The 288,358-nt window shown below is 39.0% G+C and overlaps 6 protein-coding genes across 11 annotated transcripts; 1 reads left to right on the top strand and 5 right to left on the bottom strand.

The window, feature by feature from the left end:
• Positions 1-37,418: 37,418 nt before the first annotated feature.
• tmx3b (thioredoxin related transmembrane protein 3b) lies at positions 37,419-84,410 on the bottom strand. The gene is made up of 16 exons (XM_032552155.1): positions 84,215-84,410; positions 83,917-83,974; positions 82,832-82,871; positions 81,477-81,600; positions 81,279-81,324; positions 76,028-76,108; positions 75,495-75,594; positions 75,256-75,333; positions 73,514-73,580; positions 63,983-64,081; positions 57,105-57,162; positions 56,818-56,871; positions 53,134-53,190; positions 47,923-48,052; positions 46,125-46,193; positions 37,419-40,178 (listed from the first exon to the last, which is right to left on the bottom strand). The coding sequence occupies exons 1-16, from the start codon at positions 84,408-84,410 to the stop codon at positions 39,921-39,923; spliced, it is 1,515 nt and encodes a 504-aa protein (XP_032408046.1). The 3' UTR covers positions 37,419-39,920.
• Positions 84,411-85,447: 1,037 nt separating this feature from the next.
• pxdc1b (PX domain containing 1b) lies at positions 85,448-97,991 on the bottom strand. The gene is made up of 5 exons (XM_032551064.1): positions 97,532-97,991; positions 89,329-89,420; positions 88,599-88,716; positions 88,387-88,498; positions 85,448-87,796 (listed from the first exon to the last, which is right to left on the bottom strand). The coding sequence occupies exons 1-5, from the start codon at positions 97,785-97,787 to the stop codon at positions 87,673-87,675; spliced, it is 702 nt and encodes a 233-aa protein (XP_032406955.1). The 5' UTR covers positions 97,788-97,991; the 3' UTR covers positions 85,448-87,672.
• Positions 97,992-107,466: 9,475 nt separating this feature from the next.
• prpf4bb (pre-mRNA processing factor 4Bb) lies at positions 107,467-118,406 on the top strand. Of its 2 annotated transcripts, none has more exons than XM_032550734.1 (16): positions 107,467-107,589; positions 109,129-109,204; positions 109,552-110,681; positions 111,750-111,923; positions 112,057-112,215; positions 112,393-112,474; positions 112,577-112,778; positions 114,176-114,246; positions 114,359-114,449; positions 114,608-114,755; positions 115,244-115,381; positions 115,467-115,620; positions 115,706-115,820; positions 116,008-116,159; positions 116,240-116,326; positions 117,243-118,406. In XM_032550734.1, exons 1-16 carry the CDS (start codon positions 107,531-107,533, stop codon positions 117,444-117,446), a joined length of 3,042 nt encoding a protein of 1,013 aa, XP_032406625.1. In that variant the 5' UTR covers positions 107,467-107,530; the 3' UTR covers positions 117,447-118,406. The 2 variants fall into 2 exon arrangements, with proteins under 2 accessions (XP_032406625.1, XP_032406624.1); XM_032550733.1 differs by having other exon boundaries at positions 114,173-114,246.
• A 2,685-nt stretch (positions 118,407-121,091) lies between these two features.
• gli3 (GLI family zinc finger 3) lies at positions 121,092-244,141 on the bottom strand. Of its 4 annotated transcripts, none has more exons than XM_032550729.1 (15): positions 243,736-244,141; positions 218,924-219,097; positions 195,714-195,959; positions 174,380-174,485; positions 153,928-154,136; positions 148,457-148,618; positions 143,263-143,467; positions 140,073-140,292; positions 138,275-138,388; positions 136,541-136,681; positions 129,739-129,888; positions 129,460-129,624; positions 128,932-129,222; positions 127,375-127,768; positions 121,092-126,965 (listed from the first exon to the last, which is right to left on the bottom strand). In XM_032550729.1, exons 2-15 carry the CDS (start codon positions 219,054-219,056, stop codon positions 124,648-124,650), a joined length of 4,854 nt encoding a protein of 1,617 aa, XP_032406620.1. In that variant the 5' UTR covers positions 219,057-219,097; positions 243,736-244,141; the 3' UTR covers positions 121,092-124,647. The 4 variants fall into 4 exon arrangements, with proteins under 4 accessions (XP_032406620.1, XP_032406623.1, XP_032406621.1 ...); XM_032550732.1 differs by having other exon boundaries at positions 138,287-138,388; XM_032550730.1 differs by having other exon boundaries at positions 124,648-126,965; positions 153,928-154,133.
• Positions 244,142-262,943: 18,802 nt separating this feature from the next.
• On the bottom strand, positions 262,944-265,308 carry ccr9b (chemokine (C-C motif) receptor 9b). The gene is made up of 3 exons (XM_032551456.1): positions 265,182-265,308; positions 265,011-265,066; positions 262,944-264,263 (listed from the first exon to the last, which is right to left on the bottom strand). Exons 2-3 carry the CDS (start codon positions 265,059-265,061, stop codon positions 263,226-263,228), a joined length of 1,089 nt encoding a protein of 362 aa, XP_032407347.1. The 5' UTR covers positions 265,062-265,066; positions 265,182-265,308; the 3' UTR covers positions 262,944-263,225.
• A 10,262-nt stretch (positions 265,309-275,570) lies between these two features.
• On the bottom strand, positions 275,571-285,458 carry lztfl1 (leucine zipper transcription factor-like 1). Of its 2 annotated transcripts, none has more exons than XM_032551457.1 (10): positions 285,204-285,458; positions 284,780-284,904; positions 283,232-283,426; positions 281,371-281,428; positions 281,050-281,121; positions 279,268-279,333; positions 279,103-279,180; positions 278,714-278,890; positions 277,055-277,158; positions 275,571-276,935 (listed from the first exon to the last, which is right to left on the bottom strand). In XM_032551457.1, exons 1-10 carry the CDS (start codon positions 285,204-285,206, stop codon positions 276,917-276,919), a joined length of 897 nt encoding a protein of 298 aa, XP_032407348.1. In that variant the 5' UTR covers positions 285,207-285,458; the 3' UTR covers positions 275,571-276,916. The 2 variants fall into 2 exon arrangements, with proteins under 2 accessions (XP_032407348.1, XP_032407349.1); XM_032551458.1 differs by having other exon boundaries at positions 278,714-278,872.
• Positions 285,459-288,358: the final 2,900 nt, after the last annotated feature.

Below are 288,358 nucleotides of genomic sequence, written 5' to 3'. Positions count from 1 at the left end.
TTAGACAAGATTAGGAGTGACAGAAACACACGACACCCTCATGTAAAAACAGTCCTATTGGACCAGAGCTCGATTTCAGAGTGGATTTCAGGTCTTTAAGTGCCTCTCATAGGGAGGTTGTGATTTCACTGTGAAACACTGCTGAGTCATGAAGCATATCAGCAGAGTAGGTGGATATGAGCTTCATGAGTGGACTCTGGCATGGAAATGACGAACGCGAGTGAAAGAGGCGTGAAACCTTTTGAGGGAGATAATGATGCCGTCGGGTCACCTTCCTTCAGAACATCTGTTTAAGTGTGTAATTGTTCTTAAATGTTTTGTGACGTCTGCATTGACAGATTCATAACTCCTCACTGAGCAGAAAGCATTATGACAGTTACTGGTGTGCAGCAGATGGAGGGTTACAGAGTCTTTTCAGGCTGGCTATAACAGATATTAATGAGAGTTTAGCAAAAAGCATAAAAGTCTTTTAATATCAGGCATTATAGCTTACAGCTAAATAGCCAAACAGACTTTTGGAGCTTGGCAGAAAGTAGTTTGGTTTAATCTCACTTAAGTTGCATGCCTAGGGTCAAAGATTTTGAGTTTCCTTCCTCAAGCTTCTCACAGTGGTTTGCTGGAGTTCAGACTCATCCTCCTGGCTGAACTGGTGTTACTGAGTCGGGTTTGTAGGACACCTAATTCCTTTTCAGGAATTTTCAGCTCTGCTCCGGTAATTTTCTATGGGACTGAGTTCAGGGTTTTGTTGTGGCCACATCCAGGACCTTGCCTTGTTGTCTTTAAACCACTGTGTTACGAATTTGGCTATATGATTAGAGTCACTGTCTCCTGATGACTGGACATGCAGTTGAAGTATTTTGACATAATGTTTTTCCACATGATACCACTACTGTGAAGTGCATCAGTCTCTTGTACAGCTAAACACTCACAACATATTCCTGCTGCCCCCGTACTCCACAGTTTGGATTATGTTTTCAGGCTTAGTTCGCCATTACTGACACAGCGTCTTTGCTTTTGTTCTCTGGTTGAAACACACATTTCACATCAAAACTTGTTTAACTCTGGGGCACAGAACTCCCTCTTGGTTTTGCTTAGTGAGTTTTATTTTGATGGACAAAACTCATATCTTGCATTGACCTCAGGCTCCCTTCTCACTTGCATTTGGGTCCAACAGTCACCACTTTTTTTTTTTTTTTCCGAAGAGTTTTTGCGGCGCTAGTGGCTCGTATTTTTTCTACAGTAGGCAGACAGGAAGGAGGGTGAGGAGAGGGGGGAAGACATGCGACAAAGGTCGTCAGGACCGGGAGTCGAACCCGCGACGTCCGCGTCGAGGACTAAGGCCTCCAAACGTGGGGCGTGCTAACCCCCTGCGCCACCACAGCACGCCCCAACAGTCACCACTCTTAACAAAAGGAAAATTATAAACCATGGTGATATTAAGCAGAAGGTCGACTGGAAGGTTTGCACTTCAATTCCAGCTTTCCAACATTTCCTGTTATTGTTGTTCAAAACACTGGACCTTATGCTGACTCCACTCACTCCAATGTTTTCCAAGAGTAATGCCCCCCAAAAAAAGGTTCCCATTTCACATTCATACTGTGTATAACCCAAATCTCTGTTCACAAAGCAACAAAGAGATAATCATTGCCCTTATTATCTGCCTCAAAATTATAAAATTGCTTAATTATGGATAATGATATAAAATGATGCCATTACCTTACATTCATTATTTGTCCAGAAGAAAATTTGCAAATCACTGATAAGGTCGGAGCAACAGAAAATTTAACAAGCTGGCAACATACCATAAAGTACGCTGCAGAAACAGCCCTATCAGCTGAACCCTTTTACATTTTGTCATCCTACAAACACAAATGTCAATATCTTTTATGATGATTTATTGTCATGATTCCCTGGACTTCCTGAATATTTGTGCTGTATTTTAAGTTATTTCTGTATTTTCTATATTTAGTTCTATTTACATTGTGTTGATTGATCTCCTTTTATTCCATGCTTCTGTGCTCTCATTAGACTCCACAGGTTCTTAGCCTTGCTCCCAACTCACAAAACATTTATTCTGTTGACTCTGCTCAACTGGTTTCTATGGCACAATTACATCTCCACTGTACTTAAAGTCCTTGGTTTCTTGCTTTCACTACTGGATTTTACTGTTACAACCGCCATGGTTCTTATGGGTTTTCCACGTGTTCATGTCCTTCAATTTCATCATTAAAAAATGTCCTGCTGCTATTTGGGTCCTCAACAAACTCCAAACAATACATTTATTGCAAAACACATATAGTGTATAGTAGAAAGTAAAAGGAAAACACCTGCCTTCTCATTTTTACAAATAAAAGTCTGAAAATGTGTTGCAACAAATTACCTTCAGAAATCACCTACGTTGTAGAATAGAGTCCACCCATGTGTAATTCATCTGTTTATATCCAACTGCTCTGTGAATGTCTCAGGGTTTGTTTATTAAAATAAAAAATAAAAACATAAAAATGACCAGGCATCATGAAGACTAGGGAGCACAGCAAACAGGTCATGGGTAAAGTTCTGAAGAAATTTAAAAGAAAATAAGCTTATAAATCAATAAATACCCCAAGGTTTAAAGATGTCGAGGGGCATCTTTCAATCCACCATCCAAAAATCCACAATAATCCATCAGGAACAGGGACATTTTTCAGAGATGATGGAAAGATAAATGGAGCTAAATGCAGAATAATAAAGAAGAAGACGTGTTAAAGGCTGCAAAAGCTTGAGCAGAGGTTAATCTCTAACAGAGAGCCTGAGCTACAGTGGAATGGTTTAGATCAGGGATGTCAAACTCATTCTCATTTTGGGCCATTTCAGGATTACAAATATCCTTATAGAAAAAATGTCTTTGGACATGTACTTTTTAAAATAAAAAAAACAATACTGAACATTTACATCACTCTAATTTGGTAGTATACAGATGAAACTGCTTTGACTGAATTAATATATTACTTAAGGAACAACAGTTATCTTGTAATATTTATGTGGACCACATAAAAACTCATGACAGGCCGGATTTGGATCCCAGGCCTTGAGTTTGATATATGTGGTTCAGATCAAAGCATATTATTTATAAAACTGTCATATTCAAACTCCAGAAAGCTATATTTACATCTGCTAAAATGTCCCACTCTATAATTTCATAACATCAGTACAATCTCAAACTTATGTCTTTCGGCGTCTTCTCAGTTGTTTTAGATTTTTTTCAAAACTGAAACTCGTGAAAGTGATCTAAACATCCATTCATGTGACACAGCATATAAAAAGTGCTCTCTTGTATTGTAAGCAGCCATGTTATCTGACATTTCCCATCCATTGATTCCCATCATCGGTTCAACCTTTTGGAGGGCTTCACTCTGACCTACTCGGCTCCGTGGGGAGCTCCTGGGCCACTGAGACTCGTGCAAAGCGGCCCTGCTATCGATCGGCCCCTGTGCCTAAAAATAAAAGCCGGGGCCGGCCAACGACAGAAACAAAAGCAAAAAGCCTATGTCTGCTAATCAATGGTGACCCAGAATCTTAAGTCCTGAATCGATACATCTTGCTTTTCTCGCATGATCTAATGATCTTCTGAGTGCTTCTGACACTCCTGAGGAGAGCAGAGACAAAATGTCAGCTGGGAAATTAGTTTCATTTCTTGTTTTGACTTCATCTTTGAATGGAGGGGATTGTTTTCCTTTTTTCTTTATATTGAATCTAAAATCGTTACGAGTCATTCGAGTCTTAAGAAATGTGTTCACTATATTTTAGGAACTTCAGCACACGTTTGCAAAAATGATTGGACCTTTCTAAGCGAAGTTACATTTGACAGAGTAACTTTTATAAATTGGAGGTGTTGATAGCCTGCTGGTCATTCTCTGAGCCATTTTGTCTTCAGTGAAATCTCTTTATATCCGCTTTCACACATTTCCCTGCAGTCACTTTTCCCTCTCCTGCTCCCCCCCTATCTTACAGAAGGAGCAATTCTTGCTTAAGGCTATGAGCTATCTTCCTATATTTCTCTCTGGGGAATATTTTATCTCGGCTTTCAAGTATCATTTTCATACAGAAATGGTGCGTTTGTCCCATGGTGGATTAGCCAGCTTTCTTCCTTTTCAAATGAGTTAGCTGTTCAGGCAGGTTTTTAGATTGGGGATTGACAATCAGAGATCTTCATTTCCAGGCAGAGAAAAGTCTAAACTAGAAATCTGGTTACTTAAGGTCCATCTATTCACAAATAAATTTTTATTTAAAAATACAAACAAAATCATTCATTTAACAACTACACATGTTTGCTTAGTGGGAGCCACATAATAATGTAATACAGTTTTAGACTGATGGCAAAATTGTGGCAAACTTGTTTACAGAACTACCAAAGATTTAATCACTTAAGAATTTATCCAGAAAATTGTATTTAAGGTTTCCAAAGTTAGCAAAAAGTGCTAAACAAAAATCTTGCGCTGCTATCAGTGCAGAAGTGGAAAAGTGAGAGTGTGCCCACCACTGGTGAGGAGTTTACTTTGAAGAACACAGGACCAAATGTATAGTGGTGGCCACATCATACTGAGGGATTCTTGCTTCCAGTGGTATTGATTCATAGAACAAAGTAGTTGCTTAAATAACCAGAAGAAGTTTGTCCTAGGTTAAAAAAAAAAATAAAAAAAAAAGATTACGGCCAAGGTTTAGTTTTGTAACTAATTATTTAAAATCTTTTTTAGGAATCTGTGGCTGTATTTGAGAATGTATGCATAATTTTGACTTCAAGAAAAAATATGTTTGAACACAATACTTGTCTTTGTTTAACCAATGCAGTTGAAGCATCTGGAAAACCGTTTGGGTACTTAAACTTCTCAAAAGTACTGAAACACTTTCTTTTTCAGAGAAATACATATTAGAGCAGAATTGTACATTTCAGCTCATCATATCCTATTTTTTTTATCTTTCAGCTTCCGAATTTCTTCATTTTAGTGACTCACATTTAGTATTAGCGAATCTAAGTTGTTTGCCTAGCTATATCCTCTGGCACAGTTTCCTGAACGCGAGATGACAGTAGACCAGTTCTCATATGTGCTGAAATGAAAAAAAAAGGAAAAAGAAGCTTACAGCACTAAATATTGGAGGAAAGACGGGAAGGCAAATCTGAAGAGCATTTGTAAAATATTCATAGTTATATTTAAATCAAAGTGTACGTGTTTATTTTTAAATGTTTTATTCATTGACTGAAGTTTGTACGGCAGACGGAATAAGCAAGGGTTTGCATTTGACAGTTCTTCAGCCCTTGCATTAATTCCCTCTGACACTCTGCTTCATATATGTGTGTCTTTTTGCACTTCATCACATACATTTATCATGGACTCATGCTGAGGCTAACGTATGTCGGTGTTGTGAGAGAGTAAATGTCAAATAATTCCTGCCTCTGATCCGTCAGGACTGCTCACTGTGATCAAACAGGGCTTTTACGACTTATAGCATGTTATACATCTCAATTATCTATCCGGGTTTTCAGTGGCATGACCTATAAAAATACAAGAAGAGGAATCCAGAGGCAGGCTTCTACTCTGGCATTCTGCAGAACAACCAGCTGATATGGTTCAGTACTCAGCTGAGACCAAATCTGGGTTAAAAATGTTGAAGCAACTAGATACAGTATATTCGGCTTTAATTCCCATGTTCAGCACTTGCAGGTGACAACTGACAGAAAGTGTGATTTGTTTTCCTTCTCTTGCTGCCGTAGGACACTTTTGTCTGCTCTTTTTATTCTCTCTTAGTTAATGCTGACTTCTCTATCATTTGGAGTCCCACTCAAGAGCACAGCGCCAACTGAAGCTGCTTATAAAACATTTACAAAATGCACAAAATAATTTGGATTTAGCCAAATGATTCATGCAGAGGTAAAGAATGTTTGTCATACATTTTTGAGGTGCTTTTCTCAAAGGTATGTGTTGATAATTATAATGGTTTTGTGCTTACGGCATCAGATCAATAAAAAATATTTTTTTTAATACAGAAAGATGGACTTAATGAAAAGCACATTTAGTTCCTGCTTAAAAGTTACTTTTAAAATGTACTATGAATTTGACAAACAAGTTTCATTGCAACACATATTCTAATTTATTGTGTATGGTTGTAAATACATTCATATTGAAGCTTGCCACAACTCCAACAAGTGCATTCTTTCTGTTGTACCAGAAGGCAATGCAGCTTTCACAGGTTTAGAGGGATGATGGTGGATTAAGACAACGAGATCCAAGTTCATCTCCAGTGTCAAGCATGTTTTTTTTTCACTTGGATTTGCCTGAAACACAAGGGACATCACAGGACTTTGTTGGATGAAAAATGTTGGAGTATTTGTAATCTAATAGACTACTTTTGCTTCTAATTATTTGTTACACTTAAATGTTTAAGATCATCAAACCAAGTTGATTGCCAGAGGAAATACAAAATGTAGTTTTGAAATTCCAATTTTGTTTCTTAAAAAGAAAAAAAGATACTCAAACCAATGTTACTCGCAGTACAATTGTTCCCCTTTTCAAATTATGACTTGGCTGTTAACTTTCTAAAAACATTTGATTATTAAGTTCAATTTCATTAGCTTCATAGAGGTCTGAAAATTTCAAGACCTTGAAATGAAGACGAGTCATTGACAATGTAGAAAAGGGTCAAAAGGACATTTCAAAGACTCCGGACAAACATCCAAAATGTTATACATAGCCGATCCAGGAGGTCACACAAAAATCCAGAACCACATCCAAACCACTGCCTGCCTTTATTGTGTCAGTTAAGGTTGGTATTCTTGATTCAACAATAAAAGTGGGTAAAAATGACACATTGGAGAGTTTTAAAGGCACAACAACTGCTGAAAGAAAACACCAAGGCCCATCCCACATCTGGAAAAAACATCTTGATTATCACCACGACTTTGGGTAAATATTTTCAGGAGAAACTAGACTATCGTAAACTGGAACCTTCTGGGAAGTTTGCATCCCATATGATCTAATTAAGGATTTCAAAAAAGCAAAAACATCTTACCAACACACCAGATGTAGTGGTGGTAGTGCCATAGTCTGGCTTCAATAGCTGTACAGCTCTCCACAACCATGGTGAACCATAAATTTTGCTCTCTGCTATGCAGTCCTGAAGAAAAATATCCTGCCATTAGACCATGGGTTATGCAGCAGGGTAAAAAACCAAAACACAAAAGTACACCCACCAATAAGTAGCTCAAAACAAAATGGTTATAGATTTATCATCAAAGTCTAAGCTTTATCCCATATAGATTATATATTATATATATTGACTGCAAGATCCTTAATGTGATTTAAATAAAATAATTTAATTAAAAGAGTCGGGCAAAACTCCTCCACAGTAACATGAAAACCATGAGGATAGGGATTGGGTGGGTGGGAAACTCTTTTCCCCTTAATAAATTAAACAGTGTTTTTTTAATGTACTCAACTTGTATTTGTCTATTTAAAAAATTGACATTTACTGTAAGAGTTTCTATTGCAATCTGTCTTAACCCTTTAACAACCACACCAAGAAAAAAACCTGTGAAAATTTTTTTCTTTGCATTTCTTTTACCCTAGGGTGACTCATATACACAATCAAAATTTTTTTTTCCAACAGACCCTGTGGTTTTTAAAATATTGATCTCTACCAAACAGTTGAGATGTCACTTGATGGTTTAAGTATATGACGTAATAAAAATACCAATTACAGTAGATAAATTAAAATAAAATGCTAATTTATAAAGAAATAACCAACAAAAAATGTCTGGGGCATTGGATACAGTTTATTTCTGTCAAAATGCCACAAAACACTGGTTTTAATTTCAACCAAGGAAAATATTGCGTCGAACAAGGGAATATTGCATTTTTAATCTTCCCATCTTGACTGTATCTGTATTAAAGTGCAACAGCACAAAATTCTCACATTCAATCCACTTCTGATTATAGGTAACAGTGCAAAACATTCATTTTTACATTCAAAAAGGAAAAGAAAATACTGCAGAACAATAGAAACATTTGTTGCTTTTATATCTCAGCACACCTTTTCTGTTTTGGTGCAACAGCATGTATTTTGGGACACAAGTGTCACGTATCTGGAGGATTCACTGAACTAGTGTTACTTGTTTTCATTTAAACTTTGAAAAAACATGGCAAACACAGAAAAAACATTACCAAACATATTAAAACATCACATTTCCAACCTTATCTATGTGTTTGCAAAACAGCATTCTTTTTGCGCATTAGATGCACTTTACCTCTGGTGATATAACTTAAAGCATTCCTGGTTTGCATTCAAACACAGGAAGACATTACATTTCTCACATTTCCACCTGGACACTCCTTTTGAACACAGACTACATCTCCCTCATAAATGAATGTATCGCCGTAACAGCTGGAATCTCCTCCTTGGCATGATGTCAGTGATCAGGTCGAAGCGTGATTCACGGTGCCAGTAGTCCTCCAGTGATGGGAAATTGAAAACACCCATAAAAAGAAGGATCACTAGGAAATGCTCTATCTTTTCAGGACTAGTCTTGATTGGATCCCCCAACTCTTGAGCAGAGTACAAATTGGTGTGATGTGCGATATATTCAATCATCTCATCAGTGAAGAGCATTTTGAAATACTGGAAGGGTGAGGGCACAGCTTCAAGGGGTTCAAATCTTGAATTAAGAACCTGGAACTCATCAATGTCTTCCTGCTTCCAGATTCTTCTTGTGCTTTTGTTGGGGCCTGGGGTGTAACTTGGGTCGGCGTTGTCATTTGGCTGCTCCAAGGGAACAGTTTTTAGTGTGTGTTTCCCTTTCCTGCTCCTTTTACGAGGTGGCTGTGTAGAAGATCTGCTTTTTCAGGGAGCCTCCTCTTCATCCAGGGATTCAGAAGAGCTGTCTCCAGTATCATCTGCTTGTGTGGGCTGATAATCAGGATCGTCTACTTGGTCATCATCACTTAGATCACAATCAGATTCTTAAGGATTTTCTGGTACAAGGGCGAGAAGAGTGCGTGGCTTTGCACCATAGAAGGATTTAGTGTCCCTCTAGTGGTGGTTGAAAAGTTAAAATTAGTTAGTAGTTGTGAAAATTATGATTTCCCCACATTTATTCTAAAATTTTACCATATTTGCTAATATCAACTCAGAAAGTCACAAAAATTATTTTGTAAGATAATGATGTTATAATTATTCTTAGTGTATAACACTGTAATAACACATTGTTTCATATTTACACCAATAGATGAAAATTACTTTTGATTTTATAGCAAAAAAATTAAATGTTAACTACATTAGCTTAATTTGCAACATTTACCATAAAGTGACAAATCAACCGTTTGGTCAAGCATATTTAAAAAAAATTATTAGACCTTTAATTTAGCTTTTTAGGTGGTATCAAGTAACATAATTCTGTTTAGTAAGGTCTATAACACTATTATATGCCAGAAACCTATTTCTACCTTTCAAAGTTTTACCACAACCAGTCGATATTTGTGACAGATTTTTGTGTTTCTGACTTCCTGGTTGGAGAGGGGAAGAAGAAGAATACTATTTAAAGAAACAGTGCCCTCCAGTGGATTTCTTTAGCATATCGTACCTCAACCAAGCGGCAGAGATGGCTCAATCAGGTTAAGCTAAGTTAGGCACTCCTCATATTGAGATATAGAGACTCAAAATGTGCTAAATCATATGGTCGAGTGGGCAGTTGTGCAGTTATGGAGGTGGTGAGGTGGAAGCGGTGGATCCAGATAGCTGAATAATGATGATGGTTTAATGAAGAAGTAACGCATTAATTCACAAACCAAACGGCACAGGTAAGCAGAATCAAGAACAATCACAATGGTAGCACTGGCGTCAGGGAAGACAATTCACAAAAGACACACTAGGGACAGGATAGACAAAGACCCAACAAGGAACAAGGGACAGAGGTGGATTTAAATATACAGAGGGTAATCAGGGGAACGAGACACAGCTGGGACAAATCAAGGAGTAGACGGGACAACACAGAGACTCAACTGGCACAGAAACCAAAATAAACATTTTGGTTTCACAGAATGTTACACAGAAAACTCAAATCCTCACACAACCTTTATCATTTATTGTGAAAAATTCTTATTATGACAACAACTTTGATTTATCGTTGTCATGATCAATTCCAGTTAATGATGTTTAAAAACCCCAAAACTGTCCATATTGTTGGGATTGTTGGTCTTAACATTTTCTCCTCTGTTGGTTCAATGAAAGCATCAATAAAGTTGAATATCTGATTAAATGCAGATATGATTTGCAGTTTAATGATACGAATTACACTACTTTATGTGAAAGGTGACCTAAAGAGTAGAATGTTTTTGGAGAATAATATTTGTATTTATGAGGCTACAGTGTTATGCAGTCATAGTCAGACAGTAAAAAAAGTAATGTATTTCTTTTTTACTGTACAAAGTAATACATTGTTCTTATGGTCACTTATTGTTATCACAAAGTACCATGAACAAACTTTAAGTCCACATCGCCCACCCCTACGTGTGACCAAAGCAAAAATCAGCGTTTTCACAGTATTGTGTCTAACCATATAGTTTTATTTGTTTTTCTGAAATGACTGTTATTTGGACCAATAAAATAAAAATTTGAAAGCAGTGGTTTAAGATATAAAAAATTTACTCCAAGAAAATGTTTGAGTGATTTAAGCATTTTTACATTGGTAAATACCCTTACAGTGGTTATGCTGTCAGCCATTTCATTTAGTTACCTTATGTGAATGGATGTCTTTGGACATATTCAGTCATGCACAACATGATAACTGCTGACGCTGCAAAAACCTTCAGCAGAGGGTCACACAAAGATTACAGCTGATATCTGCTGAAACCTGCTGTTTGGCCTGACACAAATCCAATCTCTGGGCCATTCTGTAACTATGAGAACACACTGAAATCATGAAGCCCAAGCAGCAGGGTGGGCTGCCCACGCCTGATGTTCCCTCAGCACAGCACGGAGCCAGGCTGACCGGCGTTGACAGATGGGGTGCTGAGATACCGCAGACCTGTGAGGCATTCACTATCCCCACACAGACAGTGTGTGGTGACAGCAACGAGCCACCTACAAAGGACGAAAAGAAGGCGAGGGAGGCATATGTGAAAGAATGATGGGTAGGAGATACAGTGCTAGGCAACAGGCTTGCAATTCATACAAGGCGGGATCATGCGTGAGTCTGTTGGTGAGAGACCCTGGCAACAGCAGAGACGTGTCTCGACATGAGATTTTCAGTTTTGACCTCAATTACGTTCATCAGCTCTGATCGGATTCTGCCTATTGTTTCACTGAAGAGCCTCTCAGAAATCAGAAAGAAACTGTTCAAATGTCAAAACCACGTGAAGTGTTCAATCCAATTTCAGCATGAAATTGCTTAGATTTGAAGTCTCACCCTGTGTAATCAATTCTTTGACCTTCTCAACAGATTTAATATTGTCAACATGGAAAACACACCTAAACTGTTGATGAATATGAATAATGATAAGAATTTTTAAAATAATTGGTATTTTTTCTGTTATTCATACAATTGAGAAGAAATAAACCTCATTTAAAATGATCCATCTGTTTATTTCTTTCTTCTGAGTCCAGGGTTGGTTTGTCACCCATGGAGACACAAGCTGTAACCCCTGCAACTATTGTCCCGCGTCGTCTGTGTTTGGTAACCTTCACATCTGTTTGGCTGTCAGTTGTATTTGTGTTTGAGACTCATGTAGAAGTAAGATATGAAGTGGCCCCAGAGTTTCTATGTTGACGATGTCAATGAATGAATTAGTTCCACAAGCAAGTTTTCATCCTTTTGACAACAGTGAACTTGGACCTCAGTCTAACAAACTCGATCTAAGTGTCTTTGGTCCTTCTTGATCAATGATGAAATTCTACAGCAGCTATTCACAAAATTTCCTAAGACTGAACATCAACAATGTTTGTGAAATTTGCACAGAGACAAAAACTTCAGCCAGTAAACTTAACAATATTATTAAATTATTTTCAGTTTTGTATATGTACTATGATAAAGCGATAAATGTTACCTTCTCTTGTAGTGCTAAGACAGCTTCCACTGCATACATTAATGCATATTAAGGTATATTTTGTGTTTGAACCATTAATTGTACTCGTGGTTACTCAAATATTCATAGATCTCAGCTGTTCCCAGGTGCTTGTGAACCCTAACCCTCACAAATGCTGGGTGTCCACTGTGCTATATTTTCTTTCCAACTAAGGTAGATTGTCAGTGGAGGTCAGTGTCAGAGCCTTGTGGCCACACAGATTAGGTGAAGGTGAAGATTGTGTGATACTGTTCCCACCAGTTTATTGTGGTTTGGTTCAGTTGTGCATCATGTAATCAAATTTCTAAGAACTACCAGCTTGATTTTCCACATCTCCCAGCTTTATAAGACCTAACTTGCCTAATTAGATCATAAGATGACTGTTAGCTATAGTGCTTCATGCTGGATAGATATGAAAACAATTTACAGCTTTAGAATGGACAGATATGCTATCTTATGTGACACTGTTAGCAAGGTTCTTCTATCAGAACTCTTGGAGAGAAAGAAAAGACTCCTTCAACCTCTTTCTGGTTCTGGTTCAACCTCTTTCTCTTTCTGGCCTTGTAACCAAAGTAGTGAACCATGCTCCTACTGGTTCTTTTCCTAACAATGTTGCATTGCTAATCTTCTCCCTGTTTTACTGAAAATAAGCTTCTTAAATCTTCACCTGTGGCTCTGATCCACAGCAAGGACACCTAGTAGCAGGCAATGGATCAGAGCTTACTATTAGGGCTAAAATAAAGGGTACTTCTGCTGTTCTTTTAGTGAGATTGGACTACATTTGATCATCTTGTTCAAAATCTATTTATTGCAATTGGAAAAGAAAGCATCTAACTTGATGCTTTTTGACACTAGCACTACTTTAGTATTATAGAAGAGTGAACCTGCAAAATGTTGTAAACAAACCTGAACTACAATATTCCACGTAGACTGTGATTTATAAGATCTTTACTCTATTAGTGAAAAGTTAGCTTTTCCAAGAATGTCAACTTATCACATTCTCATAAACCAAATATCAGGATTCAGCTGGTATGTTTTACTACTGATAATTAGACAAGGAATCCATATTCATAGTTAAACACCTAAAAACCTTTGCTAATTTAGACTCAGGGTGAATTACTTTACCTTCATTATTCAGTTTTTTCAAAGATAATACAGCAATTAGCATTCTAATTATGGTAATGTGCCAAACAGCACTGCGATTATGTCAAACCAAAGAATTTGCAATCTGGTCACAGCAAACATTTTTGTACCTCTGTGCTTCTCCATATTATGCTAAAATAAACATGTCCACATTCTGATTGAACATGCTTTCATTCACATTTGTTTTCTTTCTAACTAAAATATCAAATCAAATAAAAAAATGATCACTAAAATGTGGCCAATTAAGACTACATATTTGATCAAAGTTATTTTTAAAGCACTGCAAGGTTAATTCTGTACCTTAATAAAATTCCCTTTATTCTTTCCGTTTTTACATGTACCACATTTATTTATTTACATAAGGAGTTGAAAAGTGCTGCTAGGGAGAGTGATGTCTGGGTTTCCCTCCTGGATGGGTTACCTCCCTGACCTGATCACAGTTGGCAGGAGATAATGGACACATGGATTTTAATCTCTATAATCTGGTCCAAGACTGCCAAGTCATTTCTGTTTACTTGTCTTTTTGATATGCTTAGCATTACGGCACCATTGCACTGGTGGTAGTGTTTTTGCCTCAAAGCAAGAAGGTCGCGGTTCCAATCATGTCTTGGAGCTATGCATGTGTGGATTGTCTCAAGGTACTCTGGTTTCTTCTTACAGTTCAAAAAATATTGTTACGTTAATTGGTTTCTCTACATTGCCCTTAGGCACCAGCTTCCTGTGACTCTGCATGGATGGACGGACAGACAGATAGATTTGCATCCAAGCTACTTACTTGAATCCATTGTCACCTGCTTTCTGTGTATACAATTAACAAGTGTATGAAGACTGAAGGCTGTGGAAGTTATTTTAATGTATCACTGTCTTTTCAGCAGCTAGCTGCTTTCCCCATTGGCTGCACTACGGACACATTGATCAAACTGAAATCTGCATAACCTTGAAGGACGTCAACATTAATTACACTGAACACTGCGCTAAAATCACTCTTTTAAACAGTTTCAGCACATGGCAACAAGGTTAAACAGCCTTATTTATGTGGATAAAGGTCAAGGAATGATCATAATTTAAAATGGTAACATTAACGAGCTCTTTTAGCATCTTAGACTGAAATGTGTAATAGCAGCTTTATGTGAAGCTTCACTGCTTCACATAAAGCAGTGAAGGGTTTGACAATACCTTCTCATAATTCTCAGACCTTATTCCCTTACACAAGTCTTGCAGGCTGTTTCAAGGTTAGTCAGACTATATTTAAAGCATCAGTGAAACATGCTCCAATCTAAAGCTTTGTAGCTCTGACTGTTTGTTCATTCCAGCAGGTTTTCTTCCTGGTTTTTTAAGGGTGAAGTGTAGAAGGTGTTGCACCATTCATGGAGTTTTGCATGTAACCCAAAAACTTCTGTTTGTTCAATGTATTTGCTGTATTGTGTAAGTCACAGGTGTTACATTTTTAATAGCCCTCCTCAGTTTTTTTTCATCAGTAGTGTTCTTTTTGCCTGTCTTGCAAAAAGGGCCGATGTATGGAGTGCTCCCATCTAAACTTGTGAATCTTTGCAGCTTCTCAAGGCTTAACATTATTCCTTAGCTGCTTCTTTGATTAATGATCTCCTGTCCTGTCAGTTTAGCTGGATGACCATATCTTAGTAGGTTTGCAGTTGTGCTCTTATATACATTATTCAGATAATCCTTGAAAAAGTGCTCAGTTTGATGTCTTAAGCTTGGGATATTGTTTTATATCTTAACTCTACTTCCTTCCTGACCTTGGTTCCTTGGTCTTCCTGATTCTGTTTATTGACTAATGTTCTTTAAAAAGCCTCTGAGGTCTTCACAGAACAGTTGGATTTAAAGCTGGGACTAAATTGTAACCTTTTTTTTTTCTTCTTTGAGTTAGGCGAGTTCTTCGTCAAGTATTTGCATTTGATTATGTTTAGAGGTAGAAAAATGAAGAGGCTGAATAGAAAATGCATGCAACACTTTTGTTTAGATTTTAAATGTGAGCAAAAATTTTGAAGACTATCTGTTATTTACCATCCACTTCACAGTTTTGCGCTATAGTCGACCTGCGGTATTCATTGCAGTCATGAACCCCAGTCGGGCATGAGTACCTAAAAGCCGTCAATACTTGTGACCCCGTCTAAAAATGTTTACAACTCTCTATGTTAATCATTCAAACATCAAACATACATTTACATGATTTGATACTTCACTCTTGGGGTTGCAGTCAATTAGCACCAAGGAAAAATGGCACTGACTGTCTGACTTGCAAATGCCAGCCTTAAGTAGCACTTTGCTGAGGCATTTCAGCTTCCCAAGTTTTTGGGTGTAATGTAAAAAAAAAAGAAAAGCTCAAACCTTGTGAATAGTCTTACAAGATGTTGTATCTTAATTCAAAAAAAATGTAGGATTATTTTACTTCTACTTGATGAACCATCAACATCCTTTTCCAATCAGTTGTCCATCCCATGCATGTATAATGAGTTGGATATAAAGCACATTAATGAAAATTTGTAAAATACACAATTAGCTCATTTCTGTAATATAGATTTGGCTCTTTTATGTACAGCAAGGTGCAGATCAAAACTAAAACTTAAGATTTATCAGGAAGTATAATTAAACATAAGCTGTTCGTTGCATGCACTATGGTGCCTTTGAGATTTTATGACCTTTATGTCCTCAAAAGAAAAATATACTTTCAGAAAAATGAGTGCAGTGTATCCTAACTGTGCAATGGCAGCTTTTCATATTCCATCGTGTCAGCAAATTTGATACCCTTACTCTATCAGTGTGTTTTATTGCTATTAAAGCCAGAGCAGATCTTTGATGGCTCATCATTACACCCCTTGAATGATTTCACAGACCATAGATTCATTTGGACCACTGAATAATGCGACGGTATTTGCCGAGTAGTGCCAATAAAATTCCTGCTGAGGCGCACGGTGTGGCATTAGTGTGGCAGATAAAGTAGATACAGAAGTCACACCAAAGTAATGCACCATCTGAGACTGTGCACATTTTTTTTAAGTGTGTGTGTATGTGAGACCAAAAAACAGAGAAGGGAGGGAGGGTGTCACATCCTGTTATGATTACAGAGGTGTCATGGAGCAATGAGCCATTATTCACATAACAGGCTGACATGGGGAGTCTCATGATTGCATGCTGTTAAAGATTTCACTGTGAGACACAAGGGCAGATGACAATGGCAGTGCTTAAAGAGTGCTTGTTATCCAAGACAGAAACACTTCGTTATCTCCGGTTGAGATCGCAGCCCACACACTCCAGTGTTCGACATCGGAGGGGCGCCGTGATCACCATGTTTGCTACTCACAAGCATACTGATGTATAAATTTGTGTATTCAGGCCAGCAGCCATCTTTGGTAGGAAGATCAGTTTTGTGTTTGACAGGATGTAGTGTTGGATAGTTGACCAGATTTCCTGCTTGGAGCATGTCCTTCAACATGTTCTCTTTTTTTGAGTTTTGGGAAGAGTTTTGGACAGCCAGTTTGAGCCGCACAAAAGTCTGAAACTACTAACCAAGAGGATTTTTCTTGATGTACAGATCGTAAAACATCATTCCCTGACAATATCATTTTGCTGTGTAAGTTGTATAGTGGGGAAAATAAATATTTTAGACAAAACCGATTTTTCATGTTTCCCTACTTAGAAAGACTGGTGAGGTCTGTAATCATAGGTACATAGGTACACCTTAACTGTGGGAGACAGAATCTTAAAAAAATCACATTGTGTGATTTATAAACAGTTCATATGCATTTTATTGTTTGAAATATGTATTTGATGCAATATTTAAAATTGAAATGTACCATGGAGCGCAAAGGAGATTGACAGTGATCTTAAGTTTCTCTCATTTTCTAACAATTGCTTCAAGAGACGTTGCTTTCTCACCAGCAGTTCGCTTGTCCTGCAGTCCGTCCCAGCCTCATGCAGGGCTGCAGTCTGTCCATGGTGTCCTTAGACAGCACTCTAGACTTGCTCATGATGGAGAGGTTGGAGACTGATTAACTGCAGTCTGTCCATGGTGTCCTTAGACAGCACTCTAGACTTGCTCATGATGGAGAGGTTGGAGACTGATTAACTGAGTGTCTTTTATACAGGTAATGAGTGAAGAATTGGAGCCGGTCTTCGAGATGCATTAACACGTCTGTGAGAGCCTGAGTTCCTTCTGGTTGGTTGGTGATTTAATACTTCATTACATGCAAATTCACTACTTAAAAACAATTCAGTGTGATTTCGTAGATTATTTTTAGATTATGTTTCAATTACAGTTAAGGTGTACCTACGATTAAAGTTACAGAGCTCAATTTAGTTAGTGGGAAAATTTTAAATTATTTTGCCAGGATTCACTCCTGCACTTTGAGACTCGGGTGTGCTAAATGGAAGAGTCATGCTTTTGCTGCTTAATTGGATGAACAAAAACTCTGTCTCACTTCCCCCCCCCAACAGTAAAATCTGATTACCTAGTAAGTTGTTTGACACTTGCACCAAATTCTGAGCTCTGTATCCAGTTACTAAACATAATATTTTTGATATATTTCACCTGAATTAACATCACCGTTGCAGCTCCTTCAGCTTCAGTTGTTCTTTTGTTTGCAGCTTTTCAAGCAGGAACAACAGGTTCCACTGAGAGCTCGTCAAAACAAAACACTGTCTTTTGTTTCAATGTCTTTATTAATGTGTCATCATGTATATAGATCCTTTAGTAAATGTGTTCAGAAAATATGCATGACCAGGTAAAGCATCTATAACTTGCACTCACAACTGAAAATATGGAAATCCAGCTGGAGTTTTGATTATTTTTCTCTTATTTTAAATACAGCCAGTAGAGCTTCAATTGGAAGGCTGAAGTTAACAGCAGATTTATTCAAATATGTGTTGGTGTATTTTAAAATACAATCAGAAGCTGTCAGTCTACAAGGTTGTTTAATTTTTGATCCTCTCGGATTCTTTTATTCACATGCAAAATGATGGTGTCTCCACTGCATGCTAATTGGAAACGAAGGCAGCTTTTCAGATTCGTTTTGATAACAGACACTGTTGACAGAAGCAAAAGAGACAAAGAACGAATAAATTATAAGGACAAAGAGCAGGTTGTGTGCGTGTGTGGGGGTGCGCCTGTCAATGTGCAGCCTTCCTGACAAGCATTTATAAGTTACAGTTGACAAAGCTGCCATTCACAAGGGACAAGGCCAGTCCTTGGCTGCTTGGGCCCCCAGAGAGAGAATTTGATTTGTAGTCCTTTCGACTACCACCAGTCATCACAGCTCAGTTCATATTTTCTATATGTCATAAATGTTCAAATGTTTATACATTGTTCAGGTAGCATAACCATAACTTTGCAATGTCAGATGCAGAAGTATTCATATCTGTTGGCCTTTTGCCAGATTTTGCCCCTTATTTTTACAGATTAAGATCTTAAAAGTGTGGCATGCATATGTATTTACTTATATATTGACTCTGTCTAGGTCGTTCTAACACAAATATAATTTGATCTAAACAATGTTGCTTTTACTGAAATGGTTAGGGTTGTTGTCATAAAGCTAATCTGGGCTTTCGAAGGCTTTCTTTGAGAAATGCATTGTGTTTAGCATCCATCTTTGTTTTTATTCTGACCAGCTTTCCTGTTGCTGTTGATTTAAAAAACCCAGGAAGCTAAAAAAAAAAAAACAAACATACTACTTAATTGCAGTTCTTAAAAAGAAGGTCGGAGTTTTCATGTAAAAGAAATCGCTAGTCTCAGTTGCTGTGACTCGTACAGAACAGCTTTCAGGTAAAGAATAAGGTAATTTCAAAGATGTTGACTACAGAGATCTAATAAAAACATTTGCCTAGAAGACAGATGAATGTAATTTGGGGGCAAGAGATCATCTACTATCTCAAATATTATGTCAAATAACCATCCTCCTACAACACTCCATTTTAATTTCAAAACATATATAAAATGTTTGATTTTTCTACAATTTTGGAGGCAGCAATGAAATAATATATTTGAAGGCTTCTACACATTTTACCATGAGGGCCACTAAACAGGAAGGGTGGAATAAGTACGACTTTCACTGAAAGTACACATTTATAAATTATAAGTCCCATTCAGTAATTCATATAAATAATTCTAAATTTTAAACTCAACTCCTTTCATGTGGTGCTCTATCCTTATACTCACACGCCCAATGTAGTATCCTTGGTGGACAGTGCTGAAATACAGATGCACAGACCTATAACCTATAGCCTCAAAGTAGGGTAACAAGGTCTTGTGAATATAAAAATAACAATAACACTAATTTTCCCTCTACCACCATGCTTCAACAGGTAGTATAAAGTGTTTGTGATGATGTGTTGTCGTTGGTAACTATGAAACAAGTACACCAACTAAAATGGCCAAACATCTCTACTTTTGTTTGATTTGCACCAGTGAGATTGTCCCAGTGGTCTTGTGGTTTATTTACATGTACATTTTCTAAATATTTCCCAAGGCATGCTGCATAATTCTTTTCCGAAAGAACAGGCCGTCTTTTGGCAGCTTTTCAAAACTATCCACACTTGTTTAGTCTGTTTTAAACTGATCTCCCATTATCTTTGACTTATAACATTCTAACTGAGGACTGTAGACTCCAGGGTATGGCTGCCTGGTTATTTGCAGCTTACACAGCCTGACAAACTTGTTAGGAAGTCAGTTCCTGGGAAGACTGGCAGCTGTTTTGTTTTTCACTTGAGAGAAATCTTTTTAACTACAAAATTGTGAACTTCAGATAATCGTTTCCAGATTGCCTGGCAGCAACAACTGGTTCCCTGAGTTCATTCCCGAGACACTTTGGCAGCATTTAGATACCACTAACCAGTAAGACTATACAGTTTGTGCAATTCTGTCAGTATTAAAAAAATTATAAATATACTGACATGGTATGATACTGTATGTTATATATGGTTCATCTTAACATCTTTATGCAATTTATGACCTACTAGGAAAAAATACAGTAGTTTGAAAAAAATATTTTGTTTTGTCTTTACTGTCACCATTAAATGTATTACACCTCATCAAAACATACTGATATAACCAGAGTAAAAAATATACAGTGATCAAATTATGATTTTATTTGCCAAGAAACAAAAGCTATCCCAATCAACTTGGCGGTCCCCTGATGAATCACGTTAAACTCTCTCTGTACCCAGCGGTCATTAAGGAAAAGGGTGGTGCAACCAGTTAATGTGTTTGGGGGAAACCATATTTTGACATAGGGCCAGGGTAGTTTAGATGAGTTTTTCTCCATATGCTACTTGGGTTATATTTTCCTTATGTTAAAATCTGTTTAAACATTTCAGTGTCAAAAACTAAAGGAATTTGCAAAAGGGGCCAAACCTTTTTGTTCTATGATTTCAATGAACAAAACATGTTTTTTTTTATCATATAAATCAAACTCTAAAATGTAGCTAACATTTTGGTATTCACTTTGTTCAAACTTCTATTTTTTTCAATACTAAAATAGAGTAAAAACTGAAGAATAAACTTTCTTTCCAATTAAACAGCAGAACCATGTTTTTTGTTTGTTTGTTTTTACCATTTTCTGAAAGGGTTCAGTTTAAAATATTTAACCTTGTCCCTCACTCTAGATACTTCATCACTTATTCAGCTCTTCCTCTTGATTCTTCACACTCCCACTTACTTCTGCCAAATTGTGAACTCTGCAACAAACAAAGATTGGCTTTTAGTCTTAAACAAAAAGGGAATTGTGTCCTCTATGAACGGACTCATATACAAAACCTACTTCCTACAATCCATCAGTACAGCAAAGGAACACAAACCAAACTCAAACACTAAAACAGCTTCTGTTTAAGCAGTCAGTTTTTTCCTTTCCTTTTGATTTTAAATCCTCAGTTGCTTCTGCATTTTCAGCTTCTTCAGAATAAATATGTCAATGTTTCATCTGGTATGTCAAAGAAACATTCATAAGCCCTGTCACTATCTCTATTTGCATTTGATTTAGCTTCACCACCCTACTTGGCTTTTATATGCTCTGGACCATTTCTTCACCGTAGAAGAAGCTACTGCTATCGAAGATTTTGTTTTGGAATAGATGTCTCAAGTAGTGTTAAAATATCAGGTACAATATAGCCACTAGAGTATGATGTCTATTTTATTGAGCTGATTTATTGCAATTTCTTCCCAGCAAAAGTTTAATCAAGTTGATCCCATTATTTGAGGGACAACCACAAATAACTAATTTCAGTGAATACTTGAGACCCCCTCTAAAATGGATAATTGCCTATTTTAATAGTTCAAACACCAAACATGCCTTAAACCCAGAGTTGCCAAGTCCAGTCATCAACAACTGCCATCTAGCAACTTATGCTGGATCCTTGCTCCAACACACCTAAATCAGATAGCTGAACTCCCACAATTACCAAAGATACACAAATATTAAGAACAAGGTACAAAAATACAGACAGTACACTGCTTAACCAGCAGACAAGTCTTAGGGGTACAGGCAGTCAAACTGAAAAGCATTCCTGGCATGGTGCTTTTCAAACACTAACCAATAGTGTGTCGAGTAGCATTGCGCCTCAGTTTTTCAGCTTTCCAAGTTACATTTTCATTCCTGAGAGCAGAAGAAATACACAAATAAGTGAATTTTTCTTGAATAATCCAGAATTGCTTATTACAGATAAATCCACGAATGTGGGAGTGGGCAAATATTCAAACTGAAATAGGAATGGGTCAACTCTAGTACAAAAGTTGTACAAATACTGTACATCAGTCCTTTGTTGTCAATTGATATTACATAAAAGTGTTAGCTGCAAAGTAAAGAAGATGTCATGATTTGCTGGTTGAAGAATGGTGAAATAGATGCAGTGGACCCAGGTTTGCAGAATGAAATGATGATTTAATGGTGATAAAGCACTAAATCCAGGCAGCACAGGTGTGCAGAAGGCTAAGAGCTCAGAACTGGTAGCAATTGGACATCATAATAACATACGGCAGAATAGACAAGACAAGACGAGGACCCGACAAGAAAACAAGAGACACGGGTGGATTTAAATACACAGAGGGTAATCAGGGGAACGAGACACAGCTGGGATCAACACGGAAACTCAACAGAAGACAGAAACCTAAATTAACAAACAGGAAAAAAACAAATCCTCATCACAGAAGGATTAGTAAAATATTCTAGAAGAGTCTAGAACTTCTGTTCGACTTCCACTCTAATTCAAATTTATTTGTGATTTATGTTAATTGGTCACTAGATGGCTTTGTATGTGGCAACACACTGGAGTCTAATGAAATGGCATAAAGGAGTGGTATTATGTATTTTCACAATCAAAGAACTACGTTACCTTCAGTTGTTACAAAAATGCTGTGTACATCAAACATAACTTTGCAATTTGATGCCTTGAAATCGAGCCATAGCATGTCATCCCAACAAGGTTAATTGATTGTGACGTTAACAACCGTTTTTAAGGACTGAATAGTTTGTATGAAGCATAAGCTTAGCAAATGCTTATGCACCCCACACCTTCCCCACCTGAATGGGGAAGGTGTGGGGTGGGTTCCTTTGTGACACAGAAGCACAGAAGCTCAGATGGACTACTCCTCCAAGGAGGAGTTAAGAAAAAAAAGTGGTGCTTTATGAGAGCAAGCGTTTAGGCACCCCCAAATGGCTGCCTCTGGAGTTTCATGGATTCCTCATACATGCATAAAAGAATTAAAGCAACACTCAAGGTATGTTTTTGATGAGGGAATAACATTCTAACTTTATATAAAGCCCCTAAAAAGCAAGACAACCATCAACTAACACACATGTAAGGCAGCAGCCTTTGAATATGTAAACTGAAGAGACAAAGAAGCATAAAAGAGTTAATTAGCATGTTGGTTATTACCCCTTATGGGGTCATTTAACATCCTAACACATTTGTCCCTGAGGACAAAAAATTGGCAGTAAAAGGGAATATTCGTTCAACACACATAAAATGGCTTGGAACTAAAAAAAAAATGATGAATACCACAAAATGTCTCAATCTCTTAGGGGTTAGCTTTTGATTTATAAAAGTTAAATATAATACTAATAATAATGATAATTATAATCTTTATTGTCACAAAATACATAAAAAAATACATGGACTATAACAAATTTGGTTGCTTTCCCTTACAGTAACTTTCATTTTTACAACACACCATCACACATAACCATGACATTAATATCAATAGTGAACAGGGTGAAGCACAGCTTATACACAGAAATAGAGCTGGGCAAGAAAAGCCCTGTGTAGGCTGGATTCTCTTGAATAAGCTGTATAGAGGTGTTTACAAAGAAAGATAAATGGATACAGCAAAAGAGCAACAGCATTTATCATTCTGGAGGACTGTCCACCACTTTGTGTTCTGCTTTATTCCAAAGCAGCATAGAGACGTGCACAACTGTGGATACCTTTAGTTATTTTTCTGAGAAAATCATGTACTGTCAGAACAGAGTGGAGATTCACAGAACATTTAAGTCATTACTGATGTAAAATTGGTGCTTCATCGCACTATTAAAATTCTAACACTGCTTTTCACAGTGAGCCATGGTATTTAGCTACCATTTGGAAGAGCTGTTACAACATAATTAGCAGATTTTAGTTTCTTAAAGCATTTTTATGAAGCTCTGATGTGTTTTTCAACAACATCAGTACAGGAAATGATTGCCTACAGACATATTTTAAAATATTTAGATGCAGTTAGAGCTCTGAGTCTGATAGAAAGATCTCTGCAAAGCTATCCAAGAAATGACAGATGGTTACAAACTGCCCTTCTTCCCTATATCTGCTGATGTCACATTTTCATTTTCTGCCACCGAGGACAGTTGGCATCTGTTTCTGTTTCATGTTGCTGTCAGGAAAAGTTGATTGATAGCAAAAATATTCTGTTGCAGCTCAGGAATTTCTAACAGGTACTGGCGGCTCCCTGCTTCTTGTTCAGCGAACTCGATGAATGTGGCACCTGATAGGCAGCGACAAGCTGCAGGATCCCTGATGTTGCATGTTAAAGTTTCCCTTTTTTTTATTTAATTTATCGCCACCCACTGTGTCATCTTTGGCCTTAGCAGAGCTGGGTGGCACACACTGAAGGCTGCTTCGCTCCGTTTAATTTAACTCCACAAAAGCAGAAGTGGTGACAGACAATCTCTATCCTAATTGCAGCTCCACTATGTCCAACATGGAGAGGGAGAGAGATGCGGGTAGCTAAAATTGCAGATGAAAACGACTTTAGCAGGGGGGGAAAAAAACGGCTGAGGGCCAGTTCTGGATCTGCCTCTGGCTGTCCTTGATGGACCTCCTCTGGGCTCCATCCTCCTGGGTGGGCTGGGCAGCGCGGAGCACTGAGACGATTTGTCTGGATGGTTGACAACCTCTGCACCACTTACCCCGGCTACTCAGGTCCCCAAAGAGAACCACTGCCAAAGCTTTAAAGGGGAAGCTATTGACTCTGACATGGCGAGGTTGTTAAATCTGGTTAACATTTTATTTTGGAACAATGTAATAAAAACATAGTTTGAACTCTGCCAAGTTGTGACTTTTCCGGTAGAAATGATTAATTGTGATCAAGGACACTTTTCTTTTCAAGTTGTAGATTAATGCATACAGTGAATTGTGAGTTTATTGATGTAATTGTAAGCAACACAGTAATAACATTTAAATCCATATAGTAACTGAAATGAAACCTGAAACATATCTGTATGATAGCAACTCTATATAAAAGGCAGCACCTGTCATCCCTGTACTGTCATGTGAAGCAGAACAGCTACTCCTAACATTTGGGAAAGAGTTTCGTTAACCATTCTGGTTCCTGAACATATTTTAGAAATAATGTTGAATGTTCCCATAGAAAAATGGGAAAATTTTTCCCATAGATAGCCACACGTCTAGGGCTCCACAGCTAGACGTTTGGTCATAAGGCCTTTGAGGATAGCTGGGTTTTTTTGTTGATCTTTGTTTTGGCTGGAACTGTGACGTCACCCATAGGCAAATCAACAACAACTTTTGCTCAGTCAGCACTCCATATTACAAAGTTATGAACTTCTCTGATGTTTAATGACATTAGTCTCTCTGACATGCAGTAACAGATATCACTGTATTTCTGATCAGACGAAAGGTCTAGAGCGTCAAAATAAAGGAAGATACGTAAACAAAGAAGTAACATGCACAACTCACATACTGTAGCTCCACCATCTTGATATACTGTATAACATCCACTGTTGACAACAAAAGTTGGAAGGAACCCCAGCTGAACAAGTTCAAGAACAAGAGACCTTTCGCTGAAAAAGGCCTAACTAACATTGGACTCATTGCGTGGTAGGGCCCCAACAGCGCCTTGATTTCAACATCATGTTTTCGTCAATCTGGCCAAACTTCCTGAGGAATCTCAAATCCACTGAACGTTTCACTCGTCTTGGTGAGTTGACCAAGATGAGTGAAGTGCGCTTGTATCAAATAAAGATTGTAATTTAAGCTACAAGCAGCACTGAAGAGCATCGCCTCCACCATACATTTGTATCCAAGTTCTTCAGAGGTGTGTATAGCCAGTAGATAATGCTGTAAAAAACTTTAACATCTTGGATGAGTTATTGCATCACTGAGACGTGGCATAAAGGTGATCACTGTGTTACTGCCGACCATCCACAGAAAATATTACGGTGTTTGGATCAAGCCAATTTTATTGGGCAATCAAACACAATGATACTTCGCTCATTGCACCAGGTAATGGTACTTTTGCAGTGTGGGAAAGTGTCACGTCCTGCTAGAAAATAAAATCAGCATCTCCACAAAGCTTATCAACAGAGAGAAGCAAGAAGACCTCTAACGTAATCTGGTACATCATTGTTCTGACTTTGGGTTCAAGCAGATTGAATTTGTGCCTCTCCGGTCTCAATTACTAAATAAAAGGCCAGATTTATTTTAATCTAAGCAAAATCCCAGTCTTTTCTGCTTAACTCAGGAAATCACAATTTCCTACACAATTTTCACTCTTTATGAAACACTTGGTGTTCACACAAGCAGATTTTTGTGTGGTAGACTGGTAGAGTGAGAACCACACATTTAACAACTGCGAATGCTGAGGGATTTACAGACTACATCATTTGTCAGACCAGCTAAAGCCAACTGAACACATCAATTTCTCACACAAAATGTGACGAGGGCGACAGTTTAACACTAGAACTACAAAGAGTCGATTACCTCCTAGATTCACCATAAGGAGACATTTTTACTCATTGTTAGAGGAGAAATAATAATGACAGTCAAGGGTTAAGACCACAGCCTTTTTAACTGTTTTATGAATTATCCCTTAAGTAGGAGCATAAAAATTACAAAAAAATGTTTGGAAAATGTATTTTGCTGCATTTTAATGCTTGAATTAATGCTAAATTTAAGTGATTTACACAGGAATGAAAACCAAGATCTATTGGCAGCTCTAGTGTAATAAAAAGAAAAAACTGGTCAGCTCAAGCCACGCAAACTGCATCAAGATTATTCTCCAAAAACATCAAGAATTTTGATTCACTGAGCTCAGGTCCAGGTCTGCTCTCCTAACCCAATCGGGAATAAAGTGGAAAATTAAAAAAATTTGCAGCGTATCCCCACCTAAAAATGCTTCTTTCTTTGTTTCTGATTTAGGAGTGGCTAAGCACAAGAAGTCTAACAGTTGTAGCCCATGTCCTAGACAAGTTAGTTTCATCACACATTTTCCTTCCACTCAACTTTCATTTGTAGAACACTGCAATGAGAATATTAGTCATATCCTTTTTGTGGACTTTCAGGAAAGTGGCTTGTATGACAAAAAACATCCAATATCTGAATCTAAGAGCTGTAAGTATCACTCTGCATAAAAAGCATATCTTTTGGGGAATTCTTTATTTAATATTTGAAGAATTTCTGGAGCTTTTTACATTCCATTTGTTGCCTTGTGAACTGCCTTTTACATGAAAAGGACCAGCTTAGAATGAACAACCAGATGACTCCAGCAAATGAAGCTGCACCGGCTGGTGTATTCACCTTTAATAAACCTAAAAACAAAAATGTGACTCATGTATTTAAGCTCTTGACCTTTTTCCGTAATTAGCAAATAATAAAGACAGCTAATAGCTTCATGTTGTGATGATAATTCAGGGCAACAAGCAGAAAAGCCTTGGTGTTATTACCGCCTGGAGGTGTCTCTTAACTGTTGTTCTGCTGTGGCTCTTACAATAATCCCCGACTCTCATTATGCTTGTTTTTAAATGTGTTCCTCAGCCATCTACTGTCAACAAGGATGTATTTTAAGATATTACTTTGCGCCCCTGGGTCATTTTAAACCAAATAACAGCTCACAATTATGTTTTCCTAATTGTGATGATTTCATGATTACATTACCCAGCTCTCTCGCCATGCCTAACACAACACGGCCCCCAGGCAATTGAGAGAAAGGGGTGACAGTGTCACTGGAAGCAATTAAAAAGCTATCAGGGGGAGCTGAAAAGGAAACATTTCCTATTAGATTGTAAAGTTAACCACTGGCCTGAGCCGAACGTGGCCACAGGGGTACTAAGACGTTATAGCTCTCTCCAGGCGTTGTGTTGTTATTCCTTCCATGGTGCTGGATGCTGAAGTGGGCTCACTGATGACCAATGACTGCACTTTATGCAGCTGCTCCACAGAATACCACATCAGGAGTGGTTGATCTACTTGACTTGTCATTGTGCACATGAACCCTAAAAGCCGTCTAATAAATTTTAAATAACCTTACTTTTCTTTGAGTGTCTGTGTGAGACAGGGTGTGGTGGTTTAACCTTTATCATATAAAGCGTAATTTTTTCACTCTCCAAATTTGTTTGGACTTGAGCTGTAAAAATGTAATGTAATAAAAAAAATAAAGAAAAGTCCCATTTGAGAGACACGTAATGGATTTCTTTATAGACTTTTAAACAGGGACATGCCTTGTCAAAAGAACATTGATTTAAAATCAAGTAATTTTTTTTAACTTTATATTAGTTTTATGACATAAAACTTTTAAGTTTCTTAACATACAGTATGAGTAGATGTTCAGTCACTCAGTACTTGCATAGACTTTCTAAAAGTTGTTTTTCTTTTCCCCCCTTGAGTAAGTTCTTGGACAATTACTCAGAGCTTTAACTTAAGTAAAGCTATATTGAAGTTTTCTTACTTGAGTACAATTTTTGGGTACTGTCTCTGTCCATGTTTGCACATGCAAGACAATATGCAAAGATTTTCTGGCTGATAAAAATCTAACAATTTGTTTACTATAATGTGATACAACAAGGCAAAATCCATCTAAAATCAACGGAAGACAACAGAGCTTTTAGAGTTGTGCAACAATAGCACTTGATAAAATGTGATGCTTCAATTGTTGACTGTGTGTTGTATGACTGTAATGTTGTGTTTTTATGAAGTAAAGCACTTTCAAATGCCTTGTTGCAGAAATGTGCTATTTATTAAAATTTGATTTGATTTAAAAGTTTTGTACTAAAAAAACCCTGAAAAGCATCAATTTGTTTTCTATCCCCTTTGTGGTAACTACCTAAATGTCAAAAGAAATAAATAAATTGGGCCATTTAAAACAAAATAAAGCCAATAATGTGATAACTTTTTGAAGCCAATAGCATAAAAACATTCTACCAATGACTATATAAAACATGTAGACCACATTACAGCTTTCCTGCAAACTGAGCAGTCAAACGTTCTACACAGTGGCTATATTTATAAAGATTTGGTGAATTGAATAATTCTCAAACCAAATCAACTATATTTACATAGTGCTCCATAAGTTTTTACCCCGGATGACTGTGCCATTCTCTATATGTTTATGATAAGCAAATTGTTCTGAAACTTATTTATGAATTACCACCATAAGGTCTACTTTTCTTGAATTGCAAAAACATTTGTAATGCTACATAATAATGTAGAAAAAAAAACACATCAGCAGATTACTGGCAAGTCATTTTGTCATTGTCATCTAAAATTATAACTGTATTAGCAGCTATTTGTATGTTTTAGACATGTATGTTACAAGATTAAGCAGCTAACTCGAATAAATCCCCTTTCCATCCTGAAATACAGAGCTCAGCTCCTAGTGTCTCAGCAGTATTTCCTGAGATATCTGGAAATTTGTAGCAGACACGGCTTCAACCAGGCCTGATGTTTTTACAGTTTGTTGCCTAAGCAGCAAAAGGAGCTTGCATCAAGCATGTGTGTGCAAATTGGTGAGTTCTCTGGGAGCGTACATATGTGGTGTCGGTTGTGTCATTACTGACACTGGAACCAGCAGGCAACTCACGTCCCCAAGGTTGAGATTATAGACAAAACACAGCAGATTTAACATGGCAAACACGTGGCTAACAGTCAGCCGTGTGTTGATGAACCTGTTTCATTCCATGACCCCGAAAGCTGATTTCAGAGCTTTAGGATAATCTTCTGGAATGAAATAATACAAACTCAAAGGTATCATCGCAAAAACTGCATCAGCATTATAGGTGAGAGAACATGCCGCCTCCTCCTGAGACAGTTGTAGCTCAGATAATCCAAGCAGCTCATGCTGCCCTGAAGGGACAGATCCCTTCAGTAAATGATCACGACCTAGGTAACATCATTAGGCCACTGCTGTGTGGCAACGGCTCCATGGCAGCGTGATAAGCACAATCACATTGCCGGGACGTGCTTACTGTGCACTTCCAGATGATACGGATAATGCTGGCACTTGTTATCCTCGGCAGACCTGTGCATCATTTGTCCATTTCAGCTATAAATAAAAATTTGTCACATGTCAGTGCATGAAATGGGAATAAGAGTGTGCTTAGCTCCTATACGCTGATTCTAAAAAAACAGTTCCTTCAGACTTTTATTGTTCACCTATAACTAACCCTCACTAGGGTAAAATGAGCTCCACCAAGTTAAAGGAGTACAACTCTTGCAAAGGAATACATTGAAATTAACTGGATACAATCTTGTGAACTACATACATGTATTACAAACTGTCAAGAGAGAGAGATGGGGCCATCTTTGTGTTTCTTTCCCATAGAACGAACTTCCGTGTTTCCTTCCTCTCAATCTCAGCTAGTTGTAGTCGTAAATAGTTTCTTCGGCTATGAACAGTAAGTAGCTCTCAGACACTTGTCAGTTATTGTTTTCTGAATACCTGCCTGGTGAGGTGTGGTATTATAGAACACTAGAAGAATGATGAATTGTTAGTTGGAGAGCTAGAAATATATATTTTTTGGATAAGTCATTCTTTTTTCTTACACAAAAAAAGAATTGATTCCGAATTGATTCTTAATGAGGTATTAACTAGCCAGTGACTGATTGAATTGAATGTTGGAAAACAAAGATGGCGGCTTAAAATGTATACAAACAGACAGATGGCAGGAGGGATGGTGTCAAATCCAGTAGTCAAATAACAACTGTGGTACTATTTGGAAATCCTCCTGAGTCCCATATGAACTTTTTAATACAAACACTAATAAAAGTATTAGTATTTGTATTAATACTGACAGCATGCTAAGGCATGAAGAGAATAAGGTGTGCTGTAAACAAAGCAGAACTAATACCGTCCTCGCATCAACAGAGCTTTTATTTTACTTCTATCATAAGCATGCTAACACAATTTAGCATCACTTTAAGGAATATGTGGACATATTTTATGCAAGTTAGTGAGTTGAGATGAAAGGAAAACATTATTAAAATGGAATAACTTTACATTACAGGAGTAAAGTGACTCCTCACTTTACTCACTAACTTTACAAAAAAAATCTTGGTGCCAAGTTTTCTTCAAAAATTCTGTTTTTTATTCGGCCAGTGAAATTAGTACATTCAGGAATGTGTCCTCACCTCTGCTACTGCACTTCGAGTTTTATAACGCTATGATGCCACATGGATTCCAGATGTGAAACTCCTTCTTCCTGGGAGTTGTGCATGAGAATGAGTTAATGCTCATTCTGAGATTTTGAATTTTTGCCATTGTCTTTGATTCCCTAAGCATAGCTAAGTCCTTTCTGTCCTTTGCATTGCTGGGTCCAAAATTACCCTGAATCTGAATTTACATGGCCAAAGATTTATGAGCTAACAGTTTCAGACAGACTAGCTACACCAAAAGTCTGCTGTTGAAAACCTTGACCCATAAAAGTCTTTAATGAGTCTGCCAGGAATAGTGTCTGGAGACAGGTTCGTGTTGATCCAAAGCAGCAAAGAAGGTGATTTAAAGGGATCACAATTACCTGATGCAACATGGTATTAAAGTTGAGGAATACCATCCTAAATACATCTCATAAAAGTTGTTCAGGAAATGTGTAGAATGTGAATGCTGATATAGGAGCACAAGTTTGAAGAACTGTGTACACCAAGGACACTAACTTCAAAGCTGACAAGCAAGTAGCCAGAAGGAGTTGCGCTGCATATATTTCAGTAATGTGACTCAAAGGACATAACAGCATCTTGGGTGTGATTCAGCCCGTGAGAAGGACCTTTAGCAAGCTGTTAAAGATTAAAAGAGTCAGTGAGGATGAAGGAAAAACATTTCGAAGCACGTTGATCAAAGGAATGGTAGTAATATTTGAGCATATTTTTATCGTGACATTTTAAAAACTCATCAGTAGATGAGCGCATAATAACAGTCAGCATTCTGTTTGATCTTTCAGGTTAAACCGGATGCAGTTAGAAGTTTGAGAAAGTTGCTTCACATCTCTTTAGTTCATGTCATACAAGAGTCTTTGTTGATGACGATGCTGTGGGCAGGAAAGATCTCCAGTAGTCTTTCAATGAATCTGTCTCAACTCTCATAACATTGCTTAAAAGAGACGAAAGTCCACAGTATCATGTCCTGAATAATACCATCAGTTTGTACCTGGTTAGAAAGCCGGATAAGAGAAATGTTGGAGTTGGGGATATGACCAGTGCCCATTATGATTGAAGAAAGAGCTGGTTTGAACTCCTCTCTCTGCACTTTGGTCATGCTCCATATTCACGAAGCCTCTGTTTTAACTCCTCTGTGATTCAGAGTTGTAGTTCAGGTATCATCAGAGTTTTTGAGAGGCTAATGAGATTCTCAAAGTTGTGGTTGGTTGGTTACTGATCATACCAACTGTCCAAAAGCAAAAAAAGTAAGAGCAAACATCCTTCCAACTGAATAGCATCCAAAACCAGAGGGATTATTGTTCAAACATGCAATGCCTCAATCAACTTTTCTAAGTCTTTGCAATGTGAAAGATGCTGTTGACTTTGCTTCTAAACTGTTCCTGAGATTCTTCAGATCGGGGAACAACATGTAGTTTTTTAAGATATTTTAGCCCTTTCTTATGGTTGTCAGACAGGTTTGAGTTCTACCAGGTATCAGACCTGCGTACTGCAGGAGCAAGAAATAATGTCAATCACAGTTATTTCATGATTTAACAAGGGGAGAAGGTATTTAATCATAATATCTGTCTGGTTTTGAAACATTTCAGCTTCTCTTAATAAATAAATTCATCAACGGAAACATTGCATTTTTTACTCATTTTGTTTGTTTTATCTGATATTAAAATTAGTCTGATGACATAAACATGTAAGTGTAGCAAATCAAACAAACAAAATAAGAAGTAACGGAAATCTGTAAGGAGGCAAATGCTTTTTTACAACTCTGCAAAAATCCTCTGTATGTTCATGCATTAATAGATTTTTACTCCTTTATAAAATAGTAGAAAAAAACAGAAAAATGGAACATTTTTCCACTTGCAGTCCAATTTTTTAAACCCTGTAACACTTTCTGAGCATTTGCTAAGATCTGGGTTTTTTTTTTATCTATTTCCTATTACTGACTTCTCGAGTGTGATTGATCATTTCTGATGCAGAAAGTGATACGTCAGGGCTGATAGATAGAAATCGTGTTTGCAGTTTTGTCATTTTCACACTGCCTAGATGAAAAGTTTGCCAAAATGCCAGGCTGCTCGGAGGAAATGTATAACATCACGCACAGCTGACATCCTGACAGGCAGCTATTACACCAAGTCAAAAGCTTTTTTCAGCTGAATTAACTTCAGCAAAACCAGTCAGACAGAGCTACAAGGAATCATTTTGATTGCCTTTTAAAGTTTTGAAAATACTAATACACCTCATTAAATTTTTTTTTTAATGAAGTGTTTATATTTCTATTTTAAAAAAGCTGCCTAATTATATGTAACAGCTACCATGTTTTATTCATTAAACTATAGATTTCAACAAAAATGTTCTACAGGTGTCAAACTTTAGTCCTCAAGGCAAATTTTAGACGTTTCTCTGCTTCAACACTAAATCTCTGAATTATGTCATTAACAGGAATCTGCAGAATTTGACTGGATGGCGAGGAGGTAAATCAGCCATTTGATTACACCCGGGACACATGAACAGTTGTAGCACACTAGTTTTGACACCCCTGGTGTATGGTATATTTTCCACGCTTCACAGTGAGTGTGAAGGTCTTTTCCTGGAATGCTGAATTTGGTTTATGCCAAACATGTCCTATGTTCTAATGTTAAATAAACTAATCTGCCCAAAGTTTGTTATTCCAGAAAACCCGGCTTATTTTTTGTCCATGTTCTCTATCAGAAATCTTATTCTGGCCTTTTTAGGGGGTTTTTTTTTTGTTTTGTTTTGTTTGTTTGTTTTATTTTGTTCTGATTTTAAAGATATGCACTTTCATGTGAACAGTTGTAAGATCTCCAAAACCCAGTTTTGTGTTTTGGAGATCTCTTTCAGCTTCTTGCGGTATGCATTCTTTGGATAGACGTCAAAAGTCTATTAGCAGTTTCTTATTTTAACCATTTTAAGTTAGAATGTGGGGAAGTACTAATTCATTCTAAATATATATATTTTTTAGTTTAACTACATTAATAGAATTTTTAATCATTGCTAAATTGATATAGGCAACATAGTAGTCCGTATGTGTTAGAAAAACTCAACCTGTCCTGATTCTTTTCACATATGATTGGATATAAAATATTGCTTACTAGGTTGGGAGTGGTGGGGGAGTGGGGTATCTCAAAGAGCAGATTTACCAACATCGTCTGTGCAATTAGGCACTTAGGTATTCTTCTTAAAGTGCCACTAAACAGATGGACCTCAGCACCTGCAGCCATCTATCACCCCTAATGCAAAATGTGTTGGCTTTACCGACAGGATCTGCAAAGACTTGCAGGGAACGACTGTGTGGGCTGGTTTCCATGGTGAGCCAAGTTAATCAGCCATTTCTCATCTGGTTGAGTGACATGAACATAGCTCAGAAGCCCCCTCGAAATGCAGCGTTGAAGCGCTAACTGAAATAACAGCCTCTCTCTTTACCTTGAACTCCAGCGTGCCAACCCCAAGAATTAAACTCCTCCCATGCCGTCCAGAAATGAGATGATTACCACCTTGCCTTAATTTGCCATTTCAACATGAGGCAGACGTCAGAGAGAGCTGCTCGGAGCGGCATAATTGTCCTTGTCTGGTGCGGGAGATTGTTAGCATTCTGACAAGAAAAGAGACAGCAGGCCACCTTCATTTGCCTCTCGATGAAACTCTTTCTCAGAATATATGGCCAGGTAATTGAGCGATGAATTACTTTTTGCACCAGCACCACTCAGTGACTATGATTCTGAGGTAGTAATATATTATCTCCCCTTTTTTGTTGCAATTTATCCTGAAAATGGCATGCAGTCGAAAAATGAACACCTCTTCTTTTACACTCGACTTGAAAACATACAAACTTTCAAGCAGCAGTTTTTTTTGTTTTTTTTTGTTGCATTTTTCTGTTTCTCTGCCTGTGCATGTAATAGACTTCAGAAGGTGTTCATTTAGATTTTTTCATTATGCGAAGTCACGTCTCTCAGTTTGACTTGTGATTGCTGTGATTCCCCAAAGAGTGAGAAATAAATGAGTTCCCCATCAAGCAATCGCCTGTGGCTAAACCTTTTCCCCCCAAAATATGATTCTATCTGCAATAATTGAGAAAAGGGATCTACGTTGGATTACACTGCTTGAGAAAAAAATACATTTATTGGCTGGTAATTAAAGTTTGTACGAGAAATAGCTATCTGGATGGGAAAGGGAACAGGCAAGATGGGAGCAAAAAGAGTAAAAGGATTTAGAGGCTTGTAAGTTTACAGAGACTTATCCTGGACGTGAATGTCACAGCAATGCTGGGCTTTAAGTGCTCTTCCTTAAACTCAACTTTTTTTTTTTCTTTTTAACGTATTTGAGTTTCAAGTTGGGTTAATTCCATAGTATGTTCAGTAGAAACATGGAATCCCTTTTGTCAAAGGAGGTTCAGGCTGTTGCTTTGCCATCACAAAACTCATTAATAGCTAAATATCCAACTTTTGTTAACCACACAAAACCAAAATGGGGATTTTGGAGCTGCTAGTCAAAGCATGGGCTTAAATTTAATTGAGATGCTATGCTGTAACCTTAAACAGAAAGTTCATGTTGAAAATCCCCCCAGTGAGGCTAAAATAAAAACTGTTTTGCTAGAAGAGGGGGGGCCAAATGACCCTGCAGTGATAAGAGTCTTGTTATCACAAACACTTTGTGGCGGTCTTCAACACCAATAGTGGCACAGTTATTAGACTTAGAGAGTGATTACTTTTCCATATAGAGCCAGGTTGGTTCGAACAGCTTTGTGTGTTATTTGAAAATTGCGTGGATCTTTTTTTTTTTTGTAACCTCCTAACTGGTGGTAAGGAGTGGAAAAGACAGAATTTTACAATGACGTTATTTAGAGGTCCACTATTATGCATCCTTGAACAATCTAAATGATAGGTCTATGGGCTATACAAAACATGTTCATCAAAAAAAAACAACTTAATTCTCACAATCAGAAAATTCCTATTGACACAGAGCTTAGATATTTTTTAATGTAAGAATGTCACTTTTCTTAAATTTTCCAGTGTTTGCATTTGACATATCAGATATTAAATTAACTTTTCAAGCTACAGCAATAAAAGAAGAATTTGGAAAGGACAAATGACACCAGGAATGAAATGCACAATGAAGGAAAAGGAGAGGAAAGGCAGGGACTATTCTGCACAAACAAGAAGGGATGGAATGAAAGACACATGGGAGCAAAGAGGGAAGAACGGGAAGGAAAGAAGGAATGATACAAGGTAGAAAACCAGGAAGGACTGAAGTAATGAAAGTAAAAAAGGACAAAACTAAGCAAAGGAGAAAGAATAGTGGGCACTGAAAAGAGGGAGGTATTTTACAAAGAAAGAATTTTTCCATACTTTGATAGTGTTTTTCAGACTGTGTACCAACTCAATTTTTATCTTTATTGCAACGGGCTTTAAGCAGCCAGGTTTGTCCAGCTGTCCAAGCAAAGCAGCCAAAACATTAATGCTACAATCAGTTATAAACCAACATTCACAACTGCAGTTTTAGGCGTTGGCTCAATGGTTCCCATTGGTTCGAAATGTGTCCTTGACAGCAAAATCAGAGTATATTTTACCTACCTGTGAGTCAATTTTTGTTAGATAATTTCCAAGCAGTTTCTGTGAATAAATTAAGATATTTTGTCTTTTTTTAAAATATCTATTCTAATGCCAGACAAAATGTGTTTTTTTTAGCTAAAATATGTGAAGATCTGAGTTTAAAAAAGGTCTTTTCTTCTTAGGAGGAGGGGAAACATCTGGTTTAACACAAGCATGAGTTAGAAATCATAAATTTAATCTTCCTTTAGCTAATATCCAACTTTAGTTTCAGAGGACAAAGAAGTGACTGAAAGGACAGCTAACTAATGACTATCTGCATATAGATATACTCTGGCATAACTTTGTCACAGATAGAAAATACATAAATAGGGACCTAAAATAGATCCTTGGGGAACACCTTTAAAAATTGTAAAGCAGCGCTGACAGAACAAAAGCTCCTTCTCCACAGGAGTGGCCATCTCAATTTCCAAATCTTGCATGATTCCTCCCCTCTATACTATACTTTTTTCAGAATTCCTTCCCTGTCCCAAATCCTTTCTAAAAATAAAGAATTAAATGGGACCCGACATAGATCTGTGGGGTACACCTTTGAGACAACATGAATGGTCCTGACGTTTCACTGGAACATACCAGGTTCTGTGAATTTCTAAACCAACTCTGGGCCCCACAGAGTGGATTGCCTGATAAAGTAGTTTATGTAGGCTTTGAAAAATATTTTATAAATAGACACCAACAAGACAACAAGAAAAAGGGGAAAATCTTTATTTAAATCTTTAATAAAGTTACACAATCTCAGTTCACACTCAAAGAGGAAAATTTGCTGAAGAACAGTAGGCAACTACAAAGACCAAAGGCAAGGCAAGGGAAGCTCAGTTTCACAGTAGAGATTACAGATGACCTCCATCTGTTAAAAAATAAAATAAAATAAAAAATCAGGCCTGCTTTTCCTGATAAGTCTAGATTTGTGTTTTAACAAGTTTAAACAGCACTTTAAATTCTGGTTTATTTGACTTTATTTGCTGCTGGTGAGCAGATTTTATCTATTAGCAGGGTCAGCTGTTTCCAGTACACTAATAAAGATGTTCATACTGTAACTGTCCTTGGTTTCCACAGAGATAATTTTAAGTTTTATTCTCCCCATTTCTAAACAAAAATTAGGTAGCTTTTCCAAAAAGTTCAAAACAGGACAGGCTGGAAAATGTTCCGCTCTGGTATTTCTAGGAAACAATAACGTTATTTTATGGGCTCCAGCATGTTTTCAAAGCAATAAAGTTTATCTCAAGGTCCAAACACGACATTTGTGCATTTTCCCTAAAAAACAAAAACATAAAATAAGTAAAAAAACAAAACAAAAATGAAGCCATAACCTGCAAAGAGTTTCATCTAATTCACAATTTTTAGTCAAAGAAACAAAAGCAAGATAAAGATAACCTTGAGACCAGTTTAAAACGGGATGTAACAAAAAAAGGGTCCTCATATTTCTTATGCTCAGTGTGCATGTCACAGCACTGAATGTAAACTTTCACCTGCCAGGCAAATTGTATAAAGAAACCAGTGATGGAGGACAGAATGAAACATGCCAACAGACAGCTCCTGTCTGTTTGAGGAATAAGAGTTGTTAGGAGAGCCACAGGAGCCATTGATGCATGTTATGGCTTTTGCTTGACAGGTAGAACCCATCTATACAAGATGTTTTCAGTAGGTTGGTCATTTTTGGGAGGAAATGGATTTTTAAAAAGGGGGAGAGAAAAAAGAAAAGAAACAAATCGCACCTATTTTTGGCATCACGAAGAGTGATACAAATTACCATTCAAGCGCTTCTCGTCATTTTGCAACCCAAATGGACAGGTGGCTGACAGAAAAATAGGCTAAATGCAAGACTGTCTCTGCACTTTGCACCCGTTCAAGAATAGCGAGAAGAAATGTTTTCAGGCAATGTCATACAGTACAAAAAAAGCACATTTCACTTATGGCAGGTCCTCTTTCCTGGGCACTTCTTTTTCTCTCTAAACATATTAACAACATCACCTTCAGTTTACAGTGCCTTCCAAAAGTTTTAATACACCTTGACCTTTTCTCCCCATTTTGACACCTGCCAACAAAATTCAGAGCATTTTTGAGGATTTTTTGTGAAAGAAAATTGTTTACATAATATTGACACTTTCCTAATTTAAAAAATGAAATAGACTGCATAAGTAAAAAATATAGTATAGTAAAAAATAACGCAAGCCCAAATGCCTTCAGAAGTCACTGTTAAGTGAAAAGAGTTGAACTGCAACAAACACATGGATAGCTGCCTAATCTGACAGCCTAGGTACAGGAAAGCCTATTAGAAAGACCAACAATAAGTCTGTGGTTACCTCTGGGAGAGCTGCAGAGTTCCACAGCTCAGGTGGGAGAATCTGTTATTAGACCTTTGTGGAATTGTGGCAAGATTGTTCATAGCAGCCCAAAACAATCCCTACAACAGCTACAACAGAACGATTCAGATCAAATCCATGTCTCAGAACAGACCAACATCTAATGGATGTTCACAGACACTCCCATCCAGTCTGAGCCTGAGCTGTTTTGCAAAGAAAAGCAAAAATGTCCTCTTCACATGTACAAAGCTGGAATAATTATTAATAATAGTAATTGTGCTCACCTACCACAAAAATCCTCATATAACACAATGACGTTTGTGGAGTTATTTGAAAAATGTGAAAAAAATTCAAGAGGTGTTAATACTTTTCGCAAAGACCTGCAGGAGGATGGACAGAAAAACAACTACCTCATCGTTTCCTAGTAGATTTCGAAGGCAAGATGTATCAGTTTCAAATGTCATAACGTTATTACTTTAAAACAGGAAAAAAATAAAACGCTTTGGGACATGACAAAAAAAAAAGATGTGTTTTTTTTTAGTGGTTTTTGAATGATATAACTATATCTGGCCAAGTGAAACCTATCACATGATTGGATATCAATAAATAAGGTGATGTGTTCACAGCCATCCCTTCTTGTAAATTTTGTTGACGCTCTGTAACCAAATAGGCTGTTTTTTTGGGGGTTTTTTTCTCAGAGGCTCCGCCAGGCAGCCAGTCCAGCAAACGACACACAGAACTCAAAGGTAGAGGACGAGTCGGTGCTGGAGGGGCTTTGAGTGGTAGTGAGATGAAACATAAAACAGCAAAGTAGCATCACACACACGTCTTTGAGTTTCATGTCACTGACTGAGCCAATCATCCTCCGTCTGCCGTGTGCTCCTGCATTAATCTGTTTTCTTCTCTTCGGGATCCTTTTCTCCTACATCCTCCTCCTCTCCAGGGCCTTCCAGCTCAGCGGCTTGTCGCTGTTGCTCCTCTTCCTCATCGTCCTCTTCTTCCTCCTCGTCGGTGAGCCCCTCCCTTTTTTCGTCCAAGCCATCGTCTGATTCGGCCGTGCAGATGCCGTAGCACATCAGGCTGATTACGCCGAGCGGGAGGCCAAACAGGAAGCAGCCCAGCAGAGGAGAGCTGCGAAACACGGACTGGTGTCGGAGAAAGGGAGGCAACGGAGAACAAAAAAGGGAAAAGAGGGAGGAAAAGACACGGTAAAGGACAGGAGAAAAAAGTTAGATTAATAACTTCACACTCCGGCATCCTATTTAAATGAGCACACACTTACCAGCGGTAAAAGCCATTAATCATCTGCATAAATTAACATTCGCGAAGATTCCTTTTGTTAAACCCTTCCTTCTTGTCTTAATTAAGTCTGGATTACCCAGGCAAGGCAAAAGGCTCTCCTGTGGGGTCCAAGATCTCAGAGTGGATTCACTTTACAGCGAATATGCTTTTTAATGGTCCCTTTGATGGTAATTTACACTCAGACCACCTTAACAAGCAGCTCAAGTGTGTTAGCTGTACACAGTGGTTGCATAAAAGGTGCTTCCCTTTTCCTCGTTAAATTCAACATATGATGATAATAAATACAAGCTCTGTCAAATAGAAAATAGGACTGTCTGGAATCAGCAAACTTTGTAAAAAAAAAATTAAAAAAAACCAAGCTCAACACTGTTTTGTGGCCGATATGCAATATATCTTCCTGTTAACTTTCTAAACTAAAAAATTATAATTTAATCCATTCCTGCTGCAAGTCTCAAATTTACTTTCAAACCAAGTGAGACATCAAAATTTCTTGCTTTTCTAATTATCCTCTACGTAGTTTCTTAATTAGAAAAGACCAGATCTTGCTTTTGCAGTAGTTAACTTTGTGTTTGTAAAATTTACAACTGCATGGCTAAAACTCCTTTCACATTAGGAAAAGCAACTTGGCGACCCTTAAACCTAGATAAAAATGCGAAAATTTTTAGAATCAAAATTGAATAACTTGAATTGAAAAAATGTTTCAAATGAATGATCTGGTAAGTCTGAAGACAAAACCTATGCAAAAATAAATACCCCGTGATGATATGCTCAATATAACTTAAACCACTACTGAGTTTAAAGAAAGTTATTTCATTCTATTTTCTTTTAAATAGTTGATTAAATTGTAGTAAAGAACAAAAACAACTTTGATGTCTTATTTAGGTCCCGTTGGTAATCTATCATTCAATTAACAGTGTATATAGGTAACCGTTGTACTTATAGCTAACAATATATATTTACATTATAAGAAGATACACAACCATTTTTTTCACCACCTTCTCAACATGTATAACTCTGCACAAACCAATTTTGCTGGTAAAAGTGGTCAATTACCCAATCAGAAATATACCAGAAGCTTGTTTATGGCTATCAAACCTACATGATTTAGGTTAAACTAGCAGATAACCTGAACCAAATACAACTGGTATTATGTACAGTACAGACCAAAAGTTTGGACACACCTTCTAATTCAATGAGTTTCCTTTATTTTCATGACTATTGACATTGTAGATTCACACTGAAGGCATCAAAACTATGAATAACACATGTGGAAATATGCACTAAACAAAAAAGTGTAAAACAACTGAAAATACCCCTTATATTCTAGTTTCTTCAAAGTAGCAACCTTTTGCTGTGATTACTGCTTTGCACACACTCTGCATTTTCTTGATGAGCTTCAAGAGGTAGTCACCTGAAATGGTTTTCACTTCATAGGTGTGCCCTGTCAGGTTAATAAGTGGGATTTCTTGCCTTATAAATAGTTTGAGCTTCCAAGTACAATTTCAATTGTGTACAAAGCAGCAAAAATCCACACTGAAGTGAACTCGTGTAGGAATAGTTTGATTATTTATGGTATCCGCTACATCCCACTGGTAACAAGAATACTGATTGCTCTCTTGGTTTTTGGGTGAAATATAATGAGGCTGCCAACCACAGTTACGCATGTGAATTGTCCATGATCGCTTTTTAAGAGGAGGCCGGATGCAAACACACATCAGAGGAAATAGGGGTCAAGGGTCCCTCATCTTAGTTTCAACTTCTTATCAAGTTCTGCCGTTATTTCTCGACTCCCTCTCGCACAAAAAAAGCACATACTAATAATATATCAGTGTGGTGTATTTGAGTGGTGGTATGTTTGAACTGTTGTGTGATGAGTCACTGTTTATCAAACATCAAACCTCTCAATAGATGCCATTCACAGATCAAAGTATATCAGCTTAAAATGCTTTTAAGCTTTAGATGAAAACACATCTATCTAGTTATTCATTTGAACTGCATCACAAGGTTTTTAATTAGCAGATCAGAAATCATTTGCAGGAACAAAAAGAGACTTCATATGTTTAAGATTAATTTGTGTTTGTTTTTCCTTTGTATATTTTTATTATTCACTTGGATGCTCTTTCCTGGAATGGTCAGAGCATCACTAACCCAAACATGAAGCTAATGCAGAACTGCAGAGGTCCTACAATGATGCTCCTTTGCGCCAAAGGAGCACCAAATGATGCTCCTTTGCACCAAAGGAGCATCATTGTAGATCCTTCCTCCCGGCAGCTGTTTATCAAACGCTGCTTCCAAAATCAGTGTTCACATCGCTGCTTTTTGGGTTTCTTATAAAGAGTCTGTGGTTTTATACACAGATAAACATTATATAACTTTTTTTAATTACCCCACTTTGCTGTTCATTTATCTTAAACAAAGTGGTATGAATAATTTTGGGCATAGCTGTATGTGTTCCGGTATTTATGTCCAATGAGAGAGAGTACCAGCATTCTTCCCTAAATAAGTAAAACTGTACTCTAATTTTCTCCTTATTAGACCACTCTGCATATTATAATTTACAACACTAAATTGGTTCATACAAAACTCATACAGAATTCTACCAAAGTAGATATCTTCTCCTTGCCCCTAATTGAAGCGTTTTTTATTATTGCAAGTTCACTTTCTTCCTTCTGCTACTTTTTTTTCCCAATTTCCATACCACTGCAGTAAAATGTACAATCCATCATCTTCACTTTAAACCTCAATGCAGAGGTCAGCTGAGAAGAGTTTTAGTTCTTTGTGAAAAATGTTTCATTTGACAACAATATCACATATAGATTTTTAAAAAATACCCAGGAGGGAGCATTTGGTCGTAGATTGTGACTGCTACAGAGAATTGGAGAGGAAAATGATTGAGATTACCTCCGGTTATTGCCGATGGAAAAGTGATGGTAATCGGCAGAGCAATGAGACAGTAGATGAGGTAAGGATTGGTTGCACTATGCTAACCCGTCCGGATATGACTCACTGGGCCTAATGTTGCTTCCTCATGATCCTGTCAGAGATTCATTTAGATAAGCTCCTTGGCGTCAGTGTGATATCTATTAACCGTTTCTGTTCTATTCTGGTCATTCTGATGCTCACAGCTCATTTATTTAGGGAAACAATAGTAGTTTGAGTTTCATTTCTTTCTGTTTTTTTTTACTCAAGCCTTTTAAACGTATAACCTCGTATAACCTCTGTTCCATCTAAGAGATGAAGTAAATAAAAACCTCTTGCTTAGATGAAGCAAGCATCTAAGCAAGAGTCTTGCTTATTATTGTTGTGCAATATAAATTAATCAAACTTGATCTATCAACGAACATATTTCCACAAATCCTACTTTGCATTTTGGCATCAACATGAACTCCAGATAACTTACACTATCATTCATTGCAATTAAATATACTTTAATTACACATTGGCTTGATCCTTTGAGCTCCCAATGTCTAGCATGCTTTAATTAAAAATACAGATGGATTATAGCGGCACATCCTTACAATGTCCTTGAAAATAATTTCTAAACAAGGATAAATAAATACACTTCAACCCATCACTTCAACTTCTATAAGGAGTGGTTACATTAAAAAATTACTTAAAACTGTCATTTTGAACTTTCTTTCTCTACCATTTTGTCCCAGTTTGCTAATATTTTTTAGGCACAACCGTATGAGTCATTTATGTATGTATTAGTAGAGGGACTTACTAAAAAAAATTTATTGAGTTAATTGCAGGATCTATAAATAATGAATTGAAATTAATAAAATTTTAGTCAAAAGCTATACATTGACAAAATAAGTAACATTTTCAGTTGAAAAAAAAACTTTTTGCTAATAAATTATTGAGCTCAACAACAAATTAATATATTGACTGTTTTTAATCTGTTGTTTAAGTTTTTCAACCATCAGATTGGTTAAAAAACCAATCTGAGTATAACAGATTGATTATATAGCAGTATAATAGCACAAAGTGCTATTATACCTATTCAGCTTTGAAGTTTCATTCATGTCAGTTCTTGGACTGTGGACAATGACATCAGTGTTGAGGACATCTGTGCTGCTGTATTGTGTTTGGCATTGAGATGATATTTTAGGCTTGAATAGATGTGGTTATCGGCCAACTCCTTTTAGCAGACAATAGCCTTTTCCAGCACTCTATCCGATCGCTTTTTGAAGCAAAAATTAACTCCGAGCTGGCTAAGAGAAGCAGCTTTGTCATCCATCGCTGTTTTCATATATTGCTTGTGCGTCACTTTAAAGGGCGTACCAGAAACGCACAAATACAAAGATTCAGGTAAGAACCTTTGAATGTAAAAACAAAATTACTTGATTACATTGAAATTAATGAGTTTAAGTCCGAGCCTTAAAATATTGGTATTTTTTGAGGGTAGACATCCTGCTGGAAAATGAAATCTCCAAAAGGCTTGTCAAAAGAGGGAAGCATGACATGCTCTGACATGTCCTGGTGGACAGCAGTGCAGACTTTTGACAGGGCTTCCTAAATCATCACTGACTGTGAAAACAGAATAACATCTTAACTTGTATGCCTGTAAACTCCATCTTCAAAATATGAGACTTGTATTTCCAAATTAGGATAAAGTTTACTTGAGAATCAGTCCAGTCCGTTTTACTTCTAAATCCATGTAAGACACTTTAAATATTGTGTCAGGTTTAGGAGTGGATCACCACAAGGAATGAGGCCATAGAATTATGTTATCGTCAAAACTGCCCAAAGCCCAATGAGAAAGTCCTCCCACACACTCACGCAAATATTTTCAATTCCTGAGGGTTATGGGTTCTAAATATAAATATACGAATGCTAATCTATTAACTGAGAAAAAATAAGAATTATTCAAATTTTTATGACCTAGAGGAACTAAAGTAAATATTTCCTTCACTGAATTAGACTAAAACAAATGTTCTTTAAGTTACTGGCTGCTTTTATGCATCCCTCCGTAAAGGACATGTTAGAGAGCAGTAATTAGTTTAACCCAAATGCAAGTACTGGTGTGTGGACTGTAATGCATTACAACACAGCTGTGTATACATTCCTCTCACACCCATGGTAGTATAAACACTTGCTCTCCCAAAAAAGCTACTTAGGGCAAATGTGGGAGGAGAAGCAAGTCCAACCTCCTGTCCCTCTTCTCCTCCCAGTCTCACTGCTCTGCTGCTTGCTTCCTTGCATCCATGCAATGTTTTCAGTACCTGCTCTCTGCATAGCATTTACACTGCTTACATAAATACAGACAAGGGCAAGTATAGAAGGTAGCAAAAGTTTTTCTTTAGGTGGAAACCTGCTTTGCCTTAAGGTCTCTGCACTAAATGAGAGACCTCTTAAAACAGATTAAAATACAGAGAATGTTAGATAGTTGGTTTATCTCAATACATGTGAGCTGCAGCTCAAAATATTGCTGTGAAGGGTGATTGTCACTCTAATATCTTAAACCAATAAAGAAAGAGTCTGAAATGGCTGAAAAACATTTCATAGATATAAACATCTAAATTCTGTGATTGCTTAGTTCCAAGCGATGGTTTGGAAAAGCCATGGCTCACAGACACACAAAACTGAAGTAATGGAGGGAAGAAATAATAACTGGAAATAACTTTTTTTTTGTCTTTTACCCAAAGGGTTTCACATCAAAACCACAACTTCTGAAATTATTATTTTTTTCTCATAAAAGCAAATGAAATCACAACTGCTCTGTGCTTGGGAAAGTAATCTCTGACTGCCATCTTGCAGCAGCCTGAACAAAAATCTCAACATCTTACCATGATGGTGGACCTGGCATCATAGGCCACACGTTTGAACCGCTGGATGAAGCCATCACCGCCGTATGCCTGCAGAAAAACAATTTAATGAAGACAGAAGAGCTACTACAGTCTTAAAGGAAAATAACAACAATCCAGTTCTTATTAGGAGTTATGTAGAGGACTTTACATATTGCTTTATTTACTTGCAATTTTAAAAAATTGATTAAATGCATGTGTCTCCTTCAACGGATTAGTACCTTCTTGAAACACTCAACACTTCAAATGCAAAAAATCTGTTTCCTTCAGATTCTTTCATGTTGCCTAAGCTTCGTCTGCCCTACTGATGACCTCTTGTTTACTTTACTGTGCTAAACAGCCGGTTTGGAGTGTAAGTATTTAGTCAATAGATAGAAGGGTATCTGCAGGTTACAGCAAGAAGTCAAATGTAAGACCTTTCTAAATGCCACCTTGAATTAAATTTAAGAGCGAAAAAACTATAAATATAGGGGATGGTTAGGGAAACGTGTTGCAAAACAGTCAAGGATAGAAAAAACTGGAGTCTGTTTGTGATTCTTGACAACATCTTTGTGCTTTACACACTGCAAAAACATAAGTCATGTGATTAACACGTTTTCAATAGAAATTTGTATTTCAGGAAAAAATTATTAAAAGTCCTCAGCTTTAGTTCGTGTCCCATGTTTCAGCTATGACCTCATTTGCCTATAAAAGCATCTGGGCTTAGAAATGAATGATGTGTGCTGATGCTAATTCATCAGGATGTCCAGTTAATTAGCTCTGCCCCAAACAGGACCTCAGTAAATTAGCTGGAAGAGGGCAAGAGGCTAATTTTTAGGTAGCAGCTGTTGCACACTGAGCTTCTGTTGCAGGAAGATGGATGCAAAAGTTTTCACAATGCTTTTTATAGAGCCCCGTTTGAGCATTTCTTTCCCTTACTGAAGCGTAAGAGAAAGCAATGCTTTTCAAGTATAGAAGACTTGAATGCTAAAACGGGTAATGTACCACAATAAAAGGGAGTTCAAAATCTTCTAAAAAAAAGCAGTAGTGGAAAGTTGGAACAGACCACCATCCTTATCTTTTCATGTCTGAAGCAAAACTTACCATCTGTAATCCCTGTGTTCAAAGATTTTATTCATTAATAGAGGAGGGGGGATCTCCCCTTCTTTAAGAATTCCCTGGAAACCCACAGCAGAATACTTTCAAACCACTATTTTTCTGCATGCATACACATGAAGTCCACACCAGCTGTGAGAGAGGCTGAAGGAAAACATTATGGTCATGATGTGAAAAGCTTAAAGCTGCCCAGGCTTTGCCTGGAACAGGACGACACAAAACTGCAGGTTTCTGCTGCTCCCCTTTTTTGTGGGAGGTGGTTTGTTTTAAGAAGCCAAAAATAGCCCAGGAAAAAAAAAGACAGAACCTCTGGATGTTTGGCTTATGGTTTGATACATCTGGTGCCTTCACTGTAGAGCAGGAAGGAACCATGAAATCTCTTCTCAAGGTTGTCATTACAGAGCAATGCAGGAATCTGGCTGTTTGATTTCAAAGACTTGTTGATAATCTGTCCAAGCAGGACAGAGCCTAAACAGAATCTAAACATGCAAAAGGAGATTGCAATTTCTTTTACTGTGCAAATTGTCTTAGGACTTACAATGCAAGACAACATGCGTGATTAATGAGGAGCACTGAGGTGATTACAATGGTACAACACAAGGAGAAGGGGGTGAATGGGCTATTCTGAGCTGAAAGCTTAAACAGAAAGCAGCGGAGGGAGACGAGAGGAGTGGAGGGTGTTAACCTGTGCAGAACCGTTCAGAACGCTGCTGATGAATTGGACCAGCTGGTCCGTGCTCTCAATCAGCTCGCTGGGCATGAAGTACTGCTCGTTGGATGTGTTGAGGATGATAACGGAAGGCACTGTCACCTCCCTGAGAAAAAGAAGAAAAAACAGAACAAGACATTTGCTCTTCTTAACCTCTTCACCACAAGTTGCCATTATCAAAGTGGGAACAAAATGCAGTTATCTTACAGAACAAATTGGGACACAGATAATACAGTAGTGTGGTAAACAAAGCGTTTTATACTGAGAGGAACCTAACTTTTCCCATGGGGTTTTTTTCAAAGAGAAGACTTCTAATAAGATGAGGAATCCTGTTGTTTCTTCTGTTTTTCCAGCAAAATGTGGGAAACTCAGGGGCTTTGCTTGTGTTTGTTACAGCAAAAGACATAAAAACAATCAATTATTTTAAAATTTCAAACCTGGTTTTATAAACTCAATGCTACAAATGTTCCTTCAAGAGCAGTGCAACAAAGCTTTTTTAATGTTAAACTTTAAACAAAGGTTTTACTTACCAAACATGTTTTATGTTAAAATCCCAATATTTATTTAATAAAAGTTCTCGGCTCATTATTTGGTGATTTTTTAAGTGAAAACACCATCACTATAGATTTACTGCAGATTTGTCAGTTTAAATAAAGAACTTAGTTTTTTATTAATCTGCATAGTTTAGAATATAAAGACAAGAATTACTAATGTTTAACATTAAACACAAGTCAAATTAACAAGAATATTTTACTGACATAATTGGTGTTCGCTATATAGCTGTAGAAACATTTACGGTTTCTTTTTTCTTTTTTTTTAATAGATTCTAGCTTCATCTCCAGCCCTGGTCAAGCACTGGAACCCAATTGGTGAAAAACTCCTTTTAGTAAATCACAGGCCGTCTTAGGGGAAGCCCCTCTGCCTCTATGCTGTGGCCCAGAGGTCCACTCATCTTTAGTTTAGCAGAGGACTCAAACAGTAACCTTCACTTTACACTCCTGAGCTGCTTAATCTCCACAAATCGGCAGAGGAATTATAAATCCTTGTGAGATAAGGAATAAGGTCATAAAACAACTAATCCTTTTTCCACACATCTTGTGCAGCACCAAAGCCTGGCTTAGATAAGGTATGCTGTTGCTTAGATGCACGCACACACACAGTCACCCAAACAGTCCATCACTGTGCCGCTACCTCACATCCCTGCGGTGATACTCAACCCAGCAACAAATTGCACACATGCGCACACATATCCATCAATGTCCCAATCCACCACCCAGCTGAGATCCAGAGTGCAAACACACACAACCGTGTGGTGGAGTCATCAACACTTCACTACTCTGTCCAGCTGAGAGCTGCAAACACTTACACACACACACACACACAGACATAATGAATGCATATTTTCACCACCGTACTCCAACAGATGGCCCTCATTTAAACTAAATATGGATTAGCCTTTATGCCTCTAAGTGGGACTACAGGGGGTTCACTGCGATGATGAAGGAACATGCCTTGCACCAGCAGAGTCACTTCTTTTCCAATGCAAACAAAAATGGCTGCTTCATACTATGGTGACCCTTAAGAAATGAAACAATTACAAATAATTTCAAAGCAAACTACACAAATTCAATAACCTTGGTGCAAAAGTGAACACACCCTTGAATTAATCCTTTTTGTTTTTGTTTTTTTTAAATGCCGTACAGTTTTAATATGAAGTCGTCTTTTTTTGAAGTCAGCAGGACTCGTGTTGATATTGGAGGAAAAGGTTTTTGTTTTGCAACCTCTTGTGCCAAGCTTAGATGGTTGGAGAAAACATGAGCATGTTCTCAATTGGAACACAAAAAGTTAGAAATTTCTGCATCTCTTCAGTCTTCATCTTAGCAGCCTCATCAACCAGTTTCTATTTCGTATCTTTTTAATTTGGTAGATAAATTCAGTTTTTTTTGCATTTCATAGATGTCCTGTATTTTCTCCCGTTATTGTTGTCTATCCTCCTTGTGTCATGGTATATAATATTATCCTGTAGCTTGTTGTACCTCCCACAGATGTAACATAAGCTAATGGCAGGCATGAGATCAAGAAGACTGAATTCTGAAGCTGAATAAAAGCTGCTTCAACAAACTGTTAGTGTAAAGATGTGCACAATTCTGCAACCAAGTTTTTAGCATGTTTTTAATAGTATATATTCCTTATACAGTGGATGCCGCCTACTATTCACAGAAAGTTAACTAATTAACAGATTTTTCATAGAGCATATCTAAAATAGCTTATTTGAAAGAAGCCAGAATACCTACTTGTCACGCTACTTGCTGCTATAAGAAACCTATAGATATTAGCCTATGTGATAATGCTAAGGCTTGATCCACTGTTTGCATTGATGTATGTTAAGGTATATTTGGTGTTTGAGGTATTAAAATTGTTAATTGTAAGGATTGTTAGAGGGGTTCTCAAGTATCTTGTAATTTTAGCGATTATTCACAGGCAGCTGTGGACCTTCACCTCCACTAATACCAGGTGTCCATTGTATATATTTCATAAATTCAACTGTGAATATGCTTGTGAAAACACACGTTTTGAGAGTCAACCCTGCTACTCTTCCTGTTTGATGACCACTGCTACCACTTTTCAGGATAGCTTTAAAAATAACAAGATTGTTAGTGAAACCACCCCAACCCTAACACCAGCAATCAACACTCACATTCAAGTGGAACTACAGATTTTTAACAGGCTGATTTAAAGTTACTCTCTAATGATTCACATCCTCTGATAAAAGTTTTCCTCCCACACAGGGAGACCTCACATCTTTAGTATTTCACTGCCTGGTAAAGATGTTAGCAATAATCCTATATTAAAACAAACCCAAGGATACCCTTGAGACTCATAGTGGTTATCTTAGATATGTGTGTGTTTATGGGTGTGTTTATGTGCCCCTGATGAAAGCTGGGGTCGCCTTTAGTGAGAGACAGACCGCTGCCAGACAGTCATCATGTCGATGACAGAAAGGCAGATAAAAAGCCATCAGATTTATTTCCATGAGCCTCCAAAGGGGAAAGGATTGGTGGACAACGCTGGATTTTATTCCTCAAAAGAGGGCAATTAATCTTGCACTGCCGCAGCCACATTCAGAGCCAATGAAATCCTGCATTCTGCATGTTCTCATGCAGAACTAGAAACACTAAAAAACACCTTTTAATCCTAGATATATTCACTTCCTGTTTAAATTTAGAACTCTGTCAGCTGTATTTGGTCACATTTAGAATCTGCAGCCTACTGCTGAATCGCTGACTTAATTAGACAGGACTTAGAAGAGTATGGCTGCTATAATCTCTCTCCGACAAACAATAACATGCTCAAATTAAAATAACATCCTGCAGCAGACCCATTACGCATGCAGGCTCTCACACTAAATTAACCAGACACACATAACGAGGCACTAGAAGTTACTTGACACAAACAGACAAGCGGCCGCTGCAGCCCTGCTGGTCTGCAACACTTGTGGTATTGAGTCTAATTAAAAAGTGTGGCATGTCAGATGGAGGGTCTCTCAGAGCATGACACCCTAACAGTCGGCCCCAGAATGGGAACAAAGCTGCTCCAGCCGGATCGTCCTTCATCATTACTGCTGCACTATGAGGCAAAAACATTAAATATAAGACCTCTATAGATTCAATCCATTAATACGGAGCCCGACAAAACCCACCTTCAACATTTTCTAATTTTGTCACATTACAACAACACAATCAATGTAGTTAATTTGGATTTAGCAGGGAAATTATTATTATTTTTTTTTTATCTTGTTGTCCATTTCGATTCAGATCCCTTTACTGTGACACCTCTGAAAAAATTGACCAGCCCTGTGAAGAGCACTGCAATTATATCTGCATGTGTTTGGGAACCAAACCATCCTAACCAAATGGCACATCTACAGATAAATATTTTCATCCACTTTTGATTGTGAAAAGGCTTTGAAACTGGTTTCTGACATCACTTTTTATATGGTTTCAACTCTACTGGTGTGTATTGGAAGGTTTTGACCAATGGCATTACTACCCTTAATTTACATAGGAATGTCTGGCATTGTTTATAGTGAATGTGTATTGGAATTTCGCAGAAATAATTTGGGACCTCTTGGATATCAACATCTGCTCTGTTGCAGACGTGCCAAATAACAATTAATTAATAACAATTAAATTAAGGGTTGTTGTTCTTATCTGTCCAAACGGCATTCTTTCCAAGTCATGGCTAAGGGAAAGGAAGGGACCAGGTCACCCTGACCTGAAAGTGAAGCCAAAAGCTCCTTTGCAAAAAAAACAACTCCATAAAAAATATTTCCTGTCTAGTAAGGCCAACAAAAAGTTTCATCTTAATCTCATCTGACAAAAACTCCTTCCACACGTTTGTAGTGTTCTCTATATGGCCTGTTACAATATGGAAACAGGACTACTTCCCATAAGGGACAGATTGGTGAAACAAACAACTAATACTTGTCCCCTCGACAGATTCTTTAACCAGAGCGGTGGGTCTCTGCGCCACCTAAAGGGTTACCGTAAACTACTTGGCTGCTTTTCTCACCAATCCTCTCCTTATCTGACCCGTCAGTTTAGCTGGACGTCTTTGCTGTTGTTCCACACTTTCACTTTTCATGATGGACTGAACAAAGCTCTGAGAGGTGTTCAAAGCTTTTATATTTGTCTGCTTTAATCTTTTTCACAACTTTTCACTGACCCGCCTGCAATATCTTTATGCATTCATGCACTTGCTGACCTGCTGATATTCTCTAACACGCATCTTAGGCCTTCACAGAACAACCAAATTTGTACACAGAAAAACTACTATAAGGCCGTTGAGGACATTTATTGCACTGAATTTTATTTAGGGATACCTTAGTGAAGATGGTAAAATGATCGCCATTTGTAAAAATTGCTCAAGTAGGTCTACGCGGCCTTCTCACATGCAAATCTGCAGCAGCTTGTGAATGTTTTGTGTTTTTTGGGCCATGGTGACTGAAGGTCCGAGAAGCAGCACAAGTAAAAATGACAGCATTTCGGTGTAATTGACTTCTCCTGAAGACAGAATCCTTAATGGCAAAGGCCGGCATTACAAGCCACTGCAGACCTAGATAAGTGGCTGACAGAAGGTAAGGTGAGGCTGAAAGAGAAGAAGTGACACGAGGAGAGAGACACTCACCCCATAATGAGGCCATTAATGTAGTCGTTCCCATCCATGTGGCCAAACTGGAAGTCTCTGGAGATGCAAGAAAAATAAGAGAGAGTAAAATGAACTCTATCTCCCGTCTCTGTGGGCTGTATATTGTTAGCACAAACTGGGACAGTATCTTCAATGCACAATATCACACAAATAGAAAACTTGGTTAAAAGTAATATGATGTCCCCGCTGCTGAAAACATAAGAACGCTTTTGTCACTGTGGGAGGCGATGAAAAAAAAATATCCCCAAAGCTCCATCCTGCGCCATCCCTATGCTTCTCCTCATCTCCTTCGCCACAGAAAAGTCTTGGGTTATTTATCTAAATGATAAGGAAGGAGGAGGAATTCAATTTGTACCTCATTGTACTGCACTATGTCTGAGAAGAACACATTGCAAGCAGATGAGGGAAGGGATGGGGAGGGCCATAGAAACCAGCGACTTTCGCCGAATGACTGATTGCGACGGCCCGCACATATACATTATATTCATTTTGAATCATTGCTACATATAGGAGGATTGTCCCCAGGGTGCTAAGCAGTACCGCATGTGCTTATGTGAATGGCATGATTATTAAGACTGAACAATATAATAAATTTTGTGGAGGCAACGAAAGAAAGAAAAAAAAAAAGAAAACCTTCAGTCAATGTTTGAGGTAATCGTACTGACAATAGCAAACCGGACTGGGAATAAAACTCATCATAAAGTAAAAGCCCGCGCTGGAAACAGCAGCAGAGTGAGATACGGATCTGAATTAGGTAGAAAATGATTTACACCTCTAAGAGCGACAAGAGAAGTGAGGAAATGCAGCACTGAAAATGTGACTTGCAAAAGCTATAATCTTTTTTTTTATTATTATTATTATTCAAATTTTGCCTCTTAATTTATTTTTTAGATTTGGTCCCTATGCCTTCTAATCTTCCCACAGACATGCCTTGAGCCATTAAGCAGGCTGCTAAGAATACAATATAAGTTTAATTAAACACTCCCACACTTGTAGTTTTACAAGGGCAGGTTTACCAAGTATATTTCTAATTAAGCGAACACCAGTCAAGCAGATTTAAATAAAAGAATATTGACTTTAAATAAATGACAATATACACATTACAGCATCTCAAAAATAGAAAGAAATGTTTGATGTTCTCTGCTCCATTTTCATCCAAATTCCTGTGTCAAATATATAAACTTAAGTTGATTTCAAACTTGAAAATTCAAAGGTCTACCAACAAAACCTGCTTGGAAATCTTATATGGCTGTCAAATACATAAACAAAACACAAAATGAAGCAGGTTTTTAATAATACTTGAGGGGAAAATAAGACTATTTACTGCTTTTGCAAATAGCTGAACTTTTTAATGCATTCAAAGCTACATCCTAAAGTCTTCCTAATCAGTATAGAATAATTCAGTCCAGGTTGGAATTGTCTGTAATTTGAGGTTTTACTTTCAATTTTTTATCAAAATCCAATTGGTCTTTTTGTATTTTTAACACTAAACTCAAGCTCTATAAGGAAAAAGACAGTTTGGACTTCATCTCTATAATTCAAATTGAATTTGAACCAAATCAAACTGAATGTGTTGAAGACACACTTTATCTCACAACCACACTGTAGCTCCTATTAGATGTTTGGTGGAGGTTATATTGTCATGCCTTTGTTCTTGAACTAAATCAACCAATGTGCAGAGAAGCGTCATGGTGGAATCAGCCATGTTGGAAAACAGAGGCCGTCGTGTTACACGTCATTTCTCCGACTGGAGAACCATTTGAAAGGACACGGTCGCTTCACTGCGCCGCTATTGCACAGTGTGGATGAAACAAAGGCGAACAGAAGGAGAACAGCATTGGATTGAGGGGGCTTATAAATTCAAGGAAATATATTTGTTTTGGTGTTATTTATCAATCCCTCCATTCATTTATTAACTCATTTATTTCTCTATCCATCCATCCAAATCATGCATTATTGTTGCAACCATCCATCCAATAAACAATAATTAATCCATCCATGCAGCTATCCATCCCCTTGCAGGTGTAGCAATTTTAATTTTCAAGTTCCTGCAAAAATATCTGCACTGACTTCATAATGAACTTTGGTATTATTAGATTAAAATTGGCAAAAGAATTTATTTTAAAAGAAAAAAATATCAAGCTGCACCACTGAAGTTTCTTTTAAATCCCTTCAAGCCCAATACTCCTTCTATTTTCTGGTACTGTGGAAAACCTCATTCCTGGTATGCTAAAAGCACACTTCTTTCTGCTCCTTTACTTTGATGTTTTGGGCTGGATTTGAAAAGTTTTTTTTTCTTTTTTTACCACTAAAAACTGCTAAATGAGCAGAGTAGAGTGAACTGAAAAACCAGCGTTGCATACTTATGGGATCTAAAACCAAAACAATGCCATAGAACTCCTAAAAAAAAATCCATTCTTGGATAATGTGAACATTATAAAGTATAAAACTAAACATTGGGTCTAGAAGTATGCTTACCCGGACTCTCGTGGGCTTTAAATGAGGAATTATGAGATTCCAAAATCCTTTATGGATAGAAATTAAAGCTCAGAGGTCTCAGTTTGTGAGACTTTGTGATAAAGCTTATTTTATTTTCAGCTCCAACTGGCAGATCAAAACCAAGACAAAGCAACATGTGCTCAATTCCAGCACATTCATGCCCACCGACTGACGAGAATCCTGTTTGCCCACGCACACGAACGCCACAAATGGTGGGTGAGCTGAATACCACAGCGCTGCATCAAACGGCATCAGCTCATTCAAATGTCAGCACTCTCCTGTGATCTCTTCTCTCCGTGTGCTACCTCCACCTACCACCGGGGGCGACACTGCAGCTATCGACTAGTAATTACAAGCTCCGTTTAGGTGTGTCAAAACCCTGCAGGCGGGTCTGATCTCAGTGGGGGGGAACTCAAATTCAGACATCTTTGGGGAAAGGAAAAAAACGAAGAAACAGCGGAAGGTAGTGTGGCAGATAGTGGTATAATTGATGATAGGGATCTGAGTAATTCAATCAGCCCTAATGGGAATGCCTGGAGAGGGAGAAGCGCTTTGATCACAGCGGTTTGAGGAGGACATCTTTATTCAAATGCAGCAGCCACTTCAGCACAGTACATTCCTGCTTTAACCAGAATCCTTCAGCTGGAGGATGACCCACCAGCTGTGCTTTAAGTTAACCCACTGCGCACAATCAACACGCTTTCATTTGACAGCCCTTTGTTAAAATCTGCTTCCTTTTTTTCCCATCCTCTTGGAGCAAAAATAGCTTCTCCTGAAATTATACACTGCTTTGTTTTTATTTGCCTTGTTACAGAGCAGCGTTCCAGCATGAGAACAGGTCGAGCAGCGCAGCACGCAACATAAACACCCCGGTACAGAGTTGTTATTGCGCAGGAAAACAGAAAATTATGCATTAATAAAGGCTGAGCGGTGGTTGTGATTGACAGCTGAAAAGAACACCTATATTTGGAAGCTGACATTTCACATAATTACCTTTCTACTGAACCGCTACAAAAAAAAGAAAAGGAAAATAGACGTGCCCTGACAACGGCATAAACTTGCTGCTGAATAGACTGGCAGCATTTCCCCAGCGAGTACGCCATCCTGAAATAAATGTATAAATTGGATTTTCATCTCTGACCTCATCGTGTCTCCGTGCCTCACCTGTTAAACTGTTCTCTGTATTCCTTCGCCACCCGCTGCATCAAGGTCTTTAATCTAAAAGCAAATGAGAAGAGAGTGAAAAGCCACATAAGTCAGAGCCCATCCCTTTTTTTCTTATTTTTTATTTATTTATAGCCGCTGGCTGCAATTTGTGGGCAGCTCCAAACAATAACAGTCAGTCTTATCTCTATTCGAAAGCCACACAACAAAATGCCGCTATGGTGGAGGGTGTGGAGAGCCATTTGTTTATTACGGGCACAACTTTTTAATTTCTGTCTTCTCTTTACCTGCCGCTCTGCTCTGTGGGGTCTTTCTCGTCGATGATCGCAACTGCCACCAATTTACCTGTGGCAGGAAGACATTGATTACTTTTTTTTTTTAAGTCACAGAATAAAGAAAAGAAGGAGACAATTTGAGACCAGTTAGACACTGGCAGGAGGCTTCTTATACAACTTTTGTATCAAAATTACTTCTTTATCCTAAAGGAAATCTCTGAAGTCCTTTGATATTTAGAGACAATATTCAATAAGTACAACTGAAATAATAATGCATAGGAACTTTACAACAGATATTACAGACTTTATGGGTGGAAGTGTGAATGAATGTACAGATGCACGGGTGTATGAATAGTCAGATCTGTGGACGCATATTAAATATTTGTACACTGGAATCATGTGAAACCAAAGCACATGAACCTGGTCATTAATGGATGGATGAACAGAAAAACGAACAAACGAATGAAAGGAGGGACAAACAGATGGACGGAGGGAAAGTTAGATATATAAATGGACGGACGGACAAATTTTTTAGCTTCCATATTAATTCAGATCTGAGAAAATATTTAAATTCCAGACTTTTCCAAACTGTAGGAGCTGCATGAGAGATGCTTCAGCAGCGCTCAATAGGGAAAAGAAAAGAAGAGGCATGGAGGGTGATTTACCCATTAATCACTCAAACATTAAACTAACTTCAGCTTTCTGCTTCGTTGTGCAGGAAACAAGTGCTCAGTTGGTAGCAGAGCTATTTAGGTGCCATTCAAAACCAAAACCCATGAAATGACAAATAGGTCTACTTAAAAAAACAAAAAAACAAACTCTTACACAACTTAAAAAGGTCTCCTATTTAAGCTGCTACGGTTTGAGGCTGGAAGCCCCTTGAAATGTAGATGAGAGAGGCAGCCTGCCCCCTGCTGGTCACTGATGCAGAAAGGTTATGTAGAGAAAGTGGACAGCCTGGAGTTAGGAGAAGAGATAAATACTTGCATTGCAGAGAGGAAATCTTAATATATGGCTTAGTTTGTGTGCATTTCTTCCAACTGCAGAGCGCCTGTCTTCATGGGAGTTTCTCAAGCGGGAATGTGCATAATTAATGCCAGCAAGGATTTGAGAACTTAAGAAGGTACACTGAGCTAATATGCATAGAAAAGTAATTCATCAGCGGTTTGTCTAATAGAGTACTGGGATTTTGAAACATCAGTGCAGTTTTTTTGTTTTTTTTAAATTTGGGATACACTTCCTGTTAGGCCAAACAGGAACAATGTATTCTCGTCTATGTTAATATTAACCAGCGATCTGAATATGATTATTTTATCATGCTTCATAAAGGAAACCCAAACACCCCAATATTTATCTTCTAAACTTCTCATATGTTCACGTACCTTCTTCTGGCTTATATTGTTCTGTGTGGTAACAACGTCGTTAGACAAGCTTGCAGCTCATTAAGCAGGTTTTCACTGCAAATTACAGGTCCAAATGTTGCAAAAATTGTAAAATGTCTCTCTTTCTTCTGCAGGGATAACAATTATAGTTACGGCGCAATAATACGACCAGCTAAGGAGCATGATTACTACGGTCATCACTGCAGGATTATGTAGCTGTAATGGAAAATTACTCACATGGAAACATTAATTTCACCAAAGAACTTTGTGCTTGGAGTTGTTCACTTCATTTCAGTTGACATTACTGTTACTATTAGTAATTTACCATTTGTTTTCGAGTAAGCCAGCAAAAATCTAACACTTCTTATGCGTCATTGTTTTTGTTTTTCTTATGTAAGTAAATATAACTGAGGATTTTTTAAAGGGGGCTTATTATGCTTTTACACATACTGTATTAAGATAGGTTTATGCAAAACAAGTTCATTACATTTTTCAGATTCTCAGATAAAATCACCAGCTCAGCTCTGTATATTCTAAGCTCAACTAGGATCAATTGGCATGTATGCATGATTGGACTGAACTGAATTTCTTTTGTGTAAAGTGCCTTGAGATGATGTGTTGTAAATCAGCACCATATAAATAAAATAATTTAATTCTTGGTTGAATAATTAAAACTTTAAACCAAAGTATGTGAGGGGTACGAATATAAGCATAAATATGGGGTAGAAAAAGATCAATTACAGCCAAAACCTTTGTATATGAAACCCAACTATTTAGCCTTCATCATACTCTAAACTGACCAAAGCTTTATTCATGTTTTCATCTTCATCTCCAATTGACTCAGATTTCATCAAATGCTGCATTAATTGGACATCAGGAGAGACAAGCCAAAATGTTTTTTGTTGCTTTTTCACTTTATCAACAGTTCGCATGAGCTTAGGACCTGCTTCAGAAGTTTGGTGTTTAATGCGAAACATGCCTCTACAAAAATCAGATTCAGAGATTTATTATTACTCACCAGTTTTTCAGCTTGCTACTCCCTGCTATCAAGTCTCTCTGCATGTTTGGTGTTATTTGTGACCCAGAGATGGAGAGCAAACACAGTGAAATATAAAACTCAAGGTTGTTTTCTACAGGCCCATATCTAAAAACGAGAATCAATTCGAGCTCTTCCATTATTAAGGCTTGATTACCATGTCACGTGGGTCAAGATGTTTTGGATTCTTAATGCCAAAGCTCTGATCATCGCTCACATCAAAAGGTTCAGGATGAGAATGAAATCATGCTTCATCAGAGAGAATTTCTGAATAACTTATAAATGTTCAAGTCCATCAAGTTAAAAGATCGTCTGCTACAAGCTTAAAGACCCGCTTGGCGACAGAATCTAATTTAATGCATCCAACTGAGACCTCGCATCGTTTTCTGTAAATTTGCCAGAGCATTTTCAGAAACTATAGCCAGCTCAGTTTTATAATCCACTGGTTTAGTGACTGTATTGTTTACCCAGCTGAAGACTAACAGTTTGCGCCTTAAATCCAGTATAAATATGTAGCAAGCGTGATATTCATGTGATAAATGTAGAAAAACGAGAGGACACAAAAATTGGTATGTGCAAGATGACAAATGTTTTCTGGTTCTCCTGTGTTGTTATTGCGGTTGTCTCCGCTTCTGAAGAATAACCTTCCAATATTCCCGTGCACGACAATATAAAAGGAGAAGTGCTTTTTAATATCGCCAAACATATTCTGCTTTCAATATGCACCCAATTCATCTCCCTGTCTGCCTCTCTGTCCTTTAAATCCTCGCAGTTAAATAAACCTAAATTACAGTTTCAGGCTCTTCATTGATTTTTTTTGGGTCACACCAGTATTTAGATGTGGGTACAGAGTTCTGTGTCAGTATGACTTATGATGTGTGGGATGGAGGGGGGGATTTTTTAAGCATAAAATGTCATCCCAGCAGCTCCACTGAGCTGCAGTGCATGAAATGTGATATTTGGTTGAAAAGACTCCAGCAACAGGGCTTCTGCCAACTTTCTTCTTTTTTATAAACTTCCTTCAAGCATTTACATGAATTAAAACTGCAAATTCTTGAACAGTCACACATTGTTTATCCAATTAAGGCATTATTGCTAAGGTTTAAAAAGCAGGAAGTCTGGCTAAAAGGAGAAAGAAAGCAACATGAAGTAGCCTAAATAGAATCAAACAGTATTCACTTACACAGAGAGGAGTAAAGTAGTAAGGTTTGTGTTTGGTTGATTTTGTTGTTGTTACAATGCTTACAGTGCTTCTACATAATTAACCTTTTACCAGTGGAAAGCCTGTTTATTCTCTCTTCAAAATGGCGCCACATATGCAGGTTGAATAGAGTTGTGTACAGGGGTTACACCCATAAATAACTTGCCAAATCTTCTTTAAAAATGCAAAACTGCTTATGATGGAGGAAGTGGGACGGTGTTTTCTCCATGATGGAAAAACAAGAATTTTCAACACTGGAGGAGATCCCAATGCAGAGAGAAATGGAGATGAGATCCCGCAACCAGTGGCAATCCCATGTCTCCGGACTTAAACCACTTCTCCATCATCATGTCTCCTTCTAACTGGTTATTGTCTGGTTTGGTTCTACCACAGTTGATTAATTACAGCCAAAACAGTACAGTTTGTTCCTCTGCATTGTGGGCGTGAATTTAGGCAGGAATTTGGGCGGCTGTCAGCGTGCAGCAGCCTTGGTCAACATTCTAATGAGGTTTGCAGCAACACTCAGCAATGGAGAACCTCAAGGTTTTAGATTTAGGTAATGAGGTCAACAGATGTAAACCAAAATCCACACATGAACTTTATTTAAAAAGAAAAATTCAAAACAAAGAAATAACTGCACAACACAACTAATTAATATTATGTAGTTCTGACTGCTCCGTCCAACAGATCGCTGACTAGAAATGCAGTTCTCGCTTTTTCATTTCTGCCCATTCTCTTTTCAGAGTCATGTTGCTTGCAGGGTAGCGAAACACGGTCATTCCATTCCAAAAGTTGACACGTGTGCTCATGGCGGTGCTCAAGATTAAATTCGTAATTACACTTCTCCATGCTGTGCAGCTTTATGATAGTAGACAACGTGTCCGCCAGCCCACTTTGGTGGTTGAGATGTTGTTGTATAGAGTTTGCAGTGACATAAATAAGACAATCATTGAATTCAGTCTGCTGGCTGGCACGGCTTGTACTACTCCTGAAAAAAGTACGAAAACGGGGAAGAACCGCATACAGCAACTAAATGGAGATTAATTTGGACTGGGGCAGAACCAGTGAAAGCCGCTCTAGTGGAGACGCCCCTTTAGAGACTGAACTGTATGCTACATACAGAATCCAATCATGCTATATATGATTGGATTCTACAACCTGCTGCATTTGGACATAAGCTGATTTTTCTTCCATATCTGAGATGCTTACATTTAGTTTGAAGTTGTTTTAGGTGAGAAATTTAGCTAAGTGCAGAGCAAGCTGTGTGCCTTACTGCTGTTGAAAAATGCACACCCTGACATGGTTCGGTCAACCTTTCTTTCTGCAGCTGCGTGAGAAACCTTAATCTCTCCAAATATCAGAGCATAAAGACAGCTGGGAGTTTACTCTGTTTTGTTTGGGTGTCACTTAAAAGTTACCCAACAAAACAATGCATTGCACTACTAGTTCCACTTAAACATTCTGCGTGTGAAGTTGACAATGCTGTACTGGATATTTTTAGTTTGAATTTGTGTGCCGTTAAAATAAAGAAAAGAGCTCACAAAGTCTGAGAAATTTCAGTTTAATGGAAGTAAAATGTAAAGGAGTGAAAGCCGACTGGAGAAGTGTACAGATTATTCTAACATTTTTGCACCAGTAAGTATTTTAGGGAAAACATCAGGGTTAACTCTCTTGCCTTAGGAAACATGAACATATAGAAAATCCGTGCATTAAACTGCACACCTTGTTGGAATCCAGCCCCTTATCCAGCAAACCACAGCTGCTCTAATGCTGTAAGTATAAAGCCTATAAAGGAAGAAAATACTGTGTCTAATATTAGAGAGGCACTGCACAGAGTATCAGTGTACCGCTGTTTAAGAGGCAGTTTGCATTTCACATTTGAGCTTAAATTACCTTTACAAGGAAAGGAGTTTTTGAACAAGAATAACAAATCTGGCTGTTTCTGGAGGGCATAAAGACTGAGCAAAAAATAGATCCACGAGTACAATTGAAGCAGAACAAGCTTCTGATGGAAGATGTTTGACTTTTAATTTTAAAGTTGCCCTATGGCAAGCGACACGTTTGAAGGCGAGGCTGTCAAACATTAGGGCGTTCTTTATATAACAACATTTTGCTGACATGCTTGATTTATGCTTGTGTTTTAATATGCAGTTTAGAAATGTTTAAAAGCATCTTTGGTCGTAAAGATTAAAGAAGAGCTATATGCATGAAAGAACAAAATAAAAAAAACCACAGCTACAGCGCAAAATATAAAGCAGAAAAGCATTAAAATGAGTCTGTAAAACATTTGAGCTCTGCTTCATCTGGTAAAGAAATATTATCAAAATATAACTAAAGCACATTTCCAGGAAGAAGTTCTCATATGCTCCTTGGCTGTGTGTAACCAAGAAAGGAGACAAGGATGACTGCTGATGCTGGCTTCTACCATAGTGCTAAAATGATTTCCAGTCTGTGTATTAATGCATATTGAAGAATATTTGGTGTTTTAACTTTTAAAATTGATAGTTATTTTAGTTTTCTTGAATTGTAGTTACTTTCAGCATACAAAGTGGCTCGGGATCCACACCATATATTTGAGCTAAGGCTGTGCGATTGTTTAAGATTCATTTTTGGAAAATCTGGATTTCTTTTCACCCATGCACTCCTTGGATTTCCATTGTTCAAAGTATTGTCAAACAAGATGCTAGGCCTTGGGTAGGGTGATAAGTGTTACATTTACTTGGACTTCAAATTCAAATCAATTCACCGAAGGGATGATTGTAGTAAGATGCAGTTTTGGAAAATATTTTCTATCTTATGTCATGTCTTTTCAGAAAAGGAAGCGAGAATTTTTTTTAATTAAAATCGGAAATCAGATTTGGTATGATAAAATTTTAATTTTAATCCTCTATGGATTACAGAAAACTATCTATAAATTCAAACATGTATGCAGAATTATTGTTAAAAAAATAAAAATCACTAAAATTTCCTGACAAATACTGAACCAAATTTTAAAAATTGCAAATCAAATATATCCTTAAAAGTCACAAATGTATGTGATAAACCAGAAATGGATGGCCACTATACATCTCAAATTTAACTCTGTAAATGTTAGAATTTGCATTTATTTGTATAACAGTGACATATTTCTTTAAAAAATTGGGGGTTATGCTGGAAAATTTCTTGGAAGGTTACATGTGTATGTTGGAGAACAATATGCTTTGCTGCAAAATAACATTCTTTAGATCAAAAAAGATGAAAATGAAATAAGGCTGCAAGTGGAATGCACTACCTGTTTCTCCAAGCTCATACAAGGTAAAGCCATCAATATGAAGGTATCCCTGGAAGCGCTCCTTGTTCACCCACGACGACAGGCTGCCGTCCTCATACTCTGCAAACATACAGGGGGGAATCTTTCAGAAACAAGGGGACAGAGCAGCTTATTGAGATTCACCACACAACCTGTCGATATCAAAAGCAAAACATAGAAAACTATTGATGGCTGGACTGTCAGAAGATCACAGTGTTTACAACATGTAACCTCTTCGGGGGGTAAAGAGCGAGACACTGTCTGAGCATTCACAGACACAGGGCACGTAAACAAAGATCAGAGGCGTCTGAAGTGGTCTGGGTCATAAACGGCACTATAGACGGATATATAAGTGAACAGATAAAATAACAAGGTTGAGAATATTTTATTCAGGGTGGATTGTCAACAGTTATACTGGATGAACAAAACATGTTTTATTTATCAAATAAATGGTTGTCAAAAATACTAAATTATCCATTTGACATTAATAATTTCTATTCTGTCCCGATTCTCTCATCAGTTTTGCTTGTCAATCACAACAAGCAAGAAAGAAAAAACAATTTCATACTATTTTTAATGCATACACTACTATGGACAAGTATACAAACCACTTTGACAGCCAACAAACTGGAAATATTATTTATATATGGAAGACCAACATAAAGCAATTCATAATTGTGAAGAGTGAAGAAAATGACATAGTTTCCAACTGTTTTTAAAAAGGCAAAAACTGGTGTGCTGTGTCTTTAGCTCTTTTTACACTCTGATGCCCCTAAATAAAATCTAGTTCAACTATGGTTATACATTTTTTTTAGCTGTGGAGGTACTACAGAGATCCACAGCTCATGTGAATTATGAGTATTAAAGGGACAAATATTAGTTGTTTACATTGCACATCTGATCTTGAAGAAAAAGTGGGAAGAAGAAAGCTATCGTTTAGGGGTGTGCAATATGAGTAAGACATGTGACTGCTATATAACAGCTGAATCTTGTTAAGGCAATATTGATTACAATAAATCCATGTTGTCGTAAATCTCGTTTTTTCTCTCCAGGTAAATTTCACACCAGTCTTCATGAACTTTAGCATCTTTCATACTAAAAATCTACAGCTATCTACAGCTCAGTTTTTGCAGATGCATCTAGTCCCTGATTTTTCTGTGGAATATAATTCCAAAATACAGGGCACTCCTGGAAGAAAATCTGATTCTGCAAAGACTTGAGTGGTGGAGGTTCATAACCCTAAACATACAGTTCTATATACACACAATAGAATAGTTTAGATGAAATCGGATTTATGTGTTAAAATGATCCAATCAGGGTCCAGACCTAAATCCAATGCGGAATATGTGGTACAACCTGAACAGTCTCAATGAGCTTGAACCATTCCTGAAAGAAGAAAGCCTTTGTTGCTAGATGTGAAAAGATGATAGTGGCAATTTCTAAGACTTGAAGCAGTAATCGCAACAGAAGATGGCTCTGAAAAATTCTGAGTCAGGGGTGCTGAATACAAATGGATGCCACACTTATCTTATTTCTACTTGTAAAACTCTAAAAAACCTGATGTCATTTTTTTCTTTTATGTGCCACTTTGTAATAGTCCGTCGTGTAAAATCTCAATAAAATATAGCAAGATTTGCAGTCATGACCTGACAAAATGTCACCAAGTGTGAAAATAATTCAAAGGATATAAGGTCAAAGACAATAATATTTTTTGCAAGGCATTGCATCTTATGCATGTCATGCACAAAAAGAAAAAAAAAAATCATTTCTAGACAAACATCTGGAGGCAGGATGAGGGTTATAGAACAAGATCAGTGAGGCATTTTAGAAACTAAAAAAGCTGAGAAAAGCAAAAGGATGCACATAATTACTGTCAAATGTAGCCGGAACCTTAATATGACATGTTAATAAGTTATTCTGACCTTTACACTGCCACTTAAGTAATTACAGGAACACTGATAATTTTTAACATGATTCTCATGCTGCAGGGCCTCAAAGGAGCCGGGGGCACAATACCAAACATGACAACTTAAAACCCTCGAACACGCTTTTAAATGTGCAAGGCTGTTCCTTACAGTTGCATTAGAATGCATTTCTCCCAGAGCCTTACTGCTATGCGAAGGCAATGGAGTGTTGCTGTAAAAGCCTGCTGAGTCAGTCGATCTGGTAGACATTCCAAAGACTTCTTCCCACAGATGTTTTGGCTTTATAGACAGCATGCAGCTGCCCAACTTTTCCCCAGAAGCAACAGAGCGAGAGTGAATCGAGAAAAGAAGGTGGGGGTCGCGTTCTTTTTAAGGTTGTACCATCTGATGAAGCTCTTGTACACGACTCAACTTGCTTCACCTTGAATCAAATTAGAGTCGCTCTCTTCTCGGGGCATGAGGCTCAGAAATTTCATGCTGCCCTACAGGAGCCCGTCAGCCAAGAGTTCGCACAGTGGGGAGACAACATGGAGAAATGAGGGGAAGGAAGGGGAATAAAAACAGACAGTGGATGGAGAGGGGATGATCTGGTGTCAGAGTTTGGAGCTGAGGTAGGAGGGAGCGCTGACACATTTCAAGGATGAAGGTTAATGGCAGAAAAGACCTGGGAGTCTATGCAAATAGAAAGAAACAGAATGACAGTGGAGAAAAGCAGAGGAGGGAAAGTAGCTTCATCAAAGAGAACTTAAACAGAGACAGAAGGTTGATGAGGATGAAAAGACAGACGGTTGAACATAAAGTGTAAGAAGGGTGTAAAAAATGAAAAGATTTCTTCCGTTACAGAGAATAAGATAATGTGACAAGCATCCATAAAGCACTAAGACACATTACAATGAGAGCAGGAAATGAGATCTGACGCTCAAGACCTGATGGATAAGAAGAATAAAAAATGACACCAACTATTAGAGGGATTACCATGAGATTTCAAGGTAATGCTATAGATGAACTTAACAGTTATAGCTTCTAATGAAAGGCTCTTTTAATCCTACAACCTTTGTTAATTATAGCATGTAATGAATAAACAATCTGGTCTTTACCAAGTTCTAAAATTTAGATCAAACATCAAGAGTAGAAACCCCCATCCCACCGAATACCCTGTGAATCTGTTTCAGGGTTTCCCCCCGTGTATTATAAGCCTGGCGGGCCACCAGGGTTTCCTTGCGTCCCCACCAGGCTAAGCATTGCTTATTTATGCAAGTCTTTTTAAAATGTTTGCATTTATGTGTCAAATGACTTGGTCTACGGAAAATGGGTTCTTCGAAGGCCACTCGGATATGGACGACCAGAAGAGAGAAACTGTTTCATAAAATGCCAAGTATGCTTGAATTGAAAGTTATTTTTTGAAACAGCAACTATTGTTTCATCTTAGAGAATGTGTGTTGCTTTTTCCATGTTGCTCCTGTTATTAATAGTGATTGTATAATGGGATCAATGGTGTGAAATTCACGGGGTTATGCTGTGTCAAAACCTGGAGAGTTACTTTTGTGCTACACCACCTTAATGAATTTTCCTTTTTTTCCCTCATAATAAAAAAAGTTGACCTGTGTTTGTTTTGTAATACTTCATACACAATCCACAATCCAGCATCATCTCTTATAACTTAATGGTTATTGATTTAATACTTAGTCTCAGGCTGGAAAGGCTTGCAATCAATTCAAATCTCTGTTCTACATTGTGCCATCTTTCAGTTCACTATGAGGTCAAGTAATAGCAATGCAATAATGCAACATTTCAGGATGAGGATAATTAACTTTATAATTGGACCATTACAGTAACAATTCACGCAATTCCACAAACTGTGTTGAAATGGTGAACATATGCGTAAACACAGCATAAGAGAACACCGGCTCTCATGCTATGGAGATTTGATATACAAAGAATCTGTCACAGTCTGGTTGGTTGTTCAACTGTAAATGGAGCACTGTCAATGCCTGATGGAAAAACAATATGCTAAGTTACTGTCCTCCACACAGCCGTGAACTATTAAATACTACAGAACTGCCATTCAAATCAGGCAGAAAATTAATTTATGTGACATCATGTCTTTTACCAGAGATGCAAATAAATGTGGAGGATGCTATGTAAGCTAGGACCAGTCAGTTGCATAAAAAGGCTGAGCTCTCATCCAGTTGTCATCTATAGCATTAAGTGAAGGAAAGCAAGGATTTTTAAAAGCTTTTTCCATTTTTACTGTAAACGTAGAGTACTGTAGCATTTTAACATTGTTGTTTACAAGGACTGACTCATTCACATTAAACCTAAATTAAACTAAAGAAACGGAAGCAAAGGTAAAAGTGTTATCTGTTAGCTTTTACTTCAGCATGTTCGCCCTATTCAAATAATCAGAGGTAAACACTGCCTGTTTCCAGCTTATCTAAACAGTGTCATTTTTATGACTTGTTATTCAGTCTCTACTTTAAATGAACCCAATCAGCAGATGTGAAACAAGTTCTACTTCACGGCAGCCACATTTATGAACATTTCCTTAAAAGGTGCAACACCATCAAACCATTAACCACTGATGCAAATTAGAAGAAAGCATTGATGCAACTGAGAGTAGTAAAAAGGGCAAATTAGGATTGTAAAACACATTTTCCACGTAAAAAAAATTCCAGACTGGAACTTCCAGGGTTTTCAGTCCTGCATATGAACAGTTGGCAGATTTCACATGTGGAGCAAAGAAATAACAATAGAACATAAGGAAGAATGAAGGGAAGGATGAAATGTAGAACAAAAGGACAAAAGCAAGAAAGAGTGAAAAATAATAGGACACAAGAAAGTGGAAAAAAACACTTAAGGAAAGACACATGCAATGAAACAAAAAATGGCAAAAAGGAAGAGAGCGATTAAAGAAAGAAAAAAGGTAGAAGAAATAGCACAACATTCACACAAAGAAAACATAAAATCTGGAAGAACAAGTTTTTCAATGCTCATTTTTTTTGTACTAATTCAAACCTGAAAAGTACTGAAATAAGATTCCAAAACTTTCCAAACTGAGTTGGAACCCCTGGAATATGCCAATCTTGTGAAAGAAGCAATGACAAAAACAACTTTTATCCTAAAGATAATGTAATAAAACAGACCATGTCGGTCAGTGTCTTCATCCACACGCACATAATGATCAACACTACTGAGAGCCTGCAGCACAGTAACAGCTTACACCAGCACAGCAATACGGCACTGAGGATTTTAGTTGTTAAATATGCATGAGGCTCTGTGCCGGACTATATTTTAATGGCGTTCTTCAAAAGCGGGATGCTGCTGTTTTGGGAAGTGCGCAGCAACGGCAATCAAAGCTAAAACAACACTGTGTCAAATATCACGTTACACAAAGTGAGGGCTGGCTTTTGGACAGCGTGTCTCTGCTCAGTGGGAACTCTTCTTTAAAACAACACAGACCTGCACAGTCAGAGCACCGAGGTGCAGCAGTGAATTCCTAATAAGCGTTTTTGAATCTGAACTAACTCAAAATCTAAAAAAAAAGAAAAAAAAATAGAACTGCCAGGGGAAGATATTGTTTGCATATCCTAGGAAGAGCCAGCCTCTAAAGCCAGGAGATAAAAAAACAACAACACTGCAGCTTATGAAAAGATGAACATGAAAGCCACGCAGTGCTGTGCCAAACGGGTCATATCCCTTGAACTGTTCTGCATTTTAAACACAAACTTCTTTGTCTTTTATTTTGGTCCAACTCATGTCTGTGGCAGACCAACAACTTTTGTCCTTTTGATTTTTTAATAGTTCAAGTCCAGTCAACCTGGACAGAGCAAAGAGTTATTTGTCAAGGAAGATGGTTCAAGAAAGCATCCCCACAGCTTGATGCTGCTCCTGCCATGTTTCGCTGTGTTTCCAGTGTTGTTTTACAGTCACAGTTCAGATATTTGACCTTTTAAGATTTGTTCTACGGCTGTCCAGTATTTAACTTTATGTATATTCCAATCAACCTGGACCAGCTTCCCTGTCCTTGCTGAAGACAAGCATCCCCACAAGCAAACACTGTGTATCAAAGTGAGTGATAGCTAGGTGACCTCAAAACATAGAAGTTTGGAAAAACTTCTGATTTTAATTAGGTCGTCTTATGACTTTAAACAGGAGTTCCCTTCTTTCAAGTCTTGCATAAAGGTCAGATTACTATAGTACTATAGTATATAATTGGCAGCTTTTCTAATCAATACTCTCCTTGCTCAGCCTCTCAGTTTTAGCAGGTTTATCACACTAAATTTTTGGATAATGGATGAATCAGTGCTGTGATGTTTCTTACTTCTGAAGGGAACTGGTGGCACTGCATTTAATTTAGGGCTAACAAAGTAAGAGGGAATCAGGATGCAGACTACAACCTTCAGATTTTAACTTATTTTTATAGATTTTAATTTTTAAAAACCCTATATCACATATTTCCACCCAGTTCACAGTTTTGTGGCTGGAACATGAAAGAAATGCGCAAGTCTCAAAGGTGGGAAAACTTCAATGCAACATCCACACTGCCTGAAATAAAACTGGACAGCTATGCAAACGCGTCATGGAAGTTCAGCCAAATTACATTTGATAAAACACTTTCTGACAGAGCGTCATGCAAAGTGAGGGATGCAGAAAACCACATCAGATGATTTAGGATCAGTTCTTCTCTTATGAAGGATCAAGTCAGAGCAATTTAAGCGAGACAAGTCTGAGAAATAAAGCAAAGCAGACAGAAACAGATGCTGTGGAGCTACAGAAGAAGAAACAAAAACAAGGACTTGGAAGTGGACGAGAGGAGTGGAAGGATTTCTTTCTGCTGTCATTGACTGCTTGACGAGCTGCAGTCGGTGATGTTCGATAATAAACGTGTTTTTACTTTTAGAGATTAGAACAGGGGAGAAAAGAAGCACGCAGCGGGTCGTTTTATCATCCAGTTTAGCTGCTCCATCTTTGACAGGTTTAATCCGCCGCATCCATGGCAATGCCAGACAGGCGCATCCTCTGCATCAGGGTCCTGGAGGACTCTGCTGAGTGTGGCGTTTTTGTGGTCAACGTTTGCTGCAGCGAGCCTCTGCTCCTGCGGTTCTGGAGCACCAAGCCCATGTTCTGCAGTGCTCAGGTGGAGCAGTTGGGTGTGGGCTACAAGACCCCAACACAGATGGATTTTTTACTGCGGGCCGTGCGGCGTGTACCCAACCTTCCCAACAGCCACTACTGGGGGCCGTTTGTATTGGCACTGTGCCTCGACGCTCTTCACTTCCGCTTCAGGCTGCCTGTTGAGGTAGAATCCGGCGTTGATGTTCAACGCATAATGAAGCAACATGGTAGACTCACACTGCTGCGATGAAAAGCGTAAATGGGTTTCTAAATACATTTTGTAATATTTGTTTCTTTATTTTCAAGCTAGTTTGGCTTTGTTGGAGAGATACAGCTTGAATTTCTCAAATTGCAATCAATCAAACCTTAAATGGTTAACCTACACAATAGCAGACATTTCTGTGTTGAAAGAAATGTCCCATTAAGCAGCACTGAAAATGACATTTTTGATACTACATTCCTCTTAACAAGAGCTAGTGTGTGTGTCTTCTGGTGTGTCACACATAATGTTAGATTATTGTATGAATGTGTGTGTAATATATTTGAGGGCAAACATTTTTCATCTTCTGGTTGTTTCTTTTTGCAAGTACATTTATCTTTAAAAGACTGACCAGTATATCAATGAATGTCACAAAGGAAATATACATGTTTAAAGGGTTAAGAATAAAAAAATATGTATATCAATAGGTTTTAACTTAATATTTTTTCAGAAACTAATATCTCCTTAGGAATCAGTGAATCCCTTAAGCATTAGAATAATTCCAGCTCCTCTTAACATCTTTGAATGGTTCTTACACATTTTGCCATACTTAAGATTTAAATCTGAAGTTTTCCATTCCTTTAAGCTAACTTGTGAATATTAAAACTAAGTAAGCAATGATTTTTAGAAGATATTTGTACAGAATCCAGATTTTAAGAAAAAAACCAACAAAGAGTAAGGAAGAAAGGTCACACGAAATTATAATCTGTAGCAACCAAGTCCACCTCAGATTTGACCTTTCAAACACATTGAGCTGTCCTCTACAAATACTTTTTTTCATTACTCTTGCAGTTAGTGATGACAATCTTTTACGTCTTGCCGATGGCATCTTCAATTCATATTTTCATGACCTTGCTTAGTTAATAATCTCCCAAACTGGACTGGGAAAAAGCAGCTAATTGTTACTTACATGTTTCCTATTTTCTAAGGTTGTGAAAAAATATATACAGTAGGTTTCTAATTTCCATCCCTGGTTGTCTGACCCCAAGAGCAGATTGAAAGATGACTCAGAAAAATAAATAGTAAAACAGAGAAAAACACAGAAACCAGAGGGAAGACCAGACAAATCCTGATTAACTTGTGAGAACTCAGTTGTGAGGAGAGTTTTATGTATCTTCTTCTTTTTGTTCACGTAGAATGATTTTTGTAACAACACGTTTTCTCTCACTTTCCCTCAAAATGATCGACATTACTCAGCAACTTCTTGAATAGTTTGTTTTTTCATCTCTTACTTGGCTCTGCCGTTATCCAAAGCGGGAAACCATCCAATGATCTGGGCCAGAAGAGCGAGCGGCTATATCTTGCAAACAGAACGGCCTTTGGGTCGAACAGCAGCTGTGTGCTGAGATTCCCTGTGGGCTGAGCTGAGACCCAATCCAGTTTGCTGTTAGGTGACCCAAGAGCTGGACCACAGTACAGTGTTCTAACTCTGAAAAACTGATGGGTACCCATGTCTCATAAACTATTTTTCTTTTTCCTATTTCCACGAGAGAGATCTCTCAGTTTAATGTTGTTTTAGGTCATTTTTTAATTTGCTAATAAACATTAAGAACAGGAATAAATGTTAAAGTGTCACTGTTCACTATAAGTCATTATTACATGTAATCAATTTGACTGACTAATAGAAGTAAATCTTATTTTTGATAAGCATTGAATATACTTATCAACACTAAGCATTTTTATCCTAAACTACTTCTCCAAAGCTTAGAATGGATGGAATATAAGGTCTATAAATGCACATATTTTCCACTCTCTACTGTATTTTTCCACTCATGTCCACACCTGAGATCAAAATCCACAGTTTTCCAGAAAATTTCTGACTACCTAGGAAGCCTGTCTGTGAGAAATCTAACCGTTTCACTCAGATTTTGTCGTTGCTTCAGTGTCAGTTCAGTTCTCAGCTTTGTTTAACTGTGTAGACAGCGAACGAGCACGGTGCTTGTTTCTTTTTCTGAAACCGCGGTCTCCAACGCCCACTCAGAACAGGCCCCAACAGCAAGGCCCGCTATGCACGTCCGCCCAGAGACAAACTACCACGACATCCCTGGACTAACCACATGGCTATAATAGAGGGCAGAGCCCTGGCCGGTTTATGATGAGCCGGGCACACCATAAGCTTGTGCGGTGAGGGAAATGATAGAACAACAGCGGGAAGAAAAAGCACAAGACAAGGGAGAATGTGTTAGACAAAGACCAGAGTAACAAGATACCTACCATCATAAGTAAAGTGGGATCCATCCTTGAAGACGACGACTGCGGGCAGCTCTGGCAAAGACACGGACTGTTGGAAAAAAACAAAACCCTGTGTTACTTCATTGTCATTAAAAGATCACTTGAAGCTGATTTAACTACAACTTTATAAATCATAACAACTGTAACATAAACACTACAGGAAACTATAAAAGTCAAAGAATATGATTTAAAACAAAGCATGGAACAATTTATGAGGTTTACATCATCTTGTTTTGTTACATTTAGCAAAAGACCTGCCTTTTTACAGCAGTTTTAAAGGGATAGTTCAGAATTTTTGTGAGACTTTCTGTGCATATGTGCAGTGGATACAGTTTTAGACATTTATACATTGAACTTTTTCACATTTTGTGATGTTACAGCTACAAACTTCAGGGCATTTATTTGGAATTTCATGTTTTACACCAACAGAAAGTAGAGCAATATGATAAACTGTAAAGTTTGAAAAGTGTGGCTTACATTTGCTTTATGTCCCCCAAAGAGAAAACTTTGTAAATACTGGGCAATTCTGAAACATAAATAAGCTTTGAATTGGACTATTCTATTTTAGTTCTGTCTTAATATTTAGTGTTGTTACCATGGCAAACCTTCACCCCAGTACAAAGTCTTTTGTAACATCGAACAGGGTTTCTGTCAGAATCAACTTCCCCACTGCTGATGAAGAAAAGCATTCCCACAGCATGATGCTGCTACCACCACATTTCACAGTCGTAGTAATGTGTTCAGGGTGATGAGCATGGTAGTTTTCCTCTTCATATAGTAGGATGCACTGAATGCAGTTTTATGGCCAATCACAATCTTTAAAAAGTCCATTCCGATTTTGGCAGATACCAGTTTTTATATCTTTTTTTTTTTTGACATACCGAGGCCAAAATCTCATAACACTGAAAGAAGCTGCAGCATTTGTAGCTAGTTGGGGGTTTTTTGTCTTTTTTTTCCAGTCACTAGAGAAGTCTGAAAAGTAACTATATATGGTGACAAGGTCACTAAGTTGGCAACAGTGGGGGTGACTATTATTAACCAAACATGCGCAGATGTGACCTGGTGGGCGGATCTGTCAGTCATCCTTCTCTTACTACAGGGAAAATGGCAACAGTTTCTGATTTTCAGACCTTTGCAGAGATAAATAAGATAGATGGATGCGATAAGTTTCACACATAAATATTGGTCGATCACCCAAAATTATCGAAATTGGGACAGATTTTCTTCATTTTGGATCTAGGCATAAAAGTTGAATTTCTGTCACATCTGATCTACCAAAGTGAACTGAATATAAATGTTTCCACATTTTCAGAGTTTTATTTGTAAAAAAATAAATAAATAGGGGTGTACCAGATAAATTATACAATAACCACTTGAAACAGTTAATGTCAATGTTTAAAAACTTCAGAATAAGACCACACCTAGATTTGAGAATAAAATATGTTCCAATCACTTTGGAGCTGTTTTGATATACGGACAACCGAGTGTACCAGCTGCTCCTGAATGCAGCATGTGCACCTTCATCAACAGGGAAAGGTTTAAGAGATATGAATACATCTGGAAGAAACTAATCTGTAAGTGTGTTCTAATGGGTACAAATCCACTAAGAATACAAAAACATAAATTACTTTAGAGTAATAAAAAGACATAATAGAAAAAGCACTAACAAAATTGTATCAAAAGTCCTTTCACTGAACTGAAAAATACACAAACAAATGATTTACCTCAGGCACAGCTTCCTCTGAAGCTGAGAAGAAGTAAGTATAAACAATAAGTTCAGACGCTGCATCGTTGTACTTCTCCTGCAAACAGAAAAAAAAAATCAGCTTTTAATTGTTTTCAACAGTAATAAAAGGGCAAGATACACGTGATTTTTATTTATTTAGTCTACATTTTCAGCACTGTGTCTGTTCTGAAAAGGCTTAGAACAAAAACAACGTCTCATTTCATGGGTGGTGCTTACTTTAAGAGGAGACTCTGCACCGATGTACACAAAAAGAACATCGTGTCTCTTCAACATGTGTTCGAACATCTGCTTGCTGGGAAGAGCCCGGACGGCTGGTCTGGAGGAAGAAAACCCACAAAATATAACTTATTTCGATGGGTCGTTATCTCAAATGGAGACAGAGAAAACATGCACTTTCAGGGAAGTCAAGCTGTTGATTTATATACTGATGGCTCCACCTAGTGGAGGTTTGCTAAGAGAAAAAATGTTTCCCCCTCTCAAGTTGGGGCCAAGCTTTTGATCATCCCCTCTGTCATGGATGGAGTTTGATTTCCCCCTGAAGGAGAAGAAAATCTGTCAGGCTCGCTTTATGCAATGGCTTAAAGTGGAGCATCAGAGGCATCCGCTGAGCTATGAAACAACTGTGTTCTGTGTTGATAAGCAGGCTTGGATGAGCTTTCATTGGCTCAGCATGTGGCACTTGGAAAATAAAGGGGGAAGTTCTGCTGAGTTCTTAGCTGCATGTCATATTGTTTCGGTCTGAGACTCACCCTGCCACCCTGTTGGCAAACTCCACAATATCGTCTTTTGTTCTGGGTCCCTTGTAGCTGTAGGCAAGGTCGCCCTTTAACCTGCACAACAAAGACAGAGACAAAGCAGGGGTGAAAAGCTATTTATGGTTTTCACATGATTGGAAGCAAGTTTTAGGAGGTAAATACTGATGTAATGTAGACAAAGTCATATTGTCACACATGAATCCTTATAAAGCTCTTTTAGCTGTTATCTAAACCCTAAGTAAACACATTTCAAAGCCAAGACTTTTAAATAATTTATGATCATGCAAAAAAAAAAAAGATCTATTATTAATTTAATTAATTTAATTAATAAATTAATGATAGATCTGCAGGAAAGCTTCACTTTTGGTTCAAGCAACTGCAGCTGTTAAGGAAAGAAAGATAGAACACAAAGAGGAACCAAAAAAGGACAACAAGAAAGGAGTAACTGTGGGACACAGGTAAGGAAGGACAGATTAAAAGACAAGGAAAGAAGGAAAAACTAGAAATTATTAAGGAAATAACAAATGGAGACAATACAAAAGGAATAAAGCAAGAACAGAAGAACAGCAGACAAAAATAAGGAATGAAGGAAAGAGAGATGGACAGAAAGAAGCAAGGATGGAGACACAGAAGCAGAGGCACAATGAAGCAAGAAGGACGTTAAGGACATGAGGAAAGGAGAAGAGAAAAGAGCCAGGAAGATGGAAAGGAAGGACAGAGAGAGGGAGAGAGGAAAGAACATTTAGACAATACTCTAGAAAGACAGATATGTTCAATTCTCCAACTTTCTTTGTCTATACTTATCAGTGTCTGAAAAATCCTGAAATCACTCCTGCTTCTAGTAGGAAATCCTAACAAATCCATCAGACAGTCAAAATTCAATAGCTTAAGTTGAGCTATTTCATATTCCAAATTTAGGAGGTATTTAGAATAAAGGCTGCCATGATATTAGAGAGTTGGGCCTAAAACTTAAAACAAACCCATCAAAGAGATGGCGAGCCCATCTCTTTGATGGCCAAATTAACTAGCTGTTACATTGATGAGTTCAGCAACATTAAAGAAAACCACAGTAGATAATGAAAGCATCGTCTCCATAAAAATAAAAAAAACACCTCACAACATCCAGCTAAGTGATGAAAACTCACTAAGGGGTCTCCGGGTAATTATTCCAGAGAAAAAAAATGTACAACATTTAAGAGAAAGTGAAAAATAGTTATTAATATCAAATTAAAAACCCACAATAACATTCAAACTCAATCTAAAACAACATTTTTCAGACAAATGTGATAAATGTCAACATATTCTTCAGTTAAAATTACAACAAAGGTTTCAGACAACTCATTTAATCCACTTTCAGCATGAGACATCGTAGAGACAGTCACGGCTTCCTGTTACAACGGGTCACAAGACACTTTCTTTAAAAAGACAGAAGACGACAGATGAATTCTTGGCTGTTCAGGGATGAACCATCTGCTCCAACAACGGAAAATGCTCCAAAACTGTTTGGATGACACTTCACAGCCAGAGCACAGACGGACAGTGACCCAGAACATAATGCAAGAGGAACCCAAGACTTTCTGAAGGAAAGGGAAATGGACGTATTATGCAATGGCTGAGTCGACAAGACAACCACGCAAGAAAGATATCCGTATTAAAAGCCAGCTTTGAATTTTCATATGAGAACCTTCTGGAAAAATCCTCAAGTTTTGTAGTAACAAGAGCGTCAAACTAAACTGACACAAATTTATTAATCAATTTATCAATTTATGAGTTGGCATCACCTATTAGAGATTACTAAAGTAAACATTGTTAAAACTCTGTTATGTGCGTGTATTCCTCAAACAATAAGAGTTTTACCTTAACTCTACAATTTTCAATAATCATTCCAGTTTCTGCATTTTTCATATTATGCATAGGTTGAAAGCTCATAAAAATACAACTTTACAATACTTTTTCAGCCTTCCTGTTCTCGCCTTGTTCTCACACAGAGCCTGAATGAACAGCAGATATGTCTCAGCATGTTTTAGAAAATTATCTAAAAAGCTTTAAAACTGTTTTTCCATCGCTCGCCAACATTATTTTTAACATCAATAAATTATAATATGCATTCCATTGATGCTCACTTGTCAGATTACAAATATCTTTTCAAAATATCAACCTTTAAGACAGGTAATAAACAAACTTTTCATTAATCCTACATTACTGTATTTAATGTTTTCACTGATTTGATGTAATGGTCAGATCTTAAAAGTTGCAGAAATTTCCCTCCTCTTGTGGTTAGATACCATCAAGTGGAAAAATTGTCCAATTCTGGTCAGTAATATATTCCTCTGTGAAACTATAATTTTACATGTCATCTATTTTGTGGTTTCATCCATTTGTGGGAGGTTTCAACACTAATTTGTTCTACATCCCAGAGAAATGTTCTTATTCTGTAATATGGTGTTATGTATACAACAAAAAGACAGTAACCTGATGTGATTTGGTCATAAACTGATAAGTAATTTGCAAATAACATCTTGGCTGCACATTAATAGAGATTTATTCTAGGCCACCCTTTACATTAAGGCTTAAAATGATGCATTTAGACAGCATTTCAGATTCTTGGTGGCTTAACAGAATAAATGTCCTAATATAACTTAGGCTTTAAAGTAACACATACAGACTTACAAAGTAGGGCTAATACTTTATGCATGAGATTCAATAAAGAATAAAAAACCCTGACACATTCCTCCCACATTAATATCAACTTCATAAAACTGTTCCTGCAGATTCGTCAGCTGCCTGTTAATGCTATGGCTCTCACTTTCAGACAGATATCAAAGGTGCAGCGTGGCACTGAGAGACTCCGGAGGCCATTGAAACCCAATGATCTCATTAACATGTTGGTGTGATAATGCCAACCGCTCACGCTGGTAGAGGCCATTAGGGCCTGCACAGAGTCAGCATCAGTACTCTGACGTACCGCAGAATTTCAGTAAGGCTCAGCTGGTATTCGGGGCTTAAATGTGCGCCAGAAAAGACCACCCCACCTCTTCACACCCTGTTAACATCAACGCCATGACTCATGCACAGAGAGAAATGTAGTTCCATGGAGTCCTGGTATTTGACCAGATGTTTTACCTAAACTTTAGAGCAAAAAAAAAAAAAACTACACCAGATGTAACGTTAAATATTCAACAAACTAATTCTACAAGCCAATTGGGATTTTACTGCCTGATCAGCTTTACAATGCTGTCCATTTAAAGCCACAGTCATCAAAAATGAATACGATAGTGTATATTATATTTGAACATTTTATAAGCCACAGGCCATGCCCCTTACATCTCCTCAACTGGGTCACATAAAAAAATTTTAATTAAGCATGAACGAGTCTGTAAATTCACACACAAATCCAGTTGTGCTGCTTTCATTTTGAAAGCAACTTTAATTTTCTACTTAAGGAGAATCTTAATGTGAGCAGGCTCTTCTACAGCAATGTGAATAACAAAAAATTATAGTTCGTGCTAAATAGAAAGAAAGAAAGCAAAATATTGATACAAAATGTAGATTTCTTTTAACATGTCATAGCCCTGGGGATTTATTTGCAAATGTTAAAGTGATATGTACAGTTTACTAGACACAAAGTCACTAGTTGTCTTGAATTATAACTTGAACTTAAATGATCAACATAAAACCTGATGAATATTCCTGTTAAGTAAATCCAGCTTCAGTTGTCAGTATTGTCCCAATTAGAACATCTTCAGGTGGGCTTACTACCAAAAAAAAAACACATTAAAAAGTCAGGTTAGTCTAAAATATAGCACCAAGAAAGAAAATAAAAACAAAATAACCTTTTTCCTAATTATCTCCCATTCCTCCAACAAGCAGAACGCATTAAGGATCACCAAGGTTTCATCAGCTCACAGGGCCTAATGAGCTCAGGGGCAAACAGCCTCTAAATCAAGTCTCCTTCTCTCATCAAGGGAGGCATCTCGTGCTATTCGATGCCTGTTTCATCACTTGCTAGGTTTAATGTCATGAGCCCCGCCGTGATCCTGTGGCACTTTCCCAAATGAACCTGAAGAAACCAAATGGGAAGCCCATTATGGCAGCGTTGCTGATAAATGGCCCAGCTTCAAACACATGGAGGAGACCCTGATCATTTATTCTCATGTCAACATGCGCTCTGCCGTTACGCAGCTGGCGTCTACATAGAGCCAGAGATTTAATGGGGAAGATGTCACTTGTCATTCAAGAAGAAATCATTTCTTACAACAGACGGGATCAGTGAAAATGGCACCAACAGGACGAAAGGGATTATGGAGCATATCTGTAAATAATGCTGGAAAACAAAACTGAGCATTAAATATTCTAACATATAACCGACAGCATCTGAGAAAGCCAAATGTAATCACATTCAAGTACAAAACGTGTGAACAGAGCCTGTCATTTAGTTATGCCTCAAGGAAAACACAACAACACATTTTTCCCTCCTGAATACAGTTAGTTATCTTAGGGCATCTCCACTGGTTGGCCCTCAGGGGATGAGACACAAACAGAGGCAACACACGATTCTAATAATGACACAAATTAGAAAAAGGCAAAGGAACAAAAAAGGATGAGAATAGCATTATAGCTACATGTTCAGCATATAAAGGTTTTAAATTGACAGAATGAAAAGAGTATTTTGATACTTGTCCTGCCAATCAACAGTTGATCAAAGTAACATCAGTTAGTTACAACAACTTAAGTATGAGTAATTTTGGTATAAAGACATAACAAGGTTTCAAAAAGTCCATTTAAAAAGCATAAAAGTAGTCGCATCATACTCTTTCTATGAGTTAAAGTCATTTTAATGAGATGCCAGAATGACTTGAGTTTGCTTTACTTGTTTGAAGCATAAATTTAAGACTTTTTAAGGATGCACAGGCATCCTGGCAATTAAGAAACAACTCAAGAACCTGAACACTACTAAATTTAGATTGTGTTTAACATTAATGCGTAAGTCTATTTATTACAATCTTAATAAATACATGCTACACATAAAATTATTACAATTGTAATAGTCCATATGTTATACTATTTTAGAAGTTGATCCTACATTATGTTTGGCCACAATTGGTGAATCTCTTTTAACTAGTAATGCACAACTGATGTGTGCAAAGTTTTTCAAAAACAGATGAATTATGGCAATTTTTAAATTGTGTTTTTGCATTTAATGCTTATTGCTAGTAGCCATGTGAAATAAAAAGTAAACACTTACAGCTTTATTGTTGGATAGCCTCGAACACCAAACTCTGAAGCCATTCCTGCAATTCATAAAAATAGTACTCACATTACACCAGAAACAATAGTTACACCATTGTCTTCTTAAATCTTGAGGTAGACATCTAATTTAGTCTTACTGTTAAAACAAGGATATTTATCTACATAAATTTAATTTATAAAATGATTTACTCACCTGAGTAAGCAGTGGCATCCATCTTCCCAACACGCACCGGTGACCCCGAGCTTTTCAGCTCTGCTCCCACGTCGTACCATACCGGCTCGAGTTTTTTACAGTAACCGCACCATGGAGCGTAGAACTGGAAGATATCACAAGAGGAAAGTTATCTCTCTGAAAACAAAAGCCTTCACGCTGCAACTCTTCGATACAAATGAAAATTCTAAAGCACCACCGTTCACACCTCATTGTCCTGATTCATTCATTTCTAATGACTAAAAAACGCCCAGTGCAAGTACAGGTTTTGTGTGGTGTTATTGTGCAATCTATTAAGACATATATTATTAAAGTCAGAGGGGCATAATTGATGTTAAGATATAGGATAATGTATTTGCAAGTGAATTCTTTGGTAAGATTCCAAAAACTTTTGTTTCATAAGCCCACAGAAGATTTTCCAAAAATACAAGATGCTTTTAGGAAAAGTGGGGCAGGCGTTTCTGTTTTCACCCTGAAACTCTCTTATGGAGTTTCGGTCCAATCTTTGTCTTGTTGTAGAATTACGAGCAGTGACCTCAGTGGAGGCAAGTAAGGCCTGCTGTGCTTTAGATTTTGCTTTTGGGTTTTTGTAATGTCCTGATAGTCGTGGATGTGCTCTAGGAGTCATTTTGGTAGGCCACACCCCCTCCTAGGAAGGCTCAACATCGTTCGGTGTTTTATCCAATTGTGGATATCTCTGTAATTGTGTTTTGCTCAAGTATAAAAGCCATAATAATGGTTTTGCAAGATTAAACAGAAATTTTAAGCCACTTAAGAATAGTTAATACTGTATTAATTGGTCAGATAGGTTATGTTTAAAGGATTTCTTGATTCTATAGGACTTGCAGCAATCAGGCCTGGGTGTGCTCAGTGAAACTGAACTCAGTCTGCCAACTAAACATAGTTAATTCATGGTTTAGTAATGTTTGTCAACATTACATCAGTATTTACCTCCTAAAACTTGCTTCCAGTCATGTGAAAACCATAAACGGCTTTATATTTCCCATGTTGCAACTGCTTATGCAAACACTAATGTTCCAATAACAGTACTAACAGAAGTGATTCCTGGAGACCAAACTAGCTGGTAAGGCACGTTTGCCACTGATTTGACCCAGACCCAAACACCACAGCGCTCCAATCCCCGGGGCTTTTCTCCGCATGCTTGACTTATTAACTAATCACCAACACAGAGGACGGTGCACACACACCCTCCCCAGCAGCTACCACATCCGCAAGCGATGATCCGGGCAGCGGCGTGCTCAACCCAACGTTAACCACACTTCAATGGATTCAATGAATCACTTTGTGTTTGTATGTGTATTAAATGTCACACTCACATCAACCAGCCAGATGTCATTTTCCCTGGTGTCTTTAAACCTGTCGCAGAAAAAAAACAGAAAGTTGTACTTATTCAACAGATATTTAAAGACACCAAAAAACTCTCTTTGAGTGATGTACTGTATGTGGTGTTAAGACAAGTATTTAAAAGAAATATTAATAGATTTATAACATAATCTAATTGTCTTCATTTAAAAACTTGGAAGCTACCATTTTTCCTACTGTTCATTAAGCAACTTTATATGGATTATTAGTTTTATTTGTTTTTAGTAACATTTCTTTTTGTTACTTTTATCTGATAGTATAGACAAGCATTAATATGTAATTAATAACATGCATCTTTCGAATAAAATAGGTTTGCAATGCGGCATATTTTGCTTTCTTGCTGTTCTGCTTTGTTTTGCTACCTTAATAAATGAGGGAAAAGGTGATTGTTTTAGTTTTCACATACAAGTATGTTGTGTAAGCTGAGGTATTCCCAAACAGTCAAATTTCTCTTTCATAACCAACAGAAATGTGTAGCGGGTGTCTTTGAACTGGCAGCAACAGATGGGGCAGAGGGGACTGTTACATTACTCTAAACTCCACACAGCTGCAGAAATCTGTGGCTTTGCTGGTTGGCTACTTTCTCTTACTTCTCATTTAAAGGACTTTAAACTGTGGGAACGGTATGAAGGAAAATCTTTGCAAAATTGTACTGTTTTTCAAACTATGGTGCATCTTGATACCGGTAACTGGCTCATGCAAACACCGGATCAAGAATATAGAAGGTTTTATTTAATAAGCTTAATAAGAATACAAACAATAATTGTTTTTGTATACTTGATTGAAATGAAAAATATGTAGAGAAACATCATTTTGAAATGTTGTATTCCAATTTCCAAAATGCCAATATAAGTCATGCATCACATTAACAAGTATCACGTTTTCAGATGTAAACACCTTAAACAATCACTGTACAACCATGCATACAAAACATGGTTTTACAAAGCATGTTTGTAAACTCAGGAAGTTGCATTATTACATGGTCAAGTTTCAATCAGGCATTGTAGCTGGAAATTGAATTTAGAAAAGCATCACTTACGTTTCATCGAGATCTTCAACAAAACCAAACACCGATGAGCTCAAGAAAGCTGCTAGAACTGCAACAGTAAAAGACAGAAAAAATAGGCATGTTTAAATTAGAGACAACCTGCAACTATGAGCTCCTAATGAGTGAAGCATCACCAGCTAAAGCTACTGTCGCCCTCCCAGGCTAACTGTGGCTCAGTCTGGGCCAAAGTTAATATAGCAGCCGCTGCAGACGTCGTTCTAAACCCCGGGCATGAAAGTGTATGTGTTAAACTGTTGGGGGTGCATAATACAGGTAAACGTAAACGTACCTCCACAAATCACGGAAGCCCTGACTTCTGCCATTGCTTCAAGTGGAAAGAGCAAGCAGGAAATGCTGCTGCTAACGTTGGGTCGGTACGCATGCGCAGATTTACGCAGCAGTCCGAAAAGCTTTACGTCAGGATTTTTTATTTTTATTTTTTGAAAAATATCCTTGTAGATTATAATGAATAAAACATTAGACATTGTGTAAAATTTATTACATCTTCAGGTCCCAGGAAAAAGAATCTCACACATTAGAACAAACAGCAATAAACTATAATATAATATATATTTTAATAGTCTATTTTTCTACTTCGCTTTGTTTCGCTTTTCATTGTACAACAGTAACTGATTTTTATTGCGTTGCAAATTAAAAACTAGAATATTGGTAACATGAATACAATACCATTGTTTATAACTTTTTACAGCCTCTGTTCATATGTTTACTTTTCATGTTAGTTGTCTTGATTGTCTTGATGAAGACATTTCATAAATCATTAATAAAAATAGAATACCCATTATGAATACTGTAAGATGTCTTTATTTTATATATATATATATATATATATATATATATATATATATATATATATATATATATATATATATATATATATATATATATATTGCCATAGAGCATCTGATGTCAATTTTTTATTTATTTATAACTTTCGATGTTATCCTGATCTGATCTGTTTCTAGTTTTGTGGTTCCAGACACTTAATTTTTGTACTGAATTTTTCTAACTTAAGAAAAAAAAACGTTGGACTAGTGATAATATAATTTGGAAAGTCCATTGGTTAGTTTTTTCATTAGTTTGTTACATAGCTAGTTAAACTGTATTTAATTGACCTTTTAGTATTTGTTGTTGTTGTTGTTGTTGTTGTTAATTGTGGGTCTATTTGTACCTTCTGTATTCTGAGTTATTTCACCACACATGCTCTTCTTAGATATTTTTTAAAAAGGAATGAGTGACGATCACTACTGATATCGGCCACAAGGTGTCCCTCTAAACTAGCTGACTAAAGTGTCAGCCTACTAAGTATTTGGAACATAAAATAAAATTCTGCATCCATGAGATTTCAGTAGGTCCTTTATGATTTAAAACAACCAACAAGCTATAGTAAACTGATAGCTAAATAATATTACAAATGTGGTTCATTGCAGAAATTATTTGAATGAGCTTTCCTCATCAGTACAAATTGACCCTATATTCTTTATTATTGTGTATTACTCATAAATAACAAAAACAAGTAACATGATTTATTGAAAACATATTTATTTGTCAGATAAAATCTCTGAGTGATAATCTGAATCTAACACTGAATTGTTTCAAGGTTATTAAACAACTTAATAATTAGTTAACTTCATTATAATATATTTACACTGCAAACGATCTCCTCAAATGAGACACAATGAAAGCAAACAATAACATGATAGAGAATTGTTTGATTCACAGAAAGTGGCTGAACATTACATATGTATTCTTGTTATATTATATTCCATCTTGCTTTAATTACTCTTAAACACACAGCTGGCACGTTAGACATTGATATGTGTCAAAATACCACAAAAATTGAAGTACCAGCAAATTGTTCCTCATTTCCTTTGTTACATTGCACTTCTTCAGTACAACTGCAGTCACAACTTCATGCACTGAGGAAGCAAAAGCATCTGAAATTAACTTTCTAACTGACTTACAAGTTTTAAAAATGAAACTTTTTGGTCCTGAAATGGTTTCTAACAGACCTTTGCAAAACAAAAATGTAGGTAATGTGCTGCTTCAGAAGATAATCTGACTAAAAAATAAGGGATGTTGTTGTGTCTCAACCTTAAAAGAGCTTCACTTTCTCACGGGGGTGAATAGAGATCAAGACTGAGCAGCTACATGGACTGATGCGGAGGACATGCTCCCGGCTCATGTGCCAAGTATGTGAATGCTTTTGTAATTGCTGTGGCAGAAACCTGGGCACAAGCTGTTAGCTTACATAGAAACGAAAACATCTAAAACAACCCAAATACAATGCTCCTTTGAGCTTTCAGAACTGTAAGGGTCTTCTTTATAGTGACAGGAGGACCAATAAAGATCTTTTTTCCATACCTTCAAACAAGCAAAGTGATTTGTCTTTTTCATATAAAGAAAAGTCTTGTTTAGCCGTCCCAGGCCAAGCTGCAGACTCCCACGCTCAAATGAAGCTGACTGAGCAAACTCATGTCAAGTCACAGGGCGGGACAGAAATGACTTCAGCAGGGCTGGAAAACAAAGCTTCCTTTTCCTCGCTTCAACCGCAACAACAGCACTGAAGTGGTTTAGCTTTCAGGATTAGGGCTCACATTCATTGCATTATTCGTTACATCCAATAAACACAACAACACATGTACATTTTATCACTAAGACAAAAGGAAAAATTCAAGTCAGAAACACCTTCTGACTTTGGAAAGAAAATGATTATTTTCAGCAATATTATGAAGTGAGTATGTATTTCGGGTGACTGTGCTAAGGGCTTAGGCTGAGCTGAAGAAACTCCAACAGGGGAAAATTATTTGTTGGATTTATTGTAAAAGGAAGCTGCTGTATCCTGAAGATCATGGGTGTATGAGAGTTAAGTGGGGGTAAATCACAATACTATGTAGAACATTTAATACTGATCTCAATGATTTCAATGTAATGTACTTTTGTACTTGAAATTGGTACCATAACATGCCTAATTTTAAATGATTAGTGTCAATATCAGGACCAAAAATTAGATTGTTGCATCCCTAACTTTCCCGCAAAGGTTTGTCCCAGAAAAGGATTCCATTTTCTTCCATAAGGTTTAGTGGCATCCAAACAAATTCAGTTTGGGTTAACTAGGATCTTGGAGTGCTTGACATGTTAGAAAAACATTTGTGCAATCACATCTATCACAGTGAAAACAGGTGAAAATACAACTTTTTTTCTAAGACGATGTTTTGAGAGAAGTCATGTAGGTGGAGAGCAAACAATGAATTCCATCACGAATGTCTTAGCAAAGCAGGTTAGTGGTTTAAAAGTGCAATCCAGAAAGGATAAAACAGCCCAGTCAATAAAATGGATTGCTGGTCAATTACATTAACACTGAATGGTCCAATAAATTACAGCTGTACTGAAACTTCAACTGATGTGTGGTTCCCCCAACCTGATGTTTACTACAAATGCTGATCGGTTTTAGTCCTGTTAAAGTGGATGATAGCATCTTAAGGAAATGTCTTAGTCTAGCTGAAACCATCAGATCTGTAACACTTATGATAAAGAGTTAGGAATCCAAATGAGGCACACTGGTGATGTCCCATAAAGGGAATGAAGTGGTGATGTTGCGGCATTCTTCCAAAGTTCACCAACTCAGGAAACTGTTGCATTCAGGAGCAGCAGCATTGAACTGGAGCAGCTATGTGCAGAGTTGCATAGTTCAGTTCAGCTGAAGGAGAAATATCCATCCACAAGTGTTCATTCCAGGATGTCTGTTTCAAATGGGACCAGATGGTAGTAGGAGAGGTTGGTGACATACGCTTCTGTTTCCTCCTCGCACACGTCTGCTTCCATTGGCAAAAATTCTGTTCCGTCTTCGTACCTGTGGGAAAAACCCAAAACAAGTCTGGTCAAAAGTTTACACTCATCATTAGAAGAAAATGTCATATTTATTGTGGGCTTTTAATAAGTTATTTAAACAGTTCTTCTTGTAGAGTTCATTGACAGTATGAAAAATTATTTTTGATGAACTTCTTAAATATTAAAACATGTATATGGATATATATTTGAAAATATAGGTATAATTTTAACTGTAAGAAGTAAATTGTGACATTTTGACCCCATTCTTATTTTTCAAAAGCTGCTTTGTGGCAAGTACCAATTGGAATGTGTTCTGCTTTTGCTTCCTACACAAAGAAGGAAGGAAGAGGTGTAGAGACAGACTTCCTGTAATGCACGAAAGCAGTGGATAGTCGCATTAAAAGACTTCATCACTCAACAACTCAGAAGCAAATATGGAAATAGTAGGATTTGTGGAAAAGTACCAAATTTAGTAGTAAAAAAAAACTTGATGCAAAATTGACACAATCTTACTTAAAAGTTAGCTCAACAATGATATGATAAATGTGTTTTTTCATGCACAGAGTATTTCTAAGCTTATTTTACAAAGTAACCTGAAAGCTTAATACTCACGTGTGCTCTCCAGAGTCTGTGGACGACGGTCTTTCTTTTTCCTCTGGTATACTATCATCAAATACAATAGTTTCTGTGTTGGCCAGACAAAATCCGTTCGATCGCATGATTTCTGAAAGGTACAGAGTGCAGCATTGCATCATATGTGAACTTATCAAAGGCTGGGGGATGAAATCAGTTCATTGATCGATATGTTCCACATGGACATGTACCTGATATGTTGATTGGACTCTGAAAGCACGGCTGGATTCTGTGAACTTTGTCATTCCTTAGCACCTGGTCCAGCGGCGAGCGTTCAAAGAAAGTCAACATCACCTCCGACCTGGAAAACTGGAGGAGGAATGTTTTTAGACTCTGGAACATCAATTGTACTGACATGAAATGAAAGATCACAAAAACACATTGAGAATGTCTTTAACATTGCATGCTAAATAAATACAAGCATCATCAACTAAAACAAAAAGTTTATGTCAACATTTGTCTTGTCATAATTCTCTACCTTTTTTTATTTGTGTTGTTCATTATTCTGTTTTACTAATATTTTATGTAACCCAGAGTTTTAAACCCTGTCAAAAAGACGAAGCAAGACCTTTTAAATAATAATGAATATTACTGTTGCATCTTCTTAAGGTTTTACTGTTGTTTTCATTTTAAATTTTTTGATTTTATCTGTCGAAATATCATCTTTAAAAGATAAAGTGATAAAGTGATAACTCTAGGTACCCTGGTGGTGGTTATGTGATGCAGTTTTAATGATTTAATCCTCTAATTATACACCAGTATGTTATTTATTTAGTCAAAGGAATTTGGGCAAGAGGGTTTGTTGTAGCTATTTGACTGTGGTATCTCTCTGACCCTGCTCCCTCCATTTTATGGCATAATTATGAATAGTGTTTCTTGTCACACTACAAATATACTGACAGTTTTAATTAAATTACTAACCTTGCATGGCATGTTGATGGCATTCTTTAGAAGTCTTTCCACCTCATTCAACTTCTCCTCAATGTCATGTGCATCTTTGATTTTTACCAGACCTGCAAAACAGAAAAAATGAATATATATCCGAAAAATCAGTCTCTCCCTGTCTGCCAATTAATGCTTTGTAGAAGTGAAACCAAGGATATAAAGATGGAGGTGCTAATGACAAAAATATTTAGCAATTTGGATATCTGGACATTTTTCTTATCTTGGGAAAATTATGTGAAAAATATTTAGAATATGGACTTTCATTCTTAGCTTCTGTATACAAATATGAAGGCCAGCAATAATGTTTATTTGGTAGCTTAATGCATGTAAGTGGTATGATCATGATTAAGGTAGTCACATTATATTGCTAAGATTAGTACAGCATATTTTTCTTTAAATGTGTATACTAGTATATTATAAATTGTCAGAATCCAAATGTTTTTGCAAAGTCAGTTGCTGAGGGATTTGCTCCCTGTATGGATTTATCCATCTACCTCTCAGTAATGCAATGTACAGAAACCTTTAATCTACAAAGAAACTGCTAAAATTGAAATGTCAAGCACAACTATTTTTGTACTTTGACAATTAATCATGGCTGTTGCTGTGACCTTTTTACTGAAACGGAGCGTTAGCTATCTGCAAAGTCAGGACATAGCACTCGGAAAAGTTCGATTTTTTTAAAAAGGTCAATCTAGATGCATAAAAGAAGTGGCCAAGCTTTTATTAAAGTAACCTTTTCCTTAACAATGCTGCGTGGTACCTGCTCTTGCAACAGGAGCACAAGAAACTCCATAAGGTGTTGCTATAAAATTACTGTGTAACCACTGGCATTTGTTTAACAGCACATAATAACACAGAACGGTAATAACAGATGCTGCATACCAAAGACTGTGATAATTTAAGTCTTGAACAAAAGAGGGAATGCATATTTGGAAGGCAGTGGGTGGATAAATATCATCCTGTTTGGTGATATGAGGCTGCCACCCCTCAGACTGGGAGATCAGGGAGACGTCATTTACTGCCATGTCGACAGAAAGGGATGTGGTGAGAAGTATGAAGAACAAATACTGAGGTCAAACTGATGAGGCTCTGTCTCATCTAAACAACATAAACAAAACAGGCACTGTTGCATAGAAGAACTGGTGCTATGTGCACCCACAGCTTCAACCATTTAAAGTGATTGCATCATTCTCAGGGGGTTGAAGAATCACTGGATGGTTAAATCCTCAAACATTTAGAGAATCGTAATGCCCAGAAGTTTTTCTTAACAAGGAGTCTTAAAAATGTGTTTGCCTGGATTGGACCGGTTGACAATATCAATGTACAAGCTTTATAAAGTTAAAAAGATTATCATTAACAATTCCAAATATTTATAGCTCATTAATAAGATACAGATAATGCTGGAAAGTTTCTGTTGTTCTGTGGACACATTTAGAACAACAGCTGATGAACTGGCTGAAAGAAAACGCCACCACGTTTTATTGTAGCTATGGTTACGAAAAACATGGACAGTCACTGAGAGGAAACTGAAGGACAGCCATTGCTCTTATTAAGATATATGCTTCATTATTTAGTCAGTGTGTGATTCACATCAGCTGATTACTGTAAAATGTGTGTCCCAGGTTTGTACAGTGGTAGAGGACAGAGAGAAGTTTTAAACCACATAAGAAGAAGAAAATTCCCACTGAAGATGGTATGTTCAGTGTTCCTGGAAACACCATCTGCACCACTTCTTTTGCTACGCTTGCAATTAGCACAATACAAGACGGAAGTCAATTATGTTTTCCAAACAAGCTTAGATTTTCTAGTCATCCAGTTATCCTTCAAAAATTGTCTTCAGAAAAAATGCCATAGCAAATCTGTCTTGTTTTTCCAACTAAAATGCTTGAGACCATTTCCTTCAATTTCCCATTTAAGTGTCTATTTCCTGCGTGGACTTCCTGTCTTCCTGATGTTATGTTGTAACTCATTATGAAACGCTCTCCAAGACTGTTCACTTAGATTTGCTGGCCTTGAAGATGACAAGAGCTTAAAGACGTTTCCTTTTAGCTGCTAGTAAGTTTTGGGTAGAATCAAGAGACTGCCTTGTTTGAAGATAAAAAAGAAATTATTATTATTATTAGGATTATAATACATAATCAAACACACTGTAACAAATGGCTGTAAAAACTACAGCAAGAAAATACAATAAGGTGGCTGGGTTTTGAAAATACAGCTCTTTACTGTGATCTGAAATGCGTATGGAAAGTATATGGACGTGATTGGACCGCTGGATCACGTACGGAAATTTACAGCTGTACTGTAAATTTTTAATGTACAGTTGCATTGTGGGATACTTAACGGCTGGAGGCGAACTTTCACGGGTTAGAGGGCAGCACATTTAAACTTTTAAAAGCTAGCAAAGTATGCAGTTTCATGAACTACTGTAAAATGACAACTTTTTTGCAATTATGTTACAGGACTTCTGTAATTTTATTATGATAAAAATGTGATGAAATCACAGTAACCATGTTATATAATTACTGTGTTATTTAAAAGAAATTACAGTAAGATAGTAATTAAAAAAATACAGTAAACCTGCAATAAAATTACAGTAAAACTGTAACAAAATTACAGAAAAACTCTAATAGAATTATAGTAAGGCTACTGTAAAAAGAATTACAGTAAGGTTACTGTAAAGTTACTGTAATTTCTTTATTGTAAAAATTACAGTAACTGGCTGGCAACCCTGCTGCCAGTTAGTTACTGTAAATTCAACAGTGACTTTTTTACAGTGCATTTGAGCTCAGAAATGTCAAATTCATCTTTAAACAGAGAGCTTAAAAGAAGATGTTGTAAGAGCCACAATCACCATCTGTGAGGATCTGATAAGCATATGTCAGCAGTTTAGCACATAATCACTCAACCACCAACACGTAGCAGTTTGTTCAGCATGTTATTTCTTAATATCGCCGTCAACAAGCTGACAACACTATTCTGTAAACATCTTCATCCAGGGCAGCTATTAAACCTGCTGCTGCGTACTCTCATTTATTAGATACACTTGCATTCTTTAAGTGAAACTCTAAAATGTTTTCATTATATGCAATGAATTGTTTGTACATAAAATGTATTTTAAACACATGTAATCATTTCACAGGATGAAATTGTTTTTTAAATTCAGAATTTAATCTTATTATGAATATTTTTAGATCATTCTAATAGAAAGAAAGTGGTTAACCTTCATAAAAAATAAAACAACATAAGAGCAGCCTGGAATCTCACAAAAACATCATTATTTATTTTTAAAGGCTATTTGTAGAGGGCAGTACCACAGAATCTTCTTTAAGAACAGTTTGTTAATACCAGAATAACCTAATAGTTTGCTAAAATGCTCAAAAACAGCAAGTAAATTACTGTTCATCAAACCTAAACCATTTTAATTGTTTAGGACTGATGAACCTAACAATTCATCAGTTTTTGATTTGTGGGAAGCAGTGACCGAGTTGGATTTTTAATTATACCTATTTCACATGAACTATGAGCAATCGAGTCCAATTAATGTTTACACTGAGGTCACATGTACACACCAGGCTAAAAATGGCCAGTGCCCCTCCTCTCTCAGCCACTCTCTAAATCTCTTTCTCATCATGACATCAGTCTGAAAAGCTCTACACGCCTTCTTTGTTGCCCGGGTGCTTCACAGTTACAGGAAAACATGACTGCAGCTTGAAAGTCGACTGGGAAAGGACCGTCAATCTAAACAACGCTCGAGGCACGCACATGAAATACTGAATGTGAAAGAATGTAATTAAACCCGTCTTGTTTGGAATACTGGTGACTTGTTGAAGCGACCCTGAATTACTGAAGTAGCTAAACATCTGCCTCAACTATCAACAGTATCCATTGACAGAGTTCCTACACCCTTCATGAAAAAATTCCAAACTTTTCAATACTCTACATTTAATTCAGAATACTAAAGATGGTCACAATATTTCTACAGTGAAAAGCTGCTGTTTTAAATATGGAGCATTTTATGTTCTGCTGCCAGTCTTGGCCAGGATTCTCTGGCAAAAGAGATTTTTATTCTCAGTGGGGATTTTCTTGGTGAAAAAGAAGTTAATAACAAAAATGGAAAAGCAAGAAACTCCAAAGAAAGGAAAGACACAAGAATAAAGAAGGAAAATACAAGGAAATAAGAGAGTTTGGAGACATTAAAAGGACAAAGGAAGAAATGACACAAGAAAAGAAAGAACAACGAGAGGCAGAAGATGGGGAAAAAAGAAAGACAAGAAAGAAACACATAGGAAATAGAAAGGAAGGACATAAAAAGTAATTAAGGGAAGAAAAAACTACTTTCTTCTAGGGAGGATAAATGGAAAGAAAGATGGAAGGTTATAACAAAAGGAAGAAGGAAGGATATTAGAAAGGACAAGAGGTAGGAGACAGGGAAAGGAGAATGAAGAACACAGGGAATGATAGGAAGGCAGAAGAATAGAAAGGAGGAACGCAGAAAAGGGAGCAAGGAAGAATAGGAAAGGAGGTAGGAAGCAGGACAAAAGAAGATGGGCTGAGAGAAAGCCTTTCTCTTCTTATGTTGGAAAGACAGAAGGAAGAAAAGGAAAAAGAAAGGAGGAAAAGAGTTGAGGGCACAAGAAAGAAAAGAAGGACATGAGGGAGGGAGAAAGATCAGACCTTTAGACGTTTATATTAATATATAAATAAGGCCTTTAATTATTCTAATTCTAATTAAAAAATGCTTTATTTATTCAAAAGGAAAATTAAATCAATAACACTCTTGTTTTCTTAATCCAAATTTATTCAAACCTGGAAAAACTTCAATCAAATCTTATATAAACTCTTCCAGACTTTCCTAGACTACATGAACCTGGCATTTACTGTTCAGCTGTGATCTGGATAAGAGGTGTGACGGACAAAATAAAGAAGCAAAGTTAGTCATGTGACCCAGAACGCCTCTTCCCAAAATACACCAAACACTACAGGGGAAGAGGGAAGCCAGTGAGCTGTCAACAACTCTGTCAGCTCTTTCAGGCAGGAAGCAGAGCTTTTTCAGCCTCCACTGAAGGGATGTTTCCGAAACACTTGCATCGGCGGGGTACAGAGACAAAAGGGAAGTGCAGAGGAAACTCAAACACTGAATAAATAGGAAACTCTGCCAAATCTGAGGCAACTCTAGCATAGAACCACCCAAGGCTGAAAATACTGAGGGCTAAGGGTCCAACACAGAGATGTCACAAACTGGTCTATAGAAAACAATACTTTAAACCAGGGGTCTCAAAGTTTTTAGATGTGCCACAGGTACAAAACACTGGAATGAAATGACTTAATGACCTCCTCCTTGTGTAGATCAGTTTTCCAGAGCCTTAATGACCTAATTATTCTGTTCAGGTGTGGTGCAGCAGAGGCACATCTAAAAGTTGCAGGACTGCGGCCCTCCAGGACTGGAGTTTGAGACCCCTGCTTTAAACTCTGTTATTCAAGCTGAAGTAGCAGAACAGAAAAGTTTGGTTTACCATACAGAATTTTTTCTCATGCAAAGTTATTTTTTCTGTATGAACAGCAATATATCACATGTCTTTCAGGTTTGATGACATTTATTTAAGTGGTACAACAACTTCTGTTTCATTTTCTTCCAAAAGCAAATTATTCCTAAGTTCCCTTTGAACTGATCCTTGGTGGCATTTTAGCACAAAATAGTAATTTACTTGATAGGCTTTTAGGGGATATGATGGTTTTACTTGAATTCTGAGAACAAAATGCTTCTCTGAACTTCTGTACTTAGAGCAAATCAGAGCTTTCAGGTAAAAACCCAGATTAATGCATCAAAACTAAGAAATCCCACAATTTCCTTTCAATGAACACATCACCCAACAGCCTGTGCAAAGGCTATGGACATTTATTATGACGCATAAAGATGGAGGGATTTATAATTGCATTCAGAACGACTATCTCTAACAATGACCTAGAAGCACATTTTTCTTTCTCTTCCGTGTTACCTAGATAATGCTTTTATCTATTTTTGACTTATATGAGTATCTAACAACTTCAAAGTAAAAGATGAACAAGATCGAAATATAAAAATACAGTTTGATAAGGTGCCCTGATATGACTTTAATGTGCTTTAATAAGCACAACCTAGAAACACATCCCGTACAGCCACAAAAGCCGCAGAACATATTTTGCTTTAAATATGTTGCAATATAACAGAAACATGCTGTCTGACCTGCAACAGGGCTGCTGCAAACACATCCTGAAGAAGAACTTGTTGATCATTAACTTGTTCAAACAGACTGATGTAAATGCTATCTATAAGCAGCTCAGAGTAACCTCAAAGCCTCAAGAAATATATCCACTATTGAACATATAATCATCCTTTTGAATTTATATAATAACCCCTAGGAGTCTATATGTGGTGCATAGAAAAAGTATTCACAGCCGGGGTTTTTTTTTTTTACCAGTGTGATTAATCCACACAAAGTAGTGCATAATTGTGAAGCGAAAGGAAAATTATTCCTGTGCATTTGCCTTCAGGCTCCCTGAGTTAATAGAAGCACTTTTTGCTACAGTAGCAGCAGCAACACTTGACTCTACAGAAATTTCCTACCCATTCTTTAGAAAGCTGCTAAAACTCACTCAGGTTGGATGGAGAGCATCTCTGAGCATATTTTCAAATCCAACTGGAGATTCAAGATTGCATAATCAGTTTGGACACTTATTAGCCCATCAAAACATATGAATTTGTTTTGATCTATTCTGTTAAGCGAAAAGTTTCATTCTTGTCTCACCTAACAAGAACATCTACTTCCACATGTTTGCTATGTTCCCTGTATGGCTTGTAGCAAACTTTAAAAGGGACCTCTTGTGGCGTGTATCTCTAGAAAATTCAAATAGAGTAAATGACTAATTGTTGCCGTCAAATTCTGCCACAAACACGGCAGATCACCACAAGTCCTCCAGAGTTCCCAGTGGTATTTTTCTTCCACTTCCTTCCGGTGGCCTACCACATTAAAATCCTATTAAATGCATTGAAGTTTGACCCTACAACATGGTAACAAGTTTGAGACTTTGCAAGTCTGTGCAGAAGGTGTTGAAGCTGAAAAAAACCCATACATTTTGAAATGATTTCCACAGCTGTTCTTCAGTCAAACAAAAGAAAAAAAGGTGAAATCCAAAACAACAGCTGTTGCACTGTCTGAGGCAGAATCATGAATATCCAAAGAATTGTACTGTTCAATTAAATGCCGATTTCTGGAAAAGAGACTTGAACGTTGCAGATAGCTCAAAAAGGGAAAAGTCCTGCATGTAAGATTTCTACAATGCAGGAGAGATGCTAGAAAGTTTTCTAAGGGTTGCAGGGTGGGGTCCCACTGAAAACTTTGGGGAGATTAACCAAAAATAGAAGCTAAAACAGAATGAGTGTGATATGACTTATCATCTTTCTCCAAGATGGGAAAGATGTCACATCCTATTCGTGGATGCTCTCTTTGCAACTCAGAAAATAGAAGGATTTCATCTGCCATCTTATGGATAACTATTACTAGTAACACAAACCAAATTATGCATTGATTTTAAAAGCAGTAAGGCAGTGGGCTGCTTAATTTTCACCACTATGTGTGCTAATACCCCACCACTGTCCTGAGATCTCATATGCTTGGCAGCCATATTGGATGCAAAACTCAGGGTTGTTTTGTGGGCTTTGACTTTCCCAGTCAGACTTCCGACTCTTGTACTTCTGTCAGAATTTCGAAAATCCAGCTTAAAAATACAAAGAGAACCCACTCTTATCATCCTGTAGGCTATTTAATAAACACTGAAACATTGGACTTAGGGAATCAGCTCCTGATGCAGGCATGTGGTGGATTTTTTTCTTTCCATTAAAAAGCCATCAAACTCAGTCAATCTATATTGACTATATATATAAGAAATTGGCTATACATACTTACAATTTTAATCATAATACAATTATAATGTTTTGATACTTCTTTCATTATGTCTGATTATCTTTTGAGAGATACCTTGGTTGGATGAACATGCATAATATCATTCAAAAGGTAACATTTGTAAAAGTTCGCATTCATTTAGCGCATTTTTCTCTATCAGTCTAACATCCAGCTTTAATAAAAAAAGTGTCTGTCATCATTTCCTGTCTGTCTCAATCTGTTTCTCCCATCTTACCGACCTTCTATCAGCGGAGATTTAGATAAGTCCTTTCTGTCCTCCGGAAAGGACTTCAGCAGTCTCTTAAAGAGCCGCCCCAGGTCGGAATAACTCCGATGCAAGTATAAAATGTTCCTGTCGGACCACTCGGTTCGGATCTCGAAGAACTCCTCTTCCTCTCCGCGCTGGCTGATGATGAGCCTCCGGATCCCGTTAACCCAGCAGTCCCGGACAAACATGTTGACCAGAGACGTGCCTTCAAACACGGCCGATGCCATCCCGCCCTTCAGGCGTTTAAGTCCGGCATGCCGGGGCTGCTGCCGCAGGGGGCTGTGGTGGAGGTGACCAGCTCCGAAACCGAAACGCTGCGCCGGAGGAGGAAAAGACAACTTGGGGAAGTTTTCCGTCTGCCCTCTGAGAGCGTCGGACAGCTGCAGCAGAGAGAGAGAGAGAGGAGCGGCAGCAGGAGGAGCAGAAAGAGGAGGGTTTGCTCAGCCCATCAGTACTGTCAAACGTGGCATGACTTAGGGGAAAACACTCAACTGACTTCAGAGACTAATTTAGCGCCTCTGCGAAGCTGATTTAAATAGCCAATTTTAGTCACTTGAAAAAAAAAGCCGAAGATGTGAGTCATTTGATTTTTTGTGAATTTAAAATTATGATGTTAATTTTATAAGTGTAGTTATTCATTAAAATCGTAGTTTTGAGAAGGCAAAATTATGAGTCTTAAAATAATTCAGAAGAGAATCAGCCACAATTATGTATTTTAGTCATATTTAGTCATTTTATTCAGCTTCCTCCAGCCACTTGTTGATGTGCCCCTGAGCAAGGCGCTTATGTTGCCAACCGATCTGCGTGTTGGTATATTATGAATGTGTGTGCATTGTTGTGAGTGCGAGTGGCTGACTAGTGAAAGGTGCTTTAAACAATGGGGATGCCTATAGAATCACTTTAGAAATTATAGCATTGACTTTTAAAGAAGTCAATGAGTTTTACATTTTGACTTTCATTGTTAAAATATTTCAATTTTAAATCTCAATTTTATATGTGATATTCAGAACTATGAGATACAAAATTACTCTTTGACTCCTAGGAGTCACTATTGTGAGATAGAAAATTGTTTTTAATTAAAAAGCAAAAAGTATGCTTACATGTGTTTCATAATTAGAGCTTAAAAGAATAGAAATTCTGGCCTACTAAGGTAAATAGAAGTATAGAAGTATGCCTGCTAATAAATAAATGAATAAATAAAATAAAATTTTAAAAAATCTGAACAGAAAAAGAATATGACAAGTAACTATGGATTTAAAGACAAGATTAGGAGGTAAAAAGTCCAAATTTGATATTTAAAGTCATGATCATGAGGTACAAACTAGGAACCATGGGTTCCAAGTCAGCTTTTTACAGCCATAGTTTTAAGATAAAAAGTCATAATTTTTACTTCAGAAGACATAATTACTAAATTTAAAGCCAAAACAATGTGTTCTGTAGTCATGATTTTGATAATTAAAGTCATAATTATGAAATCTAAAAAACAAAATCATCACTTTGTATCCGTTGACTATGATTTGGGATTTTGTGTGTGACTTCCGATTTCCAGAACTTTGAAATGTAAAACAAAACAAAAAAAGACAAAAAAGATTAAAAGAAAGATAAGATATATTGCTTTAAGTGTATTGTTTGTTTCACCCACTTGTTTATAGTTTCCAGAGTTCAGAGAGTTTGAGCTTTCTGGATCCGCTGCCCGTTTTCCTCACTCCCTCCCTCTTTCCTTCCTCCCTCCTTGACAACAGGGTATAATTATGCAAGGAATGCAAAGACTGCACTGTCCATCTCCTTTTGCATTAAAAGGATGGTAGTATACCTTTCTCTCCTCTTAACCATGATAAGTTCTGCTAACTACTTATTAGCGACTGTTCATTTATTGCCTCTGCTCCAACTATAAACACAACCAGCTTTAAATTATGCGTTCTTTCCAGACAGCCAGTGGAGAGAGCTCCCAGAAGAGGCTGCTGAGGGTTTGTGGGGCCCAAAATCAACTTTTGGTTTGATTCAAACAGCTTATGTATTTTAGTTGTGCTGATCCTGTCTGAATATGATACTCTGGGATTTTCCTTTTGATTAAGGTCTCTCCATGTGTTCCCATTTCATTTCACTGACTCCTTAAAGTCTTTAAAAAAAACTCTGTGTTTTTCATGTTGTACTCCAAAATAAACAAAGTTGCATCAAAGCGTTGAAGAACAACGGCAATAAATGTACATTCATAAAAAACTCATAAATCTCAATAAACATACAAGAAATAATATGAATACAAAAACATTACAGTCTTTAAATAACACTATCTTAGTAAAAAAAAAAAAAAAAAGCCAAGAGTTTCTTTTTTTGCACAAGTCTAACAAGGATTGAGAAACTTTCCCTAATTTTGGAGCAGATTTCTAATTTGGATCTGAACTGGTAGCTTAACCACAGTACTCTTATTGTTGAATAATAATATAAAAGACCCTTGAAACACAGTATGATGGCACCAGATAGTTAATTTTCCTAAATGCTAACAATAACAATCCAATAAAACCTATAGCATTCAGCAGCTGACTGGACTTTTAATAAATTATTATTTCGAATTTTGAAATTCTGTTTTTCTGTATTGCTTTCCCCTATGCAACAGAAATGGGCTGAATACAAATATAAAGACTGAAAATGTGCCGTATAAATAAAATTACCTTACCTTACCTAACAATCAGTTATCTAGTATTCATGTTTTGACAGAGTAACCTAAAGAGAATTAGGGTGTCTCTGTATAGCTCCATTGAGCGGAGCACTTATATTTCACAGAGAGGAGAGCCAGGGACTAATAAAAGATCTTTACTGGAAGCTATGGTGGAGGCAAGAAATGACGATTCAGCTGTAATCAATGACTGTGGAGAGGGAAACTGTTCTAGTAAAAGCAGTTCATCTCAACACCCCACAGCACATATATGCACCTGCATACACTTAGTAGTAGCATTATGTGATGGAAAACTGTAAAACGGTGATGCTTAAATGGGGAAAAAGAAGCTCTGACAAGGCAAAGCACATGGTGAGCACTTAACATGCATCCTTGTGACGTTAAAGCTAACAGCTGATAAATCAAAACGTCCTCTGTAAAGTTTGACAATATCACATTCAAATGTTCCTTGGTCTCTTGTTACTTCAGATTGATAATGAAATGTTTTCACAGAAGGAATGTGTTGACATTAACAACATAAAAATATTCACACTATCTCTGCTGCACTGTGATGTTCTTGTTATTTTAAATCATAACAGGAGATGTAAGCGATTTCCTATTATATGTCCATCTGCATTTTGGCCTGTTTCTAAGCTGTCTGAATGATGTACACTAAAAAGGGTCTCAGTATCTTTGGACGAGATGCAAGATCACAGCATTCCTCCACTGTGTTTACACTGGGCATAATGTGCTTTTTCCACATATTCATACTTTTTGTCATGCCAGAGACACCTGGAGTGTTTGTCACCAAAACTCCCAGCTCTAAAAAGAGTTTATAAGTTTAATTTTGAAGTTGAAGTTTGCTCATTCCTCACATTTAGACATATGTATATAAATAAACTGAGCTAACTTGTTATTTATGGCTAAATCTTGGATTCAATTCCAGTCTTGTTTGTTGTAAATGTATTTTTTTTAATCTTTTATTTATTGCTCTTGCTGTATTAATAAGCAAAATTAGATAAGTAGCTAATTTCATATAAAGATCAACACATCTGTGACATATTGTGTCTTAGCCCAAAGGTAGTCATATATTATTTATCAAAAGTTCAACTTTTGACTTTTGAATTGGATTCTAAGACAGGATATTTGTTTAATTATGAATAATTAAACCTATATATAATTTGTTTGAATTAGGGATTTTTCAAAAAAATTTAATGTAAGCTTTGAATGTTGTAAAGTATTGGAGACCTTATTTGTTTTCTAAGCGGATGTTAGTAAGAATTTAACGATAGTACATTAAAAGCTTTATTAGGAATGTGCACAACCATCAATGGTGTTTGCAAAAGCTGAAATTATACAGTGGTGTGAAAAATCACAGTGATCCTCTCTAATAACAAGGCATCAGAGAGCTACACTGCACACTAAATTATTATGTGTTGGTTGAAGTGTGAGATTAAGTTTATATGTAAACTTTTACACAAGCATCTTAAAAATATAGATCAATGCTGTCCTGTCATCTGGCATGAGAACCTCGTCATTAACTGATAGTTTGTGCAGATTTGTGTTCAAGTTCTATTTCATTGACCGAGATTGCTCTGTATGCTCAGCAACATTGGTTTCCTACAAAAAGTAAAACAGATTTTGAGTCAAGCAATGAGAGGCATAAAAATTATTTGTTTTGTTTTAGCACCATCTTTTTTTACTGACAGACAAACTAAAATGCAAAATTTTGACTTCTCGATAACATGAAATGTGCCAGATGCTAACTTCAATCTTTATATTAGTTGGAAAATTTCCAAAGAGTTAAAACTGTGTCTATTTAAATTGCTCCTGAACTTGATAATTGGCCGATTCATATGCACATATCTCAAGCAACACCATGTTCAGCAGTAAAAACCAGTAGTCTGGATGAGCTGCACAGATCCACAACTCTGGTGAGAGAATGACTAGCCTGGTACTTTACAAATGAGAATTTGAACAACAAGCAGGAAGAAGAAAGCCATAAGTGTAAATAAAATCACAAAAAGAAGAAAAGGTGGAAAACCACCAATTATAAATGTACAGCCAAATGAAAGGAATGATTTAATGGCTATGTTTTATAATGGCCCAGTCAAAGTTCAATGGAGGATCTGTGGCACATCTTCATCCAACCTGACTAAACTAAGAACCAATTTCATAATTGTGCATCACTTTAGCTTGGCCTAACACAAAAGAATCTGAAGTTTTGTGGCTCCAACATGAAGACGTTCAAAAGGTATGAATTACCTTGGCGACTCTTTCACAGAGGACAAAGAACATCAGACACATATGCTGATCTGTATGATTATGTCACACAAGTAAACTGCCTTTGTAATATCAGAAAACCTCTTTTCCCCTCATGTAAGAAAAAAGATATGTGTGTTTGGAGCTGGGTTTTAGTCTGTGGTTTGGCCACATTGAAACAGTCAGCACATTTTACCTTCTTTCAAGATAGTTTCCTGGAAAGAGATTACGTGGTAAAATTCTGGTTGCCCACTTCTCCTCAAAAACCCCCTTTGCATAAATGTGCATCTCATATTACAAGTGTAATTGTTAAACCAAAAGAGGATGGAAGTTTTTTTATTTATTTATTTTGTTGATTTAGACCAGAGTCACTTTATATGAAGTCGGAGTTTGTTGGTAAAAGTTTCTCCCTTCGTTTGCAGCCATTCTCTAAATGTAAATCTGGAATCCTACCTCTTGCCTTAGTGTCTTATCCACGGATGGAACCTGAAAGAAACCTGCGCTTGCACCGGGAGAACAAGTAGATTTCAGCAGAATGACAGAAGGCTAGGAATCAAAGCCGTGGCCTTTTTGCTGCCAACAACTGTGCTGTAATTCAGTCCTGTTTTAACAAAACATCTGAATTTATGCTGAAAATAAATTACACACAGGTGAGGTTATTTGCTAATAAGGTAGTATTTAAAGGACATTTTTGCACACACTTGAATTTAGGGGTATTAGTTCAAATGGGTTTGAACTAATACCTGCACCTAAGATATTTTTTATCTATTAAAAAAAAATTAACTTTTTTTTTAGAATATTCCTTTATTGTCTATTACTTTGTGTTTATCCAAAACGCTAATAAAATGCATTGAAATTTGTGGTAGTGGTAGTTCATGGGGTATTAAAGCATCTGCAAGACATTTTAGAAAGTCTGTGAATTGGATCCTGAAAATATACCTGAAGGAAAATAAACTATTCAACTATTCTCTGTGAAATTAGAACTTAGTCATGAGGATTTGAAAACAGACTTGAACAACCGAGTTTCATTCACAGGGTATTTTTGAAGTATGATGGAGCTGAGGCTCAGTTATATCACCAACATTTGTGTTAATATCACTGACATGTAAACAAAGGCTTCTTGAGCCTTTTTTTTAACTTGACACTGCCTCACTTGTTATTGACTCCAGCACAAAGATCAACACATTCATCCAGTCTTTGGCCAGATCCTGGGGAGGCAGACTTCTCTTTGCAAAACCTGTGTATTTCCAGCATAAGATTGTAATTGATGACACCAGAAAGACAAGAAAACTGCTTGCTCATTCCTAAGCAAACGTAAATTTACCACCCTGACAAGGTCATATGCTTTGAGCGTACTTTAAGACCCAATTGTTCACCCTTATGTCAGCACCCATGCGCTCAGAAAACCAAACATTGGAGAGTCAATAAGTAAAAGTCAGAAAAGAAACAAAAACAAAGATGGACACATCTGTCAGAGGACAAAGAACATCTGCGTTGTATGGATGCATGCTTTGCGATGAATGGGCACAGCTTTGCTTAGGGGAAGCTGTAACTCTAAAGTTGCCCACACTCAAAGACAAAACCCACTGAGGAGTGCAGGGGCCAGGGTGACAGCGGCTTACCAAACTGCCTGAGTGTCTTTAACAGGCTCCATAATGGACTGTGGTTGTATTTGGTGAGCATCTGTTGGGCCCAGTGTTTTATGGCCCGGTCCCTATTGTGTCTGCAGTGATGCTTGACGAGTGGAGGCCCAATGACTTGAGACAGAGTGAATGTCTGATCGTTTATGCCCTCCTTATGGAAAAACGAGCTCCAGCACAAGTAATAAATCTGGTCTATGGCCTTCTTACATCAATGAATCTTTCCTTGTGGTCTTAGATTGAGGTTGAAAGGAAAGTTTTTGAGTTTTAGGATTAAAAATATTAAAACTAACACTAGAAAATTCCTTAAAGAATACATATTTTTGTGGTGGAAGTTGTTTTTCTATATATTGTATGACAAACAGAATGTTGATGCTTCCATTTAGAAAATTCAGATTTGGTTTGAAAAACAGTTTTAGAAAAACATCTGAGGATTTTCACAAGGCTAAGAGCTGGAGACTCCTGGTACTGTTTGCTGAATGCCAGAGTAATCATTTCTTGTTTCATATCTGGCTTCAAAAAGACCAAGAAACCTCTTGTCTGTCATAATTTTAAGTGGTGATAAAATGCACCCAAACAAAGAAGATGCAGAGGCGTTGAGTAGATTAAGGAATTTTACAGAAGAAGAATTTACTAAAATTTACAAGGACACTGGAAGAGATGAAATTCTGCTTTCAAACCAAAAGTGCGTGCTCTCAACTTATGGCAGTAAACTTCCCCCATACAAATCCTGATATTATCACATCAAAAAAGTAATTGTTGAGAAAACTCAAGCAGAGACTTGACATCTGCAGGTTGCATGTGGAAATGGCTTCCTGAAAGACTGAAGACATGGAAAACTGTTACTGCTGAATGTTGGCATGTTATTATTGACAATGTCTGCAAGCTGGCCGACTGTCAAAGAACTACTGGGACAAGGACAACAGATTGGATCTGCCCAAGGCTTGAAAGGGCTGTAAATCCATCAGCAATAAATCTTAATCCTGAAAAGTTTGGAAAAATCTCCTGTTTTTCTTTTTTTTAAATGTGATAAAGATTTAACCCATAAATCACACTAATTCTGAGATGAGGACTGGTTCATAACAGTAATGTACAGCACATTATCCACATAGCAAAAACAGGATTGGATCACAACATACACATCAGTTTTCTATGTCCACCAAGGCCCAATCAGGGTGGAAGGATCATAAATATCTAAGCAGTGTATTTATATTATTGATTTACTGCGATATATCAAAAATACAAAAGTATATCATCATTATCACTGGTACTGTGGTATCACTGAAATCACTGTATATCAGTAGCGGATTTAAAACCTAGAAGAAACAATTTTTCAAAGAAAGAGGACTTAGCTTTGTGCAACCTGCACAAATATGTAATCATAAAGTATGTGATGCAGAGATCGGTCTTCTGAATCAGCACACAGCATTCGTCTCATACTGTTCACGGTCAGGATTTACTGGGCACACGGGAACAGAGGTTTCAGCTGACGGGATGTCTAATGGCCGAGTCTGGATCTTTAATCTGCAGTGAGACCTCCAGTTTGCCATTTTAACATATAAATCTGGGACACATGCTGTATCAGAAGGCTAAACCTGTGAGTTATAGTTTCAGAATGCCTGCAGTCGGATTCAGATTCCCACATAGTTTCAAAATAAAATGAAGAGCACAATTTTTTTTTGTCTTTGTTACGACCCAGCTCAGCCAGGGGGAAGGAGAAGTAACATTAAAGAAACCTAGATGTTAAAGAGTTAACAATTTGGGGTTTATTGTTTGGCTTTAACAAAATAAAAAGGTAAAAATCAACAATAATAAAAAGGTAGGAGCTTACAACCAAAAATACTAAATAAAACAAAATCCACAAAACAATCAGAGTTGTAAACCAAAGATCTTAACAAAGCAAAACTGCACATTTTGTCCAGGTTAAACAAGGTTAAACAAAAAACACACTACAAATCTCTAGTAGAGATACAAAACCCCCACAGGGACAAAAGCTATGAAAGTTTACAATAGCTCACAGAAAGACAAAGCTATTTAGAGCAGTCAAACACCCAACAAAGTGGCAAGCTGTCTCAACAAGAAATCATCTGCGCCTTCTCCCATGCTCTCAAAACAAGAAGTCATCCAAACACAAGATGATGTTATTATGTACAGATCTGATATCTAGCAGGAATATTCCATCTGTGGAGTGATCATCTGTAACGCTCTGAACTTCCATTACTTTCTCACCACTCTGCAAAAGCAGCTGCAGGTGCCTCACAATAACACAATTTACAGCTACAAATAAAACTGTCAAGAGTGGATACTCATGCTCTGCATCCTTAAAAGCCCTGAGTTTTCACTGGGGCTACAGGAGAGATGTTTGTAGCTTTACAGAGATAATTTCCTCAGTTTTATGAGGCAGTACAGTAATATTTACTAGTTTTCTGCCATCATATGGTTCACAACTGATCCACAATCACCTAAAATATTTTTGAGATTCTTGGAATGCATACCATAATTGGTCGAGTATATCTTAAATTTGTTTTCTAAAACTATTTTTGGCTTTTTCAAAAATTGACATAATTTATATTTTCAATTTGTAAGTCTCAATTCATTTTGCCTCCACTATTTGTTTTTCCTGTTTGAGACCTGCATCTTGTCTTAATGTCTCTCATCTTATGTATTTCTAGAGGATTTAGATCTGAGGACTGGAAAGGTTAGATTTGGATCTTGTGAAGCATTTCTGTGCTGATTTGTCCACATGTTTTTAGATCATTGTAGAATTGGCAAACTCTTACTTATGTAACCTCTTTTGCTGTGCACAGCAATAGTGCACAAGGAGGAATAAACCATGCTGACCACATGATCCAGTAACTGAGATCCTGTGGTGCTGCTAAACCCAACAACTTCGGTTGACTCTCCAAATGTTTTCCCTGAACATCCTGACTGCTCCTGATAATTTGTGATTATTGCCTTACAACCAACATGAACAGAATGAGACCACAGTCCTCTCTTTAGAGATATGTGGATTAAAGTTAAATGCAAAAAATATTGAAAATCTCACCAAATATTCTAAGCATTTTTGATGTATTTGTTTTCCTTCTATTGTGGAAATTCAATTATTTTTTTCTTATTATATCTAAATATAAAAATATTAATTGATTCTTTATTATTTTGGCTAAAGTTAATAAGATCCGTTATGGAAGGTGCAAAGAGACACTTGCGGCTGCACAAGTTGCAGACCCCTGGACTAGGTCCCCTGGTGAGTGACTCGCCGCTTCTAAATTTAGAGAAGGACCCCTCCTACTGGACAAGATAGGTGTTGAGCTCAATTCGTGCCTGCAATTCATCGCCGACACGTCAGGGGGCAGACCAGCGTCATGGAAACATTGAACTTCTTACAGTCGAAGAAGAACTTGCTTAGCTGAGCAAAATGGCTGACGTTGAGATGGACATCATGTCCAGAAGAATGAATAATGGCAACGAACACGTGTAAGTTTTTCTATGAAAACCAGTTCATATCGACAGCTACAGGATGCGAGCAGATTTAGAGTCTCAAATTAAAAGAGAACCGTTTGTAATCAGAAAGAGAACAGCGCCGCAGGTTCACGTTGTTACCGGAACATGCTAATGGCTTCAGCTAACTGGCCAATGTTCTTTAGCTTAGCTAGACCTAAGTTTCCCTAAACTCCCGAGCTGAAAGTGTACGTTAATTATATTTATCAGTGTTTCCCTCGATTGAACGTGTGTTCATATATTGCAATTATTTTTCATTTTATTTTTTGAGCACTTCCATTATTGTATGTTGGCTTGGTTCGTGTAGCGTGCTAGTTATAAGTTTGCTAAAGACGTTAGCATATCTGAGCTAATAAAACAGCCTTGGCGGTCTGAGTCGGAGGAACGGCTAACAAGTCAAGTTGGCATGACAGTCCTTTAGTGCTGGCGCTACACCCGTTGGTTGTAATTGATCCTATTGTTTATATTCTAGTAGTCGCTTTAGTTTCAGGTTAAATCGAGAGCATTACGTAATCCAACGCTTATTCTTGGGCTAGCAGTGGTTCAGCTTATAATGGCTTCGGTTGTAATCTTTGTGTGCTATGAGCAAGAAACAGATAAATTGCACACTGTATCTTTGCAACGTATTTTATAGTATTTGGAAAAAAAATAAGCGTTTCCTTTGAATTGCATTAATAAAGAATGGCTGCAAACGTTTAACATAAACAGAACTTGTCTATATAAAAACGTCTGCCAAATATAAGGCTTATTTTTTATTTAATTTTTTTCCCCACCAAATCTGGTACATTTCGGATTTTAAGTTAAAAAGTTCACCAAAAAGTTACAGGTTGTATCACAATACCAAAATCATAAAGAAATAGGTCAAGATCAAGGTCCTCTTATTTTTCGTTTCATCTGGAGTTCATATTCCATCCACCACAGCATCCGACTGTCTCACATCAGATCCAATTTAGTGATCTAGACAGAAATATGTTAACTTTCGTCCTGCCACGACGTGCAGTTGGATTCAGACATGTTGGAGACTGCCTTAAACAGAAATACAGCGGATGCTTACCTGATATTGTACATTCTGCGTGTGTACTTGCAGCTATAAAACATCTGTCTTGTTACACAGGAGATAAGTCTGCACAATTTCAGAAAATTCTTGAATTGCGATAGAATTTCAGAAATAGCGATATCTGTAATATGTTTCCAACACAATATATTTAGCAGCGTGAGATAAATGTGATCTTTAGTGGTTTACGAAGTATTAGCTTTATTAGATTTTTATTTCTTTGAAGTTCAATGCAAGCCATTTGGAGGTTCTCCTATTAGTTGTGTTATTTGTATTTTTCAAATCAAAATGGTTCAGAGAGATAAAATCATTTACAGTTGTCTAACATGTGTAAAAGTTTCATGGTGAAACCTGTGCGAAAATCTTTTTTTGCCAATTTGTCTTGCACTACTTTGAAGTTTTTTCGTTTTGCAATCTTAAACTTTTTTGCCAGCATTAATATTTTTGTCTTGAATAAACAGAAAGCAAGACCTGGAGACAAATGAGAGGAGTGGAAATGAAGACAGTGGAGACTTGTCAGAAGAAGAAGGGGAAGAGGTAAAAACTAACAGTTGACAACAAATACTTGTTTATATTTAACTTAACTAAATGTTTAAAATTTTAATCTAGTGTCTGCATGCCTTTTGCCATAAATATTTTTCTGGGATTTCAAGAAAATTAACTTGAATGGGTTTAGGCAAAATGTGGGCAAAATGGATAATTAAAACAGCAAACTCTACAATACTGATTTGTTGTTTTCTCACTTTAAATCCATATAAAATGTATATAACCTTGAAAAGTTGACAGATATTGATGTTGGACAGATTATTTAACTTGAAAGTAAAACAAGTCTTCCTTCCATGATCGTACTGATACATTTTATTCTTTTTATTGTCCCATCCCAGGAGCAAGCTGGAACTAATGGTGAGAAGACTGAGGAAGGGTCCAAGCATCACAGCAGCAGTAGTGGGAAACACAAGAGGAAAAAACACAAACATCGCAGCAAGCACAAAAAGCACAAACACGCAGCCGAAGAAGACAAGGACAAGAAGCGTAAGCATCGTCACAAACATCGGAAACATAAACGCAAAGAGACCTCCTCCCCCGCCGAAGATGCCCCCTTCGGCACGGCCGGCAACAGGAAGGTGGAATCCTCTCCGTCCTCCGGAAACCCGAGTCTGGACGACCGGGCCGTGTTGGAGGACCTGGAGAAGCAGAGGGCCCTGATCAAAGCTGAACTGGACAGCCAGTTGATGGAGGGGAAGGTTCAGTCTGGCATGGGCTTGATCCTGCAGGGGTATAACTCCGGATCCGAGGAGGACGGAGAGGCGAGGTTCAGAAACGGAGAACAGCGTCCAAGGGGCAGCTCAGGTAAACTCATATCTCCCAGAGGGGAAAAAAGTGGGAAATCTAGAAGGGACTCAACAGATGGCAGTAAATCCGTCTCCAAGCGTCGCAGCCGGAGCAAGTCTGCAGATAAAGCGGCTAAGGAGGCAAAGCCGGACAAGGGGACCAAAAGCAGCAAGGAAGCTGCAGGGAAAGACCGAAGCCGAGCAAGGAGCAGGTCAAAAGACAGAAAACAGTCAGCCAGCACAGATCGCTTCAAGGAGAAAAGGAAGTCCAATTCCCCTCCCAGCTTCAGGAACGAGCAGAAGGTGAGTCGCACTGACAAGCGTTCGCCTCCTCAGCGAGAAGAAAGACCAAACCAGGACAGAACGAGCAGACGCTCCAAATCACCAGTCCGAGAACGGCCGAGTCGCTCGGACGCTGACCGCGACAAACGGCCGGCGAAATCGCCGTCCAAGGACGCTTCGCTGGGGAAAGAGAACCGCTCCCCTCACAGACGAGGAGCCCACAGCCCAGCAAGGAAACGCAGCGCCTCCCCCCGCCACAGAGACACCCACCACACCTCGGCCAGCGCCTCAGACCGGACTTCAAAACATTCTCCACCTAGAAGGTCTCCGCCCAGGAGAGCACGCAGTCGCTCACTGGACGCCAGGAGGAGGGAGGCAGACAGACAGGACTCCCCTTTAAGGTTGGTTAGCAACTGCAAGCGCCTATAAAATATCACAAAAAGTGACATGTTATTAATTCCAATCAAAACACAGAGAAATATATTTCAGAAGCTTATTTCTGTTTATTTTGATGATTACATATTCAGAAAAGCTTAATTTTACACTAGACTAATAAAGCATGATTTTCAAAGATAGGTTCTGCTGCTAACTTGATATTTGTCCAGCAGACCGCCATTAACATTCTTTATGGGAGAGTGTGCCTCAAAAAGTCATTTCTGAAAGAACTCGCTGTTTCTTAATTAATGGAAAGAAGAATGGAAAGAAAAACTGATGTGGAAAAAGATGCAGAAGAAACTGGGATTGGGAGTTAAACACAGCAGTGTTTCCCAGAACTGTGTTGCCCATAAAATCCTTTTTTATTGGTCTCATGTAAACATCCAGCTAAGCCTTCCAACAGCAAAAAAACTGTAAGAATGGATTATAACTATACAAGGAGACATAATTTTTCTTTCAAAGACGTGTGGATTAAAACGGTTCAGATTTTTAATGTTGAAGCATTTTAAAAGATGACCAGGGTGAACTAACTGGAAGGTTTTATCAGATTTTATTATTTAATAAACTAAATTAAAGAGCATCAAATCCGCCAGCTAATGACCAAGAAGCTTTGAGTGAGATTTTTCTGACGTGTTGATTGAAAGGAAATATTTTAATTATTTAGAAGTCAATAGAATGATCTGCTCTGAAAAGTGTGTTGAAAGCACCAGTTAGGCTAAACATAGAGGTTCTTGAAGATTTAATAGTTCAAAGATCTGAAGACAGACACTTTCTTTAGAGAAGAACTGCAGAGGGTTTAAGCTCTTCGTTACTGATGGATCACAAATTATAATGCTGCGAAAACAGTACCCCAACCTTCTAAATATTCAAATCAAATTCTGTCCTGTGTCCTGGTTTTCATTTTTAAATTTTCTTTCCTGGAGCTAAAATGGAAAGGCCCCTTCATTTCAAAATCAATATTTTTAGACGACTAGCCTTAGCTAAAGTCAGTTATACATGGAATGTCATATGATAATGGTGGATTCCTTCTGCAGAAAGCGATCTCGGGCCGATGCCGGACCACTCGGAGACAGAACGCGGGAGAAGAGTCCCAGGTCGGTGTCTCGTCGTAGAGTGAGTCGCTCTCCTCTGAGGAGGAGGTCTCCGTCGCCACCACGACGCTCTCGCTCCTCGCCTCGCAGGCGAAGCAGGTCTCCACTCAGGCGCAGGTAATTTCTGCTCCTGGTTTGACTGTGAATTCATCCTTTGTGATAGAAAATGTTTTTGTGCTTTTCGAAAGCAGCTTACTTAATAGTTGGGTATAATTACTGATTACTAAATCTATCCATGCATGAATTGCAGGTCTGGTGAGAGAGATCGTTATGGAAGACTCCGCCAGTATCGGCGCTCAATGTCCCGGGATCGGGGGAGAAGAAGACGGCGCAGCAGAGATGAAGACAAGTTCAAAGGAAGCCTTTCAGAGGGAATGAAACTTGACCAGGAATCCTCAGATGGTGAAATGTGAGAAAAGACATTTCTTTTTTTGCGCTGTATTTTTTGTTAGACATTCTAAAAGACATGATATGTACATGCACTACTGGTCTGAATAAATCTGTTCTTTTTGGAAAGTCTTTGTGTAAAGAAACTGGTAGGTGATCACGTAATTGATTACTTACTGGTTTTATTTGGTGTTTGCAGGTTGGAAGACTTTGAAGGTGAGGAGGTAGATGAAGAAGCTCTTATTGAGCAGCGCCGTCAGCAGCGCATGGCCATCGTCCAGGTCTGTTCATGTCCATTCTGTTCTCCACACACATCTGCTGATAGTTCAATAGAGAGGAAGCTGACGGTTCTTGGATTCTTCCCTCCTCTTGCCTCCACACAGAAATACAAGACAGCGAACGAGGAGACCAACATGGTGTCGGAGCCCAGCAGCCCTCAGAGCAGCACACGTAGCCGATCGCCTTCACCCGACGACATCTTGGAGCGCGTCGCCGCCGACGTCAAGGAGTACGAACGGGAGAACCTCAACACGTTCGAGGCCAGCATCAAAGCCAAGCACAACCTCATCGCCCAGGAGAAAGACGGTAAAGCCCCAGTGGAGATGACCGAATGAACCAATCAGCCGAGTCGTCCGAAGCTCCAATGAAAAATTGAACTATTGGACACAAATGTCATGTTATTTTGGCCTTTGTTTCAGAGTGGAATGAATACACAGAAGATAACTTCTATGATTTGTTAAAGTTAAATGAGGTCACAGGGTCAAAATTATTCATACAGGCTGAAATATAAACATTCATCCTTGTTTCACATTCTAAAGCAACCAGCCTGTTTAAACTGGTGGTCAAATATCCAGACGGGTTAATGCTGATAAGGGACTTTTGACCAAATATTTATGATACAATTTGAACCTGCATGTCTAACTTTGACCTCATTATCCTCTGTGAAGTAAAACTTGTTGCTAAAGGTCACAGGGAATGTATTCATTGGACAAACAATCATTAAAATAAACTTTTAAAGGCTCCGAAACACATTTATGCAAGTGTAGAAGTAATTAGGTGTGAAAATCTACTTTTTTTAAAGTTTATGCTGCTGATTAAGTCAAATTTTAAGCATTTTCAGAAGCACATTTTCAGTAGATTTTGGATAATAATAAAACATAAAAACTTCATACTACATTACCTGCAATAGATCAGACTGATTTTAGAGAAGCAAAAAGGGAATTTCCTGCTTCCACCAGGAAACCTTCCACTTTTAAGTTGAGAGATAAAAAATAGGGTATTTTTAATGATTGGAATGCAATATTATTAAATTGACTTTAATAGGTAAGTTAGAAAAAATTACTGCTAGTTACCAAAAGAAAAATAATAAAAAATGTTCTACATCATAATCTCTCCATGTTGACAAAAAAGCAGGAACCAACTCAGACAACTAGAAGTCATGTTTCTTTGATTATATGAAACTATTTTAAATATAACTATATTAATGTAATGATTTCTGACATATAATTTACCATAAAAATGAGTGAGAAATTGCTAAAATTCCAACCAAACATCATGATTTTGGACATCAAATGTGAGGTTATAGAAGCTTTATTTCTTATTAGAGGCAGAATAACACTGTTACAAAAGTTAGATATGGAAACAGAAACGAGTAGACAAAAATCATAACAGTGCAATTTAATGTATAACAGACTGCATTAAAAGCCGGCGCATAAAAGCCTTTAGTAAACAGCTGGCTTGATCTGTTTAAAAAGTGCAGCATTGTGAGGCAGGGATTTTAATTGAATATCTTTTTCTGTCATGTGTTCATTCAGTTGCTGGCTTGTTTTCCAAAGCCTGGTTGTGTCTGCTTCCTGCAGCATGTTTTGAGCTCTGCAGAGTATGTTAATCAAACACAGATTTACTGTTTTATTAAACGACGTGTTGAGCCGAGCAGCTCACCGCCTCTCCTTCTGGTTGCTTTTTTTGTTTTGTTTCAGCAGCCAACCCAAAGAAGCCTTCAGCCCCCGACATGTTTACAGAGTCAGATGACATGTTTGCTGCTCACTTCGACGTAAGTACTCGGGTTTTACGCGCTTTGCGGCTCAGCGAAGATTCTCTATGGTTAACGGAAGAAAAGTAAAGTGAGGGGCACAGATGATGATTGGCTTTTCTTGTCTCTTCAGAGCGCCAGAATGAGAGCAGCAGGTGTCGGAAAGGACTTCAAGGAGAACCCCAACCTCAGGGACAACTGGACCGATGCTGAGGGTTACTACAGTAAGTGCTTCCAAATGCTGAAAAAACCGTCTTTGATCCTGCAACTTGGAGTCCATCACTGTCATGTTTTGTCAGATTCTCTGCATGTTATTCTGTATTTTAGGAAGTAAAGCAGCCTTGTTCACATGAATAATTATGTTTTTTGTCTCTATTTTTAGGGGTAAACATTGGTGAGACATTAGACAAGCGCTATGATGTTTACGGCTACACAGGCCAGGGTGTGTTTAGCAACGTGATCAGAGCTAGGGACACTGCCAGAGCTGGCCAGGAGGTGGCGGTCAAGATCATCCGAAACAACGAGCTCATGTGAGTCACATAAGTCAACTGCAGCTTTAGGAACTCGAGAGCTTTAAAGTTATTTGTATGTTGACATTTTTTGGTTTTAGTGTTTGAAAAGTGTAGATGAAAATTTAAGTATTTGGGTAAAAAAGCATATATAATCCTAAACTTTATTTTCTTTTAACTAAAAATGAACCGCTCCAACAAAATGTTTATTTGTGCATCATCTCAGATCTTTAGATGAACATATTTATACATTGATGTCACATTACAACCACAAACTTTAGAGTATTTTATTGGAATTTTATTTGACAGACCAGCAGTTTAATCAATTAGTTGTTTATCTGTGATGAAAATGTGGCAGTTTTTTATCACAGATAAACAGCCATGTTTTTGAAAAGTTAGATGAAATTGTCCCAAGAAATTTGGAGATTTGAGAATTAAAACGTATGAAGTATAAAAATATTCTTTGAATTTCGTTATTCATCTGTAACACACATGTTTTTGATAAACAGGCAGAAAACCGGTTTGAAAGAGTTGGAGTTCCTCAGGAAGCTGAACGACGCTGATCCCGACGACAAGTTCCACTGCCTTCGCCTCTTCCGCCACTTCTACCATAAGCAGCATCTTTGTCTTGTTTTCGAGCCTCTGAGGTACCGAGCGCCTGCTTTTCCTCTTTTCCTCTTGCATTACAGCATTCATCTCACCTCAATTGTTCACGACTTGTGTCTTGTGTAGCATGAATTTGCGAGAGGTGCTGAAGAAATACGGCAAAGACGTCGGGCTCCACATCAAAGCCGTTCGATCGTACAGCCAGCAGCTCTTCTTGGCCCTCAAGCTGCTCAAACGATGCAACATCCTCCATGCTGACATCAAGCCAGACAACATCCTGGTACCATCAACATTCACACCCTCTGTCATATTCAAAATAGCATCCATACATATCCAATGTCATTGTGTTGTCTCTTAAATGAAAGGTGAACGAGTCCAAAACCATCCTGAAGCTCTGTGACTTTGGCTCTGCATCACATGTTGCTGACAATGACATCACACCATATCTGGTCAGCCGGTTTTACAGAGCTCCAGAAATTAGTAAGTTGCACTGTTTTTATGATTTTACAATAAATAAAAAAGATTAAAGATTTGAGTTTTCTAAAATAATCAATGTGACTTCATGCTGCTGCAATAAAAGAGGGATATTTTTTACCTTTTACTCATCTTTAATAGAGCCGCTAGTACATTTCTGTGTGACCTCGGGTTTACCGGCTTTCCTCCTCAGTCATAGGGAAGCCTTACGACTACGGCATCGACATGTGGTCCGTTGGCTGCACTTTATACGAGCTGTACACCGGCAAAATCCTGCTCCCTGGATCTTCCAACAATCACATGCTGAAGCTGGCGATGGACCTCAAGGGCAAGATGCCCAACAAGGTAGCGTTGCGTCATGTCCCTTCAGTGAAGTGAGAAATGTTGCTGCTCTGTGATGCAACTGTGTGGATCCTTTTCTTTAGATGATACGTAAAGGCTTGTTCAAAGACCAGCACTTCGATCAGAACTTGAACTTCCTGTACATTGAAGTAGACAAAGTGACTGAAAGGGTAAGATGATCTTAAGATTTATAGTGCTTCACAGAAGTATTCATCCTCAATCAACTTTTTCATGAAAAAAACACATTTCAGTGTATTTTGTTGATCTTATGATAAACTAACACAGACTGTAAAATAGGACGTAAATTACAAAATGTTTATATTCATCCCTCCTTACTCTGACACCCCTAAATGAAATCGAGTGCAACTCTGAAAGAGAACGTAATCGTTCAAGAATTTTTCCTGACATTTGTTGTGTTTTCAGGACTTAAATCGAACTTGTTTCTCCTGTGGTGTTTGTTGCAATTATGAGAAAGGATTAGGTTCAAAATAACAACAAAATTCAAATTACATGTTGTAACTCATATAATCAAAGTATCTTGTGAAGCTGTGGGTAGGATGAATGCCTAGTAGCAGAGGTTGCAATGCCTCTGACTGAAAACTGTGGTAACGTTTCTAGAAATTGGGGTCATTATTCAGGTATTAATTGAGGTTTTGCTATGCTAATCAGCTGCTCACAGTTATATAAACAATACCTGGTTGCCATGGATATGCATCACAACAACTGTCTGAAATAAGGAAAAATGAATAAATGAGGGCAATAGTCCTTCCATTGTTGCACAGCATCTAGGACCAAAGGAATAATTATCCAAACATGCATCGAGGTAAACCAGAAAAAAAATGACCAGATGTCAGAGCTGCCACTTTGAGCTGCGAAATTCATGAAATCTGTTTAGAATTTTCCTTCCACTTGAAAATTCTTTAGTTTGTGTTGGTCTACAACATAAAATCTCAGTGAAATATGTAGAATTTTATCACTGTGACAAAATGTAAAAATATTGAAGGGGTGATGATACTTTTGTGCTTTTATTTTCTGCTTTTTTGTTGTTTGTTTCTACTATGATCTGACATGTCTGTGGACCAATAGGAGAAAGTGACTGTAATGAGCACTATGAACCCCACCAAAGACCTGCTGGCGGAGCTGATAGGCGGTCAGCGACTTCCTGAGGACCAGAGGAAGAAGGTCATGCAGCTGAAGGACCTGCTGGAGAGCACACTGATGCTGGACCCGGCTAAGCGCATCAGCATAAACCAGGCTCTTCAGCACCCTTTTATCCAGGAGAAAATCTAACCCCCTAAATGTCACAAACACACCAAGAGCCAACGGGACAGAATCGACCACTAAACCAGCTCTGTAAGGGACTCTGCAGCGAGGCGCCTGACCTCCACAGATTTACAGAATGTCATCTTTTTGTTTATTTTTTTTTCCTGGTCTGCGTTACATGTTTTCTTGTAAATAGATCACTGCAACGGTAGCCGTTCTGGACACGCTGACTTTCTTTTGGTTTTCATTGTAAACCCTCCCCTCATACGCTGCAATGCAGTGACGGACTTTTTATTTAACGGGCACTGGAGTTACAGATGTTTAAAAGAAAACGTATAATTCCTGTAAATACTTTAACGTCCATTGCATCATACAATATCAAGCAGCAGACGGTTGAATTTTGTCGTAGAAGCAGACGTCATGTTTGGTTTTCAACCTGGCTATGGGACGATGCATGCTTTTTGAATGTGCACCCTCTGTACTCTGTATGTGGTGCCAGCCTGTGTAAATGCTCCATGTCTGCAAACCCCGTGTCCCACATGTAACGGTAAACCGCACCGACTTCATCCCATGCTCTGACACGTGACCTAAATTGAAGGAAAAGATGCATATGCATTCTTGATTAACTTTAAATTTTTAGTTTTTGTGTGTTTTAATTTTCCTTCCTCCTCCCTCCCCTGCACTCTGGCTACATCCTGGCTCTAAAGGCTCTCACATTCAAGTGCCTCCAGTATGAGCCTGGTGTTTTATGCACCAAACAATGCTGGCCTGTAGAAGCCACACCTGTTCTCCTCGCTCTCCAAACGTTGTGTGTATATACAGTCCACAGTTACTGTCCTTTCCTGTATCTTTAATTCGTTTCTTTACATCCAGTGGTAAAACAAATCTTGTGATTTCAATAAAGAATAGTCATGGAAACGCTGCTGAAAGAGCACCTTCAGTATCAAATGGCTTTTTAGTAATAAAATGTTTCCCATTATAAACAAACTCGTTTTGGGGTTTTTTTCATGCTGCATCACACTTTCTGATTTAGTAACTCATGATGACAGGTGAGATAATCACAGGTTTTAATATTAAGTTACATTTAAAACATGAATTATGCGCAGCGAGCTACTCAAAGTCTTTTTCTGTCAATTTTAATTATAGCTACCAAATAATTATACAAAAGAATATTAAATAAGCACAATACAGAAATGCAAGCCTATTCAATAAATTAGAATACTATTAAAAAGTTGCTAAATTCATGTTAATTACACAGACTGATTCTTTAAAGCCTTTTTTCTGATAATTGATTTCCCACTTACAACTAATAAAAACATGACATTTAAGATTAAAATCATATCAGACTAAAAAAATACAGAAATATGGGTGTAATAAAAAGTATATTTAATACCTGATTAAAGGTTATTTTAAACAGGTACTTTTAATCTGACAAATGAGTTTTTGGCATTTTGCTTAATGAGGGACTGGTGCACTTCACACAATAAAGCAGAAGAACATGTAGAAATATTGAAGCAACATGTTAAAACATCAGACAAGAATTAAAATCTCAGGCTAAAATGGGTCATGTGCATAAATACAACTGAGTTAGCAAGTGGCGTAAGAACAAATCTTTGGTGTTAGTGCCAAAGATAATTTGTCAGTTGAAAAGATGTTCGTAAAGAAGTTGAGACACAAACACGACTCGGTTACACATGACAGCAGGAACGGGTCAAAATTCCAGGAAAGTTTAGTTAGAAACTTGTTGGAAGAAAATCAAAAATTGGCATGTTTTGGAGGAAATTCTACCAAATACAAAATGTATATAAAAATAAAAGGCATTTAGGTGCTAAAAACTAATTTTGGTCATTTCCTAAAACCAGAAAAAGTTACATTTAACTTCAAAAAGTGAGAAAAATAAGTAGTGTCTTTTTAGGAAAGTTTATGTAAATACCTACTTTGGCTCTATATGAATTCCCCTTCTTAAATGTAATCACTGGAATAAATTAGCTTTTGATGATATTCAAGTTATTGAGATGAACCTTTACAGAATACACCTTTAGATTTACTCAGGATTGCACGTGTTGAGCTCTTAGGGAGTCAAAAAGATGGCCATTTTGCTCCATTTCGAAAAGTAGGGTGATGCAGGGTCTCTCTGTACTTGTACAGAATGTCCTAAAAGGGGCCTCTGATAGCAGCTGATGGGCCGTCAACCTCAAGGGTCTGTAAATACATAGAGGCTGCAGTGGGAGAACCACCAGTAAACATGTCAGCATGAATGACCCGACTGGCTAACAGCTGCTGGCTTTAATCTCAACATGAAGAGATGATAGCATGGCTGCCTTTAATGTGAATATGTAAGCAAACTAGTCATTTCTGGCTATCACATTCATAAGAGCAAAGGTCGGAGAATTACTGAGCTACAATCTAATATTGTAATACCTCAGAAGAATCAGAAGGGGGCGTCAGAGATGGATCAGGACTTGACTGCCAACGTGTAAGGAGTTTGGGTTTTTGCATTACATTGCTTCACAAAAACTCAATAAAAGTAGATTTGAGGCGTGCTACGGTGGCGGAGGGGTAAACCACAACGCATGTATGGAGGCTTAGTCCTTGTCTCAGCCGCCACAGGTTCAAGTTCCGGCCTGATGACATTCCCTCTCATTACCCACTTCCTATAACTCTCAAAATAAAGGCAACTAGAGAAAATAAAACCTTTAAAAAAATGTAAGTTTGAGCCTCATTTTTAATGCTTTATGTGCAATCAGGGCATAATAAAAATAGTTCCCAAAATGTTTTTCAATCGGAGAAATCACAGATTAAGTTATCAAACAACTGCTAAGGCAACAAGCAAAACTCAATAAACGTGGAACAATTTTTCATTCTTATTTGGTTCCCCACCTCAGTTTGCAGGTTTTTCACTAAGGATCAGGCCTGGATGTTCAGTAATGTGGTTCTGCAACATTTTTATCTGATTTTGTTGAAGATTTGCTGCCCTATTTGGCATTAATTACATTTTATGTGACTAACATTCATACTTGAACATTTTTATGATGAAACTGAATCCTATGTTCCAACATACATGAAGGGAACACTTTGTCTTTGTCCAGTCTGAGCACTTCAGCTTGTCTTTTTACAATCCAAAACTTTTTTAAGTCTCTTCAGTCTCCTTCAGTCTGAATCAGCTTGAAACCCACTGATCAGGGGAGCTGGACGCTGCGGATTTTAGTTTAATCTGACAAGCAATTTAATAGGCAGTAAGTGGGGATTGTAGTAATATTTGGGCTTTGTGTGGAACATTATCCATGTTTTTACATTTGTGTTTTATTCATTAAGTGCTTCAGCAGCTTTCTGCTGATAATCAAAGATGATCATAGCTAACTTAATTTGTAATCAATAAAATCAATTGCTGCCTGTTGCACAAGAGGTTGTGTACTTCACAGTGCTTTGGAAAAAATATTGGGATCTCTCAAATATTTGTCATGTAGCAAAATAAATGTCAGTATATTTTATGGTTTATAAATCTGTTTCATTTAATGAAATAGCATTCAGTCTTACCTCATTTCTGTGTTTTCCGCATAAGCATCTAACATTTACAATTAGATTTTCCTCTGGAAGAACAATAGTTTACATCATTTTTGTAATCTGTCTCTATAATCCAAACCTGTCACATTAAAGAAAAAATTCCCAGAGTCTGAAAATATATTTTATTTTATTTTTTTATTAAAACCATACAAACATTTGTTGTCAGTTATAAAAGTGTGACGCGGCTCTTCTGGCGAAGGTGCAGAGCTCTGCAGCCAGATCTGCCCTTCCTCTAACTGAGGGGGGGCCTGGGATTCCTTGATTTCAAAGTTCTTTATTGGTCCCAGGATACTCCACGTTTCATTTGCTAAATCTACAGAAAGAGTATTTTATTTACATATATATATATATATTTATATATATATTTATATAAAAGCACAATAAATGTGAAAACTTGGAAAATAAAAGAAAAAGTACAATGTATGTTGCAAATCTTTACTTTTCAGATATTCAGACTTTCCTTATATAAATGTTCTCTTTAATTTCCATTCAGGTTTTAAAGTTTCACCTTTTTATCAGTATTCACAATGGAAGATTGGCAGTGATCTCTCTCGTTTAAGGCACATACCTCAGCCCATTTCCTTCTGTCAAAGGAAATGATCTCTACTTCTTTGAAATAACAAAAAAACAGAACTCCAATGCACAGCTACAAAAATAACAAAAGTACCCAAGGACAAATGAAAAAACACAAAAACAAACACTTTGTACCTCATTGTTCCAATGTTGAGTGAAAGGTAAATTCCTCAATATTCAGTGCGCAGCGGCAGAAAACTGCAAGGCAAAACTAACACTGCTGGACAAAGTCACTGCAATACTTGATGGCAGTACGCATTAGGGGTGTGACAGCACACATAAGGTTGGTACAGGTACGCCACGACAGCACACAGGCAAATGCAAATGCAAAATGTTCTTTCAGTACTTACTAGTAAGATTTTTGTACTGGCAGAGGATAAGCAAGGACATTTGTTAACATATGTTATTTATAACATGTTATTTGTTATTTTTTAGTTTGAAAATAACTTACCTCAGCGTCAAATAAAAAAGGTCCAAAACTTCTTTAGTGAAAAAAAAATGCTTCCATTTCTTTTTAATTTCAATTGAAAACTTAAATCCAAACAAAAGACAACACAGAAAAACTAGGTAACTTCTCCTAATTTGAAAACTCTGTATCAATAAGCATTTAATAGTGATTCACTGTTTGAACACTAGGTGGCGCATGTGATGAACCTAGGGGAAATTAAAAGTGTGTCTGAACTACGCAAAGCATAACTTAGGTGCAAGGAACCTATTTTATTTCACCCCCGCCTGTCAGCTCTGTGTGTTTCCATTATGGGGTCCTAAACCAAACCGCTTGCAGAAATGATGCACACTGAGGCTGTGAGGCTCCTCCACTTGCAGGAGTGTTGCTGCTTTTCTTATAAGTGATCCGGGTCCATAGATCTCCCCTAATACATGGTGACTCTTGTGTTGTTTTGTAGTGGTTGAGGTATAAAACCTGAGAAAAGCCTCTCCAGATGGTGGAAGTGTGAAACTAGAATAGATCGTAAAAGACCTGAGCAATCCCAAATCCTGTGTATGTACAGGGGAGAGACCAATGAATCTGCAGAGAGATTACTCTAAAGACCTTAATTAGTCACTTTAAACTTTATAAGAAGGTATAACTACTAGTAAAATTAAGGAGTGGGGAACATGATCTTATTCTGAACTTTATCACATTTGTCATATGCGAAGCTGAAATTAATTAACTTATCACAGAGGAATTTTGTAACCATACACAGATGTCTAACAATTAAAATATGTGGAAAGAATCATGAAGAAACAATAATCACATACACAAGTATGTCTGCTTCTTTCAATCTTGAAAAACATTACAAGTTTGAATCTTAAAAAAATGCCTGTGACAAGACCATTACTCCTACAGTAGCTGAAATCACAAGTCTGCCCTTCGTTTAATTAATTTAAATAGTATTTCAACTGATTTTATTCATGTATTTAAAGCTAAAAGCTGTGAAACACAGCAATATTTAGCATGGGTAGCTGGGTTTAAATGTTTTTAAACAACAATACCAACTACTTTTGTGATGTTTAAACAGGAAGAATCCTGGGGTAATTCAACCAGTACAACCAGTACCACCTTCCCATCATTAAGCTCCTCCTTTAGCTCAGGATCCATGCAACCCTGTTCTGGGAATCTGGTTTAGCCCTGATTCCTGCTGTGGGTTAAGTGGTTAATGAAAAAGGTTCCTGCAGCAGAAATTCGTTTTAGTGTCTGGTGGTTGATGGTAGAATAACACCTGATGTCAAATGTATAAAAGACATATAATACTGCTTACCATAAGCCCTCTACGATATGAACATTGGACTTGACAACCTGCCAATGTTCGTTCTTCATTGTTGGCATATCACTGGAAACCCTTACTCTACACCCTGCTAATCTTCAGAGTCATGCTTGTAATTATTGCCAGCCATTCTTGCATTGGATTGGTTTGGAGTTCTTTAAAAAGTCTCCTAATCTAGTCATCTTTTCTCATAGTATTTAACAAAAAAACAGTAAAAAGCTTCTTTGACTAGGAGTGGTGATCACCTGCGACTGACCTATATGTCATCTGACTGCATGTACCATCAAGTAACGTCTGTACCATGGTGGATCAAGGACGTATACATGAGCCATCACACCCCTAGTACACATTCTACATTTTAAGAGCTTTGGAGAAAACAATACATACAATTTACAATCAAACAAAAACACGTCATGTTTACAGGACCTCTATGCTGAAGACCTTTTCATGAGCTAAGACATTTCAAAACCATAGAAGTACTCATATCGATCCATGTAACCACACGCAAAGCACCAAGATTTATAGAACAGAGCGTCCGTTTACAGATCAGTTCTGAAGAGTTGTAAAATCCAACATCAAAAATCGAACCACAAACAGAATACAGAAAACACCTCTACAAACACTTGTGAGTACCTTACCAGACTAACTAAAATAAAGCCATTAAGATATCAAGTAGACAACGATCTACAGAGGCTGAAGACTTGGAGTTGTAGTCCATTTTTTTGTTTGTTTGGGGGGGAGGAGGGTTGACAAAAATACCACTTGGTAAAACTTGGTCAAAGCACTGAAACATTTTACAGATTTACAAAAGCAACACAAACAAATGAGAATATAGCACAAATTAAAACTATGATGTATAAAGTTGTCCCCAGGGCCTTTTAAACTGACGACCCATGTCTCAGCCACTGTGTGTACCTGTGACGTTAGGAAGGCTGGCACATGGGGCTAGTCTTTCTAGTCCTATAGACAGTGTTCAAGGTTTAACTGGAGTTACATGCATTTTTACAAACAGCTAAAACAGTGACACAATACTGACTCAAGGAAGATGAGCTTTGTCTCTCCAGCAAATACAAAGAAAAGGGCTTCCAAAAATAGCCTTGATTCCAGAAAAGGAATATAATTTTATCTGTACATATTCATGGCACATCCCTGTTCTGTTTGGGATGATATTTTCCTAATGTAAAATGGTTTGGGAACGGTAACTTCTTATAAAGTTCTTTTAATTGCCACTTTGTGTGTCTTAATCTTCACATACACCAATTGTTTTCCTCTTTCTGTTTCCATTCTATATCCCTTTTGGAGGAGAAAGTGGAGAGAAGGAGCAGCTATTGCATTATAGCTAAGAACTTGCTCTCCTCGGCGAGGGTGGTGAGGAGGGAACTCATGTCTCCAATGGCCATGTTGCTGAGACCGGGAGCAACGCTGTTGAAGGTGGTGGATCCTTGAGGTGTGGTGAGGCGTGATGAGGTCCTCGACAGGCCCTGGAACATAGAGGGGCTCAGTACCTCAGAGACCAGGCTACCCTGATCGTAGCCATCCTCCAGGATGGCACCAAAGTCCAGATTTACCCCTTCGTCTAATATTCCTGAAACTTGGCCATCAACTGTGCTGCTGACTAGGTCTGTACCAGGGGAGGGAAGGGCATTTGTGGTTCTGTTGCAGCTGCCTGGTCCCTCAGATGCTGCCATGGACTCTAACAAACTCTGCTCTTTCAACACAGGGAAGGAAGAGGACTTGCAGTCGGCTGATCCGTAAGTGAGACAATCTGAAACGGTTTGTACCATGTTTCCATGATCTAGGTTCTCTAGTTTTAGCCCTGATACATCGCACACAAGAGAACATTGGTCTCCACTCCTCTGTAGCTGTTGGGGTTGGCTGGGGTGTTGGTCAATTTCATTCGACTGTGGATTGAAGTACTGCTGGGTTTTGACTACATTTTTGTAATTGTTTATTGGTGGATATGGAGCATGTACTGGTCGATTGTGATCTGGAACGGTTCCCTGGGACAAGTTGGGTACACTGTCCATGGAGGCCCGGGTAAGCATGAGGTTGTTTCCAATCTGCCACATGGTTCTGCTGTTGTTCTGTTGGAAATGACTCTGTTTCGAAGGCCCACTAGACATCTGCTGTTTAAGACCTTGAGGAAGAGCCCCATTGGTACCCTGTGAGATGTTTGACATGCTGGTACCTCTCATCTCCATGCAGGAGTTGGGCAGTGTCTCCAGCTTCACCCCAGTGTTAACATAACTAGTACTTTGCGACTGGTTGGCCTGTGGGCAGCTGCCGTGGAAGTCCACAGACACCTGCTGGGGAATTAGCGTGTTTCGTAACCTACCAGTTGATGCAGTTGTTGGCTCAGGCCACCTCTCGCACTGCATATGGTGGCTTTGCAACCTTTGAGGAGACCTCTCAACACTACCTGAGCTTACTTCATTCCACTGAATGGGAAGCTTACTAGGACTCTTCCTCTCTAGTATCTGCTGCGGCTGGAGATAGTGAGATTCAGGGAAGGTACAGTTTACCCCTGCTTCCACAGTGGGGTAGGAGTTGTCCCTTTGGCTAGAATGTATTTGCCCTTCATTTTGAATGTATGAACCACCACCCATCTGATCTTGGGAGTGCAGATACTGCACCAAATCATCTGGCAAAATATCTTCATCTCCAAGAAATAAGCCGGCTACACCATCATCCTCCATTGCCAGGGCTTCCAAGGCTGCATTTTCTGCAATGCTGCCAGTGTTTGTTGAATGCTGTAGGCCTCTCTGCAGGTTGCCCTCTGAGCGTGTGTAGTTCTGAAGGCTAAAACTTCGATATTCAGCTGTAGAGTTATGAGCCAGAGGAGGAAGAGGATTGAGATTATTAAGGCTGTTGAATCGTTGAACTGGAGGCAGACTACAAGTTTCAGGAGCCTGTGTCCGCACTGGGTCACTCGCCCTTCGGTTCCCATTCAGAGTTCCCTCGCCAGGATAAAGAACCCTCCTTCTATAACCTCCGTGCCCCATAAACCCATTGTTGTACCTTCCAGCGTCTTCACCACAATGGGGTGGTCGGACTAAAGGCGGTAGACTGTGATTGCTGCCACCCTCCTCCATCATGGCCATGCGGGTCTTCAGACTCATGCGTTCCATGTTGGGTAGAGGCGTTGGGGGTGGGCCGCCTGTAGCTGCTGCGTACTTTGCCTTAAGGTGGTAATGCTGTGCAGGGGTTAAATTGAGCATCCCTCGTGACCCGCCTCCTCCTCCGAAGCCAACTCCTCCGCCTCCACAACTCCCACCTGAGAGTGCTCCAACGCCTCCTCCTACTACTCCACCTCCATACTGGCTAGCCTCACTGGATCGACGGGAGGCGTCTGTGGAGATGGGGTCATAAGAGTCAGTGGAGCTGAGATTGTGGAGGCGGCGGTGGTGCTGGGACGGCATCATGCCATCACCCTGGGAAGCCTGGCTGGAGCGCCGACTGGAGAAGCAGGGAGAGATTCCCGAAGAGCGTCGGCTGCTGCTCAGGTAGGCTGAACTGGAGGCGCTCCCGCTGCTATCGCGCCGGTCTTGGAGCAAATTGAGCACTGTTAGCTCCGTGCTGGCCAACTCAGTGTGAGCAGGTGGCTGAGGAGCAGGCACCCCCCACTGCCTGCCCAAGCACGATCCTGAGAAGAGCGGAGGAAGAACGTTAGGAAGGCTAAAGAGAAACCAAGGAAAATGAAGTGTGATGAAAGAAATATTACAGGAGGATTAGAGAAAAGAAGCCAAGAAAAGTTAAGTGTGGAGAGATCTCTCCAACAGATGTTACCATGGACAACTAGCTGCAATTGGCCATGAAACATCATATTACATGCTGTTCTCTCTGATATGATGTACATCTTGATACTATTTTGCAGTGGAACAGAACCTCTTTCAACATTTGTTTTCCCTGAACCCTTAGGCAGAGCCAGTAAGATGGGAATCAGAATCATTCAGCTCTGTAAATTCTGTCTACAGGTGTTTTGGAGTAATAAAATGAACACAAGATGTGAGGCCTGTGGAAATTTAACAAAAGTTTCACAAAGTTACACTTACCCTTCCCCAGGATGTTGGGCATTGCCGAACTTTTAGGGGGTGGTGTGGGAGACAGGGACCCAAGCCTGGGCAGCGCTCCGTTCACCTGCTTTAGCCTCTCCATCTTCATGTGCTCCATCCAGCGCAGGGGCCGGCCGATGCTTCGCCTCGCCTGCAGGGTCAGCATGGCCGCGGTGGCCGTGGACACCGTGGAGTCCATAATGGGGGCTGGCTCGCCCTCGCACTCTTCCTCCACCTCCTCTTCATTTTCCTCTTCCTGCTCGTCCTCCTCCAGCCCCTCCCCTGGCGAGCGTCCGGCGCTCACAGCAAGCTGGACTCCACTGCTGGGATAGGCGCTGATGGGGGACTGGTCACTGCTGCATGTAGACTGACCGCCAGGGCTTGGCTGAGACGTCTGATGGATGCAGATAAACAGAAGGCAGCAGCATAATTAAAAGTTTAAATCAAAATCATGCAAATCGACACATATCATGACATGACAAGGACGCAATGTAGTGCAAAAGATGGAATTCCTGTAATATTGTGAAAGTTTGCACTACTGGGCACTGAATGTTTGAGCGCCCTCTATGAGATGCACCAATATACATTTTGTTGATTTTTTTTTCTGCCCTAGGTGTTCATTAATTAATAATGTTAAGCATATGAAATAACCGTTTCTGTAAAACAAGATTTTTACCAATTTAAGACAAAATGAGAATCTTTACCTTCCTATCTTACCAATTATATCAACAAATCCAGCATGTTCGATGAAGAGCAGAAGTTGAAAGCTTAAAAGAATAAAAGAGAGCAGCTTTCTGTTATCTGATGAAAGTCTCACTATCTCACGCTTTCATACATTTAATAAAACAGCTTCTTTTAAAATAGCTTTTCAAAACTTTTTCAATTTTAAACACGTTATTGACACTGAAAATAGCTGATATTTAGACTTCTTCACTCAGTTACGGCACCCACTGTGAAGAGTGTTGAAGCCACCCTTGACCAGGTAGCATGACGAGTTTACTGATCATAAAAAAAGATTATTTGTTGAGCTGGTCATTAATGAAGGTCAATCAAGGTTGAAATTCTCTTGGTCATTTGATTACTTAAAGGTGCATCTCAAATTATTTTTTTTTTCCAAAGGCATGAGCAGTGCTCACAGGAAAGCATTGTAATGATAAAAATAACAGAAGTGCTAAAAAAAGAGAGGAAATAATATTTTTTGGATGGTTGTGGTGAATTGGAGATGGAGAACCAGATTGGGAACACATTTGGCATGCTTATAGTGAAAGTCTGGCTGGCAGACTTTCCTCCAAAGCAGCAGGATGAGATGAAGGGCGAACGAATGTAGTGTCAAACCCATCTCACCTGATTACCCACTGTCCTTAGAAAGGAATGGAGAGAAATGCCGAAGCATTTGGATAGAGGAAAAGATGTATTCATTAGAAGAGGTCAGTGTGAAAACCCTTTCTTCAAATACACAGGCATTGAAAGCATAAATGAATTATTGTTTGAACGTTAGTAAACTAAAGACAATATGAGTCAGTAAAGTGGATGTTTAAGCAAAAATTGAAGTCTTACCATTGGCTTCTCTGTCTTGATAGATTTCACCTGCAGACATTCATCTTGTTTTGAGGTAGCGTGGTTGTACTCCCTTTGGTCCGTGTATCCACCCAGGGGCAGCTGTCCAGGTGACCTGCCCTGGCTGTTGCCTCCAGGTTCCCGAGGCTGAGGTGGAGGGCGTGGATAATCGCCACGCTGTTTCTTGGTGACATGCGCCTCTGGCCCGTGTACCGTCTTTACGTGCTTCCGTAAGGAGCTGGGGTCTGTGTAGCGCTTAGTGCAGCCCGGGATTTTGCACACGTACGGTTTCTGAAGGAGAACGAACATCATAATTGAATGAGTTTATTTGAATTGGCTTCCTACACATTTGTTATGTCATAATTGCACACTCTACATACTATCAAAATAATTTTGGGGCCATTTTCAAACTTTACAATTATTTCTACAGAGGTCAGGTTTTAAATATGAAACAATACAACTGAAGGATGTATTGTTTACATCCTACATCCTCTGTTGTCCCTACAGATGATGGACCTATGTTAATACCTCATTGGAGTGTGTTCGGTTCTGATGCTTGGCCCGATCCGACGCGTTGGAAAAAGCCTTGTTACAGCCTTCGTGTTCGCACACATAAGGTTTCTCACCAGTATGGGAACGTAAGTGAGTTTTCAGGTTTTCCAGGCGTGAGTAGGCCTTAGTGCAGCCTTCAAACTGAAGATGGAAAAAAATTATCCCATACACTTTAGCTTTTTACATGTATAATAACATGCACAATACAATATCATCTGCAAATAGGGTTATATTGACATTTATGAGGATCCTTACTGTGCACTTGTGTGGTTTTTCCCCAGTATGTCTGCGCATGTGGACCACCAGCATGTACTGTGCCTTGAAGGGCTTCTGCTCTCGAGAGCATTCCTCCCATCGGCACACAAATTCCTTCTTTTCTCCGTGGATGTGGTCATTGTTGATGTGCTAGGGGGACAAAAATCAAATTTTGTTCATTTTGAAAAAACAACTTTACTGCGCTTCTCCATTTAATTGTTCTGAAAGGTCATTTCCCTTTCAGGTTTTTATCCTTTTACTAATTTATCCTTTCGCAAAGTGAAAAAAGGCTTTTGAGACTGCGTTTGATCTGAGTGAGATTTTCAAACCAACCCTGTCACTTGACATGAGTTTGGGGCCTCGTCACTCTGTGACAAGAGCCGACAGTTGTGCTGTGGTTGCAACTTCCAAACTGTGGCTTAGGAAGCACAAGAAATGGCAGAGGGGTGAGAAATCAGAAATTCAGTCAAAGCTTCTGAAATATGAGGCCATTGTAAGTCCAGTCAAGCATTTCAACTTTCTGTTTTTCTTTTTTTTCCCACTAAACTGTGGTTTAAAAACAGGAAAGTGGTAAATGTTGAAAGAATAGAAGAGGTGAAGAGGGGAGGGGAAAAAAGCTACAGCCCTCTGGGGAAAAAGTCAACATCAGGCCCCTCTTTAAGAGACAACAGAGAGGTGGCCTCTGGAGCGCCTTTTCTGATGGCAATTTAAACCCGGAGAAACGCGATATCCTCAAGGAAACCGGTGCTGTTATGACATTCCTAAGAAGCAGCAAAAAAAAGCTTTTTTTAACCTCAGGGCAGAATACAAGACTTTCAGTTGAAAAGCTTGAGAATTTTGTGCTTTGTTGGATCGTTTTTAATAATAATTCATCCAGGGACCAAATAAAAAAAAAAACAAAGATTTAGCCCAGAAAAAAGGTCAACAACATGACTTTTGCACGCACTCAGGAACTTTTGCACGCACTCACTGATTCTTCCACAGGCCTTCTCAAACCTTCTACACAATCATGACCTTGACATCCAGCAGACACCCCACTGGTTTCATTTCCCACTGGTTTTCATTTCCCACTAAAGGCAATCGCTGACAAATTATTCAATTAATTCACTCTAAAACATGATTCTGTGGCCATCCAATTCATACCCTTAAATATCTCATATTTTGTCATGTTGCAACCAGAAAATGTCATTAAATACATATTGATGGCCTATGCTTATTAATTATGCTTCTTCTAATCTCTAATTTGTTTTTTACCAATTATTTACAATAGATTTTAGGAGGTATTAATACTATTGCTATGCATTTTATCATCAAATAGCAACTGTAATACTTGTGAGGCATTTCTGTAATTTTAAGTGACAAGCCCAGAACTACAGGGGAGAATGGTTGGACAATTGGATGATCAGAGACTGTAAATCAATCTCCTCCCCATGTTGGCCAGCGCTTAAAAAAACCTGACTCTTCCTCTGTTTTTCTTCGTCTTCAAGAGGGAATCCCGGCGGCAAGCGATCGGTCTGCTGTGACCTGTGTTCGATATCCTGCGGCTGAGAGCGATGGGAGAGTGCTGTAGAGTTGGATCATGCGCTGGCAGCTGGCACACTCACACATATTTACTGTTTGAACAAATGAATGAGGTCGTTGACGGGCGTGATGCATTAGGCTCTGGGCTGACAATGAGGGGGACAGGCAACACCGCAGGGGGAAGTGAAAGGAGGGGCAGGACTGCAGAGAAACCTAATGGCATGATCTAATGGCAATTCTTATTGAATCAATAATCTCCATGCTGAGCAGACAGGTCCCGTTGGTCGGCTAAATCGACAAACAGGTGCTGATAGCGGTGGCGCGGTGGGTTATTCATCTTCCCCCTGCCAGCTTATCGGCCAACAACTGTAAAAATGCCACCAAGATGGATTTAGGAGGAAGCTGCACGACAGGAAACGCATGGGACACGGACACAAGGGACACAGGCACTGGCTGTGACGTATGAACTGTGTACTTCCACACACGCACAGGTGCAGGTACTGTTCTCTTGGTTCAGCAGCCCCCTGTGGTTCACAACTAACATATGGCACATACTTAAGCACCAGCACCAAAGATGGCAAAAAGGCCTGGTTCAATAGAGGTTGAACATGCTCAAAAAGTCAAGAAATTTTTAAATGTAAGAGAAGTCGGAAAATGGCTCAACAACAATGCCTAAACAGCAGTTCCTTGGACCAACACCCTCAACATTCACCTTATTTTGATGGAGAGCTACAAAATGTTCTACAGGCAAGTATATACCAAAATAAAATAAAAAACTACTCTAAAACAGGCATGCACTGAACAGGAAGTCTGCCGCTTTGTATAAAAAAAAGTCCCTTTTCAAACTCTTTTGAAATCTCTAGCTTTTCCCTTTAATAGAAATTCCTCCTAGATGAGGTGTCAGCTTCAAACTTAATCATTATTCTTTTAAGGCATGGGGAACTGAAAGTTATCAAAAGCTTGAGTTTAAATTTAGGGATGTGGTTGTGGCCAACCAGAAAATCATTGACAAAAAGTCCTGTTTTAGTTAATGATGTCCATCTTTGACCTTCTTAACTTCAATAACTTTAAATTCTCCTTTGACAGAAGTTTGTGAAATTTGGTATATGTTATTCAACACAAATAACCTCAAGCCCTAACAGGTAGTTGGTCATTTTGGATGAAAGGGTTCTTTTTGTACATCTTACATGGGTGAACTCAAACAACGGCAAACAGATTTACCGATTCATTACATTTTTAATGGTTTGGGGAAATAAAAATCAATAAAATATTGATGCCTGGCCAAGCACATGGGCATGGCCAGACTTTAAAAACAAATCTCCAAGAACATTAAAAGTTTCTGTGCAGTCCCCAGCCAAACACTTACAGGATTGTGGTCCTCGCCAAATCTTCGTCGCCAAACAAGAAGTTGGCACAACTCAAAGAAAGATCGTTCAACTCCAAAAAATGCTTTTTGTATTATTCACAGACGCTAACAGGAAATAATTCCAGGCTCAAAGCTTCTGACCACTAAAGTGCAAGGGTCATTCAATGCTGCTTGCAGCTTTAACAATTTGAATTATAGCTTCATGCTGTATTCCAACATCCCATCACTTGATATTGGAATACACTAAATCATATCATTTTCTTCCCTGCTACGTCCCACTATTTGTTCACTTCAGTATTCATTTCCATGTTTCCTTATCAAACCCTCTTTGGGACGCTGCCTTCATGCATTAGAATGCAAGCGTGCATGAAAAGAGGGTCTGTTTACAAGGCAATTTCACAAAGCGATGGGACCCGCAACACCGTTTAGCTTTATCAAACATTGCCTAATAAATCATATGCTCTTTTGTGATGTCAGTTGCTGAAATGCTTTGTATAAAGGGAGGTGGGGAGAAAAAAAGCACAGAAAAGGAAAAGATGGAAGGCAATGAAAGGGAGAGGGAGAGAGAGGTAGAGAGAGAGAGATTAAATGAAAGTGGGAATTGAGAGTGGGTTAGTGAGAAAAGGAGGGAGGATGAGAGAAAGCGAATGAGAAGCAGGGGGCAGGGAGCTGAAATTGGCATGTGTAATTCAGCAGTCTTTTCATCTTGGAGTAAGATACTCTAGACAGATAAGGGCCTAATCCTTCTCATGATCAAAAAAAGCAGCGTTTTACCAATTAAAGGCCTGTGCCAGCAGCCAGAGAGGGCTGAAGGGGGGGGGGTTTCAGACTGTGCCGGCGTTTATCATTCTTTAACACTGGGGAAGCACACAACAGGAGTTTTAACAAGGCTGCACACATGGAGTAACAGCTTTCCATCTGAGAGCATTACAACGCCAAGTGTGTGTTTAACCTGGTGATAAAACACATGAACCTCTAAGACCTTCAGCAGCCCTAATAATGAACTTCGGAAATATTGTATTTACTTGAAAGTCTACCTAAACACCATATCTAAATCTTTCACATACTACTATTCGATAAATTGGGTTTGTTATTGGCATTTCAGTCAATAACTGGCTGAAAAATGTTCTTTTAGTGGTGATTTTTAGAAGTGAACCTCAACATTTGAGCTTCCTTTCCTAAAATAAACCTGGAACAGTATTGAGGGTTTTTTTGGAGAAAGAAAATTTTACACTTGCTTCTGGCTCTGATTGAAGGATCAGCCAGAAGGCTCATCTGCAGTCTGGATTCTGAATCTTCAGAGCTACGACTGGGCCACCTGTGAGTGTACTGGGACAGGGTTGGGGTCCACAGCAAAAACCTGCTGGCCATTATTAGTAAACTAAGATCAATTTCTGCTTTAGTGTCAGACTCCAGGAATCTCCAATAACACCATAAAAAGTAAATAGACTTATTGCAAGTTGTTTTGTTTTTTTCAAAGAGTCACTAGGGTCTGAGAAGTTGCTAAATACAGTGACAATGTCACTAAGTTATCCACACTGCGCCCTTGTAGACTTATCTGCTGTGAAAATGTTCTAAAAGATCAACGAAAAAAAAACAAAGGTTGTTGAGCAAGGCTGTAATAATAGGAAATTATGCCAATAATGGGTTGGGCTCTATGGCGACAAATAGCTGAATAAAAGCCAACTTCAAGAGATACATTAAAGAAGCCACCAGGCCTTATCTTTAAAAGTGTTCCCTCTGAGGGGAAAAAGAGGAGGGGAGAAAGTAAAATAGAAAATGAGAGAGAGCAAGAGAGAGAGGGGGAAGCGTCCCCAAAAAGAGGGAGGGCTAGAGAATGTTGAGCTTAAACCACGATGGAGAGGTAGAACGAGTAGAAATAAAATAAATCAAATAAATCTCGCAAACTACAAAATTGACACCCGCCTCGCTTTTGCTGACTGGGTAGGCCTGATAAAGTGGGCCAAATTGCATAGATCTGATGTTTATCTTATCGGTGGCACCGTGAGTGCCTATATGCGTGTGATAAAGGGAACGCCGGTGAAAAGAATGTTTGAGGGGTGTAGAAATATGCATCAAGAGCACTACAGGAAGCGCTTTTGTTCAAGGGGGAGAGCAATGAGGGTGGCGTGAAGGCTTAATTCAAAAATTAGGCCAACCACAAAGAAAAAGGGATATTTCACTGTGGATTTCTTACTTGTAACACTTCAGAAAGTGGTACGTCTTGACAGACTTGTCAAGCACTTCTGAAAATGAAACTTAAACATTAAAACTGCTTCAGCTAAGGGGAAACTGATGATTTATTTTTCTCGTAACGCCTTTCCTCCCTGAAGCTGTTTCAGAAGACAAGTACGGGGGAAGGGACGCGCCATTGTTTGGATATATGGAAATCCCCTCCACCACCACCACCACCACCACCGCTGCCATCCCAAACCCCTCCCAGAGAGTGAAGAGAGCCACTGTGGTCCAAATACTGTACTTATCCTATTACTGAGGGGGTGGGGGTGTGGAGAGATAAGAGCATTTTCCCGTCCGCTCTGCTGAATTAGAGGGGCAGGGAGTCTGTAGGCGAGGACTGTTATTGGCATCTCTCCACATATCTCCATGTGCATTAAAAATGAGAAATAAAACGTCATATCAGAAAGTCTGATGGCAGAAAAAAAAATTCCAAGACAGAAACATGAAAACTAATCAAAGAGGACATATTGTTTCCCTATGATGGCAACCAGGCTGTGAGAACAGCAGGGGGAGAAGGTGAGCAATATTCGCCTCCATTCCTTTCCCAACTGCTTTTACTCATCCCACCTCCTGAAACAGGGGCAAGAAGTTGTCAAGATCCTCAACCTTTTGAGCTGAGCCCTTCAAACACGGGAGGCAAGCCCATTTCGTGCTGAGGATATCAATTATAGATAGGGGTTACCACCGCAGCTGAGGATTGCGATGTCAAGACGGCAAGTAGACAGCTGTGGAGAGCTTAGGATCTTTCTATCAGATGTGTCCTGATGTGTTTCTCAGCTGCACATGTCTGTGTGAGCACGCTTGTATGGGTGTAATTTCATCGCTTGTCCAACTCCAGTTTGGTTTCCCGCTCAGATGAAGGGTAAGTGGTTCAGATGCTGCAAAGCAAAGCTAAAAGCACCTTTGGCCACAGTAGGGGTGACACGATGATTACGCTAATGGCATTTTTTTTAGCTTTCCACAGAGCCACAGGCGAAGTATGATCGGGGAACATCCATCTTCAGGCGTCTGTGAGAATTACGATAACAGACAGGGAGTTGGTTTGGTCCGGTAGAGTACACGGAATTCTGTGAGGCTTAACCCACCAAATAAGTTCTCACCATCCAGCTGTGAGATGGGTCTCCAGCTTCTGAGCCCATTATCACTACCTGTGAAACCAATCAGGAATTCAGCATTACTAACATTCAGCACTCAAGGCCCTCACTCTACAGTGGCCTGCCAGACACAGAAGCTGAGGTCTGGGGAGATAGGAGGAGGGGAAAAAAACCTCAGCTTGTCTGTTTTTTGAGCAGCTCTGTAAGATTGTACACCTGTTGTGTATTACTGGTCTTGCAAAGGAAGCTAATCTTATGGAGAGGCATAAACACTTGTTCCTTTTCTATAGTAATGGCTCCAGTCTCCTAGCTATGCTTCCAAACAAGTTATACTTTTTAAAAATCTTTTTCTAATTATACTGTCATGAACATTTAAAATTCCCCCCACTAACTGAGACCTGTAGAGTCTGAGATGGAGTACTTGTGTTTTTGGTGATTTCACTTAGTATATTGCTCGATCTTGGGGTTTGTTTGCTGATAGGTATATTCCCGGGAAGATGGGCAGCTGTGTTAAATGTGTTTTACTTATGGAAGACTACATAGGAAGAAAGACTTCATATTGTGAGGTCTGGTGGATACTTACTTGTACCAGCTGTTCCTGGGTGTCAAACTCACGGCAGCAGTTCTCCCAGTGGCAGTTTGTCTCATAAACCACCTCCGGCTCCTGTTTGCTTTCGTCTTTGTCGCCTTCCTCCTTCACCAGAGTCATCCCATCAGGATGGTCCTGAATAACCAGTGAGAGCCAATATATTAAGACCGATGTAACACTATTGACGTTTAATAACATATGCTTCAGTTCACAAACATATAAACCGGTCATAAATTAGATTCTTCACAGGCACAGCAGAGAGTTATTGCCTACATGTCTCAAACATGTGTGTCTGGCCTTGCTCGGCTCTATGAGGGGTAAATATAGCAGATGAAGCCACTTTGAAGTTTTGGAAGACTTGATCCTCGACATGTTTAAACTCTGAGCTACTGCAGAAGAGGCTTCCACTGCAAACCCCAGCTTATTTCCAGCTACCGTCTTATAATCAGCTCTTTTTTTTCCCCCACCAATGCAAATGCCTGCCATTTGCTTACATTTTGCTTTCACTTTTTCAAAGCACCTTAAATTTTTTGATTAAACAAGAGCAAAATCAATTTTCTCTTTCGTCCCACAAAAGCTAAGTGATTGTGTCGCGTTGGAAACTAAACATGATAAGAGCAGAAAACACCAAACAAAACAGCCACATGCAAAAGAATAAAGATTGAGTGCTGTTGTAGCCACTTTGCAGAGACGCAGCATTGTGTACAAGCATCACTTTCATTATGATTGGCAGTCATCCTTCATATTTGAACTGTTCGTCCAGTTCAAATATTAGTTTATATGAAATGTCCTTTTTGTAGAGTAGAATGATTATACAACAGAAAACTGCAATGGCTTTTGAAAATAACAATTTGGTGCATTCCTTTGAGTTTATAGGAGATCATCTTTTGAGTATTGATGAAAGTTCAGGAATGCCTTAACTTGACAAGGCCAAGTTCCATAAAAATCTTACTACTGATCACGAGTGTCTGCAGCTGGTAATTTCTGCTTGACTCCTACACGCAACAATGGGAAACTCCAAGGAATTCAGATTTAAGATAAAGAAGTGGAGATTTACACAAGTTGAGAGAAAACACATCTCAATAACAGCAGTATAAAATCAGTCTAAACAATTACATGTGAGTGCAAGTTATTGCCAGATGTGCAGAGATTTTGCACAGGCCTGGAAGACGACCAATAGAAAATGGGTCGGTCCTGAAAACACTGGCTATATTTTGCCAAGTCAGTGGATAATAAATGTAGTTCTAGTTTCTTCAATTAAAATATGTTTGTTAAACTAAACAGAAATAATGCATTGATTTCCTGATTAAACTGTATGGGTGAGGTCACATTTTTAAGCGTTAAAGCAAAGGAAACTAAAGTCATCTCTGTTTGGAAGATCTAATTCTCTGACTCCGCACTGTCAGCAGCTGTTCTTGGTTCTTTAACTACCTTCTGTAACTCTGCAGCAAGTAAATATATTGGATGTTATTCTGGAATGTTTAATTTATTTGGACAAAAAGATAAGGTGCACTTTGAACAACCCTGGACTTAAAGAAATGCTGAGCTTGTAGTTCTGGACAAATGACTCAACAATAGAGTCAGTAACTGATGGCAAATTGAATTTATTTATAAAGCGCCAAGTCATAAGAAGACACTTTGCAGAACAGAAAGGTCCAATTCATACCTTTTATTTAGATTTGGTCCAAATTCAATTTAAGGCGATCTAATTCAGGAGACAGAACCCACCTGCACACTCACCGCTCCGGGACTGGGCAACTCATCCTCCGGTTTCATTTTGGACCGCTTGTGATGCATCGGGTCGCCGGTGCTGCTCACAGCTGATTCGCTAGTCGGTTTGGCCTTTGGTAAAGACAAAACGCAAAAATGTTTCTAACTTTATCATTTCCCCCTCTAATTGCATCGTGCTCAGTATCCCAATAGTTTTACCCTTCATAGGAACATTAAAAATGCATGTAATGCTTATAAGCAAAACCAATTATTTACTTAATCAACAAGACAAAACTGGTGGGGTTGACTCATAATGATTTCTGCAACTGAAGCTTTAAACTGAGCCAGCAAAGAACTATGCAATTCAGTGTATCACATTAGCGTCCCTAATCAGTGCAATTAAAGCAATCTTATGAACCAATTCCACCAATGAATGACCTGGCTTTGGCCCTGGCCTAAATACGCCCTGGGGAGGATTTCTGTAACACAATAAGCTATTTGAAAGAAGAAAAATTAACAGAACTTTTAGACATCTGGAAAATGAGACCGTGTTATTCCAGAGAATGCTGAGCTTTTCACACAACTAAACAGCTGCTTCACTTCTGCTAAAGGACACATTTCTGAGTTGTGTTAAGGTATTCATTTTAGGGTCAGGAAAGAAGTGTCTGCTCCTTCAGGCTTGACTGAGATCTTCCGATGTCCATCTGTCTTCTGGAGACAGGTTTCATGGTTACATGAAACAAAGATAAGTTTGGTGGAGTCAACTAGATGCTTTTAAATGTAGGAAGACTGTAGAACCGTCAAGCATGGTAGTGGTAGCTTCATGCCGAGGGAGTCTTTTGAAGATAAAACCAAACATTTCCACATCTAGCAAGTGAGATCAGTGGTTTTGTTCTCGAGAACGTTGAGCTTTTTGATGCTTAGTGTTTCCAACTTGCGTCGCATTTGAGCTGAGCTACATATTCATTTCTGAGGCAAGAACGAAGCACTTGTTCTAACATCCACAACTTCGAGCTCAACTGAAATGAATCTTTTTTAAAGGTTTTTGTGACACTCTTTATTCAGGAAAAAGGGGAAGACATGCTGCAAATGGAACGGAAGCCGGGAACTGAACCGGGACAGCTTCTGCATGTGGAAAGAAAGTTTTAGCATTAAAAAGAGAAAAATATTTAGCTATTTGTCCACAGTGACAAGATGCATGTTTGGGGAGTCAGGATGCCAATTTCCAGTCTACAAATACTGTTAAGCACGGTGGGAGTAACATCATGCTAGGGGTCTGTTTCACTGTTTTGAAGCTGACCACATGGAGAAGTTAGAAAGCTGTTACTGTCTCATAAGACAAGCACAATATTTTCTTCAGTTTTGTCCAATTTCTGAAAATCATGGGATAATGATAAGGATAAGGATAAGGACGGGTAATAAACAGAATATTTACTGGAAATGCGGGGCCGCACATAACGTAAGGCTTGAGAAAAAAAACTGGGGGAAACCCCTTTGGATCCATCCATCCATGTCAATATTCCCCACTCTCCACATCCTTGTTCTCTCTCTAGTGATTAATGGATTCAGCGGAGGGATTCTATGCTAACAAGCCCCTGGTTGTTTGCTATACGCACGCTTTCATGTGCGCGATAGGCTGAAAACAAGAAACAACACGAGTAAGAGGAAGAAAAGTCCCAGGAGAGGAAAGCGTTGAGGGGACGGGGGTCCTGCCTGTACCTGTGCTTGCTTGGCTGATCCCTTTCACAAGGGGCTGGCATGCGACGCCGCTATCCATTAACGCGTGATGATGAATCGCAGAGGCCGCTGTGCTCACCTGTGACGAGTCGTTGGAGATGGCTGAGCGATCGCCAGCGCCGAGACCAGTTGGGGGGATGCCAGGCACGGGACGCTGGCTGACAAAGGTCGGCGTAGGGTGGACTAACGGCGGGCTGTGGCCGAAGGCGGAGCCCACGATCCCAGGCTGGCGGCCCATCAGCTGATGGTGGACATGTAACGCCACCGGAGTTGGAGGGTAGGGGAAGCTCAAAGCTGGGCTGGAGAGACGACAGAGTAAAACAACTCTAAACAATACTTCAAACATTAATTACAGAAGCAATGAGCCAAAGAAGGGGAAGTTCAAGTGAGTAAATGGATTGTTCTGGATAACTCCTCACCCTGAGGGCAATCTGACATGAGATGGTGTGGTAATAGCGGAACCAGGGGGGCTGCTGGGAAATAAAGCTTGTTAACACAGTGAATTATCAAGTGGTTTGTGTAAGACAGTGTGTCATTCCTCCACTGGGCAAAATAATACAGATAATAAATAACCGTTAATCTATCTTGGAGCCATGTAAATAAAGTCACAACATTTTCTTTCCTCTGTAAGTTACAGTTCTCTGGAAATCGTACATACCACTTGAATCTTTTTCACACTTTGTCATGTTACAGTCACAAACTTTCACTTCCTTTATAATAATTTTATGTGATCAACACAAATAAAATCAGAAGAGTGTGTAGTGTGTTTTTGTATCAGCCCCTCTGAATCAATGCTTCTTCTCAACCAACTTTGAGGATCTCATAAAAAATAAAATAAAAAATTCTCTACATTGTTCTTTGCAAAATATCTGAATGAATAAATTGTGACGAATAATATCTGTGCACATCAAACTTCAGGCCCAGACACACCTTTTTCATTTGGATTTAGTTCTGGACTTTGACAATGGTGTCCAAGTCGAGGTTCCGGGGCCATTTGTGGCCTTCTGAATGATTTTTAGTGATTTAATTCAAGAATTTAACAAATCTGGCTGGCAGGCGCAGGTACCTGATTCAGACAGGCACATATATTACCTTTTAGGGCAGGGATATTCAAACTTTTTTTGCCATGAAGTCCAACATTGTCGAATTGAAAACACTTGTTGGGGCAAATTGTTTCTATTAATGCATTATTAATATAGGAAGCGCTAAAAAAGGCACATTTCTAGTTACTTTTTATCTGCTGAAAAACAAACTGAAAGTTGAGAATTTTATCAAAATTAGACAGATTTGTTTAGACCAGGAATCTTTGACATAAAATAAAGAAGGTCTTGAAATGACAGCACTGACGTAAGACAAACCTACAGTTTTGAATTCTTTTGGACTAAGCTCAGGAACAGTAATGTTTCATGTTTCACCAGTATGATGGTGTGTTAAAAGCAAATACCAAAATAAAAATGCATGTCATACTTATTGTTATTTGCGACAAAACTGTGAAGACATGTATTATTTTCCTTTCATTTCACACAACACTGGGAAATTGTTGTGTTCTTCTGTTGTGTTCTTCAATGCATTTCTGATGAAATACATTGAAGTTTTTGGTTGCAATGTGACAACGTGGAACAATTCAAAGGGCATCAGTAATTATGTTAATCTACAAACTCAGCTAACTTTGTTGATCATAAAAATCCCAGAAGCCTCCTCTGTGTAACGATCGTTAAACCTCTGGATAAACATGGATCTGTGTGGCTCGGCTTCATTCATTCTGCACACTGACAATTGGCTCTACCCGCGACCCATATGTCTGCTGATCTTATTATGAGCCGAGTGGAAATCAATGGACCGAGACACATTTGGAGGCCCATCCGCTTGTCATATCACTCATCAGTCTGTTGGCTCTGGCTATTTGGATCCTGTCATTCGGACAGTGGCTGAGCGTGGAGCATGATTGATCAGCTCCCTTTTACAGATCGCTGATCAATGGCTGAGGGTGGGGCAATGGATCTTTGCTGTTTTTCCCCTCTTCTCCTCTCTTTTCTTCTGCTTTGCTTTGCCTCTCCACCGATACCGGTGCATGATGTATGTGATGTTTCCCTGAGGTGCGCTGGATGACTGACACAAGCCGCCTGGGAAGCAGGCCGACTGGCTGGCTGGGAGATCGTCACCCACACGGGCGTTTGACATGATAGCACACACATACACTCATTCATGCCAAAAGCTTTATTTATGTATTATGATGCCATTCTAAAGGGAAAGCGTGCCGCATTTTTCTGTAAGCTGTGAGTCATACACAGCGTCTTTGGTCCTGCCTAAAACAACATGAATATTTTTGCAAAACAGACAATTTTCCTGCTGCAATAATCAACATACCAGCACACATTTTGTGTCTTTTGTGAATTTGGTAAGAAGCCAATGTCACATATAGAGCTGAAACCACATATTTACAAACACTGTCTAAAAAGACAGAAGCATTTATTTTCTTTAATTTTTGCTGCTTTGGGGCAGAGGGAGTCAGTTATGACTACCAAAATTATTCATTGGTAAATGTCACAAAAATGAGAGATGTATATATATTTTTACATTTTCTTCAAGAGAAGAAGTTTTAAAATATTTTCAGGGTCCTTCCACAATAGTTTGCTGGACTTGTGGATCATTCCTCCTGCCTGAAGTGGTGTAACTGAGTCAGGTTTGTAAGCCGCCTCACTCTCACATTTCCATATCGATCCACTTTCTTTTATTTTTTTTAACAAGAATGTATAAAATGTTCTCATCTAAACTGTATGTTTAGCACATTAAGCCACAGACATAATTTTCTATCCACTAATTTTCAAAGGGAGATTAAGCTGTTGTAATGGCCACTCAAAAACTTCTGACATTTAAGAAAGCAGTTTCTCCTTTTTCTTCTTTTGTCATATATAAATGATACAGCAAATCTTCAGCCTGATTTGACTTTCAAAGAGTGAAAAAATATATTTATGTGTTTTTGCCAAGATTAAACCTTTCGCAAACTACAATAAAATCAATCAATAAAATTTGCTGTTTATAATGACAATTTGCTAGTGTTTAGAAAGTTTAATGGAAGGTAATAGATAACCTAAAATTTGTAGGGGGAGATTTCAACTGGAAGGCTAGCAGACGTCAGATTTCTACCCAGGAAAATCTAAAAATAAATCAAACCAACCGTAATCTAACATGGCCATCACCGTCCGACTGTTATCCAGCTCTGACAACCAAACTTCGGGTGATTTTATTTCCTTTTTCTACTGTGCTACCTGATTGCTCTGGCGGAGAGATGTCCGTAGGAGCCGCTGGTGGAGGAGCTGGAGCGTGAGCTGTTCATCAGTGTGGTAACTATGGCGTTCGGGGAGTTACGAATCATGGTCTGCAAATCGAGGCTGTGCTCAGAGAGCGGAGAGATGGTCAAGGGGCGCTTCCTGTTGGGCCGTGCCGGAAGCCTTGGGCTTGGGAAGCGCGAATCTGGAGGATGAGAATGGAGAAAGAAATTACTGCGTTGTTAAAAGCAGAGGTGCTGGTAGCATGTAGTGTTTGTTTGGTCATGTGATAGTGATGAAGCAGAGGATTGTGGGATGTTTAACTGAAGGATGGAAGCAATGTCAGCGTTGAGGTCATAGTTTCACTGTGTCAAAATGGTCAGGAAATAATATGGTTTATACAATACTGGTAAATATCGCTTGTCAGCAACAACAGCAAATTTGTATATTGATGCGTCTCTATTTAAAGTTTGCCTGTTATTATTATTAGATGCTTCAGGGCAAGAGAATCAGCTAAAAAACAACCAAAAAAAGCATCTGATGGTTCATACATGCATTTCTGTTTAAACTCTAACCTAATCAAACCCTAACAGATGACATTTTTGTCAATCATCAGACAAAAGGCCCATCTCAATGAGTGTTCAGCTGTCACTTGATGCACTGCTTGCATTTCATCCAGGAGAAAACATGTCTTTTATGTTGGAGAATTGCTCTGACTGTGTATGGTAATATTTAATCAAGTCCAATTTGACTCGTTATTCAAATGCAATCAGTGTTGACTGGAAATACCAAAGAGGGGTTTGAAAAGGTAAAAGGCGGAAACGGCGCAACCATTCTCTCCGAGCGCACAATGAGCCACGGGTAGAGATTAAAACATGACTTTTGTTGTCTTTTCACACGGAGATGTCACAAACAAGACAGAGAGGGAGAGAAAAAAAACGGGGGAGACGGAAGGAGGGGACAAAAAAACAGCACTGAGGGGATGTCGCGCTTTGTGCATGAACTGACACAATGACTTTGTGACTCAAGACTTGGGAATAAAACATTTCGAGTTATTTCATAAAGGCAAACAAAACCGATAACCCCCCTCCTGCATATTTACGTCCCCCTCAATCCATCCATCTCCCTAAAACGTAAATGCTCTATCTCTGGTTTGACACATTCAGCGATTACAGAGAGCTTCCTTTCACATGGTAATCAGAGAGTGTGCTGTTGTGTGTGCGCGTGCGTGTAGCATTCTGGCATCCACAGGCCTGAGCTGCAACTGAAGCATCCAGAGCAACACCCTCCACTCTCTTTACATTTTTTATTGTAAGGCGGATCTTGTAAGGAGGAATGTGAGAACACAATATAGAACACATGGGATTCCTTGACAGTTTGGGGGCTTTTTTTCTTATTTTTTTGCCCATTCACCAGCTGAAGCTATACATCCATCTAGCCTCCTGCAAAACGTCTGCTTTTATACCTCTGATTCAGACACATCTGACACCTAAAACAAGCCGCATCCACTTGTGGAAAACTGGAGGATGGTGAAGGTGGAGAGAGAGCGACGGAGAGCCTAGCGTGGGAGACGGGGGCTTGTGTGCCATCACTGCAAAGCCTCATGGGACCGGTGTTTATTAATGCACAGCCCAAATGATAAATCGGCCAACCGGGGAGACAGAAAGGGAAGCGTCCTGGCTCATAGCAGCACTGTCCCTCTAATTTCCTCTTGATTTATGGACGGGACGGCTGGTTACTCGCCGCGTCATTAATTTCGAGGGGGCCAGGGAGGTTTTCGGATGGGCCAGACTGACGGTGGTGGAAAGAAAAGTTGGTTCCAAAACTGGGGTTGAACCCTCAGCGACCCACCTGGGAAGGGGGGGCGACTATAATAAATACATTCTACTTTATGGAGTGTAAAAGTAGATCCTGGAGATGGAAGCACAATACAATAACTATTGTTCTTACAATCATCAAGGTTTTAATCCTGTGACAAGCAGAGTGTTCAGAGAAAGAAAACTTGTACTGAAAAGGACATTTCTGTCAATTCAGCTTATTTAGGATACAGGAAAGGACTGATGCCCTGAAAGACAAGGAAAAAAATAATTTTCTTCCAAATCTAAGCAAAAGTTTCTTCTTGTCCTCATCTTAAAAAGTTAAGGCATTGTAAAAATGTGCATTAAAATAAAAAAAAAAAATTATTTCACCAAGGTTTTTTAAAATGTCTCCATGTATTCCAGGCATCCTTTACATAAAGTCAGAAAATAAATTTATTTTTTTCGTGATCTGAAAAGGCCTTCATCAGATTAAAAAGGTTCATGTAGTCATTTATGTAATATTTTACTTATTCTTTGACCATGTTAATTTTTTCTCTCACTGCGCTTTTTCAAAGTCTGACTATTTTAAAAATGTATTTTCTCATGACCTGGAAAAGTGATGAACTCCTTTCAAAAAGGTTTCATAAAGAAAAACAACTAAATCTTCCAAACTTTCTTGATTTTTTTTTAGTTTATGCAAATCTTTTCCCCTGAATGGAAGCTGATTTATTTTTCTCTAAATTTAAAAAGTCTGACCAAAAGTTTATCTTTAAAATATTTTTTGTAGATTATCTGCACATTTAAAAAAGTGCCTATAACTAAAATCAAAAAAACATAATTTTTATAAACAATTTTCTTCCATTTTTGTCCTGAAAGGCACATGAGTTTTCCCCTTTATTTGCTTTTGTTTGTTTGTTTTCTTTGTGTGTGCTTTATTTTATTTTATTTTTAAAAATGAAGCTAAATCTGGGACATTATTTTAGCTAAAAGCTAAGTATTGTGCTAAATCTATACATCAGTGTTTTTTCTTTCTCATACTTAGCTCTTTTGGGTTTCCTTGTTTTCTGATTTTTGTTTTTTTATTTGCTTGTCTTTCAAAGAAAAGTAAATCATGATCAAAAACAAAAATATTGATGTATTACTCTAATAATCTATGTATTGATTAATTTATTTATTGTAGAAAAAAACTTTAGGTCAACTTTAAAACATTCCCTTGGATATACTTTTTTGCCATTTAGGACTTCCATATAAATGTCTTTTTTTTAATTTTTTCACTTTAATATAAGTATACACCACTAAACTGTAAAATGAGCTGTTTATACTTCCTACAAAACAGTACTTTAATGGAGATTAGATGTGATTAGGTGTAAACATTTCAACAATAATAGTTGTTTTGCCCGACTAAATAAAGCAACACCGGTGTTTAAACCTTAACATAAACCTGTTTATGCAAACGGTTTCCTATTAGCTGCAAAACACCACAGAGATTAGTTAATAGAAGCCACAAATAAACATCGTAGTGTACTGTATACTTCAGTCAGAGTGATCTATGAGAGCTATGGTGCTAATTAGGCAGTGCTAACGCAGACAATAGACCATTAAAGCACAAATAGGCAGGACAGGCCCATTGTTTCATTAGCAGAACTCTCTCCGAAGGTAATTACACTCATTTGGAATGCACTAAAATAGCTTCATGGTAGCCCAGATTATCACCGAAAGCCTCTTGATAGACTTCGCTCTTTCCTAAAATCCGCCAAAGCTTTAAAGTGTTAATTTTTTTTCCCTACACAGGAACACACATCGCCTGAATGTGATGAGTTATTACCAGCAATGATCACAGGCGATTTTGAATTTTTTTTTAAAGAGAGGAGCACAGCGTCTCCACTTGAATTTGGCCCTAATTGTTTTGTTTCAGTCTATTAATCTTAAAAAGTGACACAGAAGAAAGGATTTCTCTCCCGTGATGAATGGTGGGACATTCCAATTCCCACTTAATAGCAATTAATTTTCTGATACCCGCACAAGTTTGGCTAGTTTTAATTAGTTTGTTCGGAGGAACAGTGGGGGGATGTTCACCCCCGGATTTCCATGAAAGCGGTGTGTGTCTGACTAAATACGTTCCCATCAAAGGGAGCGGGGTGAGGCTGTCTGACCTCCCTAAGATTCGATGTGCCTTTAATTTCCTATTTACACTTTAAAATAACTCATTAGCATAAGTCCTTTGCGTACAGTCCTGAGCCAGACACGTTAAGACAATGGCTCATTTAAATGATGTCAAAGTAAAGTTGCAGAAGTTGAGGTGTAGCTGGAGGTATATAGATATATATAGAATAGAAGATGGGAGCACCATGGTGGTGAACTTTTAAGGATTGAATTCCCGCAGGGGCCACCCACAGTTTGCTGAGAATGTAAGCACTCATAAGACAGAAAGATGGAAAAGATGGATGTGGTTAGCATCTTTCATCACATACGGATGCTCAAAGTACTTTATTAAATGCTCAATAAAGTATAATTTATAATTAAAGCACATTTCTGTTTTACCTAAATAGGCATAATGGTGTGGAAAACTCCACACCCAGAAATCCAAGGCAACAGTGCAACCAACTGAACGGTTTCAGCATTTAATAATTATACTACATTTATTTCCTAGGTGAAAAAAAAAAACACTTAAAGAAATCCAATTTTTGTTTTTCACAAAATCACTGATGGAACAATTGTTAGCATGACTACCAATCCCTATTCCAATTTAATGTATCTAAAGTGTTTTTTTTAAATAATTTTTACATTACAGCTTTAAGGTAGTTAAAGTTTCAGTTTAATTTCTCAAAGTCGCTCTTCAAAAATGGAAAGACAAGAGATCTTGTGGAGTAAGGCAGATGAGTGTTGATCTCATGGAAATGGCATTAGTTCTGATTTGTTCTTGTTGCACTAGGACCCTCGTAAGAGTAATAATAATAATTTTTGAAAAACTCTAGACTTTCCTGAAAATCTGAACATAGGTCTTCATAAGGTCTTTTAAAAGTCTGTTTCTCCAAAACATGAGGAAAAATAAACAAAGAAATGTCCAGAGATCCTTTCTTCTGTTTGCTCAAACCTTGTAAGTTGTTCTAGGGGAGGAACAGCAGAGATGCCTGTAAGTGTGGTCCAATTGATTTCGTAATAAAACTCTGCTGCTGCATTAAAAATGAATTTATTTTCAGGTGTTTTACTGATCTTTACCAGAGAAACTAAAGACTGAGGCTGATGTAAGTTTTCTGTTTTGCTTTAAATGTTTTCCTTAACCTCAGGAAGATTTCTACATTGACCAGTGTAGTGTAGTGTGCTGTATTTCATCTGCAAATGAGAATAAATAAAAAATACTCTTTTTTTATCTTTAGGGAATAAAATTTACTCACTCTCCATCGCCTGCAGGTACTCCATGTGCAGGGCGGTGGCGCTGCTCGCGCTGCCAGTGGACGCCACAGACGGGAGAAGGTCTGTGGCGTACGGGCTGCGGTGGCCCGCCAGCAGAGCCATCTGGTGGTAGTAATCAGCTGTGGTCAGACCGGCGTGAGGCGCTGCAGCGGGACAAAAAGGAAGTTCATGTCAGCAAAAGAGGAAAAACTGAACATTTAGAAGGAAGCTGGCGAGAGAGCAGGAAACAGCGGCTTTAATTTATTAGGCTGTGAGGGAAAGCCGACAGCAAGAGCACCTGTGCTGCATTAGAAAACTTGCACTCATTTACTTTAGATGATAATCAGCTCAGCAGAACAGTAATGAGCGCATTAGCAAACCCCATCATCTTAACCAAAACAGCTGCACAGGGAGCGTCACCTGAAGACTGGAGTCTCACTGGGGATCCCTGCTGGCTCCCAGATCACAGCGAGTGTGTTAGCGTGGAGCAGCATAACTGATCATGGAGCAATACGACCCATAAATAGCTGTTTGTTTTTGGTGTTCTCTATTCACCTCTTACAATGTTGTACACAAGTTTTGAAGGCTTGAGCTTTTTCACATTTTATTTCACAATACTTCAAGGTATTTTATTGGGATTTTACTGTATGTTACAGACCAGCACAACTTAATAGTGTAACTGTTTACTTTGTATTCAACCCCGTGACTCATAGCATGACCTTTTGCTGCACTTACAGCTGCAAGTCTTTTGAGGTCTGTCTCTACCGGCTTTGCACATCTATACACAAAGTCCATTGTCTTTTACAGAATGGAGAGGATATGATTTAGCTTTTTACTTTGACTGGGCCATTTTAACATGAATAAGCTTTAATCAAACCATTTCATTCTGTGTCTGTGCTGATGTTCATGGCCGCTGCTTTGCCCCAGTGTCAAATCGATTTCTTCCAGAAACACCCTGTGTTCAGCTGCACACATCGTCCCTGTCCCTGCTGAAGGAAGGCGTTCCCACACAACGATGCTGCCACCAGCATGTGTAGTTTGTTCTTCTACTAGCTGTGTTCCCTACAAAGCTTCATGCTAAAACTAAGGAGGCTTTCTTCCTTAATCTCTCCCAAAGGCAGATTTTTAAAGTGCGTATCGAACCGCTGGCATGAACTTCCGGACAACTCTGCTCCGTCCTGAGTTGTGGATAATGCTCCCTGTTCTGGCTTGTCGGTTTAGGAGGAATCTTTCCATTTCCAGATAATGTGTTAAACAGAGCTCTGTAAGACGTGCAAAGTTTCCAGTGTTGTTTTAAAACCTGTTTTAAACTTCGCCTCAGCTTGCTCTCTGACCTGTCTGCCATGTTCTCTGATCTCCATGATGCTGGTTGTTCACTAACATTTTCTAACAAACCTCAAAGGGACTTGATCTATGATTTAGGTGACTTCTGAGGGCAATTGTTTGCACTTTATTTAGGGGTGTCAGGGTAAAAGAGGGGCTGAATAGAAATGTGGATTTTCATCTCTAATAAAAAAGAAACTTGAAAACCTCCATCTATTTTCCATTCTCTTCCACAATGAGGCAGACTGATATTCTTTGCATCTTTTACTGAAAGTTAATTTAATGCATATGGCCATGAAGTTTATTTTTGAAATCATTGAGAAAGGGGCAGGTTATACAATATGCTTCGTCTTCATGCTCTCTTTCCACTTGTGTACAGTAAGTAATGTAATGATTTAGTGATTACATTCACTAAATCGAGTGAATAAACTCACTGATTGGTTGAGCTGTGTGGCTCCAAACCCAATAAGATCCACTGCATTTGGGAAGGGTGTGAATATTTCTCTGTGTGTGTGTGTGGTGAGAGAACGCGGGCCAGTGCATCTTTTGGCAAACATGCTGCCTGTGTGGCGCATGCATCAGCGCTGCAGTCTGCAGATATGCAACCTGCTCCTCAACTCTGCTCCGTCGCAAAACAAAAGGGGCCTAAATCTTCTCAGATGGATCTGAGCGCACAAAAAGACACAGAAACCATCCTGCCTCCACTTCGTTTTCTCTCTCCGAGTGCTCCTTCTTTCCAAGTCGCTCCCTCAGTCAGAGTCCTTGAACCGGAGCCTAAAAATAAACATCTGGCAGAGGACTTCTATATGCAAATATTGTAAGAAAGAGGGAGAGGAGAGAAAGACTAACAGTGTGGTTTTGGATTAAGATATGGAATCAGTTCAGACCGCTGAAGCTCCTTTTCCCCCCCAATTTGAGAAATCAAGAGGAAAATAAATAAAGAAACACTGTGTGAGGAGATTTCTTCTTAAATCTGGCCCGCATGCCTGCAGTATGCCTCCACGATTGGCTGAATGAAAGGAAGGAGGAAGAAAAAAAAATTGTAAATTAATTCGATCTGGCTTTTATGTCTCCAGCAGAAGGGGGAGTTTCTTAATTGTCACCAGTGTTCCGCCTCGGCTTTGCTTTCGCATTCAGCCGTAATGTGTCCCATTCAGGATCGGTGCGCGGAAAAGAGCTTTGTGGAATTTTCTAAATCAGAAATGTTGGCATCCGAGTGCCATCCCGGGGGCAAAAGGAGTGTGGGGTGGGGGGGGATGTGGAGAAGGCAGAGACTCGCCTCAGGACTCGGCGAGCTGAGCCACCGGGCGCTCCTTCGGCACAACAATAGGATCAGGGGCAAGCCTACTTCTGAACCGTTTGTCGTGGAGAATATATAACGTTAAAAACGTGTGAAAGCAAATGTGTGGCAGAAGGAGGGTGGCACTAAATCCCACCCACTTTTAAATCTCCATTAGATTCTGTTAATTAATTCATCATTATTCAAATGTACTTTTTGCTGGGGGAAGAAAAAAAAATCTTTGCATATTGAAGAAGGAGGCTCCCTGTAAGCGCAGTGATATACTAACAACACAAAAGCTGATGGGTTAATTAATCACCGAATTGATTAAAGGAGTAATTAGGTGCCTCATTCAGCATTCACGGCATTATGAATTAAACGGGGGATCATGTGGTAGGTTGGAGGAACTATTTTGATTTAAAGCAATCTGAGCCTGGCGCACATTACGTTATGCTAATGGAAAACCTGGAGGGCAGAGTCGGAGCCGTTTTCAAGCGCAGGAGAGGGGTTGAGTGAAGCAGACACTTCAACCCTCACTTAGAGGCTATCAGGTCTGCGCGAGATTAAGGGAAGTGTGCAGATGTAAAGGAAATAACCCCACTATCTGCCAATTCACACATACATCCAAACATCAGACAGGTAGCTGAAGAGGCAGTTTGTGACTCATGTGCCAAAATCTTGATGGCTGAGGATGTAAAGAGCGAATAATGGGTCATTTTGGGGATTTGAAGATCTAAAAGCCGAATGTAGATGGGGATCTTTTTAGCGAGAGTTCAAGGAATTTGAAGGAGATAGGCCTTGACCGTAACTGTACTTTACAAAAAAATGCCTACAGGAAACCATTTTATAAAGTGTCATAACTTTACATATTCATGAGAACATGTTGTGCAGTTAGAATCTCCTGAAACTCTTCTGAAACTCTGCTCAGACTTTGGGATGTAACAACCTTGCTTCAAAATAGATTAAACCCAATTTCTCTCTCAAAATTCTGCACACAAACCTCCACAATGACAATGTGGAAAAGCTGTTTTTCGCTTGCAAGTATATTAAAAAGAAGAAATTAAATGTACCTAATTATTCATTTACTTTGCTCAATATTTTTTTGATGCACATTTGGCAGCACTTACACCCTCAAGTCTTCTTGAATATGATACTTTGAGCTTGATACCCTAATTTCTGGACTGTTTCAACCATTATTCTTTGCTGAATCTTCCAAGATCCAGTGTTTGAATGGGAAAAGTTGGTGCACAGCCATTTTCACATCTCTCCTGAGAAGTTCAATGGGATTCAACCCTGCGGTCTGGCTGGGGTGCTCAAAGTTGTCCTGATCTTTGATATCTTGGTTGAATATTAGGGGTCATTGTTCTGGTAAAAGATGAACTATCCCTCCAGTTGTAGGTCATTTTCTTAATAAAAGGCTGTCATGAGCTTTTTATGAAGGAGTGGCTTCCATATAGCCACTAACATATATGCCTGATGGGTGGATCGCTGGAAAGATTGTTGTTCTTCTGGAAGGTTCTTTTCTTTCTCTCTGGGCTCAACTCCTTTGGTCACCTCCAGGACTAACACCATTCTTGTTCGGATTAGACAACCAACCAGTTTTATGAGGAGTCCTGTTGGTTCTTCCATTTACATACGATGACGGCCCCGGTGTCATTGGGAGATAAAAAACAGCAGAAATCTTTTATGGTGAGTACCCTGTCATCAGACAGATCTTTTGATTTCATGTTTAGTCTGACCTTAAATAAAAAGATGAACGCTCTTCTGAATTCCTGAATTGAATTGCATGGGATTCCAATCCAGTCCAATCGAGTGGATCAACTTTGAGATGATCAGTGGAAACAGAAGGGACATTAATTTTGATTTTTTTAGTTCTTTATCTTTAAGATATTTGCAGATTTTTTTAAAAATCACCTTACTGGGTGTTGTATGTAGTTTTAAGGAGAATGTAGTCCAAATACTACGGATGTAGTCCAAATACTTTAACTTAATTTGAAATAAAAGCGTAACAAAGAACATGTTCACGAAAAGTGATTTGCTTTGAATGTTTTCCAAATGCATGGCATATAGTTTCAATGGCCTCGCCGACTGAATTTGCAAAATGAATGAACAAAATCTTCTAAAGAGGACACTTTTCTATCAGATTTTCTAATTTAATTTTTCAAACCAGATCAAATTCAATACTTTCTAGTATTGAATTTGACTGGTATTGAATTTGACAGTATTGAAACTGGGTACAAACCTGTAGATAATTAAAATATGTTCTCCAGATTGTTCTGTTTACCTTTTCTAGCATGTTGTTATTTGCATTTGTGATGACCCAAGTCTGACCTGCAAGCACAACTTTTTTTTTTTACAAAAATCTTTAGTGTTTCAAAATGCATTTGGTGCATTTGTTTATGAAACCAGAACACCTGAAGATCCCTCCTTCCTCCTCAGTGTAACTGTATGTGACTCCGCCGCTCACTGCTGCGTCCTCCTGAGGTCTGAGGTCTCCGACACGTCTCGCAGATCAAAAGGATTAGCCCTCTCTCCGACAGGAGCCCCCCCACCCATTCGGAACGTGCTACACTCATAATGCTCCGACCCGCCAGCTAACTGACTCAGATAACGTCTCCCGGACCCCTGGGTCTTAATAGAGACGGATCTAGTTGCCTCTCACCTGACCCCCTCTGATCCCAAACCGGAATCAACCGATACAGAGAGATGAAATTCCTCCTAATAGCAACTGATCAATTCCAACAATTATTTTTAAATGCCTACTGAGGCCGTGTCGGATCGTTCGTACTCTTGCTGGGGTTTGCGTGTGCGCGCGTGGGGGTGTGTGTGTCTTGAGCGGGTGTGTGTCGGTTTATGTTTCACTTTACTCACCATCTGCCGGGCTGAGGCCCCGCGCGGCTGGTACGACGGAGATGGAGGGGCTGCTGTGGAGGGAGCGGATGTAGTCCATGTACGGGCTGATGTAAGGGTGAGGAGGGTGGAAGGGCGACTCCGCCCCCATGGACGGATTCCGCTGGGGGGAGATCCGAATGAGGGAGATGTCGGAGAAAGCCGGCGTGGTCGCTATCGATGGAGTCCTGCTGAGACACACACAAAAGGAGAACGTGGGAGGAGAATGACAAGAGTTCTTCAACTCAGAATAAAAATAAACAATATGTCCACCTGAAATAAGATGAAACTTACTTGCAAGTTACTTTTTAGCAAGATATGTAAGCTTGTTAATAACTCCTTCATTTTGATGAAAAAGTACTGGTTCCACTGGCAGATTATTTCACTTTTAACATGGGAAAAATGTCCTATTAAAAGTGAAATAATTTGCTTTTTCATCAAAAATTTAAAACTATTTACTTAAATTAAGCTTCTATATCTTGCTGAAAAGTAACTTATATCTTAGTTTTGTCTTCTTTCAAGTGTGCTAAGATATTTCCACTAGAAACTAGACCAAACATACTTGGTAAGATTGTGTGTTTTTGCAGTATTAAATTTGATTATGAAGTTGCTGTGTCGTGGCCTTTTGCAGGGCATTTCATACTTAAAAAATCTGGAAAAACTCAGCACCAGGTTGTGGCATCACAAATAAAATGATCACTTTAAAACTGCATGGTTTGTTTTGGAACATCTAAAAGTAGAAAAAAAAAACAGAACAAATTTTTTAAGAGGGCAGATTCCTTTTCACAGAACTGTACGACGGGGTGGACTTACAGTGGTGGGGCAAGACAAATAGATGGTAAAACTATCTCTCTCCTTCCCACTGCAAGGCAGGAGAGAATGCAGCATTCCAACTGCTTCCTACGCAGACATTTCCTCAGATCAAAGGCAGCTTTCACCACTGCGTCTTAATCAGAGGGGAAGCGTTAGACCGAGCTCACCGCTGGCCAGAGCAAGACAAGCAAAGCTACACCACAATTCTCCATAGCTCAGATCGCTTGCAGTTGAAACCAAACAACGAACTGCATGAGATGGATCCAAAATCCTCGTTTTTTTTTTTTTTTAAATGGAGAAAAAAATAACAGCAATGTCAGGCTTTTCTTGGGGTTTTTTTCTGAAGGAAATGTGAAGCGAAGTTGAGAAAAATTGAGAAAACTTCTCAAGAGCCAAGTTTAGCAAGAACTAATTTGTCTCCCTCCTTATAATTGGTTAGGAGGGCCTGGAAACGCAGTAATGATGGCCTTCACCACAAAGGCCTTCCCTGGAGGATCCGCAGAAATCCACATATCAGCCAGACATTAACAGGCTAAAAGATTAGACTGAATTAGCCCCTCAGCTTCTCTGTGGCTCCCCCGGTGGACCGGTCTACTGCGACAAAGGACCCCAGGAGAAGGAGAGGCTGGCTGAAAGATGAAGGCAGGGAGGGGGAGAGGAGCAGTGCGGGTTTAAGAGGGGAGAGGAGGAGGAGATGGAGAAGAGAATGAGACCTGGCCTCTCGGTTTGTCTCAGAGTGACCTTGAGCTAGGCCGGGGGGAGCGGAACAGCCTAATTACAACCTCCGCCCTGTCCCCTGATCCCCCACCAGCCCCTTTGTCCCTCCACTCCACAGCCCCTCCTAATGAAAGAGCTCAGGCCAGGGTCAATAATGAGCGACCGAGGAGTGGAAACGGCGCACAGACGCATGCAGGACACATGTGAGCACAAACCTCCAGAACATCCTCCAGGAGATGTTCTGTAATTAGCCACAAAAAGGGGCTGCAATGGGACGATTTATAAAGCTTTCACTTCGCTCAGGTGTGCGACATCGTGCCTCGTGATGCTGATGTAATCTATGATGGGAAATCAGCGAAACCCTCAGAAAGGCATCCGAACTTTTCAACGTGACCGCCCGTTTGTTTTCCACATTCCAGTTCGCATTCTTTCGCACGGTAGCAGATGAGTAATTTCTTAATTCCTCCGCCCTGCTACCGGGCCACGGCGAGGCCATCTTCAAAACAGAAAGAAAAAAAAAACAGTGACGGTGCATGAAAGAGATGCGTTTACGATAAGCAAGCCATCAGCCCGCACGCCACCATTTACATGGCTCATTTACAGAGAACACGACACAGCTGCAGCTGACATTCACTTTGTTGTCAGGTAGGTGAGCAAATATCTCACACGTACACAGTAAAACTCCTTCAGTAGCATTTGTAGATGAAAGCAAACATGAAAAACCATCTTTGTCACCAACAAAAATTTGGTCCACCAATTTGGGAAATGACTAAAATCTTAATTTAATATGGCTTAGACTAATGGAAACCCAAAATACAACTTCTCCGAAACCTAAAAAAAAAGATTTGTAAGACTTTTAAGTCCTACAGTCAACAAGGTATGCCACAAAAGGTCATTACTTTAGTAGCTGGCAGTTTGCAGAAAACTATATACAAGGATATTGATGGAAAGTTGTGTGGAAGGAAGAAACTGTGTACAAAAAAGGTGCACAAGCAACTGGAAAAACTGAAAAACCCTATTGAAGATTATTGAGGATTGTGAAGTAAAACCCACTGAAGAGTTTAGGAGACATTTTTACTGTGGTTGTAGTCAGAGAGCAGCTGCTACACACAGATACTTCCTGGACTGACACATTATTGGTCAAGCTCAGTCTCATCTAAGTTTAGGAGAAAAACTGGACTGTTGCTCAGTCTGAAGCTCTCTTATCATATGAAAGCAAAGTTTGCATTTCATTTGGAAATAATGGTCCTGGAATCTGGAGGAGTAATGGAGAGGTACATAATCCATATGCTTTAAGTCCAGTGTGAAGTTTTTATTTTCAAGTATCATTTGGCCCTTTTCCACACAGCCATATGTACCAGAATCTGATGTAATGATAATTTTGTTTGTTACACTTTTTCCTTTCACTCAACTTTCCATTGTGTTATACTTGGATTTAACACTCTGACCAGCTTTTTCAGCAAAAAAAGCTTTTTCAGCACATTTACCATAATGGTAAAGACTAATAATATGATTATAACATATCTGCATTCATAATGTTTTTTTGGTTGGTCTTGTGTAATATTCTCAGTTTCATTTGCGGTAAGCCATAACCACCAGCATTTAGCAGAAATAAACACCTTAAGTATATACATTTTTATAGAATAGAATAGAACAGAATAGAAAGTTATAGAAAAATAAATAGAAACCTGAAAGTCTGAATCAAATTACATAAATTAACTTTTTGATACATTTCTAATTTATTGAGATGCACTTACAATTTACGTTTTTATATCTATATATCTATATCAAATTAGATATGAAAAAGATCACTGAGTCTGTTAAAAGGTGAAAAGGCCAAAACGTGGTTTGAAGGGAGGGGAGGACAGTTCACTTGGAGCATGAACAGAAGTCAGCGGGAGCATGTGAAGATGTGAACTATGTGTTGGGGAGGGGAGGGTAGAAGAGGAAGACTTACAGCAGCGCGGGAGCTGGACAAGGAGAGGAGAACAAAGATGTCTCAGGGGGTACAGAGCCAGGTGTGAGGGGATTTCAGGAGGACAGCTACGAGATGGATAGCTCAGAGGAGCGTGAGCTATCCAAGACGGCGGCCTGATGCTGAGGTTTTCAGCTCCTCTCTGCTGAGCCACGATCATCTTAGCATCTGCCAGCGTGCATTAATCTACGTGACAAATGGAAAGGAATCTGACAAAGAGCCATGTGTGTGTTTGTGTGTGCAGGAATGCTAGTCGGGTGTTTGGGTGTATGTGCCTGAGAAATAGAGTGTTAGATACACCTGATTTGAGATTTACATCAAAGTTGCACCTCAGGCTCCTTCTTCCCAGAGAGAAAATTCTACTTCACATGTTCCTTCTTCTCCTCATACTGTTGCTTTACAATTCCTATTAACGTACACAGAGCACATCCGGCAAACATGGCACAGGGACAGCCTGAGCTTTTGCACATATGGAAGCCATTTCCTTTCACGTGGCCTCGATTATACCAGCCAGCGCCTCTTTTAAGGCAGTACATGTTTGCACTGGGCGGCCTGCGGGTTTTAAACTGTCGTCTAATTTCACCAGATGAAAATACACTTGTAAGCGTGCATGTGCGCCAAAATGACTTCGAGGTTTTACGGAGCACTGCGTGTTCGCACAGGCAGGCCTTGACTCTTAGTTTGGAACGAGGCTGTATCAACACTATTAATTTTTGGGTAGAGAAAACTGCAAAAACAACACAGTTGCGGGAAACGCTGGTGACTACGCTCAAGCAAAGAAGGTATCATTGTGGTGCGGCAGTTAGACCTGGTGGTATGGGCACAGCGGTTGGCTAAAATAAGAGCCGAGCGTTGCCAAATGCTTGCAGTTCAAGTTAGAAATAGATAAATAGAAAATACAAAAAATGTCCCTTATGAGGGCTTTGGAGTTCAGGCTCTATGAGGCAACAACTGCTGCAATGGAGAAGAGGAAAAATAAAAGTCAACATTTAAAACCAAACAATTGCAGGCTCTTCTAGGATATTCTTTAAAAAAAAAACATACCCTGTCCTTAGCAGGACGGTATATAAGTGTGTATAATTTTGCCAAAATGCCGCTTATCTCACCAATTTGAGATCATATGTAGTACCACAAGTTTTCCTAAAGGTTTGAATGAACTATTTGGAACATGCACACGCTCACACCTGTGGCCACAAGGGGCTGATTGATGTGAGAACTGTTGTTTTTTTTCTCTGTCAGGTCGTCTCCTGACTGAGGCTGACAGCATTGCACATCCACTCCCCCCTCCAGGCTCACCTCAGCCTCACTACCTCACAGATACCCGCAGCCCCACATACACTCGCAAACCTCCAAACCCACCCAGCCGAACAGCGGCACAATGCTGCCGCGACCGCTCTGAAAGCCTAAACCAGAGAGGAGGAAAAAAAAAAAGAGAGAAGGGCTCCTGACAGCGGAAACAGAAGCACTTTAAAGCTCCAAACCCTTTCACTCAGATCAAAGGGCCAAAGGAACAGAGCCAGCTGAGACCCAAGAAGAGAGGAGAGGGAGATGAGACAAGGGGAGAAAGAAGACAGACACAGTAGAGACTGGGAGACACAAACAGGTAGAATGAGTTCTTGATGATTCAGTGGGAAAGTCTTCATTAAGTTCCACTTTTAACGAACATTTCACATATTTTGTGCTGCTTAAACAGAAGTCATGGATATATTCTAAAAAGGAGTGTTTATACCAAATATTGGTACACAAGATTTGCTTGAGTGAAGTTCTTAAAAGGTGCTTATAGATCTTATATTTAACTCACTTTACTCTAGTCCTCAATTTTTACATTTCTCTTCTTAAACATATCTGAATAAAATCCTCAGGTCATTAGAAGAAATCTGTGAAACATGGCTGAAAACTGAGGAGGTACCTCAGCCATTTGATCAGGTGCTTTGGAGCAGGGACACATCCAAAATTTGTAAGACATTGGCCCTCTAGGACTCGAGTTTGACACCTCTGCTCTAAACGTCTTCATTATCAGATCCAGCTTGGATGTAGAATTTGCAGTGGATCCCTTTAACAGCAGGTCAGTTCAGCATTCGACTTGAAATAATGTTTTGTTTGTGAAATAGCTCTCATTGATGATTTGGATCAACCATCAAAAATGTAGTATATGTTTGTACAATTGAAAGTAAAATGTAAATATAACTGATATCAACTCAACCATGAATTTGACCATCTTGGCCCCGTAATTGAAACTTTACAAAACAACTGTCATTGACAAAAAAAAAGTCAAAAAAGTCAAAAAAAAAAGAGCATGATCTCTAAAATTTAGGTTTAGTTTTATAATTTAAGACAAATCTTCCGATTTTCATGGTCCCCAGTTGGATACATGTGAAAAACCAGATGTGGCCTGCAAACTGTAAAATGTCCATGTCTGGCGGAGCATGATAGACAGAGTGGAGCTGCAACAGCACAAGTCTTTACCATGTGGTCATCTACTGGAAGTCCAATGTGGTGTTGCAGAAGTAAACATACACTCCCCATGTTGACAGTAATGGTACTTGTGGGCCTCCACATGTTGTCTCAGAGTATACACACCAGCTACCATACACTTAAGAAGTATTGCATAAAAAGTTATGAGTCATCAAGCACGTTTCAATTTCAGATGAAGATACATTGAGTAAAAACAAAAAACACTTTCAAGTGATTATTTCTTTTATTAAGGAGGACCCGACATATCCTGGGATTAGCCATTGCAACTTTCAGTTTAAGTTCACAAGTTACACCAAGGCCTGATTAAAACGAGTACAATCCAAATATCACTGAAGTCGTACGGGTCGAACAGCATAAAGTATGAGGGAGAAAAAGAACAGGTTTATAAGAAAGATGTTATCCACAAATGGAGAAAACATGGAACACTGGCGAACCTCCTCAGGCAAGGCTCTGATGACTTATTCAGGAGGTCACAAAAGAAAGCAGAACAGCGGAAGCACTGCAGACTTTGCCTCAGCAAGGATTGGTGTTCATTATTCAATAATAAGAAATGGCAACAATGGGAAACTTTGAAGGCCAAAACCACTGCTGGACAAGAAGAACACAAAGGTACGGTTCTGTAATTTTTCATACGACTGCTAGTTGTTCAGGTATGTCTTTCCTATCACTGCAAAACACAACAGTCTAATTAAAACCAAAGGTCTGTTTTTACAGCTCTGATGCTGGCATATTAAATAAGAGATCATTTATCGAGTCCCAACAGAACATAATGTCCAGAAGCTGCTTTTGTTACTCGACAGGGCAAGTTGTGAGCCTGGCAGGGTTTTGGTGAAGTTGCCAGGCATCAAGAGAAACTATGCCACCCCCCCCCCCATCAGAGCTGCAAGGTCTCTGTGTGACCTCTTGACATCAAAGGCCTGGGTGGGTCCAGCTTCCTATTCATGGTCACATCGAGCAGGATTCCCTCTCGGTGGGATGCCTCTGGAGGCGTGCCAGACATTCCCATACAGCGTAGACACACAGAAGAGCTTCCCCCAGCGCTGCTCGCATGTTTCACTCACATCATCTAAGAGGCAGCGGCGGCGGAGGCAGCAGCAGGTACACACATGCAGTCGTCCACGCCCGGGCGAAGCACGTATCATTTCTACGCTCCTGGAGTGGTAATGTATTTATCAACAGGACTCAGAGAGTGTGACAGGTTTATGTCATAACAAACGGGTCCAGGTGTCAGAGCTTCTGTTTCTGTGCACAAACCTCATCGAGCAAGGGGTCACACACACGCGTGCACGCACACAACATGTGCTTCCTGGTTTAAATTAAGACCCCCTGTCTGCAAAGTTAGAGGATTATTCTTTATCGCACCACATCTTTTCAGTTGTTCCTTTTTCTGAACGGAAAAAGTCGATGCCTTTTTATTCCCACACTCTGTTTTGAAAAGCCATTTTTCCACACCGCAATTAAATGTAATTTTCAGCCATTGAGATAAGAATGTCTACCGAAACGAATCAGCCGAGAAGGCAGCAGAGAAGAAAGAAAACTTGAAAGTGAAATTGCACAAAATGAGCGGGCCATTTTTCCTGTAATTTCAAGTGGGGCTGGAGTCAGAGAACAGACATGGGGCGAAAAAAACAAAACAAACAACAGTTTTCTCCCCATGCTTGATTCTGGTTTTCACCAACTAGCCGACAGCGCTGAATGGAATATTTTGCCTTTATCTATACTAGGCACATACAGGTGCATTTCAACTAATCTGAAAACTATTTTTTGTTCATTTCAGTAATCTAATTCCAAAAGTGAAGCACGGATATTAAAAAGTTTCTCTGAAAAGTAGAACAACACATAAGCCAGATTTTTTTTAAAGCATTTTTAAGACTGTCACCCTCAACAAGGAAGTCACTGCTAAAAATGCTTCCACTTTTGACTGCCCTGTCTCCAAGCATATAAATAGAAAGTTTAGTGAAAGGAAAACATGGGGTAGGAAGAGGTGCAGAAGCAAAGTCCTATTTGGAGGTGGAAGTAAAGTTAGTTTTTAATTAAGAGCTCATCATCTGAAGAAGAGTTGAAAGGCATAGGGTCTGACCGAGGGTTTTAGAGCAGGTTTAATCATAATGATGTTTGACTGGTAAGTAAATTTGACCTTAACTGAAAGAGAATCTGTTGAATATTAAAACTTATTCAAAAGGAGCTCTGACCAAGTATTGAGTGAATATATGACATATAACACGACCTACTTTTTAGTATGTCAACATTTCTTGATTAAAATTCAGTTATTATTCGTCTTCTGTAATATTTAGATTTTCAGTGAAACTGTGTTTTTTTACCACACTTTTTCCTCCCACTTCATTTTTCAGTAATATATCTGAATACAGAAGCTTCTTTAATTTTGCCTTCTTGGTTCACCTGAAGTCCTTTCCCATGATTTTGTAGGCCACAACATGACATTCTTGTGCACAATAAAATTTGTGACAAACGTAATACTGTGATTTCATTGGTTGTAAACCAAATAGATCAAAATGAAATAAAAACCGTGTGTGTAATGAGTCAAGATGTTTTACATTTTTGGGTTACATTTCTGGCTTAAATGAACATTTCAGGGATATTCTAATGGACTGATGCACCTGTTTGGGGTTGATTGCTTTTCTTTTCCAAGCAGCAAGGTAAGCACAGGTGGAATTAGCTCTCAGTGAGCGCTCTGAGTTCCTCCAGCATGCCTCAGGCTAAAGAGAAAACTAGAGGGGACTCCTGGGTGTAAGAGTGTTAAACTTCTGAAAGCAGGGAGGAAGCGCATCTATCTTTCTTTTTCTTCTCCAGCATTGTCTCGATGGCCCCGGTGCCTGCACACAAACATCCAACTGACGCCTGCAGCCAAACAGGGCTCGGGTTCCACACCTACTCAGCCTTCACAGCCCGTCAAGTCGGGTAATGAGCGCACATGTCCGTGCGTGAGGCGGCAACCTACAGGTGAGGGAGGATGAGTGTGGCCCCGGGGCCGAGAGAAGCCCCTTCATTCCTCCCCCCCCCCGTCCTCGATTCAGCGCGTCACACTGGGCTGCAGAAATGAACAGCCGCACGGACGAACCCGAGCAAATCCCAAACAATGCGAGACAGCAGAGACACACAGCTGGGGATAGTTAATCCTTCAGACAGAGATCTGAGGTACAACAAGAGGGAAAAAAAAGAAAAGAAAGAAAGCGGGTCGGCTGAGACAACAGGAGCATCAGGTACAAGACAGAAATATGTGTTGCCTCCTCTGCACTGAGAAAATCTTCTATTCGGAGCCAAATCCATCACGTTCTCCTAACACATACTTCTTCTTGCAGAGGAGGGGATGGAGAGGAAATCTGGACGGAAGAAAGGCAAGCGCTGGTGGGAAAGTGAACAGACACAGCCTACTTTATTCTGGCCGTTTCATCCATCTTGTTGGGCTAATAAAACGTCAGGTGGAGTTCCTTGATATTTAATCATGAAGGGGTGCCTGAATGCGGGGTGGTGCAGCTTGATGAAGCTTTGGGAGGCTTAAACACAGAACTGCAGAAATTCTTTGGACAGACCCCGAAAGGAGGACATTTCAAAAAGCGGCTACTTTACAAGCTTACTGCATATGCTTCTGCTTACATTTCCATAATATTTCAGGTTTGTGTTTTCAAAGTTTCCAGATCTTTTTTGTTCATAAATAAAATACAATAAATACAAAAGTTTATTGTAAATTTAGAAGCAACTAAATGCAAAGAGATGAATGGATGGATGGACGGACGGACGGACGGACGGACGGACGATATTTTCTACGCTTGTCTACATTTAGCAGACAATAAATGAAACTTTCCTGGTCTCCATAGCAACTCGATTTCGGCTCAGCTCATGACAGAGGCAACATGTCTTTCAGAGGAACCTTCCCAGTACGGTTCCATTAAATACACCAAACTTTCCGTCCTTATTTACCAAAGGTCACTTCCAGATTAAGGTCAAAGGCATGGCGGACATGCAACAGGAACCTCGCTGTATTCCCATGCAGCTGCATCCAACAACTCTGCTTATCCGAAACGCTCCCGCCGGACAATCGCAATGTAAAACCCTTCAACCTCTCAGAGAAAAGCCGGGTATCATGGGAGATGAACAAAGTGAGGGGGGTTCCTCTATGGCTCCTGCTTCAAACAACATCAGAAGAAGAAACTATTTTCTACCACGCCATCAGACGTAATGGATGCCACATGTGACGACTGACATAATGAGAAGGATTGCTTTATGTGACATTTTTTTAATTTTGCGGGGAGAGAAGTCGTTTCTTCCCACACTGGCAGACCCGGAGCCCACACCAAAAAGCCTCCTATAACAAACATGTGGTGATATTTCACACTGTGTTCATTTACTTTCCCCTTCAATCATTTGTGGGAGAGTCCGAGCAAAGGAGTGATGTAGGAAAGGAAGGGTAGAAAGGGTGGAAAATGAGCAGAGTTGGAGTGGATTTATGACCCTGCTCCCGAGGTCTCGTTACTTGCTATAACTGCCCCCCAGAGTGGAATCGTAGGTTCTGGAGCCCAGAGAGTAATGGAAATTCCACTTTTCTGCACGGGTCCAGCAGGAACTCTGTGGAGCGCAGGTTGAGCCCAAAGAGTAAAAACAGAACAAAAATAGCAAAAAGAAAAAGCCAACTTAAAATAGATTATTCTACATTACGCAAACATTTCAAAAATACTCCAAACTCCTCTTAGTGTGGAAATGTCAAACTTTTCTTTTTAACTTCTAAATAATTGCTTGTGTGGTGACACATAATGTGGCGCGCTGTAGGGAAAAGCTATTAAGAAGCTCTTAAAACTGACAATGTGCCACACCCACCAAATATAAGACGGCTGTTCTCTAACTCCACAAGGACATTAGACATTAGTAAGCTCTGCTAGAGTAGAACGTCACTAAATTTAGAATTAGTACAAATTATTATTATTATGGACATTGACTTAATCACCCAGCATTTATGATTAATAAACTATAAAATTAATGTAGAGTATGTAATTTTATTTTACAATAAATCTTGTTGACATTTTGTGGAAATAATAATTTATTATTATTATTATTATTATTATTATTATTATTATACAATTGCAATATGAAACCTCCTTTGGTCCACTTGATGTGCAGTCGAGTATTTTTTAAGTATTATTCAGAGCATAATTCAAGTTTGAATTGGTAGTAACATTTATTAATTAATTAATATATTTTTTAATATAATGCTATTTTAATGCAGTAGCAAAGACTTAAGATGTAAACTGCAAATTGTGCCCAATAAATTATGATTAGGCTTTAAGTAAAAAATAAATAAGAAAAAGGAATAAAAATGCAAACAAAATATTATTTAATTATTTCATTCAACTGTTTTGCTTACCAGTGTTGAGCCCAATCTGCGACTGTTTTAATGCAAATTATGTATTTTACTGCAATGGCAGAAGCGTTTTCCTAAAAATTCTCAAATGTTTATGAAGAAAATTGCAGCTTAAATCCTGTAAAACACAATCAGCTCATACATGTAAAAAAGTGTAAATTTCTCTAGACTTTCAAGTTAAAAATGAAGGATTGCAAAGGAAATGTAAGGATAAAACAAAATGTGTAATTTATGCATATTATGGATTGTTATTTAATTTCCGAGGAGTAACCCAGGTTGCTTTGCACATTTTATTTTGCTTTGGTGCTGCTTGAGAAACAGTTTTGCAAAGTGAAAACAGTCAGATAATCAGATTAATTAAGAGAGACGTAAATTTAAATGAAAAACAAAAAAACTGGAAGAACTGCAAAAAGAAATTAAATGACAGGAGAAAGATTAAATTAATACAAACTAATCCTTACATATAATTTTGATGCAAATTCTGGGGAGAAGCAGTCATGTTCCAATAAGTTGCCATTTTTATTCTACTTTTTAATTTCAGGCAGTAACCCAGGTCCTAATGCAAATCTCCAGTATTTCAGTGCAGCAGGAGAAGCAGGTTTGAGATGGGAAAATAAAATGCAAATGCTGCACAGCTGATAAACAACAGCAAATTTAATACAAATGTAAATTTATTTTCAGTGTTTTAGTTAGAAATGAAAGATGCAGAATTGCTCAGAAAATTAAAAGATGAAACGAAAGATTAAATTATTTCAGAACCGCCTTTTTTGTATTTGTGTGTATGCACGTGCATGCACGGCTGCACACACATCCCCACACGCCCAGTCACACACACATTAACGCAGCGCTGTTGGCACCTGCCTGTTATCTCTCCCCTTCAGACCTGGTTTCTCCATTGTGCTCCTTGGGAGAGCTACAAATTGAGATCTCAAACATGAAGAGGGGGCAAATGACTCGTATAGAAAATCAAATCCGCTAATGTGTAACATGTGCAAATTTGCAGGGCCTGTATTAGAGATTAATGTGTTCTCCTTTTATCAAAAAATGTACCCTTTTCAAAGCTATTTTTCATGCACTTTCAATTTAAATTCAAAGAAGCAACGGTGGAAAAAAAATATATTTATTGAAAAAAATAATCGGCACAAATACTATTAATTCCAATGCATTTTGGAGATTCAAAACCATTTTAAAGGGATTAAAGAGAGGCACAAAAATGTAATAAGTGAAGGAGAAAATACAAGCACTCAGGAAGGCAGAAGCAGGCTTCAAAAATGGTTAATCCTAGTAGGTTTGAGTGGAGTTTTGGAACATGTCTTCACAGAACTCCACAGGTAACGACTCAACCCTAAAACCTTTACAGGCCTTGTCAAATTTCTGCTGCGCTGAACTCGATTCTTTTTTTTTTTTTTACTCTCTTTCAACTTGCTGGATCCATCATCCTCAAAATACACAGGTGCTTTAAAATATCACGATCCTGGACACACACACACACCCACCCCCCCCCCCCCACACACACACACAAAAAAAAAGGCTACACTACCCATTTTAGGCTTCTGAAACCAGTGTATCACAAAAAATAGATATACTGTAACTTCAATCTGCCCACATTTCTGCTTAGCCATTTATCTCCTTTCTCTCTAAATCCTGAAATTGCCTCAGAAAAAAAATAATAAAAAAAGGAATCGGTGCACAACTTTTTTCCTTTTTTTTTTTCTTGCTCCTGAGAAAATTGAAGAGGCTTTATGTCAAATACGGCTAAAGTCAGCCTCTCCATATCAAACAACGCAGCACGAAAATTACTGTGGCAATGATAAGGCTGCCAGATAGAAAGAGAGAAAGAGAGAAGAGAGAGGAGAAGGGAGGAGGGGGGGACTGAAAGGAAGTGACTCTACTCAATTATGCTGCAAAATTGGTATGACTGAATATTTTTCATTCAGGTGACCGATGGTATCAGTGAAACTGCAATGCAGATAAATAAAAAGGAGCCTTCTGTCAAGAATAAACACCATTAATCATGAAGCCTGCGACTGCGTGACCGCCTGTCCCCCTGACTTACTCCAAAGAGAGAGTATTAAAGAAAGGAAGGAAGGAGGGGAGTGCTGCACAGGGGTGACCCGTGAAGTCACACCGACTGGGTTCTGGACAGTTAGAAGAGGAAGATGAAAAAGCAGCCTTTCGTCTCTCCGGCCTGTGTGACAGCAGCCATATCTAGGCAGAGATTATCAGATTTGATTAGGGAATAATCCATGATTCATGCTGTAATTTATGGCTTCACTTTGCTTCCCAATCTGGAACAGACAGTATTCACATATGAAATTACTGGAAAACACGCTGCAGATTCAGAAAAAAAAATCAAAAAATCAAAAATTACAAAAAGTCACCTTGAACATGCAACCATGAGCAGCCAGGGGATGAAAGTGCATCTCTCCTCCAGTGCAGCAAAAGCTCGTTTTCTGTTTATTGTTTCGCCGCTTGTGTGTGTGCCTCCGCGCGTTTTTGTGTGAGTGTTCAACGCTCGGCCTCGTCCCATCTGGAAGGAGGTGTTGAGATAAGAATGTGGTCTTTATGCTAAGCAACACGCCGCTCCGTTATGCAGCAGATTGGGCCATGTGACAACAGTTTATGTAAATACTGAAGAGGACAGTAAGAGGGGAGGCATGTGAGGAGGAGATTCTCTGGGATGCAGACCAAAAATGAGGCTGAATTCAAAGGTTAAAGAGGTGATTCAAAGCATTACTGCCATCCTGCTGCTCTGTTACTGCAGTGATGATTATTTTTCTTTAACTTTAAGAGGAAGAAAAAGTTTCATTTAAAGGGGCAGTATTATGTAAAATAAACTTTTTGAGCTTTAGATCATGTTGTAATGTTATTCCTTTATCAAAAACATACCTGGAATGTTGCCTTGAGAAATCCTTTAGTCTGCTGTTGCAACCATTCAGCTGTACAAAACGCTTGGTTGGACTGAGTGCCGCAGTTTTCAAGTTACTGAGATTCCACCTGACAGAGCAGTCCTCCCTCACAACTTCCCCACTCAGCTCCTTCAGACTAGCCAGGAGCAATTAGCAAACACCCCATGGAAGTGAGCATCTGCTGAGCTCGTTATACTAGCTACAAGCCTGGAAGTTCCTAACAGTTTTTGCGTTGAAAAACACAGGTGGTAGGGGCTTAGACGCATCTAAAAAATGGACACTGACTTCAATTGAGTCCAGTGAACGAAAGAAGAAATGTTCAAATGACATTAACAATTATCTGAAGTTTCGACGCCTTGAGTGTAATCAACCAGAGGTCAGTGCTTTTAGCTACCTGGATAAACATTGTGGGCAGCGTCCAGCATCCAGCGACACCCAAAGCGGTGAACTGGTTGCAAGGATGACCCCCATATTCAATCATTGAACACAAATAAGGATGGTTGACTTGGTGACCCCTAAATACTAACTACTCTTTGCTGCTGTTCTCTGACAAAACTTTCTTTTCATTTTGCTCATGCTGGGAAGAAAAAATACAGGCCCTCCTCCTCGTCCAGCGTAGTGGCTAAATGAAATAGGACCCCTGTGTCACGTCATATTTTTACCTCAGGGGAAAAGAAATTCATTGATTGCTAATTAAAAGTTCTTAGAAACTCCGATCAATCTCAAAAGGGAGAGTATAAAAGAAGCTACATTCATTTTAGGAGGACTGTATGAGTAGCAGTAATTGTAACACTGCTAATTTAGCTGAAAACTATTTAGGAGAAATATTTTCCCCCACAAATGAGGGTTTTTAAACATTATACAATATATGTTTTTTGAAACATTTTTACACATCTTTATTTGAAAGCTCATTAAAAAACTGAGTATCGTAAGCAACAGCTTTAACTGCCTTAAACTCCTTCCAGGTTTATTGTCTTCTGAGCTGAATCTAAACCATAATTTGCAGCAGTTCACACAGTCGTACCTTCAGAGTGTGTTCCAGTCAGGCTAAGATGGCAGCTGAACAAACATGCTCCTGAATGGGCAAACTATACAACTGGGGAACAAAGAGACACACACTCAAAGCCCCAGTTTGTTTTCTGTAATGTCTGAAAATGCAGAACCCATGAGTTGGAAGTGTGAAGCTTCCAGATTTCTCAGAATTAGCAAAAGAAGAAGACGGGACAAAATGCAAGAACGGATATGTTGTCATGACTTTACACAAAAATTATGTTCAGCACCTTCAAAGCATTCTAAATTAACTCACTTTTCCTTCATTCTTCGGTAAATTTGCGCACAGTGAGCAAGTCAAAAGGTTGCAAGTCAATTGCCCATCCTGTTGGATTGGTTTGTGGTTTTAGTGGCACCCCCATTCACAGCACGAGGGCCCGGGACTCCAGAGTAAACTCTGCAGCCGATAATTGACTTGTGACAAATTCCTCTGTTTGTTACGGGCCGTCTCCGGGTGACCGAAGACTGGCATTACACTGCATGGGGGCGGAGGGATGAAAGACATGGCTTCCAAAAAGGTCCCGTTAAGCCGAGTCCTGCGCCAGTGGTGGTGCTAGAGGGGACCAGAGCTTCTTATGGAGGGCCCAATATGCACTTATCTATGTGTTTGTTTAAACAGGGAACATCTTTTCTGGATGATGTAAATATTTGATGTAAAAACTCCAGATTTTACAGACTCAGCTTTCCACAGATCTCAGTCCTTTATATTTTAAAAGGTGTTGCACTAAAGTTTATTATGTGGTTTTGGCAGACATTTCCACTGTGGGCAGGGCTTATGTGTGAAACGTAGAAAAAGGAGGGAAAAAGGAAGGAAGGTCAATAGAAAGAAAAGAACAAATAAAGGAATGAAGGCAAGAACTGAAAATAAGGGAAGGATACCACAAAGGAAAGGAAGAAAGGATACAAAAATAAATTAACTCCTGGAAGGAGCAAACAAATGAAAGGACATAGAAAAGAAAAAAACAAAAGAAGGACACTAAGGAGGGAGAGAGATAGGACACAAGAGAAGGAGCACATAAAGAAAAGGAAAGATACTAGGGAGGGAGAGAGAAAGAAGGAAAGGATACAAACAAGAAAAGAAGAGGACAGCAGAAGGAAAGAAAAATGGAAAGACCAAAGGAGACATAATAAAGGAAGGAAAAAAAGATACATAGAAGGTACAGTTGAAACCCGATATGTACACACACAAATAAAAAGACACATTTTTTTTCTCACTCTGAAGTTAAACGTGACAAAACTTTTCTTGTTTTAGGTTAGTTAGAATTACCCAAATTATTTCTATTTGCTAAGAAGATGGGAAGTAAGGAAGGGAAATAGGTAAGAAGGAAAGAAGGAAGAAAGAAAGGAAGGAAGGTGAAATACAGAATAACTGTCTGGAAAACCAAATATTTTGGATGTTCTTGTTTATTTTCCCCCTTCACTATCAAGACCTGGAAAACCACAAATTGATATTCCAGACATTCCTGATCTTGCTGTCTAGTGAGGCTGAATAAAAGCTGCATCTGGATCACAGAGACAGTAGAAGACCGACACCTGGATTCAAGACGGAGAAGACTTCATCTGGACTAGGATCAGACCAGCTGGCCTGTGAGGCTTTAGTTAGGAAAGTTCTTGATCTACTCAGGTGAAGATGTATTTTTTTCATGCAAGCATGTAAGTTTTGTTTGTAAAAGCAAAAGAAAGGACCCCCACCACCTCACCTGACCCTGAGGCTGTAATATTGGCACACTGGTACCTTCCCCACATGAATTCATAAACTAAACGATTAGCCTCTGTCTGTAATTGCGTTCTCCCTTTCTTAATAGAGGAGGTGAGGTAAAGAGCAGGGGGGAAAAAAACAAAGGACAGTTAATTTCTGATTTCCTCTGCTCATTTGAAGGCAAATTAAGTGTCAAACAGCTAATACGAAGCATATTTCATTTTATGAGCTTTTAATTTAATTCCACCGCCTCATATCACCGGAGCCCCGTTAGCTGTTCGCTGCTAACGCCTGCTTCTAGTCTAAAAACGAGGGGCCATAAATAAACATGTTTCAATTAGGCCCTTCACCGTAATAGGATGTGATTCTGTTCATTTGCCGGTGGTGGATGTGTCGCTGTGGCAGAGAGGAAACAAGCTGCTGGGCGTTCACCGTGTTTTTTTGGACGCCCGGTGGTGGCTGGCTCACGCGGCACGGCGGGGGGAAGCTGACTGGATTGATGGAAGTGCCGCAGGGCCAACCCAACTGTAATTACAGGCCGTAATGAAAGGTTGCATGGGGAAGTACCGCAATAATAGTCCCTGTGTACTTAGGCATATCTTTGAGAAGGCTAATAACGATTAATTCTGCACACGGTTGGGGAACTTGTCTTAAAACAATTCAATATTTCACCATAAGCCGCCTCTTGTCCGCAGTTTCCCTGGAACGGCGGCGATACATCGACTGCTCCTACTTATTTGCTTGCGTCTGACTGCAAAAAGCATTACTGAGCTCAATGCTTAAGTCCATTTACTCTTTTGGCTGCAGCTTTGCACGCGTAAAAGTTCAGCACCAGAAGACCGGGATGTGCAATTAACTCCAATTTGCCATCAGGTGGTTTCTTTAATACCACATGTGACAAGTGCTTCTTTTCACTGAGGAATTTGGTGCTGCTTTTTAATAAAGCTTGCAATATTGCTTCTTCGCAACGCAACAGCTTTACAGCTACTAGATATCGTGCTTTGCAGGAGTACATCTACCCAGTGAAACTTTGTTTACAAAGAAAGATCTGTCCGAAATTTACGCTTCTTAATGTGGCACCCTAAAAAAAATTTAGTACAATTCTCAGAAGACTTTATTTAGCAAATCCACCTGTGTGCAATTTAATCTCAATAGAAATACCTCTGTTCTTTAAAGGTCTCAGTGGTTTATTAGGGAACATTAGTGGACAAACAGCATCATGAAGATGAAGGAACACAGCACATAGGTCAGGGAGAAGGGGTTGGATTAGATTAAGGCAGAGTTAGGTTTTAAGGGAATATTTTAAGGTTTTAACATCTGTTGGAGGATGATTCAATCCATTCTGAGATGATGGAATGAGTACGGAGGTAAAAGCCTTCCAAGTCAGGCCAGGCAACGGACGTCCGGGTGACTTTGGAGAAACTTTAGAAGTCAACGTCTCAGGTCTGAGAAGTCGTAAGAGTAAAGCATGAGCATGAGTAAAGCGTGAGAGACGAAGGTTATCTTCAACTGGTGCATTTAACACACCTGTTGTACTGAAATGACCTGAAACAGAGCAGATAAACAGTCTCCAACCTTGATCAGAGGTTTTGACATGTTTAACCCTGTCAGAACAGGGTAAACATGCAAGACGATCAAAATTATACAAAATGTCGAGTGTAGAGAGGAAAAACAATATCCATCATTCAAATTTCACTATCCATTTTGTGAAACATGGTGGCGGCAGCACCATGCTGTGGAGATGCTTCTTTTTTCCTTCAACAGGAATAAAACCTCAGTTGGGAAAATCAGGACAATTCTTAACCAAATACTCCAGAAATCTAGTTTTTATGCAAGAATGGTAAAGTTAAAGGCAATGTTGAAAGAAAACCTGTCTATTTTTTAGCAGAAACAAGAAATCTGTTGTAAGACTTGAAATGCGCTTTATTTAAGAGACATTTTCTGTTTGTTAAATTTTTACTTGTAAAAAATAACTTAAGTTACAATTACATTTTATTATGTTGGTGTATCAAAGAAAATTCCACAAAATTACAGTGAGGTTTGTTTGGGGTCTGAAAACTTTTCCTAGTGCCTTGTAAAAGGCATGACAACGAGTTCACAGAGTCCATTTAAATGCGTTTGGCCACTCAACAGCTGCCTTATAATCATGACAAATAGTTTCCGTCAACGTCGCACGTCATATGAAACAGCTCGGAGCTTAATGGTTTGGATAAAAAGGCCTTAAGTAGCGAGGCAGAGTGCGGCCGTGTCTCCGGTGACAGCGAGCCAAGCGCACGGGTAATTCCCGTCCAAACAGAGTGACTGAAGACGGCGGCGCCGCGCAACCTCTCCGCCTTAATTCAATTCCCTGCCTTAACGTTGTCCCTCCGCCCTCTCCTCATTTTTCTCCCTCGTCTCCCTCCCTAACCTGTGCTCCACATCGCTCCAAAGCACTCCTGACGGATAACAAGCCCGGCTGTTTGTTTGAGCCCGTGTTGCCTGCGCGTGTTCGCCCCATTATCTCCGCATAAGCTAAATGCTAAATTATATTTGCCATTTTGTTTGCAGTGACATGGGACATCAATCACCTCCCTTTTTTTAGTCTTTTCTTTTTCTTTTTTTTAGTTCCTCCCTTTCTTCCTCTGGTGCGGCAGGAGAGGTTGAGAGGTGGGGTGGGCTGGAGGTAGGGGGGGTATAAAAAATTCATTACGCTTAGTGGCACATCAGCAAGGGAGAGATATGACTCCTGGAGGAAAAGGAGGGAGGATGGGGGGGAGTTGATAATGATAAAGAATATCAAACATAATGCGGCCCAAGTAGCTGCCCCATTCAATTTGTCCTCATAGCGCCATGATCGCTTCCTTCGCCTGGAAAACAAGCGCCGCAGGGACAATGAAGCAGCTAGTAGTGGTGCTTACTACTTGGATGCAAAGAATACAAATGATGAAGGTACGGTGAACAGAAAGAAAGAAGGAAAGTGCTTTTGAAGTTCTTCTCTGACCCACCCAGTCTCCAGTAAGAGTCACACCGACTGACCACCTTTGTCCTTAACGAGGAATAACGCCGTGTTTTTACCTGACTCTATATATTTGATAGACTGAACAGTCAAGAGCCCATCTGTGTCTGTCAAAGACGGGTTGATGTCGGCAGAGGCATCACTCCCCGCTCCTCCTGACAGGGCTTGATCATGAGAACCGGGCGCGCTCCCAGGCTCCCCTTGGCCCCGCTCTCATTTTCATGTCTCTGACACATGTTCATTTGCTTCTCTGACATGCAGATCATGTTGCGCACGCACGGGGGCCGTGGCCTTTGATCCTGAGAGGCAGAGAGGACGCTCCACGCCCAGAGGCGGAAGGAAGTTTTCGGGGCTTGATTTGTATCGGTTGTGATCAGCGATATTTTAGGGTCTGTGTTTGTGTGTGTGACCGGTTTGAGAGACTTACACATGAAGAGGGTTTACGGGCGATGGCTCGTAGATGTAACGTCCCTGGGTGTGTCTGTCGTCAATTGGCACAGGAGGATGGAAGGTGGGGAAGAACGGTGGAGCGGCTGTGTGGAAAAGAAAAGAGAAAAGCAGACTTTCGTAAAACACTTCTTCATATTTCCATGTGAATTTCTTTAGGTAATCTAAAACCCAGCTGTAATGAAAGGCTGATGGCTATCTTTCAGTGGACCCACCCAAAATGAGAGTTCATTAAATGCTCAGAGCAAAAAGTGGCCAGCTCTGAAACATTCGCAGTGGAAGTCTGTGTAAACCTTTCTTTAGCTTCAGCCGTCTTTCCATCACCTCTCCGCTGAAGTGAAACAACCCCACAGCATGTTGCAGCCACCGCCATGTCTCACAGTTGAAACGGCGTGATGTGAAATATCTTTTTTTTTTGCAAGTAGGCCAAAATGTACGTTTGGTATAATCTGATCAGAGCACCTTCTTCCACAAACATGTTGGAAGAAGCTTACAATGCCTTACGTTCTTCCACTCTTCCAGCAAGGCAAGATTTTTCTGAGTCTTTCATAGTTTCAACTTACCAGAGCATTTTTTTAAGGTTTGCTATGTTTCCTGCATGGTTTGTGGCAAACTGCTAAAGGGACTTCCTGTGGTTTTCTTTTTGCCAAAGCCGAGATTTGTGGAGTAAAAAAACTAAAAGCTGTCCTAGTTGGCCTCATTCTCCCATTTGCTGTACAAAAGCAATACCATAGCATAATGCAGCCACCGCCATATTTTACTGCGGGAACAGTGTCTGCCATGCAGATTGTGAAGTGCTAATCTGCATGGCAGATGGTGTAATAAAGGCAGCCAAGGAAGTAAAATTTTAGTCAGTTATGAAAAGACGACCTTCTCCCACATTTCTGGCATTTTCTACTTGTCGCAAACCTCAACCATGGCTTCTTGTGCCTTTCTTTAAACAGTGGATTTCACCCATCTGTGTTGTAAATCTCAGTTATTATGGGCTCATTCTCTGATTATTGCTCTCCTTGCACATCACATACTCCCACTTTAATGGACATGTCTTGAAAGGTCTGCTATTTTGTCATGTCGTTGATAGATTGAACATTTTCCTGTGAGCTTTAATCCTTGCTTCAAGTTTTTTCCTAACTTGAGGATTGGACGTAGGGAAGAACGGTGGAGCAGCTGTGCAGCAAAGAAAAAGAGAAAAACCTACTTTTTTGAACATTTGTTCTTAAGTCCATGTGAGACCACTTTGCTAATCCAAATCACAGCTGCCATGAAAGGCAGAGCCTGATGGCTATCTTTCAGTGGACCCACCCAAAATGAGAGCTCATTAAACGTGCAGAGCTAAAAGATGCCCTGCTCTGAACCGTTTGTTGAGGAAGTCTTTCTAAACGTCTCAAGGCTGATAGAACTCAAAATAAGCAGCAGTAAATAACCAAAAGAAAAGCAGCCAAACGGCACATTTCTCACCGTGCCGAGCATAATGTGGTTTCACACAAAGGATAACATTTAAGTACAACCAATGGAACGCACCGAACGAGAACAAAAACATCCTTTTCCGGAGGCTTCTTTTTCTACAACCCTCCCCACTCCAACCAAGATAAAACATTACAACATTTGCATAATATGTGCTTGCAAGCTTTTCTCTATTTTTACTGCTGAAATTGAAACTCTTGCACCACATTCACACTAAAATCCCACATGTGTGCCACTCATCTTCCAACCTTAACTGAACTCCAAAAAAAAAACCTTGATGCTAAATCTGGATTTGGGTTCTAGAGCACCGACTTGTTCACTTCGGGACAAGTCGAAACAAGCGGACAACGAGTAGGAATCTTTCAACAAGAGCTGCCAACCTGAGTGGTGAAACTAAACAAAAAGGCCAAAGTAGAATTTCGTCTTCATTCACATCTCTTTTCCTGAAGCACGTGTCGGTTTATTGCCTGTTGCCGAGGCCAAGCTGCGTCTCGGCACCCTGAGGCAAAGCATGTGTCAACATCTGTTTAACTTCACTCAGCAAGTCTAACGCTGCTAGGTATGTGTTTTTACTTCTTGTTTTCGCCTGTAAACATTTGAGCCAAGTGGGCAGATGGCCAAACAGCGGGGGGTGCCAGGCAGTTACGCAGGAGTGGAGGCCATGACAAATGCAGCTGCATTACTGGGCAGCGCAGCAGGTGTTGATCAGGCGCTGCTTACCTCATCGTTCACTCATTTCACACAGACATTTAGTGCCAGATTGTGATAAAACACAGACAGTCGAGAAGTGATCTGGTTGGTGTTGTTTGCAATCCTACAGGATTAGGTGTAGGCATAAAGCGGGACTTCCTTAAAGAGCCAAACGAAAGAGACTTCAATAAAAAAGAAAAGGACGAGAAGCTGAAGTCAAAGTCGGGTGAGATCAGACTGAATGGAGAACCAAATGGAGTACCTGAAAACTCACTGAAGTTAAGCAAGATCTATGGATTAAACAAATTTATTTGCTTTGGAAATATTTCTGGTTGCACAAAGCACCAAGTCATCGCAAGGAAACTAAGTTCACCCATTACTTTTATTAAGGCAGCGCTGTTTAAAAACTAGTGTTAAAAAGTTACGATAGGCATGCATGTTAAGCAGCTGACTGCAGGCTAGCTACATCAGCAGATAGCCCAAGTAAGCATAAGAATTGCCATAATTTATCACTGGATCGTTCTGTTGCAACTTTCTATCATTGTAATTTTATGCCTTAGCATGGTATTGCTACTAGTACCAAAGTTCTGGTTGTTTTTGGAACTAGAGGCCTTATTTCAAAAGTAATTTTACAAAAAAGAGGGTGCAAAGAGAAAGAGAAGAAATAGCTTGAAAATAATAACCTAACATAGGAAAAGCACGACGAGAACTGTGGCCTCTCCACTGTAGGCTCTACTAATTAAGCTGCACAGATCCCCAATGGTAGCAAGGTTTATTAAGATTTTGAAAAGCAACCAATTTGAAAAATGTGAAGAAGTTTTTGGTCAAGCTGTTCCCTTGAGTTTTCTCTGTGTGGAGCATAAAGCTGCCCCTCCCCCACCTGCAGCTGCTGGTTAGCTAGTTAAAGAGAGTTACTGCACTTCCCCTAGCTTACAGTGAAAATAAGTTTGAATGTTTGCAAATATTATTCAGAGAGAAACACAGATAACAATCAAAGGTCAACACTGTTTTCAAAAGCTATCCAAAAATGTAGAGTTCATACTTATAAAACCCTTTTAGTAAAAACACTTAAAGCAAGTTTTCTGCACAAACAGCTCCTTCTCAAAACTGATGCAGCGGAGTTAGCGTGTCCTTTGCTTTAACATTTTTGCTCTAAGTGAAACAAATTTGTCCCTCTTCTCTTTTAAAGGTCTCACCTTTTAAGCCTATTTTTGAAACCAGGCCTGCCTTCAGAGCATCAAACAGATGCAACTTGAGTATTTTTAGAAAGATATTTACAGGTTCTCTTCAGAGAGTGACACGCAAATTTGTACAAGAGGCAGCTGTAATCTTCTCAAACTTCTTAATCTTGTAAACTGACTAACATAATAAATAAAAACACATAACTTAACTTGAACTCGTGTAGTTTTCTGGAAATATCTTCTTTTGTTTCTGTGTTAATGCATGAATGAAATTGTCATTTAGGGTCAGTAAAACTAACTGAAAGAAATATAGCAGTTTCCTTTAGGATTGGGTGTATATTTTAAAACTTAGTGTTATGATCCCGGGTTGTTTTGGAGTTTGATCTATTCTAGTTTGAGTATTCTGTGTTCTTAGTCTTTCTTAGTGTTTCTGGTTATGTTTATTTCTTGGTCATAGTTATTCTTACTCTAGATTAATTATGTTTCTTAAATCTAGTTATTCTTTAGCATTAGATTTATTTTTCCTGTCCCCCAGTCTACTCTCTCTCGCTCCCTGTGCCACTTTCCCTCTCCCTCATCCTCCTGTTCTCCTGCTTTAACTTTTCTACTTTAAAACAATTTTTTTATGATCTGTAACCACGGTAACAAGGTGTTGTTTTTACAATTGGGAGTAGCATTAGTATCTCAACAGCTCAAATAATACCTAAACTATGACCCCAAATCCCAAAGGAGTAGAAAAGCTGGCTTCATGAATGCAAAGAGAGAGAAGGAAGAAGTTCAAGGAAAATATCCCCGACTCCAAAGTCTCTCTGCCCGGCTTCCTCACCGTACAGTCAGGCAGAGATTTAAAGAGGGGTGAAAAAAGCAAACGAGGTGGATTAGCTGTGCTTGTCAACAATGAATGGTGTCATTCAGGACATACTATTGTGAAATATTGTCTCTGCTGCCTGGATTTTGAGCTGTTAGCATGACAGTCATGAGAATGTCAGAGTCGTCAGTCAGAGGCTTTTTGAGATTATTTGAAAAACCGACTGCTGTCCTAAATAACAGTTATTTGCAATAAATAAAGTAGTTTTGAATTGAACAGAATTGAATTTAGAGTCATGGCTGAATAAAACTGCACTCATTTTCAGTCTTTATTTGTAAAGATGTGTCTATATCTTCATAATCGTGCACCATTTTCTGTCGGTGTGTCCTAATAAAATACATTGAAGCGGGGAACTGTAATGTGACATCATGTGAAAGAGTCCAGAGGGGATGAACACTTTTGCCAAATTCTGTAACAAGTAAATGTAAAAGTTAGGCAAAGTTTTAATCCAGCGCTCCCAGTTAGAGATAAGTGCTACAATCCGACTCCATGCGGCTCTGGGAAGTATCTGACCACTCCAACTCTGCTTGTTTGATGGTTTTCTCCCGATGATGTTTTTCTGGCTCAGCTCACGTTGGCTGATTTCAGAGCTGCTGCTGCTGCTGCTGCTTCTAAGGGAGGGAGGGATGAGGGGAAGCTGGGATGAGCTCGTAGTAGACGAGGGCAGAATCTGATCTGTTTACTCGCCGCAGCTCCACTCGTGGGCTTTTTCGGCCCTTTTGGCTGTCAGATTCGGAAATAAAGCTTTCAGGTTTTACACCGCGTGTTGCGCGCATCAGCTCAGTGCTGGTAAAAAATTCATGCTCTCTAATCTAGCTCCTCCCCTGCCCACATAGCAGGAACTTTGTACTAACCTCTGTCATCCTGGCCGATCGGATGGGGGGGAGGATGACTGCAGAGATTACAAACTGTGAAATAATTTCAAAGACTCCACCTATTTGCTTCTTTGCAACACATGCTTTCATTCCCACATCCAGCACTCCTCATTGAATTACCCAGACCTCTTTTGTTTATGTCTCAGGAGGCACTCACTCAGCACAGCCCACTGCATAGACCGGACCCTTTTTCTCTCTCCTTCATCACTCCTTCCCTCCCTCGCTGCCGCACGACGAAACCATTCCACTGAGGTTTATTTAAATCGTCTCGCAAGTTTACTTTACCATAGCCCTGTCTAAATACAGCCTGCCACCTCTTTTACACCAGCGCAGCTCTCCATTAGCAAGGCAAACATGCTCATGTCACTGGAGGGGGGAATGTATACAGTCACAGAGAACAGAGAGCGAAGGAGAAGCGGGGGAGAGCCTCCATCCTGCAATCCATCTCCACTGTTTCCTGTTGGGACTCCTTACTGTTTACTCCAGGACTAAATTGCCCCTGCTCTTCTGGATATTCAAGGGGTATTCTGGCCCTCTGATACAAAATACAGCTGGAAGGCAAGGAGGAAGCCCAAAATGAAATGCACATCTGAGGTTTAGCTTCCCTCCTGCAGCCACACACCACAGCAGCTGAAGCATTCCTTAAGACGAAAGTAACTGTGTTGTTGTTTTTTTTTGTCCTGGAAGAAAATGTGATAAATCGCCAATATCACGCAGTACCTTATAAAAATATTCATACCAGATGAACTTTTTATGGCATTACATTTGAATTTTGAAAGTCTGACACAAAGCGGTGCATAACTGTTAAATGGATAGAAAATCAATTTAACAATTTTTAAGTCTAGCCATTCTAATCCACAAATTAATTTAGCTCTGACCTTTGACTATGCCATTCTAACCAACCTATGTGTATGCTTTCTCCTTCCTTTAAAGCTCTCGTCTGTTGGCTTCTGGTGTTTCTGAGAAGTTCATCTCAGCTTCAGGTTCAAGTCTTTTACTCCATCTATCTTTTTTTTATTTAAAGCATCCTCACAGAATGATTCCACCATCATCTTGTTTTACTATAGCTATGGTTTTAAAAAAAACTTTAAATAACTTTCCTTCTAGTTATCAAGCTACTTTGATGGCGTATTAATGTTTTGTCTTTTATGATGGTTACATTTTTGATGTATTTCTCATTTTTAGTATTATTTTTAAAACTTGCCTCTCATTTCAGAAAAACAGAGTTGTAAAAAAGCTTACAAATGTATTCAGATTTTTAAATCACACTTAAATGTTTTATATTTTCAAGAAAATGTTAGTATTTGACAAAGATAACCTAAATAAATGGGGAAAAAGCTGTTTTCGAATGATGATTTTGTTTATTGCAGTGAAAGTAATCTATGCCAAAAGAGAAAGTAATCCTCCAATTTTTGTTAAATTGATTTATTATTCATCATAAACAAAACTGATATTTTTGGTTGCAGTCAGACCAGTAGAACTGAGAAATCAGCTAAACAGAACCAGTCTGTCAAGATGAAGTATGCTAAAGATTTCAGACTTATAAATGTGTATCTATCAGTATAAAAATTGTTACAAAGCAATTTTCTAAGGCTTTTGGACTCCAAAAAACCGGAATGAGAGTCATTATCACCAAGAAGGATAGTATGGAATAGTGGTGGACCTCATCAGGAGCGCACTGACTACAAAAACCACGAGAGCGCATCGATGACTCATTCAGGAAGTAACAAAACCAAGAACATCTAAAGCACAGAATGTTTCCCTGCCATAGTTAGGATCAGTGTTCATGATTCATCAATAAGAAACAGACACAGAGCAGAAAGGTCATCAGTTGGAGAGCTGCAAGGTGAAATTCACTGATGACCAAAAAGAACAAAAAGTCCCGTTTCAAATTTGACAAAGAAAAAAAAACATTTATATGCTCCTCAAGACTTTTGGGAAAACATTCTGTGGTACCTTTCGGAAGGTGTGTATCATGTTGCATCTGGTGTAAAACCACCATTTCCCAAAGAACATTACATGACTGACATTCAAACATGGTGGAGGCAGAGCAAAAATAAATAAGCAAATAAATAAAGACTTTTGAATTGGACTAATCAAAGTCTGTCATAAGTTGGAATAATGTGAAGCTAAATTATATTCATTCTTAATTTTTTCCTCTGAGTAAAGCTGTATTTTGTACTTGTACATATAGATAGATAGATATCTATGTACATATATATGTAGCTACAGACATATGTAAATAGATATAGATATAGATATATGCATATTCTAATATGTGACTGGTATTTTTCGAACCAACAGGAAACTAGAGTTTAAAAAAACACTCAATTTCCTCATTCATCAATCAGCCTTTCTCCACTCTTCCTAATTATTTTTAATTACTTTGGCTTAACTTTTTAGAATGGCACCAATTCTTTTTTTCTCAGTCTTTTACAGGAAGGGATGGAAGTTATTAAGATATGATAATAAATGGGTCTTAATGAAAGGGCAATTAGAAGCAAACTTTGACCAGACTCATTAATTCTAATTCAACACAAGCTCACCACGCTCAGGACCAAAAGCCAGCTTCTCCTTCATTAAAGAGAGGATGGTAATTGCCTTGTCCTTTATTGGACACTTGATTCATTTCAAAAGGAGGTTTAAGAATAAAGCCGAAAGCACATTATTTCCAATATCCTCATTGGTTAATCTCCACTCATAATAGCAGTGTTTCCTACAAAGGATACTCTCTGCACTTTGGGATGTATGTGATGTGATACTCGTGGTAAATTTCTGTCAGTTTCGATTCTTATTTGGGTTTTGGTACTAAAAGCAATTTCTCTTCTTTTTTTCTTTGTTGTCAACTCAGCACTGGGAGATTATTGTCTCAACGGGTAAACCTGGACTCGCTCTTTCTTCTGGTAAAAGGTTCAGTGACTCTGCTCTAACAGGGTGTCACCCGCAGCCGAGGATGAAACTCTCCTCCATAAACAGAGCACTTCTCATCGACGCTCCGCTGCGAGAGCACAAAGAGCCGGTGACAGATTGTCATAAGCGACTAAGGCGGAGTGAGAAAAAAGGGCTGCCGCGGCCTGCTCCAGAGGTTTGTGAATTACTAATGTGGAACATATGAAGCCTGCGCCGGAGCTGTGACTGCCAGATTTCATTATGCCACCTCTCTTTACCGCTCGTGATCTCATGGCTCCGGCATGCTCGTCTGCAGCGAAGGCCCACGCTTCACGCTGCAACTTTGCAACAGTTTGCACAAAGTGTAAATGATTCCCGAGACTGTCTTTGTGCAAGTTTTAAGGCGTATAAATGTGCAGCTCTTGTTGCTCCTTATTGGAAGTGAAAGCAAGCAGGAGTTTATGACTTCGCCCTGCAAAAGAGGAGGGACTTGTTCCTGGCTCCTGCTGCAAAAGATGTTCCCATGAGGCAGATAAATCAGAGGCTCCCCTGTATATTTTTTCTTTCTAAACTTTGGATTGAGTAGATGAATGTTGTCATTATTATAAAGCAAAATTTAAAGAAACATGTGTCAGGTAGTATTAGTCATGCTTGGCATCTAAAAGCAGAAATAGCTGATATGTCTGATACATAAAATGTTTACAACAGTATAATTTTTTATTTGTTTTTTATAGATATTTCTGCAATGCAAAACATGGAGAGAGAAAACCTTACATAACTTTAGGATTCCAAAAACTGCAATAACTTCCCCCCAAAAAATGGATCATGGTTTTATTTTCATTAATTAGCTAGTTGTAAGAAGATAATGTGCTGTTTAGGGATGAGAATTTGTTTTAATACAAAGTATATAATTTTATACCTTCTCTTCAAGCTTTGTTTTCATATTCCAAACAAACAACAATACCACAAGGTGGCAGTAATGGACCAAGTTGTTTTCCAAGCACCATAGTCTCCTAGTGTCCGGTATTGTCATTCTACTTTTATTTAGAAAGAAGCAAAAGATTGAAAATTAAAACGTCCAATGAGATGAAAAATGGCTGAGGTCACATTTGCTACCAAAGTTAGCCAAATCACACATGCGGTAATGCAGCTTATTTTTTTTATCTGAGGGCATAGAACTTGTGGTAAGAAGACTCACTCCAAGTGTTTAATCTAATCAAATTGAAATACATTTTTTTAAATAAAAACAGAAAAAAGACAAGCTACTCGAAGCTACTTCTAACATTATAATTCCTTAGAAAAACAGCTTTGTATTGACTCTGAATCTATTTTAGTAACTTTAATGAGCACTAATGTGCAAAAGCAGGCATGAATCCTTTTCAATATTTTCTACGTACATTTACTATTTGTGTATATGTACATGCAGGGGGTGTCAGTATAGACGAAATATTCCGATCATGATGGACTAATTATCAAGATTAACATAAGATTTTTGGTTGAATTTTCCATCTACAGTCACTAGGTGGCAGCAGAGAGGTACACTTCGCACTCAAGCCTAAAAAGACACAACGGAACAACTTCAGTTCCAGGTGCGGATCAATTCAACCTTTCGCCAGTTTGTTCTTTGGCAGTTTTTGTTTTTAAATGTCCAATGTTTATGGGAACAAAATGGACCCAGCTGTCTTGGGACATGCACCACCTTGGGGACGTTTTGTACCTGCTTTGTTCAAACAACTTGAACTTCCACCAAATGTTGACATATTAGGGATTCTAATTTGATCTGAAAAAAAATTTGGGGTCTTGGAATGAAAATATTAAAAACATATTGCTTGCAAAAAAGACTTTCCACAAAATCTGGGACAATCAGAGAGATTTTTTTTAGAGGTTTTGTCAGCTCTAGTGGCCTTTTTCAAGCAGTTGTCAGACAGAAAAGTGGGTTCTGAGTAAGGGGAAAAGCATGCAGCAAAAGTCATTGGGCCAGGACTTGAACCTGTGAAGGCCGTATCAAGGACTAAGGCTTCCATACATGGGTCACGCTTTGCCCCCACAGGGATTTTTGTTGTGTACATACAGTATGTCATATTTGCTGGCGATAATGCCTGTATGCATCATGTATGCATGCCTAAACTACAAAACAACAGCAGTTTTTGATTTCACTTTCCTTCAAGAGAGTGGCTCTGGGCCTCTGATCACTCGGATGCTGAAAAAGGATGGAAACTCCCAGAAGACCATCAGGAGAAGCAGTTTGGAAGCTGCCTCTCTTGTGACGCCAAATTCCCCCTCTCTGATCAATCCCCTCTCACCCCGCCTCTCGCCATGTTTGTTTACACTGAGACCTCAAGCTGTTTGGACATGTAAATAACACTTTAAGAGACTGTTTCGCTAAGCTCAATGGGAGTTGCTGTTGACTTTTGGAGCGCTTTGCCTAATTACAGGTCCCAGATTGTTTCAGGTCTAATGGCCTAATTACCGCTGTATAAATTAGCCTAATGCTCATGCTGTGCAGAGATTTCTCGGCTTGCATTGCAAAGCGGGGGCACTGCAATACAGATAAGAACAAGCTTTTATTCAGCAAAAATGCTATACGGAGCAGGAAAGAAAAGTAGCAGAGAGGTTAAGCAACAGAGGAGTGCTGAGCGTCGGCTTGCCAATCTGTCTGCCATTCATCATATGCACCAGGCTGGCAGATCAAACTCTGCCCTTCCTCTATAAATCAATAGTTCTTTCCTTTTTCCGCTCTGCTCTTCTACCCTTTTGCCTTCTGAGTCTCTTTCTCTCTTCGTCAGTGGCTCTCACACCCCTAAGCACAAACAGCCTCTGTCGGTGAAAGTAATTAACATGGTGCAACAGAGAAGAGAAAATGAGCAGTAAAAAGAGAAACGATAACAGGCGGCTTTCTGTTCAAGTATACATTCCAAAGCTTCTCGCTGTCACAAGCAATTTGTCTGTCTAGACCTAATAAGGCGGCCGATGCCCAAACTTTCTGCTCACGGTTCTACAAGTTGACGCATATTTCTGCTCTTGAACTTGTTGCTCAGTCAGTTTTGAATATTTAACTATTTCCCGCAACAAGAATGTTGATTTAAACCAAATCCTAAAGGTTTTGAAGAAGAGAATCACCAATAATTTATGTTCATGCCAGCAGGACTTTCTGTATTCCCGGGCATTCCAGCATCTGCAAGACATTTACTATCTAGTCCATCTCAACAAATTGCACACTAGCACAAGTTTTTCTTGACAGAACGCGGCTCTTTCAGGGGGCCCCCAGCACGATTCAACTATTTTTTTCTTAATCTCTCTCTCTCTCTCCCACTGGTTCCCATATGGATCCGTGAGTGAAGGGAATTTAAGAGGGGCCTCTGTCTAGCTACAATCTATCTCCTGCATTTGCAGAATTTGCCCCAGATTGGGATAAGCTGGGGAGCAGAACAAAGAGCTGTGCACCTTCGCCGCCCCATCACGCTCCCACCCAGCTGGGGGAACAGACACAGCAGTTTAGTAGCTGAAACATTTCACTACACCGCTATCCACGTCCCAACTTTATCTTTTACATCTGTCTATCTCCCTTTCTCCAAACTATAATAACTCTGAGGCAGAGAGGGAGTTGATTTAAACCTCAGATCGACTCAGGAGGACTGCAGTACATGCTTTTTCCTTCCACTACTACTCTGTTCTTTCTAGTAAAAAAACACCACCTACTTCAGGGATTTGATTTTTTAGGAAATCTGAATTTAAAAGCTGGGGTCACAGGTAAAAGTCTGCAGATATTTTTTTACCACTGAAAACATCAAGATTAAGCAACTATGTAATAAATCCTCCAGATTAAGTGCCTGCAACCTGCAGGTCCAGATCCACATTTGGCTCTTTTGACCCTCCAAAGTGGCCCTTTTAGAAAAAATGTATATATACCTGAGCAATGCTTTAAATAGAAAAGTAATTAAACAACTAACTTTAGCAATATTTGCATAGAAATTTCACATCAGAGCAACATCAATGCTACAAGAAATCCAGCAACTCACTACTAGCTCCAGTGGAATAGAAAGCCTGATTAAATTACCAGCTTGTTATAATTGTGAAGGTGTAAATATTTTGTGCAATATGTATTTGAAAATGTAAACTATTTTAAGCAGGTGTTTATATTTTTGCTTACACCTATGTATTCAATCAAAAAAATAGATTAATTAAATGTTACACATGACATTGTTAAAAGTGTAAAAATGTAATTCCAAATTACATTGAAATTATATAATATTGGTGTACATACTGCACATACTAGAGTTTTGCTCTGAGTTTTTGTACAGTGAGAACCTCTTACTGGCCCAGTCCAACCTACTTATGACTTGAATTTGGATAAACTTGTATAATCCAAATATTTTCCTTTTGCCCTCAGAGTCTACTCCCATGTTCTCTACCCCCTTTCAAGCATTACACAGAGTCTGCAATGGTCTCAAGGGGTACATGGCCATTATTTTAGCTAACAAAGGAAAGTGTGTGTCACAGAGTAAAGACCGGTGTCACAGCAGCAGGCAGACAAATGGCTTCTAGGCTCTGCAGGGCTAGATATGGTTTGACGCCCTTTGAACCAATTAGATCGTATAAATACCACAACATCTGGAACTCTCTGATTCTCCTTCTATTCCCCTCTCAGTGGTGCTTCTATTCATGTCACCTTACCCTCTCTTTCACCCTGTTTCTAACTCTACTTCTTCTAGCTAATCCAGCCTCTCAATATTCGAGGCACATCCTCCTGATCTCTCCTCTTTCCCTCCTCACGGCATCCAAAAACAAGGACAAAGTTGTAATCCATTTACTGCACTCTTGTCAGTTTCCACCCAAATAATCCGAAAAGACGTATGACTGGGCCCTAGATACTGTCAGGGGACAGAAAGGCAAGAAGAGGCAGAATGCACTAGAGGGTAAGAACGAGAAGGAGCCATTGAAGAAGAGGAAGGAGCAAAGAGAGCTTGAGTATAAGCAGGAGGAACTTGTGTCCCAGGGATTTGAGTTTTGGTCACGCAGGTGGTACCCAGGGGCCTTTCTCTGACTCGAGCAGAGAGACAACCTTAAAGAGGATTAACCCTTCCGGGGGGCTTTAATGAGACCTGAAAGTGCTGGGCACCAGAGAGCCAGGGCCGACTGAGGTTCGCTGGCCTCGCATCCCAGCGGTTGGGGCGCTCGTGCAGCCCCCGTGGCCTGCAGCTGCCCACTCGCAGTGAGCTACATCAAAGCGCCCGTCTGGGAAACGGGAAGGTGGAAAGGCAACGTGTTGGAGCGGGAGAGGCAGGAGGAGGGATGGAGGAATCCCTTATCTCCTCCTGAGAGGATGCTGCTCTGTGGTGCAAGATTGTCTGGAGCTGCCACCTGTCCCAGGCATCTTTGAAGGCAACACTAAAGCCTGTGATGGGCCTGACCTCCTTGAGCTCCCATTCTTTTATGTCTCTCTTCATTTTCTGCCTTGTTACACCCCCTCCCTGCTCTTTCCTTTCATTCTCTCACCGACTCTTCTTCTTTCCCCTCCAACTCAGCCATTTGCCTTTTCTCCAGTGATTTCTTACATTTCACCAGCCTGGTAGAAACATTTTAATTACACTGCGCTCATCAGCCTCCTCTCCATGTTGAACAATAAGCACTTGTGGCCCTCCAGAGACAAGAGCCAGATACGGGTTGTTGGCTGTAGGAATAAGGGTCCTTATCTTCACCGCAGTAAGAGAGAAATGAATACAGAAAAGGATGAGATTTGAATAGAAGAGAAACAAACATGTTTATTCTCCCCCATCTCAGAGGTGATTATCCTGCTGGAGACTGGAAGGTAAACTTAAGGAAGAGCTGGGTATTTTAGAGAAGCCCCCTTCAGCGTTTGGCGTTGTTGTTTTTTGTTGCCAATTGCAGCTCATTTTCTCTTTGGAATGACAAGACAAATCTTCATTTTAAGTCTTTTTGTTCTTACTTGCCTCTGCAAGTTGACTGATTAACCAGCCACACACAAAAGCAGTTCAATATACCAACAGTCGTTGCGGCGATCCAAGGAAATGCGGACCATTCCTTCGGAGCGTCTTTGGCTCTCGCCTTAATTCTTTTTTAGCCTCTTCACATTTAATCTTGTCATTGTCGATGAGGGCCGCCATTACTCCAAGATATTAAGTTCACACTTATGAGCCTTGTGGCAAGAGCACCACATGACCTTAAGACAGTATGAGAGTGCATTCCCGGAGCACTTCATACTCTGCTTAACCCTCTTAAATCATCACGCACTACAAAGGGGCCGAAAGCATGTGAGAATATTGCCTATCTTACAGCATGAGATGGCTCTAATAAGCTATATAAAAGGGGATCATCTGATTATCCCTGGTGCACTGGACCAAGGGGCCAGAGCAGAGCGTGGGCCTATGTTGTTCTTTCTTGATGAAAGGAGGTGGATGGAAGGGATCCCTCTCCATCGCCTGCAGTCTGCCTCAGGCTTCTCTGTGCCTGCGCACCACTGGGGGACTACACCGAGCCACCGCGCTCAAAAAGCCAATATTGAAACAATCACAAAGACAAACACTTACCCTTGAAACAGGCACGTGTCCTCTCACCCCAGGCTTTCCTCCCTATTCCCCCAGTCCTTTAGGGAAGGGAGGGTGTTTGAACCTGCTTCCGAGCCAGTTGTCACATTTAAACTGACAAGAGACTGGAAAGTTTGTTCTTTGAGTTCAAATAAATTATCAAGAGACAAAAGAATCTTTTTCTTGTTCTTTGCATGTATACACACATTGTTGCTTTGAAATTTTACAGTCTTCTTACCTGAAATTTGCAACCCTTTGTCACATTACAGCAGAAAGGATTTTATGTGATAGACCAATGCAAATTAGTTCAAACTTGTGAAATAGAAGTTTGGCTCCTAAAATTCTACACAAGAACATGAAGAGTGACATTCTTGTACAAAAACAAAAATATGGGTGTGTGTATTTGACTAAGGGAGTTAGAAAACCACCCAATCCCAAGTTTGGACCAACTTCCCTGATTCTCATGAAGAAAAGCATCCCCACAACATAACGCTGCCACATTAAAAGACAAATCACATAAAATCCCATTGATGATTGTAGTTCAAAAGTGGCATTGTTAAAATTGCAAAAGACCAATCTGAAAATTGGCCTTTTGCATCCAATTTGAAATGAGAGAACTGCGAGGTCTGGACTTATTGTGAAGTGGATCGCATTGACTTTGTGACAGTTTATACATATGAAAAAGTTTGGGCACCCCTATTAATCTTAATTATTTTTATTTCTAAATATTTGGGTGTTTGCAACATCTATTTCAGTTTGATATATCTAATAACTGATGGACACGGTAATATTTCAGTATTGAATTGAGGTTTATCGTACTAACAGAAAATGTGCAATATGCATCAAAACGAAATTTGACAGGTGCAAAAATTTGGGTACCCTTATCATTTTATTGATTTGAATACTCCTAACTACTTTTCACTGACTTACTGAAACACAAAATTGGTTTGGTAACCTCATTAAGCCTTGAGCTTCATAGACAAGTGGATCCAATCATGAGAAAATGTACTTAAGGTGGACAGTTGCAAGTTGTTCCCCTATTTGAATCTCCTCTGAAGAGTGGCATCATGGGCACCTCAAAACAACTCTCAAATTATCTGAAAACAAAGATTGTTCAACATAGTTGTTTAGGGGAAGGATACAAAAAGTTATCTCAGAGATTTAAACTGTCAGTTTTCACTGTGAGGAACATAGTAAAGAAATGGAAGACCACAGGGACAGTTCTTGTTAAGCCCAGAAGTGGCAGGCCAAGACAAATATCAGAGGCAGAGAAGAAGAATAGTGAGAACAGTCAAGGACAACCCACAGACCACCTCCAAAGACCTGCAGCATCATCTTGCTGCAGATGGTGTCACTGTGCATCGTTTAACAATTCAGCGCACTTTGCATAAGGAGAAGCTGTATGGGAGAGTGATGCGACAGAAGCCTTTTCTGCAAGCCGATTGAGGTATGCAAAAGCATATTTGGACAAGCCAGCTTCATTTTGGAATAAGGTCCTGTGGCCTGATGAAACAAAGATTGAGTTGTTTGGTCATAAAAAAAAAGGCGTTATGCATGGCAGCAAAAAAAAAAAACAGCGCTCCAAGAAAAACACTTGCTACCCACTGTAAAAATTTGGTGGAGGTGCCATCGTGCTTTGGGGCTGCGTGGCCAATGCCGGCATTGGAAATCTTGTTAAAGTTGAGGGTTGCATGGATTCCACTCAATATCAACAGATTCTTGAGAATAATGTTCAAGAATCAGCTACAAAGTTGAAGTTACGCTGGGGATGGATATTTCAGCAAGACAATGATCCAAAACACCGCTCCAAATCTACTCAGGCATTCATGCAGAGGAACAATTACAATGTTCTGGAACGGCCATCCCAGTCCACAGACCTGAATATCATTGAAAATCTGTGGGATGATTTGAAGCGGGCTGTCCATGCTCAGCAACCATCAAACTTAACTGAACTGGAATTGTTTTACAAAGAGGAATGTTCAAAAATACCTTCAACCAGAATCCAGGAACTCATTAAAAGCTACAGGAAGCAACTAGCGACTGTTATTTTTGCAAAAGGAGGATCTACTAAATATTAATGCCACTTTTCTGTTGAGGTGCCCATATTTTTGCACCTGTCAAATTTTGTGTTAATGCGTACTGCACATTTTCTTTCAGTCCAATAAACCTCATTTCAATACTGAAATATTACTGTGTCCATAAGTTATCGGTTGTATCAAACTGAAATAGCTATTGCAAACATCCAAATATTTAGAGATAAAAATAATTAAGATTAATAGGGGTGCCCAAACTTTTTCATATGACTACACACTTCCGTGGTCAGCCGCATTTTGATATTGAGTCTGGCAGAATGAAGAGCTAAATCGACCTGAGATAACTGATAAACAGCAGTTTAGTGTTCAACTAAAAAAAAAAACACCTACATTGATCGCACACGTGACCTGTACAATCCATGCAACAACCACCTTCTGCTGAACTCTTAAGAGCACAGTTGCTGTGATACATGTGAAGATTTCTTTGGGCAAAATATTCTTACTTTCACTGACTCTAGCTTAGCTCAGTGGGTTTCTGGGATCAGTCAAGGACGGCAAGGCTTTGGTATGGGGGATTAAGGCCCTGGCAGCAAGATATGAGCTAGATCTATTAAGGAGCTAATTTGTGCTGATAGGCAGGCGGCCATCACAGCTTGAACAAACTTAAAGTACCCATTCTAGCCCTATCAATGACCTACTGTGTCAGTGATATGGTAAAACCCCAAAACTGACATATCTTCAGTTCTGTAAGTACTTTCTTTTTACTTTTATCTAACTCCCCTCCTTTCATTTAAAAGTCTCTGGGGTTTCAGTGCAGCAGCAACAACATTCAAGTCATGCTAGGCTTGGCAAATATGGAAAAAGGAGGAAAGACTTTAAAGACGAAGATCTCCTCGGAGGAAGAAGAGATGCTTCGCCAGCAAATGGGCTCTCTGTCGCTAAACGACCACTGGCCGGCTAATCGGGGCACAATGTAAACAGATGTCAGCACTGTGCATTGCATTCACAAATGCTTCCCAACAATTAAGATTTTAAGAAAGACTTTTTTCTCATTAATCCTAATCTCAATCCTTTTCTCCTTATCCCACAGCAAAGCTGTATGTATTAGCGTTGTGGTAAGAAGGATAGGGACTCTTATCCAGTGTTTGCCCAAGAAAAGCAGCTAAGACTTAGGCATCACCACGATTAGCTATTGCTAACAATAGAAGTAATGTTTCCTTGGTGCCTCCTCTTCTGCTCTGAAGTGGGTGTAAAAAACCAGAGTAAACACAGTCTTAGGCCGAGGACATAAGAGGAAAAGGAGAATGCAAGTCTGGGTGAATAGCAGAGATTTCCCCCCGAGGATAAACCCCTCTCCTTTTGCGCTCTTCTCGTTTCTCAACTCCCACACCTCCCAGAGCTTCACCGCCACGTTAACGACCCAGCGGCCAGGTGTGGCAGGGTTGCAGGTGCCATCGCATTTAGCCACATTAAGCACTGACACACAGCAGCGCTAAGAGTAATCGGATTTACCTGGATGTCTGCTGCATGGCGTGTCGCTCCCTGCAAGCGCAGCACAAAGGCTTACCGCCCCCTCTCCATCACACATGGGCAGCGCACACACCTGGGATGAATTTAGCAGTCGACAAAGCCCTCATAGTATGAGTTGTCTGTGCGTGCACAAACCCAGCGGATTTTTACAACTCGTGGTGCAGGAGTGGCGACAGATGCTGCAGGTCTGTGGTTCAAAGTACATGAATGAGGTGAGGAAGGGGCTGGGGGATTGCAAAGGTTTAAGGGGAGCCCTTTCCTTCTGCTGACCCTAAATATGGCGAAACCCCTGGAGTCCAGGATGTGGTACTGGGTTCAATCAGACAGAATGGGACCGCCTTGGGATATCCACTCATGTCCTCAACACCTGAGGCCAGAAGGAGGTGTTTTACGCAGCAATGCTCTCATCTCAGATCATAAGTCTTCCTTAGCACAGGAGACATCATAGGAGCATCAATGAAAAACACCAGAAGCCATTCAGACTTTGTGGTTTTAAAGGTGAAATGCAGATATTTTCTATTCTCAATGGTGTTATTTTTAATTGCAACACATTGCTTAATGGGATTATTTGCAATTTTGACTTCAAGACAGGAAATGTATTATTCAGTTTTTACTGTTTCTGAAAGCACTTTAAGGAGTACAGAGTGCTGATCTCGAGCCACACTGAATCCTTTTTAAAGTCTAGAGAAAACTCTGGGTGGATCATTTTTATATAGTTTCATGTACTTTTCTGAACTAGCTTTAGAGTAGGGTTTGTAAACAAACCAAAATATCCTGGGATGGGAGGGTGGGATACGCTTCACTACAAAAAACTTTGTTTCAGTGTTTATTCTACTAGGTGTTCCATACTTACATAACGCCAGATGACAAACTTCAAAATTTATTTGCTTCTTTTGTTTGAATGGATTCATTTATTAAAAAAGAAAAAACATTTGATTGTGTGATTGATTGCCATTATTATAAATATTCTTCCTAGAATTGTTGATTTAATCTGAAATTAGTGCTACTCTTTATTTTTCTTTCCTATGAAAAGTACTACTTCTCTAGAGAGCCATTTTTCCGGAGAAAGATAGTGATGAAGTCTTTGCATCCGTGTGTGCACAATTGTTATTTTTACCCAAAGAAGGTACTCCATACTCAGTGATTCTCCTGCAAACTCTTTTATTTTCTCTTTTTTATATATTCTTCAGCAATAGAAAGTGTTTCCCCTTCACTGGAAGGAGCCAATGAAGGAGAAGGTGAAAAGTCAAAGGAGAAGGTCACATTAACTCTGTTTCCCCAATTACTCTTTGTTTTTACCCATAAAAAGTACTCCTCGTTCAGGGATTCTGTGTCTTCTCAATACTCAGGCAGTTGTTGTAATGGCCATTCTTACTAAGCCTGCTTCTGTTAGAGGGATTGCTTCCTCTCCACTAAGCTTATGCTTACTTCAGGATGAGGGATTGCTGCTTAGTCAGTGACTGTGCAATCAACTGGGCTTCCTTAGGTAGATAATTGTTCTACCAATAAACTGTCAACTCAAAAGCACATTGGAACCTTAGGTATTTAGATCTGAATCTCAGTATTTACCTAGACTGCACTGAAATTTAATGAGTTGATTTGAACTCATTAACTAGTTATGAATTTGACCCATTTCTCTTGTAAAGAGACTTGAGATGACATTTGTTGTCACCTTTTGCTTAAAAATACATTGAACTGAGCTGAATTAGTCTAAAACCAGAACTTAAAATATGTTAAATGAGCCTAAGATAAGGCTCGGACATCAAAAACTGCACTCGACCTGCAGTTTCCACGTTTCCATGGTAGCTACATGACGTGTGGTAAACCACTTGAAGAGCGTACATGACTTGAATCAAGATGAAACTGGAAATTGAGGTAGCTCAAAACAATCAAATAATTTAAAGAAAAGTGGACATGAGGGAAAGTGAGAAGATTTTAGTATTTAACTGGACGAATATGATAAAAAACCTCACATTTTGGCTATAGAAGAAGAATATGTGCAGAACACCAAAAGCTTCTTAGAATGCAACTTGATGCTCTGCCCTGCTTCGTCAAGCCCCTCACATTCAGTCACAAAGAAATTCTCTTGAAGCTTCATGGCCCCTTTGACTTTTCATGCTGCTTTTGAACTCTCCATTTCAGGCTGTGACTTTTCCGCATGACCCCGAGCCTCGGAGTGACCTCCACCCCCCCTCTTTATTCCAACCCTGCCGTCTCCCTCCCTGCGCCTGCAGCGGTCTGGAACCACCAGAGCTCCTTCACACATACCCACACACGTTCATAAAATGAGAAGTGGCAGTGTTGCTGAGTTAGGTCAGGATGTAATGTGCAGTAATGTTCTGCCCTCGAGGCTCCTGTCCAAAGCACCATCGCCTGGTTTTAAGTAACCTTTCCCTTAAAGAGGCACCTTGGTGGCTCTATTCTCAGGCACCCAACCACAAGTGAGTACAGGCTAATGAAGTGGTTAAATAAATAGAGTGCTGTTGGAGTCTGGGATTCGGTGGAGTTTTTCATTAATGTCAACACTTTAAAATTCTCCTGTCCAACTCTGTCTGACCCAATTCGAGGGCAAAATAACCAAACTTAACGAGTAATCACATCAAATCTTTGTCTTACGGCTACAACGGCTGCCAAATTAACCTCCTAATCAGACTCTTAAAACATCTATCCCCCCTGCCTTTTCTTCCAGTGTGCACACACAGCCTTGCTTTTATCTAACTACAACTGTTTACCTCACCTTTGCTTCAAATTATCTCCACCATCTCAATTGGACCAGAGCTCTCCCCTCACCTCCCTACTCCAGGGCTTCGTCTCCTTCCCTTTCTCTTACACAGCCTCTGAGAGAGTCCCAGAGAGAGAGAACGAGCCAGAGTAGGGGGGTGCTGAGGTTTGACTCGACACTGCTTTGGGGCTTTGAAGTGTGCGTTGATGAGAGAAAGTGGAGTACTGTGTTCAGACAGGCCCCTAATGAGGGAATTAAGAAGCTACGCCGGCCTGTTCCCCATACTAACTTCCCAGGCACCAAACATTGCAAGCGAGCGTGCATGTGTTCGCAAGTGTGTGTCTGTGCAAGTCTAAGAGTAGGGCTAATCTGTCAGACTTAATCAAGCGTCTAACAGTCATGCCTTTCACCTACAGTAAGGAAGCAAAGCTAGCCTCAGCATTTAGAACGCTACAAACGCGCCCTTGAGCTGTAAAGTTTCCTAAGTTCCCAACTTTTGGAAGGCCTGTGGACTTACGGTAGTGTGAGTCTAGGTAGCCGTTACGGGGGTCCATGGCAAACAGCGTGCCCCTGTATGGCAGAGCATGGTCAGACAGATGGGGCAGGGAGCTGTGCAGCTCCTTCTTGAGCAGAGACGGGCGTTCCTCTGTGGAGGTGGAGGGTTCCTCATTCACGGTTCTGTCGAGGGCGCCGGGCGTCTGGGCCTGGGAGCTAATGGCATTGCGTCTCTCACGGTGGTATGGCGTCCCCGAACTCTCATCTTCTGCCAGAATGAAGAAACACAAGGAGAAAGGGAGAAAAGGGATGTTTCAGGTAACTCTCATTATGACTGGACAGAATGGTAAGAGACAGATAATCTGAGAAAAAATCTGAGCTCATTTGCCATCTCCCAGTGCTCCCAGCGCTGCCTAGAAAATACCAATCAGAGCCAGAAGGAGGGTCTTAGCGCCATCAATTAGGATTGTGTATGTGCTGCTCAAATCCTCCCCCTTGCTCTCTGCTACACTATAGCTTCTTAAAGATAGCAAAGAATGATCAGTCTAGTTAGCAAAGCCACCGGCGATGGCGGGTAAATGGTTTTCCTGGAACACTAAGTTGCTTCTCCACCATTAGCACATTGAGCATTATGTACACTGCATTGATTGACAGCACTAAGACCTTCCACGTGGCTCTAATTGGTTATTTTTGAGATGGAGTAGTGCATGTCTTCAGACACCAATAGTAACACTAAGCAAAGGTGCAAAGCATTCTGGGTATATATATATATATGTCAAAGTTAGCCAATCAAATTTACGAGCTGCGCACACTCAAACTTTAAAATTTTACAGATGAAAAAAGAGCCTACTGAAAGGATAAAGTTGCTATTTTTAGAAGCAGACTTTAAAAGAAAAGGAAGGCATTTTAAGCTGTATGAGCATCCCCCTAACCATCAGTTCTTAACAGAATGTTTTTTGTCTAAAGAGATAAAAAAAAGAGAGACATGGGGTCTTTGTATGATCCTCAGCATGCCATGTAATCGGGATAAAGGTGAAGTTGAGCTCAGAGCCTTAACTCCCCCAAAAAGACGTGGTCTTTGACCCTCGGCATGGCCTCTGAACTGATGTGTACAAAGGTCAGCTAACCTTCTGGTATTAGCATTAGTCTTTTCTGTAGTTTGATACTTTCTCTAAAAGTGCCGTGGCATGTCTGGGACTCTTTATTATTTCGATTTAAATTAGATACATTTACAAGGAGCAGTTTTTAAAAGCAAATTAACTTTGTTAATTATCTTTTTAAGAAAGATATAAATAGTCATAGTTCAAGAATTCTCACAAGCAGTTACACTTATGAGGACTTCAAAGCAGTTGCTTCTACAACACTCCAACATTGGTGAGACTCATCTGCAAAATGGCATAAGATAAAATCCAAGAAAACAAAGCTGCTTGACACGCTCTTAGTTTGCGTTTGCAAAGCAGCCAATCCTGGAGCGTCATTTATTTTCTTTGGTACTGATTGGCTCTAGTCCAAAGAACAGACTGTTGGCATTAACGTCTACCTCAGTCCTAAGACAGTTTCCACTATTAAAAAAAAACAAAGTTAAAAAAAGACAGTTTCCACTGTGCATATTAATATATCTTAAAATAGCAGTTATAAGAGTTTTAAGAAGGGATCACAATCATCTACAGATTTCAGCTACTTGCTGTCAACTGTAATTCCCAAACATCGTAAACACCAGGGGTCCAATGTCTACAAAATATTGACAATTGATGATTTTTATGATTAGTAGATTAGTTTGTTCAAAAACAACTAACCCGCCTTAGAATTTGAAAAGCAAGTTCTGTTTCAAACTGGAAATAATTGCAAGAATTAAATAACAATAACATGAACAAGTAGTAAAACCTTTTAACTTTACGTTTTCCCCTAAGCAACATTCACTAGCTTCCAGTAAATCCCCCACATGTTCAGCCCTTGTTTTAAGTTAAAGTGAGTTCATCATTAAGGATGCTGGTCATCAATGCTCCAGCTTTCCTTTTCCAACATTAATGTCCCTCACTGAGAACCTGGCAAAATGCCCCTCCACTGGCGCCAGAGGTTCTGTAGTATTAGCAGCCTTCCCCCACAATCCGCTGCAACATAACAGCAATCCAACTGCCAATTAGAAACAGGGCAGAGGGCCAGATGAAAGAGCGCCACCTTAAGCACTGCAGAGAGTTGCCACTTCACAGGAAAAAAGAGAAGCAATCAGAAAGGACTAGAGAATGAGATTGAAAGAGGCAATGAGAGAGCAGGAGGAGCAGCTCGAGGGGTCCCGCTTTTTATTCCCCTCACTCTCCCACATCCATTACCTGCATCCGGGGCCAGCCGTGCCCTGGCGCAGCCCTGGCAGCGGATTCAAGGATTCCTAATGCGGAACTGACAGCCGGAGAGAAGCAAGTCACTCTCATCCACGGGAAATGACAGTGTCAGTTATGATATAAGTATTTAATCCTATACTGCACAGCCAGTGATCTTATTAAGGGGAATAATGCAACTTATACGGTTAAAGCTGGATTAATAGGTCTGCGCTTGCAAAGCGCAATATTAACATAAAGGGATTTTGAAATTGGGTTCATCTCCTGACATGGATTGAGGAAGTCGGGACTGTAGACCGTGCCGGAAAGGGGAGACCGTGCACGTAGCTGTGTGCAGCGCGGCTCCTGCTGTGTACTCCCAGCACTTCCTTATGCAGAAAATCTACAATTTTAGCTGCAAAAGTAGACTGGCTACATATTTATGAGCTGGGTTTTTCATTTTATTATATTTTAAGCAGATATTAAATCTTTTATATGAATAGATTCATCCGAGTGTGTTTGTGAGCTACAGGAGTTACAGTTTAACTGCTTTGTTAAAAGAAAGGCTTTCTAGTTTGTTTAGATTTTTCCTCGTTACTCGCAACTTTCTTGTTCTTCAGTCGTGACCCCCACCGCTATTCAAACATAACAAGTGAGGTCAAGCGGCAAACGGTTCAATCACAGCACTGTCACACTCTACCCTCCATCCCCCCGAGGAGGAGGGTTCATCATTCCACCATATACCACCTTCAGGGGCTTCATTACAGCAGTTCATAGAACCTTAAATGGTTAAACAAACACTCTGCAGCACAAGGGGCAATTAACTCCTTGACGTCTTGGTGGAACAGACCTGCTCTCGTTCATGGATTTCTCTTGTGTGCTGCTTCTGGCTGCTCAAGGAAACCTTTTGTACCAGTGTAACATGTTGAGAATCTGTAAAAAAAATATGCCAACATCCTCAAAAATCAAACCTTTTTTCAATCAGTGAATGCAAAACACAACCCCCTTCAATGTAGAGATTGTTTCTACTCAGGGAGGAAAACCACGTTTTCGCTGTCAGTGTGATGTTTAAAAAGAAACCAAGACGAAAAACAAAGCTGTACAAACAGTTTTGCAAAAGGAAATTGTTTAATCTACTGGGGCATGTAGGCTGTTCATTTAGAGTGCTACAAAATACCATCAGTTTACTCCTTCACAATTTCATACGTTAGCAGCTTTAATTGCTTCTTTTCAGCAGAACAAAAGGAGTGGTCTGCCACAGGATGTGAACTCATACCTGATTTAGGGATGAATTGTTGAATTGGTGAGAGAGTGAACTGACCTGAAGCCAACCTCGGTAGATAATAGGAAACACTGAACATATTCAAGCAAAGCTGCTCTGCTTCCAACCTTTGAGTCGTAAACTTTTAATCGATAACTGACCCCATGCCAATAGAAATGAACACCACAAGTCTAAAAGTTCCACAAATTAAAACTCATTTCTATAAACAACCCCAATCAATCTGAGTCAAGACCTACTTTGTATCCAGTACCTGACAGCAGTCCACCACTTGCTGACCTCTGTTGTAGAGAAATATGATTTTTACTGTTAGCAAAGTGCACTAAATATGCTACTCGTCACTATAGGATCCTAGAAATGGTTTTATGGTCACTGATTGCATGATGACTATTATGAGAGTTGTCAATGAATCTTAAAAAGATGTTGAAGTTGGCTAAAACTGGAAATGGCAAGGAAAAGCTTTACAAAAACCAGGGATCGGATATCAACCACATATCTTTTACCAGCACATCTGATGAAGACACAGCAGACGTAAACGTATTAAATTTTTATAAATTTAAAGTTAACCATGCAACCTTTTTCTAACTTCTGACCATCTGCCCAACAGATTCCTTCCCTTTTCCCTTCATTCATTTTAGATTCTTCTTTTATTTCCTCCCTGTTTTCCCATGGTTACTGCATCCAGTCCTCTACCAGTTTGCAGGTCTATTCAGTACATAACACAAAAGCAGCAGGCCGGTCCTCTGTGGACCAGAGGAAAGCATGCCTTAAAAAAAAAAATACTGAAAAAAAAGAACTATCCCGCTCTCTCTCTCTCTATGGTGATTGAATTTCTTAACATCTTTTCAAAAAGCGCTTAAATGCCTGGAGGCGAGAGGAAGAAACAAGCTAATGGTGGATGGGGAGCACTGAACAAATTTCAGAGCCCTTTCCTGCTCGCGTTTGAGGTTGAAAGCGAGCTCTTGCCTTTCAAGTTTCAAAGTCCTCCTTCCTCCCGCAGTGTCACTGAAGGATTTGAAAAGAAGGTAATTGTGCTCACTGCCGTCCTGATCAGAGCACACGCCCCAGCTCTAGTATTTCAGCAGCTTTCTTTGCCACTATAATGGTACCTGGTACTTCATTCCTGTATTCTTTCTCCCTTACGATTCATTCTCCTTTCCCTCTAACGCTCCACAAATGCACTCTCTGTTGCTCTCACTCACTTGGTTTCTATCTCTCTTTCACCCCCAGCAGGCCACTCATTAAACCCTAAAACCCAGGTTTCTCCACTGCCCCCCGCCCTCATCTGCAGTCTCTATTGTAAGATTCTGTTTCAAATACCTTTCGAGAAAACTCAATGTATTGCCTCTAATGGGGGGGAGTATGAAAGAGTGCGTGGGTGCAATGACAAAATGAAATTTTGAAAGAGATAATGAGATATGGAGTGGGGCCAATGCCTCAAAGAGTTGGGCTCCAGGATAAGAGGGGCTAAAGTTAAGAGTTTCCAGCCAATTTAGACAAATCAAAAGTGAAACCAAACCCCATCCTCATTGTTTTGAAGGAATCTTCTAGAGGCAAAGGTTAAGAAGAAGGATTGGTTCTAAACATCCTCCACATGACAATCTGTCTTCAACTCTCCAGCATCCGCCTTGCCTTCCAGTCTAGGACTTTAATTTTTCAGGGGTCTACAAAAGGGCCATTGCATCCTACAATCTCCCCAAGACCCTTTCTCGGGGACAAAACCAGACAAAAACAGTGTTTCACCTTCCATCTTCTAAAAGTACTATGGCACAAACTGGTTTTGGCTAAGGGAGCTCATTGGGAATCAATCAAAAATGAAACAAACCCTCAACTTTGTTGTTTTGAAGGAATTGTCCACAGGCACAGACTAAAAAGAAGAACTTTTCTTACACATCCTCCGTGTGATAGTCTGTCCTTAACTCTAAAGTATTCGACCAACATCTAAAACTTTTATTTTTCAGAGGTCTAGAAGGGGCTACTGCAAGCTACAATCACCCCAAGAGTCTTTCTCAGAGACAAAGACAGACATAATCGGAGTTCCACCTCTTAACTTCTGAAAACATGTTTTGGCTAAAGGATCACATGGAGAAAGAGGTGGAGGATATACAGTGAAATCACAAAACACTTCTTCAAAGCTCTTCTCCTCCTGTGCAATAATCTCTTGCTCCTTTTTCTTCCTTTCTCTTGCAAATCAACTCCAGGGAAAGACTCAAGACTCCCCCAATCAACAATGAGAGGGGGAAGAAAAATTCCAGCAGCTGGCTAGAGTTTAATAAGAGCACCTCTCCAAGCGGCTTAGGCTTTACGTACCTGATTCACCGGCTCTGGCAGGGCCGCTAAAGACAGAGGGAATCATTCACGATTAGTGCGGGCTGATATAAGAGGGACTGTACCAAACCAACAACAGCCAGCAAGATTGGGGATTAGTGCAATTGTGCGAGTTTTTTCCTGATCAACTCCTCGGACGATTAGCTCAGTATTACAAGATGGTTACTGCCGTTTTTACAACAGGTATGCATTTTGTGGAGGTTACAGAGTACTGATGGTGCTTCTTATAATTCACTAAAAAGAGTGACTTCCAAACACCTTCTTGAAAAAACAGTAACTTAAACCACTCTGTCATAATTGTTATGATATCCAAACACAGCACTGCAAAAAACACAAAACCCTAATATCTTTGTAGACTTGAAATAAGATAAAACTTACAAGTAACTCTTTAGCAAGATACTAAGCTCCTATATCTTTCTGAAAAGTTTCTTGTTAGTTTTGTCTTATTTCAAGTGTTCTAAGAAATGGATCAAAAATACTTGGTAAGAGTTTGTGTTTTTGCAGTGAGGTCAGCTGTTAATCATCTATAAAAATGTTTTGGAGAACTTTATCTAACTTTGAACTGATGTCTGACTCCATCCCGGGGTTTGTACCCATCAATGCATGAGTGATGTTTGGCAAAATTGTAGAGAGAATTAAATAAGGTCCCTCTTCTGGTTAGTAGTCTTTTGTCAGCTACTGATTTCCCGCACAGCATTCACAAATGCCCTCCTCAATATTCATCTAGGCAAATTTGATGACTCCCACATCTCAATTTGGCTCTCAGTAGCCCACATCCCCCACCCTCTTTACTCCACAACCCACCATCCTGTTCTCTGTGCTGCCGGGGGTCTTCGGGGACGCACCCAGAGCTCAGCATCTCACAGTACCAGTCTCCAACCCCTGGGGCGGGGGAGGGGCTAAATCAAAGCCTGCTTGACTCCTTCCTTCTTTCCCTTCACTCACCTCAAATCAACCTCACAGCGGGGTTGTGTCTTTCCCAAGCCTCCGCCTGCTCCCTCACTGCCCTTCATTCACCCATTAGGGGCACAGGCCCACCATAGAGCGGCCCGAAACCCCACGACCATTTCATCAGGGCCACATTGTGAGGGAGCAATGAGCACTGCAGTGAGAGGGCTGATAGCCTCAACTTGAAAATGTGCCCTGATGCATTTCTTTCTTCTTTTTTTTGACCTCTGATAGTTACAGCTTTTAAGGTTTTGCTACTCAAAGGGCATCTTGGCCTGCATTCTTTGACAAATCAAACGCTAAGAGATGCATTTGATCAAAGCTTTAGAGAGGAAGATGCCATTTAGAGCTCTGGTCGACTGCATTAGTAGTTCTGTGACAAGCCAGCTGTCTAAACTCCTTGATCACTTATATTGTCCACCGTAACAATGTAACATTATTTTTTTGCAAGGGCAGAGTGATATCGACAATAGTGGGTCTTTTTAGGGTCATTCCAGACAGTGCGCCCATGACACCACAGTGGGCCAGTTTTCTTTTGGATCTCAACACTGGAATCCCGCTTCTGAAACCAAAGTGATGCGAACCAAGTCTGTGGCACTCAGATTAGGAAGGCCTCGCCAAGAGAAATGGATTTCCAGCCAAGGCAAAGGGATCCAGAGCCAGCAGTTAGGCCTGACAAGAAAAAATTATTCTACTCATCAAATGTGATGCAAAACATAGTGAACTTTCCATCTGTCAGTATGAAAGGATGCAACCTTTAAAAAGTTACAAATATCAATCTGAATATTCTGGTAAAACAGGAACATGACCTTGTGCGTTCATTCTGATAAAATATACATTCATTTAACAGCTTTTTCTTGCGGCCAACTGAGACACAAATTCTCCCATTAGGATAGTTTGCCTACACTTAGTTGGAGCTGGATAATTAGACACTTCAAAGGTACCTGCCCACTATCCCAGAGGGGGCAGGAATCACCGCCCCTCGGCCCGTTTAAAAGCACGTTAACTCATATCTGAGGCTAGCAGGCTAATTTAACTTTTGACATTTGATATCTGAGGAATGAGAGGGATCAGCCATTTAGCTGGAACAGGATTACCCTCCCGAACACACCCTCCCTCCTCCTTTCCCTCCCCATCAACCCTAAACTCCCCCCCCAACACTCCCAACCAGTCAGGCCGGATTCATTAATTTTCCTGCTGCTAAGCACTTTATCAATGACTGGTGAGTCTGAAGTGGACTCTCTCTCTCTCTCTCTCTCAGCCTTCCACGGTGATTAAGTCTGTGGATATTCAGATGTGTCCAAGCTACTTATTGCCAGCCCTGTTGCTGCTGATTGTGTCTCACACCTGTTAGTGAAGCTCCATAAACTGCAGTTAAAGTTTGAGATACTAATTAGAAAGTTATTATACTAACTCTTAAAACAGTTTTTAAATCTAAAATACTCTTAGTCTATTTAAAGCTGGTAAAGTGATAGATCTTGACTAAATTCATATTTGATGTATTGCAAGGTTTGTAAGGGTAAATCCATACTGATTGCCATTCAAGAAGCTATATGAATCATACTGTCCCTTGCAAACGTGTACATAATTTTTGGACTTTTGCAAAGTTTAACTACGATCCCAAAGTTCATTGTATTTTATTAGGATTTTAGTGTTGGACATCTACAGAATAAAGTCTTAGGCCTCATTTCTTTGAAAAATAGCTCAGTCTCAGTCAATCTGACTGAATTTGTCTGTGAACGTAACTTAAGTTTTATTGCAGATTCTCAATTGGATTAGTTTCTGACTTTGACTAGGCCATTCTTACATAAATATTCTTTGATGTAAATCATTTCTTAGTTATACATTTCAAGTGTTTGTCCTGGTAGAATGTGAATCTCTACCCTTTTTTTTTTTTTACCAGTATTGCTACATTCAAAAATGTTCTGCATGTTGCGGACAACGGCCATTGCACCTTCTTCCATACTTTTTCTGAACCCAGAAATGGCTTTTAGTGAACTGCAAACTGGACTTCTACTGTCTTTCTTTAACGGTAACTTTTCTTCTCACCACTATTTCACAAATGCTAAATTTTTGGAATGCCTGACTAATAGTTGTGATGTCTACTACTACCTGAGCTGTTGATTTGTACAACTCCTCCATAGTTACTGTACCTTGAGCCTCTCGGGCAGTTCTCTCATGACCCAGTCTAACATTTTCAGTGAATAGCAATTTTTTGGTAGACTTTCTGTCGTGCCAAACCATTGCCAGATGATGGATTCAGTAAAGATATGACAGTTATATAATTGGTTGCACTTATTTGTACTAAGGACCTTTGAAGTAAAGGGGGATAAATGCATCTCTAAGTCGTACTTTACAGATATTTAAGCCATGTATAATTTTAGTCTCTCTTCCAAATGGAGCACTACGTTCTAATAATCAATCACAAAAGTCCAGATGAAACTAAAATGAAAACTGTTCATAAAATTACAAAATGTGGAATAGTTCAAAGGTCATGAATACTTTTGCAGGGTACTGTATTTTAGCACATCCATGACCTTTGACATATCACAGGTAGTGAGCTTTGGGAGTCACCTCACGCCTATAAATCTACTTTGGTCTCAGTTTAATGCCTCCTGCTGAATGTCTACATTACAAGTTGAATCGGGGGCTGCACATGAGTGTGACGGATCTGGGTTAAACGAACAGCATGCCCGGGGCTTTGATGCTGCAGCTGGTAACGCTTACAGTTTTTAACCCGTCACATTTGGACATAAGGCCTTTTTACCAGAGAGCATGACAATTGGAATTCCAAACTACAAGCCAAATGCCATAAAAATAATAGGACGCAACTGACTCCTCCGTCCTCTTCCCACAGCGAGGGGTTGTTCTGGGCATATACTAGGTTACTTAGCAGTGTGGGGGGGGGGGTTTAAGCCTCTGGCAATATTTGAAATAAATGTATTAGTCCTACAATAACACAAAGTCATTGAAACCTTTAGTAACCTCACAATAAACTTTTTTTTTTTAGCTACCAGTCGCTTGTGCTAAAAAAAATCTACACATGACACTTGCAGGAATTGTGACATCAAAGGAGTTTGCTTTCTAAATAGGATTTAGTTAAAGTCACTCCCCCTTAAAATTGCATGCTAAACATAGAGGACTTCATTACTGTGTTTGCAGCCAGTAGGGAAATCTCTGATTTAGCTGCTATGTAGTAGAAAGAGGCTAGAGGTTGAAAATTAGTTAAAGAATATAAAAAAGTGTTAAATAAAGACCCTGTGAAAGAATTTAAGTGAGAGTTGTGTATCTGGAATTTTTATTGCACTAATTGGCAGAACAAATGTTTTATAAATAAGTTAAATCTAACAATAATTTTTTTATAGATAGATAGTTATCATGTGAAGCAAAATCTTTTTGTTTCAACAGGTTATGGTGAGAAGAGGGTGTGAGAAAAGCTTAGAACGGACATGAAATTCTTTCTCTTGAATCGTCATTTCAGAAGATGAGCAAAAGCCTTAAATTGTGTGTAAAGTCATGCATGATTCAAGGGAGCACCAGGGCATAAAATATCCAATCAGTGATCTTAAAATCCTGTTTCTCACACCACTGCACTGTAAAAACTCCCAGAAAAGTTCCCAGCATTTCAAGTGAGACACCACTAAGAGATTCATCCTTTTTGCACCAAGTGTGTTCTGATGACACAATTGAGCACAAAAATAGATGATCACTTATTATTAGTATGTTTTTATTTTCGAAAAGTTCAGTGATACTGTCAGAAGTTAAAGAGAGAATCTTGTTTGCAAATAACTCCTCCTAACTAGTAAAATTAAATGACACATTCTGTTTTATTTTAAACACTTTTCAAACTACTCAACACTTCACTCTTAATAAAAAGTGTTTTTGCAACTGCTTTCCTTGCAGCTAACTTTTTGTTTCTCAAAGAATACATTTTGAAATTAGAAATGTTGCATTTTTTGCAAGTCTTACTTTGAAAACAAATTATTTAGTAATTATTCTGTAGTCAGTGTATTAGCAAACACATCCCTTTTGCAACAAAATAAATATAAAATAATGGATATGACAGCATTTCAAAAATATTTTTATATTTTATAGTAATTCCAACTAATTCCAACTTTTTTTTAATCAAAGGTTGTCAAAACACCATTGCCTCATAGTGTCTATATGGGTCAGATTTAAAAAAATGATGGTTTTAAACACAATACAATTCATCATCAACCCTACTCCTTCCCTTTTGAAGTTTCAGCTCAGGGTTTTCTCTGATAATGTGTATAACTAGGCAGCATTCCCTTTCCACCACCTGTTACTACAAGCTGTCAGGCAGCTGTATATAAGTGCTGAATGAGAGGAATTCCCCAAAATCTCGACCCTGATTTAAAAGGTCAAAATCGACCGCTGGGAAACTTTTAGGAAGATCATGACTTTGTTACGAGAAAATCGCATCTCATCAGTCTTGATATAGACTGATTCTGCCTCCAACAACATAATTCATCTATCTGGACTGAATAAAACAACTCAACAACAATCTCTTGTGAAGACACAGATATCTAACGTCCACTAATACATCTTTGTAGATATGCATATTTTCAGTTTGTGATAATTGAATATGTTTTAATTAGCTAGGGCCTGCTGTCTGACAAGTCTCTGTGAGGATTTATTCTCACTTCTACAAGCTGAAGAAAAAATTATACATTTCTTCTTCAGGTAAAAAACTATTAATGATAATAGCTTCCCAGAGCCTCATGTCACAACATCTGAATGATCTCCTTTAAAGGTTTTCCGATGCGTCATCTGAAGCCAAACAGAAAGCTGTGGACAGCTTCCCATGTCGACAACGACATTGAAATTTCCATCCAGGACTCTTACGCTATTGAACAATTTTTGTAAGTTTTTTGTGAAAAATGGTACAAATGTTCATAACTTCTCAAAAGTAGCAAGTGGATACAAAAACCAGCCTTCCTGTGAATAATATGACACAATTTTTGTCATGTGACTACGTCAACGAGAGTCCATTTTGATGCTTTGACGAATTAAGGCTCATCTATACTCCACCCGAAGCAGACCAGTCAACGCGCAGTAACACACCTTATACACACGTCACAGACCACCTGGGGACACATAGGGATTCTTGATGCTTTTTTTCCTAATTATGTGAAATAATCAGTTGAAATCTGCATCTAATATGAAAGTTTGCTTGATGATGTGAGATATTTAAGTGTGACAAAAAAGCAAAAAGAGCAGAGTTGAGGCAAAGATGTTTTCACACATCTGTAAAGGTTTCACAATCAACATTATGGTAGTAAGTATAACTTTCTACTAGCAGGATTAATAGCTCCATCTACTTTCAAATATTTTTATTTGCATCCTGTTTAACGTTTTCACACCTTTGTTTTATATTTTAACAATCTACAACTATGGCACTTTATGAACGTTATCAGGCTGTTTGTATCTCATACAATCCCATAGTTTCATAATAAATACCTGTTAAGCTCGATGTCGTAACCTTTTCATTCCGCTCTTTTATTTGTCATACCTCGTGTTTCAACACTCCCCTCCTTTTCCTGTCCCTCCTCTGTAATAAGCTCCCCTCATATGTGACCCCTCCTGTCAATCTCACCAAAGGAATCCGTCTCTCCATCACTGACTTCAGCAAAAGTTATTTATTTTAATAATTTTGGATTGAGCTCAGATTGGGTGTAGAAACACTAATAATAATATAGAACTAAAAAGAATAAGTGCTGTGTTGGGATTCACCTGTTGTCTCCCACATCTCTATACTTCCTACGCCTATTTTACCTCATCACATCCCATTTTTACTTTTATTCATTAATTTTAAGTCACTCTTGCTCCATGTTCACACTCCTGGTTATCTAAGGCCTTCTCCCAGTTCCCATGTATTGCCCAAATCTCCTCAATCACCTTCCATCTCCCCCCCTTATTCGTCTCCCTCAAATTCCCTGCCCTATCTGCTTCCACTACCTCCCTACATCTTTACCTCTCCCTCCCCTTTGAGCCGCAGTGGGACTGTTGGACTCACGCAGCTCCACACTGAGCTGCTCCAGAGTCAGGCCAGAACAAAGAGCCCATTGAGCCGAGCAGAGACATATAATGTGAGCCGCCTCTGACTGCGCTGAAGATGAAGTCATGAGGTCGCCCAACAGTTAATAACACCGGCCCATCCTGCAGCTGCGACGAGTGCGCGAGTCGTGGAAAGTGGGAGGAAAGGAACACATCTGCATGCATGCATGATGGGAGTTTTTGCAGCCTATAATGCTTGTGTACATATCTGGGAGCATGCGGACGGATAAAAAGCTTTTAGGAGCGTAATGAGATCCTCCATAATGCTCAAAAATGCTCTCAATCATTTTTTAAATACCACAGAGGAAAAACAAAACCGTAGGAGAATTGCTCTTCTTGTTCTGACTTCACTCCAGCTGTGATGAGAAAACTCTCACCCCCTTCTTCTTCCTCCTCCTCCTCTCTCTCTTTTTCTCTCTTCCTCATTGGAGCCTGTCTGGCGCGAAGTCTGACATGAGACACATCTCCCCGGCTCCAGAGCTGTCGCTGCAAGGCCCCACACTCTGAACATCATTAGACTCGCAGCTCCAGGTGAGATCAGTAAAACGCAGAAAGAGGCGCGGGTGTAATTGTGCAAAAGCAAGCATGTGGAAAGATTTGGTCCGAGTGCTAATCTCAGTGCCGCTGAGTGGCCTGGGCCCATTAAAATGCCTTTACAGGACCACTTGCTCGTCGAAAGGCCTCCAGGCAAAGTTGTCCTCGGGTCAGGAGGGGATGGAGGGGGAAAATAATGAAAGACAACTATGCAATTAACATTAGAAGGACTTGCTCAAGTTTAGACTGCACAGCCCCCGTGCTGTAAGCAACAGACATTTGTTTCCCCACGAGTGGAGCTTTTCTTTGCTGCACATCTGAGTTCAATTCTCCACATGCCCTCGCTCTGAAAATCAATTCCTCCTCCTTCTTCTCCTTCTCCTCAGTTCTTTTTCTCCAGCTTGAAGCACAGACCAGGGTGAGGGGATTACACTGTCCCTCCCCAGATCTGAGCGAGACAACAAATGGTTCTTATCAACGGACAACGCTCTGCTCTGCCATCGAAGAAAGAGGGCAGGAAAAACTGGCCAAGGATGTGTTTCTGGGCTCCATCTGCCAAGCCCTGGCAGCACTTTTTCACACTTAAAGCCCGAGCTATTTGCAAAAGTCCTGGGAGAATACGAGCACCGGAGCAGAGGGTGGGAAGAGGTGGAAGAGAGGAGAGAGTTGCTCCTTCTCAACCTCTGCTTCTAATCAATCACCAGAAATCACTGCCGTGGTTTATGGCCTTTGATCCTGGCTCCTCTTTCACACTGCGAGGGAGAGAGTTGTGAGGGGAAAAGGGAGAGGGAACAGAGGGAGCGGTGAGCAGGGTGAGAGTTAAGGCCCGCGGGGGCTGTGGAGGTCAGGGGAGAGAGATTAGGGGGCATAGGGCCTTTTGCTCCTTCAAATATGAAAGCATGTCTTGTTTTAATCTGGTTGGTTTGACCTGAATCATACGGCCTCCTTCAGGTGAAAAACACATTTTCAAATTAACGCTGCATTATTTAGAAAAACATGACATTTTGCTGTTAATGCTGAATATTCCACTGACAATATACTTTGCAAATGAACCACATTTTCCTCACTAAGCATTTTTGTTTGTATCTCCACATTGCTCCTTCAATCTCCTTGAGATTTAGGTTCTTTGTCACTGAAAGCAGCCAGAGTTTTAATGCATGGGACTTTTAAAGCTTACCAAGTATTGCATCCAAGCATTTTTGTTTTGTTGTTGCTATCTTGTGAATACGCATATTGCGATGATAGTTGTGATTAGATCTTTCAGGGAGTTTCTGTCTTAAATTTAGAATTGAATCATTTCAATATATCTTGATACATTTTTGTAGTTTCTACAAATGTGCTTTACTAAGGATCATGTTTTATCCTCTGTTTCTTTTGTGTTTCATATTTTTGTAACTTTTTAAAAACAACACTACTTCTACCAAACAGCAAATAGTCTGGTATTGTTTGCTTGTTAATGTTTTGTTTATTTGATTCTTAAAATCTTGTGTAATCTAAGGCAGCCTAACACCAGTCAAGGGAAAAATAAAGTACGGCTTTACAACTGATTTATTTCTCATCAGTAAATGTGACCAACTCGATAAAAGCAGCATATTTTGTGGTTTGCTACCCTGAGGGATACATTTTTGTTTTAACACCAGGGTGGAAAGACATCATCAATGACCTCAAAGAAAGAATCAAATGTCACCAAGTGTTTTTTTAAGTGCCACTGGGTACTTCGTTGATGCCTGAGCACTAGGTGGCGCCTCATTAAACACCTGATGCTGCTTATTAATGAGTATTGACACTAAATAAACAGCATCCAGCACTTCTGACTAAGTTTATTAGATTCTTGGTAACATTGAAAAGCCTATCATTAATGACTACAATGGCTCTCCGGAAATTTGCACTCATGGAATTACAGAGGAGTTCATTGTGAAAAGGAGTCAAATATGGGGCCATCTGTTCAACAGCTGAAGTTTGGCCTAAACTGGGTCATCAATATGACAATGACCCCAAACACATCAGCAAATATACAACAGGAAAATAATAAAGGTGTTGTAGCAGCAAAGTACAAAGGTACATAGGAAATATGACAACTGATGAACAACTTTAAAATATTTTATTTCCACTTTGGATCCAGTATGGCAACTAATTATACACCATAAAGAAAACTTATATTCAGCTATTTCTGTTTATATAGTAGTTTTATTATTTGAATGCAATAAATGTTCGTCTTCAACTAAAAAAAAAGCAAAAAAAAGGATCTCGGGAAATTTATTGTTGCTTTATTGTCATCCTCTAAGTCCATTTATCTGAGAACCCCACTAGTACTAAGAAGCAGAGGGCAATTGAAGACAACAGGGAGGACGGCGAGAAAAAGACCACAAAATGAATCCTCCAGGCAGGATCAGGACACTCCTGCTTTGTCCCCCTTAGTGGGAGGGAAGCTACTGATGCCTGTCAACAAATGGACAGGATGGTAGAATAATCAACTGCTGTTTCCCTGTTGTATTGGTTTATGGGTTTATGAGGTCATTGGTCGCCCCTGAGCCCCTCTGAGGGCACCAGGAAGCAGCAGAACAGCAGATTTTGCAGAAGCAGGATGGTAGATTGAATAGATGGCCTATCAGCTGATGTGTAGTAAAGAAGATGGTTGTAGCTTTTGACCCAAGTGACCTTAGACCCTCAGGCATTTTTGGTTCTTAGTCTGTCTTTGAAATCTACCCCAAGTTCCTCTGAGGAGTTATTAGCATAGTGAAAATAACTCTTAGAGTGTATTTAATTTCAATCCTTTGATATACATTCTCAAAACATAAATTTTAACTTAATCAGCTCTCTATTAGTATCACAGAATGACAACTGTGCTAGAAAAACAAGCTAAGACAACATCAATTCATCCATTGTCTCATGCTTATCTGAGGTGTTAGTCAAAGGGATGTAAGGATTTCCCTGCTGGACCAAACAACAACACAGTCCAGGCTCATTCTGGGGACTCTCAAAGAGTTGGATGCAACATATCCAGAGAGTTCTGGTTCTACCCAGTTTTTCCCTCCTTCCAAGAAGGTCTACTCTGAGCCCTCCCTAGTTGATGGAGCTCTTTGCCTTCGAAAGAAGAAACTGGCCACCTTACAGAGGAAGGTTGTGTCGTCACCATGACAGACCAAAGCACCGTCCACAATACTGCAGACGAGATCCCATCCTGTCTTTCACTTGTAAACAAGACGCTTGAACTCCACCACTTCAGGCAGAGACCCCTAACCTGTGGGGAGGAGTCCACCTTTTCTCTAGTTGAGAACCTTAGACTTAGTGTACCTGACTCTTCAATGCCAACAGATCCACATCTTTTGGAAAAACCAAACGATCCACACAACTGCACAATAAGACTAATTCATGAACACAAACAGGGTTGTTGACAAGAGGGAGCCCTGGCAGAGTTCAACCTAAATTAGGAATATGGATACAACTAACCCAAGCTAAGACAACATTGATCCATCCACTTAATCCTTGCAAGACTGCATGGAGGCTGGTGTCTATCTTTCACAGTCTACTAAGAAAATATGAATTTTAAACCCATCTTTGACTAAAACAGTATCTGATACAGTGTATACCTTGTATAATATAACATACAAGGTATACACTGTATCAGATACTGTCCATCAAATAATATCATTGACTAGAATGGTTTAAACAAACCATGTAAAAGATGAATTTCTAACCAACACACAAACAAATGTATTTTTCTCAATCCGATGTCATTGTTGCAATATATTTCCAGTCTCTCTAGTCTCTATTGGACTGAGTGAAAAATAAAAATGGGTATGGTGTTTTGTATTTTTGAAGTTTCATTTAGTTCTGAAGCCAGACATGTCCTACAACAAGTAGGCTGAGCAGCTAAGCAATAAAGAGCAAATGTACAATTCCACCACAGCTAAGCTTTGGCGGCATCTCCACAGTCTGGAGAAGTCTTCAGGCAAGTGGCTTATGTGCATCTTCCAGCGGTGAAGGGAGCAAAGGGGGCCCCGGCAGGCGGATCTGGGCAGGCGGAAGGGCGCCAGACATGAGAGGCTAGGCAGGGCTGGAGTTGAGCTGGCCAGCTGAGGCTCCCCCTCCGCCCTGCGTGGCAGCGAGGCTAAGCTAATCCTGCGCCTCGGGCCCCCGAGAGGTGGCTCTGCCAAAGTCTGTCTCCCTGCTGCTGCAGGAAATTGCCTTCAGTGCAGAGGTCCATGAAATGGCCATGGCTTCTCAGTGAAGTTTGCGTGCATGTGGGGATTTTACAAACCATACTCTAACAGGTAGCCTCTGCTATACAACCCTTTGCAAAAGAACTCTTTGTACTTTTTCATATTTTGTCATGCTTCAATCACATTCGTCAATGTATTTATTGGCATTTTATGTGTGGTGTCCATTCATATTCACCCCACATCACACAAACCTTTGTAGAAACTTTGTACAGTCTTTTTTTTTTAAATATACCAGGCTTGCAAATGTAGAGCCTGAAATTTTGGAAAATTTTTCTTTAAGCTAAGTCAGAATGAATTAAAAGTGTATTTAACCAAATGTTATTAAAGCCCTGCCATAGATTCCAGATTTGATTTAGGTCCAGACTTTAAATAGGCCATATTAAACCATTCCAGTGAAGCAAGTGCTGTATGTATGTGCTGCAAATCTCAAGTCCAGGCCTTAAGATTTGCAGGACAGTATCTTTCAAGGAACCGAGTTGGGCACCTCTGGTTTAGGGTCACTGTCCTGCTGGAAGGTGAACCTTCGCCCCAGTCTCAAGTATTTTGTAGCCTCTAGAAGAGTGGTCTTAAACTGTATTCCTCGAGGGCCAGAGTCCTGCAACTTTTAGATGTGCCTTTTCCTACACACTTGAATTAAATGGCTAAACCACCTCACTAGCAATGCAGTCAAGCTCTACAGAAGCTTTGTAGCTTTTGTAGCCAGGTGTGCTGAACCAGAGAGACATCTAAAAGTTGCAGACCTAGAAGGTCTTTCTTCTCATCAACTCCGAACCACTTCCCTGTCTCTGTTGAAGAGAGACGTGGCACCACCACGTACCATTTTGCATCATTTTATTGCTTAAACTCTACTTTTCCTTGGTATATCATAAAAAATAAAACACATTAAAATATATGGCTCTAACGTGGAGATGAATACTAGAAAGGCCAATGTAGATATCTTAAAAATAGTTTGTATTAGAACAGAGATGGTCACATTGCGGTGAAGAAGTATGTGGTGCACACCATAAATAGGTCTGTTGACTATTAAAGCCTGTTTTCCTGTGTAGGGTTTAGTGTCAGGCCCTATAACACCTCCACTACTGGACTGTTTGACCCATAAGGCCAGGCGGCGTTCCCAAGAGGTCTTTTATCCATCTATCAGTTCTCTCTCATTAGCCCCAAGAGGCATAGTAGAGTAACATGAGGGGGGTCTTGTCTCCCTCTCTGGTCCCCCATAAAATAAATAAAGACCAAATACAAATGACAGTAGTTTAAGGCAAAATTCATAAAGCAACCAACAACTTTTCTATTTAAGTAAATTCAAAAAATGTTGGAAAATTTGAAAGTTTTAGTTCTATTTTTTAAAGTAAGGAGGGTCTAAAAGGTGGAGAACAGAGGTGAAGAGGGAGGAGGAAGGAGGAGATGAGGCAGGACATAGTGCAGAAACAGTTGATTATGAGCCCCATCAAGTGATCAATGATTTCATTAATAAGACGGATCATGGGGCCGTCATTGCCGTGACACAGGCTGAGGGATGATCTACACCCGATGCTTCATTTGCACTCCCCCTCGACCCCCTTCGTTCCCTCCCTCCCTGTTCTTCCAATGCGGCCAACGACAAGAGAACGCCAAGGGGAAAAAAAAGAGGGGGTTAGGGGAGCAGAGAGGGGGAAGTTCGTCATGAGAGAGGGAAGGAAGGGGAGGGAGGGAATGGATGAGAGGGGGGAGAGGAAGGAGGAAGAAAAGTGAAAATCCATTTTGAAACCCATTTTCAATTAGGGGTCCACAAGCTGTTATCACAGGTGTCCCAGAATGGGGGCCCGTAAGTGAAAATGTCTCCTATCCGTTTCTGAAATGAAACCTTATCTGGGAGGCACAAAGATGGCGGGGACAGCGTATCTGTAAATTACTTTCCATCCCCGCTGTTAACGGGAACTTTATTTCTGTCAGATGACATTCCCCTCTATTTACTGTTGATCATTTAAATGGCTGCCTAAAAAGACGGTGGGCCCTCACTCTTCCTCTATCTAACCCTCTGCCCCTCCCCTCTGTGTACCTCTTCTCCCCTCTTTGAAAAGATTTTTTTTACAATGTATCCATGTGCTTATTTTACTCCTTAAAACGCTTTAGCCATGCTATGTATTGGCCCAGGGATTTCTCTGGCAACATAAAGCTATGACAAGATGGCCATCAGAGCTTCACTTGCTTGCATCTGAGACTTTTACTGTTGCTCTTTTTAAGCAAAAGAAAATTAAAAAGCATGTAAACTAAAGCAGAAATCAACTGAGGAAAAGAACCCAAGACTTTAAGCTCGATTAACCCTGAAATCCAAACTGGGCAAAAATCCAGTCTTTTACCAATCAGTGAGCACTCCATGTGTAAGTGCTACCAGGTTGCACATACAAAAACAGCCCTCACTAATGACTGGCCAGTAAGGGCTGCTAGGGTGCTCTGACAACAGTGCTCTTCTGTGTGGATGATATTACTGAAAGATGATTCAAAATGAGCTATTTTCAGTACCAATGAAATGTTTTAAAGCAAGTCAGAGGTTCTAAAAGAGAGCAAGTGTTGTATTTAGACCATTTTAATGATTATTTTTTGTCTGCCGTTCATTCAAGCTGCAATAGAGTGAGAGAGAGCGGGACTTTCAGCAGATAACAGGAAGGTTGAGGAGGGATGGTAGATTTTCTTAAACCTCTGTCTTATGTACCTTGGTGGACTGGAAATGTGAGCAACCATTTGAAAATCTCTGGTGATATGATCTAAGCAGAATCTTGATTGAGTAATGCTAGTTATGCTAACAGTGTTAAGTGTGGTCACTGCGCTAATTGCACTAGTTGTGCTAAGTACTAGCATCATTTCCTACATTCAGTTTAAAATTTAATGACAGTACAACCATTTTGTCTTTGTTTTAAAATATTGGTGAAATCCATGATGACACCTGTTGTCGTGGTACAGCGAGTATCTGATGCACAGACCTTAAGAGTAGTTTATGGTTTTATTCCTGACCTCTGAACTTTTCCTGAATAGTTTCTTCTGCTTTTTTTCTTTAAATTTTTCCTGTTGATTACTAACAGCTAAAATGTCTCAAATACCTCTTATAGAAAAGTGTTTCAAAATGCTATCGGTGGGTTATTGTTATGAAACAAATACATTGCTGCAACTTTAACATCATAACATTGGATGTAAAGGGTATGTTGCTGAAACAAGTCCCTGACAGTTTTCTACAAAATTTGCAAATGATCAAATCTTACTTTTTACTACTTTTACTAAAACCACAAATTATCCCCCAATGACAGAATTTATTCTCCCAAGGAACAGACGTGAACAAAGAATTAGTGGACTTTGTGGTTCACCTGCCTGCTGAATGATGAGAACTCTAGGGGAGAGCAACCCCTCCTAAAGAGCCCCAATCACAGCACTGTCGTGGCCCGGTCGGCTCTTTTGAGCTGTCAGTAGAAGAGGAGGAGGGGGCCAGAAGAGATGAATGGCACCCAGGATGAAGCCACCATTTACCCAACCATGTGGGAACTCTGTTTCAGCACTCAATGATTACTCAACCTGGACAATACCGAGTTATAGAAAACAGGTAAAAGCACCAAAAATATCTGATCCAAGAAAAGTAATATCTGCTGGAGAGCAATTCCAAATACCAATCTACAAATCCCTCTAGCTGCTTTTTTCACAGTTATTTTTCACATTTTGCAACTTCTTGTACTGCTAGGCACACCACAGGAGCTTCTGCTTGGCTAAGATCAGGGAGGAAACGCAAAGTAGTCACAGGGGTTCCACAGATGCTCACAATTACCTTTTGTTTGGATGGAGGCAGCAGGGCAGGGGGCTGTGAGGGTTAAAGTTGAGGCCAGTGTAGGGTTACACCTGATAAGAGGTTAAGAGTTCTGGGGGGAGAATTTGGGAATGTGCTGTAATTATAACCACACAAAGGAAGTGTAAGCAATATTATGATTCTGTAACAGAGATTAAGATTTTAAAAATGGACCATTCTTTGCTAATGAATATGAGTCCTCCCCTTTTCAAGTGTATTAGGAAACTACTGTAGACTTAAGGAATAAGACACTCTACAGCAGGCTCCCCTTGCTAGGTTTTCAAGACAAAACATGCGTCGTTAGGTGCCGTAATTACAAGGACATTACTAAGAAAAATCCGCTATCACATATCCAAATTGCAGCCATGCTTTTTCCGCAACTAACTTTTCTTCCATGCTGCCCCGTTAATGAATAAAACTGTGTCGGCCATCTGGGAGTGGGTAAGAATGAACGCGTTCCCAGGATGTTTCAGGATGTATTACCTTACCCACTTCCTGTGATAAGTCCCATCTGGAGGCAAAGTCGCAGCAACTTATTTACTCTTTCCCGGATTGTTTGTTTCCCCCTCTCACACATCCATTGGATGATGGCGGTGAGTCAGAAAGCACTCCGTCAAGCCTTCAGTTCCAACTCCTGCAGCATGTTCTCCATATCCAAAAACCTTCCAAATCCTCTCTCGACTAATGAGCACAGCTGCAGCTTAGGATGTGGTGATCTCAACCCCGGTTTTGTTATGACTTTGGCTTGGTCCTCCAAGGCTTTCCACAAAAATTGCTATATAATACTTCTCTTTCCAGCCAAAGATTTGAAAATGAAAGGCTGAATGACGACAGGCTTAATGAAGCTCTGTGCCCTTTTAATGGTATGTGTTGAAGACTTCACTGTACAAACATGCCAAAGCTGCTACCAAAGAATGTTGTACGAGAACCGTAATGACACAGAACAAAGGCGTAGATGAATTTGCACAAGTGTTAACCTTTTAATCATGTTTTTGTGTGTTGGTCTTCATTACATAATGAGAACACAGATGGTACATTGTTCAAATGCACTGATTCAATTACGGTGACCTGATAAAGCCAAAACTCAAGTCCAAAAAAAGAAAATTTAATTTCCAGAATGTCACTTGAAGTGTTGATTTGACATAAGAAAGTATTTTGGAGCTAAGCTCTTCTGTGCTTAACTCCATGTTTTTTCTGTAAAAGAGCTTTTGCTGCTTACTACTATTTTAGTTTTTTTTCCCAAAAGATGCTAAATAAAAAGCTACTGCCGACATTCAATATGGGCCTACTGGATTTCTTTCCTTTTCACTATTCTGCTGTCCTTTTCTGTTTATTAGTGTCTTTTTTATGCATAGAGTCATCAACAGAGCTATTGTTTCTATAAACTTCCTGTTCTTCGCTCACTTGTCTTTCCCAAAGGAAGTACTATTCACCAATTGCTTCTGTGTTTAGTAGTGTCACCTTCCTGAAAAATGCTATCACCAGAACCATTGCTGACATGTACTCTGCTTTAGCCAGTTCTGGCCTAATAGTTGTTTAGGAAGTTTGTACTGCCACTCTATATTCATTTGAGTGGCTTACTGGTATGTATGCAATTTTCCACTATGTATAGCTGGGGGGGAAAGGTCTCTGAAGCAGCTTCTTTTGTGGATTAAAACCAGAAACATTGATTAACCACCGGTCTACATGAACCGCAGAGTTGAAGTCAGAGGCAAGACGTACCGTTTGAGGTGGTACTGGAGGCCACTGCCTTCTCGCTGATGTCAGTGCGTGCCGATGAGCCCTTCGTAGCCACAATGGTCTCCACCCTCTTCTTCTTCTCAGCTGCTGAACTGGCCTGTGACTGGGTTTCCATGGCAATTGCTCATTCCTCAGGACCTCATGGAGACGGTGGAACTAGGGAAGAAGAAGAAGTTAGAGTAATGAGGTGAATGTAACAAGATGAATTAGTGCTAATTCTCCTTGAAAGCATCTTTCACCCATGCACACCCTCTGGCCTCTTAGTTTAGATTGCCATCAGTTTTTCTTCAAAGTATGCCATGTGTCAGTCATTTCATCCATCTAAAAGGGCCAATTTAATTAGGTTGACATATAGAATATAGATATGTTTTCCCCATCCTAAAGACTAAAGGTATTTCTTATTATAAAACCGATAGCAGCAGACCAATCTCGACATGTGCTTCATATTGACATGATTCCTCAAACTGTAACTATTTCTCACCCTGTTTAAAGGACCAGATTTTAAATGTAATTTAAAATCTTTACATTTTCGATCAGTATTATTTACAATGACCACTACATTTTTAAGTACTAAAGATATGAAAGTATGCAGAGAGAAGGATCTTTGACAATTCCCATCTCTCTAGATCTTCGAGAATCCTGGGTTCTCATTGGTTTCTCCTGGTATGGTGGATCACATACAGAGGACATTAGTCCTCAACGCAGCCATCCAGCATTTCATTTCTGATGCTGGAACCTTGCTGCATGTCTTACCCCTTCTCCATCCATCCATCCATCCATTTTCTGTTCACCCTTGTCCCTAATGGGGTCGGGAGGGTTGCTGGTGCCTATCTCCAGCTACGTTCCGGGCGAGAGGCGGGGTTCACCCTGGACAGGTCGCCAGTCTGTCGCAGGGCATTACCCCTTCTCTCTCTGCTGATTTCCTGTCTGAATGTTTCAAGCAAAACCTGTTGAGTCTTTGGAAATATATTTTCCCTCGCAATACTCCTCAAAGTGTATGGTGGGAAAATGAAGTGAGCTCCCCATCCTGTCTTGTTAATTTCTACTCTGATTGAAGGAATAACTGAGTTTATCAGAAGGTATGATCTATTTATGAAAAACACACATCTGCCTTATTTGAATGCCATGTTCTGTTTTCTTTTTTAAGAGTGGTGAAAAAAGGCCACAGTTTTGTGTCATGAATATAATCCAAGAAAGCAGAAATTGATGGATTAACAATTGACAGTTAGCCTAGCCGTTGCATTTCTATGCAAGTTCACTTGATTCTCATCTCCCTTCAGTGATCTGTCTGGGATTTAACCCATTGAACTCAAATTGTCCAGTTGAATTTCAACTGGACAAATCAGCAAACAAAAGAAGGAGTTTTGGAAGTGCACTCTGGCTGTAGTTTTAGTAATGCCAGAAGAAGTGAACAGAGCCGTTCAGTCTGTGTTGGCCACGCTTCCAAATACTAAATTAACATTAATATCCGTCAAAGTTCAGACTGCATACATCACAGGCAAAAATAAGCAATTGGGTAAAATTTTAAATGTCAATAGACGTCAACAGCCAAGTGTCCTGAAACTCTGTATGAAGCAAAGTTACAAGAAGGGGTTGGTATTGAGAGAATAATTTTAAAAATTATTAAAATAATTACAAAATTTTACAGGACGGGGTGCAACTAATCAATTACATACAACAAATACGTTGTAACATGGGTTTATTATCTCCCCTGAATAAATGTTCTCAAATTAGGATGTTTCTTTTTTTAAATGTTCAGTTTTAGATTTTACAAAAAAAGCAAAATCCAAACCAAATATATTGAGTAATTTTGTTTTCAGTTGCATTTTCTAAGAGAGATCTGCCATATTTTCTCTGACACAAAGTAAATTATTTTAAACTGTAGTTAATAAAATTTTACTAAAACTCAAATGCTAAGTGTACAAAATGTTTCACTTAGCCATAACCTGATGGACTCTGATCTGCCTCAGGACCAAACCTGGTTAAATATCCAAACATCAGTTCATCTTATTTTTCAGCTGAACTCCTGACTGTTTTTTTTTATATATAAAAAACAACAGCTCAATAAAGAGAGCAAGGCAGGACATCCTGACAAGGTTTTATATCTCAGAATAAACGAAAAGGCAGCTTGTGGATACACTGATAATCCCACTCCAGCGCTCTTTCCAAAGAGAGAAAGGCGAAACCTTCAGGGGATACCACAGACAGAGAAACACTCAGAGTCCTGAAAAAACAAGGCTTGTTTGAAGGCCCCGTTGGGAATATCATGGTGCCGGGCAATTTTTCTTTCAAAGAATAAAGGTGGTTCAAGTTAATACTGTCTGTGGGTTTAAGAAGGGGTTCAGCCAAAAGTCTAGCAGACATGTTGCTCAGTTCAGCACCTCAACGGCTGTCTACAAGCTCAAATCTATCTAGGTCATGTAGGTCCTCTGATTATGGATGGTGATACAACACAAACCCCTCATTTACCCAAAGTACAGGACATATGGCACAAAGTAGAGAACAGACTCCATAATTCATGGATAACAAGTGGAAATATTTAGTCTAACAAGCATTTTCTTTACAATAAAGACGGGTTAATTACCTCCCTCAACTATTTATTTGTCCTGGGCTCCATAAACATGCAAGCATTAAAAGGTAGTAAAGTTAGCTAGAATGCAAAAAGAATAGTGCTGCAGAGCCTAAAACAAGTAGGGGGCGGTGATTTCTTTCCAACTCCCAAAGGAAGGAAGGCAAAGGGGGAAGTGTTGAGGGGTAAACTTCAGACAAACACTGTGTGCTTTGTTTGTTTCTTCCCAACCCCCTGAAAAACCACAGTCTGTCATCCATTCTGACCCGAAAACAACATCTGTAAGCAATTGCTTACAAAAGAGAGAGAGAGAGGGGGAAAAAAATAACACGATGCAATTACACCCCTACCAATCAAAACAGAATTAAACGAGGGCTTGTCCTCTAATCGCTCCCGCATGAATACACGTATACCAGTCGTCCCCAAACTGGAGACGTTTTTTTGTCCAGCTCATAAAGATATTATCTCAGTTCACTTCTCAGTATTTTTTTTCTTTGTTTTATTTGACGTGTGATGGGGTAATTGTTAGAACATGTGTGATGCAGGTCTGTGAACTCCTGCAACAATGTCATTAACAACAACAAACTTTAATGTAAAAAAAAAAAAAGTGCTTGTGAGCAAAAATGCAAATATGCATGTGTCCCAGGTGAGAGGGGACCAGAGAGAAAAAGAAAAGTGTGGTGAATACGAGGGTCAGGATTGGGGATTGAATTGAAATGGGGGGAGTTGAGGCGAAAGCGGGGCATTCCTCTGGTCGGGCAAACATTCAGAAGTCCAAGCAACTGAAGCGTGTCTGACGGGCCTTTTGTACTCCGCAAGGCAGTCCACAGTTCCAAAGCAGCAATTAAAAGCAGGACCTTTTCACCCATAATCCCTCTGACCTGGACGCCCACACCCAATTCTGCAGATGTTCCCGTCTCTTTCGTCTGTCTTGTTGCTCATTTTTATCAGTTTTCCTGGAAGTTTTCCTGAAATTTACCAACGCAAAGACTCTTTCATCCAACGACCTCATTATATAAGAGGGTGTTCCCTAACACTCCACATAATAGCTTACACTACACACCATTGTTTTGTTTTTTTACTAGGTGACCCTTCACCTCTGACATCAAACACCATGAGCCATTTCTATTAAGTTAAAACAGACAAAAGAAAATTGGTGTGCAACTTCAGACTGGCACAGGTCATTTACAAGTAGGTATTGGACATAAATGGTGCTCCTAACACAATTAGAGACAAAGTACAACTATGCCTCATTTCAACTGAGTAGTACAGAATGGGTTTAATACGCTATTTTTCTGTTTCCATAGTAAAAGAGGTCCAAACAACCAACCCATCATTCCTCTGCCCCCTTCAGTTGTCACAGGACAATGGTATGTTTAGCGCAGAGCTACTGGCACAACACAACACAACCCATTGATTGAGGGACAGAAATATCACAGCTTGTGACAAGAACAAGACCGTCAAGTTTGTTGTCGCACTTGAACGATGCAACATTATCTGTCTGGGTTTAACTTTCCCTCCAATGAAAGTCCAAGTGGCAGTGGAAACAATCTTCTGAATATGCCAGACTATAAAATAGTGTACTGAACAATACAGACTCATATTATAACACTCAGTGAAAACAAGGCATTAGAGAAGCACCAAAAAACAAAACTCTTCTGGGTTCAAGTTGCTACTGACAGAAGAAGTGTCTAAGTCAGCTATATTGACAATCAGTAAGAAATTTACAAATGAATTATCTATCATATCCCTTTGTGCAGAGAAAGCACAAAGGGAAATTATAGTTAAAATGAGATTGATTGCCTACAGAGGTACGCCTGCTGTTATTCAAGCAGAAGCTTAAAAAGAAAGTAAAACAGATGTAGATAACATTTGACAGTTTTTCAGAAAGTTTTTTTATTTTATTTTATTATTTTAAAGAATCTAGTCTAAATATATAAGATTTTGAAATCTTTCATAAAATAATTAAAGCTGGAGTCTATTTCCTCTACTGAGTAGATACTGGGACTGATGTTTGTGGTAGTAAATGCTCATTGCTTAAATAAAGTCAGTTTAAAAAGTCCCTAAAAACAATCTTGTCTTTGAAAAAAAAGGTAAAACAGTGACTATCCTCTCATATACACAATGTGAAGCACAGAGTGTGTAAAGAAATCTACCTGAAGGTTTTAAGACTTTTACACACAGGGCTCTTTAATGACTGTGCTTGCTTTGCTCTGTGTATTAAATTGTTCAATTTGGCAACACAAAATTCAGCCCCATCTATTTCTCTCAGGAAAAAGAGTTTAAGTGACAGAACGGGTATATACAGTGGACCCCAGTATTTGGAGGGTTTAGGGAACAAAGTGGGCCATGTGTAGTTCAACACCCTATCTAAAAATGCTTTTAACTCCCTGTTTGAAAAATTCACAAATAATTTAGAGCTATGTTACACAGAAAACATAACTCCATGAATAGGAGGGAGTCCACTGTAACTAGAAAAATCATCATGCTCATGAATCTGTGACTTTGTAAAACTGTGTCATACCTTGAAACCAGAAACTGGCCATCGAAGTCTTATTTTTATTAGGTTTTTTTTTCAGAAGTTGTATTTTTGGAACAATATTTTTGGTGGAAACGGATTTCAAAGTGTGGACATCTTACTTTGAAAGAGATGATGCCATAACCACCACCTCTGATGCAAGCCTTCTTCTATTTTTAGTGTATTTCAATGCCTGCTCTACAGCATCACATAGAGGTCAGTGATAGTATAGTTTTTTGTTTCATCTTCTATCCTATGAATGAAGGTACCACTGTAAGCAAATTTATAAAGAACTTTATATAAACAACAAATATAGGGATTGCTTTGGAAAAACTGCAATTTCATGTGGACGATGCCTTAGAGAAAAGAAAAAGAGGGTCTTTATCGTTATTTGTGTTCAACTGTAATCCTTCCACGCAGACAAGGCTGAAGATTAAACAGGTTTAAACACCACAATTTCAACTGTTCACTAAGAAGAAAAATCTTATTTTTAAGCACATTAAGCAAATCAATTTAACATAAATTATACGCCCTGGTAACAAAGGCAGAGAGTTGAAAGTCATCTGCAAATTGTAGACATCAAAGTGAAACACAAAAATAAACTTTTCCCTTTGGAAAAAAAAAAAGTCTTTTTTTTCATGCAAGCTTAAACAAGTACTAATGATATCAAAAAACTAATCACTGTTGCAGTTATTTAAAGCCTGCATCTTCACACACTTAATTTTATGACACACATACTGTCAGAAACCTCCGGACATTTAAATATAAACTCTTGAAGTGTCGTCTTAGATTTGGCGGCCCCCTCCCTCGCAGACGGGGTGCCGTATTTGAGTTCATTTCATTAGGGCGACTGTTCAGTGTCGAGGGCCCCCCGAGGGGGAGACTGGCAGCACCGCAGCATTCATCATCATTACATCAGCGACCACCGAGATCTGCTATCTTAGGCTTATCAGCGCGGCACAAACGCACCGCAGCGCAGCGAGTTAGAGGGGAGGGGAGCGATGGGAGATGTAGACGATTGAGGCAGATTGTGAGCAAAAGTGGGATAAGGAACAAAATGAATGGAAAGGGGGAGGAGCATGTGTCTGTATGTGTATGCACGCATGCATCTGTGTGCACCTCACTGTGCCCCTGCATGCCTGCACATGTTTTCCTGTGTGTCCAATGTGTGTTTTGCACAATTTGCAGCTATGCCAACAATATTAAGGGCTCCTTCACAGCTGGAATGACTAAAACACTGAGGGGCGAAGGAGAAGGAGGGGGAGAAGGAGTCAAAGCCCTCCAGCAAGATTAGCTGAATCTAGCAATAAAACAAAATATGCTTGCTTTGCATGTGTTTGGATTGGGAAAAATGTGAGGGGAGAGTACTTAAGGGGGACAGTGGAAGTGTTTGTTGGTGCTTAGAGGAAGTCTCAGGAGTTGTTCCCAAATTCAATAGAAGAACTCTTAGAGAAAACCCCACATGCTCAGGTTACCACGTTGTGTTTGACACTGCACTTAAAGCTTGCCCTTGGCCCCTAAAGGAAAAAACTGGGAAAAAAGAGTGGGATTTGGTGGCTGCGGTTCACCATTCACAAACAAAACCTCACATCATGCCCAGATGGCAATAAGCCCTGGCCTTAGAGCTCATGGGGAGCAACCCTTCAAATAGGGTCCATTTATGGGGAATTAGACACACCCAGCCACACACACACATAAAAAAATAGCAGATATTGGGGGTGTTACAATACATCCTTAAATGTGGTCAAACACAATGCTTGGATTATGAGAACAAGAGGAGATTTTAAGAATTGTCCTGAGAAGAGTAAATTTGGCCATTTTTTTGTCTTGCATATAAAGTGAAGCAGGGATGTACTAATATGAAGATGTGGACCAACACTTATCAGATGTTAATACTGCTGATATGGCCAACGACCAATATTTACACACATATATATATAATTTTTTATTTATTTTTATTTTTTTTGTATATATATATTGTATTATATATATTGTCCAGTTTTATTGTCCAGTTTTATTTACTGGACCAATATATAAGTGTTAAAAAATAACCAACATCAGCTGATACTGATATTAAAGCAGATATTATGGAACTGTAGTAAAAGAAAAAAAAAAACACTGAAAGGCTCCCTTTGTGTTTTCACAAATTCATTAAAGGTTTCACAGATTTAAAATTGTGTTTTAAAAAAAATTGTGGACAGTGCAGAAATATTCAGCTTAGGTTAGTTTAAGCTAAATAAAGTTTGAGCTAGAGATGCTCAAGAAAGAAAGAAAAAAAAAAATAAATCCAAAGAATAATCTTACCAATATAAGAGGCCACAAAGTGAAAAACAAATCTAAGCTAATTCTAGAGTGAGTGAGGTATAGTAATGTAAAAGTTACGTAAACAGAAACTGTATTTTCTACCACATATCCATGCATGTTTGTAATTCATTCAGGCTGCGACAGGGAGAGAAAGACCAGAACTTCCAGCAGAAAACAGGAAGGCAGAGCTGGCTTCAGATTTTAGCCTCTGTCAGTCATTGAACATGTTGCATATTAACATGTCAGCGGCTCAATTGCTTTATTTTCTCCAAATTTAATGGGCAAAAAGTTTTCAAGGCATTCTTACTAGCAAACAGGTAAGGGTTCTCGGCCACGAGCACACTACAAGAAATTTAAAAAAGGAACGCCTGCTCCAACGTGAAGTACTTTCATTTATTTTTTCCCAAGGACAAACAGTGCAACAACAGAGTTGATCAGTAGCTTTCAGCGCAGCTAATAAGATTATCCTAGCAGGCTCAGACCTCTCCGCTTCGGATGCTTTGGAGGGCTGGTGAGGGACCCAGTGCGTTGCAGAGCAGAATGAGCTGAGTGCATTTTACATTCCCGTGTAACAAACCCACACGATGTAATCATAATGCTTACACGATGCCTCGTTTGCACTCCCTACCCAGTAGATAAAGGCCAAATAAAGCATGTGCCACAATGGAAGTCTTGCTCCTGCTCCCCACAGTCCCAACGCTTATTAGCGTGTTTATTTATATATTTTGACTTTGCATTTGTTTGTGAGCCACTTGTTCGTTGGAAGCGAGGCCTGTGACGACTCAAACAATGGATAATGCTGGCAGCTTTGCGGCTGCTCTGCCCCACTTATACCATATTTGTATCTCCCTCTTCTCTTCAAAATGCTAAAACATTGAGGCTTTTGTCTGATGAGAGACTTTTCCTGATTCTTGAGAAGGGAAATAAAAAAGCTTGTTCAGCAACTTAAAGATGGTAAACGCAAAAAAAAAAAAAACAACATATCACCTCAGCAAATTTAGTAAAGATTTTTAAGGAAAAGGAAAACCATTTGCCCAAAAAGTTTTGAGTAATTTTTCTCTAGTACAGACATACAAAGCCCTGCAAAAGTGTTTATACCCCTTTACTGATATTGTGTCAGGCATGATTTGTTCAAGAGACAAACACAAAGTTGTGAAAAACTGTGAAGTGAAACTAAAATGATTCTGGTGTTCAACATGTTTCATATAAAAGTTAGTGAAAAGAGGTCAACATCTAAATTCAACCTCCTTGAAGCAATTATTTTCCAGAATGACCTTTCTCTGCAATTACAGCTCTGTTGGAGAATGTCGGTATCTGCTCTCACATCTAGCGACTACAAAGTAGATCCAGACAGAGAAGAGTAGAGCAGGGATTCACAAATTCTCAGTTGAATATTTGGTTATTCTTAAACTTGAACGTCTTTGATCTAAACATTTGTAGATCTGGTTGGGTGTTTTGGGTGTTTGTCCTGCTGATGGGTAAACCCCCATCCTTAGTCCTTACAGTTTCTCTGTCTCTGCTGGACAAAAGCAGAGGTGGAAGCTGGATGCAGTCACCCCCATGTTGGTCGTCTACCACACAGTGTATAATTAGTCCTCTATCTGGCTTTTGACAAACTGCAAATGGGAGTTTGCATGGCTTTCTATCAAATATCACTTTCTCGTTGCCTCTCTTCCATAACAATTAGATTAGTCAAATGCACGACTGAAAACAGATGCTTCCATTCGAGCTTTTAATCTCTGCAGATTCTTCAGAGTTACCATGTTGGCTGTTTCTCTATAAAATGCTCTTTTTGCAAAAGTTTCCCCTTGGGTGGATGGCCATGTTTTGGTATCAGACTTTCCATGTCCACATGATGGAATAAACCGTACTCTGTCAGATGTTCAACACTTTTGGACACATTTTAATAACCTAACACGGTTTTAATCTTCTCCAAAACTTTGTTTCTGACGTGTTGTGAATATTTCTAGGTTTTCATCATGCTCTTTTTTCACTACTAATTAGGTGACCTTCAATTCTAGCACTGCATTTTACTAGAGGTATTTAAGTAAAGGGGCCCCCCCAAAAAAATTTTGAAAACCATGGATGTTCTTCCTTCCACTTCACAATTACTTTGAGCTGGTCTACGGCATAAAATCCAATAAAATATATTGCTGCTTAAGATTTTACAACACAAACTGTAAAAACGTGTCGAAGGAAAATTTAATGTTTTTGCAAGGCAGTTGGCAGTTCAAGCCAACTGCTTGAAATTCACTTCGTAGAATAATTACTTTCTAGGCTGCAGAGGCCACTTTTAGCCAAGTTTTCCATTCAAGTAGCCCCTGCGCACGGCAAATCCAGGAGAATGGGATCTGTATGTTGTCAAAGGGCCTCTCAACTGCAGAGAAAACAGGTCTGTGTTTGTGGAGGCATTCTTCATGCACGGCTTAAGAAGGAGCTCTGCACGATGCCACGAGCAGAGCATGACAGCAACATCCTTCGCCACGCTCTCAGAGCAAAAAGAGTGCATGTAACACCGTAGGCTGCGCCGCTTGAAAGCACGATTCCCGTGTAACGCACGTGAAAATGTCACAGTGCGCATAGGAATAGGTGCGTGAGCTGCGCCGCACGCCTTTCTGTATGTAAGTGCAATCACTGCACTCGGAAGATAAATAGCAGACGGGACCCGAGGGAGGGGATGAGCGGAAAAAGAGAAATTCCCGTAGTGATGAAAACCTCACACACACACACACGTTTCTCTGTGCCTCCTCCTCACACGTGCTGCTCAGAAAGGGATCAAGCAGATGGATGGTCCCGTGTAAGTGTAGTGGCAGCGGGCACGGCTGACAAAAGGTCTTCTCCTTCGCCCAGGAGACTGAAGAATATTATTCTTCGTGCCTTTTGCAGTCGTATATAACTGAGTTTTTCGGGGTTTTGTTGCTGAGCCCCATCTATAGGCAATACAAAGTTGCCCTGCCAACTTTTCTCTCAGCTTAGCTGAGCTTCTTATTTGTGCTTTCTCTCCCGTCTTTCTTCTTTCCCTTCATTTCACCGTGTCACTGGGAAAAAGTGCTGGAGTGGAATGAGTCAGTGCCGCTGCGTGATTAATGACGGGCTCTGGCGTCTCCGGGGCCGAACACTAAAAACAGCCAGGGGGCAGCGCGATAATGCACAATAATAAAGCCAGCAGACAATCAGCCAGGCAAAGCAAGGCCTATTAGCCAGCCCCATCAGGACGGCTAAGTGAGAAATTAGCCCTTCCCGAGCTCAGCCACAATTCATCAAGTGCTGCCCCTGAATCCCCCCCTCAAGAAGTCATAATGTTTACTTAAAGACTAGCCTCGAAGCCCCAGCGGCGAGCTTTATTGGCTCTTATTAATTCCCGGCTCGGCCCTCGCGGCCACGCCATTTAAACCGAATTAAAGGGGTGAAAATTGGATGAGATGAAGTTGTCTCGGTGTTTGGCTCTCCTCTGATAAAAAAAAACAGACCTAAACGAAGGCAGACATGAGGGGGAGAAAAAAATAAAAATGAGAAGCGGAGGGCAAACAAGTTGGGATGTAAAGGAATGCTGAATGAAGCCGTCCTGAAATGTGCCACAGTCATTCAGAGGAATGCAGGGAGAGACAGAAGACGGGTGGGGAGGTGGGGGGGTTGAGTCCAAGAAAATGAAGGGTATTGCTTTAATGCAAGACTTCCTGTGTGGATGGGAACCGATCCAAAAAGGGCAAGAGCTGGGTCACACATTCCATAGATAGAGAAATGGATCATTTGGTTTTATCTTTGCTTTCTTTCTTGTTATCTGGCATCAGATGACATAAAAATGTACTTAAAATAACCTTAAAATAAGGCCAGCCCTGTAAATCAACATGTCAGAGGCGGATAGAGGGGTGCATAATGTGGCAGGAGAAAGTTTAAGTTGTAAAGATTTAAGTATTTTGAAACACCACATTTTCGGGGGTGTACTTTTCTAGTTTTATCTATGTTTTTTTTTAATAATTACAATGATAAAACGTGCAGAAACTGCTTTTAAAGTTCTCTTGTTTTTTATGTTTTAATCTTTTTAAATGAAAACCCAGAGAAATTGCTGTTTTCTCCAGCTCTACGGGGCACAGCACCATTACCACGCTGCCCCTCACCCATCCGTTGCTGAATAAACTCCAAATTATTTTTCCTTTCTTATTCATTATTTTCATACTTAAAGCAGTGAAATCATAAATTCTCAGATTATTGCACCATGACTATTTCATCTTGGCCCATCATAACTAGCATATTATGTATAAAATCTGTTCTCTGACTTGATACGGCAGAAATATTAGGAATGCTCTACAAATACGCAAGACTTTTTTCTTTTCTTGTTTTAAAGTTTTTTCTGCCAATTCCTTTTCTTTCTCTGGACTACATAACACAAAGAAGCTCACTTTGATGAACTTAGTTCAAAGTAGTTTCAAAATAGTTTAAAAATTCTCAGAAAACTAAAGGATTACAAGGTTTTTCCAACATTTTTCATGAAAACAAACATTGTGTAGCTTCATCAGGAGTTTACTAGATTCAGTGTGACAAACATGTTGCTTGACAGAGGGTGGAAGTTTTCCATTTCTTTGCATCTAAAAGAAAAGTTAAATGTTTTTTTAATTTTTATTTATCGTCCCTATGACCAAAAGAACAGCGCCTGATTTCAAACACTATCTGATTGATAATACATGACTAAAATGTGTCATCACTGCTCTCCTTTTCTTTTACTCTCCAACTCATAAATACTCTAGGAAAACAACCAATCAGTTCCAGTAAAAGCGTCCATTCTGTTTAGGGAATAAGTCTAAAAAGTAAACTATATAGTTTATTAAGGTGGGGATTGTTTTTTTACTGAATTTGAATTTATTTAAATACTTTTTACACGTCTTTACTAGTGGTGTCAATAGTCATCTAAGGTGGACGCTACAAAAAAAAATCAGAATTGGCAGATAAAAAAATTCTCTTAATTAGAACCAACTTACAAAACGTCATTCATGCCATCTGTGGCTCAATATATTTTCCTTTTTTTTTTTCTGAAGTTGTTACTTTCCAAGTTTCTCCCCTAAGTTGTTCAGGAAGAGCTTTATGTCAGTGTCTAGGAGTGCTGAACCTTGTGCTGGTCTGTAAGTGGAGTAAAGCATCTCATCTGTGTGAAGTGTGAGCCTGTGTTGCGGGATTGACAGCAGGTTGAGTGCGTTCTACAGAGGAGTGTGGAGTGTACCGCGGCGAAGGAGTGAGATCAAAGACACCAGGAGCCTCAGAGGGAGTTCTAGAGACTTCCAGCTCCCTGACGGCTCTCCCCACGGCGGCGTAGGGAGACAGCTCTCTCCCTTCACTTTCATATCAGCCACAGAGCCCCCCCAATTCTTCTTCTTCTTCTGCACGGGGCTTCGAAGGCTTCACACACGCACGCAAGCGGTCTCAGAGGACTCCGGAGTGCTGCCAAGCCTGCATCCCACCTACAGCAGGACTCCTACACTTGGATGCAGGCACACTGTTGCTCATCAAAAACAGAAAACACAGCTGTTTTTTTTTTTTCTTTTATTCCTTTGAAAGGCTTGAATTTAGAAGAATTCAAGCCTTACCCCGGGGTGAAATTCAAAAAATAAAGCTGCGCCAATCAGACAAGCAGAGATCGAAACTGGAAAATCTTCCCCTGATCGGCTCTGAATGTGATCGGCAGGTCAGAACAAAGACCCTCCACCGTTTACAGCCCATAAACGCATCAGTCAACAGCATGTAGTTTCAGATGCTTTTTACAAGTTTGATGAAACATATGTAAATATGATGAAAGTCAGACAAACTCATGTAATGACACATAAATGTGGATAATCTTAGAAATTCTTAATTTTCAACTGGGATTAAGATTACTTAATCTATTAAAGAACCTGCTTTAAAAAATATTTTATGTTCTTAGTACAAAAAAAGGAAATATGTAAATTGACAGCAGACTGAGCAAAACAGGAGCTTGGCATCGGTCAGGCCGAATCAATCCAATTCTCCTTAGCACTGCAAAAAACTGACAAAAACTCTTTAAAAATTTGGGAACTAGCTTTTTTATCAGAAATCCAACTTCAAGCCAAAAATCATAACAATAAAACATATTTATGTTAAAACTCTGACAAAAGTGGAAAGTTGTCAGATTCTGCTTTGTAAGTGATTTATTAACTGGATGATTTCTAATTACAAGTTTTAAAAACAGAACTTAAGATGGAAAAAATAGAGGTCCATCTCAATAAATCAAATAAAATACTATGAAACTCTACTCTACTATTGATTTACTGTAATTAAAATAAAACTGTGAAACTCCCATATTATACTAATAAACTACACACAGGTAGATAAATATTTGCTTTTCTGTCACAGCTAATGAAAACATTACATAAGACTAATACAGGAACGTCTTTTTTTTAACTTAGACTGTTATAGGGAAGTTTGCTAGCTTCAGTTTTCCAGTAGACAGGCAATGACACCCAGTCACTGATCCAAAAGCTCTGGTTCAGACAGTAGAGAAGCATAATCACACTGGATTGTTTGAGTATCAATATCTGCTTTAATGACCACTGCGTCACTGTATAAGCCACTTGGCCTAAATCAAGAGAAGGATGAAAGACACCTCAGGCAACAATGCAGGCAAGTAGAAGGTCTAGTAAAACAATCTTCGCTTTCTTAACACTTCAGCAGTGCCAAATCATCATCCCCTCCACTCCATGCTGCACTGATGCAGTAATTAATGTGAAAGAAGTTCAGTCCAAGTACTGAAGAATTTACTCTACAGTAAATGGACATGCTTTAAAGTTAGTCCTCACTTCTCTCTTAAAGGAACGCTTTTTACTGATGTATGGTAATATTATAATTATATTATAATATAATATAAATATTATATTATAGAAACTGAATTTCGGATTTTCATTTGCTATAAGCCATAATCATCAAAATTAACTGAAACACATGCTTTACATACATACAGTCGGTGTTTAGCATTTTTATATAGCCTTCAAAGTGGCTTGTTGAAATGCTGTTTGTGTTGTCATTTCCCGCTTCATCACTGACTTGCTAATAGTGGCTGTACACTGCGTCAGTATTAGGGGTTAAAGATCTCTTCCACTGTTATTTTGTTAGTCTGAAGCTAAAACGTTTGCATGCTCAGACCTGCAGATGTGATTCAGAGAAACGCAAACATCTGGATGCATTTACTTGTTTCAGCTGTTAGCTCCACCATCTCAAATAAATATGGGTGTCACAACACAACCGCTAAGCAAACACGCTCAAAACTTCCCAGCTCAGCCGCTCACTCATTCACCTCCGCTCTCAACCAGAGCCGGGTCGACAAATAAACCCGCACGTCGGAGGAGAAGGAGGAGGAGGACGCCTTAATTGGAGCATTTGATGGGTGCCTGGGGTTAATTGGGAAGCATGGAGAGCAGCTGGCTCCACAGAGGAAGTTCAGACAGGGATAATAAGTTCACCCTTTGCAGGAGAGGCAGTTAGTGATGAATCAGATCAGAGGAACGGTGTACCGTAATCATTTTCACATCTCCCCCCTCCTACCACCTTGCTCTCCTGACAAGCAGAGACAAACCTGGCTCCCAGCTATGCAATCTGGCACCCATCATGTAGGACTGGGAGTTACAGGGAGGAGATCACCCAGCGTTGCTTCACACACACACTTTCTTTAACTCAGTGTACTCTCAGCTTATCACTAATAATTCTTACCTCTAGGATAGAGAACCCAGTTTATCAGTTCGCCGGTCGATGTATGTAAATCTCCTCCAACAATGTGTGTAGTAATGGCTTATTACCCTGCGTTAGCTGGTTTGCATTGATCTCTATGCCAGGGGGAGATGAAAAACTGGAGTGTTTCACTCCTTATATGTACCAAGTGGGACTATAATCACATTCCATCTTGTTTCAATAAAAGGCAAACATTAACATAAACTGTCTAAAACACACTTAAACCTTCAGCCTCATTCCTTCTGCGCAAAAAAAACAACCTTTTCTTGGATTAAGGGATAATCAGCCCCATATGTGATGAGTCTGGATAAGTTTATGTCTCCACTGTTGGTTTAAAGCTGCTAGTCAGAGTTTTCTGTGAGATCAAACTCATTGTAAATATAGTTTGTCACCTCTATTCCAATGATTCATAGTCGATTTTTCCAATTGCTTTCTACTATTTTTCTGTATTGTAAAATCTACCCTCGAATAACAAACTTCCACATGTGCATGCCTCTGATGACATCACATATGGCATCTAATGAGACTTCTGTCATTTGCACTTTTTAACTCAAATTTTAATCAAATTCTTCCCTAAAAATAAGAGATGCAACAATGAGAATCCTGTTGCCGATCTCTAATTCTTGTAAAACTTTGACCTGCACAGTACGAATTTAGCCAATCCTGATTTCCCTGCAAGAACTACAACATAAGAAGAGATAAGAACAGCAACCAATGTTTTTTTTCTAAGCTACCTGCTAAGAGAACAACAATTTAAATTAGGGGAGGAGGCAACATTTTTAGTTTTATAAATGATTTTATTTATATTTTAAGCATATTTTAGTAGTTAGCATAATTAGCACAGTTAGCTTTCCTACCTATGAGTAGCAGCTGGTCTTTCTGTATGATTACAGATGAATGTTTAAAGATTTTAAGCATCTTAAATCAGTGGTAGCAGTTAGAATTTATTACACAGTTTAGCATAAATGTAGTTGATGAAGAATTTAGATGGTAAGATCTGAGATTTTCAAAAGTCTTCCAACATTTCCAAATCCAGCATGATCCTTAACTGAGACTGAAAACTCCAATGAGTGAAAGAGGTTAACTTTGATCTCCAGCCTTTCTGTTATCTGTTCAAAGTCTTGCTCTCTCCCACTTTCTCACAGGCTGAAAGAACTGTAAACATACCTCAACATCTCGTACTTCATTTGGCTTTATTTTTAAAACTCCACACACACTGACAATGAAACTACCAAACGTTGGGTCTTCCTTCATTAACAGTGTGCACAGTGTAAAGTGTTGTTTTCAGTCTGACACAGTTGATACAGTGAGTTCACTGATCGAATTAAATCTTTGTGTTAACCTGAAAATCTTTGTGTCAAGCTGAAAATTCCCTGATTACTGTCACCAGTCAGCTTCTTTGTCCATCTCTATTTTAGGGGTCAAAGGTTCACGCCAGGATGAACTTTACAATTCAAATGCAACAAAAGCCTCTCATCCACCACAGTACTTGATTGTTTCTCCTTTAGTGATGCCATCTGTTAAAATAAACAAGAAGCAGAATGAGGTGAACGTGTTAAAAAATGCTTTTGGTGAACTCCTACAGCAACAATTTAATTGTCAGCGTATATTTGGTGTTGGAAGAAAAACCCTCATCTTTGAACTATTTTTCAAGTGGAAAAACTGTTAAGTCAGTTTTCATAAAGCGGAAGAAAGTGCTTCTGGTAGCAGTAAAAGGTTTAGGTGTAACTCTACACTCAGTTCCTTCAGCTCGAAGGGTGGCTGAGGGGCTGAAGGAAGCCCAGGTAGAGTCATAAGCAGTAATGGGAGGAGACAGGGACTTAGGGCGCCACACAAAAGCCGGGGCTTTATAAATAATTCCAAAAGCTAACAGGATCCCTTGTATGTGAAAATCTGCGAAATGCATTCACACATGAATGCACACCCGCACACACAGAAGGCAAACTGCCACCAGGGGGAATAGGTTATTCACACCGCTGTGCCGGGGCTGCTGTGGGTCTAACCTGCCTGGAATTGGTAAATTCAGGGAGAATGTCTTTCTTGCATAGGTGATGCAAGACGGAAATCAAGTGCAGAAAGGTCTGTTCCTGCAAGACACATACACATTTACACACTCGATCACTCATAATGCAGGGCTGCAAAGCACACCCAAGACCTGTCTTGTAAATCTCTTTGTGAAAGCAGCTTTTGGGGGTAGACAGGGGCTTACAATGCTGAGCCCCGAGGTAGAGCTACCCCCTCTAACCCCTGTCTCCCACACACATACTCTGCTCTTGTGTACTCCCTTCCTAAGTTTCCCTCTACCCCATATTTCCTCCTCTTTTCTTGCCCTTCTGTCACCTTTTCCCTCCCTTGGTCCCCCCTTCCCTGCCTCCCCTCTGTCCAAACCGGGCTCCAGAGCTCCGGTCCTTAGCACCCTCAGGCTCCCGTGGCGTTGCAGTGACTAATGTCCTGCCTTCGCTCAGACAATGAGTTTGAGGCTGAGCCGGGAAAGTGTTGAGGAGGGAAAAAGACTCTCGCACCTTTGACAAATGGAACCCTTCGCACTTCTGAGCCCACTGAGGGAGGCTTTACAATGTTGCGCTGCACGCTCCGCGTCCTCAGAGGGGACGGCTGCAGCCCGCGAAAGCTGCATCTGAGGGGAACATAATGAATTCTTTGGGAAGTCTAACCTGGCTTTCTTCATGAATAAGATATATTTCCAAAGCACGTCAACCTCTCTTAATAAAAACAGCAGCTTGGCAGGAATAGCCGAGGCCGTTTTAGGGCCCTGTGTATGCGTTAATATTTCTGTTTCTCTATAAAAAAAAATTTCGCGAGCCCACTTTTTCCAGGGCTGTCAGTGCAAGGGCAGCCCTACATTTTTTCCCCCTGGAAGGTGAAGCAGCCGCGATGACAAACTCTCATCAAAAACGTCCTGAGTCCCTCTCTTTCAAAGAAAACTCTGGATGCCTCCCCCCTTCCCTTCATCCCCCTACCTCCCAACCCTGCATGCAACCCTGAAAGGAACTAGGCTTTGTCTGATGAGCAAAAAAGAACCCCCCACCCCACACACACACACACGCACACACACACCTCACCCCTCCAAACTCAACTGCAAACCCCACCTCCCCTCCACGAACCCTGCAGAGTATTGTTAAAACACAGCCGCCCCCCCTCTCTCTCAGCGGCCCGCGCTCTTAAAAAAGCACACTTTGCATGAGAAAAAACGATTACTGCTCCAGTGCTGCACTGTCAATGGAGAGCCTCTCTCAGGCTCTGGCTGAAATTTACTCTGATAGTAGAGTTGGCCTTTTGTTTTTCAAGATGAAGTCATTATCAGAAGCAGAGTCAGTTAGCATTCATTACTGAACGGAACGCGCTAAAGAGGGATGCATTTAGGATACTACAACCCGACCCATTCAAGGCCTCTCTTTTTCCAGATTTCCAAGCAGGAGAGGAGAAAGCCACATGTACTGTCTTTGCAGTGGAAAGATAATGTCTAGGCCCGTGCTTCTTTCAGGTATTAACCTTGGGATATGCATTTGGCGTTCAAACAATAGACACCTCCTTGACCTCCACCCCGGGATGCAGCAAAGCCCATGGAAATTTCCCTCTGGAAAACAACTCCGAGCAGCATGGGAGTGCAAGAACATGGGGTTCGCATTGTGAGCATCATCGCTTGACAACCCAATAGTCCTTTATTCATATTTAGACAAGGGCCGGTTATGTCAACGTATAATAAAGTTAGAAAAGTTTGGGTCAGAAAAGTACTGAAACTTTTCATCATACTGTTCTGCTGATTATTTACTCCAAACTTCATTTTTGTATCCAGTTCAGAAACATCTTTTGGCTAAGCAGCCAAAATGTATTTTAAAAGAATTAACTAGAAACGTACTTCTAATTGTTTATTAGACAAGACCAGTTGCTGGTATAAAGGTACACCCCGCTCTTAAAAAGAGAGGTTCAAAACCTCCAGGATTTCCCATTATATGGTTGAAAGTCAGTGTAAAGAGTGAGTGGAGCTTTCTCTGGGAAGCAGCACCATGCTGCCCCTCCCTCACCTGTTGCTGTACACTGCCATTCATTAAGCTGAAAAAAAGACTCATGCACTAGTTTCGTCACTTACAAGAAAAACACATTCCATATTTGGAAATAACAGCAGAAAACACAGTCAGTCAAGCAACTGACTGCAAGTGGTACCGGAGCAGATAGCCTGATTAATCAAAATGCTAATATTAGTTTTTAAGGGTGCCTGATTTACTTTATGATAAGATGAACATTGAGGGGTAATTTTCTCACAATAATTACTTGAAAGCTAAAACAACCACTAGAACTTCATTTACTAACGGTTTTTAGCTTAACTGCCTTTGAATATAGTTCTACCCAGTTTGAAACTCAAACATCTTTGGCTCATCAGAGAGCACACCATAACAAAACTCTAGCAGATCAGGCTGACAATAACATTGTTTACAGTAGGTGACACTATTGAGTGCAGAAGACCGAAAGCTAGTTGTGTTTAGCAGAAGAGAGATGCGGAATTAAAAGAAGACTTTTATTTTCTACAGAATGTCAAACATATCTGCGGTTCATTAATACCATTACTGTGGTATTATTCAGATTTCTGAATAACGCGACAAAATTCTGGTGGGAGAAAAAAACTGCATCAAGCTGGCGTCACAGATCAAGAAGCCTGGGTGAGTGACAGATCATTGTTCACAGCAAGCAGCCAAGTGTATGTGTCACGCAAATCACAGCGCTGGACAAAAAAAAGGAGAAAAGGAAGAGCAAAGACCCCCTCACGGATGCCACAACCGGCTCTCATCAAAGCTGACACAATACCACATCTGCAAAAACAGCCACGACCCGGGAAACTCATCTTGTTCTGGGCATTCAGCTTTACACACTTCGAGGCCTCAAACCCAAAGCACTTCACCTCTTGCTGCTACACTTCACACCAACGACTTAAAGACGTTTTTACAGCATCCAAAGCAAACAGAGGAGGGGTGTGAGCGGCGGCCACAAGCAGCCGTGACCTGTCCTGTTTACTGATGAAGTGTTTGAGGAAAAGAAGCAGTCACTTTTTCACACCGTTTTTCTGTAATATTTCGAAATAAAATTTAACATCCCTTATATTGTGCATGTTAGGACTTTAATACAGATTTTCAAAAGTTAAGTTAATCCTTGGTGGATGTTTTTCCAAATGCTATTCCTAAAGTTTAAAGCCTTTTCAATGGAAAACCATAGAAAGTGAGTTTTCTCCAGCTCTTTATAGAGAATAAAGCATGCCAGCACTACCCCTCCCCCACATGTTTCTGCATATGAATTGGATCTGCTTATTTTATAAAGGCTTGAGAATTGTTGTGAATTGGTGCTATATAAAAAAAAACTGAACTGAACTGAACTTTTGCTGCCAGCCTTTTGAAGAAACGCTGCAGTTTAAACAAAATTTTAATAACAAATTTTGTTGTTTTTCAGGCTGCAAAACACTAATATGTTCCTGACATGAAAACTAAAGAAATGTTATTATTAACAAAAAGCCATCTAATCTGCTAATATTAGCTTTTAAGACTCTTGTTTCATTAAAAAAAATTAACAAAATGGCATAATATTCTATGCAATAAGCAATTAGGAGCTGCTTCTAAATTTAACAGGTGTTTATTTGTATCTAAATAACATATTTAAAAATTATAGATAACATTATAAAAACAGTAACAATATCTCACATTATTTTGGCATAAGTAAGAATATTGTATTCCATTTAAAATAAAAGTGAATGATATCATTTTTGTTGGGTTTTCATTTTAAATTTCTTCGTTAATAAGTTATGATCAGCAAATTTAAGTTTTGTGTAATTTTGTGACATAGTTGTCACAGTAAGTTTCAGGGGAAAAAAATATATATTTTTGTTCAGATGAAATAAAAATGCTACTTCAAGGTGGTTGAAAAAGAAAAACCTTAAAATAAATAAATGAATTTCCAGCAGGATGCTAAAACATGCATGCAGTTTTCCAGCGTGTGACCACCGGTTTGCAAAGGCAAGAGCATTAAAATTCCCCAATGTGAGTAATATACATATCTAAAATTGCAGTTTGCTATCTTGAGTCTCATAGCTTCTTCATCCCTACTTTTCCCTTATCCAAAGACATCACGCGGGTCTGAAAGGTGCCTTTAGCTGGCTCCTTGAAACAGGGAGCGAGGGTCCCGCTCAGGGACAATGATAGCTGAGGAGGAGGGAGGGAGAGAAGTGGAGGGAACACATAGCATATTAAATCTTGCTGGCGGAGCTGGCTCGTCCACGCAGAGAGAGCCAGGGAGTCAGATCTGAGGCATGCCCTGAAGGGATGGCTGGGCCTGGGGATTAGGGAGGCCAAGGAGGAGCTCCTTGCGCGCCCGAAGACCCCTTCTTGTCTCCGCTCATACGCAAATGCGTCCAGACATTTTGACGCTCCTCAGGTTTGCAGCCTCAGCCTAAGTTTTCACACACACACACATACACACATTTACAAAGTCTTTTTTTTTACCCCCTCAATCACTACCTCTGTCTGACTCACCCTTTTTTTCTCCCCACTGTGTCTGTTTCATTTGATGTCAGCATATCAAAGTACCAAATCATCAAAGTGGGGGATATCTTCTGGGGGACATCAAATCAACTACAATAGTTAGTGTATGGGCAGAAAAACAAAGCAAAAGTTTATCACACTCATCGTTGAAGATTACTGAAAACATTCACGCATCAGGTTGTTCCTGAATTACTTTACTTCGAACAATTAAACTCATAACAGTAGAAATGAACCAATCAGGATTTTTTTGGCCAAAACCGAGTTCCAGTTTTCTTTAAGGTCATTCTTCTTTTTTTCCAGAGATTAAATTCAAAATACAAGACAAGAACAATTTACTACTAGTTCCTTGGCAACGCTAGTAATAGTTTCAAATCCAACAAGAAAAGGAAAGATATACAAGCATAACCTTTGTCTGATTTTTATGAAATACAAAAAATAAACAGTGTCATAATGATGGTGGAAGTGATTATAGGCTGAAAATGGTGGGAGTTCTCAGTTTTGATGCATTTGATGATTGAGGGGAAAAGAAAAAAATCTGATTTTTGTTATCTGATCAGAGCCGATCAAAGGAAAAGTGACTCAATCTTTTTGCCATAAGCAAAACTGTCAATATTTACACCCAAATGGGAGTCCTTCGACTCCTCCGGAAGCAAGACATTTTCAGAAAAACTTGTAAAGCATGCAAGATCACACGCACTAAATCCTGCTCCGCTCTCGTTATCTTCAGGACAATCAACTTCCCTCTCGTTAGTCCTGTTTTAACAAAAATATTAGCCTCCTCTTTGAGAGCATCAAGTTGCAGAATTAGCACGACAAGGCAGCTCATTAGTGCTTCATGAATACAAACCTGGTAACAGGTATTTCTTCCTGCGGTGTGCTGTGGGAAAACTCAGGCTTCAGCTGTGAATGCCGGGGTCTTCGTATAAAAAAAAAAGGAGAGGAGCCATACCTCAGAAGCTAATTGCATGTCATGTCCGTGCATTAACATGACAGCCTCTATTCTGCCGGGCCACGAGGTCACAGGTGGCCGGGACGATGTCATCGACTATGTATGCGGAACGGCGTGCTTAAATTGAGATTAAATAAAAACAAAACAGGGACGGGATGCTGCTGAGAAAATGCTATCTGAATCTGACTCCTTTAAATCAGCATCCTTAAACACCATTATATTTTATCCTGCTGATGCAACATTATGTAAAAAAAAACCCAACAATTTATTTATTATTATTTTTGCGTAACTTCAAAATGCAATTGTCATTATTTTAAGTTAAGTTCAAATCTGATAACATATGGATTAAAATTGGTTCCAGGGCTAATTATGACCCCTACTTTAATTAATCTATAACAGAGATGATAATAATATATAGGAAACTCAAAAAGTGGAAGAAATTGTGAAATATCAATCCAATTACATAATAAAGTAAAAATATAGTAAAATTCACATAAGATAATACCAGCAATAAAAATAATAGTCAAATATTCAGAAATCACACAAGATATATATCAATTTGAGGTGCATTAAAAAGAATGCACCTTCCCGTGACACTGGTGACACTTCCCGTTTTAACTTAAAAAAAATACAACTGCAAAATTTTAAGAAAAATAGATTAGGTTAGGAATTTTTAAATTTGTTACCCAAACATTTTTCTTAATTTCCTTCCAAATCTGAGTAAAAAATTAAAGAGGTGAGTTTTAAATTGGCACATCATTTTTATTTTTACTCTACTGGCCAAATGTAATAAGATGATCACAAACAACACCCTAAACTCAGACTGAATGATGCCACATCCTCATCCAGATACATAAAAATAGGAGTTTGTCCAATATCTAGTTTGTTCACAATGCGTTTCATCTCAAGGCAGCTGAAAGCTTCGTTAATAATTTGCCATGTGTCAAACGGAAGAGTGAAAAAAAGAAATGAAAAGGAGAGGATTTGAGCCGCACCGCATGGCTGAGCACCTCGGACCCTCATCGTTTGTATGAAACCAGAGAGCAGACAGGCAGATAAAATGTGGAACAGCTGGCGAGAGGACAGGAGGGAAAGTTTCAAACAAATATCTGCACATGTGGAGGGCCCCCAAACAAGTTTCCTATCCTGGAACTCTGAAACAAGCTTTACACTCTCATTTTAAAAGGATTTACAAAATTACAATTAGATGTTTTTAAGCTAAAAAATTTGGAGATGTGTGGTATTTTTGCTTGGGGCCCCATATCAGTGACCCCTGAAGGGCCACAGAGACCCCTTCCCCTGTGGTGTGCTTAAATTTCTCTGAACCCACATGCTTATGTGAAGTGTCCTGAAACCTGTTTCTTTGTTTTAGGATTTAATTAAAAATATATATATATATATATACATATTAAATATTACATTTTAGAAATTATCCCATTCTATAAAACCATTTTAAAAATTCTTATTTTATGCAAATTATAATTAATGATTTTCCATTTTATAAAAAAAAATGCCATAGAGAAACTTAATTTAATTCTTAATTTATAATTAAATTTAAAATAAATGTTTAATCTTTTAATTTAAGTGATACTTCAAATTAAGTTTTGTGTCACAAGATATAATAGGAAAACGATGGAAATTAATAAACTGGAATAGGAAGTTATGTATCCTTCCACTAAACTGTTCTAATGCAGAAATCTGCAAATCAATAACAGGCGCTGAAATATGATCACACATGCACATAAATATGCATGTCTGTGCTGCACACCACACCTCCAGCGGCCGCCTTTCTGGAGGTAAAGCTCCAATAAAGTTGCATCTCTGCAAAAAGTTTTCATTCAAAACGCTCAACTGGACTATTGTTTTATTTGATTTATATTTGTACTGCCGGAACTCATAAAAAAAACTTGAGCGAACATCTCCGTTCCTGCCATAAATAAAGCTGCAGAAACTCTCTGGAAGTTTTTACGGCGCACATCTCTGCGTTTGGATGCATTAGGAAGCCGAAATCTAAGCAAATAACGCGTGAGACTTTTATTGTTAAATAAAACTAAGCCTGTGCGCTCCGAACTGTATGAAACTCCATCGTTTTGAAATATGAAACCTCTTCTGCTTCATAAAGTCTCACAGGCTCGCTACAAACTTCCCAACAAAGTGTGTGCGAGTTTAGGAGGAAAAACTTACTTTGTTTCTGGATGATTTCTCTACTTTTTCTCGACTTCTCTTGAAGGGAAAAAAATGTTTGCGTTGGTTTTTCTTCTTTCTTCTTAAGTTTGCAGAGGTTCCTCTGGAGTTGCCTTGGACTTTTTCTCTCTCTCTCTTTTTTTTTTTTTCAAACGCTGGAAGTCCAACTCCAAAGCGGCGCAGCCAGAGTTTTTCCTCTTGCCTGTCTTTTCTCCTCCTTCTCACAGTTTTCTCCTACTCAACACCATGGGCCAGCCGATTGTAATCTGCCGACAGCAGACCACAGATGCGCGTCAAAAACAACAGAGAAGAGCGTGTGGAGAGTTGTTATTACACTTGGAGCATTTTTTCGAGAGGGAGAGAGAGGGCGAAGTGTGGGACTCCCAGCTGCTCCTTCCTTCGCTTGACTCCTCCCTTCGGTTTGCTCCCTCCTTTACTCACTGCCTCCCTCCTTTTTTTAGTTTGTGCACCCCTTATTTTTCTTTCAGTCATTCTTTCTTTGTGGAAGTACTTTGGATCCGTTGGTTACCATCTTTAGGTATTAAGTAAAGGACGGAATTTGATTCGTTGGGGCCAAATCTAGTTAACTGGGTTCCCTGTGGATTTGTCTGTGTACTTTTTTTTGATTCACTTTCCCAGAGTTTTTTGTTTGCAAATGTTTATAACATAAATGTTAAATTGCACCTTGAGTTTATGATAAAAATATGTATTTATGCAGTGATCAGATTAAAAAAATGGAACCAACACAGTTAGATGGATGGAAAGTTAGTAAAAATAGATGACAGGATTAAACCAGCTACAATGGATGGATGGATGGATGGATGGATGGCGATGGATGGATGGATGGATGGATGGATGGATGGATGACTTTAAAGCTAATGGATGGATGGAACGAAGCCTTGAAATAAAATAATTTTTGCATACTCCTTTCTTCTTTCTTTCCAAAACCTGAAAAATGCTCCAAATCAAATTCCAGATTGTCTTTAAGTCATCATTTCTCAAACTGGATGTTGGTAGTTTTTCTTTGAGTACAAAATAACCAAAAGTATAAAATGGTGTAGCGACAAAGTGACCAACAGCTGCTCACGTCACAATAACAATGACAAATACCAGTGAAACCAGGAAATGATGAAGACAGAGTTATTTTGTTATTTCCCTGACTCATCTAGTCTGAATTTGGTCAAGAAGTCCAAAGTTTAGCAGTTGAAAATTCACTCAGTAGAGTTTGTGGGGAACAGTCAGTTTAACCCATTATGCTTACAAGCAGGACAAAATGTCACTGATTGATTATTTCACATTTCTAATGTGCATAAAATGTGACTGCACCACACTAGCAAGCAGACGAAAGAGGAAACTAATAAACTAGTGATATTACAATAGCGTTAAATTCTTTTCATATATGCTAACAACACAAGACAAAATTTTAAGTCGTTTTTTTTCTTCTTAAACCTAAATAGACATAGGAAAGTTTCAAAATCTGTTGGCTCTGAGAGAAATCAAGCTCTCTTGGGGGCCCTCTGTTGACGCTAAAGAGCAGCTTGGTTTGCTTGTGCCTTGGGCTGGCTCTGGAAGAACACAACACTGAAACATCCTCTTCAATCATTTTGAAAAAAGTTGACTAAATGAACAAAGCACAATGCAATGAATTCTTCAAACACAATTTAGATCCACCACTTGTTAAAGTCTAAATATCGTCTGCAGATATGCTTTTCCGTGAAAATAAAGTTGCATGAGTACATTGTGTTTTTATTTCAGAATTGCACTCAATTATAGACAAATTATGATCAAACTTAGCTGCTAATATCACTCCTCAAATGCACTGTAATCATCACACACAGTTTCTCTTGTTCATATTTGTTTAACAAGAAAAGACTTGTTGTGCCTTAAGTTCAAATTTTTATTGGATTCACATTTAGTAGAGTAGAAAATTTTTAGCAGTTATAAGCATACAAAGAAATGTCTTCACAGCTTGTCAGCTCCATAAACATTCATAATTTAATGCTTACAAACCCAATCGCTTTTGGGAGAGCTCGTGCTGGAATCACATTTTATCCACACTGTAATTTTTATGAATATTTCTCAGTATCTAACTGCCAGTTTACTGCAGTTGCGAGCACAACCAATGAAACTTGCCTCCTCCTTCTAGATTCTGCTGCGTTTTGGGTTTAAATGCTGGAAAACTAGAGAAATAAATACGTATACACATTTTTTCCCAGTTGTCACCTTGTTAAACCTGTCATCCCAAGTGCTATTTATTAAAATAAACATTGTCCATAAATGTCAAACAATTAGGGATTCATAATATTCAAAATACATCCACAGTGGTTTAGCTGTTCTCTGGCCAATTAAGATTATTGAATAAAATTAAACCTCATCCACCAGAACTAGCAAGATTGCAAAGTTCCTTTGTTAGATTAAAGTGTCAATAAATCTTTTATTTGATGAAAATAAGAGATATTTGCTTATCTTTATGACTTTACCCAAAATCATCATTTTATTTATCATGTAGTTTATTTATTCCATACATTTTATTTAGGTAACCATCAAGAAATCTACTAGTGTTAGATTCGTTTAGCTCTGTCCGCAGTTTGAAAACTCAAAAGTGCTCAAGCAGCAAGTCTCTGTTGTGCTCTAGAGTTGGGATTTATGCATCTTTAAAAGGATCAATACCTTGTTGTTTCCAAACTCTGGCTCATTTTTATGTTCCTTTGTTTTAAAAAGCCAACCTGAAGTAACTCATTTTTAAAGAAATAATCACAGGGAGAAATGAGGAATTGAGTAAGAAAACAAATCAGAATAATTCAAATCAAATTATTTACACATATTTTGCATTTTTAGGTGTTGACATGGATCCTTTTTTAAAAACTGTCTCGAGTTAGATATTTTTCTGACAAATATTATTATTTGCTTTGCAAGGAAAACAAAAATCTGAAATTTTTGCTTTCCTTGACTCACAATTATTTTGTCATTATTTATGAAGTTGTTCCACTCCTCCCCTTGTGCCTGTTCTCTGTCCCAATAGATTCCATCTGGTCAAGCTGTCAGTAGAGTGTTTAAAAGTGTAGATAAATGAAGCATGCATATGTACAAGTCTTGACTGGTGTATTTTGACAATTTCTTTATTAATCTTAGATCTACCTTTAGTTCATTATACTGTTTGTTTGCTACTTGGATTATTTGAGACTCACTCAGACTAGTGTTCTTTTTCTGTTTATGTTAGTTTCAGGTTTCTTCATCTATGATTTTCCTGTGTCTCATCTTTGTCTACCTTTCTCCCTTCCTTAGTTTGCTCCTCTTCTCATCTCTCCTCTGCCTCTGCCTGTCCTGTCCCTCAGCTGCGTCCACTCCTCCCTGATTAGCTCCTCTGGTTCCTTTGTCACTTCCACCTCTCCTTCTGTATGTGAGCTCTCTGGTTTGCAATATTCTCCATCATTTTTCCTCCAGTATCACGCCGTTTCTGCTCCTGTTCTCTGGTCATTGTCCCGTGTTTTGTGTGTCACTGGTTGTCGCCTCATATGAGTCATCATAACTTTCCAGCAGTTTTGCACTGGGATTCTTGTGAACTATTGTGAAATATTACATTTCCTGGCCAGAAAAGAACTTTGTTCTTGTTCTTTACACTCTGAGTAAAAGAACACACTCTGTTTATTTCAGAGTATGTATTGGCCTTCAAGGCAAGGCCTGACATTTTTAGGGAAATTCCCACAAACTGTTGTTTGAGTGCTGCTACAGAATGCTAATGACAATAAGACCCAGTGCCTTCTCTAAAAATGCTCATAACTGGCTTTATTTATTAATTCAAACACCAGTTTTACCCAAATATGTATTGATATACACAGTGGTGTAGTTGGCACTACTGCAGAAGATAACCTCTACAGTCTTCCTCATCTGATTGGTACAGCCACTGTAGATACAGTTACTGGATTGGCTGCTTAACATCAGTAGTAGGATTGAGGATTTTTTATGAAATTATCTCTGATCCTAATATTGATAATTATGGTTGCTGAGAAAGGGGGGAAAAAAACAATTTTGAATGATGTTCTCAAACCTTCTTAAATTGTTTTTCTTAATGAAACTGTCTAAAATCAACAATATCAGGTAAAGACTGATATTGATGCCCATATAAAGAGATGCAATTACGCAAATTTTAAAATATCTTAAAACTTAAATTGTTATGAATATTAGTGTACATTGCTCCAGGAGAGCAAATAAAGTATGAATGTAAGTAAAAGAAATAAAAATGGCATCATTAACAGTTGGAACAAATTTGATTCCCGCATTGTGCAAATAGTTTGTTTAAGAGGCCTAAAGCTGTCTCCCGGGTCGTTTTTAAGGTGCTGCGGTTAAACACAGAAAAGCTGCTCCTGTAGTGGTTAGGTGTGTAATCAATATACATGATCAATATACAGGGAAATTATGTGATAAGAGAGGTCTGTAGGGCACTGGTTCAATCAATGAAGAGGTGGGGGTTTAGGGAGGAAAATCAGTCTGTTATTTGTTTAACTAGGATTTGAATGGGTGTGTTTGTGTGTGTGTAGCTGTCAGGTTAAGTCCACTGGGACAAGTTAGGTCTATTTGTCTTTATTTTTGACACATCACTAATCAGACACTTTGGCAAAGGAAGAAAATTAAGTTTTATAACTAATTTCCTGATGATTGTTGCGTTTATAAAGTCGGCGTTGTCTAATTGAGGCCTTAATTAGTCACAGCAAGAGATTTTCTGTCAAGTCTGTCAACATCTTTGTCGTCAATAAAGAGTGTTTGATTTTGACTTTGTCACATTGTGAGGACTTTTTTTTGTTGTTGTTTCTGTTGTCGTCAGAGGTCTTCCAGTGGTGTTAACATGCCTTGAACGTTTTCAGTCACTGTATTTTATTGGAATTTTAAATGATAAATTAACGGGAAGTGGGTATCAACACAGAGAACAACAACCATGCAGGCTCCCACTCATACCTAAGGGAAATTAAGAAATACCGGTTTACGTATTAGCCATGTTTTTTGACTGTGGGAGGAAGCCAGAGTACCCGAAAAAAAACACAATAGCTCAGGGAGACCATGCAAACTCCATGCAGATACTCTAGGATTCAAACCAGTGACCTTCTTCCTGCAAGGCAACAGTGATACCAACTCCTCCACTTTAAAAAAACTGAATATAGCAAATAAAAATGTTCATATAAAGATGGAAAAACACTTTCCTCACAACATGATGCTGCCACTACCTTGTTTTAATGTGTTTCAGATAATGTGTTTAGAACCATGCTTTAACCAACACTTCCACTGATTCTGTGAAGACTAATATCATCCCCACAGCATGATGCTCCCACCACCATGTCTCACATTTTTAGCTTTGTATCTTTGACCTGTCTGCTATTTTCTTTGGTCTTCATGATGGTTTTTATCAACACTTCTCTAACAAACCTCAGAAGCTTTTACAATCATCACATCATCATCAGTGCAGCTGCACTGCGTACTAGTTAGGCCGATTTTTATTGATAAAAGAAAAAATCTAAAACCATTCACTATTTTCCTCCACCTCAGAATTTTGCGATATCGTTACTTGCTCTTACACATAAAATCATTTTATGAACTTGTCTAAATTAAATATTACATGGATTAAATAGTCTATAGTTGCAGGGGATCATCATTGATAGATCCAAACTGATTAGTAGTTGGCCTCACAATCTCAAAAAGTGCTTATATTTGCACGTACATAAATGGCTCAATGGACTCCAGTGGTGTCTGTTACCACAGGAAGTGAAGCTGAGAGAGGAGACACTCCGAGGTGTTCTGTAAGACACAACTAATACTCCTGTCAGTTTGTCAGACAGTGCTCATCTGGCCTGGACTACACAGAGATAAAGTCCTTGTTATGAATCTCTCAAAGAGGAACGTGGTGGGGGAGGGAGAGGTGGGAGAGAACAAGAGGGCAAAGGAGGAGGGGGAGAGAGGGAGGGAGTTGCACATGGGCATCAGTAGGGTTAGCGGCTCCCGAAAGCATTTCATCAAAGAGGGCCAGGATCCTGGGGATTGAGATTCTGCCTGGAGGCAAGTAACCATTGGTCTCCCAAGAACACACTCACAAAGTACGACTCGCAGAGCCAAAGCACACATCAAAAGCACCTCTGCAGCCAAAGCGATTCTGGAGGAGAAAGAAAGGGGGTTCAGGTCCCGTCTTGGCCCTCCTTTAAGCCCCAGATCTCACCCCAATTAAGAAGGAACTCCTGTTTGTTCCAGACCCTGAGATGCTGCAGACAGGGAGGTGCTCCAGCTATAAGGAAGGCACTCGCTCTTTTTGTCCCCTTCTCCTCTCTCCACATCCAAGAATGTGACAAACATCCAGCACAATCAGCCCCGAGATCAGCATCTGAAGCATCATGCTGCTTTCTGATATTATGGTCGGTTGACGGAGCGTGCCTTCAGTTTCAGATGACCTCGCTGAAATTATATGTGGCGCTCGGGCCGGTCGACGTTCGTTGCTCGAGTAACAGTAAATCAATACATGGCAGAATGTTGTGCAGGCATTTGGATTCTCGCCTTTAATTTTGACCCCCATCTTTGGACAGATGTCACAGAGAAATGGATACAGCAGAATGGGCCACATAATATCCTCACAGATGTGACCGCTGGAAATGCACCGGCTGCATGAAACGGAGCAGGGAGGGAAGAGTCTTCAGTCCAAAACACAGGAAGGGGAAACAGAAAAGAATGAGCTTAAATCAGCCAAACACAAGATGCATCAAACCTTTATTTACTGCTCATATTAATGTGTTTTTACAACACCTAGTATCCCAGCTGTTTTTTCAACATATAGGAAAGGTTGACATTGGATTAATAAAAACTTTTGTCTAAGTTATATTCCAAGACTCTAAATTCATGTGCTTTGCCTGAAAAGTTTAGAAAAATAGTTGCTGGTTTGGGTCATGTTTCCAGACTGTCAGAGGAAGCTGGAAGAAGAATTACTTTATTCATCCCAGCAGGGAAATTATTTCGCAGTTACAGCACACGACAGGAGCTGCGTCTGCAGGCAGCCAGCTGAGCCGGCGCCATTTTTTGAAGGAGGACATGCGGCAAAGGTCGTCGGGACCAGGAGTCGAACCCGCGACGTCCGCAGGTCTAAGGCCTCCAAATGTGGGGCGTGCTAACCCCCTGCGCCACCACAGCACGCCCCCGGAGTACCCAGAGAGAACCCATGCCTGCAATGGGAGAACCTACAAACTCCATGCATGACATCTGAGATTGGGTAGGGACATTAACCTGATAACCGGATCGTGTAATCTGTGATATCTAGTCGAGGCAAGAGGCTGTTTTACAAACTATTGGCTTGGGGAGGAATTGAATGAAAGTCTACGTCGGTTCAATCAGGTTTCTATTTGTAAAAATGTTAAAAATCATGTGTTATATTTCTTCCATTTTACAACTTTTCACTGTTTGTGTTGCAGATAAAATCTAAATAAAATTCATTATGGTTTGTGCTTTCAACTGGTATATATGGTCTAGCATGGCACTGTACTTATATTAACTGATTTAATGATGATTACCACTACATATATTTCAGAGTTTTTGCTTTTACAATAAAACATTGTGGTCAGGTTTTTTATTTCCACTAACTTCTCCCCCCTTTTGTTTCCACTCTGTCCGCTGTCACCGTACATTTAAGGCAATGGAGGATCTAGCTGGAGTGTTTACTTTGCCCTAATCTTACATCTTTAAGTCTGCAAAGCACACGCGTCCTAAAACAACCCGACATTTTGGCTCTGTTTGCCCTCAACGTGGGATTTGGGGCCAAACAAACACAGCACAAGAGAGGACTCCAGCAGCTTTTAATCTACTGTCAAGAGAGTGTTATCTACCCTTTATTGACACTTCAAAAAATCCTCCATCATCTCTCTTCAGATTTCCTTCTTCTACGTCTCACATGTGCTGCACCTGTACTCTGTTCTACATCCAAGACGCTCTCAAACACAGCCCACCCCCCACCTCTGTTGAAGGTATCGGGTGGCTAGAGTGGGCCATTAGTGCGAATGACTGATAAAGACTCTTAGTCCCCAACAATCATGATGAAGGAGGAGGAAAAAATGGATATTTGCAGTTATTTTGAATCCCTTGGAAATAATAAACGTAAAACTATATCCACTTGGGCTACTTAAGCAATTTCCCTGTGATATTGTCCCGCAGGGGATTTCATGTGGATTCCAAATGACAACATAATAAAACCACGACGCCCGCGCCCCCTTATCAGGCTGGATTAAAAGGGAATAATGAAACAGAGAGGGGTTTTGAGCCTTGTGTGGTATGAATATGATTATCTAATGGACTCCAACGGAAATGCGTGTTAATTCAACTCTAACGTGAGACCTTTCCCAGACTATCTCCTGCCCCTGGCTCCTCCTAATACCCTCTCCTTCCTCTCCCCCCTTTCTCAGCCTTCTTCTCCCTTTTCCTTTACGTTTAAATAATCTGCCTTCTCCTCTGAAGTCATTATGCCCGCCGTCTATCTGTGTATGAACATGGGAGAGCGATAAATCCTCTCTCGTTTTTCTCAGTTTCTTTTTAAAAAAGACAGATTGGACCGTGTTGGCCTCTTAACTTGCAGACAAAAAAAACACTCAAGGCAATTTATCAATATTCAGATTTTTTTTCTTTTTTTTTGTCCGCGGAGATCAGTTTTGCCTGGAGAATGTGGGTCACTTTCATACAAACTCAAATCAAACTTTTTGAGCTTTAATTCATTTTACATGGTTTAACTCTGGGATTAAACAGACAGTAGGATTTAAATACTCAGGCAAAACAGCATCGCAGCTTGTCAGTGTTAAAGTGATGTATGAGAGCATTTATTAACTTTAACTTTCTCCACATTTTGTCACATTTTAGCCACAACATTTGAAAGTGTTTTATTTGGATCTTAATGTGACAGACCAACACAAAGTAGTGCATAACAGTAATAAGGAATAAAAATGATTTAAAACATTAAATTACATTCTTAAACACACCTTTATAGGTATCTCTCTAACAGCTTTCTACATCTAGAGACTGATTTTTTTTTCCTATCTTGGTTTGCAAAATAGCTTAGCCAAACTGGATGGAAAATTCTTTCAAATCTGCAGTTTTCAATTCTTGCAGCCAATTGGTTTGGATTTAGGCTTGGACTTTGACTAGGCCGTAGTAATACATTAAAATGCTTTGATCTAACCCATCCTATAGCTCTGGTTGTATATTAAGGATGTCAAGTCCTTTCACTCAAACAGGTTTTCTTCTAGGATTGATTCTGCTACCACCATGTTTCACCATAAAAAGGGGGATTTGCATTGAAACTTTTACATCACATTTAGTGTTTTGCTTTTATTTTGTTTTATTTTACCTCGTAAGTTGATTGAAAACAAATGATCATTTTCAACAACAGATTGTTTTGCATGTCAGCCTTCAGTTTTGGTCTTTAATAGGTTACAATTGTTGTTCTGTCGACACCTGATATTTACAGCTCCTCCAGAGCTACCACGCCCCAGTGGCCTGCCTGTCTCTCTATTACTTAAAAATGCTAGTTTTAGCAGTTTTTCTTGGGTGTTTTCATGAAATATATTAATAATTTTTCAACATGTAATAACTCTGAAAGTGTAAGGAATATTCTTTTTATGAAGTAACTCTTTTTTGTCAAGATGCTTTATTCTTAGTTTTAAATAATTTTCCATAAAAACCTAGTTTCACATTGAAGAAAATGTATGGCATAATGAAAATCTAATCAAATTTCCTATTTTTAGGTCACGTAAAAACAAACTATTTTGTTTTGAAGAGTCATGTTGCATTTGTGGGTCTAAACAAAATCTCTAAAGTTTTCGATGCTGAATTTATACTGAGATTAAATTACACTTGGGACGACTTTATTTACTAAATAGTTTTTTTCTTAAGGATATCAGAGTAAACGCTCAACGCAGATTTTCACATTACAGGATTTTTATACATTATACAAGAACATTCATCATTTGTCTTCCACTTTACAATTATACGCTGCTTTGTGTTGGTCTGTCACATAAAATTACAGTAAAATAAATTTAATGAAGCTTAAAGTCGTAACAAAATGTAGAAACGTTTAGGGGTAATAAATGCTCCTGCAGGGCACTGCTTGTTGTGAGAAGTTAATTATGGGAGTCTTTTTCATGATTCAGAATATTAAGACATAATAAACTCTAAACGGGTTAAACACTTTAATAGAAGCAACATCATATTTAAAAGATATGTAACAATAGGGCATAAAAAAGATTAAGTGCACCAGATTCCCATTTTAAAGCTTCTGTGCCTTTCTTTTCCACACAGAATAAAGATTTAAGTCATGCAGGCTTTGCTGTCAATATTCTGTTAAGATGTCAGACACACATCAGTCCTGTATGTTTTTTGCAATTGATTCTGACTGATTAAACACACTGTTTCTTTTGATCAACTAGGAAAGATAAGGTCCCTGACCAGTGCAGGCCCAGTCTGGGGGGTAATCATTAGCCCCATTAGTGCAGATAACACTCCTCTAGCTCCATTGTTGGAATCTATTCTTATCTGCCGAAGCACGGAGCTGTGTTGTGGATCAGCGCAAACATCCTGAGAGCAGACGGAGCTCCCACAGGACTCAGTTAAAAAAAAGAGAACGAAAGAAAAAGAAAAGCATCAATATTTCATCAAACTACTCTCTCTTTCTGGTCCAGATCAAAGCCTCGACTCCCACAGTCCTACAGGTAGAGATGGCTCTTTTGTTTTTGCTCCTCAGGTAGAGCAGCAGTCAGACTCTGTTCGCTTTTGGAAACCTTGCAACAGCTCAGCCCATCCATCTCCCGGCTTGCTGTCTTGCTTTTGGAAGAGGAGGTAAAGGGAAGGGTAGAGGCTGTGAGGGTGAAAACATGTTCCAGAGATGTCCAGAGATTGAACTTCTTGGCCTTGCAGTGCTGTATTATTTCCTGTTATTTTCCCCAGTTTAAACCACAGCGAGAGTAATGGTGTAAACAAAGCCAGTAGTTTTTCTTATAAAGTCTGAAACTGTTGCAAACTTTATATCTTGCGGTTATCAGAACCTTTTTCATGGACACAGTTTATTTCATTGATGATTTATGATTTATTTTTAAGATTCCTTTGCTCCCTCTATAAATAAATACACCACAAACTAAAAACATTCTAACACAAATGAGCAAGAAAACCTACATTATAATTGATATGTAGCAAATATTTACAAGAGGACTCAGATGTTTGAAAGACAATAGTTATGATAACTTGTGTTACTTTCTGTTCGAGACACTTTAATTTGAACTCTGTCTCTTTAAGGTCACTCTGGTTTCCTCCAAGTGGGTAAAACTACAGACTGTAAGGTAAGAACTCATGGTAGGCCTTGGTATCAACCCTCCTGGTTCAGTTAAAAGTTTGGCAGTTTTTAGCACAGTTGTTCACTGTTCAAAATAAAAACATTGCAACATAATTTTCTCAACAATCATCTCTACAGATCTGCTAATGATTATATAAACTCCCTGATGAATTCATTTTCAGATTGTTATACTGTTCAAATCTATCTGAGTAGCATTTTTGTAGATACTTATCAAAAAGCTAAGTCTATGTTATCTTGCTTCGTCTTATCTGCAAACTATTTTTGCTTAGCATAAAAACTAGCAGTACTAGCAGCCTCATAAGATTCTTCTGGTCGGCACGGACCTGAATTGCACACCCACTCGTCCGTCATCAAATGTTTCACGGGGCTTGCTGCAGAGGCTATATTGTAATAAGGTTTTGGACTTTTACCTCAAACAGATGACTTCACAAGGAAGTTTTAATGTTGTTCCGGAGGCTGAATCTACGCTCTGGTACCTCACTGGAAACTGGAATTTGAAGCGCCACTTCAGCTAAAGTTTTGAAATGAAAAAGCATGTGAAAGTTACTTGTACTCTGTGCATTATATTATATTATATTATATTATATTATATTATATTATATTATATTATATTATATTATATCATATCATATTATATTATATAACTTATTTGGCTAAGTACATATAAAGCTGTCCTGAATTGACCTAATACACTTAAAATATATTTTAGCTCTTTAGAATGTATTTTCTACGTTCTTGGTTTTTAATTAGATATGCACAGAGCATGACGTCAACGTGACATGACGCCTGCTCCGCCCCCATACGGAAGAAGATCACATCACCGACAAACAAATGAGATGCTTTACTGTAATGGCAGAGGTAGCGGAGTGCGTTACCCTAGTCATTTTTGCCTTGTCAGCCAACACCAAGGCCAAGACGACAAGTAACAAAATTCTCCAACAAGTCGTACAAATCTGTAAATTTATTTGCGGGAGAAATCAGCATTAAAACTCAAGTCTTTATCAGTGAGGGGCAAAAAGTCTCATTGGATGCGAGTTAAAAGCTGTGTTGGACGCATTTTATATGTGCAAAAGAGGTGAGTAATGAGTTAAATAATAGGAGTTTGTGAAAATCTGCCCGCAGGAAAATGCTTAAAAATAAACATTAGCATAAAGAGGTGCTGAAATGTAAACACTGAAGCGCATGTTTCCATTCTGCCATAGCAATTCACACACATAAAATCAAGCATAACTACCTTCACTCATTGATCTCTTATTTGACGACCAATAAGTCTCTTTATGCCAAAAAATGGGACGTTTACTACCAGCCACCTTCATGCCGAAGAACATGTGGTAGATCACGATTTCCTTCAACTGGGCCTTGATCCATTTCTTGCATTAGATTCCGTTTGGGTTTTGGAATCTAAACCCTATTGCCTTCTACACGCTCTGGGTAATGGATGTCAGGATTTTATGTTCCCCACTGACAATGTTCGACTATTATTCATTATGACCGCAGCATATTAGCAATGACAAACCTCAGCAATGCTGATGTCCAGTTCCTCCAAATAAGGGGCATGTACTTCCGGACAAATTGCCACCTCTGATTGGTCAGTTGCTGACAAAGCCCCTGGAATGATTGACAGGTGGCATTATGTTTTTCTTAATGTTTCTGATACATTAAAGTATTTTGCAGATTGAGGATCTGATGCATGATTGGTTGTGTGTAAAGATGCAGAATCAGGGGCTTCCTCTGATTTTATAACTAAACACTACCCACTGTATTCAAACTGTTACATCAGTTTAATTTTTGAGGCACCTTGTTGAAGCACTGCTGAGAAATATTGGCCTGCTGTTGTCATTCTCAGACCTCACAACATTCTATTCTTTTCCGGTTCATAAGTTCTTTAAATTATGTGCTTTCACACACTAACCCTAGACCTAATTGTAACCAAAACCCTCTAACTAAGACCTTAAATAGAAGCTATATTTAAGTCTTAAATTAAATCTATTGTTTATTTTTCTATGCAGATGTTCCAACCGGAAGGAATGAACCATGACCTGTAGGGATTCAAAGACTGCAGTTTTATGTTGAAAAAATTTGTATTGAATCCATTACTTGTCTTATGCCCTCTGGTGGAGTATCTAAATACCATTTAGCAAGCCAAGAATATGACACATCATCCTCTTTTTAACAAGCAGAGTTTTCAGGAGCTGCACCGCCCTTTTTTTTGGAATGGTTAAATAAATGGTTAAATAAAATAGAAAGCTGTAAGAATGAGCCATGAAATAACAGAGCAAATAATAAATTTCTGAAAATTTTCAGTGGGAAAATTAATGTGTGCATTACTTGTGATACTCTAGGTTTATAAGTATACTGTGTGGTTGAGTGCACAACCAGTTTTTCTCTAGATTTCTTGATTTAATTAGAATTTTAAGACAAAAAAAATAAAAACTGCAGTATATTAGTAGCTTTGCTTAGACAAATATAATATGAGACATATATTCTAAATAGAATTTGACATTTATTTGTATATTTATGTAAATTATCAATACAGAATAATAAAATGATAAAGTAACAGACTCAAATAAACAGTTGTGTCTTAGGATAGAATTTTGTCAGTATTATCTCTTGTATGAGGGTTCATTTTTGTACTTATTTAAAGCAAAAAATGTTGTTGAAAAATAAATCAGATATAACACAGAAGCTGAATGCAACACCAGGCCGTCTTCTTACACAAACACGGTTGTTTTGAATGTTTGGACAAACAGACAGCGTGAAAGTGTCTTCCTCCTTCATCAGCCGTGTCTTTCTCCTCCTCCTCCTCCTCCTCCTCTTCCTCCCCTTCCTCTCATCATCTCCAGGAATCTGTGGCTGTCACTCGTAGCCGGACAGTGACTAACGATGCTCCCAGTCAGTCAAACACTTATCACCGCACAGGTAACACGCAGGCCTGGAAATGACTGACATGAAATGGAAACGTCTCTCATTCTCTGGGCCTGGAAGCCGAAGTGAAATATTAGCTGCAGGGGGAGATGGCGACTGATAAGAAGCTCCCTGTTTGGGCTGATATTGTGGGGTCCGAGTTCTATTATAAGTCTTTTTCCCCTGCTTAAGACTCGTCTGTTTGCATGGATGGAAGCTGCCCTCCCAATTTTTCCAGAGCCTGCTTGAAACCTAACAATAATCCTTACTTTCCCAAGTTTACGCTTGGCTTTAGTTGTAAATGCTGCTCAGAGCCACTGGGTCTCTGTTGATGCATAAGCCACCGCCCCTGAGGCTTTTTGTTGTCCACAAGAGCCAGGCTGTACGCCAGTTTGAACCAGACTGCAGCCTGCTCAGTGTCAACGGGTCGCATATGCTTACCGAGTCTCTCCTATTACTCATAGACTCCACCAAGTCCTGCTTTTTTTTTTTCTTGCTTTCACACATCTCGCTCATGCATCAGCACCCGCACCCAAACACACACACACACATTTACGTAGACAATTCCCGCTGTGCAGAAAGATAGATGGGATGTTCCCAAACCACAGGTGCTGCTCTACTTGTGAGTCTTTTGCCTCCTTAACTACACAATCCAGACCTACACAGCTCTTGCCTTTTTTGCATCTTTTCCCCAGTGGTGATTACCAAATCCCAAAGGTGTGCAATAACAAGCAGCATGAAATAGAAGTAAAACATTTTTTAGCGTTCTTGGGAAGAATTTTTTTATTTTTTGCAAAAGCAGACAAAAGTTACAAGCTTCAAGGCCAACTTTGCTCTACCGCCACTAGAGGGGGTTCGTTTCGTTTCTAACTAGAGGAGGATAAGCTGGTAACATAGTTAAACAAACGCAAACTGCTCCATCTTGTGGCCAAAATTTAGAGAATCCTTTCACAAGTGTAGTTCTACATTTGACAGGGCAAATTGTAAAGCAGAAGGCGAATAGTGCATGCTTTTTATTTTTATGTCTTGCAAATGAAACTCTGAAAAGTGTGGCTAGGGTTTGCATTTAATCCCATTTATACCAATGCCCCTAAATAAAGTCTGGCATCACTAACTGCCTGGAAAACTCACACAGTTTGTAAATAGAGTCCAAGTAGAGATATAGAACAAAAAGCTAATTATTAATTCATCAGCCCTGCCCAAAAATCCACAGCGGATTTTTCAGTGTTTGTTTAACTGGAAATGATTTGAAAAATTTTTTTTTTCCTTTCTAAATCCCAATAAAACCTGTTGAAGTTTGTAGTCATTAAAAGAGAAGATGATAACAGGTTAAATATTTTCACAAGAAACTATGTTTTAAACATAGTTTATCATTTGATCATTTAAGCATAAAAAACAATTCATCCCCTTTTTGCTGATGAATATGCATAAAATACAAAAAAATACAAAAAACTGTGGAAACAGTTTATGCTTTTAAGAAATGGGATTAAATACAGATATAAATTCCTTTTATTTTAGAGGCTATTAGAAGTTATTCTTTTGTGGTCAGAAATCCGAAGTTTGAAATCAGTGTGAAGACCTCTGAAGAAATTAAAATAAAAACCAGAAAAGAACATTTCTAAATTGTAGAGAGAAAAAATCCTACAAAAATTAACAAATACAATTAAGTAAAAATTATATATTTGCCTATTCTCTCTTTTCATTGACTCACTAGTAATGCTTACACTCAAGCAATTGCTGTTATTTTAGGAGAACAGAAGCTCAGTAATTTGGGAATCACAATAGAGAAATTTAAGTTTTCTTTAGCACTCTTGGTAGATGAAACTAAAGTAATAAATGCAAAGAAAAAAAATCCTAAGTAAATTTGTCTGATATCATTTCTTACTTCATGTTTTTAGTTCCTTGATAAAATAAAATGAAAACATTCCTCAAACAAGGTTCTGGATTGAAAATAAAGCTTAAAAAAAATCACAATTTAAAAAAGAAAACTCTTTCTTTTAAGCTCAACTTAAAGAAGGTATTGCTCAGATATTTTTACTTTCTCAAAATCAATATTTGTGCAAATTATTTACTTTATAATTACTTTAGCTTTAACCAATTAAACATATGAACTGCTGCAGCTCAGATAGTTACTGAATCGAACTGCAGCCATTTTATCAAACTATTTTCTTTTCACCACTTTCTGTTAGGAAGGAAACACAGTAATATCTATTACACAAGAGTTTACCAGCTATAGTTGCAGTTACTTTCCCAAAAAGCAACTTCATTTCAAAACAAAATGTGAAACTTAAATTTAAGTAGCAATTTTCTTTTTTTGTAACTCAAAAATTCTTTATTGCAATAACAACTTAAAATAAAATCTAAGTACTGTATGTCCATTTGTCCATTTAGTTTAGTGTTTTGGTTTTTTTTTAGTAATCACCTTCCAAGGTAGAAATCTCATTGAAATGCTGAAAAGGCCTTACTACTTAATCAGAAAATTCTACTTCACTATTTCTAAAGTAGCTCAATTTACCTCCATCTTTATAGACACTAATGAAAAGCTTTGACGTCTCTAAAAAGATCTAATGGACTGTTTGATTCTGAAAAGAGGAACTGTTTGGCAGCTAATTTATTTTTAAGTTACTGCTGAATTTTACATTTCCATGTTAGGACCCTTGACTTGCCACAGAATGTTGGCTGTCAATGAGTATCATTTGAGTATGAGTACTATTTCTATTTGTCTGTGTTGTATTCTATTTAGAGAGATGAAAATGATTAGCAGTTTCAGTTGTCTTCTTGGAGATAAAAGTGTAACTTTTTCATGACCTTTGGTACATTGCAGTCTCTCTCTGTTAATTTGTGTGTTACTTCTGTGAAAACTAATGAGCTATACTATTTCTTTAATGCACTTCAGCTGAAATTAAATATGTCATGTTTTATTCCCATGACAGCATTCTTGCTTAATAAAATTGTTGCTTAAGAGATTCGTGGGAAATAAAACTATGTATATTTGTGCAATCAGATGTGACGCTACTTTTTGTTGTTTCCCCTTTTTAAAAGAACCATGAGATGAAGGTCTGTTTTGCATGCATGGGATCAGCTGTGTGATATGCTCCATTTTGCAAGAAATATGTAGTTTTGACAGTCTCATGGCAGCACTTACAGGCTAAACAAACAAGCTACTTCATATTTCACTCATAAAGCTGGTAGCTGATCTTTTATAACTTGCACTCAATCACCAGAACATGTAAAGCAGAACCATGTTGTTATTGACTCGTGCTGATGGTTTCCTGTCGTGAGAGGGAGAAGCTATAATCAGGAAAGTAGCAAATGTGTTTGTGGTCTCACCTGAATTCAGCAGGTAGGCAGTGCCAGTCTAGGCCCGACCTCAGGGACCACAATAACATCTCAGATTTTGTTTTTTAGAAATAACATGTACTTTTTCTTCTTCTGCACTGCCACCTGCCTCCTTTTTAGTTGTTTGTCTGTTGATGTGTGATTAGAAAATAGATTTTAGGTCAGATCAGATTGATTATAAACTCCTGAGAAGAAAAAAGCAAAACCATCCAGGTACGGTGGTGTGTTTTTTCTTGATTGAAAGGTTTTATTTTGTGGGGGTAACACAATGAAAACACTGTAGCTTTGAATTGGAGCTATAACTAAGACATCAGAAAGGAAAAGAAGACTAACCACCAGTCTGTAGTTAGTTATATGGGGGACAAGGCTCCCTGCCCAGGGCGGCATGGTCTGAGGGAGCAGCTACAGTACCGAAAAGCAAAACTTGTCATTTGCACCCTAAACATGTTTCCTGATGCTTATTTCTATTGCTTATTCTTGTGCAGTTGGACAACAAAAATACTACAGACCAAGCATTTAGTCTGCAGCATATAAAGCAATATCTCAAGCTTTCAACATCTTAAAGAGTGCTGTTCAGTCCATCATCTGTAGATGGGAAAAAGTTTGGCACAAAAGCACAACTACAATGTCATGGCTGTCTGCTTTAGCTAAAAGGCTAGCCAAGGAGAGCACTGATAAGAAAAGGCTCCAAGAGGCCCATGGTAACTCTGGCAGTGGAAGAATCTGTTGGCAGGCCAGCTATTAGTCATGCATGTCACAAATCTGAACTCTATGAAAGACAAACAATTGTTGGATGAAATCCATCAAAATTCCTCTGTGCAGTTTGAAAAACAGTTTTTTGAGCATCATCTTCATCCAGTCTGACTGAACTTGGATTATTTTTAAAGAGAAATGGGGGGGGGGGGAGAGATCAGCCTCTAGATGTTCAAAGATGTTCCTGCAATGAGTTGCAGCTGCAACTGCAGCAAAAGGTGCTTCTGCAAAGTATTGACTCAGGGTGCCACATGGTGAGTACTTTCACATGGGTTAACGTCGTAGACATACTGGGTCAACAAGTGAATTGCCTTCTTCTCTGCAAGGTCTAGCAATGAACTTCCTTTTTAGACTTTTGCTTACAAGCATTAGCTACACCAATTACTGTAGTTTGAAGCTGGTGAAACTGAAATCCTATGTGTCAGAGTACACTTGGCACCAAACATGGCCAGTTTTGAACTTGTGTGTCTGTCTGTCTTCCGTCTGAGGTGCAGCCGTTAAGAGGTCAATATGAGAAACGTCTTTCATCAGTGTGTAAACTGGCAAACAGTGAAACTGCCAAGTCATAACCAAATGTGCTCCAACAATTGAAAAGTGTCAGCACATAGTATGGCCCAGACTGGCACTACACGAAGCGGATGTCAAGTCAAATCGAAAACATTGTGGACTGAAGCAGCCACATAGGAGCCGTTTCACCCACCACACAAAATACGTTACACCAGTGAAAGCAGACGAAGACATTCTCAAAAATATATTGTTGACCTCATCACTTTGCATTCATTTATTGAGTCCTTCCGTTTACTGTTTTGTTCTGCTGGGCTAAAGCACAATGAAAAAACAAGTTGTTTTTTATTTCTTTGGATCTTTAATGGGGTTTTTTTACATTTACAGATGCACGCAACAAATGCATGATGGAAAGATTTAAAAAAGCACAATATTTACATTTTAATACAGTTTATACAGTTGTTCCAGTGAACAAATACGTCCATAATTGTCAGAATATGAATACATCTTTGTGGTTTTCATAACTGTAAATGTTATTGTTCATCTGCTTTTGGTAATTAATGCATTAGGAATACAATTTAAAATATGATTACTAGGCTCAGGTCTCAGGTGTAGTATTTTGGAAAACAGGCATCTATATGGAAAGGGCTGGGGTAGTTTCAGTATCTGACATGATAGAGGGACGTTTGGGAACTGCCTGGACTTTAATAAGCCCTCCTTTACCACCAACACAAGTTTTAGCCATCCTCATGAGGTCTTCCCTGAACCGAACTCCAATGAAGACATACAGGAAGGGGTTGAGGCAGGCATGAGTAAAGGCGAGACTCTTGGCGATCTGTCCGGCTACATCAACTTGACTCACAATGGCGCAGTCTGTAATTGTGGTATTGGCTGCCTGCGTGGCTTCCACAATCAGCAGGGTGTTGTGAGGAAGCTGGGAGAAAACAAACACGAACACAACGGCAAAGATGACACGGAGGGCCTTGTGCTTTTCAAAGCTTTTTGCCTGCAAGAGTGTGCGGATAATGACAGAGTAGCAGAAAAACATGACCAGCAGAGGAAGGCAGAAGCCCATGCATATCTGCAGGGACAGCACCAGGATCTTCGTACGGTTGAATGCATTGTTCCAGTAGACCATAGTGCAATAGGATTGTTCCTCTGGGTCCAACTTCACCTCAGCAAAGATAAACTCAGGCAGGGCCATGATAATGGAGACAGACCAAACACAGATACAAGCAAGTTTGCTGTAAAACAACCTCTTCTTCTTGAAGTTCTGAGCTTTGGTTACTTGCACGATGGCGATGTAGCGGTCCACGCTAATGCAGGTGAGGAGGAGCATGCTGCTGAAGAAGTTGATCTTGTAGAGAGCAGACACTATTTTGCAAGAACTGCTCCCGAAATCCCAGCCCTTGATGGCATCAACTGCCCAGAAGGGCAGCGTGCACAGGAAGAGGAGGTCTGCCACAGCCAGGTTCAGCAGGTACACGTCGGTCATTGTTTTAAGGCGGTTGCGCACGGTGAGGTAAATCCAAACCACCAGCAGGTTACCCACAGACCCAAGGATGAAGATGATCCAGAAGAGAGGTGGCTCATACTGGCTGCGAAAGTCCCTGACCCAACGTCTGTCACACATGCCGGTTTCATCAGTTGGCCAACCGTCATAATCAGGAGTCTGTTGGCAAAGAGATTTCTTAATTAGTTTCAAACAAGTGTTTTATATAAGACAGTAAAGATGTTTTGCACAACTATCTCTAAGCCTTTCCCACTGATGTTGTAGCTTTCTGTGGTGCATATTCTTCTGTTCTCTGTAAGTGAATCAACCCATCAACAGCAGAGGGTTTCACAACATAACCCACATCTGGTGGGAACATAGTGAAGGTACATCAAACGCTGTCTGTGACGTACATTCTAACCAAGAGTTCGCTGTCAGGTGCAGGTGTTGTGTCTGTGCAGGAGAAACCACACAACTGCACTGTTTCCTGCTGCTATCCAAGCCTGAGGGGGTGAATGATCCTGAGGGGCTCAAGAAAGGGGCGCCCGCTGCAGAACTCAATACCCCAGCAGCTCAACGTTTAGATGTAGGGCAGAGATAAAACAGTGGGGGGGCTTAGGTTTTCACAAACAATGGAAAATTTGATGCCGACATGGCTATGACACTGCCTGTGGCATTTAACTGCGCAGCACATGTCTGCTGTCAAACACAAGTAATGATTGAAAAGGAACATGGATTTTTTTTTTTGACAAATTGGGTTAGTTTTATTAATTATAGAGCAATGCAATGAAATACCACAATAAGACTCGCCTTGTTATGCTACAGACTGTTAAGTCCACTCAGATACACAGTACATCAACTAGAGAAAAGCTGTCAGTGTTTTTTAGTTAAAATGTTCAAAGGTTTTTATCGTAAAGTGGTACTTACAGTGGACACAGTAGATGTGTCTAGAGGCATAGAAGCAGTTGTTAATTCCATTTGACCTAAAAAGAAGGAGAAAAGGATAAATAGTTAATCAACACTGTAAAAAAAAACAACTGTTACACATTAGAGAAATGCATTTTAAAAACTTGTTTTAAAGAATTTAAATAGATTTACCCAGTTTGTAGAAATGTCAGAAAGAGGAACCTGGAGACAGAAGTACGTCCCTGTCAGTGTTGAACAGCTGTCAACTTAATCATCTTCACTTGCTTATATGGTTTCTCTTCAACCACAAAATCACGTGTTAACGTTTATCCCCACATCTCTGTCTCAGCCCAGCAGAGAAAAACAACACAAAACTGTTATTGCTGAGATAACAATTCAAGCTGAATACAAGGGGAAAACATTTACGTATCAAAAGAACAATTTTTACTAGGTGTATTTCTGAAAACTTTCACACAACAACTGTACACCTAAACTTTACCTACAGAAGTACAGCCAACAGGATGGGAGTACAGCAGGGTTTCTTAATCAGATCTTCTTTGTTCAGTTTTGATACATGATGTTTACAAAGGTGAGGGTTTTATCACCGCAAAATATTCACTTGTGAAACTGAAAACTAAGTTCTGATTGATGCCTGAAAACAGAAGCTGAGTTGTTCATATTTTGGTTTAAAGATTAAAAAGCCTAAAAATACAGCAACAGTAAAGCTAAACACTTGGATTTAGATTTGAAAATACTTAATTTTATGTTACATCATTTAGATAGTTTAAATAAAAAGTCTAATTATGAAGCTAAATTCAAGCGTTATGTTAGCATGGAAAGTTGGTTTTACACCACAAGAAACATATGCTAGCAAACTAGCACAGCTAATGTGCGTCGTGTTTTTGTACATCAACACTGGACTTCCCGAGTTCCCAACTGGAAAAATTACAACAAAGCCACCCTAAAGTCAGAATCCTATTACAAATGGTGAAAGTTGAAACTAGCCAAGGGACCCTTTGTACAGTATCCAAAATGGCTGTGCATACAAAATGTGGTGATCTTTGCTAGTATTAGCTATTCATTAAGAATTCACATGGACAGCAGTGCTTTAAATCAGTGACTAACAAACTGCTGTACAATATCTATTTTTTAAGATGCTTCTTTAGGGTTTGAAAACAACATGGAAAGAAATGTTATGGGCTGTATTGCTAATGGTATTTAGAGTCGATGGTGGCAACTAGACCTGGGATGAGGTTCTAAAGAAGTATTTTGGTCACTTATCCACACATTACGGATGATGATCATGCATCCGATCAAGATACCAAATAGACACCTCTAATTGGAGACTTTTTCCAACTATATCCCACCTGTCATATATAGAAGGCAGAAAATATAACTATATATCCTTCTGGCCGGGGAACATCTTGGATTTCCCTAGAACGAGCCAGAAAGGGTCAGTAGACAGGGTGATGTCTAAGTTTTCCTCCTGGGAGCCATTTCTAAGAAGACCTGTTTTAAAGGTTGGAATGGAGCATTTCAATGTTGTTCAGTAGTCCAAAGACATTTGTGTAGCTATGTAAAGCAATTAGACAGATGTTTGAATACAGAGGATGTGCATGTGTTATCTTCTGTCCCTGAAAGGAAATATTTTACCTATTTGTGGTCTATTTTAAGATAACATTTACGATCCGAAAAAGGAGGTAGTTTGGTGCTGGAAAAACAACATTAAGGTTCAAACTCAAATATCAGTAGACAGCTTAATGTTATTGTCTTAAATATCACTGCCCAAAATCACATGGCAATCAGGCTCAAAATTTGCTTTCATATGCCTGTGAATCCATTGCTGATTCATCACTGTTGTTAGATACTGACTAAGAGGCAGTCAGTGTTATTTACTTCACTTGTCAGTAGTCATAATGTTATGCAACACATTTCCCTCTAGCTGTCTTTGGGAAGTCCTGTAAATGCGACTTTAAGAGGAAGAGGAAGGAAAACTTTTATTTGATAGTACCAAGAACAAAAGGAAATTATTGACAAAAATACGCCATTTGGCTCACCACAATGAAAAACGAAATCATGATGACAAAGAAAGTCCCTGTCTTACCATCGGATGAGGTTTGTGGGGGTGAACACATTTTGATCACATAGACAGCAAAAAACAAAGTAAGAAGTATTTAAATTCGTTTTTTTGGTTTGGATCTCTTGTGAGCAAACAGGGTTAGGAGGTTTACGCACTAAGTTTCACTTCCCGACTTTGCTTCAGCGTGTGTGACACACTGAGTGCACGAGAAAGAGCGTGTGGGATATCACCTCTTTAGACTAAGGTTCAGATTAAAAAAAAAAAAAATCTGGTTGCGTTTCTCAGTTTTGATCAGAGAATGGCTCAGGGAAACGGCTTAGTGATGATCAGATCAGTGTTTACCTCCTGGGAAAATACTTCAACGCTGACACAATTTGCTCACTGCTTTCTATCTTACTGACTCTGCACGCATATTTCCAACTGCTTTCTTTTAACCAGTGGTTAGAAAAGGCAAACAGAAAACTCTACTCTAGAAAATTAGTATATGTCCTAAATGCACAGAAGTACCAAGTCCAATTTTAGAAAATATTCATTGATCAAATTATAGATTTCTAAACACTTTATAGCTTATTATGAACACTATCATAACCAATTAATTGATCTGTAAAAACTTACCCAAATATATTTCTCTGTAAGCCCACATATAACATCGACTTATGGGGCTGCTTGTTCCAGCCTATCTGATTCAATTCATGGTTGAATTTACTCCTTAGGAACAAACTGGGGCTATAAAACAGCCTTAGACTTTGACTGACCCTAGTATGTGGGAAGTTATCAACCCCTGGCACAGCACAGGTGTCACAATACTTTAATTATGGCTCAATAATACACCATTCAAATTACCCTGACAGCACTGATGTATTCCACTTTGAAGGGATTGCTCATAGTAAGAGCTAAACATACTGTACAATACAGTGTATGGTTTTCTTCACAGAACCACTTTCTGTGGGAGTCATCTTTGCATTTAAAGGGAGACCTTTGTACTTTCAAATGGAAGTACAAAGGTCTTGTACCTTTTAATTGCTACAGAGATTAAAAATAATAATAAAAAGCCTCTCCATAACGTACATTTTGTTATGCATCTCTACATGACATTCATTTTGCCTGGACTCATTTCTGTTCTCCTTCATGTCAACATTGATGGTTAGCGAGGCGAGTTTCTTTCTATTTTTGGGTCTCTACTGCTTCTAAAAGCAGTGCAAACGCTGACTCCAGCACATTTGATCAGCTGGTTTTACCTCTGTACGAGCTCTGCAATGGCTGCTGTTGACTTACCATCCAGAAACCACTTGCTACATTCTTGTTGATTGTACAGAAGGCTCTACTTCTGCTTTTCAAAGATATACAATTGTATAATCTGTTTGCAGACATTTTCACTTGCGAGTGTAACCATTGAGTTGGGGTGTGTGGCCAGCAGCAGCTTATTTTGGATTTAACGTGACAAGACGCAATAAAACAGGTAATTCTGAAAGGAGCTCAAAATAGGCTGAACATGACTTAGATGATGAGATTAAAACCTCCAGGAAGTGACTGTCTAATTCTTAGTATGCCGCATTTTACACCTAAAATGTTTAAAGTGCATCTGTTTTCTTACTACTTTTAATTTATTACCTTTCTTTTGTAATTGTGCTGACCGACACAAACAGATAACATCAGCCAGCAAGTCATTCTTTTTCTCTCTTTATACTTAATCACCCTGTAGCAGTCTGTGGGAGTTCCTGTTCATCTTTCTGTCATCCATCATCACTGGTGGCCTCACTACACTGAGGTGTCTGAATCACAGCTCCTACACTGCCATGGCCTCACTACATGGCAGTGTAGTGAGGCCATCACTGGTGGCCTCACTACACTGAGGCTGAACATGTGTCTGAATCACAGCTCCTCTTTACTGATTTCTTGGGATGTTTCTAACATATATCCAAACTTGTGTCGGAGTGCTGTTGCTAGGTTTGGTGATGAATATTTCCATGAGTTGGCGAATTGAGCCTCTAAATCTCAATTTTGTTTCCCTCACCTTCTTAGTCCCACCCTTTTCTTTAAACTTTTTATTGCATATTCATTTTTCATAAGTGCTACACTGCTACTATACTCATTGCTTCTTCTACGTCTTCTTCTTAGCAAGTTAAAACAAAACTCTCCCGAATTTACAGATGGCCAGTTTGTCCCTGCATGTAATCAAGTTCTGCAGGATCTCTCTAATAATCCACTCATTTGAGTTGAACCATCTGAAATATCTAAACAATTGGGACAATGACCTTTTGAGGACTGACTTTTGACAGCAGTAAATTATATCACTCAAAGACAAATTGTGGATATAAACCGTTTAATTTTGCATCCGGTCACTGTTATTTTATGCTCTCCTAGTCTTTGACTTTGTATGTACTGTAAATAAGGATTGTCATAAATGGTCACCTTCAACAAGAACCAATGTCTGAGTAAGACCTGTGAAGTGGGCATAAAGTAGGCATGTGCACCAGGAGTATTCTTGGTTCTTTCTGCTTAGAAAAGCAAAAACACTAACTGGAAGTAGAGGTTGCCAGTCACTGCTGTAGTGCCTCCTGCAGCCTGAACAAACATATTTTTTCATTGAAGATGCTGGCATAAATTTGATTTGCAAAATTTGAATAACAGAAATATAATATGGCAGAAACCAAATCTCCATTTATGCTCCCATTTATGTACAAGCAGTTATCCTCTGCTACTCACCAATAAGTAGGATGTTCAGTAGGAGTTTTATGTGGAATCTACCTTCAAACCTCTTGGAAAGGTAGTGATCAGGGAATTCACATCAGAATTAAATCAGCTTTTCTTCATCCAACGTCAAGAGAGTTTAATTTAATTTCCAGATCATCGATCGCAAGGTTGAAGAGGCTCACAACATTTCTTGGAAACTACTGCTGCCTGGAAGAAACACTAACTTTCTTCCTGATAGCATCAACAGATATGGATGTATTGACAACAGGGCAAGCTGAAGTTCAGAGAGTTCATCAGAATTGGAATTTTCTGATTCATTTGTTTGGTCAAAATGCCTGGCTCATGTCAGAGGTCATGGAAAAATAGGCAGACTGTTTCAAGATTAGGGAAAGGCAAACAACCACTTGTTACAACCTAGGTATGCAAAACACCATCTCTAAATGTTCTTGTTGAACCCTGAAGCTGACTGGCTAGCAGATGAGCAGTGAAGACCACTCTGATGCCACTCATGGCAGCTGAGAACAGGAAGTTGTGGCTGCTGTTTACACCCACTGTTTACACCCGCTCACCAAAATTGGAAAATTATGGCTTTTAAGTCCTTGACGTTAAATTTCAACGACCATATTCAGATGGTAGGATCAGAACCCAACCTGAATCCCGGATCCATTTACCATTGGTTCTGGCTGGTAATGGTGGCGTAATGATGTGGGGAGCTATTTAATTTATTTTGGGCCCCTTAGTTTCAGCTGAGTATAATTTAGATGCCACATCATAAGTATTGTTGTTGACCATGCCTGTCCCTTTATGAGAACAGTGACCACAGTGTTCTACAAATTAACTTTTAAAGTGCCTTATAAAGAATGACAAACATTTTCCTTGGGCACAATAAAAAAAAGTTTACAAAGTTTCCCGCGATTTTAAACTGACTCAATTCGTTGTCAAATAAAAGCTAAATGATTTGGTCTTAGACTCCTGCCTACAATCATCTAAATAAGCTCTGACATTAAGTTCTATAGCATGAAACTAATTTCACTGAATATTTCTGATGAAACATGAACCATTACAACTGGTTAAAAAGAGCAACCAGGTTTACATCTGACCAGACTTTCACTGTTTTCTGGTTTAGCTCTGTGGTTGGAAATTAAAGGGATCTAATGGGGAAATTCCCGTGTCCTGATCAGATAAATGTAAATACCACATGTGTCTTTTACTGCCCACTGTTGCAGTAGATCAGAGTGGCAGGCTTACAAATCAGTCAGCAAATACTGAAGGTTGATAAAAAGGTATTTTGAAAAGTATTTTCGTCCATTCTCTGCTTAGTCTGCTTTTTGTTGTGTTTGTAGGGTTTTTTCTACGTCCCTGTCAACTGCTTATTGGTAAATAAAACACAGACAGGTTAGTGTTTGGACTAGAGAATCCTGGGGGAATAACAGAAACCTATCTGACCCACTGTTGCAACATAATGGTTATGAAATCCAGTTGCAGCTTTTAGAGTGGTTTTGATTTACCCAACAAACAAATGCTGACACCTCTCTGATAAATGAGGTTGTGAGAACTTCCACAATTCTAAGGGGTGACAAGAATTTGAGATGCATATATTAGTCATCAGTGTAGGGCAATGAAAGCGGAAGGATTTGATGAACCAGACTGCTGTATGTCATAGCAAAAGGCCTAAGTTGCATGGTGTCTGTTGCTGAATGAAAGGAATTATAACTTCAGTAGCTTTTCATGTCTACATGTTGCCCTATTGTGGATTGTTTTCAATCCCACTGAATTTCTGAACGTTTCCATCTTGGGACAAATACCTGTTCTGTACATTTAGGATCAAACTCTGCTTTTCATTACTTACAGGTTCTTGTGAAGACAGTGGAATTTCCTGAAAATGTGTCACAATGAGGGTTTACAGGGGCTAAGGCAAGCAACAACTACAGACACACAAAGCAGTTTAACTGATTTACTAAATACGCAAAGTCTAATGGAGAAACTGGAGAGGCTTTGATCTGAGACAGCAGGAAGGGACTGGAGGAACTGAGAAGAAAGGTGAGTGGTTAGATCGAGGAGTAAGCGTTGGAGACTTTGATGAATGACTCTTGCAGCAGCTTAGAGTCCGACGATTGAGATGAGCGGAGGTGGGTACATGGATTCTGCAGTACTTGAGGTTGACAGAATGCTGTTGTTGGCGCTTCCAGGTGGATGTGTCCTGATAGACGACTGAGGCTGGACAAACAAGCTGCTTTGTAATGCTTGAGACGTTATCCAGGGGCGATGCCTTAAGAGAAGCAGTGAGGAGAAGGAAGGAATCGAGCTTGGAACAAACAGTCCAGGTGAGTCTGAGCGTCAGTAGCTGGTTCTATGGAGAGAAAGAGACAGGATAGGAGTTAGAAACAAGTCGGATCACTAAGAGCTCAGCACTAAAGGCTAGTGTGTACCAGAGCAGAATCATCTGGCATCTGCCTCAAGGAAGCTGCTCCCACTTAAGGTCCTCGCTGATTGGCGACGATGAGCACCAGCTGGATCCCATCAGCCTGCTCCCTGTTAGAGGTAGAGAAGAACACCAGTCCACCCTCCTGTAGAACCCAACAAAAAGTTTTTGTATTTAGCTCCATCTCTTCCCACTAACTCTAACCAGGCAGTCTGTCCTTGCTGAACAGAAGCATCTCCTCTCCATGACCAGTTTGCACAACTAAAATCATAAAAGTCCTTTCAAAGGTTACCCATACCTGAGCACTCCTTCACTATAGCTCCTCCAGAGTAGCCAACAGCTTCCTCTTAGCTTTTCTGATTAATCCTGGCTGCTCAGGCTTTTAGTTTAGATATGCTGGTAGGTGTGTAGTTGCTCCAAATTGTTTCAGATGATGACATACCACGTTAGGGATATTGTTTAATAACCTAATCCTGCTTTAAACATCTAAAAGGCCTCCATCCTGACCGCTCTGTTGTGTTTTCTAGTCTTCATGATGCTGTGTGTTCTCTAGCAAACCTCAGAGGCCTGTTGAAATTAAACTGAGATTAAAATACATAAATGTGGCCTATATTTACTAATGAGGCGACTCCTAGGAGCAGCTGTTTGTGCTTCATTTTGCAGCACTAGAATAAGGGGGAGTTAATGCTTTTAGACAGTAGGATGAACCAGTAGGATTTTGTTTGAAGTACTCAAACAAAAGAAACGATCTGTACAGAGAATGGCAACTTGAACTTGAAACTCAGCATAACTGAGTTTCAAATCATAGCTTTGTTGCTGACATCTTTGCTACTTAGAATAAAAATTACTCATGATAAAGGTTCAAACAAAACATGAACCAGAACATGCAATTGTTCTCGGAAGGAGTCGAAACCGGATTCAGAGACACTGATTTTAATCTGCTGTTTTGTTTTTGGTTTTTTGTGGCACAAATACCAAGCACCTCCTGCTCTTAAACCTTTTAAAAACTAGATTACTGGTGTCTTCTGTCAGTAGAATGCAGGGTCAAAAAGATGAAGATGAAAACAAAAGACAAGTGAGGAGAATCAGGAAATATGGAAACAACAACCATCTGAAGCTTCTTAGTAGAAACTGATTTGGTTCACAACCAATGTCATCTCTTGACACATTACAAAAGGTCATTTTAATTCAGTCAGACATGCTTTCCAATTGATTTTACTTATGAAACAATTTGATCATCTTTTCTATTTCTGTTTTGCAGCTTTGAGTGATTTCTGAACTAAGCACCTTAAAGAGCCAGACATGCTAGCAAGCATGCACTTGAGATGAGTAAGTTCTGCTCAACAGGGGGTTCATTTGGTTTCATACAAAAAGTAAAAGTAAAACACACATTTTTGCTTTCTGTTTTTTTTTTGTTTTAACTAAAATCAAAGAAGAAATTCCACTGTATCTCTCCCCTCGTTGAGAAATTCTGCTGAAATCCTAGCTAGCAAACATTTGCTTTGTGATTCTGCTGAAAAACCAAACAACAGAAGCGTCTACTCTGCTACTGAAACTGAGAAAACCCCTTTGATGCCAAGTCAGAAAGCAGAAAGCTGCTCTGAATTGAGTGCGCAACTATTGAATTTATTAACTGTTGCCCCATATTGTGGGAAAGTACTGTTACTGTCACAGCTTTCGGCAGTACAAAAGATTGCATTTGGTACTGAGAGAAGGCTGCTACCACTTCCTGTATCTGCTCGCTGTGATTTATTTCATGCACGAAGATTGTAACTGCTAGGCTGTGGCATCCTATCTGAAATTATCATCAGTTTCCCCCCATCTGGTTCAGCTGCATACACACATGCAAGAGCTAGTACAAATTTTTAGGCCCTTTGTTTCCACAGATAGACAAATTTGTGTGATAAAGCCTTTTTTGTTATGAATTATTTTGTTTCCAGCACCTATTTCTTCAAAAACTTTTTACACGCCTCAAACTTTTTCAAGTTTTGCTTTACAACAACAAACTTCTTCTAGCTTCAGATCAGAGCGGTATTTGCATAAACCAGCCGCCACAGACGTTTCTTGCCTGAGGCTCTTTCTCTGATGACCACAACCAACACCTTATAAGCAGGATACTCTGCTACTCTGCTGTAAAACAAAATAAACTTATTTGCACTATTTTAACAAAAAAATGCTTGGTGTAGATATTGATCTAAAGTTTATATGTTTCTATTTAATGTTTGTACGATGTGAACTTGTGAAACTAAACATAAATTTCTTAAATTTTATGCACACAAAGTTGATTCTGGTATTTAGGCTAAATCACCTTTCAGTGCAATTTCAATTGTAATGTGAAGACATATTTTGACCAAGTGGAAAGTTTTACACATTCCTCTTTATAAAAGAGCTCAAATTTAGTCATTAGATTTAAAAAAAACAAAAAACATCTGAAAGCAGTATTTAAATTTTTTTAAGTTTTGCCGTCCATTCAATGTCCTTGCTGAAGAAAAGCTTTGCTGCCACCACCGTGTTCCACCGCAGGGATCTGAATGCAATGCATGAAAAACAAATTATTTTCTTCCACGTAACAATTCTGCACTATTTCATGTCGACCAATCGCACAAAATCCCAGTGAAACACCATAAAAAGTTTTTTTGTTCTACATTGCTCAGTTAGTAGGAGTATTATTGAAAGGCACTGTACATCAAGCATGCAGCTCCCCCACTCAATGCAAAACTAACACCAGTTTAGCTCAGGACATTGTGGCTTTTTTAGTTTCAGTATAAACAACGAAGAGATGACGGTTGACTAGCTATTGACCACTTTGCATCTTATTTTGTCACTTTCTCAGTTCTCATGGCTTATTTGTCACAATGTTTTCTCAGAAAATAAGAGGTGGCAAAGAACAAGGAGCAGGTGTAATATAAGCTGTTAAAGCTGATACTTATTTTACTTAGGTCTAACATCATCTATTGTAGTTTCCTCATAGTTTATTTCAAGAATAGAGGAAGTGTGACATCCTGTAAGAGCTACTTAATTACTAATTAGATCTGATATGATGTGACAATAAAAATCATACGTTCTGCTCTAATAACAGTTTAATCACAGTGCAATTAGAGCTTTATTGTGAAATAACGTTTTGGACTGCTATACTCAGTGGTGGTTGCAGCATGAAGATCTACAGTAGCTATAAAAAAAACCAAAAACATCCACATAGTGTTTGATATCAATCAAAATGGTAGTCATGGTGCAATAAAATGTTTTCACGCTCCATGGATTTTTGCAATTTGGCGCCCTCTTGTTGAATCTAAGTTATTTTGTTATACTCACAGCTCACTGTATTCTTTCTACTCTACTCTTTTTTTTAAAACACTAAATTTAAGACAGAAAATGACAACATACATTTGGTCACACTTTTTATTAACCCATTAAAATTTCACAAACCAGTTAAATGCACACTCTACAAGAGCATTTTATATCATGAAAATCATGTATGTACAGCAATACAAAAAATATGCAAGGATTCAACACCAAAAATATTCTAGGCCCTCTACATCTATATGTAATAGTAGATACATTGTAATTACAGATTATTGGAAATATTTTAGAGTGAAATATTAATATTATTAAATGTTTAGATAAGTAAGAATGTCCTAAAATGGAAAGTGATTTGGAGTTTACTTGTAACTTTGTTTTAAAATTGGACCTTGGACTTTAAGGTGCTGCTAAAGTTAAGACTGATGAGCAAAATATGAGAATTTACTTACAATGTCCTGCATTGGGACTTATGCAGTGCCTTGCAAATCTATTTATACTCCTTTTTCAACATTTTGATGCGTTGTGTATTTTACTGGGATTTTTTGAGATAAAACGACACAAGTTGTGCTATAAAAGGAAAACACGTGGTTCTGAAATGGTTTCCAAAAAATAATCTAAAAGGTGTGGCTTGCTTTTGTTTTGAGACCCCTCTGCAAACTCTAGTAAAACCAGAGTAGTAAATAAAATCCACTTGTGTGTATTCTTATCTCATAAATCCAGTTGTTCTTAGAAGGCCTCCGATGTCAATTAGAGTACGTCGGTGAAAAAACAGCATCATGAAGACCAAGGAACACAGCAGACAAGTCAGGGATAAAGATAAAAATAATTTTTTTTGTTGAAAGGGATGGAAATAATACATGGAGTAATACTTGAAGAAATACATAGGGCTGAAGGATGTGGGTGTGAGAGAGTTTGTTGGGGTCAGGGATGACCCTACACATACTGCCGGAGCCACAATTGAATACAATAAAGTGGAATAGTCAAAGCACAGACCTAAATTTGACTGGGATAACTGTTGCTGAGTTGATTTAGCATATAAAACCCCAACCAAACATGTTGATAAAATGTGAACATTTCAAGAGCTTTTAATAGTTTTGCAAGGCACACTGAGACTACAAGCTTCAGGCAGGCAGTATAGTTCTGTCCAGGTGAGCAAAAGGACAAGGCCCCTTCAAACAGGTAAATGCTGCTTTTTGCATAGAGCACTGAGGGAAATCTGCCAGCTACCGTAAGAAAAACACACGTCATCAGATCCTCTGCGTATTCACCTATGGGTTTCCCCAGCTGACCTGCTGTTTAGTAAAGCTATCAGGGACAGAGAATGCCAGATAAAGCAGAAATAAAAATAAAAAACACCGAAACTGGTAGTTTCTTGTCCCAAATCAGTCAGAAAAATTTTGGTCCGTCTTTCTAATGAAAACATACAAAACCTCAGTCGTCTGGCTCGTATCTGGAACAAAAAGCAAAACACGTGATGGTAAACAAAACTGATAAACGTCATCGAAGATGCATCACAGTAACTGAGGACTGTGTTATTTTTAGGATATCAATGTAAATGGGAAAACTCACTTCTGCAATCGTTTCCTAATTTCTTTTATCTGCTCATTCTTCTTGGTTAGAATCTCCTTCATGTTGCGGTACGCTGCAGTTTGCTGGAACTTCTTCTCCAACTCCTACACATAATCCACAAATGCCAAAACATTAAGAGGGGAAAGAAAACATAACAATAGCACTACAAATTATAAATCCCACTAAGTCTGAACTTTAAATGTGATCTAAACAGTTCTAAACAGGGGGAAGTGCAGGAGAAAATAACTCTCATTTGCACGACATTTTGCACGCACAAAAACACCGAAGGTGAAAGGGAAAAACACAAAACTCCTGAGATGAAGTCAGCTGTCTGATCTTATGATGTTAATGATCATAGAAAAGTCTTGCTTCCTCCATACCATTGTCAAAAAGAGGAAGGCTTAGAGTACTAGAATAAACATTGAAAATACAGGATCTCAAAAATTAACTCTTTGTTTTTTAGATTTTGTTGTGTTAAAATAACAAGCTTCCCTCTTTTTATGCAATATATCAACACAAAGTAGTGAACAATTTTGAAGTAAAAGGAAAATGGAGAATGTTTTTTAAAGTTCAGTTTCAATTCAGCTTATTTCTATGCATAGAAATACATTCCAATTGATCCAAGGTGTCACACAGTGTATTAAACTCAGTTTATTATTCAAATTAGTTTAAAACGTTTCTATCTAAGGAACCACCAACAGATTGCATCCAGTTATTGACCTTACAGCATTACCTCAAACTGAGCATGCATGTAGCGACAGTGGAGAGGAATAGCTCCCTTTTAACAGGAAGAAACCTGGTTCAGTGTTAGCAGCCATCATCTACCACGACCAACTGGGGATGTATATTTTTATAAGTTGTGGAGTGTGTTTGTATTTAGCACCCTGAGTAAATACTTTGTAGAACCACCCTTTTACCAGTATGAATAAGCTGAAATTATTCAAAAATAGCTCAAGTAGATTTATTGTAGAGTGTTTGTGAATATCAGTTTTCTAGTCTTGCCCACCGACTAGAAAGCTGATGTGGTACCCAAGTCTGGGTTTTAACTGGGCCATTCTAACCCATGATATACTTGGATTTAATCTCTTCTACTACCATCTGCCATATATCTACTGGAAAAAAAACTGCACCCTCACAACATGAAGCTACCACCACTATGCTTAATCCTGTTAAAATAAGCTTTCCACCACATGGGAATTTTTTTATGTAAGTCAATAAAATCAATTTGACTAGAGCAGCTTCTTCCACATGGCATCTGAAAACAGGATTTTCTTGTTGATGCATGACTAGTAGCTGTTTTGTGATCAGGTTTTCAACTTGAGCAGCTCCTGCAGAGCTACCATGGAGATCCTGAATGCCTCTTTGATTAATGCTTTCCTTGCTACGCTTGTTTAATAGACTGAACAGGGCTCTGTTAAATTACATTTCTACAGCGCTTTGTGTTACAGCTCTCTGTATGAAACATCCTCTACAAATAAAGAGACAAAATGTGAAGATCTTTAAGGGCGACTTCTACTTGTGTCTCATCTGTGGTTATGATGCTCTCACAGACTGAATCAAAATTTTCTGTGCGGATCAAAAGATGAGTCCATGGAGTCCAACTTTATTAGTGCTTGTTGCATTAATTTATCAGAAAGAGAAAGGCTCTACAGCAGGTACCTTCTCTGCCAAGGCCAGCTGCTCCTGCACTCGCAGAAGTTCGTGCTTGGCAGTGATTAGATTCTCCTTCAGATCCTTTTGTGATGCAGCGTTGGCACTAAGCGATCTTTCATAGTCCTCCTTCAGAGCTGCTACTGTGTCCTCCAGGCTGTTGATTTCCTTTGTATGAGCAGAAAGCTGAAACGTAGAAAAAGCTAGTTATGGCCCGACCAGCAATCACTGCCATACCACAGCAAAACAGAATCTATAGAGTTCATCCAGGTTCATACATACCATGCAGATCATAGCAAATGGTGGTAAGCATGCACATGACAAAAATCAAAAACAAATAGTAAAGATAAAATAAAGGAAATGGAAAGCAGTAGTGAAAAGTATTTTAAATGCAATACCTTTTGCTCTCCTTGTGTCCTCTGGAGATCCTTCAGAGCTCTCTCTGCTTTTGTTTTCTCGTCTAGTGCACTCATGGCCTGATGAAATTAATCATGTACAAAGAAAATTATCAACTTGCTAACTAAGAAAGATAAAGTACTAAGTTTAAAAGGTCTCTTTTTTACCTGTGTTTCTAAAGTCCGCAGTCTTGATTTCAGTTTATCATTCTCCTCTTGTAGTTTCGCTATCTCCTAAAACAGGATAAAAATAAATTTGTTGGTCTGAGCATTTTATTGAACTTTGCAACCAGAGGACAACAAACGCTCATCAAGGGTATAGATGCCATTAATGTTGGACTATGAATGATGCATTTGATGATCTGACCACTCTTGTTATCAGAAATTGTAAGAAATGGTAATTAATTTAAACTGCTTGTTTTCCTTTAGGCAGACACACTAAACAACAGTCTATATATTTTCAAAGGGTTCTGGAACAAAGCATTTCCAGAAGCTTAATGTTAGCCTGTCAATCCACAGCTAGTTTATGCAGTTTATTGTCCTGTTTAAAGGGGTGGTATTATGTATTTTCCAGGCACATAGTGCCAGTTTATAACTGCATTACCTACTTTTGTTATAAAACGGTAGGTAATCTACTATCATTACCTACTGTTATATCAAACATAACTTTTTTTGACTTTACAATTTGACACCTTGAAATTGGTCTCTTTAAGAAGCTCCTACTCTTTCCAACACTCCGTCTTCAGCACGCCATCACAACAATGCTCCACATTATGCCTTTGGCAATCGTTCTTAGAGGAATTGGACAGAAGTAGCTCGTATGATGAGCTCAGCAGATGTGCAGTTTCACCAGGTGTTTGCTAATTGCTGCTGCCGCTAGTCTGGAGGTAAGGGAAGGTGCGTGGGGAGGGGTGCTCTATGAGGCGAAAACTCAGATGGAGACTGCACTGAGGGAATACAATTAAAACAAGATATAAATCTGGAGAAAAAAAAATCACCTAAAATGTATCAAAGTTTCAACCATCTGACCCTAAAGGTAAAATCTGATGAAAGGAAACTGGGGAGGATGTTCAACTACAGCCCAGTAGCTAACTGTCAAGCAAGTTAGCTACTGGGTAGAGAAGCAACCAGTGGTACTGTTGTGTTGTACCAACTGAGAGGGACAATAAAGAAGAAGGACAACTTGGGACACAGTTAAGTTTTCCAAGAAAAGAAAATAAACCCAAACATGCTGTCAGAAGCTTTCATGATGAGGACCTCATAAGGCACCCAGCCTGCATTGCACCTGATTCTGATGTGTCTTTGTGCAGCTAGTGGGGCCACATCCCTTATAGAGTGACTTTTTGGTACTTTTTGGACTATGTCAAACTCCAGGATCCAGGGCTCAGCGGTCAGCTCACTCCAGGTTAGGTTTACTAATTATTTTAGTCTTCCAGTCACAAATGTCACAAGTGACTAAGAGAAGCCACAAGTGACTACTATGACTTTAAAATATTTTGTTATTTTAAAGTCAGTCTTCTCAAATTCAGCCACTTGCTCTAACAGCTCCCTAAAAGGGCGAGAGAAAAAAGATTAAAAAAATCACAAGTGACTAAGAGACTGTAATTTGTGACTTAGCCAGAGACCTATTAGCCATAGGAGCTGAACCCCTTAATAACATAACCCCTACAATCTTAATGATACAAAAAGAGATCAGTTCTGTTGCAGGAAACCAACTAGTTTATAGGAGCTCAACCATTTCTGATGAGAAAAGTGGTCAATCATCACCACCAGACTTTTGCCTGGGTCTTACTGATTGATGTAAAAAACATTTAGCTAAGGTCCAACTTTCTAGGCAACAATAACACAAATGTTACATGTTAAAAATCACCAATCTCAAACCGTAACTTCATAACCATCATTATGTCTATGATGACCATGGCTGGCAGTGTACACAAAAAATAGTTTTACCTTGTTAAGAAGCTCAGACACCCCACCCTCATTCAGTGGTGCCAACTTGGGTTTACTTGTTTCCTGGTTTATCTAGAAATGAGTTCCAGATTCATACAGTCATGCAAAAGCATTGAATTGCACTGCAACATTTATTTATTCGTTTTAGACATAGTAACATAAAACCACAGGTGAACCTCAGTGACGCGTGACTTCTGAACCACACTTCTACAAATATAGGCCAGGCAGCCTGACATTTAAAACCTCTTAAAATGTTGGGGGAGGTAATCTGAGAAGAGGTGAATTTCGCCTGATGTATGAAGAAGAAAGTGTTTTGCAAACCTTATTTGTTATTTTAAAGTCAGTCTTCTCAAATTCAGCCACTTGCTCTAACAGCTCCCTAAAAGGGCGAGAGAAAAAAGATGTTAAATGTTAAATGTTAACTGAAAAATTAAGTGGATAAACAAAAGCTTACATGCTTAAAAAGTGTAAACTGATTCTACAACCTACCACAATCTGCGAGCAACACTGAAGCACTGATAAGACATTCATTTCACAACAGTTGCATAACCTCTGTGTTGATGTTCATCTGTGCTAACCCCACAATCTACTATTTGGCGGTCGTGAATGTTTGGCAAAGGAAAAGTGAACTCCCTCGGTCCTGATGGCAGTTTAGCACTTATGTTGTAAAGACACATGTTTGTGGTGAGCAGCACTGTTCTCTACAAAGCTTGTATGTGGTTTTTTAAAAAGCATTTGAAGACACCTAGCCCTATCACAAGGGGCGTTTTCCTAGCTTTAGACACCTATTCAGTCACGTACAGCTGTAGCCTGGAGAGGAAAACAAAAAGGGTTCATGAGTTGCTCATCCACCCACCATGTGCCTGCTATACTATAAACAAAGTATCTTCATCAAAACACTGTGTTTTATAAGGTGAGAGGTCATGAGGGCAAAAGTTATATTAAGTTCAGTAAGTTTGAACCTCGTAGTCAGATCAAACAGGCCTTCAGTATTAAATTTGATGAACAGAAAGAGGTTCATGTAATATGTTTAATTTAAGCAAGTATCACTGAAAATGGGTGGCTTATGGGAGGTTTAATCCAATTTAAATGCTGTCATAAGTCATATTTTCTAAGTTTCTTAAAAGAGTTGTTGTAGATGCTTATAACTGTGGGTAGGAAGGATCTACTGTAGCAGTCAATATTACAGTGATTCCAAAGATGACTCTGACTGAAGGAGTTTAACTTTACATTGTTTCCTCATACTGTTCAAACACTTTATCGAGTTTTGCCCATCCCTGTTAATAATCGAAAAGTTACATTTATTTCAGTCATTCCATTCAAAAAGGGAATTTGCTATATTGTATTTGTTAGATTTATGTTTGTTAGAAAATACAAAAAGTTCAAACAATTTCAAAACATTTTTTAATATAGAAATGTCTGCGTTAGATATTAGTTTTCAGGTTTTACTTCAAAAACAAATTTATTCTGATGTAATGTTTTCTTCTAGGAACTAATGCAGAGGTTTCCAAACTTTTTGCCACTCATGGCCAAATCTGTAACCTTTGTCTAGACACAATGATGCAGTAGAAATGTTTGGAATAACTTTTCAATTGACATTTCTTTCTGGTAAGATATAAAATAGCATTAAAAAAAATATTTAAATAAGAGGCAATTCCTTCGGAGAATTAATCTCTGAAACATAAGCTATTTTTGCAAACAAATTCATTTACGAGGTAAAACCAAAATAAATATGTACCTTATAACCTACAAAAATGAATTTGAAAATGCAATGAAAAAGAAGACAGTTTGTGGTTTTTAGACCAACCAATTGCAGATCTAAAGGGAAACCGACACGATGGAAACCTGGGTTGCACGCACGTAGATCAGTAAAGACTGCTGACCTTTTTACCCGGTGAATGACATGTTAAGAGATCTGGATCAGAAAAGAAATGAAGAGGAAGTAAAATGTGGTACCGATCAACGTAACTGTTAACATTTAAAGGGCTGCCTGTTTCAGGCTCTATTGTTAACTTAGAGTTTATATGAGAAAGATGAGAAAGGTTGAAAAATGTCCACCAAAGCAGTGATAATGAGTGAGTACGATTATAACTTTTGGATTCTAACAGCTTCCCATGCTATGACTGTCTGGATGCCAGTGTGAGTATTCCCGTCGCTGGCTGTCAGAGTCTTTTCAGCTCACCTGTTCTCCAGCTCAGAGATATCACTCTGGAGTCGAAGGTAAAACTTCTCAGCCTGAGAGAAAATCTGCCTGAGAAGCAGCACGTTAGTGTGGGCAGTGTTGATCAGCTCCATCTCCACCTCCCCCCGGACCACCATTTGCAACCCGTCCAGCATCTCCCTAACCTCGTCCACTGTGAAGGTGTCCTCCACCAGCCTTCAGACGGAAAATCAGGCAGAAAAATTAATGTACAGAGCCGTACACATTCACTTATTGCCCCCATGATAAAGATATTTTTTTGTTGCTCTTGCATAATTTCAAATAATCTGGATTTGGATATAGTAATGGTAGAAGGTTGATTTGTGTCTGGTGACATGAATCTGTGTTGATTTGGGCATAAGTTCTGGATCATTACCATGCTAAAAGATTCAATTAAACTATATTTCCTCTTTTAATTAAGATTTTTTTTTAATCTCTTAGTATTTCAAAGAGTTCCTGATGACATTTTTAGATGAGAAACAGGCCCACAGTATCATAGATCTTCCACTGTTCAGGTGATGTTACATATATTCATTCTTAGTTTCATGCCAAGCCCAAATGGTGTGTTTGTTGCCAATAAGATGAGACTGACGCTTTGTCAATCTCATCTGACAAAGCGTTCAGTTCCAGTTAACTGGAATTTTAGTGAGTAAAAATAGCAAAGGGTGTTTTTTTTTGTTTTTTTATTTTTTCAGAAATGTTCAATTCTGTAGATGTTTTCCCATCCATCCGTCGTCTGCACTGTATTATGTAGGGTCGCTGGTGCCTAATGGTCATTAAACTATGTAGACAGTTAACCAGTCCATCACAGTTCATCACAGAGACCCACAGGACTAACAACCATGGACTTTCACACCGAAGGGGAATTTAGAGTAACCTAGCAGGTATGTTTGGACTGTGGGAGGAAGTTGGAGTGAAGCATCCAAAGTCCATGAGGAAACACTCAAAGCTATGATTTGAACCTCTTTTTGGTGCAAGGCAGCAGAAAGACTGTGTCACCATGCAAAAAAACAATTTTTACCTTTTTTTCTAGTTTTAGGCATGGCTAATAGACAACATGGAATAAAAGAGTAAAATTTCCTTGATAGTCCTTGATCGACTTCACAAAGTGAAATATTAACTTAAAAGCTTTAAGTAGCACTCTTTTTAATTCAAGCTGTCATGGAATGCTGCCAAAAATATTTTTGAATAGCTTGGGATTTCTTTTGACTTGTCTGCTGTGTACTGTAATCTTCACAATGCTTTGTTTACTGATGTTCTCTAACAATCTTACAAAAGCTCAGATAAATAAATTACATTTTTTTAGTTGTAAAGTAACAACAGCTGACAAAGATCAGCAAGTGTGAATACTCACATGGTACTGAAATTTGTCTTCAGTGTGTGATTATACAATTGGTATTAAATATGAATGTATTACAAGGCAATATTTTCACACCATTGCTTTGTCCAGTACAAGCTCTCTATGGATGTGTATAGACATCTAAATAAAAGTACATGATCCCACTGACGGAGACGTTTATGACTAATCACCTGCTGTCTTTGAGTTCCTCAAAACATGAGTCAATAGTCTTGAGCCTTAACAGCCTCTTTGAACGAGCAAATCGCATGTAGTTGATGATTTCAGACTGATGGTGTTCGTTAAACCCAAAGTCAGCCTTTGTGGAGACAAGAAGAAAACAGATTAGCAAATAAATTGTGCATCACCGGGAGAAAAGGTTCATATGAAGACAGGATGTTGATGTAATAGCAACACCAATTAGCTTATCAGCTAACTTGAAGAGGATTTCCTCTTGCCAATATGTTACAGGGCCTTTCCACATGAGCTGGTAATTCCATAAAGCTGCATGCTAGCTATAGCGTTCTACTCTAATGGCATTTTATTTAAAAACAGGTTCATTCGGCATTTCTACAAGGAAAGAGAAGGCTAGCAGCGAAGCTCACAGCAGCTACTTACCATAATGGCTGTTTTGCAACGTAACTAAGTTAGCTTGAGCTGATCCCAAAAGAAAAGAAGCAGGATCTATCTAATTTAGTCAACGTACGCAAGGAAGACTAAAAGCCAGAGTCGATATGATGAGTTCGAAATCCAGTAAAATCTTTTATATGTTTATTTAAGTAAACAAATTGAGCAAAATTTCCGCTATGCCACAGCTGTAAGATTATCCTGGAGATCTGCTAGCCTAGCTAACCAGCTTGTGTTTGCCTTGAGAATGGCTTGGTAACGGAATATAGCGTCATCACCTTGGTTACGGGAGGTGCGTTCATGGGCATCACGGACAGGTTGTAACACGAGAAAATAGTCTCGCTAAAAATGAATTATTTAATGTAAAATTCCGGATTTTTATGCCTAAAGTCAACATAAAGCGTAAAAATAATTTCTATCCGTATTATTGTATATGTAAAGGGATAAATGTAACTTTTTAGGTAAAAGACCAATCGCTTTTGTACTGATCGCTAATGTAGCATAAACAGTTCCATTTTCTTTTCTTTTATATATCACATGTTTAATACTGCATTTTTTTAACCAAAATACATTCGTGAATTATTATTATTATTATTATTATTATTATTATTATTATTATTATTATTATTATTATTATTATTAACCACGTACTTTTTCGTATTTTGGGGATCATTATTGTTATTACCATATTGTGTGGTTGCATAAATACATTAGTTTGTTAACATTATGTTAACATTATTACGTTTTTTTTGTTTGTTTTTTAAATCTGTGCATGCTTTGCTTATTTACATTATTATTTATTTGGCTTGGTAAGCAAGGCTGCCGCAGGTTACAGTAGAAACCAGTAGATGGCAGTGTAATGCAGGAAAAAATGACTAGCTAGCAACGTGGATCTTTTAATCCTATTAGTAATAGTCCCATGACACACAATAGCTAATTTTATTCACTTTGAGGCCGTATCTGTTTCCATTGCAGGGCACATGTTGAATCAGCGGTTCCCAACCCTGGTCCTCAGGGACCGCTATCCTGCATGTTTTTGACGAGTCCGGACTCCAGCACAGCTGATTCATATGATTGCATTACCTCTTTTGCATTCCCGTAATTGCTATAGAAGTCGGTTATTCACCTATTCATTTAACCCAGGTGTGAAGCAGCAGGGAAACACCTAAAACATGCAGGGCAGTGGCCCTGAGGACCAGGGTTGGGGACCACTGTGTTAAATGACAAACAACTTTTGCAATATAATTTCTCTACATATAAGAAATGTAATAATTTTAATGATTGCATGAAACATAAAATAACCGTCTTTGTGCTAGAGAAACCCCATCAACTTTACCTGAGCCAAATCAAATTTTCACAGTAATTGAGTGGGAAAGCCTTCTCATCCTAACGAAAGCCTAAAGAGCTTCACTCTCCATCCTGTTAAGGGGAGATTCAAATGGGGGAAAGAAGAAGCAAACTTTTCTTTTCCTCATGCCTCTCTTGCTGTAATTGAATTAGTCTAACAGGCAGCACATGGTTTGTCACCCAGGCAGATGCCTTATAACGTGACCACTCTGTGCTGTTCCATTTGAGTTTTAGTGTATCAGATCAGTCATTAAGAGAGGCCAAGATGTTTCCTCTATATCTTCAGTCGCGGTGAGTTGCTGACAGTTTAAGAGAAGGATCAGATGGTGTTGGTTATTTTTGCTTATTATGTTTCTGTGATCTTACATGTTAAGCCTTCTGTACTGTTCTGACTGTGTCTTGGGATAGTTGCACCTATTTTTGATGACATGGCATCAGTAACACAAAGACATTTATTCAGAAGATGCCAAACAGTAATTGCATTGTAGAATAAAAAGGTCAGAACAATTAAATATCTGTACTTATAATAAATTACACGTGTAGAATGAGTGATGCAACTTCAAAACTAGGAGAAATAATGATTAGAAAGTGATTAGAAAGTCTCGATTGGTAGAAATCTAGGAATAAATATATACTTTGATCATTTAAAAAATTTTAATGGTATTTATTGTAGCTGAGATTTAACTTATTTCCAAATATACTATACTGAACATACTTGACTGTAAACTTCACTTGAAATTTGGTTTAATATATTTGATTGTTGATGATAAATAGATTGTACCTGAATGCTTACAGTTGTTTTAAATGTATGTCTATGGTAGACCTGTGTGCTCTGAAGCAGCCTGTGAGATGCATGCATTGGTAGGGAACTGTCGCTAGATGGCACAATAGTCACATTTTCTAGCAAAACTTACAGAAATAAAGCCTTACTTTTTTTTACCTTTTTGCCCAAATTTATAGGCGGTTTCATGCTGTTGACTATTCAGCTATTTTAATTAATTTTGCTTAAACCGTAACCAAATGTACTATCAAACGGATAGTTCAGAATTTTCGAACTGGGATTCTGTGGAAGGGTTCTGAGCAATTAACCACCTACTTTTAATAAATAACTTAATTCAATGTATTTCTTTTGTATACATAAATATCAGTTTCTTCCAGAGATTAAAACTACATTATACGTTTTAATGTAGTCTGCTACAGTGTAGCAGTTGTATGCAATGTTGCCTTTAAGCAAGGTCTTGGGTCTGAATCCCAGTCCAGGATCTTTTTGCATGAAGTCTGCATGTTCTCCTCATGCTCGTGTTGATTCTCTTTGTCCCCCCACAGTCCAAAAGCATGTCTCTTAATTATTAATTGGGCTGTCTGATTAATCCGGTGTAAGAGTGTGTGCATGGTTGTGTGTTTTTGTTTGCCCTATAATGACTGAATGAATGTCTGAATAAATATCTAAGAGATACTGTTATCATAATGCACATTAAAGCTTCCTTGTGGGATGGTACATGTTTTTATGACTATACTTTTCCAACACAATGGCAAACAGAATAATTTGACTACGCCATGTTACTCTATAGATATCGGAAGTAATTTTAATGGATTTTTCAAATAAGTGTGGTTAGTATCTTAAAACCAATGTAAATAATATTACTGTTACAAAATAATAAAATTACAAATAATACTTTTACAAATCACTATTTTTCAAAATAAAACCTATGACACCAATACTTACAGTAGATATTTGTCTGTTGTACAATCAGAGTAATGCATTACAGTGATAAGCTATTGTTTTATCTTCACTTGAC

The sequence above is a fragment of the Xiphophorus hellerii genome, chromosome 21 (genome assembly GCF_003331165.1).
Source record: "Xiphophorus hellerii strain 12219 chromosome 21, Xiphophorus_hellerii-4.1, whole genome shotgun sequence".
NCBI lineage: Eukaryota > Metazoa > Chordata > Actinopteri > Cyprinodontiformes > Poeciliidae > Xiphophorus > Xiphophorus hellerii.
The sequence above is the reverse complement of the archived record's forward strand: the minus strand, read 5'-3'. Positions and strand labels throughout refer to the sequence as shown.

Coding starts and splice junctions, on each gene's coding strand:
- tmx3b (XM_032552155.1), bottom strand. CDS start 84,410: ATGTCTAATGTTTTATTCATTATAATCTACAAGGATATTTTTCAAAAA. Junction 57,163..63,982: donor GTATGAGCTTGGAGAAACAG/GTAGTGCATTCC, acceptor TTCCTGCCACAG/GTAAATTGGTGGCAGTTGCG. Junction 46,194..47,922: donor TTCTGAACGGTTCTGCACAG/GTTAACACCCTC, acceptor GTTTTTCTGCAG/GCATACGGCGGTGATGGCTT.
- pxdc1b (XM_032551064.1), bottom strand. CDS start 97,787: ATGGCATCGGCCGTGTTTGAAGGCACGTCTCTGGTCAACATGTTTGTC. Junction 89,421..97,531: donor TAAATCTCCGCTGATAGAAG/GTCGGTAAGATG, acceptor TCTGTTTTGCAG/GTCTGGTAAAAATCAAAGAT. Junction 87,797..88,386: donor ACAGACTCTGGAGAGCACAC/GTGAGTATTAAG, acceptor TTTTTCCCACAG/GTACGAAGACGGAACAGAAT.
- prpf4bb (XM_032550733.1), top strand. CDS start 107,531: ATGGCTGACGTTGAGATGGACATCATGTCCAGAAGAATGAATAATGGC. Junction 112,779..114,172: donor CATCGCCCAGGAGAAAGACG/GTAAAGCCCCAG, acceptor GTTTTGTTTCAG/CAGCCAACCCAAAGAAGCCT. Junction 115,821..116,007: donor TTACAGAGCTCCAGAAATTA/GTAAGTTGCACT, acceptor TTTCCTCCTCAG/TCATAGGGAAGCCTTACGAC.
- gli3 (XM_032550729.1), bottom strand. CDS start 219,056: ATGGAAACCCAGTCACAGGCCAGTTCAGCAGCTGAGAAGAAGAAGAGG. Junction 195,960..218,923: donor CTCCAGTACCACCTCAAACG/GTACGTCTTGCC, acceptor TCATTCTGGCAG/AAGATGAGAGTTCGGGGACG. Junction 148,619..153,927: donor GGGCCTCAGCCCGGCAGATG/GTGAGTAAAGTG, acceptor GTCCCGCTGCAG/CGCCTCACGCCGGTCTGACC.
- ccr9b (XM_032551456.1), bottom strand. CDS start 265,061: ATGGAATTAACAACTGCTTCTATGCCTCTAGACACATCTACTGTGTCC. Junction 264,264..265,010: donor ACACATCTACTGTGTCCACT/GTAAGTACCACT, acceptor CTTTGCCAACAG/ACTCCTGATTATGACGGTTG.
- lztfl1 (XM_032551457.1), bottom strand. Junction 279,334..281,049: donor TGTCTGAGCTTCTTAACAAG/GTAAAACTATTT, acceptor ATCCTGTTTTAG/GAGATAGCGAAACTACAAGA. Junction 278,891..279,102: donor GGACACAAGGAGAGCAAAAG/GTATTGCATTTA, acceptor TCTACGTTTCAG/CTTTCTGCTCATACAAAGGA.